The 251,273-nt window shown below is 39.2% G+C and overlaps 4 protein-coding genes across 11 annotated transcripts; all 4 read left to right on the top strand.

Annotated features, from left to right (window-relative positions):
• Positions 1 to 46,711: 46,711 nt before the first annotated feature.
• On the top strand, positions 46,712 to 47,013 carry LOC127443393 (thymosin beta-b). The gene is made up of 2 exons (XM_051701947.1): positions 46,712 to 46,811; positions 46,982 to 47,013. The coding sequence occupies exons 1-2, from the start codon at positions 46,712 to 46,714 to the stop codon at positions 47,011 to 47,013; spliced, it is 132 nt and encodes a 43-aa protein (XP_051557907.1).
• Positions 47,014 to 71,220: 24,207 nt separating this feature from the next.
• Positions 71,221 to 92,920, top strand: pgm2 (phosphoglucomutase 2). Of its 3 annotated transcripts, none has more exons than XM_051701937.1 (13): positions 71,221 to 71,466; positions 76,672 to 76,839; positions 79,282 to 79,473; positions 81,944 to 82,027; positions 82,119 to 82,312; positions 85,919 to 86,108; positions 86,235 to 86,338; positions 86,468 to 86,651; positions 87,784 to 87,877; positions 89,024 to 89,153; positions 89,256 to 89,445; positions 89,607 to 89,740; positions 90,856 to 92,920. In XM_051701937.1, the coding sequence occupies exons 1-13, from the start codon at positions 71,392 to 71,394 to the stop codon at positions 90,956 to 90,958; spliced, it is 1,842 nt and encodes a 613-aa protein (XP_051557897.1). In that variant the 5' UTR covers positions 71,221 to 71,391; the 3' UTR covers positions 90,959 to 92,920. The 3 variants fall into 3 exon arrangements, with proteins under 3 accessions (XP_051557897.1, XP_051557898.1, XP_051557899.1); XM_051701938.1 differs by having other exon boundaries at positions 86,235 to 86,332; XM_051701939.1 differs by lacking the exons at positions 71,221 to 71,466; positions 76,672 to 76,839 and adding an exon at positions 78,603 to 79,151.
• Positions 92,921 to 98,259: 5,339 nt separating this feature from the next.
• On the top strand, positions 98,260 to 202,653 carry tbc1d1 (TBC1 (tre-2/USP6, BUB2, cdc16) domain family, member 1). Of its 6 annotated transcripts, XM_051701927.1 has the most exons (24): positions 98,260 to 98,469; positions 101,501 to 101,787; positions 102,602 to 102,835; positions 141,501 to 141,791; positions 143,541 to 143,735; positions 147,845 to 147,934; positions 151,355 to 151,459; positions 151,821 to 151,953; positions 154,168 to 154,259; positions 154,423 to 154,539; positions 158,805 to 158,924; positions 159,454 to 159,540; positions 161,549 to 161,829; positions 164,172 to 164,270; positions 164,795 to 164,914; positions 165,490 to 165,626; positions 177,012 to 177,200; positions 179,558 to 179,719; positions 181,555 to 181,716; positions 193,818 to 194,062; positions 195,073 to 195,232; positions 197,746 to 197,915; positions 199,047 to 199,223; positions 200,041 to 202,653. In XM_051701927.1, exons 2-24 carry the CDS (start codon positions 101,539 to 101,541, stop codon positions 200,251 to 200,253), a joined length of 3,828 nt encoding a protein of 1,275 aa, XP_051557887.1. In that variant the 5' UTR covers positions 98,260 to 98,469; positions 101,501 to 101,538; the 3' UTR covers positions 200,254 to 202,653. The 6 variants fall into 6 exon arrangements, with proteins under 6 accessions (XP_051557887.1, XP_051557881.1, XP_051557882.1 ...); XM_051701921.1 differs by lacking the exons at positions 164,172 to 164,270; positions 164,795 to 164,914; XM_051701922.1 differs by lacking the exons at positions 164,172 to 164,270; positions 164,795 to 164,914 and having other exon boundaries at positions 101,535 to 101,787.
• A 19,880-nt stretch (positions 202,654 to 222,533) lies between these two features.
• Positions 222,534 to 241,462, top strand: klf3 (Kruppel-like factor 3 (basic)). Its single transcript, XM_051701944.1, has 7 exons — positions 222,534 to 222,783; positions 232,653 to 232,713; positions 233,755 to 234,171; positions 235,452 to 235,611; positions 235,815 to 235,959; positions 238,865 to 239,013; positions 239,134 to 241,462. The coding sequence occupies exons 2-7, from the start codon at positions 232,672 to 232,674 to the stop codon at positions 239,313 to 239,315; spliced, it is 1,095 nt and encodes a 364-aa protein (XP_051557904.1). The 5' UTR covers positions 222,534 to 222,783; positions 232,653 to 232,671; the 3' UTR covers positions 239,316 to 241,462.
• The last annotated feature ends 9,811 nt before the right edge of the window (positions 241,463 to 251,273 follow it).

Consider the following 251,273-nt stretch of genomic DNA (forward strand, 5'->3'; position numbering starts at 1 on the left):
TATGTACCAAAGTCATTGCACTGCATATATGGGCAAGGATGCATTTTAAAAATAACACAAGTTTTACATTTATTTTAAATGTAATTACTGTGCATCATGTGGTAGCATCTAAATGAACTGTTTTGATTCAAGTCAAAAAATACTATTTAACATCACTGAATCAACCTGACTACATTAGGTTACACCAAAAAACAAAAAAACATTTTTTTTTTTAAAGGAATATTCCGGGTTCAAAGCAAGTTAAGGTTAATCGACAGAATTTGTGGCATAATGTTGATTAGCACAAAATGTCATTTCTACTGGTCCCTTGTTTTCTTAAAAAAAAAAACAAAAAAAAAAACAACTCAAATCGAGGTTACAGTGAGGCACTTACAATGGAAGTCAATGGGGCCAGTTTTTGGAGGTTTTAAATACAGAAATATGTAGCTTATAATTTTATAAAAGCACTTACATTCAGTTCGTCCATGTATTATTTGAGCTATAAAATTCTTAAAATCATTGTTTTTACAGTCATTTTAGGGTTTTAGGGTTTGTTGACATTACATGGTCATGTACATTAACTTGTATTGTACCCAGAATATTCCTTTAAATGTTAGATCAAGTAGAAACAGCTTCTTAAAGGAATAGTTCAGCCAAAAATTGTTTCGTCATTTACTCACCCTTATGCCATCCTGGATGTGTGTGACTTTCTTTCATCAGCAGAACACAAATGAAGATTTTAAGAAGAATTAATCAGCTCTTCTGGTCCATACAATGCAAGTGAATAGGTGCCAACATTTTGAAGCTCAAAAGTAATCCATATGACACCAGTAGTTAAATCAATGTCTTCATAAGTGATTTGATATGTGTGGGTGAGAAACAGTTCAATATTTTAGTGCATTTTTACTATAAAATCTCCTTCCTGCTCAGTCAATCTCCACTCTAACCCTAACCCACACGCTCCCAACTGGGAAAGGAGAAGAATTTCTAGCAAATATGGACTTAAATATTGACCTGTTTCTCACCCACACCCATCATATCACTTCTAAAGATTTGGATTTAACCTCTGGAGTCTTATGGATTACTTTTATGCTGCCTTTATGTGCTTTTTGGTGTGTCAAAATTTTGACATCCATTCACTTGCATTGTCTGGACCAACAGAGCTGAAATATTTTTCTAAAAATCTTAATTTGTGTTCTGCAGAAGAAAGAAATTCACACATCTGGGATGGCTTGAGGGTGAGTATATGATGAGAGAATTATCATTTTTGGGTGAACTATCCCCCCATAGTGTGCATCAACACTTTTTGCACACACCGTTTCACACTTAAGAAGACACTAAATATGATTTGGCTAGCCTGATTTACAGAAACACCCATCATCTGGAGCAATAGAGAGAGTGAACCAGTAAGAGAGAGAGAGAGAAAGAGAGAGAGAACCCTGGCAAAAGGCTCTCATCCCAAGGCCAGGGCAGTCTGCTGGAATGTTTCTGTGTGCATGCGTGTGTGTTTAAGCTGGCAGCTTTTCTCTACCAGACCTGGAAACACGCTGTTGGTCCTATCAAACTCTCAAATACTCTCTCTCTCTCTCACACACACACACACACACACACACACACACACACCAGAATAGCCGAGCCTATTTGTGCATTCTTATGCACATGTGTGAACATTCATGTTCCATCGAACATATGTGTGTATGGTTGATTAGCTTCATGCATGGGCATAATTATTGGAAAAAAGGGTTAGGGTTTTGTTATCATTGCCCCAATTATTTCTTTATAATAAAAGCAAAAAGAAGAAAAATGAGTGGCATGGAACGAGTGAAGGGATTATTGCTGGAAGCCAGTGAGGGAGGGTGTGTGCATGTGTCTAGGTGCATGTGTGTGTGGAGGGTTCCCTGCTGCAGCATGTCTTTGAACCCACCCCCACCTTGACAGGTCACATGGTTTGTGTGATGCCAGCTGTCTCATTTGCATGTGTTTTATCTACACCACAGATCCATCAATAGGGAAAGAAAATGAGAGAGAAAGATAAAAAGGGGCGGAGATACAAAAAAGGGGCTGCAGACACACTAGAAAAACTGACTGATGAAGAAAGTGAGAATCCCTTCATTCCTATGGGCCTGCAGAGATGTTGTGTGGCTGCCCTTCCTCACTCTCTTAGACGCCCACCACCACATCCTCTGAAGGCTCATTGGATATGTACATGCTAAGGAAGGAGGAATCACCCATCTCACACACACAGTTAAAGGGATAGTTCAACCTCATGATGTTCCAGACCGGTTTGATTTTCTTTCTTCCGCAGAACACAAAAGACGATGTTAAGCAGAATGTTAGGAACTGACAGCCTCAGTCACCATTCACTTTCATTGCATATTTTTTCCGTACAATAAAGACTGAACATTCTGCCTGTACATCTCCTTTTGTGTTCCACAGATTGAAAGAAAGTCATATAGGTTTGGAACAACATGATCCCTTTAACAGCACAGACCATGTTAAAGCATGCAAAGGATACAGTCACTGTCTTTCATATGCATTTAAAGCATTTGCATTGTGGGGGCCGAATAATGCAAATGCATTCATAATATGCATATATTAATCATTTTGGCTATTCATTTTATTCTTCATTGTGAACACGCTATAATGCATTGCTTTTGTTAGATTAGATCATTGTGCTTAATTACTGTCTTACCAATTTTTACTTTATTACTTTCAAATATGTATATTAATAAGCACCCCGAGGCAGTTCATAAGACTCGTGCATGTACCATTTGGCTTGCGCTTCTCTGGTGGGGGTTTTACATGCACCCACTCGTATCTGTGACAATGTGGATGTAGGAGGCTAATGCCATTGTACTAATCAAAGCCTGGGCTAATAGCTAATGCTATTAAAGGGTGATGAAGCCGTCCATTCATCTTTACAGAGCAGCTCTGCAGACCACAGTATATGAGAAAACTGTGCACTTCAAACAATGCATTGTGGGATCATCAAACACAAAGGCATGTGGGTATTTTTAGTCCCACATTGTGTTTTTTTTTTTATTTATTTTTTTTAATGAAAATCTAACCCTAAACCTAATCATTGATATGTCTGAGATTCTGTGATAAACTGAGTGTAGATCTGTGTGAGGAAGATAACATAACAATATGACATTAAAGGAAGTCTACTAGTGTTACTTTGTCTTGAGACAACTTTTAGACAACAAATTAATTTAAAGATATAGGCCTATATATAAAATACTTCATATACAATTGATGTATAACCTATTTGTTCACACATAAATTGTCAATGCAGTATTATTGACCCCATTACAGGGATTATAAGAAACATGGTGGCATTACATTTACATGTAAAGAACTATTCATTCTCCTGACAGTTTTGAAAATCAATAATTAGCAGTAATGGCAGTTAGTAGAGTTACAAAGACGCTAGGTGTGTAATAGAAATAGCATTGATTTGAGAAATAACTTACCTTTAAGGCTATTGTCTATGGGCTGTTTCAGACGTGCTAGTATCGCCCCCTGTTGGATATGTGCTTAAGTGCATTCTCCGTCAAAAGAAATCAAATAAATAAAAAAATCATATGAGGCTGAACAGATTAATATGCAGAAAGAAAGATAGAAAAGACACTATATTTAGCAAACTCAGCTGCACAATGTCCAATCAGACCACAGATATAAAATTGTCTTCCTTAAGCCTATAACTGCAAAATAAGCATACTGTATCTTCACCAATTTATGCTCTAAAGTTGCATAAATTGAGGGCTTTTTTATTTGTTGGGAGTGCATGGAGATGCATCACATACGTAATCTTAAAATGTAAAATCAGTGTAAAATCAGAATAATCAGCAGGCCTTCACAATTTTTTTAGTAAGTTGTTTTAGCTGTATTTTATTAAGACAATTTCGTCTTTAATTTTAATCAAGACATTTTTTTTTTAAATAAAATTAAAAAAAAAACACAAATCCATACAAAGTATTATGGTTTATAAATATCTGATTGTATTTACAGAAAGACCAGATAATATAATGGCAACTACACATTTAAACAACACTTCACATCACACACAAAACATTATCAATAAAACAGAGAGATGCTGATGGTTAAATTTGGATTATTTAGGATGGCAATAAGACTCAAACCACAATACACACATCGCTGTTCATGTGTAAAAAGAATAACTGGTAAAAAGATCAGACAGAGGTTGAAAAAGTGGTGGCCCAGTTAAATAATGGACATGGGACATTTTTAATTCTCTCCTTGTGCTGTAAGTGTGCTGATGACTTTCTGGCAGCAAAAACACAAACAAATTATATAGACATCATTACTCAATAAAGGCACATAGTTTATGTGACAAGTGGATTATTTCCTAAATTTTAATCAAAACCAGTGGCCTGGGAAGCTCAGCGAGTATTGACACTGACTACCACCCCTGGAGTCACGAGTTCGAATCCAGGGCATGCTGAGTGACTCCAGCCAGGTCTCCTAAGCAACCAAATTGGTCTGGTTGCTAGGGAGGGTAGACTCACATGGGGTAACCTCCTCGTGGTTGCTATAATGTGGTTCTCGCTCTCGGTGGGGCGCGTGGTGAGTTGTGCGTGGATGCCATAGAAAATAGCGTGAAGCCTCCACACGCGCTATGTCTCCGCAGTAACGCGCTCAACAAGCCATGTGATAAGATGCGCGGATTGAGGCAACTCAAAAATCAAAACCAGCACTTAATGGGTCACAAAGTCTGTGATGCATAACACCAGAGATACAGAACTAACAATGATTGTTATGTGCCAAATATCTGTTCATGCAATGAGAGTGGTGAAATGTATTATCACAATGTCTGTTTCTTGCAAAGTGTGATTTGGGGGAAAGAAAACGTTTCTAGCATTCAGAGGACCATTATAGGCATAGTTCACCCAAAAATGAAAATTCTCTAATCATTTACTCACCCTCATGCCCTCCCAGATGTGCATGACTTACTTACTTCTGCTAAACACAAATGGAGATTTTTAGAAGAATATCTCAGCTCTATAGGTCTATATAATGCAAGTAAATGGTGACCAGAACTCCACAAGCTCCAAAAAGGAGATAAAGTCATAAAAGTAATCCATAAGACTCAAGTGGTTTAATTAATGTCTTCTGAAGCGAACCAGTTGGTTTTGGGTGAGAACAGACCAAAATGTAACTCATTTTTCACTGTACATCTTGACAGCAGTCTCCTTGACGATCATGATTTCAAGCTCGATTACACTTCCTATAGCGCCATCTAGCGCTCTATGCATGTCAAGCACTAGGAAGTGTAATCAAGCTTGAAATTATGATTGTGTCGAGAGACTGTAATGACAAGATGTAAAGTGAAAAAGGAGTAACATTTTGGTCCATGGCCGCCGCCGCCAGTATTGCCATGGCAATACAACTTTTAGTTTAAGTATTGCCTGACAATACTACTTTTCTCCATTATTTTGGCTTCATTAACCTGCATTTTTAGATCTGGTAGTTCAAAATAGAATCCACATATGACTTTACCTTTCACATTGTGATTGGAATCATTGTGATTGGTCAAAATCAATTGGTTGCCCTGCTGCTTAATTGAATGTGCTCCTTCAGAGCGACCGTATTTCCCACCCGGAGAAGATGAGAAGCATGAGCAATGAATGTGAGAGGATAAAATAGCTATCTGTAATACATATTATTCGTTTATAGTGTATTTTAGATTTAGACTTTTACCATTTAATTTTTAACATTGTATTATTCTAAAAGACTAACATTTAACCATACATGTGTATAGCATGGCTGAATGTAGTAGCCAACATACTCACATTTAACTTGATAACCAGCGAGTTATAAAACAAAATGTGGATTGTCATATTTAGCGTCATGTAAATTGCTTGTATGTTTAATTTGCTTGCTAGCTTGGCAAATGTTGTCTGTTGATTAACTTATTGAGCTTTTTTCTATGCAGGAGTGGATAATGTTAGCTAGCTAGGCTTTTGTGCGCCATTTCCAAAACTACCATGAAGCGCACATGCATAGTTTATTTCTTCAAAAGATTTGTCTTTCACAAGGGATATGGGAGGCTAAAAGATAATGCCAAAAAACAGTTTTAAGTGACTTGAGGTGGGCGATATACTGATTACATCGATATATGGACAGAAATGTGTCAACCACAAGACATTTTCGTGTATGCTTCCTATGGCGGTGACGCAAAGTGCCGCCGGTTGGTAGGGAATGTGCATTTGTAGCCATCGTGTAAGACTTCTCAGTGAAAGGAGGAGGCGAGAAGCAGATTTCCTGGTTCAGGTAAGTGTTTTATTCTCCTCACTGCAGCAAATACACTCTTTCAGGGCTTTCACACTGTTCAATAATCCACTCTAAAAATAAACAAACTACTTTACAATAGTAAACTCTCAGCTTCGTAATAATAAACTCTTGACTTCACAATTAGGGTCTCTGATGCCCAGGCTCTCTCTCGTCTACTTGCGGTCTGGCTCTATTTATGCCGCTCTCCCCGTGCTCACTGAAATTAGAGACAGGTGTTAGACATAATTTAGCTCAGGTGTAAGCGCCCTTACCGCTTTTTCTCTCTCCGGAGAGATGCTTGACCACGCCCCCGCTGCCACATATCCCCACCGCCCGACTCAGGCCGGGGCAGCATCCGGCCTGCCTACCACTCCCCCCCATTCCTGGAAAGGAAGTCGGCGACAACCATCTGCGCTCCCGGTCTGTGGCCCACCTTGAACTTAAACGGCTGAAGAGCCAGATACCAACGGGTGATCCGGGCATTGGTATCTTTCATGCGGTGGAGCCACTGGAGCTGGGCGTGATCGGAACAGAGGGTGAAGGCCCGCCCCAACAGGTAGTATCGGAGAGTGAGGACCGCCCACTTGATGGCGAGACACTCCTTTTCCACGGTGCTATACTTAGTTTCCCTCAACGAGAGCTTGTGGCTAATGTACAGCACCGGGCTCTCCTCCCCCTCCACCACCTGCAAGAGTACGGCCCCCAGCCCCCTGTCTGAAGCATCTGTCTGTAAAACAAAAGGGAGAGAGAAGTCAGGTGAATGTAAAAGTGTCCCCCCGCAAAGTGCAGCGCTGACACTGCTCCATCCACGTGTCTGGAGCTCCCTTTTTAGTGAGATCAGTCAGCGGGCTGGTGACGTACGAATAATTAGGCACGAACCTTCTATAATAGCCAGCCAGCCCCAGGAACTGTCTCACCCCCTTTTTGGTCTTGGGCCTCGGGCAGGTCGTAATCGCCGCTGTCTTGTCAATTTGGGGACGCACCTGCCCGTGGCCCAAGTGGAACTCCAGATACCGTACCTCCACCCGCCCAATCGCGCACTTCTTTGGGTTCGCTGTGAGTCCCGCTCAGCGCAGCGATCTCAGAACCGCCCTCAGATGTTGCATGTGCTGCTGCCAATCATTGCTATAAATGATGATGTCATCTAAATAGGCAGCGGCGTAAGCTGAATGCGGTCTGAGGATTCGGTCCATGAGATACTGAAACGTAGCCAGGGCTCCAAACAAACCGAACGGAAGTGTCACAAATTGGTGTAATCCAAACGGTGTGGAGAAGGCGGTTTTTTCACAGGAAATTGGTGTCAAGGGGATCTGCCAATAACCCTTCGTCAAATCCAATGTCGAATAAAATCGAGCAGTGCCCAACTGATCGAGCAACTCATCAACGCGAGGCATTAGATACGCATCAAATTTAGACACCGCGTTGACTTTCCTATAATCCACACAGAACCGTACAGACCCGTCGCTCTTAGGCACTAGAACAACAGGGCTGGACCAATCGCTGTGGGATTCTTCTATTACCTCCATATCGAGCATTGCATCCAATTCTTCCCGAACGATTTTCTTCTGGTGCTCGGGTAATCGATAGGGGTGGCTACGTACCACGACCCCCGGCTCGGTCTCGATGTGGTGATGGATGAGGTTTGTACGTCCTGGTAGAGGAGAGAACACATCTGCAAACTCCTTTTGTAACCTAGCAACCTCCGCGAGTTGACTCGGTGAGAGGTGTTCTCCGCAAGTGACCGGGGTGAACTTTTCATGTTTTGAACTCACCTCCGGTCCGAGCTCTGCCTTCTCGGGAACTACCGTAGCCAACGTCATGGGGACCGCCTCCCTTCACAATTTCAGGAGATTGAGGTGGTATATTTGACGTGCGCCCCCTGTATCGGTTCGTTTAACCTCATAATCAAGATCTCCCACTCGTCGTGTGACCTCAAAGTGTCCTTGCCACTTGGCGAGTAATTTAGAGCTCGATGTGGGAAGCAATACAAGCACTTTATCTCCCGGTGCAAATTCCCTTAGTTGAGTTCCCCTGTCATACAGTCGGCGCTGTCGTTCTTGAGCTTGGAGCAAATTCTCCTGTGTTAGTTGTCCCAAAGTGTGGAGTTTTGCTCTAAGATCAAGAACGTATTGAATTTCATTTTTACTGTTTGAAGGTCCCTCCTCCCAGGCCTCTCGCAATACATCAAGCACACCGCGTGGGCGTCGCCCATACAGCAGCTTGAATAGGGAGAAACCAGTGGAGGCTTGCGGGACCTCTCGTACTGCAAATAACAGGGGGTCGAGCCATTTATCCCAATTTCTAGCATCATCGTGCATGAACTTACGAATCATGTTTTTGAGGGTTTTATTAAATCGTTCCACCAGGCCATACATTTGAGGATGGTACATGCTGGTGCGAATTGATTTAATACTCAACAATTCGTACAGCTCACGTAGTGTCCATGACATAAACGTTGTGCCCTGATCGGTGAGAATTTCTTTCGGAATCCCCACCCGGGAGATTATTTTGAAGAGTGCCTCCGCAACACTGCGTGCTGAGATGTTGCGAAGAGGCACTGCTTCCGGATATCGCGTTGCATAGTCCACTAGGACCAATACAAAGCGATGTCCATGTGCTGACCATTCTAATGGCCCGACGAGGTCCATTCCAATTCTCTCAAAGGGGACCTCGATCAAAGGAAGAGGGCACAATGGTGTTTTTGGGGTGGCCGGTGGGTTAACCAGCTGGCATTCGCGGCATGCCGCACACCACCTGCGGACATCACCGCCAATGCCCAGCCAATAGAAACAGGCTATTAGACGGTTCAGTGTTTTCATTTCTCCTAAGTGACCCGCCATGGGATTATAATGAGCTGCCTGGAATACCATTTCCCGACAGCTCCATGGAATCAAAAGTTGGGTTGTATCCTCTTAAGTCTGAGCGTCCTGTGTCACTCGATACAACCGCTCATTTATAATCACAAAATAGGGGTATGAAAGGGCGATGTCCGGCTGGAGTCGTTGACCATCGATGACTCTCACTTGGTCGAAGGCGTGTTTGAGGGTTTCGTCTCGCGACTGCTCCAAAGGGAAATCCCCCTCAGGGAATTCCCTGAGAAGAGGAGGGGCTTCAGCCTCTCCCCCTCTCTCGTCATTATGATGCGGAGCTGTCGAGGACAGCCCCGGCTCCGCCTCCCCTGCCAGAGCATCGCACATTGCACATCTCCCTAACTTCATACAGGACCCATCCGTGCAAATTCCCTTTAATAAAGCTCTAAAATCAGGCCAATCAGTCCCCAAAATCAGCGGATGGGTGAGGCGGGAACTAACCGGAATTTAATCGTCAGGGTCACCACCGGATACTTGTGAAAATCCCCGTGCACACATTTCACCCTCACCGTTTTAGTTGTGCCCAATGCCTCAGGTTGAACCAAGCATTGGTGGATAGTGGTTTGATTACACATGGTGTCCACCAACGCTTGGTGAGTACCCCCCTTGACACTTACCATCCCCAGCTCCATCAGAGGGCACTGATCCCGGAAGTGGTCCGGGTCCCCGCAGCTCCAGCAGGCTGGCCCAGGTGCTACGCCTGCACTTGCGTCGGCGGGTGCCCCCCCCCCCCGAGGGGGAGAGCGGCGGGGCATCGGAATAGGGGAAGGTGTCGGCTTCCAGACCCGGGGAACTGGTCTCAGTGGCTGAAGTCCTCCTCGTCTGCGTGGGGCAGGAACGGGACCTGGAGAGAGAGCAGAACGAGAGAAGAAAGGGGAGGGGAATGAGACAGGGGGAAGAGAGAGAGAGTAGGAGGGCTCTTCCGCCCTCGGGATCGCCGCCATGTGGTTCTCCGCAAGCTTTTGAGCTGGGCTTCCCCGGACAGTAGCGGAATGAGTCGGGCCACCCACTGGCCGAGCGGCCAGCTCCAGATCTCGGCGGTGCGTTCGAAGAGATCCAGGAACACCTCTGGGTTATCTGCCGCCCCCATCTTCTGTAACACAGGCGGGGGTAACGCCGTGTGGGTGTCCGGGGTCGCGGCTGGGGATGCCTCCTGGCTGAGGAGGCTCTGGATCGCCTGTCGGTCCTCTGCTTGAGCGCGCATGAGCTCCACAAACCGGCGGTCTTGATCTTGCCAGAGCTCAAGCAGGGATTGCTGGTGGCTCCGATGTAAGCCAGCGAGGGCTTGGAGGATCTCAGCCAACTGGGAGGACTCTACGGGGTGACTTCCGTCCATCTTCCAACCTTTTTTCCGGGTTTCGGCACCCCTCAAAATGATTATTTTTTAACCATTCAATTATCTATATTAATATATGATTTTATGTTGCTTGCAAAAAAAAAAAAAAAAATTTTAACATTTGGCAATACTACTTAGTGGCATGTGATGGCACCCCTATTTTGGTCTGTTCTCACCAAAAAACCAACTGGAACTGGAACAGAGCTGAGATGTATTTCTAAAAATCTTTGTTTGTGTTCAGCAGAAGAAAGAGAGTCATACACATCTGGGATGGCATGAGGGTGATTAAATGATGAGAGAATTTTCATTTTGGGGTGAACTAACCATTAAAAACAAAGGCTGTGGTTAAATATACATTGTCTGACAGAAGCATTTCTTTATGTTTTAATGAAGATTATGATGCACTTATATTATTTTGAATGGGAAGAATATAATTTCCTTTTTCATTGTCATATATTAAATGCCCGCAACCACCTGGCTGTGAGGAATGTTTATAGATGAGTTCAAGATGGCACTGAGTATGGCCTCTGCATTGCGAGCTCCGACCCAATATTGCAGTTTTTTGTTTGTTTCGTCTACAATTCATATGTTTTTTGTCTTGGATGTTGTCTGCCTTATTGTCTATGATAGACAAACATTTTTGGACATTGGTTCTGCAATAGCACACCGAAAACTGGACTTTAAATACCTCAATGCCGACCCAATGTTTTCAAACACGACAGTGGAGCCCTTTGTCTGGGCAGCCCGGCCGCGGAAACGTAGCCGGAAAAGGGGAAGGAGATCCGGCGTTCTCGTCAGACTAAGGCGTCGCGCAAATTGACCCCTGCTTCCCAGCATTCTACTGGCAAATGTTCAGTCTCTAGCCAACAACCTCTGCAAGCTGAGAGCGTGGATCTCTTTCCAATGAGAGATGAGGGACTGCTGCATTATCTGCCTTACAGAAACTTGGATGTCTGTGGAGATTCCAGACTCAGCCATCGAACCCATGGGGTTCTCCGTGCACCGAGCGCACAGAGCGAAAGACCTCTTAGGTAAAAGCAGAGGTGGTGGTGTATGTTTTATGATCAACAAAACCTGGTGTGATCAGAGGAACGTGCATTCTATCAAGTCTTTCTGCTCTCCTGATCTGGAATTTCTCATGCTTCTGTGTCGACCATTCTGGCTACCGAGGGAATTCACAGCGGTCATTATCACAGCTGTGTACATCCCGCCACAAGCTGACACAGACCGGGCACTCAAGGAACTGCATGGGAGTATAAGTGAGCAGGAAACCGCGCACCATGAGGCCGCGTTCATTGTGACCGGGGACACAAGTCAATAGCACCGGAATACTACCAACACATCAGTTTCAAATCACGAGGGGACCAGGTTTTGGACCATTGCTACTCTCCCTTCCGGGATGGCTACAAATCCCCGCCACCATTTGGCAAATCGGACCACTCTTCTGTCCTGCTTCTGCCTGCTTACAGGCAGAAACTGAAACAAGGTGGAAATTTGTATATGCAATTAAATTAAATAAATGTTACAAATAGGCTTAAATATTTCTGTGAGTGTATATTTCTATAATTTAGCAGATAGCCAGAAAAATATGTGAGAATGCTGTTTGTAGACTACAGCTCAGCATTCAACACCATAGTGCCCTCCAAGATTGATGTGAAACTCCGGGCTCTGGGCTTAAACAGCTTGCTGTGCAGCTGGATCCTGGACTCCCTATCAGGTAGATGCCAGGTGGTTAGAATGGGCAGCAACATCTCCTCATAACTGACCCTCAACACTGGAGCCCCGCAGGGTTGTGTTCTCAGCCCACTCCTGTATTCCCTGTACACACATGACTGTGTGGTAACACACAGCTCCAATGCCATCATTAAGTTTGCTGATGATACGACGGTGGTAGGTCTGATCACTGACAATGATGAAACCTACAGAGAGAAGGTGCACACTCTGACACGCTGGTGTCAGGAGCACAACTTCTCCCTCAACGTCAGTAAGACCAAGGAGCTTGTGGTGGACTTCAGGAGAAAAAACAGAGAACACAGCCCCATCACCATCAATGGAGAACCGGTGGAGTCAGCAGCTTCAAGTTCCTCGGTGTCCACATCACTGAGGAACTCACATGGTCCATCCACACTGAAGAAGGCTCACCAGCGCCTCTTCTTCCTGAGATGGCTGAGGAAGTTTGGAATGAACCACCACATCCTCACACGGTTCTACACCAGCACTGTAGAGAGCATCCTGACTGGTTGCATCACCGCCTGGTACAGCAACACACCGCCCTCAACCACAAAGCCCTGCAAAGGGTGGTGCAAACTGCCAGACACATCATCGGAGGTGAGCTTCGCTCCATCCAGGACATCTATACCAGGCAGTGTGTGAAAAAAGCTCAGAGGATCATCAGAGACTCCAGCCACCCGAGCCATGGGCTGCTCTCACTGCTACCATCAGATAGGCGGCATCGCAGCATCAGGACCCGCACCAGCCAACTCCATGACAGCTTATTCCCCCAAGCACTCAGACTTTTGAACTCTTGATCTCTCATGATCAATATACTTCAGCACTGCACTTTATTAATCTCACAGTGGACTGCCATAAATTATATTATAATTATATCTTAACAACACACTGGCAACTGACTATCAACCGACAGCCTGAATGTTAATACAGCACAATACATCCTACTGTATATTTTATATATACAATTTTTTATTGTATACTGTGTATTCTATATTGTATGTGTATTCTATATTGTGTGTATTGTATACTGTACATTGTATATTATTATTTGTATATTGTGTTGTGTGTAATTATGTGTATATTATAAATGTAAATTGTGTTGTGTAAATCTGATGTTTATTGTAAATTGGTATATGTCTCATCACTGTCATGACTGCTGTGTTGCTTGGAACTGCACCCAAGATTTCACCCACTGTGGAAATGGCTGAGTGACAATAAAGCGATTTGATTTGATTTGTTTATTTATTAGATGTCTAAGAGTGATACATATTTCATAATGTAAATGCAGTTTTAAAAGCTTTTATGCACAATGATTTCTGCATCAACACTCACTGAAAAAAGAATAAAAACAGTAATTGTTAACAATATTTTTCTAATTGTAACACAGAGCTTCACAGCAGAATGGAAGTAGAACACAGGAAAGCAGGTTTTTCCAGGCTCAGGTTGGACTTTTAATCGGCCACTTCAATGCTTTACAACTTCACAAACTCATCAGCTTCACAGGCTTGTAGTCACTTAACCCTTTAAAGCCTGAGCCCAAAATTCCGAAAATTCCATTCTGTGCCAGAATATGATATTCATATCCAAATTCATATTATATTCATATAACATCACATACCTGAACTGTATATACCATATTGAAGAGAAGAACTAGGGCTTTCAAATGATATAAATATATGTATGATTATTTAAGGCTAATCATCCTTTAATCAATAAGATTTCACACAGCAATTTTTACAAAAATCTTCTCCGGCCACCATACTTCATCAGACAACTGCATTTTCAACCATTTTAATTACAAGCTAGAGGGAAACTTAGAATGTATGAAATATATATAATTTTGTGGGCAATGTAGAATAGTAGACAGATTAGAAATATAATCTATTGTTTAAAAGTTATGACCATTGTAGTGATTAGTGGGAAAACGGAATAAAACAAACATTTAGAATGTTAAGATACATTTCACACGACCACTCCTGAAATACTCCTTTTGAGCACCTGTAATAAATTGAGATTGCATCTGAAATTGAAGGACACAAACACTGAAATATACATTTTATGTTTTCAATAAAACACACACTTTATTTAATTTGAACATTAGAATTACATACGAATTGCACAGCAAAACATACAAAATCAAGCTTTTGAACTATCTACACTAAATACATTTTTAATAAAGAGTGCAGGAACAGAATATATATAAATTCATAAATACTCAACAACTGCAATACCTGTGGAGAGAAGAGAGGGAGAAAAGGGGGAAGGGGAGGATGACAACACCAGTAAACACAGCCCAACCTAGGCCTCTTCGTGAAACTGGTCACACTCAGCTGAGTGCCAAGACTGAAAACAGTTCCTATCGCGAACCAAGCAAAGTCTTTTGCCATTACATACCGGCGCGCAACAAGCTACGTTAGTTTTATTTTCAGTCCTACTTTTCCGATAGCATAGCCAACATCTCTTAGAGGACTCTTCAAATTTAGGGACATGGGCTGTGTGGAGTGATGACGAAGGAGGGACTACAGGCTTTAGTGTATGCAAAGGGAAACTTGCGTGAATATCGATACCTCCCAGCTGACAAGCCAGGTTTTCTCTGAAATCTATCTGGGTTAAGTTCACCGGTCTACGCTCATCCCCTGGTGCCGCATGAATGTGTTGCCATTCCTTAAACAATATGAAACTATTGACTACGGCAATGTCTATGAAGTGGAAAAAAAAAAAAAAAAAAAAAGAGTCTTCCACCACTTCTGAGTTTTTTGTAGGACGTCATAAGATTTTATAATTTGGTCTGACCTATCAACACCGCCCATGTTTTTGTTATAATCGCTGATGACAGTGGGCTGGAGGGCTACTTCTTTTGTCCAGTTGCCATAATTTTTTACAAACCTAGTAATTTTGATTGAGGCATTTGCATTGTGGAAATTGGAGAGGCATGTAACTGCACGCATGTCCTTCCACTGAATTACAAGTATATTCCCCTCAGTCCTACACCACCTCATATCCCCATGAGCTGTCTTTCGTTCCTATCTTTTGATGTCTTTAAATTCTGTAGGAAACAGTTTACGATTCACCCTGCATGTCCCACAGGCATTAGTTCCCATTTCTAACAACTTAACCATAAGAGCTGGGGATGTGTAAAAGTTGTCAAACCAAACATTGTGGCCCTGGTCTTTGAATGGCTGCAGTAACGATTCAACTACTTTGGTGGCCAAGTCAGTGATACACCCATCATGACTACCTGTGTAAATATTAAAGTTGAGAGTGTACCCTGAGTCTGATGTTGCAATTACCCATAATTTAAAACCCCACCGAGTAGGCTTGCCCTTCATGTGTTGTTTAAATCCTGACCGAGCTTTAGACTTGACCATACATTCATCTATTGCAAGATTTAGTTTAGGCTGAAAGAGCTGCTGGCATTTTTGTTTGAGGTGGTCCATAAGATAACGCAACTTCCTAAGGCGATCCTGATTATCCTCTGTGGTAGGGTCTACAACATGTAGAGCTGCTAAAAGAGCCTTGTAGTGGTCACGCGACATAAATCCCCTCGCCCACGAGCCCTGAAGTGACTTGGTTCCCCAATGACGATGGGAATCAGGGAGAATTGAAAACCCCATGTAAATGAGCAACCCAAGAAATTTGTAAAATTCATCGGGGGTCACCTCCATCCAAGATCCCTGGTAGCTGGAATATGACGGACAGTTTAGGACGAGGTCCCACCCCTGATGGTTTGTAAAGCTGCATATCTCAGCAACTACAGCCTAAGTAAAAACAGCATGAAAAAGTCAATTTCTCACAACATCACATTGGAAGTTGACCGCACAGCCTGACACACGCTACCTAAGTCAATACCGAATGGACGGCTAGGCTTAAGTGGGAAAGGTTTTGGTGCCTGTGAATTGATGTCAGAGTACGAGGGATAAGAAACAGAGTCAGGGAAGCGTTTACGATTTCTAGCTGACTTGGGACCTGTACGAGAATGGCTAGCCATACCCAAAATAATAAGTATCAGTGTTAGTGTTACTGTGCGTATCAGTCATATGAGAAACAAACAATACATACACATTCATATACAGGTGCATCTCAATAAATTAGAATGTCGTGGAAAAGTTCATTTATTTCAGTAATTCAACTCAAATTGTGAAACTCGTGTATTAAATAAATTCAGTGCACACAGACTGAAGTAGTTTAAGTCTTTGGTTCTTTTAATTGTGATGATTTTGGCTCACATTTAACAAAAACCCACCAATTCACTATCTCAAAAAATTAGAATACATCATAAGACCAATAAAAAAAACATTTTTAGTGAATTGTTGGCCTTCTGGAAAGTATGTTCATTTACTGTATATGTACTCAATACTTGGTAGGGGCTCCTTTTGCTTTAATTACTGCCTCAATTCGGCATGGCATGGAGGTGATCAGTTTGAGGCACTGCTGAGGTGGTATGGAAGCCCAGGTTTCTTTGACAGTGGCCTTCAGCTCATCTGCATTTTTTGGTCTCTTGTTTCTCATTTTCCTCTTGACAATACCCCATAGATTCTCTATGGGGTTCAGGTCTGGTGAGTTTGCTGGCCAGTCAAGCACACCAACACCATGGTCATTTAACCAACTTTTGGTGCTTTTGGCAGTGTGGGCAGGTGCCAAATCCTGCTGGAAAATGAAATCAGCATCTTTAAAAAGCTGGTCAGCAGAAGGAAGCCTGAAGTGCTCCAAAGTTTCTTGGTAAATGGGTGCAGTGACTTTGGTTTTCAAAAAACACAATGGACCAACACCAGCAGATGACATTGCACCCCAAATCATCACAGACTGTGGAAACTTAACACTGGACTTCAAGCAACTTGGGCTATGAGCTTCTCCACCCTTCCTCCAGACTCTAGGACCTTGGTTTCCAAATGAAATACAAAACTGCTCTCATCTGAAAAGAGGACTTTGGAACACTGGGCAACAGTCCAGTTCTTCTTCTCCTTAGCCCAGGTAAGACGCCTCTGAAGTTGTCTGTGGTTCAGGAGTGGCTTAACAAGAGGAATGCGACAACTGTAGCCAAATTCCTTGACATGTCTGTGTGTGGTGGCTCTTGATGCCTTGACCCCAGCCTCAGTCCATTCCTTGTGAAGTTCACCCAAATTCTTGAATCGATTTTGCTTGACAATCATAAGGCTGCCGTTCTCTCGGTTGGTTGTGCATCTTTTTCTTCCACACTTTTTCCTTCCACTCAACTTTCTGTTAACATGCTTGGATACAGCACTCTGTGAACAGCCAGCTTCTTTGGCAATGAATGTTTGTGGCTTACCCTTCTTGTGAAGGGTGTCAATGATTGTCTTCTGGACAACTGTCAGATCAGCAGTCTTCCCCATGATTGTGTAGCCTAGTGAACCAAACTGAGAGACCATTTTGAAGGCTCAGGAAACCTTTGCAGGTGTTTTGAGTTGATTAGTTGATTGGCATGTCACCATATTCTAATTTTTTGAGATAGTGAATTGGTGGGTTTTTGTTAAATGTGAGCCAAAATCATCACAATTAAAAGAACCAAAGACTTAAACTACTTCAGTCTGTGTGCATTGAATTTATTTAATACACGAGTTTCACAATTTGAGTTGAATTACTGAAATAAATGAACTTTTCCACAACATTCTAATTTATTGAGATGCACCTGTATACCCATTTGATGGTCTTGGCTGGGGATCAGGTTCCATCTCATCCTCCATCTCCTCATGGTCCGGGTCTTCCTGCAGTAGTTCCTGGTCCAGCAGATCTTCCTCCTGTGTGCTCATGCCCTCATGAGCCATGTCCTCCTCTGCTATGAACCTAAGCTCATCAGCAGTCAGCTGCCTCCTCCACTTGAGGATGCCGAGCAGGGAGCCATAGTCTCTATCCATCTCTCAACAGAAAAAAAGTACACAATTGGTAGCCAGCAGTGTGTTCTTCACAAATCCGTACACTGAATAGTCACTAAAGGCTTGCAGACTAACCAGAATGTCTAACTGCAGACAGCCCTCTCACACTTTTCTTGTGAACAGGAAGCTACACACAATCTAAAATCATGTCTGTGTGATGGATGGGTAAGGCTATCTGCTAAATTACAGAAAGATACACTCACAGAAATATTTAAGCCTATTTGTAAGATTTATGTAATTTTATTGCATATAAAAATTTCCATTCATTTGCATTACATAGTTTTAATATAAACAAACTTTGTTTATATTAAAACTATGTAATGCAAATTAATGTAAATGTTATATGCAATTAAATTACATAAATCTTACAAATAGGCTTAAATATTTCTGAATGTATCTACTATTTTATTATTACAAGGGAAAATCAACAAGCTAGAAAACTTATCTAACTAGCAGGCCAGTTTCCAGGCAGGTCTGAACAGCGTAAAAAGAAAAAAAAGAAAAAGAAAAAGAAAAAGGTCTGAACAGCATCTGCTCTCTGCCTCACATTACTTCAGGCGGATATTTCACAAGCAACAAAATTGGCCAAAAAAGTTATTGATATTTAGCTAAAAATGTACATAGTATTGCTAGCTAATGTTTATTCAGCAAGTTTCACAGAAATGTGCTTAAAAATAGAGGCTAGCTGCCTGTCCGATGAACGCTGATGGTCATTTGTCATTTGTTCCAGAAATAACTAGCGTTACTCCTACAAATAAATGCTTCGTAACTAAAATGTTTTGATTTCAATAGACAATATTGACAACACCTGTTAAATAACTTGTCTTACCTCGAAAGATCACCTCAGTTTTCAATTTGAAGCAGTAAGTCCAACACTGGAGGTAATCACCCGGTGTATCCTCTCTGGCTCCGCTCAGGCAAATGGAGGATGACACTGATGACGATACATTTATTATTCACGCCCAGTAACCCCTTAACCAATCATATGTGCTTTTAGCTTATATTGTCATGAGTATCTGGCAGTTTTCAGAAATAAATTCGGTGATTGGACGGCGAAGATATTAAGACAGGAACCATGAGAATAATTGTTCTCAAATTTGAATGCTCCGGCTGGAAAGGGTTAAACAAATTAGCTTCACAGGCACATAATACCTTAAACACATCAGCTTCACAAACATAACAGATTAAATGTAACAGCTACAGGAGCACCGTGGCCTTCCTTGTGCCAGACTCACTCTCTCTCTCTCTCCTCTGCTGGTGGCGTGGCTGCTTATATGCCGCTCTCCCCATGCTCACTGGAATTAGAAACAGGTGTTAAACATAATCTAGCTCAGGTGCAAGCGCCCATACCACTTTCTCTCTCTCTGGATGGACGCTTGACCACACCCCTGCTGCCACATATCCCCACCACCCGACTCAGGCCGGGGAGACATCTCCCCATTTCTGGAAAGGAAGTCGGCGACAGCCATCTGCGCTCCCGGTCTGTGGACCACCTTGAACTTAAACGGCTGAAGAGCCAGATACCAACGGGTGATCTGCATGTTGGTATCTTTCATGCAGTGGAGCCATTGGAGTGGGGAGTGATCTGAGCAGAGGGTGAAGGCCCACCCCAACAGGTAGTACCGGAGAGTGAGGACTGCCAATCCAATTCCTCCCGGACAATTTTCTTTGTGCTTGGGCAGTCGGTAGGGATGGCTATGTACCACCACCCCCGGCTCAGTCTCGATGTGGTGCTGGATGAGGTTCGTACGACCCGGTAGAGGGGAAAACATGTCTGCAAACTCCTGTTGCAACTTGGCAACCTCTGCGAGTTGATACAGTGAGAGGTGGTTTCCGCAAGTGACCGGGATGAAATGATTGTGTTTTGTATTCACCTCCGGCCCGAGCTACGCCCTCTCCAGAACTACCATAGCCAACGTCTCAGGGACCGCCTCCCTCCACAGTTTCAGGAGGTTGAGGGGATATATTTGACGTGTGCCCCCTCTATCAGTTCGCTTTACCTCATAATCGAGATCCCCCACTCGTCGTGTGACCTCAAAGGGTCCTTGCCACTTGGCGAGTAACTTGGAGCTCGATGTGGGGAGTAATACGAGTACCTTATCTCCCGGTGCAAATTCCCGCAGCTGAGTTCCCGTCATACAGTCGGCTCTGTCGTTCTTGAGCTTGGGGAAAATTCTCCTGTGTTAGTTGCCCAAAAGTATTGAGTTTTGCTCTAAGATCAAGAAAATATTGAATTTCATTTTTACTGGTTGAAGGTCCTTCCTCCCAAGCTTTGCATAGGACATCAGGCATGCCGCGCGGGCGCCGCCCATACAGCAGCTCGAATGGGGAAAACCCAGTGAAGGCTTGCGGGACCTCTCATATTGCGAATAACAGGGGATCGAGCCATTTGTCCCAATTTCTAGCATCCTCGTGCACAAACTTATGAATCATATTTTTAAGGGTTTTATTAAATCAGTCCACCAGGCCATCTGTTTGTGGATGGTAAATGCTGGAGCGGATTGATTTAATGCCCAATAATTCGTAAAGCTTGCATAGTGTCTGTGACATTAAGGTTGTGCCCTGATCGGTGAGGATTTCTTTCAGAATCCCCACCTGGGAGATTATTTTGAAGAGTGCCTCCGCAACACTATGTGCCGAGATGCTGCGTAGAGGCACTGCTTCCGGATATCGCATTGCACAGTCCATTAGGACCAATACAAAGCAATGTCCGCATGCTGACCGCTCTAATGGCCTGACGAGGTCTATGTCAATTCTCTCGAAGGGGACCTCGATCAGCGGAAGGGGGCGCAATGGCGCTTTTGGGGTGGCCAGTTGATTCACCAGCTGACATTCGCGGCATGCCACACACCACCTGCGGACATATCCACCAATGCCCGGCCAATAAAAATGGGCTATTAAGCGGTTGAGTGTTTTTCTTTCCCCTAGATGACCCGCCATGGGATTATAATGAGCCGCCTGGAACACCATTTCCCGACGTCTCCGCGGTATTAAGAGCTGGGTTGTATCTACCTTTGTTTGAGCGTCCTGTGTCACTCTATACAACCACCCATTTATAACTGTGAAATAGGGATATGAAAGTGCGACATTCGGCTGGAGTTGTTGACCACTGATCACTCTCACTTGGTCGAAGGCGTGCTTGAGGGTTTCGTCTCGCGACTGCTCCAAAGGGAAATCCCTTTCGGGAAATCCCCTGAGGATGGGAGGGGCTGCAGCCTCTCCCCCCCTCACGTTATCCTGACATGGAGCAGACGAAGATGGCCCCGGCTCCGCCTCCCCTGCCAGAGCATTGCACATTTCGCATATCATCGCTTTAGTGCAGGACCCATCCGCGCATATTCCCTTTAACACATTTCTAAATTCAGGCCAATTAGTCCCCAAAATCAGTGGATGGGTGAGGCGGGAACTAACCGTGACCTCCACTCTATGTTTTGTTCCCCGAAATTTAAACACAAGGGTCACCACAGGGTAGCTGTGAATATCCCCATACACACACTTCACCCTCACTGTTTTAGCTGTGGCCAAAGCCTCGTGTTGAACCAAGCATTGGTGGATAGTGGTTTGATTACAACCCGTGTCCACCGATGCTTGGTGAGTATGCTCCAGCCCGGTCGGGGGCAGCCTGCGGAGTGTCAGGGATCTGGACCACCATCCCCAGCTCCATCACAGGGAACTGATCCCGGAAGTGTCCCGGATCTCCACAACTCCAGCAGGCTGGCCCAGGCACTATGCCTGCACCTGCGTCGGCAGGTGCCTCCACCTGAGGGGGAGAGTGGTGGGGCACCATAGATGTTGGGGGTACTGACCCCCGCATACGGGGAACTGGCCTCAGTGGTGGGACTCCTCACCTCCACGGGGCAGGAATGGGCTCTGGAGAGAGAGCAGAGTGAGAGGGAAGAGGGGAGGGGGAAGAGAACGGGGAAAACACAAGGGGAGGGGAGAGAGAGTTGGAGGGTTTTTCCGCCCTCGGGTACGCCGCCATATGGTCCTCTGCCAGTCGGACAGCTTCCTTCAATGACGCCAGGCGGTGGCACTGGACCCACTTCACTGTTCCTTTTGGCAGTCGATGTATCAGCTGCTCCAGCACCACCTGATCGACCACTCCCACATCGTCGCGATCCCCCAACAGCAGCCATTTCCGGCAGGCGTCTTGGAGCCTTTGGGTGAAGGCAAACGGGCGGCCGGTCTTCTCCAGCTTCATAGACCGGAAGAGCTGGCAGTACTGCTCTGGACTGCGGCCAACCCGCTGCAGGATGGACTTCTTTAGGTCTTCATAGGCCAGGAGGTTAGCCGCCAGCAGTTGTTGCGCAGCAAGCTGGGCTTCCCCGGACAGCAACGGAAGGAGCCTGGCCGCCCACTGATCACGTGGCCAGCTCCAGATCTCGGTGGTCTGCTCAAACAAGTTGAGGCAGGCTTCCGGGTTATCCTCCGCCCCCATCTTCAGAAGTGTGGGCGGGGGCAGGGGGCTGTGGCTGTCCGGGAACACGGCCGGGGCCCTCTCCTGACTGAGGAGGCTCCGAATCACATGCCGGTCCTCTGCCTGAGCTCGGAGGATCTCAAAGAACCGGCGGTCCTGGTCTTGACGTAGCTGAAGCAGGGATTGTTGGTGTTTTTGTTGTAAGCCGGCGAGGGACTTGAGGATCTTGGCCAACTGCGAAGACTCCATGGGGCGTAATTCAGGTTCCCGTGTTTCAGCACCAGTGTAACACAGAGCTTCACAACAGAAGGGAAGGAGAACACAGGGAATCAGGTTTTTCCAGGCTCAGGTAGGACTTTTAATTGGCCAATTCAATGCTTTACAACTTCACAAAATCATCAGCTTCACAGGCACATAGTAACTTAAAAACATCAGCTTCACAAACATAACAGATTAAACGCAACAGCTACAGGAGCACCGTGGCCTTCCTTGTGCCAGACTCTCTCTCCTCTGCTGGTGGCATGGCTGCTTATATGCCACTCTCCCCATGCTCACTGGAATTAGAAACAGGTGATAAACATAATCTAGCTCAAGTGCAAGCACCCATACCGCTTTCTCTTTCTCCAGACGGACGCTTGATCACGTCCCCACTGCCACATTAATCTTATACTATTTCATCATAGCTCTTAAATGCTAATAAGCCCCAGTAGAAAATATAGTGTTAAACTATGTTGGGCCTCATGTATTCAGATAGAAGCAAAGGCAGGCCTAACACAAGTCGTAAAACCTAACTCAGGCCCCCACATGCAAGGTCATAAATTATACTGATAAAAATCGCGCCAAAATCAAACAAAGGGAGTCCAAAACAGACTACAAATCCCATGAAGCCGTGCTCACTAAAGGATCGAACTCTCAACTCCTATTGGATGAGGCACACAACAGAACGTCCCTCAACCATGATATCATCAGGAGTAGAAATACCTCTGAAATGCTTCCGGGATTTGCTTCCAGCAACTTTGTTCGCCGAGTATAGACATAACTCATCGCTGCTCTCAGGTGCAACCTCGTGGCACAAGGAAGTAACGTCCGACTTGAAACTGTGGCCATACAATCTCCATCTTGCTGGACGAGTTGAGATTACTCTGTGTTCACCCGAACACTCTAACGGATTCGAAGGAGGCCGCCGAGCAATCCGCATCTTCATCCATTTGCCTGCAGAAGTGAAGAGATTAAAGATTTCTCTTCCATCTTCAATCAAGTCGACATTTCTGAGTTCTCCACCAGCCCACTGAGAATCAGCAGCCGTGCCCGCCAACAGATCGAGGAAACGGCCTCCCGTCATCACCCGAGCCTCAAGGAACCGGGTCGGAGCATAAGGACGGATGGACACACATTCTACGTCCTCATGCGATTCAAGTAAGAGGTTTACGTCTGGGCAGAGATAGAATATTATAGTGTGTTATTCTTGTGTTTCAAGGTTTTTGCTTGTACAGTTTATGGACCGCCATGTCCGCTCGTTATTAATACTCAGGGTATTAATTATCACAAATTTGTTTTGCTGTATTGTGGTCCAACCAAATTGGACTGTTGTGCAATTTCGCCATCGCGGGTGAGACCGGTAAACTGAGTTTATCCATTAAAGAGTCAAAGAACGCGGGACTGTTTTACGAGCCGTCCACCGCGTCTCTGAGCGATAAACTAATAGCTGCTTTCTCTCCCACGATCGTGAAATCGGCTTTAGGGCTGTCACTTTATTCTCTCTCTTTCTCGTACTAACCACACACACACACACACACACACACACACTCACTCTCTCACACACACACACACACACACACCAAAGATAATTTATCAAAGATAATTATTAATTATTGTTAATAACCAAACCCGCTCCTAAACATAGCGCACTGCATTTACTGGAGCCCCATATGAGGTTTTAATGAGTTAGACTCAATTAATTAATTTAAATATGAATTAATAACTAAAGAAATAATAATTAATTATTTCTGATAGTAACACTGATCTAAACAACCTGTAAAGCCCGACATAATAATTGGTGCCCCGTGTGAGGCATCCTACATGCCAGTTCTGTCACAGTGTGTATGCATAAGAATCCAAAGTAATAACTTGAATCATTACTTCAAAGTTTGGTTCTGTTTGACAATTTACTTCTCAAAACTTGCCAAACATAAGCCAGTGTGGTGTGAAAGTGCTCTTAAGAGTAAATTAGGGGTTGGTAAATTTACTATAGTCTGCTTAAAATCTGCCGTTGTTGTTATTTAACTCCTAACACTTTCATCTAAATGTTACAGGGAGGTGCCAAGTCACTTCACTGATGTCCACCAAAGAGAGAACGCAGTGAAATTTGCACATTACATAACAGTAGACCGTAAGCCATAGGTCGAAGCCTCTCACCTGTGCGTTCGTGTCAGCATTATAGCAACTGTAAAACAACAAGCTATCAGAGCCACTGTGTCGCAAGAATTTTTACTGCCTCAGTAAAATGAGTCACCAATCGCCCCGTGTGACTGGAGCTGAAGCTCCACAGAGGTTAGTCGACCCAGCACTGCAAGATGTAGTTGCTGCTGTCCTCCGTCTCTCCGTAGAGGAGAGAGATAACCTTAACGGCTACAATATTAGTTGTTGTGATGAAGCATTGCAGGAACTTGTTGATTATGTCAAGAACCTGGTCGGGAAGCCAAAGAGCACAATCCCGGACCTAGTGGGCCAAATGTTCCTCCATCACCGCAAAACCCAACTGCAAACCGCCGAGCACCAGGCCCAGCTCGCCCAGCTGCAGAGCAGCTACCAAGCGGTGCAGAGGGAAAATCTCAGCCTGCACCAAGATGTTAGATGCACCCAAGCTGAGAAAGTGCAGGCACAGGAAGATAATGCCCGGATGCAGGAGGAAAACGAAACCCTGTGCAGGCAGCTTCAAGCTGCCCAGCTAAAAGTAGAGTCAGATCAGGTAAGTGCAGCTGAAATGCATAGCACAACATCTGACATAGAAGAGGGCCCCCTCTTTAGCGCTATGCGTAGAAATGTCCCCCTGAGAAACCCAGGGACACACGCTAGGAGCCGAGCTGCCCCTAGTGGTACAGTCTCTGACTTCATCCTCCAAGACACCTTTCAAGCTCCTCCAGCGGCCCGCTGGTTGGATGCAGGTGCCCCTCCTTACAGTTGCCCTCCTCAGCCAGTTTTCAGTCACGCCACCGTGCGTTTCAAACTGACTGATTCCACATCACAGAGGGGGGACGATTATTTTCAAGCCCAGAGTGGTGTAAGCGGCTCGAAGATCCCATTAGCCAGGGAGCTGTACGCAACCCGGGGTCCACCCCCACGCGTCAACTGGACTCCTTCCCCACTACGAAGGGGAGGAAGTCGTCCTCATCGCTATAGCGATCCGAGTGACTGGTGTTTCGGATGACTCGGACGACCCGTGGTCATACCGACACCAACGCTTGCGCATCCGACAACTCGAGTCCCTCGCAGGGGACATAGAATGCTTTGACCCAAGTAATCGAGATTCAAACATCGACAATTATCTTAGGGAAATTGAGCACTGCCTGATTGACTTGCCTTACGCTTCGTCTTGTGAAAAACTCAAGCTTATATGGAAGACCACGGTAAGGAGTGTCCATGCGTTCATGGAAATGCTACCGACTGGTACACGAAACCACTACTCAGCTCTGTGTAAAGCCCTATGCGAGGAGTATTCGCTGTATATCGATGAAGCCTCCGCTACCATAGCTGCTTTCGCCATCACCCAGAAGAGGCACGAGCCTCCGCGTGAGTATTACAGACGCCTGAGAACCACGTACTTCCAAGGAAGTAACGAACCAGGCCTGAAGGAGGAACGAGCTTTCAAGTCTCTTTTCCTTCACAACCTCCACGAGTGAGTGCGATATGACGCCACAATGCACTGCAGAATGAGCAACCCCACCATGCAGGAAATCAGAAAGTACGCGCAACTGGCATGGGAGACACGCGTGCGCCCTGCCCGAGGGCACGAAGGCAATGCCAGAGCCCTGGGGATCCAAGCCTCATATGCAGACCTAGCGCTTGAAGGCAACGAAATGCCTCGCGTTAAGTTGAATGCTAGAACAGGACCCCAGAGGTGCCGATCACCCCGCCAGCAGGGTAGGCAACAGAACCAGGGGGGTGGTGACCAGACATACCCCCAGGGTCACGGTAGGCCTAAACAACAAAACGTTCGCCGGTTGAAAGGAAAGGCGCGGTTCGAATGAAAACCCAAACAAGAAGGTGAGTGGGTAGGCAAGGTTTCAAATCACCTCAGAGAACAAGATTTGAGAGAGGAAATGGATGATATAAGGAGACGCTTGACTGAGTTAGTAACTAAGCTTGACGTGCTCCGTTGTTCACCAGGTCCGCCGAACTCCTCAAAGGAATACGGCGCTGAAACCTCGTCAGTATGACTAGACGATGTACCCCCTCCCGTTAACGCCAAAGTTTACTTTGTAGGTCGGGAAAAGGGGAACAGTGTCCAAGTTACTCCCCAAAACAGTCACTCCTAACATGCCACACCCTCCTTTTCTGACCTTCTTGGGCGATCTGTACCGTAAGGGCAACGCCTGACACATGGGTCATCCCGCTCCCATGCACAACTCGACACAGGTTCCGAAATAGTCTAATGGGTTCCAACACCTTCGCAGAGGTGGCTAGAGCAAAGCTCTCCCTTGGCAAACTGTTATAGACACGCAACGTAAGCATCACAAGCTACACGCGAGATAGGTCGTCTATCACAAAATGGGCCTGGATTGACACCTTTCAAGGGATGATACTAATAAACCCCGTTTACATATGTCCCATTAATACAGAACCACTGTTAGTTGGCCAGGACCTACTGAACCGATTGGCTCCGCTCATTGACTGCCGTCGTGGACACATGTGGGCTCAGGTTGACATACCGAGACCACTTGGTCCAGAAAACAGTTCGGCAGCTTCAGATGCACACGTCGCCATCGTCCAAAAATCCAGCAGAGACGATGACTCCAATAAGAACAATTACAGGGCCTGGGTAAAACCCTTCAGGGTACTATAGTCACTGTAAATTTGCAATCCGTTCTTATCAATAACACTGCACGCTTTAGGGACTTTGTCAGAGAAAACAACTTATGCGTGTATTGTTAGAGATCTAATGCAGGACCTCAGGGAAATTAGCTCCTCAGTCAACAGTCTGAGTGGTGGAAGGATTCCAGCTTACCTGGTCTCCCTAGACCTTGTCGAACAAATCCTTAGATCTGCTACTATCTCCGTTGTGCAACCTTCACAGATACACATGGCATATAGTTTTGGCATTGAAATTCCAATCCATGTAAATCCTCAGAACCTCAAAATAGGATTTATCCTCAATCTACCGTCATAGGCAGAATATATATAGACTTAAGTCTGTATTTAATGTTGGTTTTCAGAGAGGTAATGCACACAATCACCTCAAAACACCACCAACACTCACCTACCATGATGAGGACCCCTCGCTCTACCTTATCCCTAACCTAAACATGTGTACCAAGACAAAGCACATTCATTGGGTTTGTCAAAAAGCAACCCCTTTGTTAAAGAGGTGACTAACTACCTCCCTGAACAAGTGTCATGGTAGCATGTCCATCAAAGATGAAGGAACAGAGACAAAGGTAGAGCGAGCAGGCAATCGCTGGCTCGTTAACACATCAGCCACCGAAATCCCAATGTCATACGACTGCCATGATACAGCCACTAAACTAAGGCTACCAAACCAAACGGTGTTCTTAATGGTTCCCCAAGGAGCCACCGTGCACATTGACGATATTGTCCTCCATCATCTCAACGTCAACAAACATGACGCAGAAATTGAGATCATGGACGCATTTAGAGGTCACAGCCTCACCGTTGATGACACCCTTCGACAGCAGCTTCAGGCTGAAGTGATGAAATTAGTGAAGTTCAGTCTCAAACCGACTGGCTTGACCACTATATTTCCTAGTCACATAAGCAGATCGTCATCTTACCGAGAACACCTTATCAGTTTGGTTGCCCTCTGGCTCCTCTTTAGTGGTTGGATCATCATCGCAATTATTGCACACACCATGTACAGGTACATTCAACAACTACAGGCCAGACTGGACAAACTTCTCATACAGCTGCGTTTTACACACCAGTCTGAGCCCATCCCACAGGTTAACCCCATAATTTCCAAGGATAAGCCTTTTAACCTTTAACCCTCCTTTCCTCTAACATTTTGTTCCTAGTAACCAATGTCAGGTTCTACTTTGATTTTGTGTTATGACCAAAGAACAACAAAGGATTGTGTTACGGTTAATGCTGTGCCTTCCAATAACTTGAAATGTTTATGTGTGATGAATGTAGTTTTAGATTTAGTTAGAAGTTCTATGCCCAGATATGCCTCAATCTCTGTCCAGACGATAAAGCCTCTGTGAACTCTAATGAACTGTATGCACTGTGCAACCATTTTTCTTTCCTATCAGGAATACATGGATGGCGTAACCCACAGGTTACTGTGAACCGACAAGAACTGTTCGGCTCTTTAGTTGCTCTAAAGATGCTGGACAACAACCAACTCTTCAGACAAAAGGGGGGAATGTTGGGCCTCATGTATTCAGATAGAAGACAAAGGCAGGCCTAACACAGTCGTAAAACATAACTCAGGCCCCCACATACCAGGTCATAAATTATACTGATAAAAATCGCGCCAAAATCAAAACAGACTACAAATCCCATGAAGCCGTGCTCACTAAAGGATCGAACTCTCAACTCCTATTGGATGAGGCACACAACGGAATGTCCCTCAACCATGACATCATCAGGAGTAGAAATACCTCTGAAATGCTTCCGGGATTTGCTTCCAGCAACTTTGTTTGCAGTGTGTAGACGCAGCTCATCGCTGCTCTCAGGTGCAACCTCGTGGCACAAGGAAGTAACGTCCGACTTGAAACTGTGGCCATACAATCTCCATCTCGCTGGACGAGTTGAGATTACTCCGTGTTCAACCGAACACTCTAACAGATCCGAAGGAGACCGCCGAGCAATCCGCATCTTCATCCGTTTGCCTGCAGAAGTGAAGAGATTAAAGATTTCTCTTCCATCTTCAATCAAGTTGACATTTCGGAGTTCTCCGCCAGCCCGCTGAGAATCAGCAGCCGTGCCCGCCAACAGAGCGAGGAAACGGCCTCCCGTCATCACCCGAGCCTCAAGGAACCGGGTAGGAGCATAAGGACGGATGGACACACATTCTACGTCCTCATGCGATTCAAGTAAGAGGTTTACGTCTGGGCAGAGATAGAATATTATAGTGTGTTATTCTTGTGTTTCAAAGTTTTTGCTTGTACAGTTTACGGTCCGCCATGTCCGCTTGTTATTAATACACAGGGTACTAATTATCACGAATTTGTTTTGCTGTATTGTGGTCCAACCAAATTGGACTGTTGTGCAATTTCGCCATTGCGGGTGAGACCGGTAAACTGAGTTTATCCATTAAAGAGTCAAAGAACGCGGGACTGTTTTACGAGCCGTCCACCGCGTCTCCGAGCGCTAAACTAACAGCTGCTTTCTCTCCCACGATCGCGAAATCAGCTTTAGGGCCGTCACTTTATTCTCTCTCTCTCTCTCTCGTACTAACCACACACACACACACACACACACACACACACACACCCTCATATGTTGTAGGATTATTTTGACTTCCACATCTAATCATATCACTGTTTAGTTTGTAGTTGTAAGTCGGAAGTTTATTGACTGCATTGTATTAATTATTAATTGATATTACTGCATAAATAAACTTTGTTTATATTACAAAGAGAAGTGTTTTGGTTTGTTTTGCATATGTCTGTGTCATGCTGACGGGATGTCAGTGCTCGGATTCAAGCCTTCGTTCATTGTTTTTTCCCGAAAATCGATATTCTTCGGATGTCGATTTTCCTAAGAAAACAATCTAATATTGAGGCTGTTACACTATCTGGTTATTAGTCCCTGATTTGAGGGTGGTGCCCCGTCAATGTTAATCCTTATTAATATTCTATAGATTTTTGATAATTGATAATTATCTTTGATGATTGTTGAATTTGAATGATCAATAAGCTAGTGTTAATTTTTTCATCGATGTTAACAATTAACGATTATCTTTGATAATTGTTGATTTAAAGGATTTAAAAAAGCTAACATTGATTCTCATCAATGTTCTATTGATTTTAATAATTATCTTTGATAATTATTAATTATTACTAATAACCAAACCAGCTCCTAAACGTAGTGCACTACATTTACTGGAGCCCCATATGAGGTTTTAATGAGTTAGATTCAATTAATTAATTTAAATATTAATTAATAACTAAAGAAATAATTATTAATTATTTCTGATAGTAACACTGATCTAAACAACCAGTAAAGCCCTACAACTATAAGAATCCCTCCTGTATAAGGCAAAACTGCCTTTGAAAATGTGATTGTCAAACTCTTTATACACAGCAGATGGTCTACTTGTGCAACTTGAAGTTCAATATGTTAAGTATGAGCTCAATTTAATTGGAAGAATTGCTTGGTTGGAAGTATGCATTGTTTTAAATATTCAGTAGATAGGCCTATAGATGATTTGAAACTGCTAAAGTGAGAGTGTCCTCCATTTCAGCCAAGTGGTCAATCTGTGACGTTTACATCCTCTATTACATCCTCAAATCTTTTTGCAATTCAAATTTGGCTGCAAAGGTTTACCAAACTTGAACTTGCATGTTAACGTGTGCATCAATGGAAATGAATGGAACAGGAAACATAGTGTGACTGCCCCTTTACAAAACCAAAGCATTCACATTGCTGTCTGCAGCCGAATTGCTTATTGGAAGCCACACTGACATCACATCATGTAAAAAAGGAGTCTTAATTCCACAAATTGCACAGAATTGCATCTACAGAGACAACCAATAGCATCCAAAGTGGCACTTTGCCACTCTCAACTGAGGCCTGTGGTCTCACTTCCTAAAATCATACTGGATTTGGGAGTGATTTACCAAAGCTTTTAATGCATGAGAAACAAACATGGTCAAGTCATTGCTTATGGCACTGAAATAATGTTATAGCATTAGCGGGTACTAAAAGCATGAAGAATTCTGGCTCAGATGGGATGTTTCTGTTACCACACAAAAGCAAAAGAGACCACAAACACCAAACTGATATTTTATTGGTTTCCAGATTACGCAATTTTTTTAAGCAAAAAAGTATTTGAAAATCAGACAAAAAGACAAAGGAACAAGAATGTGTACTTAAAGGTGCTGCAGCTGATTTTTGTATAAAATGACATTCAGAAAATGTCCTTATTACCTGTCAGATATAATTGAAAAGGGTACCATGAAATATCACACCTGTATCTGTAACAGCCCTAGGCCTGGTAAACAGCAGGTGAAAAAGATATCCGCGGGCCGCGGCAAAGACTATTTAGCATTGATGGGTCACTTCTATTAAAATTAATGGAATAAATTTAAATGCCCAACGGTCAATGGATGTAGAAAGGAAGTCCCGCCTTACAGGTAAAAGAGCCAGTAACCTTTTAGGTAAAGAAATCGCCTGTCATTCAACTTGAGAATGTGCATGCGCATTAGCTATACAAGCCAGGAAAATAGCATTTTTTTAGTGTGATCTGAGCTAAAGAAGCACAATTATGATACCAGTGTTGTCAGATTTTACTGCTGATTGAAATAAGTTCTATAATCGTAATCTTGACCAACTGTTTTGTAGATTTCGGTTTTTCCCATTTCAAGTAAATAGGAGCTGCACTTGTATGCCACTTGTTTACATGGAAAAATAGCTGCCAGGTAGCATTTCAAAGATCGCCGCTGAGCGGACTGACTTGCTAAAATGACTTTTGCCAAGGTCAGATTGTTTGTTTAGCCAATCAGAAGACTTTCTGCCTGTTAGTCATTGTGTACATTCACAGGGCAGCACACATATGCTTGTATAAGTGCCGATACAGTGTCCTGCTCCTGTTAAATGCTCATGGTCAGGCGGCAAAACGCTTTCATGAGGGCATGAACTACAATCTCATGAAGCATTGTGAATGAAATAACCGAATTAAAAACTATGGAAAAATACAAACTATTGATTTAAAGTTACTGATTATAAGTATAGAAACTATTTGATTTAATTTTATATAGATATTTGCAAATACATAAGTAGTTTGAGACTGTAGGGAGAGGCACTTTGCCACTCTCAACTGAGGTCTGTGGTCTCACTTCCTAAAATCGTACTGGATTTGGGAGTGATTTACCAAAGCTTTTAATGCATGAGAAATATGAACCAAACATGGTCAAGTCATTGCTTATGGCACTGAAATAATGTTATAGCTTTAGCGGGTACTAAAAGCATGAAGAATTCTGGCTCAGACAGGAAGTTTCTGTTACCACACAAAAGCAACAGAGACCACAAAAACCAAACTGACTCATGTGTTTATTGGTTTCCAGATTACTAATCAATGCTTAACTGAAATTTAAGTCGCCATATGCTTACTGAAGTCTACAGGATTTGGTGAAGCCAGAGCTAAATCAGCAAAACTATATATAATCTCAGCAAAAATATCTTCGAAATGAAAACATTGCCAGTATGTAAACTGTGGTCCCAGCCATTCCCACACTAGTAATGACATACTTTGTGATTTGAAAACTTTGAGGTTAAGAGACCACTGTCCAATCAGTACAGAAAATTGGGAACATAACGCAGAATACCCAGAGTGGAGTAAGGTCCGTGATGTGTGGGAGAAGAGACTCAACACCAATTTATCCTAATTGGGATCCAATCCAATCTTTATCCAATTCATAAAACTGCCTTTCATTCAGAGAGATGCTGAATTAAAACAGCAATTTAAATAAGCAAGTAGTAAATGTCACTTCAGTAGTAAATAGCATCTACTGCTCTGCATAAAGGCTCGTGACATTCACTGTTGCATGGCAACATTTTGCAGATGAAGAAGGCATGGCCACATGAGAAGCATGTGTGTAACCTGCATGTGCTATGTATGAAGGACCGCCCACACAGGTCACGACCAAACCAAGCAAATTGCAACAGAGCACAACAGGACCCACCCACTTTTTCAGCTGCTTTGGTTTTGGAGTATTTTTCACAGTTATATCTTCCATAGGGATTTCATAATATTCTTCATAAAAGAGTTCTAAGCCATGAACCAACCCAACCAGCTCTGAGGTGAATCACACAATTACAAACTTTGGTTTGAAGCAAAAAAGTATTTGAAAATCAGACAAAAAGACAAAGGAACAAGACTGTGTACTTAAAGGTGCTGTAGCTGATTTTTGTATAAAATGACATTCAGAAAATGTCCTTATTACCTGTCAGATATAATTGAAAAGGGTACCATGAAATATCACACCTGTCTCTGTAACAGCCCTCAGCCTGGTAAACAGCAGGTGAAATAGATGTCCATAGGCTGCGGCAAAGAATATTTAGTATTGATGGGTCACTTCTATTAAAATGAATGGGATAAATTTAAATGCCTAACGGTCAGTGGATGTAGAAAGGAAGTCCCGCCTTACAGGTAAAAGAGCCAGTCACCTTTTAGGTACAGAAATTGCCTATCAATCAGCTCGAGAATGCGCATGTCCATTAGCTATACAAGCCAGGAAAATAGGGTTTTTTAGCATGATCTGAGCTAAAGAAGCACAATTTATGATACCAGTGTTGTCAGATTTTACTGCTGATTTGAAATAAGTTCTTTGATCGTAATCTTGACCAACCATTTTGTAGATTTCATTTTTTCCCATTTCAAGTAGATAGGAGCGGCACTTGTATGCCACTTGTTTACATGGAAAAATAGCTGCCCGATAGCATTTCAAAGATGGCCACCAAGCGGACTGACTTGCTAAAATGACTTTTGCTGAGGTCAGATTGTTTGTTTAGCCAATCAGAAGACTTTCTGCCTGTCAGTCATTGTGTACATTCACAGGGCAGCACACATATGCTTGTATAAGTGCCGATACAGTGTCCTGCTCCTGTGAAATGCTCATGGTCAGGCGGCAAACGCTTTCATGAGGGCATGAACTACAATCTCATGAAGCATTGTGAATGAAATAACCGAATTAAAAACTATGGAAAAATACAAACTACTGATTTAAAGTTATTGATTATAAGTATAGAAACTATTTGATTTAATTTTATATAGATATAAGATATTTGCAAATACATAAGTAGTTTGAGATTGTAGGGAGACCGTCTCGATGGCATCATTCACAGTGTATCATTGGAGTGGGCAGTCACTGCAGGGCACATTTGGGGCTGTGTCAGGTAACACCCTCTCTGTCAGGTCTCATTCCCTGTTACTAAAATCAATGGTATTTTTAGTTCTGGAACCCAACTGTTGCGCTCTATTGGTCAATGCTAAAAATTTGTTTATCAAAGTTCACAAGACTTGAACCCAACGCAAAATTTGCTTAGAAAAATGCCTTTGCCACTAGAAGTCCATCGGTCGAAATTTCTGATTGTGTGGATTTCTATTGAGATGACTTTATTTTGCCTGTGGAATTTCACAGTGCAAGGATGAATATGACTGAGCCTTAACACAGAAACAAAAATGGGGTAAAGTATTATTAATAATTTCACAAGTGAAGAGTGTAACTGTTAAAGGCCCAGCAACCCAAAAATTTACTGTTTTTAAAGGTGAGAGATAATGTGGAAAATGGTCATAAAAATCGTAATGGCTGTTTTTGGCCCAAACTTCACTAACATTAAGTGGATCTCAGGGGGAAAAAAAGAAATAATAAAAAATTTAAATATAAAAGAAATTTGTGTGCTTTGCCATCTATTAACATTTCTTAATCAGAGCATTTTCAGAAAAAGTTCATATGAAGCATTTATGATTCCCCATGACAGAGTAGATCTCTGGTAGTTCAAATGTACACCCCGAAAGAGGTGTCTAATCTTCCCATCCCTCTCTTTCAAGTGGTTGCCAATATCACCCTGCTGTACTGAAACTCCCCAACAATCTGCACTTGTGCATGAGACTTAACTACACTTAGAGGGTAAAACAACACCAGGCCCTGCACCTGGAATCCTTCCACATTTGCCTGCCTCTCAGACATTTCAGCCTGGATGGAAGAACGACACCTTCAGATCAACCTTGCCAAGACAGAACTCCTCGTGATCCCATCCGACCCATCTGTTGGCCACAACCTCACTATTCATCTTGGTTCAACTACACTAACACCAACCAGAACAGCCTGGAAACTAGGAGTGGTGGTACATGACCAGCTTAATTTCACTGCACACATCGAATCAACCGCCCGGTCTTGCAGATTCATGCTTTACAACATCAGGAAAATCAGACTTTTCCTGTCTGAATATGCTACACAGCTCCTAGTCCAAGCCCCGGTCATTTCAAGACTGGACTACTGCAATGTTCTGTTGACTGGCCTTCCAGCTAACACAATAAAGCCACTGCATATGGTCCAGAGTGCAGCAGCGCATCTGGTCTTCAATCAGCCAAAAAGGGCTCATGCCAGCCCACTCTTGATTTCACCTCACTGGTTACCTGTAGCTGCCCGCATCAAATTCAAGGCTTTGACTCTGGCTTTCAGGACAGCCAACGGAACCGCACCCACTTCAATTAACTTCTTCAGGTCTATGCTCCAACTCGCTCTCTGCAGTCTATGAATGAGCAACACCTGCTGGTCCCATCAAAAAGAGGCTCAAAGTCAATTTCACTATCGTTCACTTTCTCTGCTCCTCTGTGGTGGTATGAACTTCCAACCTCAACACGATCTGCTGTTACCTTCTCAACATTCAAGAACCAGCTGAAAACACATCTGTTCCGGGAGCACTTAACCAACCCACATTAACTGGACTTACTACTGCACTTAACCTGCACTTAATGTACAGAGAAAAAAAATCCTCGTCTGTCTCTTTCTTCTGTGCTAGCATCTTTACTACTCCAGATACAGTGAGAAATTGGCAGTCCTACACTGCAGATTTTGTTAAGATTTGTATGACAAATTACTTGCTATGTGTCTCATTTGGATAAATGTATCTGCTAAATGACTAAATGTAAATGTAAATGTAATATGAAGTCATTAGCTAAATGCCCAGCCTTAGACTCCACTTTGGGAAGCAGCCCCTTAAGTGGTCCACACAAGCTAAAGATAAAGCATTGTTAGAGTTATTTCTCAGTAGGATTGGGACAAGGCCACAGTAAAGCTCATGAATATCATTGTAACACTTCTCAGTTAAAGGAGGAGGCGAGAAGCAGATTTTCTGGTTCAGGTGAGCGTTTTATTCTCCCTACTGCAGCAAATGCACTCTTTCAGGGCTCTCACCATGTTCAATAACTCAATCTACACATAAACAACTACTTCAGTAAAATAAACTCTCAGCTTTACACTAATAAGCTCTTGGCTTCAGAATCAGGTCTCTAGTGCCCAGGTTCTCTCTCTTCTGAGTGCTGCGTGGCCCTCTTTATGCTGCTCTCCCTGTGCTCACTGAAATTAGAGACAGGTGTTAGACATAATTTAGCTCAGGTGTAAGCGCCCTTACCGCTTTCCCTCTCTCCGGAGAGATGCTTGACCACGCCCCCGCTGCCACATATCCCCACCGCCCGACTCAGGCTGGGGCGGCATCCGGCCTGCCTACCACTCCCCCCCCATTCCTGGAAAGGAAGTCAGCGACAGCCATCTGCGCCCCCGGCCTGTGGACCACCTTGAACTTAAACGGCTGAAGAGCCAGATACCAACGGGTGATCCGGGCATTAGTATCTTTCATGCGGTGGAGCCACTGGAGTGGGGCGTGATCCGAGCAGAGGGTGAAGGCCCGCCCCAGCAGGTAGTATTGGAGAGTGAGGACCGCCCACTTGATGACTCCTTTTCCACGGTGCTGTACTTAGTTTCCCTTAACGAGAGCTTACGGCTAATGTACAGCACCAGGCGCTCCTCCCCCTCCACCACCTATGAGAGTATGGCCCCCAGCCCCCTGTCTGAAGCATCTGTCTGTAAAATAAAAGGGAGAGAGAAGTCAGGTGAATGTAAAAGCAGCCCCCCGCAAAGTGCAGCTTTAACCTGCGTGAACGCCCGTTGACACTGCTCCGTCCACTGGACCAGATCTGGAGCTCCCTTTTTAGTGAGATCACTCAGCGGGCTGGTGACGTCCGAATAATTAGGTACAAACCTTCTATAATAGCCAGCCAGCCCCAGGAACTGTCTCACCCCCTTTTTGGTCTTGGGTCTCGGGCAGGTCGCAATCGCCGCTGTCTTGTCAATTTGGGGACGCACCTGCCCGTGGCCCAAGTGGAACCCCAGATACCGTACCTCCACCTGCCCAATCGTGCACTTCTTCGGATTCGCTGTGAGTCCCGCTTGGCGCAGCGATCTCAGAACCACCCTCAGATGTCGCATATGCCGCTGCCAATCATTGCTATAAATGATGATGTCATCTAAATAGGCAGCGGCGTAAGCTGCATGCGGTCTGAGGATTCGGTCCATGAGACGCTGAAACGTAGCCGGGGCCCCAAACAAACCGAACGGAAGTGTCACAAATTGGTGTAATCCAAATGGTGTGGAGAAGGTGGTTTTCTCATGGGAAATTGGTGTCAAGGGGATCTGCCAATAACCCTTCGTCAAATCCAATGTCGAATAAAAACGAGCAGTGCCCAACTGATCGAGCAACTCATCAACGCGAGGCATTGGATATGCATCAAATTTAGACACCGCATTGACCTTTCTATAATCCACACAGAATCGCACAGACCCGTCGCTCTTAGGCACTAGAACAACTGGGCTGGACCAATCGCTGTGGGATTCTTCTATTACCCCCATATCAAGCATCGCATCCAATTCTTCCCGAACAATTTTCTTTTTGTGTTCGGGTAGTCGATAGGGGCGGCTACGTACCACGACCCCCGGCTCGGTCTCGATGTGGTGATGGATGAGGTTTGTACGTCCCGGTAGAGGGGAGAACACATCTGCAAACTCCTGTTGCAACCTAGCAACCTCCGCGAGTTGGCTCGGTGAGAGGTGGTCTCCACAAATGAGTGGGGTGAATTGTATATGTTTTGAACTCACCTCCGGTCCGAGCTCCGCCTTCTCGGGAACTACCGTAGCCAATGTCACGGGAACCGCCTCCCTCCACAATTTCAGGAGATTGAGGTGGTATATTTGACATGCGTCCTCTCTATCGGGTCGTTTAACCTCATAATCGAGATCTCCCACTCGTCGTGTGACCTCAAAGGGTCCATGCCACTTGGCGAGTAATTTAGAGCTCGATGTGGGAAGCAGTAAAAGCACTTTATCTCCCGGTGCAAATTCCCTTAGCTGAGTTCCCCTGTCATACAGTCGGCGCTGTCGTTCTTGAGCTTGGATCAAATTCTCCTGAGTTAGTTGCCCCAAAGTGTGGAGTTTTGCTCTAAGATCAAGAACGTACTGAATTTCATTTTTACTGTTTGAAGGTCCTTCCTCCCAGGCCTCTCGCATTACATCAAGCACGCTGCGTGGGCGTCGCCCATACAGCAGCTCGAATGGGGAGAAGCCAGTGGAGGCTTGCGGGACCTCTCGTACTGCAAATAACAGGGGGTCGAGCCATTTATCCCAATTTCTAGAATCATCGTGCACGAACTTACGAATCATGTTTTTGAGGGTTTTATTAAATCGTTCCACCAGGCCATCCGTTTGAGGATGGTATACACTGGTGCGAATCGATTTAATATTTAATAACTCGTACAGTTCACGTAGTGTTCATGACATAAATGTTGTGCCTTGATCGGTGAGGATTTCTTTCGGAATCCCCACCCGGGAGATTATTTTGAAGAGTGCCTCCGCAACACTGTGTGCTGAGATGTTGCGAAGAGGCACTGCTTCCGGATATCGCGTTGCATAGTCCACTAGGACCAATACAAAGCGATGTCCGCGTGCTGACCGTTCTAATGGCCCGACGAGGTCCATTCCAATTCTCTCAAAGGGGACCTCGATCAGATGGAGAGGGCGCAATGGCGCTTTTGGGGTGGCCGGTGGGTTAACCAGCTGACATTCGCGGCATGCCGCACACCACCTGTGGACATCGCCGCCAATGCCCGGCCAATAGAAACGGGCTATTAGACGGTTCAGTGTTTTCCTTTCTCCTAGGTGACCTGCCATGGGATTATAATGAGCCGCCTGGAATACCATTTCCCAACGGCTCCTTGGAATCAACAGTTGGGTTGTATCCTCTTTGGTCCGAGTGTCCTGTGTCACTCGATACAACCGCTCATTTATAATTGCAAAATAGGGGTATGAAAGTGCGATGTCAGGCTGGAGTCATTTGACCATCGATGACTCTCACTTGGTCAAAGGCGTGTTTGAGGGTTTCGTCTCACGATTGCTCCAAAGGGAAATCCCCGTCAGGGAATTCCCTGAGAAGGGGAGGGGCTGCAGCCTCTCCCCCTCTCTCGTCATCATGACGTGGAGCTGTCGAGGACGGCCCCGGCTCCGGCTATTTTCATACAGGACCCATCCACACAAATTCCCTTTAATAAAACTCTAAAATCAGGCCAATCAGTCCCCAAAATCAGCGGATGGGTGAGGCGGGAACTAACCGCAGCCTCCACTCTATGCTTTTTCCCACGAAATTTAATTGCCGGGTCACCACCGGATACTAGTGAATATCCCCGTGTACACATTTCACCTCCACCGTTTTAGTTGTGACCAATGCCTCAGGTTGAACCAGGCATTGGTGGATAGTGGTTTGATTACAACCGGTATCCACCAACGCCTGGTGAGTACCCCCCTTGACACTTACCGGTATCCGGTATGCTCCGGCCCGGTCGGGGGCAGCCTGTGGGAGGTCAGAGACCCGCACCACCGTCCCCAGCTCCATCAAAGGGCACTGATCTCGGAAGTGGCTCAGGTCTCCGCACCTCCAGCAGGCCGGCCCAGGCGCCACGCCCGCACTTGTGTTGGCGGGCGCCCCCCCCCCCGAGGGGGAGAGCGGCGGGGCATTGGAGTAGGGGAAGGTGTCGCCTCCCACACCCGGGGAACTGGTCTCAGTGGCTGAGGTCCTCCTCATCTGCGTGAGGCAGAAACGGGACCTGGAGAGAGAGCAGACGAGAGAAAGAGAGGGGAGGGGGAAGAAACAGAGGGAGGAGAGAAAACGTAGGAGGGCTCTTCCGCCCTCGGGATCGCCGCCATGTGGTCCTCCGCAAGTCGGATAGCTTCCTCCAACGACGCCGGGCGGTGGCACTGGACCCACTCCGCTGTCCCTTTTGGCAGTCGAACTATGAACTGTTCCAGTACCACCTGGTCGATAATTCCCTGGACGTCGCGATCCCCCGCTAGCAGCCATCTTCGGCAGGCGTCACGGAGCTGCTGGGCAGAGGCAAATGGGCGGTTGGAGCTCTCCAACTTCAAGCTCCGGAAGAGTTGACGACTTTCCTCCAGAGTGCGACCAACCCGTTGCAAGGCTCTTTTTAAATCTCCGTAGGCCAGGAGGCTCGAAGCTGGCAGTTGTTGAGCCGCGAGCTGTGCTTCCCCGGACAATAGTGGGATCAATCGGGCTGCCAATTGGCCGAGCGGCCAGCCCCAGATCTCGGCGGTCCACTCAAACAAATCCAGGAAGGCCTCGGGGTCGTCCGCCACCCCCATTTTCTGTAATGCTGGCGGGGGTAACGGCGTGGGAGTGTCCGGGGTCGCGGCTGAGGATGTCCCCCGGCTGAGGAGGCTCCGGATCACCTGCCGGTCCTCGGCTTGAGCATGCATGAGCTCAACAAACCAGCGGTCTTGATCTTGTCGGAGCTCAAGCAGCGTCTGTTGGTGGTTCTGATGTAGGCTGGCGAGGGCTTGGAGGATCTCCGCCAACTGGGAGGACTCTACGGGGCAACTTCCGTCCATCTTCAAACCTTCCCGGGTTTCGGCACCAGTGTAACACTTCTCAGTTAAAGGAGGAGGCGAGAAGCAGATTTTCTGGTTCAGGTGAGCGTTTTCTTCTCCCCACTGCAGCAAATGCACTCTTTCAGGGCTCTCACCGTGTTCAATAACTCAATCTAAACATAAACAACTACTTCAGTAAAATAAACTCTCAGCTTTACACTAATAAGCTCTTGGCTTCAGAATCAGGTCTCTAGTGCCCAGGTTCTCTCTCTTCTGAGTGCTGCGTGGCCCTCTTTATGCCGCTCTCCCCGTGCTTACTGAAAGTAGAGACAGGTGTTAGACATAATTTAGCTCAGGTGTAAGCGCCCTTACCGCTTTCCCTCCCTCCGGAGAGATGCTTGACCACGCCCCCGCTGCCACAATCATGTTGCTGTAGTAGTAACTGGAAAATATGTGCGGTGTTTTGTAAGTTTCAATGATGACGTGGGTCCTGGAGAAGAGTTTGTATCCCCTCAAATGGTGTGAAGACCACTTCAGCTGTTCCCGCCAGAATTACTGCGACACTTTGTGCCAACAATTCGGGTGCTAGATAAGCATGTAGCCGTAGCAACCAGGAGTAGTCCTCATAGAGTCCAAACATAATTGAAATGGTGCTGCTTTTCTGGAGTAGGGGAGGGTGGATGCCACGATACAGTTTGTGTAAACCATCCTTCTGGAGTTGCCGCACAGCTTCTGATGCCCACATACCAAACAGCTGCTGGCAGAACAGTGTTTTGTGCATGGGAAATGTGATCGCTATGTTGGTGAATGCTGCTACAAAGCCACAAAAGTATTGGTTCTGCTTCTGCAGTGACCCTTGATCTAGGCCCTTGACTTCCAACTCATCTTGGTCTGCTGACCCCTGTTACAAAGGGTCAACAGAGGCCATTCTTCTCATTGATACCCAATCAAACGTTAATGATGAGGACCAGAAGTGACATCATGATGGTGCGTCAACTAAAATGTCCTTATAAGGAAAAGGGAAAATTTAAATTATCAGCAGCAGTTGACCAAACCACCATTCTTCCAACATAAATGTCACAATTTAAATAATATACTGCATTGCATGAGCTTTAGACTTTAGTATAGGTATTAATATGGATAACAAAAAGAAACCTTTATATATACACTTACTGAGTACTTTATTTGGAACACTATGGTCCTAATAAAAAGCCCGATGTGGTCTTCTGCTGTTGTTGCCTATCAACCTCAAGGTTTGATGTGTTGTGCATTCTGAGATGCTATTCTGCTCACTACAATTGTACAGAGTGGTTATGTGAGTTACAGTAGCCTTTCTGTCAGCTCGAACCAGTCTGGTCATTCTCTGTTGACCTTTTTCATCAAGAAGGCATTTCAGTCCACAAAACTGCCGCTCACTGGATGTTTCTTGTTTTTGGCACCATTCTGAGTAAACTCTTGAGACTGTTGTGCGTGAAAATCCCAAGAGATCAGCAGTTACATAAATACTCAAACCAGCCTGTCTGGCAACAATCATGCCACGGTTGAAATCACTGAGATCACATTTTTTCCCCATTCTGATGGTTGATGTAAACATTATCTGAGGCTCCTGACCCGTATCTGCATGACTGTATGCACTGCACTGCTGCCACACAATTGGCTGATTAGATAATCACATGAATAACTAAGTGTACAGGTGTTCCTAATAAAGTGCTAAGTGAGGTTATATAACATACAAAAAAGACATTCACTTATACAAACATTTGAGCATTTCACTCACTTTATTATGGAAATTTTGATAACAAAATAGCGTGTTCTCAGCTGCAGGTCTGTAAATGTCCATGCATGCTCATGCAATAACAAAATGTGATCTATGTGTTTTAAAGATAAATGCTATTATGTTTGCCTTTTTTCTATTGTTGTCGTTTGACCAACTTTAACCCATTTGCTTTTCAGCCTGCACTAGTTTACATTTATGTGCAACATATTTTGCATCACACACACATTGTTTTTACTATTAAACAGACTACCACCCTTCATAACTGAATGCTAATCTCAGAAAAATTATAATTTTATAATAATCTTTGTAAATTATACAGTTGTGCTCAAATGTTTGCACACCCTGGCAGAAATTGTGAAATTTTGGCATTGATTTTGAAAATATGACTGATAATGCAAAAAAAACTGTCTTTTATTTAAGGATAGTGATCATATGAAGCCATTTATTATCACATAGTTGTTTGGCTCCTTTTTAAATCATATTGATAACAGAAATCACCCAAATGGCCCTGATCAAAAGTTTACGTACCCTTGAATGTTTGGCCTTGTTACAGACACACAAGGTGACACACACAGGTTTAAATGGCAATTAAAGGTTAATTTCCCACACCTGTGGCTTTTTAAATTGCAATTAGTGTCTGTGTATAAATAGTCAATGAGTTTGTTAGCTCTCACGTGGATGCACTGAGACAGTTCTTTTCTGCTCCCCATGGCTCAGTATCTAGCCTGCTCAGTGCATCCACATGAGAGCTAACAAACTCATTGACTAATTATACTAATTGCAATTTAAAAAGCCACAGGTGTGGGAAATTAACCTTTAATTGCCATTTAAACCTGTTTGTGTCACCTTGCGTGTCTGTAACAAGGCCAAACATTCAAGGGTATATAAACTTTTGATCAGGGCCATTTGGGTGATTTCTGTTATCATTATGATTTAAAAAGGAGCCAAACAACTATGTGATAATAAATGGCTTCATATGATCACTATCCTTAAATAAAAGACAGTTTTTTTGCATGATCAGTCATATTTTCAAAATCAATGCCAAAATTTCACAATTTCTGCCAGGGTATGCAAAAGTTTGAGCACAACTGTATGTTGCAACAGCTGCAAGAAAGTGATGTGTCTAAGCTTTCTAATGACAAGGTGCATAAACTAAATGGTTTCAAATTAAAATCTGGTGGTATGGCAGTATATAATCCCTACTGATGGCCAAACCTAGGCTTGGAAAAAATCTTTGTATGGTTTCTGTATTATTGGTCTGGTTACTGAAGAACCAAACTAAAATGAAAAGGCTCTGATGAAGCCTCAATGTGACCAGATCAGCCATATATTGTTGGGTCTGAGTGTTGTAAACTTACTTGGGAACAGGGACATGCCAAATATTTCACAGACTAGGTAATAATTTAGTTTCCTGATCTAACATAGACAACAGACATCCATAGATTTTTTTTTTCTTTCTCAGAGCATATTGCTGCACCAATTCCAAACACCTTAATGGTCTAAATGGGAAAAAAAAGAAAAAGTAAAAATCCTCACAATATCATATTTATCCTTATTAAATGGGTATACCATGGTTTACCATAGTTTCTACAGTTATCTTTACTACTGTAAAACCACGGGCTAATAATTTTAATATAAGATAATCGTCAATAGTATAACAAGCTTTCACAATCTGGTGTTTTGTTTTTTGATGATGGTTATTGCTAATTGCAAGTTAGCACAGATTTATTGTAGTAAAAATAACTGAAGTAACTGGTATTACAGAGAAAACTATGGTTACCACATTATTTTTGGTAAAGGCACGACTTAGTGATGCTCATGACAAAGACAGCTCATTTATTAACACTCAAGACCGCACCTGCTTATCTCAGCAATGTAGAACAATTGTTATATGCAAAAGAAATTAATTTCATTCAGTCAGGCAGTGCTGGAGGTCATGAACAAAGATGATGATGCATCTTTGTTTTATTATAAAAATGTACTGCCATCCAAATAACACCATTTCATGTTTGAATAACTTGGATTTCATGAATATTATTGTTTTACCCTCTATGAATGTATAGAAGATAAAATATTCTGAGCCATTGACGATTTGGTGAATAAGCACTGTGTAGTACTTAAAAACAGAATAATAACCCTAAAACAGGCAATGTGCACCACAAGATACATAATCTTTAGTCATATAGGGGGTATGAGAAAGAATTTCTCACCCAATCTTGTTATCATTTATCATAGTTGGGTCTGTTCTGAGTATGTGGGTCACATGACTTGGTTTAAATTTTCTGTGATTAAGTCAGACTGACCTAAACCAACATGGCCACCCATGGTGCAGGACATGCTGACTTTGTGATAATTAAATATATATTAATCTTACTTTTCTTTAGAAAAAAAACAATAAAACTGCTAATATTAATTGTGAACATTGTCTTAAGATGCACAAGAAGAAAATTAAATCATATGTTGTTCATGCTGTTATTTAGCACATTTTAAAGTGTGTGTCCCCTGAGATACGTTGCCAGATTAAGGGAAGAAAAAAGGGTTAATCCAAAATATTACACATACACATTTATTACATTTACACATGTCATACATGCAACCTTAAAGCTAAACGTTTCTCAGTTTTGTCACACAAACACACACACACAAGTTTGTTTCACTACATAAGTGAGGACATTTTCAAAAATTTGGCACTCACAAATATAGTGAAACCTGTACACACACACTCTCTCTCTCTCTCTCTCTCTCTTTCTCTCACACACACACACACACGTCCAAATGTTATAAAAAGTGACATTAAATAATTTTTTTGCTAATCATTTTGCCCTCTTGCCTGTTTTAGGGATAAACCACATAGCCTACCATTCATTCGTGCAGTCACACGCGCTTCCGTCGCGCACTTGGATCACAACACACTCGCAGTTTGATTGGTTTGATTCACTGATCTGAGGTCTGCTGTTCTTGAAAATGGCATTGAGGACTTAATGATCTGAGGTCTGCTTTGTAAAATAACTTTATTCAAGGCAGAACAGTGGTCTAGACTCTAGATCACAACAATGTTCAAATGAAAACATGCATCAGCACAATGAAGATCATGTTGGATTTTAAAACATGCCATCATAGTACATTAATACAGTTTTACAATGTTCTTGTTTAAAGTCTCAGTATCATTATGGATGGATGTAAACGTGTCAATCAATTAATCAATTATCCAATTAAATTAAAAAGAACAAATGGCCAACAAGTTGCACCTGCAGTATTAATTAAATGCAGCGTCAGTTACAAAGCAGTTAGGTTCCGATTAGTCCCAGTCTGCTCCCTACAAAGAGGCAAGCAGTTTAAGAGTTGTTCAAGTATATAAGTGTAAAATTATCAGTATTGTGTCTCTTACATCCTGTGAGGTGCTTTTCAGTCATAAAGTCAGATTTTTGGTAGTTTTCTGTTGTAGTATCTTTTGAATGTGTGTACTTACGGGTTTAAATGGTTTTAGTTTATCGAATGATTTGAACTTAATGTGTAACTTTATTTTAATGGTTTAAATTGTATCTGCCCCCACCTCCCACTTAAGAAAATCAAAACCAAAACAATGGCAGACAAACCAGATATCAGTGAGATCTCTCAGTTTGACAAGACCAAACTGAAGAAAACTGAGACTCAGGAGAAGAATACTCTTCCAACCAAAGAGAGTGAGTATGAGATCTTATGCATATGTATTTTCTTCTGAACTGTTTGTTTTTAGCCTGTAGTATTGCGTGAAGTGGTAGGCTTGTGGAAAAAAGTGGTATTCCTACATATCTTCTCTTGGCCTTAAAATATTCTTGAGGTGTGTATGTATCTTATTTATTTTTTTCTCCAGCCATTGAAAAGGAGAAGCAATGTGAGGCATAAACTTAACTTCTGATCTTCACCAAGGGCAAGATGAGGAAGTCGCTGTGAGCTTGAAGTTGCTTCACTTTAGTTGAAGATTGTTTCTCCCAACTACCAAGTCACTATGGCCGTAGACTGGAGTGGCATATTACTGGTCCTCACCATATTTAAATGAGCATATGGCCTTGTGGTAGATGATTACTCACTTTTCATGGCCATCACTATGGTGCACAAGTGTGTGTGCAGAGACCAACTTTGTGTGGATGTAGTTGCACAGAGGCTATCTATCTCTTTGAATGTTAATTTCATCTGACTAAAGGTGAATTTATGTCCTCATTTTGAATTTGGTGAAATAAACCTTGCAAATGAACTTGCCATTATGTGTTTGTTGCATTGCTTTTAAGGGTCTTGAAGCTTTTTGCTTTTAACAGAGTATTTCCATTCTGCCAGGGGTGGGGGGGGGAAAAGACCTTTAAGATGCCATTGAACATGCCGTTTCTAACAGCATGCAGTCACATGGTGTGGACCGTCAGCAAAACTAAACTGCTCATGAAAGTTTGTGCATCTGTCAAAAGCACTTGCATAGTGAATGGGGCATTTCATATATGGAAGTTGTCTGTCTGCTAAACAGCACATCATAAAACTCTACCACAAGCTTTGGCACTGCGACTGGTGATCGCTAACCCTCTTCCCAAGCAGAGCATCACCCCTTTCAAAATAACATGTGAAACATTACTTGAGCATAGTGCAAAGAGCCTTTTTATAATGGTGGTTTTTGGCCAATGACTTCTGTAACTGCACCTAGTAAGCACAAACTCATCAGGAAATGCTTAAGATCTAAATGTAGTCCTTATCTGTATACTTTGTAGCCAACTATGTATAAATCCAGGATTTCATAGTGTCAGATTTGTTTTTGTATAGGTCCTGTTTTACACTCTGTAAACCATGATCAGGAAAACTGCAACTTAATTCAAAGCAAAACTTAATTTTTGGGTGAACTATCCCTTTAATTTCTCATTATTTACTCACCCTCATGCCAGCCCAGGTGTATGGCTTCTGTTCTGCAGAACACAATTTATAGAAAAGATATTTTGGCTGTGTAGGTCCATACAGTGCAAGTGAATGGTGGCCAGACCTTTCAAGTTCCAAAAATCACAAAGGCAGCACATAAATCTGTATGACTCCAGTTTTTAAATCTATTTTCTGAAGTGAAGCAATCACTTTGGGTGAAAAACTGATAAATATTTAAATGTTTAACGTTTGTATTACAGACCCACCTGCATTTACACACTTATTTCTGTGTTTAGCTTCCGCAGTAACTTACCTGATAGAGTTTTGGACTTTGGAGACAGAAGACACCAGTTTAAGTCCAGTCAAGCATGCAAGCTGACACATGAGACAAGTGTCATAGAAGCAATGCGAGATGATGTGGTTGCATTAGAAAATGTGCTTTAAATTTCTCATTTAGTTTTTGGACACTTTAGGTTAGGTTTAGGCATTGGTTAATGGTAAGGATGTCTGTTTTGTGTCTACCTCTCATTTGATTTTAGATAACTGTTGATTAGGTTTAGATTAAAGTTTTAGGTAAGGGAGGTGCATTTTACTCATTAAAGGGGTCATGTCATGAGGAATCAAATTTTTCTTGATAATTTTGACATACAGTACATTACTAAATTATGACTTTAATGAAAAAAGTGGACATTATCAGTGGACCTCAGTGAAGATAATGAGACTTCATGACTGCCTTAAAACCTCCTTATTATATTCACCTTAAAACCTTGTCTGATTACGATCATGATCACTCGCTTTTGGCACCCCCGCTGAACATTTCATTGGGAAACTGTAGCCAAACATGTAGAGGCATGAAATGTTGTTTTGCAAAATGTTGCCATGTTCATGTTATGTTCATGACACCAGGTTGATATATTGTCTAGTGCTAAAAAAAAAAAAAAAAAGTTATTGCATGAACACACAATTATGTCATTTACATGCAACACACTTTAAAATCTTCACTGAAATTGACTTAACTTTTGGTAACAGCCCCAAATTTATCATATGCCTTCAGAGGATTTGGACGATGATATACTTTAGTGGCCTTTTACAAGCTTCACTATAACTATCAACTGCCATTGTATTGAACAGACAGACCAGGATATTCATTATAAAATGATCAATTTGCATTCTGCATAAGAAAGAAAGTCATACGGGTTCGGAACGACATGAGGCTAAGTAAATTATTAAAACTATTCCTGTCCCCTCGCTGCCAATTAAAACTCACTCAGCAGTCCTCTCACCTGCTAACAGATGATGTTCATATAGATGCTGGTGGAGAAGTAGGAAGCAGAAGATGTGAGAGCGAAGTCCATAGAGAAGACGACAGAAGTGACCACTGTTCCAATGACAAAGATGTAGGGGGTGTTAGGTATTTTAGAGTGATGGGAAACACTACTCCAGCATCTCCATGCTCATATGGAGCGGGGAGACCATAGCACTTCAGGTTCCAGTCTAGAAAGCAGACACAAACACCAACACAATACATGTACTCTCAGTAGAAGCCTTGATTTTCATCAAGACATTGTGGATAGACATTTGTTTGAAAGTGGGGTATTTTATCTCACATACAAACACTACTGAAACTGCATTTCTTTACTGTAATCAAAGCACTCCAGTCATTCAGCAATGTTTTACAACCTATCTATGGATAACAGGTCCTATCGAGTCAGTTGGAAAAGCTGTCTCTCCTCCCTTGCATCCTTACCACTAGGGTACCACAGGGATCAGTACGTGGGCCGCTACACTTTTTCTTCATCAACTTGCTCAGAATAGCCATCCAATCACATGAATTCTCTTATTACTGCTATGCTAATGACACCAAACTCCTCCCTATCTCATGTCTTTACATGCACAGCCACGTTTGCTATCTGAGATAACAGTGGTTAGCTTGAATAGTACTATGTTTCCCTTATGACTCAGTACACTTGACATTGCGTTTGCTAAAGTAAATGGGGAGTGTCTTTCCACACAACCTAGTTGAAACCTCTCTACAATAAAAGCAATATTCTAATATTGGCTATGATGTTTGAGCCCCACCCTTTTAAGCGTGAAGCTGTCCACTATAAAAGCAGGCACGCAAATGTAACGGTAGCCAGCTGGTAGGTAGCTGTGCAGTGTGTAAACCTCACTCCCCTGGCCTCAAAAGGCTGTAGCCTTTAGCCTCCTTGTTAGTGCGCCCGCCTCCCACACCGGAGACACCAGTTATAATCCCGTTCGGAGTGGGTCGAGCAGGACCGGTTACACAAACACCATTCCTCAGAATTTTCTTCCTTCAAGACAGTGATTTATCTCTCGTTTAGAAGCCCTCTACTGCTTTTGATTGACTGACGAGGTTCTAGAGAAAGCTGTTTCTTTTTTGCCATTTTTGACCTAATATTGACCTTAGGACATGCCAGTCTATTGCATACTGTGGCAACTCAAAAACAAACACAATGTTAAGCTTCATTTAACAAACCAAATAGCTTTCAATTGTGTTTGATATAATGGCAAGTTATTTCTAGTACCAAATTAGCAATTTAGCATAATTACTCAAGGATAAGGTGTTGGAGTGATGGCTGCTGGAAATGGGGCCTGTCTAGATTTGATCAAAAATGACTTTTTTCAAATAGTGATGGTGCTGTTTTTTACACCAGTACTGTCCTGACTATACTTTGTGATCAGTTGAATGCCACTTTGGTGAATTAAAGAGGTTCTGTTATGCCAGCACAAAGACTTACTGCCAACAAATCTCCTTTTTGGGAGCCTGCCTCGACTCTGTAAGCGGGCACTTGCACCTCGACTCTGTAAGCGGGCACGTGCACCTCACGAGCGAGTGCGTTCAGGTCATTCTACAGTGTCTGTCTCAGTTCAAACTGGGGAGAACACTTCCATTGAAGCTGTTTCAAAAAGCATTGGGGTTTATGGCAGCAGCATCCATTTAGGTCTTTTGCACATGTGACTTCTTCAGTGCTGGCTCAAGTGGCGTGTGCCACAACATGCTTGGTGCCATGGGCGCATGCACATCACTATATTTTGCCGCTGTATAGCTGCTCTAGCACCTTGGACAGCTCCTGCCTTTTCCCAGCGAGGTGTCACACTGGGGCAGATTTTCATGTGGAGAGTGGTGACTACGGACGCTTCCAACACAGGTTGGTGGGTGGTGTGCGATGGATGCCTGGCTTTCGGCACCTGGACAGGTGCAAGGAGGGCGTGGCACATCAACCTCCTAGAGCTATTGGCTGTATTCCTAGCCTTAAAGGCTTTTCAGTCAGAAATTGCTAACTGTCATGTTCTGGTTTGCTCAGACAACATGACAGTTGTGGCGTATATAAACCACCAAGGTGGAATTCATTCACCGTCATTGATAAAGCTGATGCATCACTTCCTCTTGTGGAGCGAGCGTCATCTCCTTTCCCTGAGAGCGACACATGTCCCAGGCCGTCTGAATTATGGTGCAGACGTATTGTCACGCCAAGGAGTTATACCAGGCGAATGGAGACTTCATCCTCAAACTGTCCTGAGGATTTGGGAAATATTCTACAAATCAGAAATCTATCTATTTACCTCAGTGGAGAACACCCACTGTCTCCCCTCTGGTACTCAAAGTCCAAGCCTCGCTGGGAGCAGACACAATGGCCCACAAATGGCTGGCGAAATGCAAATATGCGTTTCCCCCAGTGTGCTTAATTCATTCTGTCATATGCAAAGTCAGAGAGGACAAGGAAACGATTCTGTTGGTTGCGCTAAAATTGCCCAATCGGCTATAGTTTCCGGAAATGATAGAGATATTACTGTATACAGCTCACCATGGGAAATACCGCTGAGGAGGGATCTCCTCTCTCAGGCGCAAGGCACAATCTAGCATCCCCAGCCCAATCTGTGGAACCTGCATGTGAACAGAGCATGCTAAACACACCAGAACTGACGCATTCAGTCATGAACACCATTTTACAGGCCAGAGCGCCGTCCACGAGATGCCTCTACGTGCTAAAATGGAATGTGTTCACTGATTGGAGTCTTTCACATGGCAAAGACCCAGTAGACTACCCCATACATGAAATTCTCATATTTCTTCAAGAGCGATTAGACACAGGACTCACTCACCATAGCCAATATTAGAATATTGGCATTATTGCAGAGAGGTTTCAACTAGGTCGTGTGGAAGGACACTCCCCATATGCATTAGCAAATGTAATGTCTCATTCCCTTCATCTCAGGGAATCAAGTTTATGTACGGAACTGAGACGATTTGAATAATAACCATACTGAATCCTAATGTGAGCTCACCTATACTGACAAGTATTTTTGTTATCAGCAAGATTTCCCAATCAGTGCAGGGAACAGTAGTAAACTGCTCCAATTTCCATACTTCAGGTGGAAAGGGCCCATCATGGTTTTGTACTTGTTATCCATCATGGGTTTAATGAAGAAAAGCCCACCTAAAGAAAATTCAAAGACAGAAGAAGGGTGGAATTAGGGAAGAGGTGGTAGAGACTGAGCATTGCTAGTCCATTATTTTCAGTGTTAATATGTCAACATTACTAAGAACAAAAGCATATAGAGATTTTCTCAACCAAAACTGCTAAAGATTTTAGCAAAACGTCACAAAATCAGTTATGCATTTATGTAACCTCCATTGGAGGAAAAAAACTAGAACATCAAAGCAAACTAACAGCAATGAAAAAGAGCAAAACTTAGACTACAAACAGAGAGAAATAAACAATAAAGCATCACAGCACTCTTGGAAAGGCTCTCATCCAATCAGATTCGAGGACCAGAACTAACTGTTGTATGAACCTAGAGAATCATCATGTGCATCACAATTAGCTCCCTAGTTCAGTGGTCAGGGCACTGACTAGAGAGTAGTCCATTTCTCTTGCCGTCCCATTCGCAAAAACTTTCCAGTGCACTAAAGCATATGCACCCAATAAATTCCCAGAATGCACCATAAAACCAGGGAGCATCATTGCTTATTCACAGAGTCCCTACGTAGTGTTCACTGTTCCCTTACTCACTAAGCATGGGATATCTGTTGAAGTTTGAATACCCTACATGACATCAAACACAGACAAATCTTTTAATCTTTTAGATTACAGGTTTCGAGATGACTTAACATACTTGTGTAGATGCATATACTGTACACTCTCTGAGCACTTCATTAGGAACACATGTACACCTACTTATTCATGCAATTTTCTAATCAGCCAATCGTGTGGCAGCAGTGCAATGCATAAAATCATGGTTCGAGCTGTCAGAAAGGCTTCGGTAACTCAGATAACCACACTGTACTATTTTAGTGAGCAGAATAGCATCTCAATGCACAACACATCAAACGTCGAGGCGGATGGGCTTCAACAGCAGAAAATCACATTGGACACTTTATTAGGACCATAGTGTTCCTAATAAAGTTCTCAGTGAGTGTATATGGTATTTCAGTGGGTTATGCTACAGTCATCCGTTGTTAAACTGCTGTGTTGCGGGTTCTTGTCTTTTCTGTAAATACAGCCATTGCAATGTGAAAACCAAAACAGTCACTGTTGTCTTGCAATCTTGTCACCCAAACAATGAACAAAATGTATTAATTATTCCACTGGAATAAACTTGGAATATCTCTCTCCTCAAATCCCACATGTTCACATCTCTCTCCTGTTGCCTTTCGATTCAGTTCATTTGACATTGCTGTAAGCACTATGGGGAGTCCTTCCAAGATGACCAAATTGAAACCCTTATACAGTCATGCCAATCCTCTGATTGGCAGTGGAGTTTGAGCCCCGCCCCTTTAGGCATGCAGTTGGCCAATATAAGCGAGTGCACAATCACCATTTCTTCAGAATTTTCTTCCATCAAGACTGCGAACATCATCTTCATCTTGGAACCCTCTCTGCTTTGCCGTTAAGATAAACTTACAGCAGATGGAACTTCTCGGCAAGACGCGAACAGGACGACTCTTTGCCTGTGCTCAGCGCCTGCAGCGAGAGACTCACCACTCCCCTCTGTGTTCTGGTCAAGAGTTCTCCACATCACCTGATGAGCGCAAGAGCTGTATTCACTGCCTGGGCCGCACCCATGCCAAAGCAGCTCTCATGGAGACAGACAGTCCTCACTGCGAGGTCATAAATATCTGAACGTTACGCTCTAGGATTGACCTCATTCTGAGGGAAGATCCAGCTTCCTGTGCCCTCCCACCCTCCTCTTCTGTGTTAAATCCTGAGGGACCACATGAGGAGGCACGGCTGGGCCGCGAGGTTGAGATGGATGAATTCACGTGCCTGTGCAAGCCCTGTGAGCCCCCTGAAGTTCTGATCTAATGTCCTCGCCTGTGCAATATGCGCGTGATGAGCTTTGGCTCTCTATTGGAGCGCACAGCCTCTTTATGTTTGGCGGCTCTGACGATGGAGATGATGCTGTTTCCCTCACAGCTTCAGGCGAGTGGTCCATGTAGGATGTTGCCAGCCCTTTCCCCGGAGCCGAAGAAGGCTCGATTCGAGGCACACAATGTTTCTCCCCTCTTCCCCACTACTGTTCTTCGGGAATGGGACATTGTTCCCAAAATGTTGCTGTGTATTACTCATAGAATGCTCTCACAACAGAGAGAGAAGCGTCCATTGTAAAAACACAGGATGCTCACACATTCTCAGAAAAAGGCCATTTCCTGCCTCATACACTCCACACATTATGCTCAACTGCTTCCCTATTTCATATAGCGAGAAAATCAATAAGCCCGCTGTCCTACTGCGTGAATGCGTGGCGAGCCCTTACGGGCGTGTCAGATTGGATGTTAAATACGATCGAACACGGCTATAGAATTTAGTTTGTACGCCGGCCACCTCGCTTCACCAGCATTTTGCCATCTGTAGTCCGACCACAGTGTTGCGCGCAGAGATTCACAATCTCCTCGCAAAAAACCCAATCAGAGGCGCTACTGAGCGAACGCAGAGATTTGGTGCTTTGCCATCTGGAAAACCTGGGTATCATGAACGCGCACCTCACGAACGCGCACCTCACGAACAAGTGCGTACAGACCATTCTTCGGTGTCTGTCTCAGTTCAAACTGTGGAAAACATTGCCACTGAAGTCATTTCAGAGGATACTGGGTTTATGGTGGCAGCATCCACAATCATACCGTTAGGTTTGTTACTTCTCCAGTAATGGCCAAGCGACATGTACCACAATGTGCCTGGAGCCACGGGCGCATGCGCATTGCGGTAACTCACTGCTGCCTGGCTTTTCTAGCTGCCTGGCTGCTCTATCAACATGGACAGCACTAGCCTTCTACCAACAGGGTGTTATGCTTGGTCAGATTTTCAGAAGGAAAGTGATGGCCACAGACGCATCCAACACAGGTTGGGGTGCGGTATGCAATGGACGCCCGACTTTTGGCACCTGGACAGGTGCAAAACGAGAGTGGCATATCAACCACCTAGAACTACTTTCTGTGTTTCTAGCTTTGAGGGCTTTTCATTCCGACATTGTGAATCACCATGTTCTGATTCGTTCGGACAACACAACAATAGTGCCGTACATAAATCGCCAGGGTGGACTCCAATCGCCAAAATTAATGAGCATGACACAACGCCTCCTCCAAATTAGCGGGCGTCATCTCCTCTTCCTGCGTGCAACACATGTCCCGGGCCGTCTGATTACAGAGCGGATCTATTGTCATGCTAAGGAGCATTACCAGGGGAATAGAGATTTCATCCTCAGACAGTGATGAGGATTTGGGAAGTATTTGGCAAAGTGGAAGTCGACCTATTCGCCTCCACGGAGAACACCCACTGTCCTTTTTGGTACTCCATGTCCCAAGCCTCACTGGGGGTGGACGCATTGGCCCACAAATGGCCAGCAAAATGAAAGTATGCGATTCCCCTGGTGCAACTGATGCCATTCTGTCATCAGCAAAGTCCAAGAGGACAAGGAAACAGTTCTGTTAATTGCGCTGAAATGGCCCAATCAGTCCTAGATTCTGGAGATGACAGAAATACTAGACGGCCCTCCATGGGAAATACCACTGATGAGAGACCTCCTCTCTCAAGCTCAAGGCACAAATTGGCATCCCTAGCCAGAGCTGTGCAACCTACACGTGTGGCCCCTGAACAAAGCACATCGAGTCAGAATTGGCTCAGTCGGTGATGAACACTATTTTACAGGCTAGAGTCTGTCCTCAAGACGCCTCAATGCAATTAAATGGTGCGTGTTTGCGAATTGGTGCTCTTCACATGTTAAAGACCCTGTGAATTGCCCCATAGCTGAGAATTTGACATCCCATCAACATTCAAGGTTTATGTAGCGACTGTCTCAGCATACCATGCCCCAGAGGCTGGCTTCTCGATAGGTAAACATGATCTAATGATAAAGTTCCTTAGGGGAGCGAGGCATTTGAACCCCCCTCGTCCTGCTATGGTGCTGACTTGGGACTTAAATCTGGTGCTGAAAGTACTCACAAACTCCCTGTTCTAGCCACTGGAATCTGTTGAGTTGCGGGTCTTTCCTTAAAGACCGCACTCCTATTGGCTTTGGTCTCATTTAAATGGGTGGGTGACATGCAGGCACTGTCGACTGACAGCTCATGCCTGGAGTTTGGTCCAGATCTGTCAAAGGCCACCATTAAACCTAGAAAAGGCTACATGCCTAAGGTTTTATCAACGCCCTTCAGGGCTCAGGTGGTTTGTTTAAAAGCCTTCTTTCCCCCACCATTTAGTTCAGATGAAGAGCAGTCTATGCATATGTTATGCCCAGTGAGGGCATTGCATACATATGTCGAGCGCACCCGCCATTTTATGCTGTCGGATCAGCTATTTGTTTGTTATGGAGGATGCACAGAAGGAATGTCTATCTCCAAACAAAGGCTCTCTCACTTTCTTGTCTCTGAGTCAGAAAATTCTGAAGAAATGGTGATTGAGCGCCCGCCTATATAGGCCAACTACGCACCTAAAGGGGCGGGGCTCAAACACCATTGCCGATCAGAGGATTGGTGTGAATGTTTAAGAGTTTCAATCATGTTTTCTAGGAAGGACTCCCTATAGTGCTTACAGCAATGTCTCGTTCCCTTCATCTCAAGGACCCGAGGTTACATGTGTAACCGGAGACGTTTTCTAATAACTGACACTCACGTAAAACCAGCCTTTTCAGAAGCATATACAAAGCGCTGAAAGAGAGATGGATATCATTAGATTTGCTTTGGTGACCCGAAATGTAGCTTTGTCGGCCACCAAATTTTTTTTAATGAAGGCAAAACCCTGACTGTTAGAGTAACAGAAAGTAGTGTTTTCCATTTTGAGCAGGTAACTTCCGACCACAGTGGAGACGCATTGTGTTTGACTTGATAGAGCCGCTGACAGTGTGAATGGAGCTTTAATCTACTGCAGGGGTGCATGTCACCAAAATAAACTTTTTATATGATTATCAATATGAAATAATCAATCAGAAAATTTCACATGTATAGCAGTAATTGCATTTTATCTTATGTTCCTTCTTTATTTTGTAAAGACAACCATTTTAGTGCAAAACTGCCATAATTGCACGCATAATAAACCAAACATTAAGGAACACAAGCTACATTCATCACATTTTCAGAAAAAAATAAAATAAATAAGGTTTAATATTTGAATGTAGTCAAACTATTCACAACATTTTATAATAGTATTTGTTAATGTTATAGTATTTGTAATAGTATTTCCTGCATTTGGAAGCAAAGCTTCATAAGTGGTTTGAGAACTAATTGCTAGACAGCCAGAGAGAGCTAATGTTTTTAACCTAAAAGCAGACCTGACAGAGAGCACAGATGTATATTAGTACAGATGTAATTAGCACTGATGTAACCAGTGACTTAAAATTAACTCAACAAATAGTCTCTAATACAACCATGTGACCAAAGAAAGGAACAACACATCAAAGATACTGATCTTATTACTGTGTAACTCTCTCTCTCTCTCTCTCTCTCTCTCTCTCTCTCTCTCAGTAACTACAGATCTGCTTTGCACTCACCCAAGAAAATAAGTACAAATGTAAGAAACTGGCATCAGGAAACTGGATCGAGTTTTAGGATTATATGTCACATCTGCAATGCCAAAGACAAAGCCTCCACATACCCACATGGCTGCAGAGACAAGACATGTTCAAACACATAAAATTTTACCATTAAGTTTCCTGTTAGAAAAGAGTATACAGTGCTGAGCTGGTAGAGAATGGTCCTTATATCTGGTCATTTATCATCGTATTTTGTAATTTTACCTAAATAAATATAAAAATGTATTTATTTGGCTGACACTTGGTGTCAAAAGCTTACATCTGACGTGTCTACACAGTAAACACTAAACATTACTATGCTGGTGATTGGTTTACCTACCTGTGAGGCTGCAAACTCCCACAAGGAAGTTAATGATTTGTCTGGTAAGCTGTGTAATCTCCATACTGTCCTCACTGCATTTCCATCTCCTCTCTAGATATCACTTCTTTACAAAACCTGCCTGCAACTAAGGCAAAAGCAGGGATTTATTTAAAGGGATAGTTCACCCAAAAAATGTTCTCATCATTTATTCACCCTCATACCATCCCAGATGTGTATGACTTTCTTACTTCAGCAGAAAACAAACAAAGATTTTTAGAATAATATGTCAGCTCCATAGGTCCTTACAATTCAAGTGAATGGTGACCAGACCTTTGTAGCTCCAAAAATCACATAAAGGAATCATAAAAGTAATTCATATTACTTCAGTGGTTAAATCCATGTCTTCAAAAGTGATATGATAGGTGTGGGTGAGAAACAGATCAAAATGTAAGTCCTTTTTTTATTACTCTAAATGTCCACTTTCACTTTTACATCTTAAAGTCACATGTGGTGCTTGTTTAGTTTCACTTTCACATCTGAAAGTGAAAGTGGAGATATTCAGTACAGTATTCTTGCAATATTGCTTAATTGTTGCTGTTCATTCATTTTATTTGTATAAGCATTACTATCATGTAGCATTTAGCATTGTAGCACTTCACTGGTAAAAATAAAATAAATAATGCTGCATTTATAGCCTAACAATTTGATATTTATGACACTGTTGAAAACTGTGTGGAAGGGGCCTCCCCAACTATGGCTCTTTTATTAATTGGAATACTTGCAGTTTAGAGGATGCAGACGTTTTGATGAACCTCAGCGGCAGATGCCTGGGAGCTACAGAATGTCAGACAGTTCTGGGAGTTAATTTTGATGACAGGCTCTGGTATTTCAGAATGAGCAGAGCAACACTTGAGAATCCATGTGATGTTATTGGTCAGAGATTCTATTATTTACTGAGACAACAACCTCCATGCTTTTGCCATAGTAGAGAGCATTACGGTCAATCACAAATGTGTGTTTCAGATGAGAAGAACGTTTAACATATAAAAAGCCAAACGTGACATAAATATCATTCAATTTGCTTTAAAGGGGTAATGAAATGCTCTTTTTTTATTATCTTCCCTGAGGTCCACAGATAATGTTAGTAAATTCTTTTTTTGTTTGTTTGTTTTTTTACATTAAAACAGTAATAATTTAGTAATACTGTATATGATCCTTTTCCACCCTGTTTTTGGCCCTCTGTCTGAAACGGTCGATTTTGGCATAAGCGCGTCCTTAAAACTTCAACGTAAATGCCCACTGTTGTAATAAGAGTGTATGTGTATATGCATATTGTACAGTATGCTGCGTTCCCACCTCAAGGACAGAATGAGCCACTGAAGGCTCTGTGACATCCAGTCTGTAAAACCTAAGAAATGTGTGGGGAGATGACCAACTCGCCACAGCACAAATCTCTTGAATTTAAATGCCCTTGAACAGCGCCCAAGATGTAGCCATACCCCTTGTGGAGTGGGCTCGTAACCCTTCTGGAGGCTGCCGATTAAAGCTATTGTAACAAAACACAATCGCATCAATCAGCCAATGAGAGAGGCGCTGGCAAGAAATATGTTTACCCTTGTGAGAATCAGACCATGAAATAAATAGCTGAGCACTCTCCCTTTGGGCTTCTGTCCTTTGTACATATGCCCTTAAAGCACATACTGGACACAGAATGCAACCGCTCTTCCTCTGCAGAGGAAAAAGGAGGTGGGTGGAATGCCACCAAGTCTACTGACTGGCACGTGCCAGAAAAGTCATATATATATGCACAAAAGCAGGGATTGGTCTAAAAGTTACTATTAAACCTCCCTGCATGAACACCATACACAACGTATGGACTGATAGAGCATGTAATTCACTTATTCGTTTAGCAGTCGTGAGCGCGAGTAACAAAGCTGTCTTTAAAGAGGGTAGCTTTAAAGTAATGCTCTCTATCAGTTCAAAAGGAAACTGAGAAAGGGCATTCAGGGCACGACCGGTCTAGAGACCCGGGTGTAATCTCCGAGTGCCTCTCATAAAATAACAGATCAGTGGGTGCTGACCCATCGTGCCAGAGTCTATACCCGCATGACATGCTGAAATAGCAGCCAAATAAACTTTGACTGTAGAAAAAGCTCGCTCTTATCTAAAAGGTTTTGTAGAATGCACGGTACATCTGTCACCGAACACAAGTATGGAATGACATGTCTGTCTTCACACCATCGTTCAAACACTCCCCATTTGGTATTGTATAACGAGCGCATAGAGGCTGCCCTTGCACTCTGAATTGTTTCAATCACTCTGGGGGGCAAACCAGTGCAATTTAAATTCAGCCTTTCACGGGCCAAGCACAGAGAGCCAACTTCTGAGGAGAGGGATGGAAGATTTCTCTGCGCGCCTGAGAGAGAAGATCCCTGTACAGCAGCAGAGGCCAGGGGTGGTCGTAAAGCAGCTGAGCTATCTCTGTCATCCAAATCTTCCCTGGCCAGTTTGGAGCTATCAGAATAAGAGTGTGACCGAACTCCTTCACTCTCCGCTGCATCGGTCCGATTAGGCTTAGTGGGGGAAACGCGTACAGTAGTGTGTGAGGCCATAGATGGGCTAACGCATCCACACCCAATGGTGTTTCGATGCCCACCAGGGAGAAGAACAGAGGACATTGCGTGTCTTCATGCAATGTGAAGAGATCTACGACTGCCTGTCCAAATTTCTGCCATACGAGGTTCACCACTTGAGGGTGAAGTTTCCAATCCCCTTACAGAGGATTCCCTCTGGACAGTAAGTCCGCTCTCCTGTTCATTACGCCCAAAACATGTGTTGAGCGTAATGACAATAGGTTTGCGTAACTCCACACAATCAGTTTCTCTGCCAGGTTTTGTTTGTTGGTATATGTAGGCTATCACCATTGTGTTGTCCATCCTGATCAACACGTGATGATTCCTGGAGAAAACCCATAAAATGTCTGAGAGCCAGGAATACTGTCAGCAACTCCGAATAATTTATGTTTCTCTTTCATTGCGGGAATCCAGACACCTCTCACTGTCCTGCCTTCGAATACGGTGACCCAGCCTGTAAGAGAAGCGTCCGTCGTCATCACTTTACTCATTAGAATAGGGTCGAATGGGCAACCTGTCCTGAGAAATGAGGAGGGAATGTGGCTCCAGAACGAGAGTCATATTCATGGTTCTTTGTTTTATTTTCATGTTTAATTCTCTTTTCCCACAACTCTGTACCCTCTGCACTCTGCCTGGATGCGTCAAATAATCTTTTATTGGAAAAACACCATGAGTGCTAGTGTGAACTGTTTCCTTTGCCCTTATAGCAAACCCCGTGGGTGGAGGGAAAACAACATTCTCGGGGAGTACTTGGGGAACTTGTGCTATCACCCCGCACACATTTGGGAGTGAAATTGTTTTGAACTTGACAAGAACTTGTCCAACATCTAGCATCTGTCTCCATTTCCCCGTGGGAGGGAGATTGTTGCTGATAATTTGGGGGGCCCGGACAGAGAAACCCATAGTCCTGTCTCCGTGCTCCCCCTCTAGACGAGCAACCGCACCAGGTCACCTGTCTTTTTTTCTGTCCTTGGGAATTAGAGGGACGGTGTCTCACGGTGGCCACTGCAAAAAGACAGTTTTGGCCTTGAACGGCCTGGTTTAAGATGTGGTGTTGCGTTTCCCGGTTGCTGGTGTGGCGTGGAGTGGGAGAGCTGTAAATCAGGCTGTCCTCTTTTTCCAGGGGGCCTGAAGCCAATCCGACTCGACTGATAAGGACGAGCCAGCGGTTTTTGCGGGAGACATTCTTCGAACGCGTCTCCTTCCTTCTTCCTTAGATCGCATTGTTGGTGCATATCCATAACGGTGGTGCCGAACATGGCTTTCGGGTCTATGGGAGCATCCAAAAGTGGCACTTTCACCTTGTCAGAGAGCCCTGACAAGTTCAGCCATAGCGCTCTTTCACCTACCACAGCCAACCCCATGCTCCTTCCGCAGCTTTGAACCACGCCACAGGACGTGCGCAAGTTTAAATCCATAATGATACAGATTTCCTCCCAGAGAACTGGGTTGGGAGATCCCGAGTCAAGCTGTCATCCCATCTCCTCTAACAGGTCGGCCTAATAAGCCGTCAGGAGGGCCGTTGCACTGAGGGCACGAACTGTGAGTTTCCAAGACTTAGTTGACCAAACCAAGCCACCATACAAAGAGTTAACACAGATTCAATATAGTTATGATAAAACAGAGACATCAATTTCCTGTGGAGGAACATTCGTTAAAGATATTTCTTGCAGATAACGTGTATTCAATTCAAAATTTAAGCGATTATCAATGACAGTTCCCAGGTTTTTGTAGTTATTTACCCGATCAATGACCTTCCCTTTGATAACAGTGGGCTTCGGAACAGGTGCACACTTTCTAAAATCAATAGCCATGTCCTTGGTTTTTAAAACATTTAATTTCAAATGGTGTATATCACACCAAGACACAAAATCATCCAATATAGCACCATGCTCATCTTCCCTTTCTTTCAACAGACTCACAATAAGTCATCAGCAAACTTAATAATATGCTTGTTATCATAATGGCTATTGCAGTCATTGGTATACAGTATGTACAACAATGGAGGAAGTGCACAACCTTGGGGGGAACCAGTACATGACATTACAATCTCTGAAAAAACACCATTCACAAATACACGTTGATACCTACAGTACTTGTTAAAAAATCCACTATGCACCCCACTATATTTGGTTCCAACTTAAAATGGGACAACATCTTCTTAGCTAGTATACACTGATCAGCCACAACATTTAAACCACCTGCCTAATATTGTGTAGGTCCCCCTCGTGCTGCCAAACAGCGCCAACCCGCATCTCAGAATAGCATTCCGAGATGCTATTCTTCTCACCACAATTGTACAGAGCAGTTATCTGAGTTACCGTAGACTTTGTCACTTCGAACCAGTCTGGTCATTCTCTGTTGACCTCTCACATCAACAAGGCATTTCCATCCACAGAACTGCCGCTCCTGGATGTTTTTTGTTTTTGGCACCATTCAGAGTAAATTTTAGAGACTGTTGTGCGTGAAAATCCCAGGAGATCAGCAGTTACAAAAATCCTCAAACCAGCCCATCTGGCACCAACAATCATCCATGCGATTATTAAATCAGCCAATCATGTGGCAGCAGTGCAGTGCATAAAACCATGCAGATACGGGTCAGATGCTTCAGTTAATGTTCACATCAACCATCAGAATGTGGAAAAAATTTGATCTCAGTGATTTGGACCGTGGCATGATTATTGGTGCCAGATGGGCTGGTTTAAAAAAAAAAAAAATGATCCCCTTTTCTCTCCAATTTTGGAATGCCCAATTCCTACTAGGCTACTTACTAGGTCCTCGTGGTGGTGCGGTTACTCACCTCAATCCGGGTGGTGGAGGACAAGTTTCAGTTGCCCCTGCTTCTGAGACAGTCAATCCGCGCATCTTATCACATGGCTCGCTGTGCATGACAATGCAGAGACTCCCAGCATGTGGAGGCTCATGCTACTCTCCGCGATCCACGCACAACTTACAGCTGGGACAATTTGGTTACTTAGGAGACCTGGCTGGAGTCACTCAGCACACCTTAGATCCGAACTCACGACTCCAGGAGTGGTAGTCAGCGTCAATACTCACTGAGCCCGCCAGATGGGCTGGCTTGAGTATTTCTGTAACTGCTGATCTCATGGGATTTTCAAACACAACAGTCTCTAGAATTTACTCAGAATGGTGCCAAAAACAAAAAACATCCAGTGAGCGGCAGTTCTGTGGATGGAAATGCCTTGTTGATGAGAGAGGTCAAGAGAATGGCCAGACTGGTTTGAACTGACAAAGTCTACGGTAACTCAGATAACCACTCTGTACAATTGTGGTGAGAAGAATAGCATCTCTGAATGCTGTTCTGAGATGCGGGTTGGCGCTGTTTTGGCGGCACGAGGGGGACCTACACAATATTAGGCAGGTGGTTTTAATGTTGTGGCTGATAAGTGTATGTGGTTGTATTGTGTTAAAAGCTGAAGAAAAATCAATAAACAAAAGCCTAGCATGGGAATGTGTCCCCTCCAAGTGACCATGCACAAGATGTAGTAAAGTAAGTAGAGCATCCTCCACTACACTACCAGATCTGTAGGCTAATACAAGGGATCTAAAGCCCTTTCTACCAGACTTAAAACTGAAATTTTGATCAGCTTCTCAAAGGCCTTCATTACCAATGATGTAAGGGCTACTGGCCTAAAGTCATTTAGTTCTCTAGGCATGTTCTTCTTTGCAACAGGTACAATAGTTGCACTTTTCCATAATGCTGGAAACTTCTGAAGCTGCAGTGATTTCAATTTTTTTTTAATAAAAAATACAGCTCAACTGATATGCACATACATTTAAAACCTTACCACTTATCTTGTCCGGACCTGGTGCTTTTCTAACCTTCATGCTTTTTAGTAACTTGGCAACATCCTGCATATTAAAATCTATGCGCACAGTCCCTTTACAAATCTCTTCAATTTCAGCACATAAATCATGTCAATCAAAGCGACAATAAAATCTGTTTAATTAATTTACCAACTGTATATCTGAATTAAAACCACCTAGAGTAATCCTCTTTTTGCTCATAACATCCTGAGCGCCAGATATGGTTTCCATGCCCTTCCACACAGCCCTTAGATTGTTACTGCTAAACTCTGCCTCCTCATCTTTATACTTTAATTTTGCCCTTTTTTATTCTCTATGAAGAAACATATTTCCCTCAAGAAAAGCCTCCTTCTTTTTGCCCAGTAAATTCTTTATTGAGTTTGAAACCCAAAGTTTGTTATTGGGATACATATATAACAATTTTAGTGGAAATTACAGAATCAGCACAAAAGGATATATAACTACAGTTTCAGTCAGTTCATCAATACTGCTAGCTGATTCTTCAAACACAGTCCAATCCGTGCAATCAAAACAACCCTGCAATTCCAATGTAGGGTTGTTCCATCCAAGTTTGAACTTATTGCACCACCAAGTTTGCCATAAGGGTTGTGGTAGAAATTAGAATGCATAAACTTTATAAAAGCAGCATACTGAACATTTCAACAGCTTTTAAACAGCTTTTCTAATTTAATATCAAGAATAGAATGGAATAGAATGTTAAGAAAATATTTATAATATTCATAATATTTGTAATACACAAAGCTGTCGTCACACCTGACATATATGCTATGAGAAAATGGGAGAGGACACACTAAAGGTGGTGGACAAAATAACATGTTTATTAAAGAAAATAATATTTCATGTAATAATAACAAAAAGAAGAAGGTTCTAACAAATCTCCCCCTTTACATTCATCTTGCACAAAAATGCATTATATAACTCTCCCTGAGGGCCATGCAAAGCATGCTGGGAAATAGAAATCCCTTTCCCAGTTTTAGTTAAATTTAAGTTCCTGTAAATTAAGTTCCTAAATACTCATCAAGGTTAACCCTTACAAAAATCAAGAGTTCATAGCAAATTTGCAACAAATTGAGCGTTGGACTTTGGACTCAGAGGACCACAGTTTAAAACCAGGCAAGAACATAAGTTGACACATGACACAACAGAGACATGAAATGGTGTGGTTGCTTCAGAAAATGTGCTTTTTTTCATTTTGCTTCTGCAATTTAAAACATTTAAAGTCTTTTAAAATGCAGAAGTTATCAGTTAAAGTTAGGTGTTGGTTAAAGATGTCTGTTTTGTTAAACTCTCAATTCTCTTTTCAGACACTATTGGTTAAGTTTAGGGTAAAGTTTTTGGCTAGGGAGGTAAGTTATATTAAAACCTCCATCTAAAATTCACCTTAAAATCCTTGTCTGATTACAACCTCATTTCGCTTGGTTTTGGCACCCCCTGCTGGACATTTCACTTGAAAAAGTGCAGCCAAATGTGTTATGAAGCACGTAATTTCAGTTTTGCAAAAACTCTGCAATGCTCACGTAAATTTCATGAAACCAGCCTGGATTTTACAATTTAGTAGCTACACAAGTGGAACTTGGTAACCTAGATAGCTAGCCAAAAAAATAAAAATATATAAATACTAATATAGGCCAAAATAAGAGAGCTGGCCATTTAGTTATCTAGCTAGTAAACATACTGGTTAGCAGTATGATTGGTGATCTAGCTAGCCAATCAAAATTCACCCCCTCATTTCTGATCGGCTGATATTCTGCCTCATTGTAACACTGTGACCCTGTTGAGCAAGTGAGCGGTCAAAGCTATGAGTAGACACGTAAAAAACAACAACATTTCCAAATTCTGTGCAAATTCACATTCAAATAAACTTTATTTGAGCACAAAATTGGTTTTTAGTTTGCTTAAAATAAACTAATTTTGCAAAGACATTGCTTTACAAAACTGAGTTCACACACATGCAAAATAACTTTTTGTGTGCTAAAAATATCATCTTGCATAATTGTGGCACAAATATAACTCCATACCTCGCATGAGGACATAAATGTTTAGGTCAACTGTTATCTGTTCTAAGACATTGCTTTTTTACATGGTTATTGGTGCTACTAGTTACAAATAAAGGGAAATTATACACAGCAATCTCATCTGGGTCTCAGGAGGTTAAAGTCTTCTGAAGCAGTACAGTCACTTTGGGTGAGAAACAATGCAGAAATTCAGTCCTTTTTCACCATAACGCTTTAAGTTAACACTTCAAAGCATGTAAAGCATTCATTCACAAAGGCTGTCGTTGGATAGAAATATTCTAAAAATATACTCTAAGAGTAAAATATGATGTCATTGCATTAGATAACAAAATATTAGAGCAAGTGTCATCTTCAAACAAATGCTAGAACTTTTCTCAGAACTAACTTAATGGATGTATGAAGTCAGTTACCCTCAAGTCCACTGTCCACTACATTCAGTAAATTAACCATTTTGTTTTCCAACCTTATATCAATCTCTATTTTGTATTCAATTAATGTCTATTGTATTCAAAGAAACACTACCCCAACAATATATTGAGTGTTAAAGGTGTCTCTCTCTCATCATTACTCAACTGCTCCATTTGCCCACTTCACTATATTCAGGGGTGTAAAGTACTTGAGTAATTATACTTCATTACTATATTTAAGTATTATTTTTAGGGATTTGTATTTTACTCGAGCTCAATTTAAACTGAATACTTGTACTTTTACTTTTACTTTAATGTTATTTAGTCTGCCAATTAGTTCTGTTGTAACATAAAATGTAACTGGCCACAACATGGTCAGTAGTCATTAAGAAGCAACCAGGGTTGGGGAGTAACGGATACATGTAATAGGATTATATATTTAAAATACAAATATAAGTAACTGTATTCCACTACAGTTACAATTTAAATCATTGGTAATTAGAATACAGTTACTTTCAAAAAGTATTTTGATTAACGAAGAGATTACTTTGAATTTTATTGTCATTTATTTCATTTAATATTTTGTCTTTTCAGATGGAAAACATTTATGCATATTAAAGCGGTGAAACACTTTCTTATGATGTGTTACATTCATACGAGCAGACAGAGAAGGAAGTTTGGAGCAGAAGAAATAGAAATAAACCTTGTGTAAATTGTCAGCTTTACACTAAGCTAAAATGCTATTTCTAGCCATTTTACATGCACGTTACCAGGCACGATCATATTTTTTATCAAGAAAATTCACGTTGGATCATAATTACTTTTTTTCTAGTAAGACCTTTGATATTAGAGCAAAAAATGTATTCTTGATAATATTTTTTTGTTTTCCTGTAAAAATATTAAAAAATCCTTAAAACAAGATCAATTAGATTTATCTTGTTTTAGAAACAACACTGCATAAGATATTTAGGTTTTGTATTTTTAACATGTGTATTTTGTCTTACTGTACTGAGAGTTTTTATAGTCAAAACAAGTGAAAAAATCTACCAGTGCTGAAGAAGTAATCCAAAGTATTTAGAATACGATACTGACCTTGAGTAATCTAACGGAATACGTTACAAATTACATTTTACAGCATGTATTCTGTAATTTGTAGTGGAATACATTTCAAAAGTAACCCTCCCAACCCTGGAAGCGACATCACATCTCACCACAACACACAGCACCTTGACCTGTGCCTGAGACAAATTATAACAATCACTGGCAGAAGAAGATGGATGAACATTTGCAAGCATGGTTCAAGCTCAGTAACCAGAGCAAGAGCACCCGTGGCCCTACTAGGGCTGGGCCAAAACATTTATTTATTTATTTTTGTCGATTCAATTCTCAAAAGCCATGGATCGATCTTTTACTCTATGTGTTCCTCCACTACAATAAGAGGAAATCACTTGCATTTGCAACCAAATTTCACGCTATATGACTAAAAATGTATAATTTGCAAACTGGCTGGTAAATGTTTAAATTTCATGCACCAGTGAATGAATTGTGTAGTATAGTGGTGCAGCCAGATCCTTTCACTGTGTGTAGAGCGTAAAAGTTGTTCCATGTAATGCATGTCCAAAGACGAGATCCTTGCAATGTATTTGTCAATACATATTGTCTGTTCACCAAGGAAATTTTAAAGAATCCACCATCAAACCTGTTTTCATTCTTGCTATGTTACTTTTACTTTTTTAATACTTGGTAAGTACAATTTAATGTGGTACTTTTTTACTTTCACTCAAGTATGTTTCTGGCTACATACTTGGACTTTTAATTGAGTAAAAGTTTCACTCAGTATCCATACGTTCAATTAAGTATAATTTTTGAGTACTTTTTACACCCTTGACTATATTCAAGGTTCTACTTTCACACTGTGGTCATTAACATGTTAATAATGGTTTGGCCATCATTTTTCTTTAACTCTTTACCTGTGATAAAATAATGTCAGTAACACACTCTTGTAGTATAAAGTATTGATGTTGGTGGAGGACAGAAAAGCAGCAGTCACCACTCTGGTCTTGATCAAGCTGATTTAGGTGGGGAAAGAGAAATGAGAAGGAAGGGTTTCATCAAGTGAGATGAGGGAAAACAACATCTGGAGAGTTTCTAAATGTAGCCTAAATGCATTTCATTATTATTAACTGCTTCTAATGAAGCTATTCCCACAGAGTACTTGCATATTTGTATAATATTTATATTTATGCCATGTTTATACTGTTTTCCACTACATAGCGTTTGCTACTGTACCAGAACTTGCAAAGGATGATATTTATTTTATTTAATATTACAATACATTACAATTATAATTATAATATTACAACTTTCACTTTAAATTCTATATATTGCATGTTTCTTTGTGTAGGCTATAAAATATATACAAATTGTAAACATGCATATTTCACATATTGAATATTGCTCTTTGTGAACTTGGCAGCAACTAACCAAGTCTAATTCTTTGCAAGTGAAAACATGAACTAAACTGTTAAAGTAAACTTAGTGAAAACCTAATAAACTGTTCTAGTATTCAAACTACATAATTCAATCATTTAAGATCCTGTAATCTGCCACCTATATTTAGAGTCTGTAATGTGAAATATAGTCTCTTAACACACACACACACACACACACACACACACACACACACACACACACACACATTGGTGCAGCTATCATTATGAGGACTCTCCATAGACATAATGATTTTTATACTGTACAAACTATAGATTCTATCCCCTAACCCTCACCCTACCCCTAAACCTAACCCTCATAAAAAAACTTTCTGCATTTTTACATTTTCAATAAAACATTGTTTAGTATGTTTTTTAAGTGATTTGAATTATGGGGACACTAGAAATGTCCTCATAAACCACATTTATAGAATGATACCCTTGTAATTACCAGTTTGTAACCTAAAAAAATCGTCCTCGTAAACACACACACACACACACACACACACACACACACAGTGTTGGTACGGCTATCCTTATGATGACTCTCCATATACATAATGATTTTTATACTGTACGAACTATAGACTCTATCCCTTAAGCCCCTCACCCTACCCCTAAACCTAACCCTCACAAAAAAAATTTCTGCATTTTTTACATTTTCAAAAAAACATTATTTATTATGTTTTTAAGCAATTTGAATTATGGGGACACTAGAAATTTCCTCATAAACCATATTTATAGCATAATACCCTTGTAATTACCAGTTTGTAACCTAAAAAATCGTCCACATAAACCACCCAAACTCACTCACACAACACACTTCACTGTTACAAACAGCAAGGGTTTGGCGCCCTCTGCTGTATGGAATGATATCTGCAGAGACACAGCTCGAGGCATCTGCATTTGCTGATTCTGCTCCACATGAGCGAGTCATTTATTTTAATAAACATTTAATTTTACTTTTCACATAACAGCGTTTGTTTAGAAAGACGTAGGTTTAACATAATACAGAGGAACATTCATATCCATTTTCAAGCTCTATGTGTTATAAAACTCTATAAATATATGTATGAATAAAAATATCTGATAAAAATCTAAGTATCGGCAATCTCTAACCTTACAGCCCAATTCATATCTTCTTACTGAATTAATGTAAGTGGTGTTTCGATGGCACATATCAAAGAACCCTCGCATCCCAGAAGCCTCTACCAAGAGTGAGCCTTCAAAGTTAGCAAAACAAAGCGTAACGCGGCGGTACACTTTTTGAAAGGATGTCAAGGGAGGAGACGCTTCAGTACGGTTAATAACAGTTAATAAATTACTTTTGTGAGGAAACAGAAAACAGCTCATCTTCCGCTGCTTAGGAGAAAGGTTGACGACCACGACTGGTCCACCAATGAGCAGTTACGCAATGGCGTTAGAGAACTGCGTACCCGTCCCACATGACCAAACTTAACCCCGCCCACTCTTGGTTCCATCCACTGTTTGACAGTCCGAAAATCACTTAGTCCAAAACCAACTGTCACTAGACGCTATCGTAAAATTAATCCAGACTCGACCGTCAACATTGTACAGCTTGTTTAGGGAACGAGAAAGAGATCGTCTTGAATTACTGTTTAGTTTATTGATAAATTGCCATTCTCCATGGAGAACAGCCTGGAAAGAACAGGGGACAGTAATCTGGACCAAGCTGTCCAACAGTGGCTACAGTATGACAAGGTAAGATCAAACACATGTTGCAAAACCTCCTGTCTTATTAAACATATAAGTTGTGACCTGTTTAGTGCTGTAAATGAAAGACGGCAGCGGCTATCAGGTGCTGGCTTTTTTTTCTTTTTTTTTTAAACTGCAGTGGCTCATTAACCAACACTCTAGTTACGAAAGGAAATGTCCTGTCCTGGCATTGCTTTTGTAATGCGGTCATCCACTAAATCAGTTCATGTCACTTTTCAGGGCATTGGTGTATTGTACAAACTGAGTTCTTTCTTATGATTCTTTTTAACATCAAGTTAACATCTTAGTCTCAAATGTTTCTCTTAATGGAATAGTTCACCAAGAAAGGGAAATTGTGTCAGTATTTACTCACCCTCATGCCGTTCCAAACCTGTAAACCCATTCTATCTTCTGTGGAAAACACAAGGAGGAATTTTAAAAGATATCCCACTGGCTGATTTCAGTACAATATTTTATATATATTTTATGCATATACATTTATTACTGTATGTTTACCTCTTATGGTGGTGAGAGGGAGGTTTAAATACTGCCGAAGCTGGATAGACATAATTTGAAAACAAGCACATGACCTCTCTGAACTCTGAGCAAATGGCCACTATGATTCAAAAACAATGAAACAGACTGACAGGCGCATACTGTTTTTAGACTGCCCTAGGCTGTGACTACATCCTAGATACACTAAAAAGTTCTGTATAACCTCTAATCACTAATATCCTCTACGTTTGACTGATAATCTCAAAATATAGTACTCAAATCACATTGGTAGTTACATGAATGTACTTGCAATACCTACTAGTATAGTGGCATTACAGTAAATGGAGTTGCGTGCTTGACTGGCATCTGATATAAGGGCAGATGAAACACATTTATTGGTTTTAAACAGAAGTTGAAGGTGGTTGATTAGGTAGAATTGTATCATTTTGACTGCTTTTTAAAATGCTATATAAGTACTTGAGAGCTGGCCATATAGTTAGCTAGCTAGTAAGCCTACTGGCTGAGTACAGATCTAAAAGATATTTCCAAAAGGTTCAATAAAAACAGTTAGGCCTAAGTCAACAAAAGAGCTACTTCTATCACCCTGTAATGTATAAGTTCTTGATTTTAGGACAGCTCAGTGGGTAGCACTGTCACCTCACAGCATGAAGGTCCCAGGTTCGAGTCCCAGGCTGTGTGGAGTTTGCATGTTCTACCCATGTTTGTGTGAGTTTCCCCCACAGTCCAAAAACTGTGGAGGTTAAGTGAATAGAAAAGTCTAAATTGCCCATAGGTGAGAGTGTGGATGTCTGTGTCTGTTAGCCCTGTGATGGACTGGCCACCTGTCCAAGTTGTCCAGGCCTTTGGCCCGGCTGGGATAGGCTCCAGCACTACACTGTAAAAGAAATTAAAAATAAAGTGTGCAAAAATGGTAAAATGTCTGGCAGCAAAAGTTGCCAAACAGTTACCATAAAATTACAGTAAAATACTATACTTAATTCAACAATGAATTACTGTACAATTACAGCTTTTCCCTGTATATATTCTTTGTAATTTTATGACTAAATTTTAGTAGAATTACACATTTTTATTGTTAGAAAACATCTCTAAAATGTAATAAAATCAAGGAAATATGGCATAAATACAATTAAAGCCCACAATTTGAAGGTTGCTATCTTTTAAATAACAGCAGAATGATGTTGTGTCATAGAATTATTCAATCAATCTACAACATGCGCCTGTCAAAGTAAAAAAATTTAAAAGTAAAATAAAGAAAAATTATTTAAATTAACAGTCACTTTACTGTTTTTTAAATCTTATTTAAAAATTTTCAACAGAGATAATCTGTCAATAAATGTTCTTAACCTATAAATTTACAGTGGATAATCGTTAAATATTGGTTGACCTGCCTACAAACTATTACGATGTACTGTTTATCCATGAGATCTCACTGTTACAATACTGGATTCTATTGGTTAAATACAGAAAAATTATGTAAAATTACATGTAATTAACCCTATATAAAAGTTTATGGTTAGTGTGTTCACAGATCTAAGCTTTTATTTTATGTGATCATTCAATATATTCACAGAAATTCATAGAAAATGTTACATTTCTAAAATCAAATAATCCATTAAATATGCAACACTTTCCAATTAATTTACAGTGCTTGGGATGTAATAACATTTTAAGTTTGTTAAAACCACCTTATGGTCTACCAATTTTACAATATATTCCTAGAAGTATACATATTTTTGTGGTCCTTTTGTTGTTTAAATTACAGGTTTTATACAGGAATCAATATGTTAATTATGTGAACATTTTGCTTCAGTAGATAAAAGAATGGTGTACTTTAATTTAACATAAATACATACCAACCAATACACTATTGCTCTTTTAAAACAATGTGAAGCTATTGGCCAGAACAATAAAAGCGCAACAACAATACATGCTTTCAATCTTTTATTTTGACAGTTGAGATTCAACAATCATGACAACTGAACCTACCATTCAAAATAAACACCAAATGGAAGCAAAGAAAAGGTTACTGTGGATCTTTACAATAATGCTTCTACAGTTTTAAAGATTTATAATAATGTGTATCTAAAATAATAATGTGAATAACGGCACTAATTACCTTCTATATAATTCTCAATGTATCTGTAGTATGGACTGTTTCAGTATACATTTTTTAAAAGATTCAGATTAGGATTGCATGGGGAAAATATTATTTGGACATGGTGGTATTGCCATGTAGGGGTGAGAATTTGGGGCAATCTCACGATTCAGTTTGATTCCGATTTATTATCAATAGTTGTTTGGCTCCTTTTTAAATCATAATGATAACAGAAATCACCCAAATAGCCCTGATCAAAAGTTTACATACCCTTGAACGTTTGGCCTTGTTACAGACACACAAGGTGACACACACAGGTATAAATGGCAATTAAAGGTTAATTTCACACACCTGTGGCTTTTAAAATTGCAATTATTGGCTGTGTATAAATAGTCAATGAGTTTGTTAGCTCTCACGTGGATGCACTGAGCAGGCTAGATACTGAGCCATGGGGAGCAGAAAAGAACTGTCAAAAGACCTGCGTAACAAGGTAATGGAACTTTATAAAGATGGAAAAGGATATAAAGATATCCACAGCCTTGAAAATGCCAGTCAGTACTGTTCAATCACTTATTAAGACATGGAAAATTCGGGGATCTCTTGATACCAAGCCAAGGTCAGGTAGACCAAGAAAGATTTCAGCCACAACTGCCAGAAGAATTGTTTGGGATACAAAGAAAAACCTACAGGTAACCTCAGGAGAAATACAGGCTGCTCTGGAAAAAGACGGTGTGGTTGTTTCAAGGAGCACAGCATGTCGATACTTGAACAAAAATGAGCTGCATGGTCGAGTTGCCAGAAAGAAGCCTTTACTGCCCCAATGCCACAAAAAAGCCCGGTTACAATATGCCTGACAACACCTTGACACGCCTCACAGCTTCTGGCACACTGTAATTTGGAGTGATGAGACCAAAATAGAGCTTTATGGTCACAACCATAAGCGCTATGTTTGGAGAGGGGTCAACAAGGCCTATAGTGAAAAGAATACCATCTCTACTGTGAAGCATGGTGTTGGCTCACTGAAGTTTTGGGGGTGTGTGAGCTCTAAAGGCATGCGGAAACTTGTGAAAATTGATGGCAAGATGAATGCAGCATGTTATCAGAAAATACTGGCAGACAATTTGCATTCTTCTGCACGAAAGCTGTGCATGGGACGCTCTTGGACTTCCCAGCATGACAATGACCCTAAGCACAAGGCCAAGTTGACCCTCCAGTGGTTATTCCCCGGTGGGTGTTTCTGTGTGTGTATGAAGGACCAGTGCATTATAATAAAAATAAGTATTGTGCTAGAGCGTAGAGATTAAAATATCCCTGTCCAAATATATTTTTATTTTTAAATCATTAATATTTGACCATAAGTCCAGGTTTGGTCAAATGCAGATGTTAAGCTACTGTTTTTGGTTAAATGTAATGTCTTTGTTGATGTGGAACTGAAATAAATTTACCATGCATTTAATGTTAGAAAACGGAAAATTTCTGTTAAGTTGCAGTTGTCGTATTTTTTATTACACTGTATTGGAAGTAATTTTATAGGACAGTTCTGAAAAATTGATTTTCATTAGGTTTTATAATGTGTTTATTACTTAAAATTTACAGCAAACATGCGTAAAAAACAAAGATTCTGTGTTTTTAAATAAATGCACACAGAGCAGGAAAAATGTAAAAAAAAAACAATTTATTGGTCAGTGTTTTTACACTGATAACTGTGTTTTTACACTGATATCTACTAAATTAACACTCAAAACCATAAAAAAAATATATAAAACGGTGGATTCTTAAAATTTAAAGTTACAGACTTTGACTGTACTTTTACAGCAGATTTATTGAAAAACTTGTTTTTTCTGTATTTTACAGGTATATTCTCTCATTATGAAAAAGACAGAAAAAATCTGTAATTATTTACGGTAAATGTCAGTAAAAAAAATAAAACATTTTTTACAGTGTACCTGCGACCCTACAAAGGACAAGCAGCTTTAGAAGAAGGATGGATGGAAGTTCTTGATTTTATCTACAATAATGTATTATGTATTGTTATGTATTTACTACATAATTAATTTGTCTGTGGTTGTATAGTCACTAGAACACATATCATTGTAATGGAATTGAGTAGGGATGAACAGTGTGCTGGTTTCAGTCAGGAAGCCCTTAGCCTTGATGCCTCACATGGTCTCAGTTATGGAGAGAGTGAAAGCATATTGTCTCTCACATGGTGAACATGAGTCATGTTAAACTCATCACTAACCAAAGTCATCCGGACACTGCCCAGAAAGACAGAGGCTGTGTTCATGTCGACACCCCGCTCTCTTACCCTTCTTCTTCTTTTGTTCTAACAATGTGTCCAAATGCCTTAGTTTTTTATACCGAAGTTGTCTCTGCACATCTCCGCAGAAGTGTGTAATTTCTGCACCAGTAGCGTCACCAAAAGAAATAGTAAAAATAACTTCTGTTTTCAAACAGATTCCAGAAAACACCCTCCAGACAGCCCCGCCCCAAACACAGAAAATTGGTTGAGCCAGTGTTGCTGTGGCAGGTTGGACGGGCCACTCAACAAGTTGTGGAAATATGTGTACTATTGTGATTTTCTCTTTCTGTGTTTACAGAATCCATTGACTGCTGCAGCTGTGCAGGCCATGGTTAAGGAGGGTGCCGTGTCAGAGCTGCAGAAGTGTTTCGGGGCCCGTATGGAGTTTGGCACAGCAGGACTTAGAGCAGCAATGGGACCTGGAGTCTCTTGCATGAATGACCTCACCATCATACAGACCACACAGGTGACATATGTCATATGTATCACACACATTATCTCCGAGCCAAGCACACTCTAAAAGACTCAAGCTTGTTACCTGTTTTTTTTTCAGCGCGTGCTATCTGAGACACGTTCTGAGTAGTCGCCAACATTATGACAGATAAAAAAAATAAAAAATTAAAATTAAAATTTTTTGAGACAAGTTAAAGTATTCATAATTAGTGACTCATGTTGCCCATACTGGTTTGGTGTCTGAAGGCCTGGCTGTATTGTAAAAAAAAAAAAAAAAAAAAAACAGCTAGTCAAAACAGTTGGTTTGTTAAAACAAGAGAGTGTGGAATCTATCAGTGTCCTGGAACACTCTATACCCACCCTATGCTGCTTTTGTCCTGTACACATGGATGCTGAGTAAAAAAGTGGTCAAACTTGCATTTGTAAAATGAAACTCATCTTAATTCAATTTTAAACTATACATATGTTGGAAATGGAAGGATGCATGGAACACAAAATCTTGTGTAACCCTTATAGGGTTAGTTCACCTAAAAATGAAAATTCTCTCATCATTTACTCACCCTCACACCATCCCAGATGTGTATGACATTCTTTCTTCTGCAGAACACAAACAATTTTTTTTAGAAGAATATCTCAGCTCTGTAGGTCCATACAATACAAGTGAATGGTGACCAGAACTCCAAAAGTTCTAAAAAGGAGATGAAGTCAGCATAAAAGTAATCAATAAGACTCCAGTGTTTTGATAAATGTCTTCTGAAGCGATCCAATTGGTTTTGGGTGAGGACTGACCAAAATATGACTTCAAGCTCATTTACACTTCCTGTAGCGCCATCTAGCACTCTGCGCATGCGTCATGCACTAGGAAGTGAAATCGAGCTCGAAATCATGATTGTGCCTAGAAACTGCAATCACTGTCGCCAATTTACTGACTTTGCTGCTAGATATAGTGACTTTTTGACGCCCTTCGCGAGTTAAAAAGCCATCTAGCGACTAGCAACAATTTTAGTGACTTTTGTAGTCTGCTTTAGAGACATTCTTCCACATATGGCGACAGAAAGAAAAACTGCCCACTGCCCACCACAACTTGCTGAATGCTTGACAACTTCAATTAGTGATAGCAAAATTATTTAGCAGAGATGGGCCACTACTATTGAAATGAATGGGAGAAATTGGAACGCTCAACCAAGGAGCTCTGAGTGCCCAACGGTCAACGGATATGGAAAGGAGGTCCTGCCTTACAGTTAAAAGAGCCAATCATCTTAGATACAGACATCACCTGTCAATCAAGTCTAGGACGTGCATGCGCATTAGCTATACAAGCCAGAAAAATTGCATTTAAGCTTAATATGAGGTAAAGAATCACAATTTATGATACCAGTCATTTGAAATATATTCTTTGATCGTAATCTTGACCGTTTTTCAACCGTTTTTGAGATTTTGGTCTTTCTCCATTCAAGTAGATATTAGCTGCACTGGCATAACTGGAAATAGCCTCCCGAGAGCATTCCAAAGATGGCAGACAGTGGACTGACTTGCTAGAAAGACTTTGTTAGTGGTTAAATACTAATTGTTAAATGTTTAGTTCAATTAAAATAAAAAACAAAAGATGGTTTTTCAACACTACACCTTTAAGGAATTGCTGTAGCTCTTTACAGCAATTCATTTACGTATGTAAATTTGACGTCTTACATAATAAATGACGTCATCAGATGATTTTGCTACTTTTAGCAACATTTCAGCAAGGCTTTGGCATCTTCCCATGAGAAATAGTTGGCAGCACTGACTGCAATGGCAAGATGTAAAGTGAATAAGTAGTTATATTTTGGTCTATTCTCACCCAAAACTAACTGGATCGCTTCAGAAGACATGGATTAAACCACTGGATTCTAATGGATTACTTTTATGCTGACTTTGGCTGTTTCTCAATGTCTATTCTTTTTGCGTTCTTATGTTCTTACGTTCTTGTGGACTTGTTTGTTGTCACCACCCATCTCCAAAAAAAGAAAATAGTTAAGAGGTTGCTGAATCTACATATCGCAGCAGCACATCTCAAAACTCGCATAGATACGTTTTACGTCCTTGTGTCTTCCGAGTTTGCTCTTTCAAGGTAGTTAGGCAAGACTGATTTTCACAAGAATGCAAGAACGAGAACATGTTCTTAGCATTGAGAAACACCCTTTATCTCTTTTTTTTTTTAAGCTTTTGGAGTTCTGGCCACCATTCACTTGCATTGTATGGACCTACAGAGATGAGATATTCTTCTAAAAATCTTTGTTTGTGTTCAGCAGTAGAAAGAATGTCATACACATCTGGGATGTCATGAAAGTGAGTAAATGATGAATGAATTTTCATTTTTGGGTGATACTACAGCCATTCCAGATATATATATATATATATGATAACCATCAAGCAATATTTTATTTTTTCTCCTTTCCTTATCCTTTATTTCTGGCAGGGTTTCTGTCAGTACCTTGAGCAGTGTTTTAAAGATCTGAAGCAGAGAGGAGTGGTGATCGGGTATGATGCTCGCGCTCACCCACCAAGTGGTGGCAGCAGTAAAAGATTTGCCTCCCTCGCTGCTTCTGTCTTGATCAGCCGAGGAGTTCCAGTCTACCTCTTCAGTGACATCACGCCCACTCCTTATGTGGTACGTATGAGCCACCTGCTGCACTGACGGATGTCACATTAGTAGCGCATAGCCTCTTGACATATTAGAGCCTTATTTGCTCAATGCTTAGTTCCCATTGTTGAGTCTGTCCCAATCCCATTCCCCTTCACTCTCCCCCCAGTTATTTCCTGTGTCCTCTTCACTGAGCTATCAAATAAAGAGGCAAAAAGCCTAAATGAAGTGATGATTTAATCCATTTACAAAAAGGCTTGTTCCAGCTTCTAAGAGCTAATCACAAGCTAGAAGGAACATTATATCAATTCAGGTACAGTACAGCATGATAAAGCAAAGAAGATATTCACATTCACTTTGGTACATTTGCATGTGGGCAATTTGTGAGATTGTTGCATAAGAGACAAGAAGGTTTCATGAAGCTTCTTTACTAATCATCAACTTCTCTGTTCCCTTGAGTACACTCATGAGTACTCTCTCTCTCTCTCTCTCTCTCTCTCTCTCTCTCTCTCTCTTCAATTTCAGTTCAATTTTGCTTTATTGGCATGACAGTTTTCTAACAGTATTGCCAAAGCATTACAAAGTTGTTTCTATATATATTTTTAAATAAATAAATATAAAAATATAATTAAAAGAAGGATGCAATAATACAATAATAAAAGTGAAAACTGAAGAGTGAAACATGTAAATACTAATAAATCTCTCTCTCTCTCTGTCTCTCTCTCAGTTTCAGTTTTAAGGTGCTTTATTGGCATGACAAATATTTGAACATTCATATTGCCAAAGCATTTACAGCTAAGCTGCATATTCAAATAAGACTGCAAAATGAAGACAATGCAAAACAATGTACATTATATAATAAGAAAAAAAAAGAAATATGCAATGTACACTTGACAAATAAGGTAAAATGGTAATGTTAAATAATAAAGATAAAATATATATAAAGGAGGAAGAAAAAACCAAACTACTAAGAGTAAGAAAGTGTCATAGTAAAAAATGGAGACACATACTAAAGTCAGTTCACTCATTGTTCCTCATATTGTGGCAGACAGACAAATATTGTGCTGCTATCGCACAGCAGTCTTTGTGTTCTCCTAATAGGAAGGGCAGTTTTTTGTAGTTTGTTACATTTTTAAATGTGCTGTGTATATGTTTAATTTTGTGATACAAATTTTCCCGGATGTCTGTATATTTTTTGCATTCTGTTACAAAATGCAGCCCTGTATCTATTTTGTTTTGATCACAGTGTGGACACAACCTTTCTTCCTGTGGCAGCCGTTTTTTCCTGTGTCTGCCCGTTTCTATAGCAAGGTTGTGTCCACTTAGTCTGTACCTTGTCAAGGTTGCTCTCGGTTTTTTATCTGTCACTGTGTACAGATAGTCTGTCGTGGTGTCTTCTCTTTTTAGGGCCAGACAGCATTGCATTTTACTCTGTTGTTAAGTTTGATTTTCCCAGTAGGTGATATAATTATCTTTAATCTGTGCTGAAATTTGTCTGTATCTAATTAGTTTGGCCGGGTTGTTCTGGTCCAGATCTTTAGTTTGATGGAGGTTAATGGATGTTAGAGAACCATCAGGACTAAAGCTGTGGACCAGCTGAGAGAGGGGACTGTTTACTTTGCTCAACTCTTGGTATTGCAGGGCTTTATAATGGTATGACTGGGGGTCACTGAGTTTTAGCATTTGATTGCTCGTTTTTGTATTTTTATAATTAGTGTATATTTGCCTAATTCTGCCCTGCATGCATTTTTGCTCTCTCTCTCTCTCTCTCTCTCTCTCTCTCTCTCTCTCTCACTCACTCACACGCACACACACACAAGGACACACACAAAACCCGGAGACTTCAAAAAGCATTCTCTCTGTGTACTCTATCCAAAAAAACAAACACACAAAAAATATTATTCCTTAAGGCATCAAGTTTAGAAAAATTCTAGATAATAGAAGCCATGCGTCATGTTTCTTAACTTAAGAAAAAAGATACAGTAGTTTGTCACTGAGAGTTTATGAATAAGAATGTTTCAATGGAAGCAATGCAGTGTTGTGACTAAATGTATGGCACATTATATACTTATGCAGTGCACATTACTTTCCATTTTCAACATCTCAAAATAAAAAATAAAAAAGTCTGTTACTTGGCTGCCCCAGTAACCTCTGAATGCCATGATTTCATGTATTCATCCAGCCTAGTCAGAAAGCTGGCACTGCATGATCATGTGTTTTGTGCATGTTCAAAGCACCGCACTAGACCTCTTACTTTGTGCGATTTTTGCTCTGAAAAATGCAAACACTCTATACATGAGTATATTGCAGATATGATTGTTCTAATATACACACATAGAGCATAAAAACATCACAAAATAATGACTGATGTGTGAATTACCTTGTAGTGTAATTATATATAATATGTATATGTAAACAATTATAAAACTGTAAAAATGATGAAAATATACTTTCTCTACTTCTTTATAATATCTCTTCTTCTCTCATCTCCTCTCAGCCGTTTACCGTATCACATCTAGGACTGAGTGCTGGCATCATGGTAACAGCCTCCCATAACCCAAAACAAGACAATGGATACAAGGTATCATTCATCCCCCCAACTATATTTGATATTTGATTTGATTTGGAAGAATGTATTATGAGCAGAATTTATTGGACTTTAATCTGTTTAGGTGTACTGGGCGAATGGAGCTCAGATCATTCCACCTCATGATAAGGGCATCTCTGCAGCTATAGAAGAGAACCTTGAGCCGTGGCCAGAATCATGGGACACAGATGGTGCTCTTCAGAGTTCCCTACTCAAAGACCCATACCAGGACATACATAGAAAATACCATCAAACCATACAACAGCACTGCTTTCACAGGTATATTCACAAAGATACTTTTGAGTGCATACTAGGGCTGGGTAAAAAATGTTGATCTTGATTTTTCAAATTCCATTATTAAAATTTTCATTTATGCCAGTTTTTAATGGATGTGTGAAGATTTTTGCTAAATATTATTTGTATACGCTGGAGGCCAAAAGTTTGGAATTATGTACAGATTTTGCTGTTTCAGAAGGAAATTGGTACTTTAATTCACCAAAGTGGCATTCAGCTGATCACAAAGTAGTCAGGACATTACTGATGTAAAAAGTAGCACCATCATTAATTGAAAAAAGTCATTTTTGATCAAACCTAGACAGGCCCCATTTCCAGCAGCCATCACTCCAACACCTTATACTTGAGTAATCATGCTAAATTGCTAATTTGGTACTAGAAAATCACTTGCCATTATACAGTTGAAAGCTATTTGGTTCGTTAAATGAAGCTAAACATTGTCTTTGTGTTTGTTTTTGAGTTGCCACAGTATGCAATAGACTGGCATGTCTTAAGGTCAATATTAGGTCAAAAATGGCAAAAAAGAAACAGCTTTTTCTAGAAACTCATCAGTCAATCATTGTTTTGAGGAAAGAAGGCTATACAATGCTTGAAATTGCCAAAAAACTGAAGATTTCATACAAAGGTGTACACTACATTCTTCAAAGACAAAGGACAACTGGCTCTAACAAGGACACTAAACAACTAAACAAGAGGATAAGAACATCAGAGTCTCTAGTTTGAGAAATAGACCCCTCACATGTCCTTAGATGACAGCTTCATTGAATTCTACCCACTCCACACCAGTTTCATGTACAACAGTAAAGAGAAGACTCAAGGGTGCAGGCCTTATGGGAAGAATTGCAAAGAAAAAGCCACTTTTAAACAGAAAAACAAAAAGGAAAGTTTAGAGTGGGCAAAGAAACACAGACATTGGACAACAGATAATTGGAAAAGAGTGTTATGGATCTGAACCCCATAGCACTTTTGTGGGATCAGCTAGACTGTAAGGTGTGTGAGAAGACCCGACAAGACAGCCACATCTATGGCAAGTGCTACAGGAAGCGTGGGATGAAATGTCACCTGAGTACCTGGACAAACTGACAGCTAGAATGCCAAGGATCTGCAAAGCTGTCATTGCTGCACATGGAGGATTTTTTGATGAAAACTCTTTGAAGTAGTTTAAGTTTAGTTTATTTTTTTCAAATTATAATAGTAATTTTTCACGTTATTAATGACCTGACTTTACATTGTGATCAGTTGAATGCCACTTTGGTGAATAAAAGTACCAATTTCTTTCCATAAGAGCAAAATCTGTACATTATTCCAAACTTTTGGCCGCCAGTGTGTATATATATATATATATACAGTTGTGCTCAAAAGTTTGCATACCCTTGGAGAATTGGTAAAATATGTACCATTTTTAAAGAAAACATGAGTGAGCAGGCAAAACACATTTCTTCTATTTCTTATGGGATTCATATTCAACTGTAGGTTATAACAGAACGGCACAATCATAAAACAAAATATGGCAACAAAGAAAAAAAATGAAATGACCCCTGTTCAAAAGTCTGCATACTCTTAGTTCTTAATACTGTGTATTGCTCCCTTTAGCATCAATGACAGCGTGCAGTCTTTTGTAACAGTTGTCTATGAGGCCCCAAATTCTTGCAGGTGGTATAGCTGCCCATTCGTCTTGGCAAAATGCCTCCAGGTCATGCAAAGTCTTTGGTCGTCTTGCATGAACCGCAAGTTTGAGATCTCCCCAGAGTGGCTCAATGATATTAAGGTCAGGAGACTGTGATGGCCATTCCAGAACCTTCACCTTTTTCTGCTGTAACCACTGGAGGGTCAACTTGGCCTTGTGCTTAGGGTCATTGTCGTGCTGGAAAGTCCAAGAGCGTCCCATACACAGCTTTCGTGCAGAAAAATGCAAATTGTCTGCCAGTATTTTCTGATAACATGCTGCATTCATCTTGCCATCAATTTTCACAAGATTCCCCGTGCCTTTAGCGCTCACACCCCCCCAAAACATCAGTGAGCCACCACCATGCTTCACAGTGGGGATGGTATTCTTTTCACTATAGGCATTGTTGACCCCTCTCCAAACATAGCGCTTATGGTTGTGACCATAAAGCTCTATTTTGGTCTCGTCACTCCAAATTACAGTGTGCCAGAAGCTATGAGGCGTGTCAAGGTGTTGTCGGGCATATTGGCTTTTTTGTGGCATTAGTGCAGTAAAGGCTTCTTTCTTGCAACTCGACCATGCAGCTCATTTTTGTTCAAGTATCGACATATTGTGCTCCTTGAAACAACCACACCATCTTTTTCCAGAGCAGCCTGTATTTCTCCTGAGGTTACCTGTGGGTTTATCTTTGTATCCCGAACAATTCTTCTGGCAGTTGTGGCTGAAATCTTTCTTAGTCTACCTGACCTTGGCTTGGTATCAAGAGATCCCAGAATTTTCCACTTCTTAATAAGTGATTGAACAGTACTGACTGGCATTTTCAAGGCTTTGGATATCTTTTTATATCCTTTTCCATCTTTATAAAGTTCCATTACCTTGTTACGCAGGTCTTTTGACAGTTCTTTTCTGCTCCCCATGGCTCAGTATCTAGCCTGCTCAGTACATCCACGTGAGAGCTAACAAACTCATTGACTATTTATACACAGACACTAATTGCAATTTAAAAAGCCACAGGTGTGTGAAATTAACCTTTAATTGCCATTTAAACCTGAGTGTGTCACCTTGTGTGTCTGTAACAAGGGCAAACATTCAAGGGTATGTAAACTTTTGATCAGGGCCATTTGGGCATTTTCTGTTATCATTATGATTTAAAAAGGAGCCAAACAACTATGTGATAATAAATGGCTTCATATGATCACTACCCTTAAATAAAAGACAGTTTTTTTGCATGATCAGTCATATTTTCAAAATCAATGCCAAAATGTAAAAATTTCTGCCAGGGTATGCAAACTTTTGAGCACAACTGTATATATATATATATATATATATATATATATATATAGCTGAAGCAGTTCTGTAAGGAAGAATGGTCCAAAATTTATTCTGAACTTTTGTGCAGGTCTAATCCGCAGCTACCAGAAACGCTTAGTTGAGGTTGTTGCTGCCAAAGGAGGATTGAACTGTTATTAAATTCAAGGGTTCACTTACTTTTTTGACAACACTGTGAATGTTTAATGGGATGTGTTCAGTAAAGACATGAAAGATTATAATTGTTTGTATGTTGTTAGCTTAAGCACATTGTGTTTGTCTATACTTGTGACTGATGAAGATGAGATCACATTTTATGGACAATTAATGCAGAAAACCAGCTAATTTCAAAGGGTTCACATACTTTTTCTTCCTACTGTATAGTATATAAAATCAATATAAATATTCTATTTAAATATTTGTATTATTTTTTACAAAGTTAGATGGTTCCCTGTACAGTTCAAAGCATTAGTTTACATTTCTTTAATATCTAAGCAAAATTGACAATGTATTTGGTATATACCTTGTTTTAAATTAAGAATCTAATCAAATCAAGACATTGAGAATCACAATCGGAACAGTCTGGTTTTCACACATCTCCTTTATTCTCCTCACAGGGAGCTGAATAAGAGTTCAGAGGTGAAGATAGTCCATACGTCAGTTCATGGGGTGGGACATATTTTTGTCCAGGCTGCTTTTAAAGCCTTTGACCTTCAACCGCCATACGCTGTGGAAGAGCAGAAAGATCCTGATCCAGAGTTCCCCACTCTCATATACCCCAACCCTGAGGAGGGAGAGGGAGTCCTGGTACAACTCATCCCACACACAGACATAGCCTGTACATTCAAATTTTCAAAGGGATATTTCTGCTTTTCTCATGTTATCCCTGATGAACAGGCATTCAAATCTGTTTGTAAATGTGTTTGTGTGTAGACACTGTCCTTCGAGCTTGCAGATAAAGAGGGGGCAACTGTGATTCTGGCAAATGACCCTGACGCTGACCGACTAGCTATTGCAGAGAAACAGAAGAGGTCATTGTTAGTGTTTTAAAGTTTTAAATTGGTATAAGCCATAGTTTTTGTCCTTTGCATTCAGTGTATCATATTATGAATAGCAATCATTCCTGGTATTTTTAAGTCAATGGTTTTCCCTCATTATGTGTGTAGTGGGCAGTGGAAGGTATTCTCTGGTAATGAGTTGGGTGCTTTGCTCGGCTGGTGGATTTTCCATTGTTGGAAGCAGCAGAAGGGAGAGGGAAAAGCCTCCATCAAGGATGTCTACATGCTATCCAGCACTGTCTCTTCCAAAATCCTCAGAGCAATCGCTGTTAAAGAGGGCTTCCACTTTGAGGTACCTAAAGGCACTCTTCAATTGCATGCCACCTCTTTTCAAGTAACACCTAGTCTACACTTTTACGTCGTTTCAATAGGCAATTGCTCCCCATATGATCAGCGATGCTCTCTACACTGGCCGTTTCGGCGCATTGCATCACTGAATCGTGTCCGTTCTTTTTCCTATTTAGCCGTAGCTCAAGTCTAGCCTTGAGCTTGCATCTGATTGGTCCGTGTTAGCTGCATATCATCTTAGGATGTTCAATTCAACACTTCCAGTATAGACAGCCTCAAGCCATTGTGGACTCATCTGTCACATTCGGTGTAGACAGATTGTTAAACTTGAATTGATTTTGAGATTGGCTTCCATTATAGGTCAATATGAGTCTGCAACTACAAGGGCATACTCTTCTAACTGTGAAGGTTTTTTTTTTTTTTGAGCCTCAGTTTTATGTATATACTATATTGAGTCTGTTCCAAAACCTAGTGAGCTGCCTCCGGAGGCAGCACTTTAAGGCATCATAGGCACGCTCCTGTCGAAAAAAGGCTGTTCCAAAAGGTAGGTATCTTAATTATGCTGCCTCCTAAGATATGTCTTTTTGGCCAAATTCTAAGGTATCATTGTATTTATCCTTCACGATCATAAGTGACATAATGTAGGCTATCCCAGAATGCACCTTGATGAGCTTGGTGGAAAAATAAATCCAAGATGGCAGGAGAAAATAAAATGTTTTATTATAAATATACTTATAATCCATTCAATATTAAAAAGTATTGATAACAAATAGAATAATATGATAGAAAACTGACTATTTTCCCCAAAATCTGTGTGTGTGCTATGCATATTTATGCTTATTAGAGTATCGCGTCACCTGTACTGAAATCATTTGCGAGTTGAGTGTCGTGCATTGCGCATGAGGAGCGCTATTTGAATGACACCTGAAGTTGCTACCTATGAAAAGTCTTCCAAATCGGTCTCTTATGAGGCTTCATTTCAGTAAGGATGCTGCCATAGAAGACAACTGCCTATGTAGGCAGGAGACAGCGAGGCACCTCACTACTTTTTGGAACACTTGATCTCTTTTTCTTGATCTCTAATCAGTTTCCTGGTTGCTGACTCTCTGCATGTCTCTCTTTCTCTTGGTATCCAGGAGACACTTACAGGCTTTAAGTGGATGGGAAACAGAGCCAGAGAGCTGATGGATCAAGGAAAGACTGTGTTGTTTGCCTTCGAAGAAGCCATCGGTACATTAATTTCCACAGACTACAATAAATCATTGTTCAAATGTATATTTTATGCATTTATGCAATTTTGATGGTAGTGGTTAAACATCTGGACCCAAAGGTCCTAGGTTAAAACACCAAAAGCAGAAGAATTGCTAAGTTGTCTCCATTATTCAAAAAAGGACATCTCTATTCTTTTTGCATGTACTCAGTAGCCTGTTGTCAAATGATGAAATCATTTCAGATTTCAACAGAACACAATAAATTATACAACAATATTATACAATTCTTGGAAAAAAACAAAACTACAAATAACGCACTCAAAAGTACTGTCAACTGTGAATCTGTCACCGATTCTCATGCACCGATGACAGAAAATAAGATGCACAATTTTCAGAAGTTCAGATGCGTGTATTGTCTAAGTAATGGTCTGTCCACATCTACAGAAGAATGCAGACATTTCAAAACTGTTAAGAGAACCAATTGTCATGAAACCCATTCGGTTCCAGTATTCTTTTAAAAATGGAACCGGTTCTGAATAACAACCAGTTCTTGATTCCTAACCCTAAGTATGTGTACTGTTGCTTTGGATGTAAACATTCTGCTAAAAAATAATAACCTTTACTGTCTGTCTTTGTCAATTTAATGCTATCCCAGCAATGCATAATACCAGTAGCTTAACCATCTTGTTCTGATTGGAGGATTTGATTACTTACAGTAATTGGGGAAGAGTCAGTACCAATTTCAAAAGGTTAATTGAAGTCATTTTAGCTCTGCGTTACTCACACAAAGAGATTGTGTGCTGGACAGTGAGAGGCTGTATCATCATTGCTGCTGTTTCACTGATTTTAATTGTGTATGCTGAAGGTTCATTCAGGGTCCATGTATGACGTTCCTAACTATTGACTGCAGGGGCATAATTTCAGTCATAAGGCCCACACAAAATTCACATGGCAGGAAACGGCCTGCTTGAAGAAAAAATATTTTTTTCTCTGTGCACTCAATGAGATGACCACAGGGATACACTGTAACTATTACATTTTCTGTTTTAAAACACCAAGTCATTTCTGTATATTTTAGAAGGTCCACCATCACTGTGGTGGGAAATATATAGTAAAAAGTTCCAAACCTCAGAAAGTTTTCTTTTTGATTCATGTGTTGTTCTAGGCTACATGTGTTGTCCTGTAGTTTTGGATAAAGATGGTGTGAGTGCGGCTGCTATTGCTGGCGAGTTTACCTGCTACCTGGCTGCTAAAAACGTAACGCTGTCCCAGCAACTCACGTCCATTTATGAGGAGTATGTCATAAAATATCTCACTTTCAGAAAATGTGACATTGACACCATGAATAAATTCTGTACTTGAGCTGAATTAAACCATTTGTCTTTCTCTGTTTTCAGGTATGGCTACCACATTACCAAAAATTCCTACTTCATCTGTCACAATCAAGACACCATCAAGCAGTTGTTTGAGCGTCTTCGGAACTACAGTGGAGAGAAGTGCTATCCTAAAGAGTGTGGGAGCTTTGCCATCACAGCAGTGAGAGACCTGACCACCGGCTATGACAGCAACCAGCCCGACAACAAAGCAGTCCGTATTACTACATATGAGACTAATTAGCTAGAAATGTAGTGACAGTGGATTTTCTTCAAGAAGATAATGTCATTCATTATGAGAGATTATGACAGATGTTGTGATAAATATGTTTGTCTTTTGAACTCTATCTCTCTGTCTTTCACCATTTCTCACAGGTTCTGCCCACTAGTAAGAGCAGTCACATGATCACCTTTACCTTCGCTAATGGGGGCGTGTCTACAATGAGGACCAGCGGCACAGAGCCCAAAATCAAATATTACACAGAGCTCTGTGCTGCACCGGGAAACAGGTTTTAAAGAGCTTCATCATTTCTCACTATCACTAAAGTGTTGTTTGTATAAATTTAAAGGTGAAGTGTGCAATATCTGTGCCATTAGCAGCACCAAACATAATTACAAAAATGGTTCCAAACAATGCAGTGTTCTTGAGATCACAAAAATTGTGTGGCATCTTTGGACAGCCATATATTTGGGAACAATCTTTGTTTTGCAGTTTTGTTTGGTGCTGCTAGGGGTGCAAAAATTGAGCCTTCTCTAAGACCCTCCTTAAAAGTGTTACCGACCAATCCTATCTTAGCAGCTGTTGTCTCCACCATTTTTTCAGACAAGTGTTTGTATTTTTGTAATGAAAGTCTGTGGGAGTTAGGTGTGTTTGAGTAGTTTTAATTCAGAATTTTATAGAAATTATTTAGAAAAATGGAAAAATGCTGTTGCCTCAGAGAGGAGATACACTGTATTTTTTTTTTTTTTTAATCTTTAAATAAATCTTCAATTTAGAGCTAAATTAAAGCTAACAACTTAATATAACTTAATAACTTAATATGAATTAATTTAATCAGGTCATAAGAGGCAAAAGTAAATAAAGAGTTCACAGCACCATATTAGTGTGTTGTAGACATATTATGAGCAGTTCTGTTCACTTACACTAATGTTATCAGGTGTGTAATCACTATCAAATGACAATTTTCTCTTGTCAAGTGACTGTAATAATCGTTTGTCTCTATTCTGATTCAAAGTCTCCACAGTTTGTAATCACATTTTTTTAAAAGACGTCAGATAAAAATGCTTTTTAATGTCATTCTTCGTTCCAGCCCATATAAGAATAATATCCATTCAGATCATGAGAATATTTTGCAGAGCTAATCTCCTATTTATTCCTGTGGTAATTTCTTCAAAGCTTGTCTGTAAGAGCAATGAGGGGGTCAGAGCTAAGCGAAGGGTCAATTACACACTTCAACTTTCAAAACAAAAGACATAGAGACATAATCAAAATCTTGGCACTTCTTTAATAATTCAGTAACATCACTTTTGGCAATTATTAAATAACTCATTAATAATAATATCATTAATCATATCTCATTAATCATGTATAAACCAGCTCATTTTCTTTCTCTCTTTCCCCTAGTGATCTTGACCAGTTGAAGACTGAGTTGGATAACTTGGTTGATGCCATTGTGAGCAACTTCTTCCAACCTGAGAAGAACGGCTTGACTCCGAGACCAGAGTGACAGGAAGTACCGCAAAGAATTACAAATTCAGAACATTCTACTTCTGCTCTTAGTCTTAACATAGCATACCGAACCACTCTTTTTAATGCTTACATGCTCTTAAGTCTAAATCTGAGCAACTTTTTTAATAAACTCTTGATTTTTATACCAGAACATTTGATCAGAGTTGTAACCACATAAACATTACCACTGCCTCCTTAAAGTAATAGTTCACCCAAAAAATATCTCATTAATTACTCATCCTCATGCCATCCTATATGTGTATGACTTTCTTTCTACTGCAGAACACATTTCAGCTCTGTTGGTCCGTACAGTGCAAGTGAATGGGTACCAACATTTTGAAGCTCCAAAAGCACATAAAGGCAGCATAAAAGTAATCCATACAACTCTAGTGGTTAAATCCATATATTTACAAGCAATATGATAGGTGTGGTTGAGAAACAGACTAATATTTAAGTCATTTTTTATTATAAATTTCCACTTTCACTTCCGCATAATTTTTTTGGCGATTCACATTCTTCCTGCATATCGCCACCTACTGGGCAGGGAGGAGATTTTACAGTAAAAAATTACTTAAATATTGATGTGTGTCTCACCCACACCTATAATATCGCTTCTGAAGATAGGGATTTAAACACTGGAGTCATATGGTTTACATTTATGCAGCCTTTATTTGCTTTGTGGAGCTTCAAAACTTTGGTACCCATTCACTTGCATTGTATGGACCCACAGAGCTGAAATATTCTTCTAGAAATCTTTGTTTATGTTCTGCAGAAGAAAATAAGTCACATCTAGGATGGCACGATGGTGAGTAAATGATGAGAGAATTTTCATTTTTGTGTGAACTATTCCTTTAACCTTGTACACTGTGTGTAGAATTTTTACAAGTGTTTTTTTTTTTTTTTTTTTTTTACCTCTCAGTTTCCTAAGCTTGGAGATGAAATAATAAGAGAAAAAAACAACAACTTTTATTTGCCTTTATGACCTAGTGAACTGTGAATGTATTGATGTTGCAAAGGAAGAATGTTTGAAAAAATGTTAAGGTAATTTAATTCTGTAGAAAGTACCAGTAGTTACCAGAGTTAATTGACAAATTATTCCATGTGCTGGAGCAGGAGACAACTATCTGGTTACGGTTTTAAAATGCAACCAACTGAATAACCTCATACATCATGTGATACACAAGGGAAATACTGCAAAATAACAGCTATTGTATTCAATCAGTAATTCTCAAATCCAGAATGGTTTTACCAAAAACCATTTAAAAGATGGGACCTGAATTGACAGTAGTGCATAAAGAGCAAATTGAAAGTATCTTTATAGGCTGTTTGTGCTGATAAAAGCAGTGGTATTTTAGTTCTGTAAGTGCCATAACAGCCTTATTGTGGAAGAAACTGATATCTGAATTCTAGTAGCTGGTTTACATGATTCCATAGCATTTTCATTCCATCTGTTCAGGATTTGTCAATAAATGTTGACTGGCAATTTAAATGCCATACCTGAGCAATTCATTCCATAATGCATCTGTGAAGTAAGCCGGATTCACATGTTTGGAATATTTTACATTTGAAAAGAAGACTAAAGTCAAAACAGTTTATTGAATAGATTTTTTGTGCGTTAGAATAAAGCAACAAATTTTTTAGACATCTCATTTTGGCAAAGGTTTTAGGTCTGAAATTTAACAGAAAATACTGTACCTTACAATGAACTCTGTAACACAAAATAAATCTACTAATATATTAGGCCCAATTGCCAAGCCACTGGATACATGAATACACCTGTTGATTTGACATTTTTTCATGTGATTTAAAGCATTTCAGTTGCCTTTTCAGTTTAAAACTTTAGTTCACCCCAAAATGAATATTCTCACATCATTTACTCACCTTCATGCCATCCCAGATGAGTATGACTTTCTTCTGCAGAACACAAATTAAGATTTTAGAAGAATACCTCAACTCTGAAGGTTCATGCAATGTTAGTGAATGGTGACCAAAACTTTGAAGCTCCAAAAAGCACATAAAGGTAGCATAAAATAATCCATAAAACTCCAATGGTTTAATGCATGTCTTCTGAAGCAATCCAATCAGTTTTGGGCAAGAACAGATCAAAATATAACTCCTTTTTCACTATAAATCTTGACATCATCTGTCTCCTTGATGATCATGATTTTAAGCTTGATTACACTTTCTAGCGCCATCTAGCGCTCTGCGCATGCCAAGCAATAGGAAGTGTAATCGAGCTTGAACTCTTGATCGTGTCAAGAGACTGCAGTTGCAAGATGTATAGTAAAAAATGAGTTCTATTTTGGTTTGTTCTCACCCAAAATCAATTAGATCGCTTAAGAAGACATGGATTAAACCACTGGAGTCATATGGATTACATTTATGCTGCCTTTATGTGCTTTTTAGAGCTTCAGATTTTTAGTCAGCATTCACTTGCATTGTATGGACCTACAGAGCTGAGATATTCTTCTAAAAATCTTCATTTTTGTTCTGCAGAAAGAAAGTCATACACAGCTAGAAAGCATGAAGGTGAGTAAATGATGATAGAATTTTCATTTTTGGTTGAATTATTCTTTTAATACATTCTACTGATGCTTTTTTGCCTGAATTTTGAATCAATAAACAGCAAATTGTAACTATGAATTGTTCCTTTATCACTGTGGGAGTGTGTGAAGAAGGGTGCAAATTTGAGTAACAAATGACATAAATAAATACATTTTTTCATGCCTTTGATCCAGCATTGATCCAACATCCTTGTTAGAAAAAGTATGTCCATAGTGTCATATACAGTACATGACACTGAATCCTTTAGCTTTTTAAGGCCCAGAAATACCAGTGGTGTTTGTGCTTTGTTAAAATTTTGTACATGGAATTTTTGGGATGTGATCAATGGTTGTAACATTTTTAGTACTTCAAACATTAACAGTTTTCATGAGTTCTACATTGAGTTTAGAAGTAGGCTATTAGAAATTATCAGAAACAAATCCATTACTCAAAATACAAGGGAAAGCTTATCTGTGAAACTGGACATAGTGAAACTATGAAGGCAGATACTGCCTGTATGTTTTGTCAAGGCCAGCAGAGGGTATTGTAGATCTATTTTGTTTGTTTGTTTATAACGTTCATGTTTTAGTGATATCTGTATATTTATTGCCTTGATTGTTATTTATTTTAAATGTGTTTTTATTTATACAATTTATACAATTTTAACTTTTCAAACAAAGTTGCGCAACCTTTCAGCACCTTTAGAGATTTACTTAAAAGAAATGGACTCTTGTATGAAATGAAACTTAGAAAATGTCATCAGAACTTTTTTTTTCTTTTCCTTTTTTATAAATTTTTAATAATTTGGCATTCCTCTAAATTGTTGGTTTAACTCTACATTTGGTCTATATTTGACCAAGTTTACCATTAGTTTAATTAGTAATTGTGTCATTTGTATTTTTTTAAAACCCACAATTTGCCTGTTATGCTATAATGTAGGCCTATATACTTTCCATTCAGTAATTAAAGGAGACTCTTGGTTATTCCACGCCGCTCTATTTATATAGATCTGCACAGTTGGCAGTGCGGTGTGTGGAGCTCACAGTGATCTGGAATTTACTTTAAGTTTGTTTTACACAAACCTGAACATACTGTAGATCAGAGCACTTGCTTTAACACTGTGTCGTAAACGAAGAGCTGCTGCGGTCAAGCGCACACACAGGACGCACGCGCTGGAATAAATCAATAACGGGACAATCTGCGGCAGGTGCAGCGCTGGATCCAGGCAAATATGGGGCAACACTTTACATTGGAGTTTGCAGTGCACACGTTTTATGTTATATAATTTCATCACAATATTTACAAGAACAGACTAGTCCACAAAATAATTACATAATAAATAGGTTGTTGACAGCTGACTTTGTATTTAGCCATAACAGCCCATGGGTGTTATACGTGCTCATGCACGTATCTTTTCACAGATTGCCATCTCGTGTACTGTATAGTGCAGGCAAGGTCTTCTATCTTATCTGTGCACATCATCAGATGTCCCTTCAAACGTCACACGAGAAGACTTCCTTAACGCGTAACCAAGCATGCATGTTCAATAACTCTACGGTCTCGTTATTGCCATTGTGATCGACTGTTTTTAGAGAAAAACCAGTCTGCAGAATGCCATCGGATTATAACCATTATTATCAAAAACGAAACGGACCGTTATTCAAGCACTTCCTTCATTGAGTTCGGTAAAGTTGGAAATATAATCACAGATTCGAACTTCCCGAATCAATAACTCATCAGCGAAACGTTGTTAAAACACAAAAGACGCCTCTTTCCAACCGTAGTAAGGTAGACAACAACCTACAACCTAATTTTCATCAAAACGAGCCGTCCTCTGAGCTGGACAAGTAAAGTTGGTCTCTACATGCAGCCGGCTGTGAGACAAGTGCGCAGGGACCGTCTACAAAGTGCAACACCGAAAAGCGATACTACAAAAATATTCAATAACTTTCCTCTTATGCAGTGTAGTGTCACCAAAATCACTTCAGACATCAGCGGTCTACTGCTGGTTATACTACAATACTTAGTTTGGAAAAAAAAATATTTGGCATAATTTTGGAATAATTTGTATTGGAAAAAATGTTCAATAACTTTCCTCTTATGCAGTGTAGTGTCACCAAAATCACTTCACACATCAGTGGTCTCCTGTTGGTTATACTACAATACTTCGTTTGGAGAAATGTGCTTTTGCATTATTTTGGGGAACTTTTATTGGAAAAACATATTCAATAACTTCACTCTTATACAGTGTAGGACCATCAAATTCAGTTCACACAACAGTGGTCTTCTGTTGGTTATACCACAACACTTAGTTAGTAAAAAAAAGGCTTTTACATAATTTGGGGGAATTTGTATTAGGAAAAATATTCAAATGTCTTCCTTTTTAATAGTCTTTATGTTTTTTTAAGATAAAGTGTAGTGGCACCAAATTTACGTCAAACACCAGGAGACCCCTGATGGTTATATGAAACCACCTAGTTTTTAAAGATTGTTTACTTAATTTTGATTAATTTGAACCAGAATCTCTTTAGCATTGAAACTATGTAAGAAGGTGTCCTATTTGCTTTCTACAAACCAGAACATTGGTTTAGGCTTCTTTCATGAATTGACATACAGACTCAAACACACAATCCATCATATATTTACTCAACTGCTTCTTTGGAAAAGGATGAAAGTTTAGTTTAGGAGCCCTTCCCAGTGGTCAGTATATTTTACAGTTTATTGGTGCATTACAGTCCCAAAATAAAAATTATTTTAGGAAATTATTTGTGAACCTCCATTTGTTTTTATGACCAATAAGTGAAAAGATATACAATCATTTTTGACAAGTGTTGTCCAGTTATCTTTGTTGTGAGGATTTCAAGTTACATTGGTATAAAGTATCGTGATTTGGTCAAACTGGTGCAACTGGACCTATGCCATTTTGTATGGTGTATTTGCAGTGGTGTAGTAGTGTATGAAGAGGTGAGCATACTGTGAATTTATGAAAGACCCATATATACACTACCGTTCAAAAGTTTAGGGTCACTTACTCATTCTTTATTTTGTAAAAAAATGTTTATTATTTTTTTCACATTTTAGAATAATAATAAAGTCATCACAACTATGGAATAATTGAAATGGAAATATGGGAATTATGTTGTGACTAAAAAAATCCAAAATAAATCAAAACTATGTAATATTTTAGCATCTTCAAAGTGGCCACACTTTGCCTAGATTTTGCAGAAATGTACTCTTGGCATTTCCTCAACCAACTTCTTGAGGTATCACCCTGGGATGCTTTTTAAACAGTATTTAAGTAGTTCCCATCTATATGCTGGGCACTTAGTGGCTCCTTTTCTTAATTATTCGGCTCAAGTCATCAATTTCAAAAAATTTTTTTTTTTTTTAAATAAAAAAATGTGCTTTGTAATTAAATAAATCAATATGTTGGTACAATTATATTTTTGTCTACAAAACTAATTTCAAACATTTAAGCATACACCTTCAGATCAAAAGATTTTTAAGATCATGAGAAACATTTCAGTCAAGTGACCCCAAACTTTTGAATGGTAGTGTACATATATTTACGTTTAGCAGGGAAATAAATTTACAGTGCAAATTATGGTTACTTCAGGGATACTTGTGCATCAGATGCTGGAAGTGTCCTGCCCCTTACTGAAATGGAAAATATTATTGATTAGCAAATATCCAATCATGTCTGAAATGAATGTTCTGATTGGTGGATCAGCTTAGTCGGACTGTCTGTCTTGCCAGTGCCATCAGTTGCACTCCCGCAGCTCAGTACGCATTTAGAGAGAATATATGTAGCTACACTTAAAATAATAATAATACAAAAAAAAAAAATATATATATATATATATATATATATATATATATATATATATATATATATATATATATATTGTGCTGCCCCCGGCAAGATGCCGCCCCGGGCGGCTGCCCATGTCGCCCATGCCTAAATCTACAATTTATATACACAATTTACTCAACGGTGCTGCGGCATCGCGTTAGTAGATTGAAAAAGTTCCGGGTCAAAAGACTACTCATTGTTCTGGCGGCCATACGTATCATAACCTATTTCAGGTGGGCATACGCAAAATCCTAAGAAAGATAGGTGGGCATACAGTGTATACCTGCATGTGCCCAAGACTACACGACTGTGAATTTGTCTTGAATAAAAATATAGTATCACAAACATCAAGAGAAGAGCCATCAAAATTAGTTCACTCATTTAATATGGACAGATGTTTATTTCAGTTGGCACAAATTTTGCAGCAGAGCATTTTTAATCCTAAAAAATTAATTCCCAAAAATTATGCAAAAGCCTTTTTTTCCTTACTAAGTTTTGTAATATAACCGACAGGAGACCATTGATGTATGAAGTGATTTTGGTGACACTGTATAAGAGTAAAGTTATTGAATATTTTTCCTAATAAAAATTCCCAAAAATTATGCAAAAGCCTTTTTTCCCTAACTAAGTGTTGTAGTATAACCAACAGGAGACCACTGATGTGTGAACTGAATTTGATGGTACTACACTGTATAAGAGTAAAGTTATTGAATATTTTTCCCAATAAAAATTCCCCAAAATTATGCAAAAGGCCATTTTCCCTTTTATAACATGACCACTGATGTGTGAAGTGATTTTGGTGAAACTACACTTTGTAAGAGTGAAGTTTTTGAATATTTTTGTAGTATCGCTTTTCGGTGTTGCACTTTGTAGACGGTCCCTGCACACTCGTCTCACAGCCGGCTGCATGTAGAGACCAACTTTACTTGTCCAGCTCAGAGGACGGCTCGTTTTGATGAAAATTAGGTTGTAGGTTGTTGTCTATCTTAATACAATTGTAAAGAGGCGTCGTTTGTGTTTTAACAACGTTCCGCTTATGAGTTATTGATCCGGGAAGTTCGAATCTGTGAATATATTTCCAACTTTACGGAACTGGTTCATTGTGCGTAAAGGTAAGCGAAAGTTAAAACTTTTAGTCTGTAAGCACAAAATTTGATTTATTGTAACACGAATAGTATTTATTATAAAATGGTAATGTTTTCAAACGAGCTTTTTCATAGCAAAAATGTTTATGCAAAGATGTCGCTGAAACAATATTATAGTATGACATTGCCTCATGTGCTTAAATTCTTTATGTTTTTTTTTTTTTTTTTTGTGGCCTGTGAGTTCAACCTTTCCTAAACTGACCTTTTCTCTTCTTTTATTTATTTATTTATTTATTTTGGCCATCGCTTGTTGTTAATGAAACTTTCTGTTGACCCTTCTGTAAATATCAGATGAATTCCTACATGCTTGGCTATTAATATCCACTTTGGCCATGCACTACTTGAGGAACCGGTGTCAGATTGTTGAAGTAGGACAATTTCTGCCAATATCACACATTCTTCAGATTAAAAATGTGACCTTCACATGATCTTGGAGGTTATTTTACAAAACTGCCACTTGATGCATGATGCTTCTAAAGCTTTCTTATTGTTGTTGAAGAGTTATAAAGTAGGGTAAAGTTCATTCAGAAGGGCGGATTACTATTATAGGCAATATTTCTACCCGAATTGAATTACTTTCTTTGGTGTTACCTAATGGCTGATACAGTCATATTAAACAATAGATGAAGCAACATGAAACACATTTTTGGTTACCCCCCCAATTCTTTTTGTTTTTTTTTACAGTGTAATCTGTGTATTTTATTACAGTGCCCTTTGTTGACAGGACATTATATATCATCTAATATAAATGAAAAAGGTTATTCAAAGGAAAATCAAGCAAAACATGTACATTCAATATTTTTTATGATTATTTTTAATATAAAAAATTATTTTTAGAATTTTCAGATCACATACATTTTCAGACTTGTAACTTGTATAGACAACACTGAAAACAAGATAAGTTGGCTCAACAAACATAACATGAAAATAAGTAGCTTTTACTCAGAAACGTACATATTTATTACATTTTTAGCTTTATTTAATTTACATTAATGTGTACAACACAAAATATAAATTATAAGGTGAACATAGAGTGATACATAAAGTTAATGAAAAATTGTGTTAAAAATCCACAAAATTAAGAATTTAAAGGTGCTGTGAGCGATTTTAGTCGTTATGGAATTTCCAAAAGCTGAGCCTTGAATTAGCCACGCCCCCTTTCAGTCCAAAGATACCAAATGAGCTTTATTGAGACCAGCACCGAGCAGAAGCGGTTGCCAAAAACAACAGCAGCAAAATAGCACCCTCAACTGACAAATGTTATGAATAACATGGCGTAAAATTGGCACTATGCCTCAATAGTTCATTGCAACCAGAGGCGGACTGGCCATCGGAAGAACCAGGACTTTTCCCGGTGGGCTGGCCGTGAAACGGGGCCGCAGTATGCTAAAGTCAGCTGCAAAATGATGAAGGGGGCAGAGAAATGGTGCCCTGATATGCCAAAGGGGACCGCAATATGCAGAAGGGGACAGCAAAACACAAACAGGTCCTCCACAGCGATAGCGACAACAGAACACAACACAGCTGCACACAAAACAGAGAACAGAACTTATTAAACATGTCTGGAGAGTTTGTAGTCGAAGAATTTATGCATTTCTATGCCCAGCCTTATTTTTAATAAGGTATATTTTCAATAGTTTTTGTCCTAACCAGTAGTGACGAGTGACGGTATATTCAATCGATCGCTTGTTTTCTATTTTCGGCCTCGCGCGGGTAACTCTGTCCACTGTTAACTGGCACACATCCAAAAACTTTCAAAAAATAAGACTGGGCAAAGAAATGCATAAATACAAACTCTTCAGACATGTTTACTAAGTTCTGTTCTCTGTTTTGTGTGCAGCTGTGTTGTGTTCTGTTGTCGCTATCGTTGTGGAGGACCTGTTTTTAGATAAACAAAGTGAGTTTTCGCTTGAACGCCCCAATGTCGCGAGGTTACTGCGTGAACTGTTGCTCTCGTACCCTATTATGAACACGCGCAGAAGATCAACGGTCAGTGTACATTTTCACTAAATAGTACATTCGATTTTGGTTTGTTTCTCACCTAAACTTATTGTATGCTTTCATAACAATCATGAGTCTCATGGAATAATTGATTAGACTTCTGAATTATTCTTTTGCCTTCTTTTGAAGCTTGAAGAGGTGGTCACAATAAACTGCCATTGTATGACATAACTGAGCGCAGTATTTTTTCACAATTTCTCCCTTTTTTGTTAAGAAAAAGAAAGAAAGTCATATAAGGTTATAACAACACAGGGGTGAGTAAACAATGATTGAATTTTCATTTTTGGGTGAACTATCCCTTTAAGTTCTACTAATTTAAACAGTCAAGTATGGAACTGAGGTTATGGGGAATACCCATAAGCCCTTGCACTTGAATAATTTAATCATGTTTGTTTGGTCAAAAGGAACTTATTGGGGCATTTAATTAGTTGTTATTAAGAATTCTAAGAGATCTCAGCTCAGCTTTTTAATATTATTGATTATTTGTGTTACATACCTTTTTAAGTAAATAAAGTTGAATGAACTGATACATTTGTGTATTTCTAATAAAGTTTTTCAAGTTATGCTGACATATTATGACCACAAGTTGAATTTACATAAATAGCATGATGCAAAAATGCAACATATATATTTTAAGTAAATCCAACACATCATTTTTTCCAGTGAATCATGATAAGTGGATTGATTAAAGGCATGTCATCCTGAAAAGTGTTCTTTGACTGTGGCCTTCTGTAAAATTTTGAGGGGCTTTCAGAGTAAGCTGTTATAAGCCCCTACAAATGGCTGAATATTGGATGAAGATGCCACTCAAAGAGCTCACCACAGGGCATTAAAAGCCATTTGGACTTACTCAGAGAAGGAGATGTGGTTTTAGTTTTTTTAATTAGAGGGTAATCAAAATGATGACTGACTTTGGTACATATGGCAACACTGCATCACCCAAAATTGCAACTACAAATTAATGTTGCTGTTTTTGTTTTCTTTTTTTGACTTTGAGGGCTCGCCTAATTCCTCAATCTTTGACAACCCAGGGACATGGAGGGCATTTGTTTCGAGGTCAAATCCAGAGATGACCCAATCAAAGCTCACCCTCTCTGTTCTCTTGCACAAACACGTCATGGATCGGAGGATAAGAGACAGAGGGAGGAAGGGGAAGAGGAGATTCAGTACAGACTAACCCTGATTGGCTCACTGGCCATCCATCCACTGACCACCATGACCATGCTCCCCTGGGTAGTGGCTGAGATACGGAGACCCCGACTGGGGGAGAAGAACTCTAAAGAGGTCAGTTGATTTGATGCTAATTAGATGTGATAATAAAAATGTATGTTATGATAGAAAACAGCATTATTAAGTCTTATTGTATACAGTATATACAATACATATGAAACAGTTGTATTATTGCGAAGTAGATTAGAATATAAAAGAGGTGATATGTGCTACTGTGATGGTATCATGGTAGTGGTATCAGATGATAATACCACTACCGTGTGCTTTTACATATACCATGGTACTGAATTATTAACATATTCATGTACCATGATATTTAAATGGAACTCAGAGGTACTTCAAAGATTACTATGGTACACTTTTTTGTTCGTGACAATGGTAGCTAATGGCTGTCAGAAAGCGTACCATTGTATTAAATTAATATTTTACCCAATAATGAAAATTCTGTGCTAATTTACACACCCTCAAATCATTTCAAACCTGTAAGACTTTCCTTCTTCGGTGGAACACAAAAGGATAGGGTAGGCACAATCACAGCCCTCAGTCACCGTTTGCTTTCATTGTGTTGTTTTCCATAAAAGGAAAGTGAATGGTGACTGAGACTGCCATTCTGTCTTACATCTCCTGTTTAGATGCATGGAAGAAAGAAAGTCATACGGGTTTGGAACACCATATGTACATGAACTATCGCTTTAAAATCACCTCTAATATAGACTGCTACAGCTACACAGTATAGTTGCTAAACTTTTAAACTGATCTAATTGAATTACTATATATATATATATATATATATATATATATATATATATATATATATATATATATAGTGTGTGTGTGTGTGTGTGTGACTGTTCCTAACTTGTTCAAGGTTCGAGATCAACCTGTGGTGCTGCAGATTTCAGCCAACTCAGTGCGCTGCATTCTAGACACTGCAGGCCCAGGAAAGACATGGGACCCACTGCAACATATGGTTCTGTTTGACCATAGGCCTCATCTTATCACTAAACTCATTCACAACAGCCAGGAGCCCAGCTATTTCGGCTGTCTGCTCAGAGAGAAGACAGCAGCATGCTATGTGTTCTGCTGTCAGGACCAGCTGCAGGTAAGGGGATATTTGGCTGCATTTCTTCTCCAAAGTAGTTGAATTTAATGGAAAGTCTACCAAAATAAAAAAATAAAAAATAAAAATTAGGGAATTATTTACTCACCTTCATGTCGTTCCAAACTTGTATGAGTTTATCTAGTCAGTTGAGCACAAAAAGTAACCAACTGTTACTTTAAGGCTACCTTTATTATGAAGGTTAATGAGGACTGGGGCTGTCAAGCTCCAAAATGACAAAAACACCATTAAAGTATCATAAAAGTGGTCTCCTGAAGCCATACAAAAGCTGTGTGAGGAACAGACCGAATTTTGAGATATTATTTACTTAAAAATTTCCCCTCCAAACTGTTGACCACTGCGACCAGATCATACCGATGCATGAACAAATCATTCAGACTGGTTCTGTGAATAGGATCAATTGATTCATTGAGAAGATTCAACTCAAAAGAGCAATTTCAGAGCATTCACGATTCAGACATTACTTCTTTTCTCATTAACCTCAATTTCTCATTGACTTAAATGTTCCCCACATAATCACTATACTATGGCTTCAGAAAACTTGGTAGATAGCACGAATCGTATGGACCACTTTACGTTAATTTTATTGTGCTTTTTTGTCATTTTAGAGCTTGATAGCCCTGGTCCTCATTCCCTTTCATTACATTGAAAAGAGTGGCCAGGATATCCTTTACAGAAAAATCATACAGGTTTGGAACAACATGAGTAAATAATGACAGAATTTTCATATTTAGGTGAACTATTCCTTTAATTAATTGAAAAAGTGCTTTTGCTGTATAAACTAAATTGAATAGGAATGGACTCCTAGCTGTGTTTAACAACTTTCATGTGAAATACAAAAAATAACTTTTTTTTAAAAAAAGCAGATGTTTGCAGCTTTAAGATTGTTGCATTTGTGGTTATCTGATAAAAACAGGAGATTGGTTCACTGAGAGTGTTTACTGTAGGTTGTTAGGTGTTATTCTCATAGTAAACATCACTTTGAAGTGAATGTCTTTTGATGAGGGAAAGCTCTGAGGTCTAAATGTCAACTCTCCCTCTATGTGCAAGTGTGCCTCTGTGAATGTGTGTGAAAGAGTTTTGTGTAAACAGCACGATGGCAATAAGAGACTTAAGCAAGGGTGTCGTGGGTGGGTGGTAGTTATTTGCTTACGAGTCCAAGTCAAAAGAGTTAGAACCTAAGTTTTGCTATTGTTGATATCTCGGTCCCTAGACATGACTTGGGTCTAGGGTTGCCACCTCTAAAGTTGAAAAATATGGAACACCCCCTCCAGTGGCAGTGGCCTTCCGGGGGTGGAGGTGAGTTGGTGGTGATGGTGGTGAGTTGGTGGTGATGGTGGTGGGGATCCGACAGTGGATTGACCTAAAAATTAAATTTTATATGGGATGCATCATTTAATCTTTAAATACAGGTTGTATTTTACGTGACCATCCCCTCTTTTACGAGATGGGTGGGAAACCCACTTGGGTTACTATTTCAATGCAAGTCTATGGGACTTTTTCACCTATTTTATGGTCCGAAAGGCAAAAATTTTACGTCGGATATCTTAGAAAAGCAGTAGATTTATAATATATTTTATGCCATAAACCAGTGAGATTTGATACTCCCTGCTACATATCTGTTCTTTGAAGTCAACATGGCAAAAAATTCAAAATCCTCAGGCTCTGGAGATATTAAAAGACACTTACGTGCTCAAGCTGGGCCCGCAGACCAGGGACTCATTTTGGACAGTGCGGCGGGAGAAATCCAGGGGCAACTGGTGAGCATGTCTGTGATGCTGACGAAAGTTGTTGCTGACTTAGAGGATCTTGCTGTAATACGTCGAACGATTACTGCGACGGAAACGAAATTCTCTGAGTTGGTTACAAGAATTGGGGACGTCGAGAGACGGATCGTTTATCTAGAGTCATCGGAGAGGGAATTAGCTGCTAATCCGCTAGCGACCAAAGTAGATTTGCTGCGCGTTTTGGAAAAACTGGAGGATTTGGAGAATCGTAGCCAGTGAAATAACGTCCGAATTGTTGGAATTCCTGAGCATGAAGAAGGCAGAGATATGGTGAAATTCCTAGACGAGCTCTTCCCGAGTCTGTTTGACATAACAGGCCATAAGCTAGAAATCGAGCGGGCTCACAGTGTTCCGGCTCGGCTGAGGGGGACAGGCCCTGATTAATTCTGGCCAAATTTCTGAGATCATCCAATAAAGATCTCGTGTTGCGCGAGGCAAGGAGCAAAGGAGAGCATTCTCTGGAAGAACCACAACATTTTCTTGTTCCCAGATTTTGCGAATTCGACAAGAGAGCAACGTTATCGATTCAAGGAATGCAAGAAACTCTTACATCAACGGAAGATCGCTTTTGCTCTGATGTTTCCGGCCAGGTTGAGAGTGGGTGCTAGGGATGGCCGCAAAATACTTACATGCCCACAACAAGCCTTGTCTTTCATAGAGACAATGGGGTGAGTAAACCATTTGGTGACTTTCATATGGCCCCCAGGTGAACTGCCTCGCTGTACGTACACTTGACTGTCTGAGGAAGCTGGGCGCCATTTTTGTTTCTTTTTGTGTTGGTTCCGCATAGCGGCTGGAGTATGTTTTGTGTAGTAACACTCCTTCAAGAAACTCTTGCATCGATGGAGGATCGCTTTTGCACTGATGTTCATGGCCAAATTGAGAATAGATACGAAGGATGGCTGAAAATATTTACATGCCCACAACAAGCGATGTCTTTCATAAAATCAATGGCCTGAGGAAGTCATGATGTGTTTCTCACGTGGCCCCCCGAGTGAACTTGTCTCGCTCAATATACAGTGCATCCGGAAAGTATTCACAGCGCTTCACTTTTTCCACATTTGTTATGTTACAGCCTTATTCCAAAATGGATTAAATTCATTATTTTCCTCAAAATTCTACAAACAATACCCCATAATGACAAAAGTGAAAGAAGTTTGTTTGAAATCTTAGGAAATTTATGAAAAATAAAAAACGAAAAAAATCACATGTACATAAGTATTCACAGCCTTTGCCATGACACTCAAAATTGAGCTCAGGTGCATCCTGTTTCCACTGATCATCCTTGAGATGTTTCTCCAACTTGATTGGAGTCCACCTGTGGTAAATTCAGTTGATTGGACATGATTTGGAAAGGCACACACCTGTCTATATAAGGTCTCACAGTTAACAGTGCATGTCAGAGCACAAACCAAGCCATGAAGTCCAAGGAATTGTCTGTAGACCTCCGAGACAGGATTGTATTGGGGCACAGATCTGGGGAAGGGCACAGAAAACTTTCTGCAGCATTGAAGGTCCCAATGAGCAAAGTGGCCTCCATCATCCGTAAATGGATGAAGTTTGGAACCACCAGGACTCTTCCTAGAGCTGGCCGCCCAGCCAAACTGAGCAATCGGGGGAGAAGGGCCTCAGTCAGGGAGGTGACCAAGAACCCGATGGTCACTCTGACAGAGCTCCAGCATTTCTCTGTGGAGAAAGGAGAACCTTCCAGAAGAACAACCATCTCTGCAGCACTCCACCAATCAGGCCTGTATGGTAGAGTGGCCAGATGGAAGCTACTCCTCAGTAAAAGGCACATGACAGCCCGCCTGGAGTTTGCCAAAAGGCCAAGATAACAAAGGAGTGGCTCCGGGACAACTCTGTGAATGTCCTTGAGTGGCCCAGCCAGAGCCCAGACTTGAACCCGATTGAACATCTCTGGAGAGATCTGAAAATGGCTGTGCACCGACGCTCCCCATCCAACCTGATGGAGCTTGAGAGGTCCTGCAAAGAAGAATGGGAGAAACTGCCCAAAAATAGGTGTGCCAAGCTTGTAGCATCAAGCTCAAAATGACTTGAGGCTGTAATTGGTGCCAAAGGTGCTTCAACAAAGTATTGAGCAAAGGCTGTGAATACTTATGTACATGTGATTTTTTTTCCCCCAGTTTTTTATTTGTAATAAATTTGCAAAGATTTCAAACAAACTTCTTTCATGTTGTCATTATGGAGTATTGTTTGTAGAATTTTGAAGAAAATAATGAATTTAATCCATTTTGGAATAAGGCTTTAACATAACAAAATGTGAAAAAAGTGAAGCGTTGTGAATACTTTCCGGTTGCACTGTACTCTTGACTGTCTGAGGAAGCTGGGCGCCATTTTCGTTTCTTTTTGTGCTGGTTCCGCCTAGTGGCTGGAGTTTGTTTTGTGGAATAACACTCTTTCGGGACAGTTGTGGATGAATCTGCATGTTCTTTGTGTTTATGCCTCCTATTGGATGGAGTTTGTTTTGTGGAGTATTTTTTGCAGGAAATTGGAATGATTACGTCATCTGCTGCACTCATGAAACAGCTGGCTCACTGAACATTCGTTTGACTATCCGAGGAATCTGAATGGCTTTATTTAGTTAATTAATTTATTTATTGTGTGCTGGTCCCGCTAGCAGCTGGAATTTGTTTTGTGGAGGAACACACCTTTGAGACAGTTTTGTGACTGAATATACATGTTCTTTGTGTTTATTCCGCCTATTGGCTGGAGTTTGTTTTATATATTATTTTCTGTTATGTAATTCTGTCTCACAAAATTTGTATAGATGCACCATACTTTTTGTAGCGGGGACTCTCATAGGCATACATGGACTTTTTGAGTTTAGAGGGATGGACGGCGGTTGGCGCTGTCGTGCACGGGGTTAATGCGCATGTTTTTCTTTTTTCTGTTTTTTTTTTTTTTGGTTCGGGGGGAAGTTCGGGGTTTGACTGTGGCACTAATGTTGGAATGTGGTCTTTATAATGTTATTTTTGACACACAATCAATTTTTTCTAATATGTCAAAATGTCAAATGTTAATATGAGTGGATTATCTCTCTCCACGTGGAATGTGAATGGGTTGGGGCACCCCATAAAAAGAAGGAAGGTTATTTCTTTTCTTAAACGTAAGAAATATTATATAGGGTTTCTTCAAGAAACACATCTTTCCCCGCAGGAAGCTGAAATATTTGGGAAGATATGGGGTGGACATGTTTTCTTTAGTGTTGGCTCAAGTAAGAGCAGGGGAGTCATTACATTGATAAATAAGCATCTACAATTCAAATGTCTCAAACTGATTAAAGATAAATTAGGAAGAGTCATTATTGTTTTAGCAGAAATTCAGGGGCAAAGGTTGATTTTGGCTAATATTTACGCACCTAACGCTGATGATCAGGGATTTTTTTTAGATCTTTAAGGGATGTTGCAAGCTGCTGGCACCCCTCATGATATAATATTGGGAGGAGACTTTAATCTTTTGATGGACTCAGTCCTTGATCATAGTGAAGCAAAAGTGTGCAAGCCCCCTAGAGCAACATTGACACTTCACAGGATGTGTAAAAATCTTGGTCTTACAGATATTTGGAGACTTTTGAATCCATCTGGTAGGGACTATATATTTTTTTCATCAGTCCATAAGATTTATTGTAGAATAGATTTTTTTTATATATCTAAATCCCTAATTTCTTATGTCGTTGATTGCTCAGTTGGAAAATCTTAGTTTCAGATCACGCCCTGGTGAGTTTAGAGGTGTTACCACGTATGGAGAAAAAGAAATCATATAGTTGGCGCTTTAATGTATCCCTTTTGCAAAATCCTGATTTCCAACAAATGTTAAAGGCTGAAATCAATGTTTATATGGAGACCAACTGGTCCTCAGTATCCTCTGTGGGCATGGCTTGGGAGGCACTTAAGGCGGTTCTTAGGGGTCGGATCATACAGTCAATCATACAAATCCAAAGCACGAGAACTCCTGGAGTTGGAAGAGAATATTAAAAATACCGAGACAGAACTGAAGTGCCGATGTCATCTGATGGCCTCAGAGAATTGACCCGACTGAAATACAGATATAATACTGTTTTGTCGTGGAAGGTGGAGTTTTGGTTATTTAGGGCAAGACAGTCATATTTTGAGTCAGGGGACAAAGCAGGGAAACCTCTGGCTAAATATATAAAGCAGAGAGAGTCTTTTTCTACCATTCCCTCAATGAAATCGGCTGGTAGTGAAATTTTTACCTCGGCCACTGATATTAATAATGCTTTTAAAGAATTCTATTTTGATCTTTATAGTTCCATGTCTTAGTCTACTGATGAAGATATTAGAAACTTTGTGGAACCATTAGATCTCCCTAAACTGATGACGGAGCAAAAAAATTCTCTTGATTCTGAAATAACCTTGGAGGAACTTGACAAGGTAATTAAGGCCTTGCCTACAGGCAAGGCTCCGGGGCCAGATGGCTTTGCCGCAGAATTTTTTAGATCTTATGCTACAGAACTGGCTCCACTTTTGTTAGAAGTTTATACGGAATCACTAAAGAATGGAAAGCTTCCACCAACCATGACACAAGCCCAGATCAGTCTGATTCTTAAAAAGGACAAAGATCCAAGTGAGTGTAAGAGTTACTGTCCAATTTCCCTGATCCAGCTAGACGTTAAAATGTTGTCAAAAATTTTGGCTAACCGATTAAGTAAAGTTATGACATCTCTTAAACATACAGATCAGGTGGGGTTCATTTGGGACCGCAGCTCTTCTGATAACATTAGGTGTTTCATCAATATTATGTGGTCAGTGGTGAATGACCAGACTCCGGTCACAGCCATCTCACTTGATGCCGAAAAGGCATTTGATATGGTAGAATGGGATTATCTTTTTAAGATTTTGGAAATATACGGGTTCGGGAATACTTTTATTGGATGGATTAAGTTACTTTATAGACACCTGGTAGCGGCAGTACAAACAAATGGATTAATTTCAGATTATTTCACTCTGGATAGGAGCACCTGGCAGGGTTGCTCTCTTTCCCCATTATTGTTCTGTCTTGCCCTGGAACCATTTTCAGCCGTGATAAGAAGGGAAGATGATTTTCCAGGGGTGGTGGCGGGAGGTGTGGCGCATAAGCTTTTGCTTTATGGAGATGATATTTTATTATTCGTCTCCGACCCCACTAGATCTATGCTTTGCCTCCACAGAATTATTAATTCCTTTTCTAAGTTCTCAGGGTGCAGAGTTAATTGGTCTAAATCCGAAGCTTTGGCTCTTATAGCATACTGCCCAGTAATGGCTTTCCAGCCGGGTGCCTTCCAGTGGCTCAAACAGGGCATTAAGTATTTGGGCATTTTATTCCCAGCAAATTTGTCTGATTTAGTTAATTTTGATTCCCTAATAAAAAAGTTTTCAAGCGATGTGGGCAGGTGGGCTTCATTACATTTATCTATGATTGGGAAGGTTAATGTTATTAAAATGAATTGTTTTCCAGAATTCAACTACCTGTTACAGTCTCTCCCTGTAGATGTCCCCCTCTCTTATTTCAAGCAATTTGATAGCATAGCGAAGTCCTTCATTTGGAATGGTAAGCGTCCCAGATTACATTTCAATAAGTTACATAGGCCGATTGACAAAGGTGGGCTAGGCCTACCCAAGATTTTGTTTTATTATTAAGCATTCGGTCTCAGACATTTGGCTCATTGGTCACTTCCACCTGAGAGAGCCCCTCCCTGGTTTGATATTGAACAAGAAGTTCTTGCCCCTATTTCGCCATTGCAGAGCCCCTCTATCAAACTAATCGGAGAAGTTACACCCCGTTATTTCACATTTGCACTTGGTATGGACAAAAGTGTCCAGAGTGTTTAACTCAGACATTTATTTAAATGTTGCTTCGAGCATATGGCAGAACCCAAAATTACGTATTAATGAGTCCTCTTTCTGCTGGTCAGAGTGGATTGTGAGGAGGGTTACCACACTCGGTGACCTGTATGAGAATGGGGTGTTTAGATCTTTTGAAAATTTGGTTCAACATTTTGGGATCCCCAAATCTCAGTTTTATAGGTATTTACAACTAGCATACACCTCCCTAAAGCGGCAGATACTCTGGGAGTGGTGATTACTGCTTATGGAAAAGGTCATGAGGCTTCAGTGAATTACTCCCTGCTAATTCAGAGTCTGGGGGACGGAACTTCTATCAAGAGATTATGGGAGAAAGATTTCAACTTGGTATTGGAGGAGGGAGTGTGGACTAGGATTCTTAAAAACATGAAGTCTGCATCTAGAGATGCAAGGGTGCGTCTTACACAATTCAAGGTTTTACATAGATTTTATTGGACCCCCTCTAGATTGTATAGGCTTGGTCTTAAAGACACACCCACCTGCTGGCGATGCCAGTCGGGAGGATGGAGACATGGCCCATGTTTTTTGGTGGTGTATTGAGATCCAGAAATTCTGGTTGAAGGTTCAGAATTTTGTGTGTGACGTGGTGGGAACTCAGGTTTCGTTTTGCCCCAGACCTTGTGTTTTGGGCAATGGGGCAGTCATCGATGTTGGGAATAGTCATACAGAGAATTGGCTTCTGACCTGTGTGATGATCGCCAGGCAGATTATTTTGAGGGGTTGGAGGTCAGCTGGTGCGCCCCCATTTTCAGAGTGGTGCATGGAGATGGGGAGGGTGGCGGCTTTTGAAGAGGTGTCATTGGGAAGACTGGGTAACTTTGATTTGTTTGTCGGGAAATGGGGCAGTTATTTGGAGTTTCTGGAGGGCTCTCCTGGTGGGGCGTGGAGAGAATAGTGTAGATTTGGTTGAGTATGTTTATTTTATATATATATATATATATATATTGTTTGTGTGTTTGTTTGCTCTTTTTTTTTCTGTATATCTACTCATGTGTGACCACGGGTGCAGGGTTGGGGATTGGGAGGGGGAGGGGTAGTTGTGGGGTTTAAATGTTGTTTGTATATATTATATATATATATATATATATATATATATATATATATATATATATATATATATATATATGTTTTTGCTTTTCTTTATTATTGTAAGATTTAATAAAAAAAGAAAAAAGAAAAAAAAAGAAAATCAGTAGTATTTCTCAACAAGCTGCACGATTTGAGGTAACATTTCATTTCCATAGCAAAAATGAATGAATTACGCACTTAAGTTTAAAGGAATAGTTCACCTAAAAATCTCTCATCATTTACTCTCCTTCATGGCGTCTTAAACTCGTATAATTTTCTATTTTCTGCGGAACACAATAAGATATTTTGATGGCGATATGGTGTTCTTATATCCATACAATGCAAGTCAGTGGGGATCAACACTTTAAAGTTTCAAAAAGGACATTAAGCAGCATAAAGGTAATCCATACAACTGGATTACCTTTCATCGAAATGTAACTCCTTGTTCAGTATAAACCTTGACATCTTCATGCTTCACGCATACGCAAAGCATTGACCCCATTGACAAAAATACCTCATACATCTATGAAAAAATCTTCGTTTGTGCTCCATGGAAGAAAGAAAGTCATACGAGTTTGAGATGGCATAAAGGTGAGTAAATGATGAGAGAATTATCATTTTCTGCTAACTATTTCTTTAATGCCTATACATTTAATGCATTAGCAAACTTATGAAGGTAAATTAAGAAAGGCAAACACATGCTGTTTAATGGAAATAAGTAGAGACTAAATGAAAAGAGGAACAGAGAGAAAAGAAAGTATCACCCTACCCCTCCTTTCTTAAAAAAAAAAAATTTGAGTCATAAAGCAGTGCCTGCATGTACACACAGTACATGTATAAGAGAGACTCTAAACAATGGTTTTGATGTGATTTATTGTATGGTGATATAATGGGGCGAAAGCGGTAAACCATGGTGGTTTATTTCAGTACACCCTGCATATTCATTAATATAGAATTTTAGGTTATGACAGATTGTGAAGCTTCTTCATCAACTTGCATTCAGGCAGGATGTCATAGCATAAGTAACCATTTCCTGTTTCAGTGAGTCAGCCACATTGTGTTTTTTTGTCATGGTAAATAGACAGAGAGATAGAAAGAGAGATAGACAGGAGTTGGGGGGAAATATGCTAAAAATGTATGATTTGTCTCCTATGTTACTCTCTTCTGACCACCTGTCACCCATGTGCTCTCACACACACTTTCCAAAATCTGTGTGTGTGCACACGCATGTGTCTGAATTACTGAGATTCAGATCATGGTGGCGTTCCCTCAATTGCACACAGCCCTGTGTTCTTCTTTTAGACTGCAAAACAACAACTGAATGACCTTCTCTGTGCTCTACTCACCTAACCCATAAATTATCATGACATGTTTTCCACCTGCTTTTATGTTAGCTTTTCACCAGCCAATTTGGGCTAACATAATTTCACTTACTGCATCTTTTCACGTGGGTGACACTACAGCTGTGCTTTGGCTTAACAGCGAAGCCTATCCCAAATAACTTTTCATTCTTTCATGTTGAATGGTAAGGTCTCTGTAATATTAGGCTGACAGCTATGGAAATAACGTCACATTAAAGCTATGGCAACAACAGTTGTTATGGTAAATGCACTTAGTGCCAAGATACTGGATTAAAAAGTAGTATATGTAGTTACAGGTAAAGTAATGTTCCTTGTTTCTTATACCACAGAAAGTAATTTCAACTCTTCTATAAACAAACAAAATCTGACTGCATTGTAGTGTTCAAAGGAAGTCTAAGGCATGGCATTTTTGAGGGTTTAGAAGCAAAAACTCAAGCTCATATTTTTGTCAAAGCAATTAGTTATTTATTTAATTCTTCTGTAGAAAAATGTGTTTTATTGGGTGGAGTTTGCTCCATGTAAACAATCCCTAACTGGTATCCCTGCGTATAATGTGGAAGTTTACCAGATGGTTTTCTGGCTTTACATGGTCATGACGGGTTGAAATATTGGATTATAATGTTACACAACTACTGTAATAAGTGATTTTATCTAGTCTCTTGTTAACCAATATAATGTTAACACATATAAGTCTTGGGATTTGTGGATATTTATTATTGTGCAGTGTCTTGCCCCATAGACTTTATGATAAGGTGTGTGTGTGTACGTAAGTGAGAGAGTGTGTGTGTGTGTGTGTGTGTGTGTGTGTGTGTGTGAGAGAGAGAGAGAGAGAGAGAGAGAGAGAGAGAGATTTAGCTCAAATGATCACTGAAGATTTACAGTTGTTAAGTACAGTTGTGGCCAAAAATATTGGCACCCTTGGTAAATATGAACAAAGAAGGCTGTGAAGGCCCTAGAAATTCTTGTGAGTAAAATATATCTGTATATTCCCATTGATAATTTAAATTTTTTAGTACACCTTGGCGACTAGGAACGTGAAATTGTTCCGCAATGACTTCTTGTTTCACAGGGGTATAAATATGAGGTAACACACTAGCCAAATTCCCTTAGTCATCCATCACAATGGTTAAGACCAAAGAATAAAGTTATGATGTGCAGCAAAAGTTGTTGAGCTTCACAAAATGGGAAGTGGCTATAAGAAAATAGCTAAAGCATTGAAATATCCATTTCCACTATCATGGCAATAATTTAGAAGTTCCAATCAACTGGAGATGTTAAGAATAGGCCTGGAAGAGGACGTGTGTCAGTATTGTTTCCACACATGGTGAAGAGGATGGTTTGAGTGGCCAAAAATTCTACAAGGATCACAGCTGTAGAATTGCAGAAATTAGACTTCAACTACATCACCACAAGTTGTTATGGGGGGTTTTAAGAAAAAGCCTCTGCTCTCATTCAACAACAAACTCAAGCATCTTCAGTTTGCCAGACACTACTGGAACTTCAAATGGGACCGGGTTCTATGGCCAGATGAAACAAAAATATAATGGATTTTCAAAGTTGTGGGGCTGTTTTTATGAAAGAGGTCCTGGACATCTTGTTCGGATACATGGCATCATGGACTCTATCAAATACCAACAGATAAAAAATCTAGACTGCCTCTGCCAGAAAGCTTAAAATGGGCCGTGGTTGGATCTTCCAGCAGGACAATGATCCAAAACAAATAAAATCAAAATCAATACAAAAATGGTTCACTGACTACAAAATCAAGGTTCTGCCATGGCCATCTCAGTCCCCTGACCTGAACCCCATAGAAAACCTGTGGGGTGAACTGAAGAGGAGAGTCCACCAGTGTGGACCTCAGACTTTGAAGGATCTGGAGAGATTTTGTATGGAGGAATGGTTTCAGATCACTTGCCATGTGTTTTCCAACCTCATTAGGCATTATAGGAGAAGACTTAGAGCTGTTATCTTGGCAAAGGGAGACTGCAAAAAGTATTGAATAAAAGGGTGCCAATAATTGCACCACACACACACACACACACACACACACACACACATATATATATATATATATATATATATATATATATATATATATATTATTATTATTTTTTTTTTTTTTTTTTTTATAAAACGTGTTGTGTTTGCAATTGTTTGATATCCATTAGAAGTCAGATTTTTGTGAATATTTTGAATGAAAGATCAAAAGTATAAACAATAAAGACATATTTTTCTCAGCCGTCTTTGCTCATATTTACCACGGGTGACAAATGTTTTGGCCATAACTGTATGTCAATTTTGCTTATTTAGGGTAAAATAAATATTTAAAAATAAAATATCAAATCAAAATTACATTGATTATAAATCTAAAATAAATGTGTTTAAAACTTGAATCTAAATATTATAAAATAACAAGTATAAGTTATGTATAAATTAATTTCCTCAAAACTCAAACCAAAATCAATTTGAAGTTCACAGTCTGTTCCCACACCACTGTTGTTTTATAGTCTTTTGAAGTATGTACAGTGACTGTAATTCCCATGTGCCACCAGGTGGTGTTCGAAACCTGAACTTGAAAATGTCCTATGTATGAAGAATGAATTAGCCATTCATCTTGCAAGTTACAATCTCAGGAAACAATTAAACGTAGTTATACATAATCTTAAAACAAAACCTAAACTCATGTTTTGTTCATATTGAACTCTATGTTTTACTTCTCTTCTTATGTGATCTATGCGATGAAAGTTATTCTTTCCATAGCTTGCTATTTAATATTTTATGAGACAAGAGAGTCACCATACAGTTTGGAAATAGTGCGCAAACAGTGTATCCCTGTGGATGTGATATGATCTTGTATTTGAGTGTAATTTTCTCCGATCATGTGAACAGTCACATCCCACTAAGCGCAGTTCAAACGGCCACATACACTAAACACTCGACTGGTTTCACTTTATCCAGGAGATCTGGATGGCCGACGCGATGAAAACGCGCTTTCACATCTTTAATTTACTACGGAGGGATGTGAAAAGCGAACAGGGGGCAGTGAGTATCTGAATAAAGTGTGTGTTTGGGGTGTGTTTTTAGGAAAGTGTTAGCATGCTAGTCGGTTAGCCACTAAAGTGAGTTTAGTGAACTTTTGCCCAACTTTAGTTTCACTGAAAGAATATTTATGCCTTTTATTCAGTTAGTTAATGTATTTCCCCCCCGTTTTATGAATAAACTTCACATTGTTTATGTAAAACCTTGAAGTACATGCAGATGCTGAACTTTTTCCTTGGAAAGTTGTCTTAGTGGCTGTGTCTCAAAACCATAGTGAGCTGCCTACTTGGGGAGTATTTTTTGGGCAGCGATTCGAATGTTAGGAGCGCGCTGTTGATAATCTCAAAAATGCTTTCTAGCTAGGCAGCTTGCTAAGTTTTCAGACAGTACCATTGTGTCAGTTTATTAAAAAAATGTATGAAGTTAAAATGAATAGATTCAGTATTTCCCTTGCTGCGCTCAGAAAGTGTCTTAGCGATGTGTTGTACTATTAAAATTGGCTATCTACCTTAGAAATACACCCAGACAAATAAATAAATACAGTAGTGGCTGTTTATTTTGTAGGTGGTCAACTGTAACAATAGCTGTATGGAGACAATGATTAATCTTGCTCGGAGTTGATGGTTTTTAGCCTTGTTTAAAGAAGTACTTTATATCTAGTAAGTTTAAACGATCAAAACAGGCTGAAAATGTACAAAAATAACGTTCCTGTTGGGAGCAGATGAGTGGTGTACTTTATTCAGGTCAGTAACTGTTCATTCAAGCAGTAGTCTGTCCATAGACTCGTGTAACTCGTGGTAGCCTAGAATAAGATAGATGGTGTGTCAAATGTATTGTGTGTGTGTGTGTGTGTGTGTGTGTGTGTGTGTGTAGAGAGAGAGAGAGAGAGAGAGAGAGAGAGAGATCAATGGGTAAAGCCATCACGAACAAGATGATGAAATGTACATGAGAGATGGCAGTTTTTTAAATAGACTATTTAAGCTGTGTTTTTGCTCATGTGTAATAAGAGGGAAATTAATATACTGTTACTTCTCCCTCTAATATGTCTCATTCTCTCTGGTATCCATTATGAATAGTGACCATGTGATTGTCCAGCAACTATAACATAGATTGTCTGTTGTTGTTTAGTTGTTCCCTCAGTTTTTGCTAGTATGTGGATTTGCAACTGCACATGTACTGCCTCTAATAGTTAATGGTATCACCTAATTTCTAGGTGTGTGTCATAGTCACATGTCCCATTCCACATTCCACCTCATGTGACTGGTTCTCCCGGTGTTTGTGTGTGTGTGTGTGTGTGTGTGTGTGTGTGTGTGTGTGTGTGTATGTGTATGTGGCAAGCTGTTTTGACATTTATTCCTTAAAACTTACTAGGATCTATTTTATGTTATTAGTACTTATTTTTTAGTGACTAGTAGCTATTTCATTAGGTACTAGTACTTATTCATTAGATACTAGTACTTATTCATTAGGTACTAGTACTTATTCAAAAAGTACTAGTACTTATTCACTAGGCATTAGTACTTATTCAATAGATACCAGTACTTATTCAATAGAAACTAGTACTATTCAATAGATTCTAGTACTTATGCATTAGGTAATAGTACTTATTCAATAGTACTAGTACTTATTTAATAGATACTAGTTCTTATTTATTAGACACTAGTTCTTCAATAGATACTAGTTCTTATTAAATAGATACTAGTACTTATTCATTAGATACAGTGCTTATTCATTAGATACAAGTAACTATTTCATTAGATACTAGTAGTTATTCATTTGATACTAGTACTTATTAATTAGCTACTAGTTTTTATTCATTAGATACTAGTACTTATTCATTCAACAATACCTTAAATTTGGAGATATCTCCAACAAAAGTAACTAGTTAGAATGTGGATGGGGATAGCTTCATTCAAATTGATCATTGCATAAACATTTTTATCCCCTTTTCTCCCAATTTGGAATGCCCAATTCCCACTACTTAGTAGGTCCTCGTGGTGGCACGGTTACTCACCTCAATCCGGGTGGCGGAGGACAAGTCTCGGTTGCCTCCAATTCTGAGACAGTCAATCCACGTATTTTATCGCATGGCTCGTCGTGCACGACACCGCGGAGACTCCCACGTACAACTTACCACACGCCCCATTGAGAGCGAGAACCACTAATCGCAACCACGAGGAGGTTACCCCATGTGACTCTACCCTCCCTAGCAACCAGGCCAATTTGTTTGCTTAGGAGACCTGGCTGGGGTCGCTCAGCACACCATGGATTCGAACTCACGACTCCAGGAGTGGTAGTCAGCGTCAGTACACGCTGAGCTACCCAGGACCCACATTGACACATCCTTAAACAAGCCCTTATAATAAATCTCAGACTGATTGACAAATTCAGTTGCAAAATGGATTGTTATGGACTTTAGACTAATGATAGGCTTATGTTCAATAATATGGAAATAATATACTGTATTGCATTCTAAAGCCACTTTTTGTATTGTCTTTTTTTAATGCTTTACTTGTGTGGCAAAATAATGTAATGCATTTTAATTATATGTATTATTATTTTTTATTATAAAATATATATTTTAGGGCTGTCGATTCAACATGTTAATTCAGTGCGATTAATTATATAAAAAATAACGCTTAAAAAATAATGCAAGTAATCATGTACCCAGACCGTGGTAAGGAATATTCCTTCCATCTGAGCAATTCAAGCTTGAAGTACCACCTGTTTTCTAAGCGAAACTTCAGCTGTTTAGGCAGTGCGGCTATACAGAGAACAAACCACACTCACCGACAGCAGACAAAACAAGATGAGAACACATTCTTGCTTTCAATCACAGCTTGATGGAGTGCAAATACGAACGCAGGGATCTCAAGACTTGTTTTTCTAAGCTTCAAACTTTGTTTAACTTGACACAGCGACCTAAAAACTGTATGTTTATGATGCGACGCAAACGAGATGCACCAAAAGCATCTGACGCAGGTGTGTATTAATCTTTGTTAATATTAGTTAATAAAAATAAAATTTTTGATTGTAAATTCATGTTAGTTCATAATGCATTTAGTAGTGTTAACAAACACAACTTTTGATTTGAGAAATGTATTAGTATATGTTGAAATTAACATTAGCTAAGATTAATAAAAGCTGTAAAAATATTGCGCATTGTTAGTTCATGTTAACTAATGTTATTAACTAATGTTAACAAATGGAACCTTATTGTAAAGTGTTACTGTCTTTTTTAATGCATTACTCCTGTGCCACAATGATGTAATGCATTTTAATTATCTATATTATTATTTTTTATAATATATATTTTATTTATAATGATTTAAATATAACTGTTTATAAGTATTTATTCATTATTTATTTAATTATTGTTATTTGAGGGGCTTTCTAAGCAAATATTTATATATGCGATTAATTCGATTAATTAATCGGCATACCATGTAATTAATTTGATAAAAATGTTAATCAATTGACAGCCCTAATATATTTTATTTATAATTATTTAAATATAACTATTTATAATTATTTAATCATTATATATTGAAATATTGTTACATGAGGGGCTTTCTCAGCAAACATATTTGTATGTGATTAATTCAATTAATTAATCAACATACCATATAATTAATTCGATAAAATTTTTTAATCGATTGACAGCCCAAATAATAATTACACAAGAACAAGAAAAATATTGCTTAAAATAGTTTTAAATGAATTATAGACAATTTCAAGACAGTCTAAATAAGTGATGTCTTTTTGTTTCTTGAACATTTCCTGCTTGTAGTCAATCTCAGACTGCGCAGTCCAAATGGGATAAATCACCCTCTGAAAGGCACTTTGAAGGGAGAAAGATCATGATAGTAATGCTGTAAGATCGCTTCATACTGAATTTCCAATAAAAATGACTTAAAAAGTGAGTTCTGAATGACCCTCATTTTTTAGCCCCACACCTTTTAGCCTTTCAAAGCTCTCACAGTGGATGGTAAAGACTTCGAAGGGAATAGGGCATAGGGATCATCTTCTGAATGGAATGCACCCTCATTCAAAACAACAGCGGAAGGTGCCTCAATCATAGTGACTTTAACGTGATTAACGATACTAACATGAACACGATTGTTATAGGATGCCATTATTAAAATGTGGACCATATTGTTCGCTGGCTCCCTGGAACTAATGGAAATTAAAGTGTTTAGATCTCCGAAAAGCAACGTCAAACGGACACATGAATTGCTTCAGTGAAGCAAAATGGCTGGATGGATACATGCAGTAATAACAACTGTAGCACACATCTTATCTCTGGTAGGTGAACGAAATTTAAGCCAACTAACTTTATGTTTGAGATGTAGAGCTCTAAAAGTGATTATCGCTCCCATTATAATGAGTGAAGCTCCGCAAGTAATTTACTTTTACATTTAGTCATTTAGCAGATGCTTTTATCCAGAAGAAAGAGACAAGAAAAGTATTTTCATCATTAAACAATAAGTCCTTACCTTGTCCGCAGGTCACACATAGCTCCATTGAGCAGCTTTATTGATTATAACAGGAGCGATCCAATATTCCCAATCTCCCTGCTGAGGAAATAATTGTGAGCATCTAAACTACGATACCCTTTCGTCGCCTCTCTCGCATAGACGTGCTTAGTATCAACAACACGTCTGGATAAATCACTTCAGGTAAATGTTTGTTCTGTTTTAGCTAGACTCTGAAAGGACGTGCTAGTCATTTTATTTTGACATTTCTGGGTTGCCTCTACTGAAATGCTTTAGGGCCAGATATGCACACTAGCATTTTAATTCCTTTCTTATTGTTTATGTCCTTGAAATGGTCTAGGCTATAGCATGTCATGTCAGCTACCCGGATATATTCTTTGCATTTATTTCATTGTCATGACTAATCATGCTGTTTTTGTTGAGTGGTGGTTGTGGTGGTTAGATGACATCATAGTCTAGCATTGCCCCTCTCTTCCTGTGATTTGACCTCAAAAACCTGAACTTTGAGATAGCGGTCCCGTGGGTGGGTGTGCACTGTGAACTCATGGGAAATGTGTGTGAAATATACTCTAGATAGTGCCTTCACACTGTTGTTTTAAAAACTATAACATGACAGATACATTAATGCAAATACACTGCCTGGCCAAAAAAAAAAAAAGTTGCCGTTTGGATTTAAATAATGGTTATGATCTGGGATTGCTTCAATGATCAGGTCTAGGCTCAGCAACGTTATGCGGCAACAAAATGAAGTCAGATGAGTACCTGAATGTTCTGAATGACCAGGTTATCTCATCAATGGATTTTTCTTCCTTGATGTCATGACGACTATGCCAAGATTCGTCGGGCTCAAATTGTGAAAGAGTGGTTCAGGAAGCACAAGGAATTAATTGGCCACCACAGAGTCCTGACCTTAAGCCCACTGAAAGTCTTTGGGATGTGCTGGAGAAGACTTTACAGAGTGGTTCGACTCTCCCGTCATCAATACAATATCTTGTCCAAAAACTAATGCAACTCTGGATGGAAATAAATGTTGTGACATTGCATAAGGTTGTCGAAACAATGCCACAACGAATGTGTGTCATAATTAAAGCTAAAGGCGCTATTGACGATGGGAGATTCGAACCACTCCGTAAAGTCTTCTTCAGCACATCCCAAAGACTTGGGGTCAAGGTCAGGACTCTGTGGTGGACAATTAATGGGTGAAAATGATCCCTTATACTCCCTGAACCACTCTTTCACAACATTTGTCCTTTAATATGCCTGTGCCGTCAGGAAAGAAAAAATACATTGATGGGATAACCTGGTCATTCAGTACATTCAGGTAGTCAGCTGACTTCATTTTATTGCTGCATAGCATTGCTGAGCCTAGACCTGACCAACTGAAGCAACCCCAGATCATAACACTGCCTTAAATCCAAACGGCGACTTTTTTTTGGGCCAGGCAGTGTATATGTATAATGTCAAAAAGAGTTTTAAAAGAACGTTAAAGTAAATCATCTTTGATTATTTGTCACCCTCTTTCCAGAAATGTTCCAGCAGTGTGTGCAAAGGAGTGTGTTTGTCTGTTGCGTGTCTGGATTAAGTCAAAGCAGTTTTCCAGGTCAGAACTATGTGGCACTCCTTTGACTCGCTCTTTCTTGTTCTGTCAGTCTTTCTTTCTCTCATGCTCTTATTTAGATGTTTATTGGACTGATGGCACATCAAAATGCTAAGGCAAGCGTCTTTTTTTTAATGATTATGCTAACAGACAGTTTCGCTGTTTTTGACTCACCCAAGTTGTTCATCAACATAACTGGAACTGAAATGGCTTTCCTCTGTTGATGGATTTCTAATTGAAACAGGACGTTTGGGCTCATGCTCATACCTTTTCTTGAAATATCCAATAGGCTTTAGTTATGTCACAGCCATGAACCACGTTAATTGGACAAAAAACGGGATTGTGAGTGTGATGAGTCATCAATATTTTTGGTTTGTTTTCCCAGACATGGAATAAAAGCAACAAAACTCGAATTTTGATTCAAGGGGGTCTTTCAGTCGTTAAATAGTCCAGATCTTGGTGCTTTGTCTGCTCATGATAATCTGAGTTTAACTGAGGCTGCTTGCAATTTACACTCTCTCACTGAGGGACAAGAGCAGTTATTAGGGGGTTTCTGCTCTTATTGTGTTCATGCCAAGATATTTTTGGATTACTTACTGTTACAGCCCTCCTGATTTCCTCTCTGTCTGTGTGTGTATATGTGTGTTACTAAGTATAAACAGACTGTGTGTTTGTCTTCATTGTCTTAAGCACATAAAACTGTGGCTTGTCATTCACAATGTCGACAGAGAGCGACACATAACTAAGCAGTAGCACAAGTAGTAACCTAGCTTGAAGTATTTTTAAACTTTAGGAAGTAGGGCTGTGTGATAAAATTAAGTTCGTGGGCAATGGAGGAGTCAGGAGACAGCGAACAGTTGAGTGTTTATTCACACACACACACACACACACACACACACACACTTTAGCTTCACACAAACAACAAAACGGCTCTTAGTGGCCAAACTCAAATAGGGCTTTAAATGTATACAGTCTCTGGCTTTAGCTGCGGGTCTTTCATCCACTGACGCTCTAAGCCACTCTCTCTCATCCTCTAATGCTCTGGCAAGCCTTATCAGGTCTCCCTCCGCCATCACTATAATGAGAGACAGGTGTTAGAGTAATTACAGCCCAGGTGACGAGCCTTACCGCTTTCCATCTCCCGCAGACAGACACATGACCATGCCCCCCCATGCCAAAGGCTGTCACGATTATTAAATAATCATGTGATTGTGGTTATTTAAACTGCAATTAATGTGCACTTTAAATTCCAAAATCCACATTTTACTGTCCAAATAATGGAATTTTTAAGTGAAAATATAAATGCCATGAACCACGAATATATAAATGGCAATATATAAATGCCACGAATATATAAATTAGGGCTGTGTCGATACAATCAAACATTGATATATCGTGATACTTTTTCTCACAATATTGTATCGATACTTAGATCCATGTATCATGATATATATTGTGATATTTACAGTGCAGTCAGAGATACTTCTATGAGGCACCAAAGAGACTGAAACTGATCCTGCAGGATTCACGGTTTCTCTCACGGACGTGCTGGACCTCTCTCACACGTTCTTCATTTGTAGGATCCTAATGCCAAGATCGCACTTACTTTCTATCTGCAATCCCCTACAGTCATATGTACATAATTACTTCCAATATGCTACAAAAAATGTCTGTGATTAGCCACTGGAGGGCACTTTTTTTAGATTTCACTCACCAGTGTTTGAGTGGTGTAGTGGCGAAGAAGTTCTGCACCGAGATTTTTCATTGCGTGCTGAGAGTAAAAGCTTTGACTCTTTCTGTGTGATGTGAATCCAAAGACTAGATCCAAGCAAACCATTTGTTGTTTAATAATGTCTCTTTTAATATCTTTTCTGCTCTCTACAGTCAGTTATTTATCAAAAACCACAAAATAAACATTTAATTCTAATCACACATTGCATGAATGCTGTAAAGAAGCCATTCGAACAAACAAACACTAAAGCCGTTTCAGCACTTGTTCTACATACAGGTATCTACATATAAGTAAATATCTACATTGTAAATATTTGTAAATAGTACAAATTAGGCATGTAAACAACATGTAACAATATACTTTATATATGCAATAAAATATATGCAATTTCAATACATAATTTTTATTGATGTAATACATGGACTATATTTTTTAAAAAAGCTAAAATGTCAACAAAATGATGAAAAACTAATGATAAAATTAACTTTATAAAATTGATATGTCTGTAATTTAACAAGTTAGAAGTTCCCCTGCATAATGAATAACAGCATTAGCTGAAAGATAATTTCTTTCATACTTCATGTAAGCAAAATGGACATTATAACTGAAAGATATCCAAATTAATTGAAATTAAAATAAAAATGTTATCATGATATCGTGACGTTTTGCTATATATATCAAATCATGACGTGTATTGCAATACATATCGTATCGTGAGGTGACTGGTGATGCCAAGCCCTAATATAAATGCCATGTTTGTGTGTCTAATTTTTTCGATGTTATTGCATTATGTAAGCATTTTAATTGAATTCCGACCATCTCACTGAGACCCCGTTTTCTCCTGGTATTAAGATGCATTTTGGGTGATCACATGTGGTCAGCCCTAAATACAGGTCTAAACGGGGTCTAAAATATTTTGTGATCGGATCACAAAACCACATACTAAAGTGGTCAAAACTGCATGTGTCCACATCGCATTTGAAGTGTAAATGCTAATTCGTCCTGAATGCTAATTTGTAATTCTGCTTAACATGTTGCGTTTGGGCTTAAATAAAATTTCAACCACATCTGGGAGAAACAGAGGGCGGGCTGTTTTGTTTGCGCTTTCTTTGCCTTTTCTGACTTTGTTGTGCTTTATTATCATGTAGTAACACACTGACACAGTGATTGATGTATGTCATCATGAAACAAAGACCCTCCCCTCCAAATCCAAACACAAGTGGTCATTGGAGATGCATTTAAGTGACCAGGTTTGAACAGCGATGTGTCTCACCTGACCACATGTGATTAGATCAACTGAGTCGCATCATAATACCAGGTGGAAACGGGGTCTGAGCTGCCCTGTGGACCGAGTCAGAGAGATTCCTGAAAAGCACATGAAGATTAGGCTAACCGCTTATGAAGTGCAATGATTCACGAGCCGTCTGCCGAGGTTCACTCCAAACTCCTGTGAAAATATAAACAAGGATTTTGATAGTGAATGCAAAGCGCTCCGTTTTCATTTTAATTTAACGTTTGTGAATTGGCAAATGTTCTTAGTCATTGCAGGTTCACACACACCTGTGTTAATGACACGCAGTGACACAGAGGAGGAAAAAGTGCTTGCTTACCGTATTTCAGTGAAGATGATTTAAGAAGAATTTAGTGAAGAATTTAGGACAGAATTATTTTACTATTGCATAATATAATATAATATACGTAATATAATCAAAAAGAAAGACATATTTTAAGTATTTGGAAATATTTAGATATTTAAAATATTATTTTTCATGTTCAAGTTTTTAAAGCCTTCAGCGAAATGATTTATCCCTTTCTTATAATACGATTCCAAGATAAATATGAATAAATGACTTCTTAAGGCGGATGAAGCACACATGGGCTACACCTTAACAAGTATGACAATTAATCGTCACAATCGTGAAAAAGCCCTAAAAAGATAATTAATCATCATAATCGTGAAAGCCCTAAAACAGACAATTAATCGTCATAATCACAATTATTTGTTTGTCAGTTAATCATCAGCCAAATTACATAATCGTGACAGCCTGATCAGGAAGTCAGGTCAAGGGAAAATGTTTATTCTGTCAGCATCCCTGCTGTAGATACATTTCAGGGCGCTTATCTTTTATGCCTAAATACAATAGAGGCAAAAACATTATCAAATTCCTTCAATCAGCAACAGTACTGGAGTATTGAGCTGCATCACTCAAAAGTATAGAAAGGTGGATAGCTTTGAAGGGTGAATCTCAGAAAATATGTCAAGAACCTGTCATACTTCACAGCTAAATCTAAAGAAAGAAGTAATTTATTTATGAATTTATGAAGAGAAGCATGTGTACAGTGCTCTGTGCATGTGTCAAGTGCGAGAAAGTTTAATCGAGCTTCAAATCAAGATCGTGCCAAGGAGCCTGCAATGTCAAGATTTATTGTAAAAAATGAGTTACATGTAGATGTCGACCAGTATAGGTTTTTTTTAATTGCATTTTTTAATTATCATAATATCCATAATATCCAGAGAACAGGGTGGTCGATGCAGGCTAATGCCGATATGGCACACAATTTAATATAACAGTAAATGATACCAACATAAATTGGCAAAAAAACTAAAACAAATTATTCAGCATTACATTTACTCAAAATTTCACAGTTACAGGAAACTGTTGAGGAGAGAAAGAGAGAGAGAGAGAATGAAACACCCGAGCACATCATGAGCTCGTGTGTCTGTCACGGCTGTGATATGCAGGACTGTGGGACCGTTTAAATAAGACTGTGTTGCACACCAGTCTGTTATAACACAATGACATGTAATAAAATTAATTGTGACTGGTCATTTATGTGTGTGAGACATATCCTTCATGTGCAAGCAGACGATTCTCGTTGCTGTCGCAGCTTGAGAAACGAATCCGCCAAATTGGAAAATATATCGGTTGACCACATGTTCGTTTATTCTCATCCAAAACCGATCGTATCGGAAGACATAGATCAAAACACTTGAATTGTATAGATTACCTTTATGCTGCCTTTTTGTCCTTTTTGGAGCTTGTAGGTGTTGGACCCTGTTGGCTTGTATATATATATTGTGTGTGTGTGTGTGTGTGTGTGTGTGTATATATATATATATATATATATATATATATATATATATATATATATATATATTCACATAATATCTCTATAAAAATGTCTTCAGAAGAAAGAAAGTCATATGAGTTTGTTGCGGCATAAAGGGTGTGAGCAGGGTCAGAAATTAACTTTTTATCCGATGTGGCTGGTAGATAAAAAAAAAAAAAAAAGACCAGCCAGTCAGATTTTTTGCAGGCAATTTTTTTATTGTTTTGTTGCATTTTAAAAGTGTATTTTAAAGAAAGTGAGCTGCTTTTTAAAGAATTTTACTTTTTTTAAATTTATTTCTGAAATATTTAAATGCCTAAAAGTTTTTTTTTTTTTTTTTTTTTTTTCAGATCATTCACTTATTACAGTTAAACTAAATGTTATGTATATTTAACAAAGTAACAGTTCTTGGGTTATTTCGAGTGAGTCAATTAATTGAAATCAGATTTATCCAGTCCGCTCCAACTAAGCCCTTGTACAATCACGGCAATTTACTGGCTTGTGGCGCTTAAACGAAGCCCCTAGGAAGCTACATCATGGGCTCCATAAAAGTGCTTGCTTTCGCGCCATCGAGTCAGATTTTCTGCAGGAAGGCACAAGCCTATGCAGCTGCTAGAGAGTATGGCCGGCTTATGCAGCATCTCATTCCCACTCAGGGAACCAGGGTTACGTTTCACGTAACAAAGATATTCCCTTTTTAGGAACTAGAGCTGTGTAATCGCATTGGGAACAATATACATACATGCCATGCGAACAATAGCTGCCAACTGTCTACGCCCATGTGGGAAGCATATAGCGTAGCACAAGCGAGCTAAAGATTCTGAATAAAACAGAGAAAATTATGAGTTTACTCCTGTTCCAACAGAGAGAACCTGGGAATCAGGAGTCAAACCCTCATCCAGATTATAAAATATAACAAATGTGTCCTCCAAGGACGCACCTCTAGCCAAAGCCCATGAGGATGCCATGCTCCTCGTAGAATGGGCTTGAATATCCGAAGGCGAAGTTAAACCGTGTGCTTCTTAAGCACTTCAAATTGCATCAGTTAGCCACTGGCTAGTATGGTCAACATAAACTTGCATCGCCCGCACTGGGTAAAGCATATGCAATCTTTCAGGCTCCTCCGACTCAAATGGGGGAGGATAGAAAGCCTGAAAATTAATAGTCTGCGAGTGAAATTTTGTAGAAATGACCTTTGGCAAATAGCCCAAACGAGGTTTTAACACCGCTCTTGAACACCCTGGTGCAAAATCCATACATAAGGGATTGATCTACAGGGCATGCAAATCACCAACCCTTTTAAACGATGCCAATGCTACCAGCAGGGTCATTTTAAGAGTCAGAAACTTATCAGCGACTGTTGCCAAGGTCTCAAACGGAGCACCCGAGAGCGCCTCTGAGACAACAGATAAATCCCATAAAGAAACGCAGATGGGATGGGATGGGACGAAAAGGTCTAAGCCTGCATACCCCATGCATAAAACGAGAAACAAGAGGATGTCTACCGACAGAGACTCCATTGGTAAGCGCATGCTCAGACGCAATAGCGGCAACCCTGGCCCCAAAACGCTCTTGCAAATAATCCAGCACTGTACCAACAGGGCAGTGAACTGGATTTTCACCTCACACTGTACACCAAAAAGCAAAAATATGCCACTTGAATGTATAAAGCTTTCTAGTTGATGGAGCTCTAGCATTCAGAATGGTATCAACCACAGCAGGGGATAACCCATCATTCAAAAGAGTGCCCCGTTGCGGGGCCATACCCATAACATCCACAAGTCTGGCCAGGGGTACCAAATGCTGCCCCGAGCCTGAGGCAACATGTCTGTTCTGACTGGAATCTCCAAAGGCACTTCCTCCAGGAGAGAGACCAGAGTCGAAAACCATACTTGAGATGGCCAAAACGGCGCCACTACAGAAGCCAAACCCGATCATCCCGAACTCTCTGCGAACTGCGTGCAGCAGACTGATCGGTGGGAACACGTAAATATGCGTTGTCGGCCACTGATGTGCCAAAGCATCGATGCCGAGCAGTGCCGGTGGCGAGAGGGAAAACCAGAGGGGACAGTGTGACATCTCGCTCGAAGCGAACCGGTTCACTTCCGCTCTACCAAATCTTCTCCAGATTTGTTCCATAATCTGAGGATGTAATGTCCACTCCCCGGGCATCAAGCCCTGTCTGGACAGGAGATCCGCCCCAAATTCAACTGGCCCAGGACATGCACAGCTCATAGAGACAGCACATTTTCCCATGCCCACAGAAGAATGTGACGTGCTAGCCTCAGCATGGCATGCAACATGCCCAGGGGAATAACAGTGGAAGCCGCGATCATGAGCGCCAAAAGCCTGTGAAATTTTATGTCCTACTCTGAACATCACTAGACACTGGCTGAATGACAGAACGCGAACTGGAGACAGAGATGCCTGCATTGCCCGTGAATCCAGCTCCACCCCTAGAAACAGAGTCTGTTGCCTTGGGTTGCACTTGTGACATTATTTGCTTCTGCATCAGCATTCTGAATTTACATTTCATCAGAGTGGAATTTAAACATCTCCAATCCAAAATGGGACACAAGCTGCCATCTTTTTCAGGACCAGAAAATAATGGCTGTAAAAACTGCATTCTTTCTGAGCAGGGGGAATCTCCTATGTTGCCCCTTTTTCTAAGAAAGAATGAATTTCCCGAATCAAAAACAGGGCTTCCCAAACAGAAACGTCTGTCGGAACAACCCCAGTGAACACTGGCGGAGTTCACCTAAATTTAATTACATAACCATGCCTTATCGTTCGAAATGCCCTTCAGCTGCTGCTAAGCCAAAAGACTGGCAGACAGAGGGATAAATGCATGGCTCTTGCCTGTAGTGCGACCTGTAACCACTATATGGTGTGCTTGACTTACTTTTGGCAACTGCCACAGAACCAGCGGCACAGCGGAGGGAAGCCTTCGCTACTCCAGTACTGTGGCTGATTGAAGGGAATTTGATAATGTTTTTGCCTTTATTGTATTTAGGCATACAAGATAAGCGCCCTGAAATGTATCTAGAGCAGGGATGCTGACAGAATAAACCTTTTCCCTTGTATTTTGAACAGGGAAAACTTTACGAACATTGGGGGAATGTTTTTGAGAAAGCTGGTTCGCCACAATGGCCCCAGCATTCTTTATTGGGGGACAACCTGTGGTGCTTATGTTCACTGTGTGTGATTGATGAACATCAAATTCTGTTACGCATGTCTTGAGACCCTTAACCATGGAGACAGGGGCTGAATTTGGAATGTGGTTTTTTATTATTCGCTTCCAGCGCAAGCTGCGAGGGCAACTGAACTATATTATGGCTGTCGGGTGTTCGAGGTGTAAACAATGGCAAACTCAACCTGATGCTGTCTGAGGGGCAAACAGGAACAACGTGGATACGTTTGTACTGTCTGGTTTCGTTCACTGAATTGAGGCTCAACCTTTGTTTCACTCCAAGTCCGTCAGGCTTGCTTCTACTGTCCAACATTCAAACACCTACACAGACACGCTCGTGATGGCGGGAATGAACGAGGACCCCAATCCTTCTGAGGGGGTACAAAACTTGTGTCCGGTACCTTATGCGGCTCTCTGGTGGGACATTGTGAAGATACCGAATGTGAACGCACCAGAGCTGCAGCAGGCTTTTCTCTCTCTTTGCGAGGAAGCATCTGCTGGAACGCGGCAGTCTGCTGTTCACAGCGCGGAATTTTTCCACCACCAACTGGACTGCATCACTGAAAAGTATAGATTGTGACACAGGGGCATTCATTAGAAAGGCCTTGTCCTTGTCACGAATATCAGTGAGCGTAAGCCACAGATGCCGTTCCACCACCACGAGGCTCGCCATATTCTGACCAACAGCACAAGCAATATGTTTGGTACCTCTTAGCACCAAATCAGATGCTCGGCGCATTCCATGACGGCTTTAGCATCCAGCTCCCTCGTCTAAATCCCTCATAAAATGGGCCTGGTAGGCTTGCAAAACTGCCAGTGTGTGCAAGGCCAAAACCGCCTGGCCTGAAGCCTGGTAGGCCTTGCTCAACAAGGACAATGTAACTCTGCACGGCTTCGAGGGAAGAATAGGCCTCGATTTCCATGTGGTCGCCGAAGAAGGAGAGAGATGGGCAGCCAGCGTCTCTTCCATCACCGGGACGAAGAATATCCGTTGTCAGAAGCTCAACACACATTTGAAAATTCTGAGGCCAATTGATTCATAATCCTGGCCGAGTAAGGATGATCCCAGGACTTCGAAATCATGATGGAAGTCCGGGGAAAAAGGGAAGAGTAGGCCTCGATTTCCATGTGGTCGCCGGAGATGGAGAGAGATGGGCAGCCAGCGTCTCTTCCATCACCGGGACAAAGAATATACATTGTCGGAAGCTCAACACACATTTGAAAATTCTGAGGCCAATTGATTCATGATCTGGCCGAGTAAGGTTGATCCCAGGACTTCGAAATCATGATGGAAGTCCGGGGAAAAAGGGAGCAGCCTACGAGGCATAGCTGTGCGTTGGCCCGCTAAAAAAACAGTCGTCCAAGATCGATTTACGATCCTCCGACTGCACTTCATCCACCCAGTTCAGGTGCAATTTTTCCACTGCACGTGTAATAACCTCCAGCAACTCCATATAAGTTTCCGAAAGTCTAGAAATTCGACCGCTAGAAGACAAAGCTTCGGCCTGGCCGCCAGGTAAGATCCTCGGAATCCGACACCGCCATAGACGTGGCGTCCTCATCCTCAGTGCTGAAGGAAACCGCTGTGCAGGCCCCAGGGCTAAGACGCAAAAGCATGTGTAAACTCCACGGGAGAACGTCTAGCCGAATCCAGGGAGAGTGACAGTGAAAACTGTAGTTCGGCCTGCTGCTCAGCTCCCATCTCCTTGGCATCCACGGCGGTCTCCCAAGAGTCAAATGGCCGCGTGGCGCTGGCAGACACGACGAGACTATGTACTGAAGAACAGAAAATCTGACTCGTTGGCACGAAAGCGAGTGCTTTTATGGAGCCCATGACATAGCTCCCTAGGGGCATCGCTTAAGCGCCTCCATCCAAAAACCAGTCCTACTTAACCCGCTCTGAGCGGGATTTGAACCGGCGTCTCTGGCATGGGAGGTGTGCTCACTAACGACGAGGCTAAAGGCTACAGCCCCTAGCATCAGTCGCTAGTGAGCCTCTTGAAGCCAGGGGAGTGAGGTTTACACACTGCACAGCTATCACATACCAGCTGGCTCCTGTTACATCCGCATCGCCAGAAGGCTTCACGTTCAAGAACAGTTAACAAAAATGTACGTCATGAAAATCACTAGTTTCCGGTAATATAATGCTATTGTTACATGAGAATTTATCTGTGTGGTGGTGGGTAATTAAAATTACTCGCACATCCACTCGAAATCCGAGAGTGGTCTTCCTTCTTCACGATGGCGTGAATGGTCCTGAACATTGCCTTTATCTTGCTTCTAGATATAATGCTATCGATGAACAGCGGGAAACTAGCTAAGGGCCGTTCTGTCTAAACACCTGTGGCCTTGCTGAGTGTAGTAACAAAACTGGAACAATACTTTTAGGGGATGACACAGACTGGCAGGTGACACTGCCAGTAACAGAATAACAAAATTATCATTTTTAGGTGAACTGTTCCTTAATGGTCCTAAAATGTGCATTATTTTCTAAATGCAAAATATTCATTTATTCTGATTCTGTGGTGAAATATGACCTGGACATGTTTTTGTGAGGACATGCCACAGCCAGCATTTCCAGTTATTGGCAGGATTGAACCTGTAACTCCAAACAATCAAATACTGTTAGAGGAGATAAAGTCATCCCAGAGGGAGACGAGAATGGAGGAGGGTATTGTAACTTTGCTGTATTTCTTGAGGTAATTTTCCCAGGAAGATGTCACCAGTGCGGTGCTCTGACTGAAGCACATTGTTCTGAATCAGAAAGGAAGGTGGAGACTTAGTCAACCACAGGTCCTAAAAAACAGAGCTAAGAGAGGGAGGGACAGAGGAGAACAGGGAATGCTTTGAGGGACTCTCACTTACCATCTGATGGTGCAGGAAAGGAAAAGTAAGGACGTAGGAAACAGAGGAATAAGATATAGTTGATATGGAGGAATGAGAGATACCGCAGGAAAGTGAAGATCAGGTTTGGACATGCCTTTTCTGCGTAGATGGCTGAGTCAGGTGAGTAATATGAGTGTCATGTCCATACACTCTGCTGTCCACAGTTATGTTTTCTTTGTAACTTATATATTGAATAGGTTAAACATAGATTTCCTTGTGAGTCTTGATTAAGAAACTTGACAGCTTTGCTGTTTGTTGTCATTTGCCTGGCAAAATGGTTATCAGTTTAGAGAGGCTAAACTAAGGTTCAAGTTTAGGCCTCTTCTTAAGGCTTTTTTGACCCTTAATGCATCTAAACCTGGCATTGTACTAACTACAATATCTTAAGTTGACTAGAAGAAAGACATGTATAGTCTTCTTGTACACAACAGGCAATTTATTCTCTGGTATTCCTGTTTGCAACAGACTGTTATGCAAGACAAGTCTTGTTGACACTTGAATCTACAAGTTCATCATCTTTGGAACAAAAGCTTGTAACCATGAACTGGTGAGATGATTAACAATAAGAAAATACTTCCTTGACACAAATATAATGTCTAGCATTTTTAGGCCCATTAAATATTTCATCATTAATGATCTACTTTAGTGTAGTTTCTCATTGCAGAACATGATAAACACAAATTTTCACAAAGTCTTTGAACCAGATCTCTGATTTTTTAACACTGTTCGTGCAATTTTAGTGTGTATTAATAGGCCAAATACTTTTTGGGGTCACTGTGCTTACAATCAGCCTCCCAGGTGCCTATTACATAGAGCACAATTATTTTTCACCTCTTAAGAATGTTTATGGCTGGTGAAAGGGCAGCCAAAGATGTGGCAAGATTATGTTTTCAGTTATTAAATAGAAATACAAGAATCATGGTGGAACTACATTGACTTCCCAGTCACATGTCTGTAATGCAACTCAATGCTTACACAACAGCTCTTAAAATGAGCTTGTACCATAGCCTGAGGTATTTTCCCAATGTTAGCTGTTTTCTCCTGGGCCAGGCTGTTTGGCATTTTTTGTTTTTTCCTGTGGACTTTGCTGAAATACACTTGGGCCTCAATTTACTAAAGGTTTGCGTGTAAAAAAAATAAATTAAAAAAATGGGGCAAACTTGATAGCACTCTAAAAAAGGTCAGAGCTGGTCACTAACTAATGTAGTCTTTTAAAGATTGTGTCTTTCAGATGCGCAAAATAGCACATCTTGGCAATTTTTTCCAATTTTTTCATTTCTCGACATGAATATGCAATTGAATATGCCTCCAAATGCGCATAATAAAGGGCGATCTAGATGCAAATGAAGGTCATTTCAGAATCGGAAACTACGAGAGCAAATTAATACGAATGAAAGACAGGTATTAATCTGATTTGCACTGTGTGTCATGCTGTCATTGTGACAAAAATTTTACTTTGAGAACAGATAATACGTAGAACACCCTTTACTAACACATTAATGTGAAATTAAATTAATACACATGAAAAAACTGTTTTATTTTATTATTTTAAAACTCGATATCATAACTGATAACATCATAAGCCTATTATGCCCAAATTATTACGTAATTTAATGTTTTAAACATTGTTTTTAACTGCCGAAATATTGCAAAATATTTAAAGTGGTGATTCCAGTAGGCAGGCCGAAACGCACCTGTATGCGAACAGGTTTAATTTTGATCCCTTGAAATGAACAGGGAATGCAAGTTCTGTACCGTGCAGCTCCCGTGTCTGTCTCGTGCACAGCTAACTTTGCCATGGTCAAAATAATAGCGGGTTGAAATTCAGATTTCATTTACAGTAAGTATTCATCAGTGGTGCGATGGTTTAACAGTTGCATAATATTGTATTTTCTTTGTGAATTATGAATATTTCAAGTGAAGTGTGTGATGTGCATTCTCATCAACTACTCTTACACGTTAAATAGCATGGATTTTATGATACAATCCTGTAAATAAACATATAGGCTAAATGCCATATTGAATAAAAATAAAATGGTATTTAGTGAGAGCTGTACTGTAACTGCATTTGGTGCAAGTACCACACACAAAAGCCTCCTTTTGTAGAGTGTCCAACATATTTTGCACGTGTAGTTATTTGCACGATTTTTCTTAGTAAATCACCCGCAAAACGCCCACGATGTGCACACGCAATTTCATAGACTGCACAAGCAAATTAGCACCAGTTATTTGAGATCTTAGTAAATCTGCATACCAGTGAATTAAAGATTTGGTTAGCAGAAAATAACCAGCCTAAATGCTGCAGCTGTCTGGTGAGAAAAGTTTAGATATATTAAATTCTCCTTGGCCCATTATAGAGAAGCAGGGCTCAATGCAAATGATTTTTTCTACTGGCCTGGTCAGGCCAGTGCTTCAGATTTTTACTCGCCCTGCCAACATTTTCACTGGCCCCAACACAAAATTAAAAATATCTGTCTTTACCATCATGGCTTTAAAAAAATGTGTCCGAAGTTAACAATTTTTTATATATATAATGTTTTTAAGACAATTTCCCCCAAAATTGTGTTGCATTTATAATTTACAAGACATGATTTATGCCTTATGTAATCTCATACTAGCACTTTACAGATATAAATTCATAAATGCATCATATTACCCTCAGCCGTCCCACCATTTACACGTGTTTTTAAGCAAAGAGTTCTGTGGAGCAGAGGATGGTTTTCGGTCACCCGTTTAGTCATGCTGTCAATTATTTAGTTTCTGAGTTAAAGATTTGATTATTGGCTGAATGTAATAAACATAAGAATCCCTGAGAGAGGAGACCTAGCTAATAAATCGGTTGTGACGTGTAATGTAGAGTAGGTAGACATTAGACCTAATCTGTGAATTAAGAATGTGGACATAAACATAAAATTAGACAACCCAAACAAGACTAAAACTGACAGTGATACACAAAGCATATAATGAAAATACCTGTACAGTCCAGAAATGAGAAATGTAACAGGTGTGTTATGAGAATGATATGAAGTAGACAGATTTAAATGTCACCTTCGAGCTGAACAACTCTTCTAATAATAATAGCCAAAGTGCTTTTGCTTCTTTTCATTACAGTTGCCATTGTCATCTCGCTTTGAAATATTACCTAATTAAATGTATATTTAAATTTTGGATACTGAGCAGCTGATGATTTCCAGCCACGTGGATAGCAAGGATTTAACAGTTTATTACGTTCATAAAAGCAAATTAATGAGAGAAAATGCGCTTATTTTTACTGTGGGAACAAAACTAGTGCTTTGTCCCTTTACAAAGAGAGATGATGAGTGAGATGCACGGAGATAGATGGATGTACAGTCCAACAGAAAGAACCCGTTGATTTCTTGTGTTCCAATGTGTGGATTGCTAATTTTCACCAACATGTTAAAACGAAAATATGTGGGAATTTCACGCACTGTGAACACGAAATGTGCGGGAATTCTTAAAATGTTGCGCAAGACGTGCAATCCCGCTCCGAAATTCATGAAGTCTGATTTTTTTCTACACAATTGGTAATTGATGCTGCTAAGACACTTGGAAAAGAGCGAGGATAGTTCTAGGAGAGCGTGCTTGGTGTCTGCATGCTCTTTTATCGCTCACGCGACTGTGCCTTGCTGCGTCCAGTATATTATGTGCTTACACGTCTTTGCGAGCTAAAATATAATCACGCTCGCTTGTCTCTGAGAGCTCAGTTATAGTAGTCTTTGTTCGCTCCGTGTAATTTTTGTGCTCTTTCACATGTTGTCTGCTTGCACTAACATTATAAATGCTGCACTGGTCCGATCAGGCAAGTGACAGTTCTAGCATCTGGCCTGAATCTCTCTCACACTGGCCCCGGGCCGTTGGGCAGTTCTTATTGTTGAGCCCTGGAATAAGTGTGTATTTTTGCTAAAAATGGTCAGTTAAATTGATCTGAAGTAGCTTTTGGCAAATGTTTCAAAGTCTGGTTTTGTCTAGATTAAAGTGCTCGGTGGGCATGATTAGATAAATACAGTGGAGACATGCTATCAAAGAAGCAAATACTGTACACTTGCTGTCTAGCCTCAGTAGGAAAACAAAATCCCTACTTGCTGAGAATGACATCTTGGTAGCGATTTTTGTGTGGGTTGAACTATTTAAATTTTCCTTAGAACATGGGGGTCTCCAGGGCTGGGCTACCAGGGCTTAAGCTTCCATAAAGCCCCGAATGTTTTGATTATCTTTTTGTAGTGACATCAGAAGTACCAGTGCTTAGGTATCAAGTTGATATGAAAACATATTACATTTTATTATTTTAACATTACATTTTAAAGTTAGTGTAATATATATAAATTCTATGATTCCTGTCTTTCTACGGTATTGATAACACTAAATACAGACTCAGTTCATTAGCCACACGCTGTCTTGTCAGCAGCTGCTTTCCAGCTCATGTAGCCTTTGTGTGCGCATGCAAGAAGAGAGCTTGCGGCACCTGATTGTGGCTGTGTCTTGGAAACTGTGTTGAGTTGGTCCATCCAGATGCAGTAAGTACCAAATATTTAGATATATAACCCTGAAAACATGGAGAAATATACAGATGTACTCGAGGAATTTGCTAACTTTAAAGTCACGAGCCAGGGCATTTGTGTTTGTAGCAAAACTCTTTATTAAGACACGATGCAATAAACCTAACAAACTTTAGCAGATCTAGCTATTATTTTTCATCTCTTGTACCTATTTAGCCTGTTTACAACCTGCTTTCTCTTACATTAACTTAAGCACCCGACGAATCAATGAAAACAGTACACAGCCGTACTGAATGTGTCAAACTACGGAAAGCCGAAAGGGACAAAATAGTGTTTCTTTTTTAATCGCGTTTTAAAGTATATGTGTTAAAAGCATATCATTTCTGATCGTCGAGCGTATCTAAGACAAATGTTAGTGAGACTTTTTTAGTTTAATATATAAATGGCACCTCATAGATGTATTCAAATTTTTATTATAAAGCATATTATATTTTGATATTTCATCAAAGTATGGCCCCATATCCACAGTGGTCTGAGCTAAGCACCGAATGTCCACTGACCCTAGCACCGCCCCTGTCTCAGAATATAACAATCTAGTTCATAGTTATAATGCTTTTTGGAGCCTAATTTTTGACCAGAGTAAACTTTGACCCTTCAGGAAGGGATTTAACACCAGGGTCGGGTTGCACCAGCTGTGCGTAAGGTCTCACTAAAAGGTGCCGTAAGCAATTTTAGGTGCTCTGGAACTTCCACCAGACTAGCCGTTGATTTAGCCACGCCCCCTTTACCAAAACCTCGCACTCCAAAGACATGCGTGCACACAAAGTCACACTAGAGACCATTGTGTTGGAGCAGATGGAGGGCGATGGGTCCCTCTTAGGATTTTTCCATCCTGACCTTGAGCGTTTCACGGGAGCAGGACACCATACTGGCACTTATACAATAATATACGGGCTGCCCTGTGAATGTACACAATGATTGACAGGCAGAAAGTCTGCTGATTGGCCAAACAAACGATCTGACCATGGCCTGTGGAGATCTTTTACCATGCTGTTTACCCAGCTTAGGATTGTTACAGAAACAGGTGTGATATTTCATGGCACCTATTTCAGTGATATTTGACAGGTAATAGGGATGTTTTCTGCATGTCATTTCATAAAAAAATCACTTACAGCACCTTTTAGTTTAAACTAAGGGCTTAGTAACTACAAGTTATTTTTTTTAAAACTAAGTCAGTGCTTAATTTGGTTGCACCTCCAGTTCTTAACACAAGACTCACAGTAGCTAGTAGGTCATAAGCTCTGTGTACCTTCAAAAAAAAAAAGAAAAAAAAAATAGCTCTTTGGCTGAACTTGAAATTAGTTTTCTTAACTTAAATATACTATGTAATCTCAACACAAAAACTTTATGTAGAAAGAATCTAGTTGAATTGAGTCCAAAAAATTAGACATGTCAGTGTAGCTCAAATAAATCTCTTTTATGAAATAATTAGTTAAATGAATGTTAGCATGCTAAATACATGCTGGTTTGAATCACTACAGTGTAGTTTAGTATCTATGCTATGGTTAGGAGACTATTTGCTCAACGAAGCGAGCAATCAGTTTCATGTGTGACATCTACCTGCCCTCATCGTTAGCTCAAGCTCCACTCTTAACCCAAAACTCCAACATAACAGAAACTCTTCTAAATCTTAACAAAACATTAAACACTAACAAGTATCCCCTTTTATATGCATCTTGCACAAAAACACATAAAATAACACTTAATTTATAATGTACTCTCCCAATCGAGTCCCATGCAAATCATGTTAGGAAATGGAAATCCCCTGCCCAGTTTTATCGATGCTACATTAACACCACAAAAAGTATTCATGTAGTCCCAACTCAAATGGATTAAGTAAACCGTACACATTTTTTTTACACATAAATTTCACAAATTTAAATGGATTGAACTCAAAATCAAATTGTGACAAAATGTTCTTGAATTGTGTTGCTTCAGTTCTTTTTTCAAGTAAATTGAACGAGCAGCAAAAAAACTTTTTTTTTAGCAATATGCATTCATATAATATGACGTTTACTTCTATTGATCCAATAAGCAGCCTTCAAATTTCTAAACAGAAGCCGTTCATGTCAGTTTTATCTTTTACGATTGATGTTTAAATCTTTTTGTCTCAAGTAACTGTCAGCGGTAACAAATTAATACATTTTCCATTGAAATACAACATGTAAAAAAGGAATATAATAAACTGTATATTTAAATATGTTACTAATAATTTTCAGAGGCTGCAATAAAAACTAATACCGCTTTGGCGAGTAGGACGGGGTGAGAGACAACGGTGCAGAGCGAGACCAGGATGGACACCTGAAGCGAATTATCTTGCCCAGCTGTGGGTGATTGCGGTGTTGGCGGGCAAGGGATAAAGCTGCAACCAGCGCTGCAGTCGAGAGACACACAGAGAGTGAGACACATATGAAGCTGTCTGTCTGTGTGTCATTGTCGATGGTGTAATGCTGAAAAGCAATATGTGTTGCAGCTGCTGAAAAGCAGCTATGTTGTAGTGTTTAATGTACACTGAAACGTGCTACATTAAAGTGTCTTACATGTTTGTCAAGCCGGACCCAGATTCCTCCTTTGCCATCATTGAACTGTTACAACCGCAGACTGGAAAAATTGACATTTGTTCATTTTAATATCCTATATACAGTATTTAGTGTGTTGTAAATTTTGTAACCTTTCATGCAAGTGAAAGTGGGCGACACACACAGGAAAGTGCACCGTTTAGATTAGTTTTATGCTTAAGAGCCACTAAGAAGTAAGTTTTTTACATAATGTTCTCTATCACATATGTAATCGAGTGTAAATATCGACATCATCATATAGCCTTTGTCTTAAGCATTGAAGTCTGTCACACCAAACATGAGCTCATTGATATCATTTAATCTGTTTGCATTTTATTTCCAAACGTTATACCTGGTTGGATGCTTCCATGAATATTTAGTTGACATGTAGGGTTACGTTTCACTGAAAATAAATTTGGTGCAACACTCAAATATTTAGTGGTGCATAAATTGTAACTTGGTGCCCATTTGCACTATAACTAGTCTAAGTTGTAACTTACGCATTGGCTGGTGCAACCATCCCCATGACTCCAAGTTGACTGTTGTGTTATTTGTATACAAAGCTGAACATTTAATTTTGGTACATTCATAATGTGAAGTGCACTGTGTGAATGTAGGCTCAACAGTGTATCCACTTTATGATGTTTTAAACCATGACATTACATTTTGAAACTGAAAGTGGTAATGTTTTGCAAGACTTGGTTTTGTGTAGGTCTGCCAGAGTCTGTCACACCATCACAGCTACACGTATTGATGTTTAGAGTCAATTCTCCACTGGATTGACATTTAAAGCACTCATATTTTCCTCTTGGCTCTGTAGCACTCATGAAGTAATTTTCCCTTGACCATCACAACCAGAGCTACTGCATTCAGCACCTCACAACTGTCTGTTCACGCTTTAGATGCACTGAAAATGTGTGGTTGTTTATTTATTCTCTTCTAGCTGTAAGTGCATTTCTGTACACATGGATTTGCACACTTTTTTATTTTGTAATCAGTTTTTTAAGTTGTATTGAACTTGCATTGAAATTGTACTTGTGCTGTCAAGGTATTCATTGATATTTATAAAATCCTAATTAAATGCAGATTAAGATTGCTAAAAGGGTAAGTTTACTCTCACATATCTTACTTTACCTCATTCTTTTCTTCCCTCTCTCTCTCTCTCTCTCTCTCTCTTGCCTTTCAAAGCAGAATGAACGGATTTATAAAAGTGTGCTTGTGCTGCCCAAGCATTCAAATATATTTATAAAATCTATATAAAATCCAGATTAAGATTGCTGAAGGGTTTAGTTTACTCTCACATTGCTAACTTTACCTCATTCTTTCCCTCTCTATTTCTCCTCGCTCTTGCATCTTTTTGCAGGTTCCAGAGATCATCAGCACTCTCAGACAGGCCGGCAAAAGTTCTGCCCGACAAGAAGACACTCCCTTATCATTGCCTTGCAACAATCAGACAGATGCCTCCACGGCAACGACGGCTGATGCAGCAACAGCCTTTGCTAAGAAGTTTGAAGTATTGTTCTGTGGGCGAGTGGTGGTGGCCCATAAGAAAGCTCCACCCGCATTGATAGATGAGTGTATCGAGAAGTTTGGACGTGTCAGCGTCACAGGCTCACTTGCAGCGGGCATCAGACGGGCATTTTCGCTAACACAGGTTACACTCAGCATTTATGTTTCTATATTCTGAACACACAACTTTCTAGATCAGCATTTCTATTTATTTTTTTACTTTTTTCCAGTGCGATGACACCAGATAATGCGAAGTAAATTTTAGATTTTCTGCCAAAAGAAAACAAAGGCTGAATATCTTGCCTAAATTTTTGAACAGAAACCATTACTTTAAAATCCGGTAGCAGAAACACTGACATGGAGAAGAAGCATTGTTTCTGTGAAAAGATCCTGTTTTAATTACATGTAATGTAATCAGCGAGGTTGTGCTTACAGTAGAGACCAGTTGAGAAACACACCTCTAAAGGGGCAGTCACACTAGGCTTTGAGCATGCACATTTCTTTCTGACAATGCATTGGACCAGGATAGGATGTCACATGGAAGGGCTTCTGGTGAAAGTAAATAATACATCACATATAACAAGTAATATTTTATTGAAAATATTCAAATATATTGTCTACTCATTTTCCTGCAACAATAAAACATGTAGCTTTAAAATATGTATTCTTTGCATTGAGCCAAGAGGACAGCTTGTGAAGTTGTGATCTTCTATTGGTCATGTGTCCTCTCGTCATACGGATTCGCAGGTCAGAGTTCACCAAACTTGAACTTCTACCCACAGACAAACACGAAATTTCTTCGCATGAGCTTTTGTTTCCAGTCTCCAGCATTCGGATTCGTTTGAATGGGAGGGAATGAAGCATGAAGTGTAGTGTTACTGCCCCTTAACACAGAGAAATCCACATGAACAAGCGCAACAGTACAAAACAACTCACTTGAGTTTGTGGAAGCATAAAATACGTCCTTAAACTTCAAATTAATATTTATATTGCTCTTTAATGCATGACATACTGTATGTTAGAAAAAAACTATATCGTGATATATATTGTTATCATGATATAAAATTATTCATATCGTGATAAAAGATTTTGGTCATATCGCCCACCCCTACTGCCTGCCCTGCAGGGTCAGAAATTAAAGGGGGCTCGGGGCAAAATTGCCCTCGTAATGAATTGTTTTTTATTTGTAACATCTGATATAGTTCTTAATATGCTATTATGGTCATAGTTATACATATTATGGCATCAAATATGACATGATGTTGATTAATTCGTAGGATGAGAGGTACACTGAAAAAAGTAGATTTAATAAAAGTTATGTTCATTGGTGTAACCGAAATTCTTTGGATGATATAGTCAGAATTAAATAAAAAATTTAAATTGAACAAAACCAATGAATTTAGATGTTACCACATAAAGCACATTTTTTAGGTTACCTCAGAAGTTTTTTTTTACAGTGTAATAAATTCTCAGTGTTGAGAATTTGTATTAATGAATTGACATGTTTGACATAAACAGATAAGGCACAGTTTATGTTCTATATGATTACAAAAAATGCCCTTATAAAGGTAAAAAATGCCCCTGAAAATCAAATCCAGGTGGCAAATATTGGCCCTTAATGGAAAAGTTAATTTCTGACACTGCTACCCTGTTTCAAAAAATAAAATTGCATAAAGTTAACAGATTGACCTTTTTTTACTCTCGCTAATGTCAATAGTTCTGTTGTTTTTTGCCGGAAATTCCAATAACAATTACTTTGCAGACATTGTGGCCCCAAGATTAAGATTCCCTGCTCTAGTTCTCTGTTCTTTGTGACCATTTTTTGACAGTGTTAAAAGTTACCTTGGAATATTGAACATTTTGGTCCTGATATTTAATTTTGTTTTACATCCAGGTGACGAATGGAGCAAACGAGGGAACGGATGGAGGAGGGAAGCAACCTCTGTTTTTCAAAAGAGATCTGAGTTTTCCATCCCTCCAGGGGCTGAATGAGAACGGCCTCTCACCGGAGCTCCAGCGACGGGCTGCAGATGGAGCAACTGGGGTCCAACCCACCAGCCTACAGGAAAACAGAACCATGCTGTTCACTGTGAGTGACACACATACACTCTCTCACATGCTCCTTTATAAACACCAGAACCATATACACTGATATCACTAAACAGTCTGCTACTGCTATTACACCTCTGTTTTAGCTCAAATCCAATATGTATATACTCTCACTGAGCACTTTATTAGGAACACTATAGTTCTAATAAAGTGCAAGACGTGGTATTCTGCTGTTGTAGCCCATCCACCCAGGTTCGACATGTTGTGCATTCTGAGATGCTCTTCTGCTCACTACAGTTGTACAGAGTGGTTATCAGAGTTACCGTAGCCTTTCTGTCAGCTTGAAGCAGTCTGGCTGTTCTCTGTTGATCTCTCTCATCAACAAGGCATTTCTGTCTGCTGAACTGCAACTCACTGGATGCTTTTTGTTTTTGGCATCATTCTGAGTAAACTCTACAGACTGTTTTGCGTGAAAATCCCATGAGATCAGCAGAAATACTCAAGCCAGCCCATCTGGCACCAAAAATCATCCCACAGTCCAAATCACTGAGAACAAATTTTTCCCCATTCTGATGTTTGATGTGAACATTGACTGAAGCTCCTGACCCGGATCTGCATGATTTTATGCATTGCACTGCTGCCACACAATTGGCTGATTAGATATTCGCATGAACAAGTAGGTGTACTGGTGTTCCTTATAAAGTGCTCAGTGAGTGTATATGGATCCCCTCTCAGGGGTCAAGGTTTGGCTGGTTAGCACGGCCCAGTTAGCCCTGGTAGATGTTGTAACTGCACCATATGGGCCCAAAAAGCATGTTTCTCCATTGACAGCCTTTCAAATGTAGTTGTGTATTGTGGTGAAACAATTTTGTTTGGAAGTAACATATAAATCACAAATATTTATTGTGATTTTTATGTATGTTTATAATATGTTTGACCAATGCCTGATTTTTGGAGGGCTCTTAAAAGTGTGAAATTGACTGCCTCACAGAACAGTATAGTTGCTAGTGAAGGGCCATCAGCCTTTCAGCATTGTCAGCATGTCAAGACAACATTTCCCTTTGGCTCTAGAGTAATTGGTCACATGACATTTATGTCTCAGATGATAAAAAAAAAAAAAATCCTATCTGCGGAACTGAATGCCCATGAGAAAATATGACTTACATACTTCTGGGGGGTCCTGGGCCAGCCGAGCATCCGCCATTGAGATAAATTGGAATGCTAATGGTTTGCTGTCTCAAGGTATTACAGACCTACTTGATTCCATCTTGATCTGCTTCATGTTCACTTTTTTGAACTTGCATATAATTTGCTTTCCTAACCAAAACCCTACGCTGGAACTGCTACATAATCAACAAAACGGATTTTAGTTGAAACACCAACACCACATGAGTCCTTTGATTTTGTTCCTAAGAAACTGACTGTTCAGGATTAAATGGTGACTCTTCCAAAAGGTGCTTTGGTATGTCACATTAACAACATACCAACGTGTCATAATCTCTTAAATTTTACAGGATATTATTTGGGCTTCTCTTGAAGGCATTCAAAGAAACTGTCTTTGTCTTAATATTTCACTGCAGAGATGCTGCACACATGCTTTTATCTAAACATTTTTACTTGTAGTATTTGTATGACAGTGCTGTGGTGGGGTATACACACTTGCCTTATGCCTGTATGTGTATATACTGTATGCATACTTTTTGTGCAGGTATGTTTCTGTCTTGAAGTTGGCTCTCCACTTATGGTCATATTTTGTAGTCATACAGTTTCTCCCCCCAAGTAGAGTGTGTGATGGTATGTGAGTGTTTTAGCCTGAAGGACATGCTCATTAAACAAGTCTGTTTTAAATCCATCATTGCTTCGTTTTATTTAGACACATCTGTGTGGCTCAAAATGTATTTGGACAGAAAAAAGCCACACTTAAAAAAATCATTGTATTAGATAAAATATCAAACCAAGTGGCCTTCACATTAAAAATGGATACCACAAGCACACTTTTCAAGCAAAACATAAACTGTGTTTGGTTTTAAATGATAAAGCAGTAGATATACTGTTTAAAAATTATGACAAAGAACAGTAATTATAAACTTTATGGTTGTCAGTCTTAAGCCTAGCGTGCACTACACAACTCAATCTCTTCTCCTTTGGTGTTTTAAGTCATCGACTAGTCGGCAAGTGGTCTGCTACTAGAATTTTCCGACAGTCTTGTAGTGTGCATACTCCTGCGACTACCAAGGACAGGTCGCAGACGCTACAATGGATATCAAATCTGTCTGAAATCTGGCCAATAAGTCCTCAGTTGTGCACACTGTCCTGACGAGCGAGAGACGGGCAATAAGCAACAGACAATGAAATACAGAAAGATTGCACAAGGAGAGCAAGGTATTGAGAAAGCAGGAGACAAATAGTAATTTAAAGATAAAATAAAACATCACCCACATCTCTTGAACTGCTGTCTCCTCATAATTTTCAATAGTTTTTTCCAGTTCTGTGCAAATCAGTGAAACAACGGTTGCAAGCCCTTCTTTCATGTTGTTTGTTGTTTGTCGTGTGTTATCGCAAATAAAACTCTCCCGTTACTTTGTGTGTGTGTTTGTAAATGAATTTCCAGATCATATTTTCAGTCGGGGACAAATGGTCATGTAGTTGATACAGCCAGTCTGCAATCAGTTGTGCAGTGTGTGCACGAACATGTCAGAAAACATAAGACTTTGGGTTGAATTCACAATTTTTTTTTTTTGCCATTTTGCATGTGGTATTTCAGCGCAGAAAGCTGCTGCTTATTCACTAACCACCTGCAAATAAAAAAAGTTTAAGCAGTCGCAATCAGTGCTGAAATTGTGTTGCATTTTGAGTATTCAAACAAAGTCATTAGCTGTGTTTTCATCCAAGTTGCAAATTTATTCTTAGTGAATTCCCCCCTTTGCGTCGCAGGGTTGGGTCGACTGCCACTCCCAAGTTGTGTAGTGTGCACTTGGCTTTAGTAGAACATGTCCATAGTTAATTTGATGAATGTGGAAACTGTGAACTGGAGGAGAACTGACTTCACATCTACAAAATATTACTTTGGGTGCAGTTGGTTAGAAGTAATTGCAAAATGGCACAAAAGTTAGTTGTGAGAAATGTAATCCAGCGTACTGAGATTCATACTCACATCCACTCTTTCACTCTGTTTAGTGCCGCTGACATGGCACATGGTTTTACTCATTTATAATGACCTGTGAGAATGAGCTTTGACACATTCATTAAGGATTTCATTGATTCGGTTGTTTTTACTGCTTGATTAGTGCATTTGAACATGTTTGTGTATTGATATGGCCAGTGACAGGGTTTGCACACTCTTACATTTTGTTTCAAAAGCACACAGATAAAATGTGGAATAAGGCTTATCATGCTTCACATAGTGTTGGACAAAGCTGACCTGCACTTCCTGTTTCTCAGAAAGACAGGAAGCTGTCAGCTCCTCAGCAGGAAATGAGCTAGCAATTATAGTGAGCTCACTGTTTTAAAGAGCTCAAAACTATTTTAAAATAATTCAGGAATTACCTGCAGAAGTACAGTGAACTGGCATTGTGATTATCACTACCCTATTGCAGTTTAATTTGTTTTGCCTCTACTTGATAAGAAAGTCCCACCAAATTTGTGGTTATGTGTGTGCTATTGTGTAATCTGTTTTGGTGTCTTTTGCTGTTTGTAATATTTTTCAGAAACTATGAGTATAGTGTTGTCACAGTGTTGTTAATTTTCTTGAAAGATGGGAATAGCACCACTAATGAATGTATTGGATGAATGAATGTTGAATATTTCTCAAAATAACACCACAGAATAAGCCTGGTCTTGATAAGTTATGATCTCAGCTATAGTCTCACAGAGGAAAACTGGAGCCTGGTCAAACATAGTGGTTACACGGAGGTCTAATCTCACTGAGCAAATATGTGCATGGTCTTCAAACACATACTGATTTGAAGACATGATGTTTACACTGAAACTGCCTCAGCTCTGACATCATCTGGTCAGCATCCCCAGAAAGAGCTGTTATTAATGGCTTTATTGCATGCACCCATATATTTACATATGCTCTTTTGTCACAAAACAAATTTACATCTCCCTTTTTTAACTTAGACATGCATATATCTTTCTGTATTGCAGATTGGACGCTCACAGATCTTTCTTGTGAGTCCTGACACTAAGAAAGTGGCCATAGAGAAGAGCTTCAGAGAGATCTCCTTCTGTTCACAGGTCCGTTTCTCACTCACTTTTACAAATAAAGCCAAAGGTTGCCAAGTCGCTGTACTGTTTGACACTTTAAGGCGTTGCTCCACAGCGGCATTATTCAATTGTATCAGGAAGCGATCACATGAGCTCCACTGTCTTCACTCCCATTGGTATTCATTGCACCTGCTCATTTACATTAAGTTGCTCAACTTTGTTGCCATCACCAATAAGGGCTGGGTGTCGCCAACCACTTCACTATAACCTGTGGTGGGTGAGTTACTCAAAATAAGTAATCCACTGCAAATAAATAATTACTTCTCTTAAATGTAATCAGATTACTCTATTGATTACTTCGCCTAAAACGTAATCACATTACTAATTATTGTACTTTTTAAGTTATTTTCAAACTCACTTTTCCTAGAAAAGTTTTTGGTTTTCCACTCAAATTTAAAATGTCTATATTTCCTCTTTATTCATTGTCGCACGCCCTTCAGCTGACACAGAAAAGCTAACAGATGTACATATGAATTAATATTTTAAATGTATTATACATATTACTTTAGTGCAAGTAATGTACTTAAAAGTAGTAACTTTAATTGAAAGTCAGTAACTGTAATATGATTACAAGAATTTAAAATGTAATGCATTACACTAATTTTTTGACTCAAAAGTAATTAAATTACAGTAACTAATTACTTTTTAATTGGATACACCCAACGCTGACTATATTATGCATATTATGATACATGTGCCACGATTAAAAATTGGATCGTGAGTGAAACTGCGCCAAATTGCGCAAAAAAGATCCGTCATATCCTCAAAGGGGTCATGAAATGCTCTTTTTTTATAGATGTATTATCTTTCCCGAGGTTCACTGATAATGTTAGTAAAGTTTCTTTTGCATTAAAACAGTCATAATTTGGTAATATATGATAATTTTGCACCCTGTCTCTGGCCCTCTGTCTGAAACACGTGGTTTTGGCATAAGCGCCTCCTTAAAACTTCAGTGTAAATGCCCACTGTGCCCACATGCTAACAGCATGCAGCCCCTCGAAATCAGCCATTCTTGAAACTTAATCAAAAATGCAAAGCTTGAATTGTATTATGATGGTATGATATGAGCCAAACAAACAATACACTCTAAAATACGCTGAAGACACATCCACATCCAGTTTCCAGTATCATTCCATCAAGTTTTCATACACCAACAACTAAAAAATAGCACAGATGGGTGAAAAAACATGTCCATGACAGAGAGCTTCTCCTCTTCAGAGTTGTAACTCGACACCGCATCTTTAAAAAGCGGCCAAGATATGTATCAAGTGGTCAAAGACATCTGTCTTTGCATGTTTATGTAGAAAAACATTTAAATCCAGACAAGCACATGAAGGTGTCCTGTGTAAGTCTACTTTGGATGAATCTCCCATGACAGGCCCATCTCTCTCTTTGCGGGTCCATTCTCTCACATGCCTCACAGAAGCGTCTCTGACCACGCTGATAAACGTTTATTTAGGCGAATTGCTTCTCTATTTTTTAACTGTAGGACATGATATGAATACACAAATAGATAAATAAAAATTCCAATACTATGCTCTAAAGTATTGATACAATATCATCAGAAAATATATCGAAATGTAATTGTATCAGTGCAGTCTTATAAAAAAATGGTCCCTGTTTCTCATTTCAGCTCAAAAGGCCACCTCTCATTGAAAATGACTGACTGTTGGTCACTTTGTTTCTGCAAATTGCTGTCAATGTGAACACACCTCAATTCTCACAATCTCCTTGTAACACATACTCAATCACTACCAAAACCTGCCTATAACACAGCACACTATACTAGACTGTATCATGTACACTACGTGAGTGGTCTTCAATCTGATGTATTCTTAGAAATCTGATCAAACAATTATGCATGATTAGGGAAGACATCAACCGAATTCCTAACATAGTAATCATAGCTTAATGACAGCTGCAAAGGAATCAGCACTCAGTATTTTCATTGTACACATACACATCTGTTGTTTAAATATCATTATTCACATGCTGCATTGTATTTAAGTATATTTGCCTAATGGGTGGTTGCAGCCTGTTAGTGGGCTATATATGGAGTACATTAGAAGGAGTACTTTAAAGCTGTAAAAGGGAAGAATAATTAACATTTGAGCCTTTTGTTTTTAACCCTTAGAGAACCAAAACATGCTTTTAGGAAGCCACTGGACTTTTTATAAAAATCATGTTTATGCATAATAAATTGTTTTGGGGTGAATTTTTGAAAAGTGTTGCAACTCTGGGCTCTCAGGTTTGCAAAATGTCATCACTGTTATAATTATATGATTGAGTACAAATGCTTTGACTTTCTTTAAAAGCCTCAAAATGCATTTTTAGAGGCCTACAGTGCAGTTGCGTTGACCTCTATAAAAGCATTTTCAGTCTTACACTTCTAAGTTTCATTATGTTGAAAATCATTTGGAATATTTATCTCTGATTTTCTGAATGGTTTCTGTTGTGTCAGTAGCTGGGTTTCCATATAAGTGTTTCACATTTTTTTATGTGCTTTTCAAAAAATGTGTCCAAAGAAAATACGAATCGTTGTACGTTCTATCCACTAAGTCATTCACATTTTCTTGAGGGAGCCCGTCTTGTCATGATGGAGCAGCTGAATGACCTCCTTGCTTCTGGGAGAGTTTTAATAGCAGGATTGGAGCAATTGCACATCGTTTTATTAAATACTGCCAGGAGACGCCATAGAATAAATGTAATATCTGATATAATGAGGGCTGAAATTTATGCAATGCCCACACGCTGCCAGCCTCCTCATACTTGGGAGTGCCCACTCTCAAAACTGTTCTGGCAGATTGTGAGGACCCACTTTAATGACTAGCTGTTGGTTAAATATTTCCGAATGTCAAGGGCTATATTCGAAGAATTGTGTGCAAAGGTCTGACCTCTCGTTGGGCCAGTCATATCAATCTATCTCACACACTTATAACATGTGCACGAATGGTCAAACACATGTCATCGTTTTGCAAATAATCTGTTTCCATCACCTTAATGTGCATTTTAACTAATGCAAATCTCTAGAAAATCCTCCTCCTGCTAGCGCATAAAATTCTACGTGAATTTTGAGAGTTTATTCGCATATCAAGTGTTCAGGATTTCTTATGTGCAATTTCAAACTGCGCATAAAATTAGCTGGATGGAAACCCAGCTAATGACATGAAAACATCTGCAACAATAGGAAAAAGATTTTTTGGAAAGTTTACATTTTTCTATCACTAAGCATGTTTTACCTGAATTGTGAAAAACAAATGGCTGGTGAATTCTCTTATGTATAATGAAGCCCGATTATCACAATTAGAGTTTATTTAGTTGTGGTGACACATTACATGTGACCTGTTTGCTCTTTTTCTCTCTTTCCTCTCTATTATTCTTTTTCTTTAGGGTATTCGACACGTTGACCACTTTGGCTTCATATGCAGGGAGTCGGTGGAGTGTGGAGGCTGCCAGTTTGTCTGTTATGTTTTCCAGTGCACTAACGAAGCTCTGGTGAGAACCTTGGAGAGATGAATACAATGTTTCTGTATGAGGAACATGTTCAAAATAGTTTCTCTTAACAGGACAGAAAAATGTCACATTCTTTTCCAGCCAAGTGAAAATATGAAGATTCATGTTAGCATTTCAGTTTATGTACTAAAATAGAAAAATAAATTGATATGCACATGTATTTACATGTTGTAATAATCATGGAAGTTTTAATGCATGGATTTTAAGTTTGGGGATGATGTTTTTAAGCTGTAAGTAGTCAGAACATTTCAGTGGAATACTGTTTATTTTCTTTAAACTCTTTCCAAATTGTCAAGTCAGAAGCTCAGAACTGCTTGAACTGTTTGAATGTGTCTTTGTTCAGGTGGATGAGATCATGTTGACTTTGAAGCAGGCGTTCTCTGTGGCCGCCCTCCATCAGAACAGTAGGACCCAGAGTGCGCAGTGTGACAGCTGTCCCCTTCAGCAGCTGCACAAACTGTGTGACAGAATAGAGGGTCAGACTTCTTTCATTTCATTTCTTCAGTCTTATCATACTTTTATCATTGTATCATTTTATTACTCTTTCCTCATTTTTTGTGTTCTTTTGTACACATTAGTACAGCTTTAGTTCACACACTCTAATTTATTTGGTACAGGGAACTCAATAATAGTTCTCCCAAAAAGGAAAATTCTGTTATCACCTTAACCTGTGCTGCTTTCGTGACTGTTTTTTCGTGGAACACAAAAAGAAATATTTTGAAGAATTTTTTTAATCAGTTTCTTTCACAGTGCTATCATATTGCTTCAGAAGGCTTGGAATATAGAGCACAAGTTTTATGGACAAATTTTTAACACTGTTATGATTTTTTTTGTCCTTTTTTGAGCATGTTGGCCCCTATTCACTAGATGCTTTCATTATATGGAAGAGAGCAGCAGAACATTCTTCAGAATTTCTTCTTTTGTTTTCCATTGAAAAATAACTTTCACAGAGAAGAATTTACATTTTAGGGTGAACTATTCCTTTAAACGCAACAATGACTTAACAAACAACCTTAATAATGGCAGAACTGGGAAATCGTTCATCCACAACATGAATGTGGGGATGTTAGAACCAGGGGTTGCGTTAACCGAAAATGATCTGTCATTTACCAATTTCTTTTTAAACTTTGACGGATAATTATTCCACAGCATCTCTATTTGGTTAAGGTCTGGGCTGTGACTGGGCCACTCCAAAATGTGGATTTTCTTTTTTTTTAAGCCATTTTGTAGTGGATTTACTTCGATGTTTAGGGTCATTGTACTTCTGCATCACTCAACTTCTACTGAGCTTCAGCTGGCACACAGCCACCTTACATTATCTTGTAGGATATCTTGATAAACATGGGAATTAATTTTTCGCTCTATGATGGCAAGGGGTCCAGGCTCCGAAGCAGCAAAGCAGCCCCAAATCATGATGCTCCCTCCACCATACTTCACCGTTGGGATGATGTTTTCATGTTGGTATGCGGTGCCCTTTTTACGCCATACGTAGTGCTAAGTGTTCTTCCCAAATAATTCAACCTTAGTTTTATTAGTCCACAAAACATTTTCCCAGAAGCGTTGTGGAGTGCCAAGGTGGTCTTTGGCAAAGTTCAGGCACGCAGCAATGTTTTTGTTGGAAAGCAGCAGCTAACAGAGATGTTAATCAGTTCCAATGATTCATTCAAGTTTTTAGCTGTCACTCTAGGGTTCTTTTTACCTCATTGAGCATTCTACAGTGTGCCCTTTGAGTCATCTTGGCTGGACGGCCACTTCTAGGGAGAGTAGCCACAGTACTAAATCATCTCCATTTATAGACAGTTAGTCTAACTGTGGACAGATGAATATCTAATCTGTTTGAGATTCCCAGATTTCCCTTTCCGGCTTTATGCAAAGCAATAATTCTTGATCGTAGGTCTTCTGAGATCTCTTTTTTGCGAGGCATGGTCAGTGTCAACAGATGCTTCTTGTGAATAGCAAACTCAAAATGTTTGAGTGCTTTTTATAAGTCAGAGTAGCTCTAACCCACACCTTCAATCTCATTTCATTAATTGGATGCCAGGTTTGCCAACTCCTGTCTCTAATTAGCTTTTGTAGATGTCATTAGCCTAGGGGTTCACATACTTTTTCCAACCTCCTCTGTGAATGTTTGAATGATGTATTCAATATGTACAAGAACAATACAATAATTAGTGTTATTTGTCAAAACAGATTGTGTTTGTTCATTATTGTAACTTAGATGAAGATCAAAAGAGATTTAAAGACAAATTTATACATAAATGCAGGTAATTCCAGAGGGTTCACATAATTTTTCTTGTCACTATATTAAGCTTCAGATTTGTGCTTCTCATATGTGTCACTTTATGTTGATATCAGGCACACTGAAAAAGTCCTGTGAACTTGTGCATGTATGTATGTGCTTTTTAAAAATTGTTCTGATCAGATAGTTATTTCCTCTAAAGCCACACTGACTTAGTTAAAAAATAACTTGTAGTTACTAAGCTAAACTAAAAGGTGCTGTAAGTGATTTTTTTATGATAGAAATTTTACAAATAAGTCTGTCAAATTGACGGATAAAGATTTTTCTAGCGCAACCTGTAGTTAGAACAGATTTTAAATCCCCAGATTTAAATTCAGAATTCAGCTGGATGTAGCAGTGTATGCATGTGTTTTTCTGTGTGTGCATTGTATGACTGTGGTTTTGTGTGCAGGGCTTCATCCATCCAAAGCTAAGCTGGAACTCCAGAGGCATTTGGCAGATCTGGAAAATCAGGAGCAGGCAGCTGTGTTTGAGAGCACCATGGTGAGTTCAGTTATTCCAACCTTTAAACCGCTATAACACTCTATACTAATAAGCTGTCTGGATTAGCAGTGTGTGTCAAGTCCTGTCATCGAATCACTGATGCCATCTTGTGGAAATGTAGAGAAGTCATCAAACTCTTCTGTCTGTGCATGTTTGTGTGCAGAAAGCCAGACCTAAATCGGATCAGGAAGAGAACGAGTTGATTGTGTCATGTCTAAGACGACTGTACGAGGAGAGACAAAAGACACACACTCACACACACAATGGACCACCAAAAAAGGTACCCTTTCAAATGCATTATGTATTAATGAACACTCCTGCTTTGTCCAGCCAATATACTTGATACCACAGTATCAGCTTGGGTCTGATGCTGTGTTCCATTCAACTCTGAAAGTTGGAATCTCCAGCTTCCCACATGACAAAGTGCAATAGAACAGCATTTGAATTAGAACTTCCAACTTGGAAACTTGTGCGGATATCCACAACTTCAGATTTCACTGAGATGCTGGTGTATGACATAAGGGAAACATGGCAGCACCCAGCGAGATACACACAGTTAATTCTAAACATTCACTTTTAACCTTCTGAGACCCGAGCAAGACTACTGTGTGCATTTTCCATTTCCCTTTTTGATTTGTAACTTGTAGCATCTAATAAACATTAAAAAAAAATACAAAAAAGGCAAATAGTTTTCCTAAAAAATTGATAGCAACATATGTGGACAGCAGGACTAAGTTGTGAAATTTTTAATAATACCAAGCTATAGAACAGGGGTACTCAACTTTGGAAAGTCGGATCCCTTTAGCCTCGAGGGCCACACTCTTTTTAACAATGATTTTATTTTTTATTAAAACATATTTTAATTACTTCTTATATTAATAAGGTGAGCAGACTATGCTAAATGCTATTTAATACATCATGGACACATGTAATTAATTCAAGTAAAATAAAACATTAAATATAGATATATAGCTAAATTATTGTCAAAGTGTTTGTGAAGGATTTATGTTTGTGGGCAATGGAGGAGTCAGGAGGCAGCAAACTATCAACGTGAGTATTTTTATTTACTCGTTCAGTGTCACACAAAACTTTAACATAAAAGAGCTCTTAGTGGCCAAAAATAAACAGAAGAGTCTTGGCATTTCTCGCTACAATATGACATGCACATGCAGACAACACTCTCCGCTGTCACTCTCTCTCCCACTCCAACGCTCTGGCGTGCCTTATCAGGTCTCCCTCTGCCATCACTATAATGAGAGACAGGTGTAGTGTGATTACAGCCCAGGTGACGAGCCTTACCACTTTCCCTCTCCTGCAGACAGACACATGATCACTCCCCCCCCATACCCCCACTGTGGACTCAGGCCTACTCCCCCCATTTCTCGAGAGAAAATCAGCCACAACCATCTGCGCCATTGGTCTGCGGATCACCTCGAACTTAAAGGGCTGAAGAGCCAGATAACAACGGGTGATCTGCACATTAGTATCCTTCATGCGGTGTAGCCATTGCAGAGGAGTGTGATCAGAACAGAGGGTGAAGGTCCACCCCAACAGGTAGTAGCGGAGGGTAAGAACAGCCCACTTAATCGCAAGACACTCCTTTTCGATGGTACTGTACTTTATCTCCCTGAAGATGAGCTTGCGAATAATAAACAGCACCTCCTGCGAGAGCACCACCCCAGCCCCCTGTCAGATGCATCCGTCTGCAAAATAAAGGGGAGAGAGAAGTCAGGTGCATGTAACAGCGGCCCCCCACACAGTGCAGACTTTACCTTAAGGAAAGCCTGTTGGCACGACTCTGTCCACTGGACCGGATCGGGAGCTCCCTGTTTAGTAAGGTCGTCAGCGGGCTGGTGACATCAGAATAACTAGGCACAAACCTCCGGTAGTAGCCAGCCAGCCAGCCAGCCCCAAAAATGGCCTTACCTCCTTTTTGGTCTTGGGCGTTGGGCAAGCTGCGATCGCTGCGGGTTTTTTTAACCTGTGGACGCACCTGCCTGTGTCCCAAGTGGAACCCCAGATACCTAACTTCCACCCGCCCAATTGCACATTTTTTCGGGTTGGCCCTGAGTTCCGCCCATCGCAGCGCTCTCAGGACAGCCCTCAGATTTTGCACATTTTTTGCCATATGACGATATGATGTTCTGTTGTCACTGTCAAAGATTGTCATGACACACACACACCAGAGTTACAGTGCGTGCAAAACAAGACATTTATATCCAATACTAACTCCAAAAGCACTCAACTCCGTTATTGCAGGATAAACCTTTTTTTCCTGTTATTACTGTTCACGACAAGCATATATCTCTTGAGTTCGTTTGTCACCGACACTCGGTTGATTCGTGCTATGGCAGTGACAAGCAGTGTCTTATGTCACAAAGCAGGATTAAGCAGCTAGCTAGATAAGTTTAAACTTGGTTTAAGCGAACTCTGAATTCGTGGTACCAGTAAAGTGGATAGGCTTTCATCAGGGTTCCTCGCCATAGTAACATAGGCTAATCGCTAACCTGCTACAGGGCAGGTTATGTTCCCGATCAGAGATCTCATCCAGATTCTGGACTAATCAGCTGTGAGCAAAGTGACAGTCACTCCCCCAGTATCTTTCACTCAAATTTAAAGTGCACTTCAACAAGACGATTTTAAAATTTACAAAATTAGCTATTTATGATCATTATTTATTGCAAGAAATATATTTTTGGCAGTCTTGCATTTGTTTAAAGACACTTTAATTTTTTCCCAATCATTTTCCCACACTGGCTATAAAATTTTTATGAATAAATAAACCTAAAATAATTATATAATTTCAAGTTAGATATTAATACAATATCAATAATGGTCAAATTACTTAAAAATATAAAAACTTAATCATTCCACAATATACTGTAGATTAAAACTAATTTTTTAACCATTCCACAGATTTCATATTAGCAAACTATAGTTTTGGCAAGTAGTTTATAACATCTACTTTGTGCATGACATGAGTAATTTTTCCAACAATTGTTTACAGACAAATTGTTTCACTTTTAGCTGACTATGTCACAATTCCAGTGGGTCAGAAGTTTACATACACTAAGTTAACTGTGCCTTTAAGCAGCTTGGAAAGTTCCAGAAAATGATGTCAAGCCTTTAACCAATTAGCTTCTGATAGGCTAATTGGAGTCAACTGGAGGTGTACCTCTGGATTTATTTTAAGGCCTACCATCAAACTCAGTGCCTCTTTGCTTGACATCATGGGAAAATCAAAAGAAACCAGCCAAGACCTCAGAAAAAAATGTGGACCTCCGCAAGTCTGGTTCATCCTTGGGAGCAATTTCCAAACGCCTGAAGGTGCCACATTCATCTGTACAAACAATAGTATGCAAGCATAAACACCATGGGACCACGCAGCCATCATACCTCTCAGGAAGGAGACGCATTCTGTCTCCTAGAGATTAACGTAGTTTAGTACGAAAAGTGCAAATCAATTTCAGAACAACAGCAAAGGACCTTGTGAAGATGCTGGAGGAAACAGATAGACAAGTATTTATATCCACATTAAAACAAGTCCTATATCGACGTAACCTGAAAGGCTACTCAACAACTGCTCCAAAACCACCATAAAAAAAGCCAGACTACAGTTTGCAAGTGCACATGAGGACAAAGATCTTACTTTTTGGAGAAATGTCCTCTTGTCTGATGAAACATCTGATGAAACATTGTCTAATGACTATCGTTATATTTGGCCTGCAAGCCGAAGAACACCATCCCAACCATGAAGCATAGGGGTGGCAGCATCATGTTGTGGGGGTGCTTTGCTGCAGGAGGGACTGGTGCACTTCACCAAATAAATGGCATCATGAGGAAGGAAAATTATGTGGATATATTGATCAACATCTCAAGACATCAGCCAGGAAGTTAAAGCTCGGTCGCAAATGGGTCTTCCAAATGGACAATTACCCCAAGCATACCTCCAAAGTTGTGGCAAAATGGCTTAAGGACAACAAAGTCAAGGAATTGGAGTGGCCATCACAAAGCCCTGACCTCAGTCCGATAGAACATTTGTGGGCAGAACTGAAAAAGCGTGTGCGAGCAAGGAGGCCTACAAACCTGACTCAGTTTCACCAGTTTTCTGCCAAAATTCCAGCAACTTATTGTGAGAAGCTTGTGGAAGGCTACCCAAAATGTTTGACCCAAGTTAAACTTCTGACTTCAACTGTACATCTTTGAGTCAAAGCTCCAACATTACAAGATGATAAAGCCAGTTTTCAGGTGCACTACAGGTGTGAATGCGCTCTTCTGATAGGATTACACCTGCAAAAAAAAACGAAAGCTAGCACCGTATAGCATCTTTATCCTCTGCAGTTTGGTTGTCAGGAAGTGTATTTGTTGACAATTAAACACGTACAAAGCTAATGCTAGCATTGCAGTTTGTTTCTTTATACAGTACGTCATATTCCCAACATTAGGCAATGGAATATCTCATATCCAACCCTGAATAGAACGCAGCATTTGTGTTTTAATTGTAAATTGTTGATAGTATGTACATATGCGTGTTGTGTGTATTAGGCTGCTCAAGAGGTTTCTGTGAATGCTGAAGGCAGTGTGAGTTCCAGTCGTGTGCGTCTGGAGGAGTTCAAGACTAGGGCAAAGAGATCGCTCACTGAATCACTGGAGGGGATCTGGAAGGTACACACATATTTTACGCTTTGCAAACATTTTGCCCGATGTAAAATGTTTACAGGTATCTAATATTTGTAAAATGCAGGCCTTGAGCAGATTATGTAACTTACAAGTAAAGTACATAGTGTACACAGGTATTATGACGAGGTGTGCCATAAAGGGGTAGTTCACCTGTCATCATTTACTCACCCTCATATTGTTTCAAACATGTATGACTTTTTTCCGTGGTACACAAAAGTAGATATTATAATGTTAGCCTCTGTCACCATTCACTTACATTGTATGGAAAAAAGGTGCAATTAAAGTGAATAGTGACTGAGACTAACATTCTGCCTGACAATTCCTTTTGTGTTCCATGAAACAAAGAAAATCCAAAGTGTTTGAAATAATTTTTGGGGGAACTATCCCTTCAACTGGACCACCTGCTGCAGGTTCAACTGAACTTATCATAAAGCTTTCTGTCATTATGCTTTCAAGTTCAGAGTAGCTTTTATGGAAAAAAGGTTTTCATGAATATGTCCATTATCTGTAACAGGGCAGCAGTAAGTCCAAATCCCAGAGGGAGAACAGTGAAGGAGGGAGCAACTCTTCGAGCTCCACCACACTTAACAGCACAAACCAGGTCAGAAGAACACTCGCGTCATCACTGAAATATAAACGATGCATTTTCACTTAATGATTGAAGAGTTCTGTCATAATGTCAGTCTACAGATTTAAGGCTTTAAGCTTAAAGGAAGAGGTCATGCAAAAATGAAAATTCTGTCATCATATAATCACCCTCATGTCACTCCAAACCCGGATGACTTTTTCTTTTGTGGAACATAAAAGGAGGAATTTTAATGGATGTCCCTTTTGCTGATTTCAATACAATGGCAGTTTATAGTGGCTCACTTTAAAGCTTAAAAAAAGGTCCCAAAAGTGACAGAAAATTAGTCCATGCAACTTGCTGGGCTACAGATATTATATCTCGACATTTTTCAGCCTTTTGACAATATTTGATATACAGTATATCTCATGTATTTGCTTTGAAATGGCTCAAAAGTTATATTTTTTTTGTTTTTAATTAGAGGAACCATAATTTCATTCAAACAGCGATTGTAGCCTGAAAATGTATTTCAAAATAATGAAGATGTGTCCCACAGTTTTTCACTAAATGAACACAAGTGAGAATTTAATCATTTTCATTGTAATTTACTTTTGTATTTATATTTTACATACAATGATACATAGTATCTTAAAAAAAAAAAAAAATATATATATATATATATATATATATATATATATATATATATATATATATATATATATACCTTCATATATTTTTATTAAAAAGTTCTTTTTTTTTTTTTTTTTTTTTAATGAACAAGGTGTGAAAAAACTACTCCACTTATGTTTTTGGAATTCAGTTGAATATTGCATAATACAAAGTTATTACTGTGGGACCCAGTCAAGTTTATTGTTATGATATAATACTGAATTATTATTTTTTTATTGAGGAATATATTTGTTTTATATACTAATATAGTAATATTTTCCTGTCCATTTCCAATTTTTTTTCCTTTTTTTTTTTGACACTGCAAGGGCAGTGTTAATTTGACAATTTACTATGTCCCGCATCTGGTAAAGGCTGTCATCTTCTATTTTTCTGTTATATTGTGCCGCATTTATTGATTTGTATAATAACTTATAGCAGTTACTAATGTTTGGAATTGTGTGAATGCTTGAACCTGCAGTATTTTTCTTTCACAATGCATGTGATCTGCTCATAAAGCGGTAAAAACACGAGCCCATGAGTCCCGTGTGTGCACAGAACAGAGTGTCACCCGTTTATTTAGAAGCGCAAACATACCATTCATTTTTTTCTGTCTTTAATTGCAGCTTTTTGCAGTTTAATAATCACATATGGCCATTTTGATGATATTTTGATTAATTGTGCAGCCCTGAAATATTGTGAAAGTAGTCAACTGATTCTCTTTATGAAACTTAATGGGCAAACAAAAAGCTAATTTAAATCATCACGATACTCACAATATTGCTTAATTTAATCGTCAGCAAAATCATCGTGATTATATCGTGAATGTTAGATATATCGCCCAGCCCGAATCTAAGGGCATACGATAGATTTTGGTGAGAAATAACTCGAAATGTACATTATTTTACTCTGAAAATCTGGACTTCCGCAAAAGCACTCCATTGAACGCTGCATGCTGACTTGCACTTAAACCTCACAAAAGTGTGAAAATTACAAGTAAATTCTAGCGTAAATGTAAACGAGGAGTGGTCAAGCTTAAAAAAAAATGACAAAAAACTATTAAAGCACCATAGTAGTAAATATACATCTCATCTAATTCTGTGGTGTTTTTTAAAGGGTTTTTTTCTTGTCCTTTTTGGAGCTTGACAGCTGTGGTCACTATGAAATGCCATTGTATGGCAATAGCTATGTTAAGATTTTTCAAAAATTTAAACTTCTGTGTTCCATGGATAATCTAGCATTTTTATTTTTGGTTAACTATTTCTTTGAAATAGCTTCCTCAAAGCGTTTGTGTTTACAACATGACTTCTTTCAATCTGTTACTTCAGAGTCATAACATTCTTCTTTTTTTTTTTTTTTTTTTTTTTTTTTTTTTAAGGAAACCTTATTGGAGGAGCCCCTCTGTTCTCTCCGCCCCTCCAGTCCACTCCGCTCCCATAATTCCCTGGGTGACCTGAAGCGTCTAGAAGGATCGTTTGAAGATCATGAGGGTCCTGAGAGCCCGCCTCAGGGTTTCAGGAGGCGCGCAAGCACATTTAGTCACTCTCCCACGCTGTCATCCTCCGAAACCATTCTCCCCCATCTACAGCCCACAGCAGCCACCAAACCCAAACTGGTCCGACACTACTCCGTCAGCACAGACTCCCCACACCAGAGCAAGTGAGTGTGTTTAGTTAAACTTGACTGAAATTATGTATGAATTTCTTTACAAAACTACCTTTTTGCTTTTAATATTGTTTAAAAAGCATCCCAGGATCATATCTCCTAAAGCTGGTCGAAAGAATGCCCTTTGCGTACATAGCTTGGCAAAATGTGGCCTATAAGATTTTATTTATTTTGAAAAGCAAAAATGACAAGTTCGATTTGTTTTTTGTTTTTTAACAATTTTTGGTATTCATAGTTTTGCGAATTTGAAAAGTAAAATGTAATGAATGTAAATATATATATATATATATACAGGTGCATCTCAATAAATTAGAATGTCGTGGAAAAGTTCATTTATTTCAGTAATTCAACTCAAATTGTGAAACTCGTGTATTAAATAAATTCAATGCACACAGACTGAAGTAGTTCAAGTCTCTGGTTCTTTTAATTGTGATGATTTTGGCTCACAAAAACCCACCAATTCACTATCTCAAAAAATTAGAATACATCATAAGACCAATAAAAAAAACATTTTTAGTGAATTGTTGGCCTTCTGGAAAGTATGTTCATTTACTGTATATGTACTCAATACTTGGTAGGGGCTCCTTTTGCTTTAATTACTGCCTCAATTCGGCGTGGCATGGAGGTGATCAGTTTGTGGCACTGCTGAGGTGGTATGGAAGCCCAGGTTTCTTTGACAGTGGCCTTCAGCTCATCTGCATTTTTTGGTCTCTTGTTTCTCATTTTCCTCTTGACAATACCCCATAGATTCTCTATGGGGTTCAGGTCTGGTGAGTTTGCTGGCCAGTCAAGCACACCAACACCATGGTCATTTAACCAACTTTTGGTGCTTTTGGCAGTGTGGGCAGGTGCCAAATCCTGCTGGAAAATGAAATCAGCATCTTTAAAAAGCTGGTCAGCAGAAGGAAGCATGAAGTGCTCCAAAATTTCTTGGTAAACGGGTGCAGTGACTTTGGTTTTCAAAAAACACAATGGACCAACACCAGCAGATGACATTGCACCCCAAATCATCACAGACTGTGGAAACTTAACAGTGGACTTCAAGCAACTTGGGCTATGAGCTTCTCCACCCTTCCTCCAGACTCTAGGACCTTGGTTTCCAAATGAAATACAAAACTTGCTCTCATCTGAAAAGAGGACTTTGGACCACTGGGCAACAGTCCAGTTCTTCTTCTCCTTAGCCCAGGTAAGACGCCTCTGACGTTGTCTGTGGTTCAGGAGTGGCTTAACAAGAGGAATATGACAACTGTAGCCAAATTCCTTGACATGTCTGTGTCTTGATGCCTTGACCCCAGCCTCAGTCCATTCCTTGTGAAGTCCTTGTGAAGACAATCATAAGGCTGCGGTTCTCTCGGTTGGTTGTGCATCTTTTTCTTCCACACTTTTTCCTTCCACTCAACTTTCTGTTAACATGCTTGGATACAGCACTCTGTGAACAGCCAGCTTCTTTGGCAATGAATGTTTGTGGCTTACCCTCCTTGTGAAGGGTGTCAATGATTGTCTTCTGGACAACTGTCAGATCAGCAGTCTTCCCCATGATTGTGTAGCCTAGTGAACCAAACTGAGAGACCATTTTGAAGGCTCAGGAAACCTTTGAAGGTGTTTTGAGTTGATTAGCTGATTGGCATGTCACCATATTCTAATTTTTTGAGATAGTGAATTGGTGGGTTTTTGTTAAATGTGAGCCAAAATCATCACAATTAAAAGAACCAAAGACTTAAACTACTTCAGTCTGTGTGCATTGAATTTATTTAATACACGAGTTTCACAATTTGAGTTGAATTACTGAAATAAATGAACTTTTCCACGACATTCTAATTTATTGAGATGCACCTGTATATATATATATTTGAAACTCAACTTTGGAAGGTGAATATTTTATTGAATTTTTAATGATGACATTCTGTGTGAAATTTGTTCAATTGAAATATGCACAGCTTAAATATCAAAACATATGAAATTGCATCCCTCAAAAAATGCAAGCACTGTTAATGCAATGCCTTTATTTTTTTTTTTGCAATTCATAATGTTTTTACTTTAATAAAGACTTTTGTCATTAAAATACTTCCATATTATTGTAAAATGTGTAAAATAGTAATAATAAGGAATGGCTTGGAGAATCTAAAATAAATGCGGTTGCAAATTCAAAGTCTATTTGCAAAGTATATCACCTTTCTTATTCTGTAATGTGAATTTTGTTCACTTTTCTGTGACTCCCTGTTTTCACTTGCTCCGTTTTTTCCCCATTCTCTGCATCTCTGTTTTTATATCCCTTTGCTTTCCTTATTCTCTTTTTTTTATACGCTCCATCCTTTCTGTATCCTGTTTTTCATCAGTCCTTCCTCCCATCCGGTCACTTCCTCTTCTGTGTGTCAGCGGCCGATGCGGCATTGTGCTTTTGCTCTCGATCATTCCGCACTGCACCTTAAGAGGAGGTGAGGTGTGTGTGTGTGTGTGTGTGTGTGTGTGCTCTCTCTATGCTCTGCTGTCATTCACAAACAGGTCAGGGCACTTTGTTTCCTAATTTCGTTCATCTAAAAGCTCAAGGCTGCATTTTGAAGAGCCTCTAGTTTAAAAGTTTATTAAAAGCACAATGGGGAAAATTCACTAACAATAAATTTATTTGCACACATTGTCTGCATTGCTTTAGCACAAAATTGAGCTATTAACTTAAATGCTATTAACATATTGGACATGATTCATTCCATTCTGGTTGGTAACTTCCACTTTTCACGATCCAGTCAATTCATCAAATATCCTATGAATAAGATACAGGGTTTTGCATTGAAGTAACAAAGTGGTGCATCTGTTAAGTGAATTTGTCCCAATGTATTCTCAACTCTGCTCTTACATGAGCAACATAGATTTAGTTATTTGTGCTTGTTTGTGTCTAATGCGACCATTCATAACAGCCACACTCTCCTTTATTTTCTGGCCTCTCTCACACTTTTTCTCTCAGTCCATCAGGGCTGAGTGGGTTCAAAGCGAGATTACACTCCTCCTCCTCTGTTCCAAATTTTCTCAAATTTTTGGCCCCTGTAGTGGAGAGTGATGATATCTGTGACACTCAGAGGAAGAGGTACTCTCTTTCTTCTTTACCTTAATCTGTCATTTTATCTTTCCATTTTTCTGTCCTTCACCTTTTCTGCACTTCTCTAGGAGGTAGATGTGATACGCTGAGGGTGAATAAAGAGAATATTTGGTTGTGATTAGTGAAGTTAGAACATTTTAAATTGTATTTGGGGTCAGAGGTCTGCAACCCGACCCAAGCCCGACGGGACCCAAGAAACGGGTTTGGGTTTGGAATTAATGGGAAAAAAAACGGTCCATCCTAACTTTTTCGTACGCTTGAACAGACAAGTGGCTGTTCACACTGAACCCGTTTTTACGTGTTTCTGCTGTTTTTTCATTGTTTTCCTGTGTAAATACATGCTGGATGGACGAGAAGAAATTATAAAGAGAGCGAGTAATTTCGGGTTTGGACTTCAAATCTGACGGTACCGATTGGGTCGGGTAGGATCGGGTCACACAGTCTTGTGTACGGGTCGGGTTTGGGTTTAATTTTAAGATCCGTGCAGACCTCTGTTTGGGGTGCAGTTTGTGTCCATGTGGAGGGGTATTTATGCTTATCTTTGTATGTCTGTGTGTGTCTAGTGATGTGGCGGCCCTGTCCAGTCCTGGAGCAGTGTGTACCGTTGGGGACAACAGTCCGTTACATAGCCGAAGACACTCCTGGAGACAACAGATCTTCTTAAGAGTAGCCACACCTCAGAAGGGCTCAGACATCAAAGGTAACACATAGCCACAGACACACACGTGCGCAAACATCTCAGAATGTTGCTGTGTAAAAATGAATGCTTGTGAAAATGCATAAACACACTTGAGCAGATATCTACAAGTGCAGAGGATATCTACCAATACTTTGACCAATCAGAATCGAGTATTCCAGAGACCCATGTAATAAATATTTATATTTGCCATCCTTTCTATTATCTGTATTAACATAAACATTATTATTGGCTGTTGATATATCAGTGCTTCCCTAGGTTTGTATCCAGGGCTATTTCTGTGTGATTATTTTGGACAACCAAACCATACCTCTTTTACATTTTTCAAATTACCAGAAAAATGTCTAAAAATGGTCAACAAAGACGCAAAACAAACTTATTAGGATGATCAGAATGGGTATGTATTGCAATGAATTTATAAAACTTGTCCATGACACTGCACGTAGTGAAACATAAAACCTTTCTTTAGCGGTGTGGTAGGGACAGCACACATGTAATTATCATATCACTTGTGAGAAACATGTTTATTGCTTGTTTATTTTGTTTTTTTGTAGTAGTAGTATTTGTGTGATATTTACAGTACTGTGTATTTAGAATAAAAAATTCAAAAAGCACCACAAATTATATTGTAGGGATGATCAATTTTCACAAAAATCACAATTGTTGATTATTTCACTTAATATTATAATTGTAATTATTAAATTAATAGTCTTATAATAATCGTACTAATATTTTGTGGGGGTCAACTATATGCCATATCCTGTATGTACACATCCAAAACATGCCGAGAATTGCATTGAATGATTTCATTGCTGTTTTATTCATCAGTAATCAAGACGTGCCTAAACATTCAACTTTGCAGCCAAAACTAAAATTCTAATTTTTAATAAACGTTGGAGTCATGGCATAGTGGGCAGTGCACGTGCTTCAACAAGTTGCATTAGCACTTCTGCAGGTGACCCAAGTTCGAAATATTTGCTTTTGTGTTTTCCTGATCTATATTGTGTAATGTTTGCATTAGTGAATTGGCAGCATATATATATATATAAACTAGCAATCTCTCCTGCATCAACTGCCAACATCACCTAGATTAATTGAAACATCACCAACATACCTACATCAACTTCAAATCACATTACCATAAATTACCAACATCCCTTGAATATCAACTACCGACATCGTCATCTATAAAGTAGCAATATCACCTGCATTGACCCACATCACCTGCTTCAATTAAAACATCATCTACCAACATCAACTTCATCCACCAACATTAGCAACCACCAACATCACCCAAATTAACCACCAACAGCACCACCTACATCATCTACTCCGTTACTATTAGCTGCAGTTACTGTTGGTGTCCTCCAGGTGGTACTCTTACTCTTAATAACAGGTTAATGAACTTGTGGATGAGTTTGACTTTGAACAGTCTACTTGGACAGATTTGATATTTCTTCTGGCATGATTATCACTTTCTTAATTTCCCTCATGAATCTGTCAGTGCTCTCTTGTTTTTTTTTTTGTTTGTTCTTTTATTTCCTTGGCCTGTTTTATGTCTTTCTTTCTTTCTGTAACTGCCAAAACAGTAAATCAGGTCTGCTATTTTGAAGTTGGTAGCTCATCAGACTTGTCAGGACCTCAGAGTAAATGTTGATCCGGTTATCAAAACCTCCCTCAGGTCTTGTGTGTGTGTGTGTGTGTGTGTGTGTGTGTGTGTGTGTGTTTGTGTGTGTGTGTGTGTGAGAGAGAGAGAGAGAGAGAGAGAGAGAGAGAGAGAGAGAGAGAGAGCAAGAGGTGATCATTAATTATCCATGCTGTTGTCTAACTCCATAGGCCCAAAACATCAAGTACCTCTAGGTTATGGTGACTGCCAGCCAAATAAGAGTGCCAGTCATACTCTGTTTTCTCTGAATCTGAACATAGTTGAGCCAAACCCATCTGTCACATGACAGATCATTGTCAAAGAGACTCAATCTACAGTAGGTTAGAACTCAATAAAAAAAAAATAAGTGTAGTTACTGTGCTTTGCCTTTGCATAGTGGTATAGTTCTCTCTGCATATTAAAAGAAAGTATTTTAACATCGGAAAAATGACACACTACACCTTTAAATTACTTAAACACTGACCTGAGCACTTTCCTACATTGGATAATTTCCACTGGGCAAATATGAATGATGAATTCATCACTAGTCTATCTCTTGTGCTGTGTATGTGTGTTTTTTTTTTTTTTTTTTTTTTTTTTTTCCAAGTTTCAAGACCCAGTTGTATGTGTGTGTTGGGGGGGGTGGCAGGTTTAAGTGGTTTACGAGGACTTTTTTTGGTTACAAACTGGTTATTACAAGGGTATTATGCTATAAATGTGGTTTATGAGGACATTTCTAGTGTCCCCATAATTCAAATCACTTAAAAAACATACTAAACTATGTTTTATTAAAAATGTAAAAATACAGAAAGTTTTTTGTGAGGGTTAGGTTTAGGGGTAGGGTTAGGGGATAGAATCTATAGTTTGTACAGTATAAAAATCATTATGTCTATGGAGAGTCTTCATAATGATAGCTGCACCAATGTGTGTGTGTGTGCATGATTGAAAGGTGTTTGGGATCTGCCTCCACTGAACTGGCTGGATTTTAAATACTTCTTTGTCATTTACAGAAAAGCGTTTGTTTATGTATTTGCAATAATATGAGTACACTTCCTTAAAGTAGAATGCGTGTCAAGACTGCTGTTGTTGTATGTGTTCGTCTATGTTTTTTCAGTATATTTGGGTGTGTCTTGACAAGTGTTAGTCTATGCTGAATGAAGTAAAGTTTGTGTTAATGAGGTAATATAGTTGTGTGTAATTGGTTGTTGGGTGTGGTGTTTTGCAGGAGGCTATGTTGACAGACAGCTACAGGAAAGCACCGGCCTTATTGACCCACTTCTATATGTGTGTTTGCACACTAGCAAGGCGTCGGTCTTTGCAGAAACGCCACTTATTTAGAGGGAGTGGCGTGTGTGTGTGTGTGTTTGCCGAGGGAGTGACCGTCGCCCAAGTGTCCGAGTGCGTCAGTGTCCGCTGTAGCAATCTCCACACATACACTCAAACACATGTGCCTCTCCACCCTGCTGAAACTGGGTCAGATTTGTGTATGTGTATGATTCCTGACTTAAGAAATGCTTGTTTTATGTCCGTTCTGCTGGAAGCCTTGAATTATGTGATGCTGAAAAGGTACAGAGACATTGACTAACCAAGACCAAATGTGATCGTGTGTGTATGTGGACACGGTTCAGGTCTCTCAGTGTCTTGAAAAGTTTTATCACCTTCTCCTCTACTTGAATATTGTATTCAATAGTGGTCGACCAAAATGGGTTTTGAAATCGAAATAACAGGGTCGCAGATGGCCTGTCTAATACTGATTAATGCATAATATAACTTTCTGATGACAAATGAGATGTAAATTGCAAAAATCCTCAGAAAATATTTATCATCCATTGACAAGGCTGTCAGCAGATTTTGGAAGTGACACAAAAAGGAGCTAACACTTAAACAGCCAGTCAGGCATGGTTATCGGTCAGTGTTTATAATCTCAAATTGACCATTGAATTGTCCTGTCCGATATACACCGATCAGCCACAACATTAAAACCACATGCCTAATATAGTGTAGGTCCCCCTCGTGCCGCCAAAACAGCTCTGACCTGTCGAGGCATGGACTCCACAAGACCTCTGAAGGTGTCCTGTGGTATCTGGCACCAAGACTTTAGCAGCAGATCTTTTAAATCCTGTAAATTGCAAGGTGGGGCCTCCATGGATCAGACTTGTTGGTCCAGCACATCCTATAGATGCTCAGTCGGATTGAGATATGGGGAATTTGGAGACCAAGTCAACACCTTGAACTCATTATCATGTTCCTCAAACCAATCGTGAACAATTTTTGCAGTGTGGCAGGGCGCATTATCCTGCTGAAAGAGGCCACAGCCATCAGGGAATACCATTGCCATGAAGGGTGTATGTGGTCTACAACAATCTTTAGGTAGGTGGTACGTGTCAAAGTAACATCCACATGAATACCAGAACCCAAGGTTTCCCAGCAGAACATTGCCCAGAGCATCACACTGCATCTGCCGGCCTGCTTTCTTCCCATAGTGCATCCTGCTGCCAGCTCTTCCCCAGGTAAACAACGCACACGCACCCAGCCATCCACATGATCTAAAAGAAAACGTGATTCATCACACCAGGCCACCTTCTTCCATTGCTCCATGGTCCAGTTCTGATGCTCACGTGCCCATTGTAGGCGCTTTTGGAGGTGGACAGGGGCCTGCGTGGGCACTCTGACCGGTCTGCGGCTACGCAGCCCCATACGCAGCAAGCTGCGATGCACTGTGTGTTCTGACACCTTACCATCATGGCCATCATTAAATTTTTCAGCAATTTGTGCTACAGTAGCTCTTCTGTGGGATCAGACCAGACGGGCTAGCCTTCGCTTCCCACACGCATCAATGAGCCTTGGGTACCCAAGATCCTGTCGCCAGTTCACCGGTTGTCCTTCCTTGGACCACTTTTGGTAGGTACAAACCACTGCATACCGGAAACACCCCACAAGACCTGCTGTTTTGGAGATGCTCTGACCCAGTCTAGCCATCACAATTTGGCCCTTGTCAAAGTCGCTCAGATCCTTACGCCTGCCCATTTTTCCGGCTTACAACACATGAAATTCAAGAACTGACTGTTCACCTGCAGCCTAATATATCCCACCCCTTGACAGGTGCCATTGTAACGAGATAATTCACTTTATTATTCACTTCACCTGTCAGTGGTTTTAATGTTGTGGCTGATCAGTGTATATATATTGGTCTATCACTAGTATATGGATACTCTCATTATAGATTTGGCTCTGTGTAAGTCTTTGCCTATCAGCCAGACATGCTGATCAGCCTTACAGGCTCAATATGATTAGAGGTAGGTTTTGGGCTTTGTCTGGCTGTCAGGCTCAAAGAGGGACAACTTCCACCAATTGACTTTTTTGGGCTACGAGTTGAATATTTTAAGTCCAATTGCTTAGAAAAGTAATAGCACACCTCTCCTCAAAAAGCCACATGAGATGATGCATCACTCATGCCCATAGCCCAAACGATGCAGGACGGGTTGCATGCTGAAATGTAATACTTGATGTATTAAAGCCGAATTGTGTTATTTCTGTGGCACTAGTGTCACTTAATGGAATAGAGCACAACAGTGCACGCCCACTTTTTTAGCCGCGTTGGCTCAAGAAGTTTTTCCCATTAATTTTTCCCATTGACTTTTCAAAAAATCCTTAAAAGAGTTCTAAACCGTGAACCAAACCAACCTGCTCCGAGGTGAATAACAACATAACAAACTTTGATTTGAAGCAAAACATTTTTTTTAAATTGGATAAAAAGACAAAGGCACAACACTGTGTACTTACCATCTAAATAGAGGGCACAAACTCATGAAGCATTGCGAATGACTGAATCAGATAAAAACCGATGGAAATAAATACAACTATTGATTATAGGTTGTTGATTATAAGTATAGAGATATATTTTAATTTTATTGAAAAATATTCTGATATATACTAATAAATGAGTAGTTTGAGGGTGAAGGAAGACCGACTTTAATACGTCACTTAGAGTGCGTCATGAAAGTGGGCAATCTCTTCCGGGCTTTTTTTGCGGGCTTGCTTGGCCGCAGTTCTCTGATCGGTTCACCAGGAATTCCACAATTAAACGCAATTTTTGAACACTGAAGTTGAAATAATGCTGACTGATGACTTCAACAGAAGCATACAGTATACCATGAATTTATAAGTTACTGTTAAAAATCAATTAGTCTATGGAAAAAATGAATGAGATTTTTACTTCTGGAATCTGACTGTTGCGCTCTATTGCAAAAATAATGATTGTTTGAACCCTGTGCCATTTGTCTGTCTAACAGGTAGTCCCGTTTCTAACTCACATAATCGGTTGCGCAAATGTTGAGTCGGGCTGGTCGGGATGCTTAAACAGAGTAATGTTTTGATTAAACTGTGATAGAACAAAGTATTAAGTGCATTGAAAATATTACACTCTTAAGCTTTAAAAGTTTTTAAAATCCCTAACCGTAACTTAAGCAAGCGCCACTAAAATAATCTGCATGATTAAATTTGAAGTCCAGTTTATGTGTAAATGTTAGAAATTATTGTCCGTTTTTGATTGCAGGTGCTAATGGGAGTCGAGACTAAACTACACAAGCTGGTTGAGGTGAAATCTGTTTTTTAAGTTACAGAAGTAAAATTAAAAACACAAAGTGTGTGGGTGAAGGTTGTTAAATTTCAATATTCTCCCTGTGATATGCAGCAATACATCAGGTGATCTCTCTTTATGTTCACACCATAAATAAGTGAAATGTATTGTTTTCTTTTTGTACAATTTCTCTCTCTGTAAACAAAAATAATATTTTGAGGTCTAGGATCCACCCTGTAGTTTGGGTGGTGTTTGGTTTATTTTTAACACCTCTGCCTGTGTTCACTCCAGACGTGTGTATATGTGTGTTTTGTATGTGTTTGTCTTTCTTTGTGTGTTTTGTGGTTTGCTCTTTTGTTAACTGTTAATTTTTGGAAATATGAACATGGTGTACACCTTTTCAGCTACTGGTTTACTGTGACACCATGTTATCTGTACACTTTTTTCATGAATTAAGTAAACAGACATATGTATCTAAACATTTGTTCAGTGGAAGCATATTACCAAGATGTGAATAAATAAACATACATACGTCCATACTTTCTAAATAAACATACATGTGTGCTAATTTGTTAAAATATATAAGATAGATAGTTGTAGGCCTTATTAGTAGTGAAACTAGTGTGATGTTAGTTTACCTAGAGATATTTATAGTTGATGTAGGCAAGTAGGTAATTCATGTAGGACGATGTTGGTAATTGACGTACAGTAGGTAATGTTGATGGCTGATGAAGGGTGATGTTGGTACTAGTTGATGTAATAAGTAATGTTTCTAAATGTTGGTTATTGATGTACACTGATGTAAGGGGGAAGTCACCCACTGGTCCAAGGATGGTATCCAATGGCGTGGCTGAAGGTCTCCTGCGTGTTTTTAATCTTATAATTAATTCTTTTCTTTATTTCATCTGACTCCAATTATGGAAAAACCTTGTTGATGTACAGTATCTATGCTCTGAATTTATTTTACTTATTATTTTTTAATTCTCTCTTCTAGACTGCATTTGTTATTTCAATGTTATTTGGGTCCTGTGCCAGCCGGACACAGGTCCTTTAACTACAAATTCATCGGTTTCAGATATTAGTAAGTTTTAGACTAAGTCCTTATAGGTTCTCAGCTTTATCTGTTTAGTCTTATTTGGCTAAGTTCATATAGATTCTCGACTCACCATTTAGCCCCAGTCAATTAAGTTCTGTTTTACAGATTCTTGGTCCTACCCTTAGTATTCCCATTTAATTCTACTTGGCTAAGTTCTATTATAGATTCTTGGTTTACCGTTTAGCCCCAGTCAATTAAGTTCTATTTTACAGATTCTCGGTCCTACCCTTAGTATTCCCGTTTAATTCTACTTGGCTAAGTTCTATTATAGATTTTCGGTTTACCGTTTAGCCCCAGTCAGTAACGTTCTGTTTTACAGATTCTCAGTCCTACCCTTAGTATTCCCGTTTAATTCTACTTGGCTAAGTTCTATTATAGATTCTCGGTTTACCGTTTAGCCCCAGTCAATTAAGTTTTGTTTTACAGATTCTTGGTCCTACCCTTAGTATTCCCGTTTAATTCTACTTGGCTAAGTTCTTTTATAGATTCTCGGTTTACTGTTTAGCCTTTTACATACTTAACTAATGGGTTACTTCTGAAGTAGCTTAATTAAGCCAACTCTGACCATAGATTTGTAGTTAATAAGAAATGTACTAGAAAACAGTCCTTCAGAATGAAACATAATAACAATTTATTTACCAGGTAATAGTAATACATTCAAACAATCCAATTAAAATAATAAATCAAACTCAAAGCTATCAGTGAACCAAGCATAATAATATAATTAAAGTTGCATTCCATTCAAACATTTACCCAACATAAGTAATACAAATTTCAAATACCTGGTAGAGAAAAAAACTACACACAATGTTTACTGTGTGGATCTTCTGGCTACAGAAAGACTTTGATAAATATAAACTACATGCAGCGGTACAGCATGGGAGATCTGCTTACAGATTCCTTCAAACATTTATCAATAATAAGAAATACCTGGTAGAGAAAAACTACATGCAAACGGTAAAGCATGGGAGATCTGGCTTACAGATTCCCCGAGCTCTTCTGCCATCCTTCCTTAAGTACCAAACGATTCTATTGTTGTTTCAGATGTGTATGTTTGATGTTATTTAGGATTTGGTTTACAATTTAGGGGGTTGTAAGTCGACCTTTGATTGAGTAGGTTGTTTGATGTTTACAAAGAATGCACCTAATCTGCATACAGCATCTGGTCTCTGTGTGAGACTTGGGAGAGGCATGCCCCGGATAGAATAAGGTATTTTACTAAGTTCTTAAATCTTACTTGCGATTTGACTTTGCTGAAAGGGAATGAGACCGTTTTACCAGTTGCACTGTTACCTCTTGAATGATACCAAACATGTATGATCAAAAAACCTTTTACATTACAGCATAGGATAAGTCATAACTTAGTTTTTAGTGTCCTTAAAGTGACCTGAGGTGAGAGAGAGAGAGCAGATGTGAGTGTGATTTGCGTTTTATGGTCCCCAATCATTGGGGTGTGTTTTCTCAGGTGGAGATGCTCCTCTGTGTGAGAGTTTTATGATGTTGGTTCTCGCAGAGTTCTTTGACTTTCCCGGAAGTGATGCAGACAATTTTTGTGACAGTCTTACACTGATGTTGGTAGTTGATGTACTGTAGGGTGATGTAGGTGATGTCATTTATGTCGGTGACGTTGATGTAGAGTGATGTTGGTAGTTGATGAAGGATGATTTTGGTAGTTGATGTTGGGTGATGTTGGTAGTTGATGTAATTTATGATGGTCATGTGCATGCTCTATACTGAAGCGCTCACACTTAATGGTACTGTAATATGACTGCATGGTCAAATGCACTTCTTGGTTGAAATGCTTGTCTTGGTAGGGTATTAATGTAAACACAGTTGGTTTGTCTTAAGTGAATGTAAACAGATAGCACAAAGAATTGGATACGTGTCAAAATATGAGATCTCTGTATTAGGCCTGGCAGTTTAACTGCAACCTATTAGATAGGGGTGAAAAAATGCATTGATGCATCGCAATAGCTTTTAATTCTGTGACCCTGCTTGATTTAAACATGGGCCTTATCTGTCTGCACAGATATTTCATTTTTATTATTGGTGCAATAAATGTTAACATCGTTACAATATGCATATCTATAACGCTTATATCACAGGAACTGCGCTTGGATGATTTGAGACATACCTCACAGGCAGATCCTTAAAGGTCACTTGGAGAGGTGACCAAGTCACAGCAGCTGAACACTGGTGTTCCTCAGGGATCATTGCTTGGACCCCTCCTTTTCTCGATCTACACTACTATCAGTATCGGACCTGTCACTAAGGCACTTGGTTTCTCCTACCACTGCTACGCAGATGATGTGCAGCTCTGTCCATCATTCCAGCCTGACAGCCCCACAGTCTCAGCTCTTATCTCTTCCTGCCTCTTGGAGATCTCGGCCTGGATGAAGGAACGTCACCTGCAGCTCAACTTTGCCAAGACAGAACTTCTCGTGATCCCAGCCGACCCCTCTGTTGACCACAGCCTCACTATTCATCTTAGTTCAACTATGCTAATGCCAATTAGGACAGTCCAGAACCTGAGAGTGGTGGTGGATGATCAGGTTAACTTCACTGCCAACATCTCATCAACCGCCCAGTCTTGCAGGTTTGCACTTTACGACATCAGGAAAATCAGACCTTTCCTGTCTGAATATGCTACACAGCTCTTGATCCAAGCTCTGGTCATTTAAAGATTGGACTACTGTAATGCCCTGTTGGTCGGTCTCCCAGCTAGAACGATTAAGCCACTGCAGATGGTCCTGAACGCTGCAGTGCATCTTCGATCAGCCAAAGGGGGCTCACGTCACCCCACTTTTAATTTCACTCCACTGTCTGCCAGTTGCAAGAATTTGACTCTGGCCTTCAGGACAGCTAATGGAACTGCTCATTCTAACTTCAGTTATCTCCTCCAGGTCTATGTTCCAACTCACTCTCTGCAGTCAATGAACGAGCGTCGCCTGGTGGTCCCGTCGCAAATTTGGAATGAGCTTCAACCTCCACATGATCTGCTGATACCATCTCAGCATTCAAGAAACAGCTGAAAACACATCTGTTCCGCGAGCACTTAACCAATCGACACTAAATGCATGTAGTAAAAAAATTTACTTTTTAACAAAACAAAAACAAATAAACAAACAAAAAAAATCTTTGTCTGTCTTGTTTTGTTCCTCATTTGTAAGTCGCTTTGGATAAAAGCATTTGCTAAATGACTAAATGTAAATGTATTCCACAGTTTACATATCATCTGTTTGTGTGTGTGTTTGCATCAAATCATTATGTGGCTTCAGAAGTTTTTATCCTTTATTCATTTCACATCTATACTGCATGTAACATTAGTATTATTTTTCTGTTTATATATGCAACCACACAAAAGCCAAACCTCCTTGGTCCTAAATGTATCTCTGGCTCTTGTGCTCAAGTCTGGTGTATGTCTGTGCTGTCTAAATTAAGAATGTTTAGTAAAAACTATGTTGTGGATGTGGATGTTGTGGATTATGTCTGTGCTGGATAACTTTAGTAGCTTTAATGTGTCCTTTACAATTGACGATGAATACAAAGTTAGGCCTAAAGAAAAAATGAACAGCTAATTTTAATTACAGACCTGTTTCTCATTTAAATTTCAAAAATATTGAATCAGTATTAATGTGTAATATCATATAATCATGAAGGGAAGACCTATGCCTGTTTAAGTATTTAAAAAAAATAAATAAATAAATATTCTCAATGTCCGAATGTTTACTTACTGAATACTGCTGTTAGAAAGCCTGAATTTTTTTTTAGCACTTAGCATTTTTTGAAAGTTGTTTGAATTGTATCTTTGTTCTATTGTTTTTTATTTGTTCTATTGCCTGTAATTTATTTTTTATTTTTTTTATTATTATGGACTGAAAACTTGAAGCAGTGTTTACTTAATAGATAAACACTTAATTAACACTTCCATTATTGTAATTTAATTTGTTTATATTTATATTAAATACATTTCTAATTGGAGTGTGTAGTTGCCAGTTCTTGTAGTTTATGTTAGTTTTGGCCTCTGTTCCACAGGTTTATTGACCTATATTTTTCTCTTATTCACAGAATCCACCTTGGAGGTTGGCAGCAGAATGGCACTTGGTGGTGGAGTAGGGGGTGGGGACAGCTCTCTGGGGGCGGTGCCAGAGGAGAGGAAAAAGAAGAGTGGGGCGGAGCTAAGAGAGTTATGGCGGAAAGCCATTCTTCAACAGATCCTATTACTGCGGATGGAGAGAGAGAATCAGAAACTACAGGGTGAGACACAAACACACACATGTAGTGAATGTTGTTGCTGTGAACACTGTCACTTGAATATACAATTGACCAAGCAAACAAATTACAAAGAAATTATGAGTTATGAGACTAATGGTGGTTTTACAAAATAAGTGTTTTTCCCAGTTTCACACTACTGTTTTCCAGTTTACCAGTTAGCTCTAGTTTTTATGAAACTTTATTTGCCCAACTCCAGTGAATTTTTGGTCTTACCTAGTATAAAAAGCCTTTTGCACTAAAACTGCTAAAAATCAGTAGATTCAATCATACAAGTTATTATATTTTTTGGTAATGTTACTGTTAATCTACCAACACAAGATCATAGATTTGTTTTTATGAAATTGCAATACCCAAATGACTAGGTATTATTTGGTACATGACAAATAGATTATTCTTGCCCTTAAGATGTATTGAATGGTAGAGGTATTTTAACCATATACAGTGGCAAGAAAAGTATGCGAACCCTTTGGAATTAGCTGGTTTTCTGCATTAATTGTCCATAAAATGTGATCTCATCTTCATCAAAGTCACAAGTTTAGACAAACTCAATGTGCTTAAGCTAACAACACAAACAATTATAATATTTCATGTCTTTATTGAACACATCCCATTAAACATTTACAGTGCTATGGAAAAAGTAAGTGAACCCTTGGATTTAATAACTGGTCGATCCTCCTTTGGCAGCAGTAACCTTAAGCAAGCATTTATGGTAGCTGCGGATTAGACCTGCACAACGTTCAGAAGGAACTTTGAAACATTCTTCCTTACAGAACTGCTTCAGCTTAACCATATTCTTAGGATGTCTGGTGTGAATGGTTTTGTGTTGGTATGCGGTGCCCTTTTTGCGCCATACGTAGTGCTGTGTGTTCTTCCCAAACAAGTCAACCTTAGTTTCATCAGTCCACAAAACATTTTCCCAGTAGTGCTGTGGAGTGCCAAGGTGGTCTTTGGCAAACTTCAGGTGTGCAGAAATGTTGGAAAGCAGCGGCTTCCTTCATGGTGTCCTGCCATGGACACCATGCCTGTTTAATGTTTTCTATATAGTAGATTCATGAACAGAGATGTTAACCAGTTCCAGGGAGAGTAGCAACAGTACTAAATGGTCTCCATTTATTAACAGTTTGTCTAACTGTGGACAGATGAATATCTAAGCTCTTCGAGATAACTTTATAACTCTTTCCAGCTTAATGCAAAGCAACAATTCTTGACCGTAGGTTTTCTGAGATCTATTTTTTGCAAGGCATGGTCCTTGTCAGCAGACGCTTCTTGTGAATAGCAAACTCAAAATGTTTGAGTGTTTTTTTTTTTTTTTAAGTCAAAGTATCTCTAACTCACACCTCCAGTCTCATTTCATTAATTGGATGACAGGTTTGCCAACTCCTGACTCTAATTAGCTTTTGTTGACGTCATTAGCCTCGGGGTTCACATACTTTTTCCAACCTACACTGTGAATGTTTGAATGATGTATTCAGTATGTAAAATAACAATACAATTAAAAAAAAAAAAATGTATTAGTTCAAACAGATTGTGTTTGTTCAGTATTGTAACATAGATGAAGATCAAACCAGATTTGAAGACAAATTTAACATAAATGCTGGTAATTCCAAAGGGTTTACATACTTTTCTTGCCACTGTATTCAGGAAGGGCACACCATACACATATTCATATAACTGAGATGTACACATGAGAAAAGTGACATACATTATTTAGGACAAAAAACAAACAAGCCATTTTTGTCATGTAAATATTCTCTACTTGGCAAGTAAAATGTCAAAGCAAATTTATCCATGTCAAAAGATACATATCATGCATGTAGGTGAATTGCCAATGTATCAACTCATGTACATCATGCCAGTGTATTAAATCATGCAATTTTGGCTAAAGAGTAACCATGAATTATTAAATGAAGCTTTTCCTAAAATTGTAGCTTTTGGGTAAGTGTGCCAGATGCTTTGGGGTAAGCTGTGCCAGTGGCTCATCTAATAGTGATAGTAAACTTTGTATTTGAATGCAGTAAATACTATTACATTGGCCTTTCTTTTGGTTTTCTATCAAGAAGTTTTAGATGTTTCATTTTGCCTCTGTTTTCTTGATGTGTATGTGACAAATAAAAGCTTAATCTTGACTTCTTGCTAGTTGGTGGCAGGTGGTATTAGGTGGAGGAACAATCACATTATTGAAAGCATTTGTTTGGATGAAATTCTTTGTAGTGAAAAATCTATGTTTTTGGTCTGTTTACCTGGAAGAGAGAGACTAAATGGACTAAATGGACACAAAACAACAGTTTTAATTTCATAGTGTCTTTAACCTTTCGATGTGTGTGTGTGATTGTGTGTAGCATCAGAGAGTGATCTGCAGTGCAGGCGACTAAAGCTGGACTATGAAGAGATCACTCCATGTCTGAAAGACGTCACTCTGGTCTGGGAAAGAATGCTAACCACAACTGGGAGGTCAAAGGTTAAATTTGACACAGAGGAGATCCATACAGCAGTAGGACAAGGTAGCTCAAACACACGCAAACGTAGATACACAGGAATGGTGGAGTTGCATGATTGTGCGGGTTTTCTCGCAGCCAATTCACGGAATGTTTTGACACCTGGATTAACTGAACTAAAACTGAACATGCTGAGTGAGGAGTATGGAATATGTTATTTTAGATAGTTTATATATCACTGTGTTGTATTTAGGGTGGTATAGTGTGTGTTTGTGTTTAATATTTAGTAGCCTTTTATTTGCTTTCTCGAGAAAATGTATGATTTATGTTGTTTTTGTCTGTGTAGAGTAGGAGTGTGCATGTTTGATATTCAAAGATTGAGGTGCTTTCTCTATGATAGTCAGTTTTTCATAGTGGTTGTTCTGCACAACATTGTTCTAAATGACAGGTTAGAATACACACACCTGTTCGAGATCAGCGCAGCAGTGATATTTACACGGAACGTTCACGTACGCTTACACACCTGTGAAATTACATGTACTGTACATGCAAAACTGTATGTAAAAAGTCACATTCATGACCAATATCATGATGGATCTGGGATAATTCGTTGCTTTTTCAAAACTCTTTTGTAAATGTGTCTCTTGTGAATCTTTAACTACACATTATCATATAAATATCCAGTCTGTGTAGGTGCTTTAGTGGTTGGAAACACTGATCATATGCGTTCAACAAACACCGGCCTAGTCATTTAGTCATACTAATATGCATAGACACGCACTAAAGGTCTGCATGGGCATTAAGTTGAAGCCTAAACCAGGTCGGTAAACAAGACCGTGTGACCTAATCTAACCTGACCAGCACAGTTAAATTTTAAAACCAAACCCAAATTTGTTCCCAAAGTATACCCAGATCTCACTCAGAGATGGAGTGTGTGTATGTGAAAAAACAATTACATTAAAATGAAAAAAGTATTAATTATAGCAATTTATATTATTGATTAGAAACCTGAACTTGACACAATCGCAAAGTTATGAAAAAACTTTGACCCAAAATTAGCCCAAAACCCAACAGTTTTGTCAAAAAATATTTTGTCAACTAAAATAATAATAATAAAAAATAAAGGTTTGCAAAAATAAAATTAAAAAATTAAACCATAAATGTGCACTACAATACAAACAAAAACTAAATTTAATAGCAATTACCAAAGCAATTACTTTGGTTTTCAGATTTTCAGTCACTGTTGGATGATCCGATTTAAATAATCTTTCAAAACGGATATTTGATTATCAATACCATCAGGTTGACTTGTAAAACAACCAACCAAATGTCACTTGCATATGTGACATTTAGGGCAGGTTTGGAAATGAACGGGGGCTCAAATAATCAATTCCAGGGGGCAAATATAGCCCCTTAATTGAAAAGTACATTTCTGACCCTGGTTTAGGAGCACGTACTGTATATATATGTTGAAGAGACTCTGAACAAAACCACATATAATATTAACCTTGGTGTTGAAAAACTAAAACGATACTGAAACTAAAATCAAATAAATGTCATTACACACCTTTAATGGCATGCTCATGCAGGTGATCTTTGGATTTGGGGTGTGTTTATGTCATTTTTGGATTTTGTATGTGTGTAGGAGGGGAGAGGTCATGGATGCATGTCATCGTTTTTCGTCAGTCGTTGCCAGTGTTGACTTTGTCCTCTTTAAGTGATTTTATAGATATCCATCTCCGTGTCAGATGAGATCACACACACTTTTTACTGAAAAAGCACTGAAACACACTCACACACTATGTTCTGCTCATGGCATGTTAACAGTAAATGCTCCAGCAAAGATCCGTCAATGCGACTGTCTCATTCTCATTTTCTCTCTGTTTCTCTCTCTCTCTCAGGCGTTCCTCGTCAGCATCGAGGAGAGATCTGGAAGTTTCTTTCAGAGCAGTATTTGCTGAGGCAGGAGGTGCCCAGTGCCAAACCTCCTAATAATGACACTCCTTATAAAGAGCTTCTGAAACAGCTCACATCACAACAACATGCCATCCTCATCGACTTGGGTTAGTAATACAAACACAATAGCTCTTGTGAGCTACCTTGCTATCTACTCCCTACAGCCTTCTAAGGCAGCATCTTAACTTAAAGGAATATTAAGGTTCAATACAAGTTAAGCTCAATCGACAGCATTTGTGGCATAATATTGATTACTACAAAAACTAATTTTGACTCATCCTTCGTTTTCTTTAAAAAAAAAAAAAAATTGTATAAAGGGAAGAAAAGAAGCAAAAATCTGGTTTTCAGTGAGGCACTTACAATGAAAGTGAATGGGGCCAATTGCTAAACATTAAAATACTGTTTCAAAAGTATAGCCACAAGACATAAACAATATGCTCAATAGTTGAACTAACCTTTTAACATGATTTTAGTGTGATGAAATCACTTACCTTTTCTGTGTAAAGTTATAGTTAATTTAACAGCTTCACTGCCATGATAATGTAATGTCAACAAACCCTAAAACAACTGTAAATATTACAGTTTAAACAACTTTACAGCTCAAATAATACATGAGTTTTAACAGAAGAATTAATGTGTTTGCTTTAATAAAATGAAAAGCTTCACATTTCTGTCTTTAAACCCTCCAAAAACTGGCCCCATTCACTTCCATTGTAAGTGCATCACTGACTACGTTTACATCAGAATCAGAATGAGCTTAACAGCCAAGTGTGCTCACGTACACAATTTTTTTTGGTGATAGGAGAAACAAGCAAGCAAGTGCACACAACATTACAGTGAGACACAGAATATAAAACAAGGTAAGAGTATAAATAGACATACAAAAAAAACAAAAGGACATATAACATAGAATGGCGTATGTACATGTGCAAGTGGTAAATACAGTATGTGCAAGGTAGGGGTATGTACAGTTATTGAATTAAATATGAGTGAATTTACATATGTACATGACATATTTATACACTATTGCACTATGGGAGTCCTGAAGGCAGTTAATTGTTCATGTGGTAAATGGCCTGAGGCAAAAACTGTTCTTGTGACTGGTTGTCCTGGCGCTGAGTGCTCTCAAGCGCCGGCCAGAGGGCAACAGTTCAAAAAGGGAGTGGGAAGGGTATGTGGGGTCCAGAGTGATTCTACCTGCATGTTTCCTCACACTGGAGGCATACAGGTCTTGAAAGGTGGGCAGGGGGACACTAATAATCCTCTCAGCAGTCTTGACTGTCTGTTGTAGTTTCCTTCTGTCTGATTTGGTGACTGAACCAAACAAGACAGTTATAGATGTACACAGGACAGACTCAATGACGGCTGAGTAGAACTGATTCAGCAGCTCCAGTGGCAGGTTGAAATTCCTCAGCTGGTGAAGGAAGTACAAGCTCTGCCTTCTTCACAATAGAGTCTATATGGGAGTCCCACTTCAGGTCCTGAGTGATGGTATAGCCCAGGATCCTGAATGACTCCACTGCTGCCACAGAGCTGTTCAGGATGGTGGGTGGGTGGGTGGGGTGGGGGGCTTTCTTCTGAAGTCCACTATCATCTCCACTGTTTTGAGCGTATTCCGCTCAAGTTTGTTATGACCACACCGGACAGCCAGCAGTTCAACTCTTCCATCTCTATGCAGAGTCGTCACTGTCGCGGATGAGGCCAATGACCGTGGTGTCATCTGCAAACTTCAGGAGCTTGACAGAGGGGTCCTTTACAGTGCAATCATTCGTTTACATGGAGAAGAGCAGTGGAGAGAGAACGCATCCCTGAGGAGCACCAGTGTAAATGGTGAGGGTCCCGGATGTGATTTTCCCCAGTCTCACTAGCTGCTGCCTATCTGTCAGAAAGCTGTTGATCCACTGACAGATTGTGGTTGGCATGGAGAGCTGGGTCAGCTTGGTTGAGAGAAGATCAGGCTTGATGATATTGAAGGCTGAACTGAAGTCCACAAATAGGATCCTTGCATAAGTCCCAGGTCTGTTGAGGTGTTGCAGGATATAATGCAGTACCATGCTGACATCATCATCCACAGACCTGTTTGCTCAGTAAGCAAACTGAAGGGGGTCTAGCAGGGGTCCAGTGATGTCCTTCAGGTATCAAATGACTTCATGACATGAGAGCGACAGGTCTGTAGTCATTAAGTCCTGTGATTTGGGGTTTTTGGGGACCGGAATGATGGTGGAGCATATGAAGCAGCAGGGAACTTCACACTGCTCCAGTGATCTATTGAAGATCTGTGTGAAGATGGGGGCCAGTTGGTCACCATAGACTTTCTGGCAGGCAGGTGAGACACCATCTGGGCCTGAAGCTTTCCTAGTCTTTTGTTTCCAAAAGTACTGGCACACATCCTCCTCACAGACCATAAGTGCAGGTTGAGTAGCAGGAGGGGGATTCCAGGAGGTACTGGTGTGTGTGTGAAGTGAAGATCAGAGCGGAGGAGGGGTGTGAGACTGGGCTTTTCAAACCTGCAGTAAAACACATTCAGTTCATCAGCCATTTTTTGCTTCTCTACACAGCAAGGGGGAGGTGTCTTATACTTTCTAATGCTTTTCAGGCCTTTCGACACAGATGCAGGATCGTTGGCTGAAAACTGGTTTTTCAGCTTTTCAGAGTAGCTTCTTTTTGCCACTCTGATTTCCTTAGTCAGTGTGTTTATGGCCTGGTTATAAAAGATTTTATCCCCAGTTCTGTAAGCATCCTCTTTGGCATGACAAAACTGTATGAGTTGTCCTGTAAACCATGGTTTATCATTATTAAATGATAAAAAATGTCCTAGTAGGGATGCATATATTCTCACAGAAACTGATATACATATGATGTCACAGTATCTGTGAGCTCATCCAGGTCTGTGGCTGCAGCTTCAAAAACACTCCAATCAGTGCAGTCAAAGCAGTCTTGTAGTTCCAGATCTGCTTCATTAGTCCATCTCTTTACAAGCCTTACTACAGGCTTAGCTGATTTTAGTTTCTGCTTGCAGGTTGGGGGAAGATGAACCAAACAGTGATCAGAGAGTCCTAAAACTGCATGTGGGACAGAGCAATATGCATCCTTTACAGTGGTGTAGCAGTGGTCCAGTATATTTCTGTCTCTGATGGGGCATGTGATGTGTTGTTTGTATTTTGGAAGTTCACAGGTGAGGTTAGCTTTATTAAAATCTCCCAGAATAATGATGAGAGATAAGAATAAACTAGGAAAACTCCCGTGGCGAGTAGAAAGGCTTACAGTTAATGAAGAGTGCTTCTAAATTAGGACAGCACATTTTTTTCAACGCTGTTACATCTGTATACCAACTTTCATTGATGTAAAAACATGTTCCACCGCCTCTTGTTTTCCCCGATGATTCTGCAACGTGATCAGCTCTGAACAGCCGGAAGCCCGGCAGATGTAACGCACTATCCGGGAAACACAGAGCAGCTAGAAAGGAATTAGAAAAGTCCTTATTTGTTTGAGTGAGCAGAAGCAGATCGTCCGTTTTGTGTTGGTGAGGGAGCGGACATTTGCCAGATGAATACTTGGCAGCCGAGTCCTAAAGCCGCGTTGACGAAGCTTCACAAGCACGCTGGCTCGTTTCCCTCGCTTGCGTCTCTTGGAGCACTTGTAGAACAACACTGTGCCTCCAACAAAGATGTCTAATAAAACATCAGAATAATCAAACACCAGCAAAAAATTATCAGGTATGCTCTGCCAAATATTCAGCAGTTCATCCCTGGTGAAACTGATCGGGAAAGAGTGACAAAAAACATGACAAACAAACAAAAGTATCAAAAACGCTAGAGAGCTCCACACCGAAGCAGCCATCCGCAGCGCCATCTTGATCAAACTAATAATCAAAAACCATGGAGACCAGAAAGCGGGTTATTACTAGAAAGCAATGCTCCCGTTTACATGCACTGTATAAGCGGCATACTCTTTACTCCTGTATATATGCGGCTCGGTCAGTAAGCTGCTGTCTCCACAGCAACGTAATTTCCCTGTAATGCTTGTGTAAATAACAAACATGGTATCCGAGGAAGACTTAATTATTTTATTCTCTGTTGCTTCACTTCATTTCCAGATATTCCAGAGTTGTTGCTGCGTTTGTTTAATTAACTTTCCATCGCGATATGCAGTGGAACTGTGCTGCAATTGTGGGGTTTCCCAATGTATGAGCGCTTATACTCAAATGTGAGGGACCGTCGATATTTTACACTGGTGTGTAGAAATGGGTAAAGTTTATAGTGTATGTGCTTTTCCCACTGTAGTCCCAGAAATGTTGAATTGTTTCCCCCTTGTTGACATGTTTTTGGGCTCCATCCTATGATGTTTGTTATCCGGTCTGTTCACACATGCGCACTCGTCAAAAACCTGTTAGAACACTGTTAGAACTGTTCACATGGCCACATTAAGCTGCATTCTCCAGGAGAAACCTAGGTGTGTTAAACCGCATTCTCTTAATCACTTAAATGGCGTAAGGAAAGCTGCGTTCTCGTTTACATGATGTTTCAGAACGCCGCTTTCTGCAAAAACCCTGGAATAAACCGTTTTCTTAAGTGCATGTAAACGTTGTCAGTGTAAACCAGATTTTTCCTTTTTTTTTTTAAAGGAGGGACAAGTAAAAAATTTTGTGTTTGTTAATCAACTTTATGCCACAAATGCGGTCAGTTAAGCTTTACTTGTATTGAACCCCGATTTTTCCTTTAAATCTCATAAGTGATGATTTGGGATACTCATAGACAACAACTCGATGCACCACACAAATAACATAAATTACACGAGAGACTCGACACTAACAATTGATTCCACTAGAGTTTAATGTTAGCATATTGTGAAGCTTGTGGTGCAGTAGCCTAATAAGCATAAAAATGCATAGCACACACACATATTGGGTAAAATAGCCCATTTGTAATTGTATTTTACGAATTGAGTTAATGTATTCTTATCAATACTTTTCAGTATTGAATTAAATATATCTATTATTGACATTTCTCCTGCCTTTGTCTGCCATATTGGATTAATTTATTCAAGTCACAGTGCATTATGGGATTGCCTTCTCTGTAAAAGATACATGAGATACTGGCTTATGGCAGTGATTTTGGCCTGAAGAAGGTATCTAAGAAGGCAGCCTAATTATTCTGCCTACCTTTTGGAACAGCCTTTCGTGTCAGGAGCACACATATGATGCTTTAAAATGCTAGGTTTTAGAACAGAGCTACTGTACCATAGCTAGTTAAACAGATGCCACTGAGAAATGTTTTAAAGGGATAGTTCATAAAAAAATACAACTTCTATCATCATTTACTCACCCTCATGTTGTTCCTCATGACTTTCTTTCTTTAGTGGAACACAAAAGGAGATGTTAGGTGAAATTATAGCCTCAGTTACCATTCACTGTCATTGTATGGAAACAAAAAGATGCAATGAAAGAGAACTGTGACTGAGACTGACATAATCTCCAACATCTCCTTTTGTGTTCCATGGGAGAAAAAAAGTAATACGGGGTTGGAACAGCATGAGAGTGAGTAAATGATAACAGAATTTTCATTTTTGGGTGAACTACCCCTTTAAGCAACATATGAATGTGTCCAGTTCACTACTAGACAGTTATTTGGTGGTCTTGCTTAATATTGCATGCCACAAAACTGCTTCACTGCCCCTTTACCAGCATCTTAAAAACACACACTACTTTAACTTGTACATGTTCACACATGCCCCTTCCCTGGAAACTTCTCAAAAATTGTCATGGGGGTGTTCACCAATGTCTCCATTCTTTCTAAAATCATCATTACCTCAGTTATTATAGAGAACAGACTTCTGAGGCTGAGGCTGAATGATTGGGAGAGATGCTAGTGGAGATGGACAGATATAAGGACAGAGATATTAACAGGGTAGCACAGACAAAGAAAGGGAGGCGTTGCGTGCTCTTAGCTCAGTGACAGGGCAAAGAAAGAGAGATGGATGGCTTTACAACACAGGAAGACACCTAATTGTACAGGAATGTATATTGTCTCCATGATGACGCCCACTTAGACAGTAACATGAACACACTTATTCTATGCAATTCTGTACAGTATATTCCTAAACAGCAAGATGCTTGCATAATCCTTGTACATTTTCATGCTCTAAACATTTACCAGCAAAAAAGTATTCAGAATTTTGACAATATGACGAAAGTAGTACATTAAGAAATACATTTACCATATGTTTTAATGACAGTTTTCCAAATATTAGCAAGATTGTTTGCTTTATTAAAGTGAGCATTTGTCACCGCAGTTGTGGAAGGAAATTTTTGGGACAATAATTTTATTCATCTTTTGTCACACTTATACAAAACCATATCCAAATGCCATGACAGCTGCAATTGACACACTAAATTGCACATACAGTGACTTAAGCCACATTAAAATAAATTTTCCGGGTTCAATACAAGTTAAGCTCAATCGACAGCAATTGTGGCATAATATTGAATACTACAAAAAAAATTATTTTGACATGTCCCTGTTGACAAAAATCTTTGTTAGTGAGGCACTTACAATGGAAGTGAATGAGGCCAATCCGTAAATGTTAAAATACTCACTATTTCAAAAGTATAGCAACAAGTCATAAACAGTATGCTTGTTAACATAATTTTAGTGTGAAAAAATCGCTAACTAACTGTGGTGAGTGGGGGCTCCCGCTTCCTCCTTTCCACATTAAGAACTGATCGCCACACTAAACTTTTCTAACAATTTTACAAATATACCATGATGATGTAATGTCAACAAGCCCTAAAACAGCTGTAAAAATGACTATTTAAACAAATTTACAGCTCAAATAATACATGAGTTTCAACAGAAGAATGAATGTTAGTGCTTTTATAAAATTATAACTGAATAAACCCTCCAAAAATTGGCCCTATTCACTTCTATTGTAAGTGCCTCAATGTAACCTGGATTTTTGCTCTTTTTAAAGAAAGGAGGGACGAGTCAAAATAATTTTTTTTGGTAATAAACATTATGCCAAAAATGCTGTCGATTGAGCTCAAGTTATATTGAAACCAGAATATTCTTTTAAAAAGTGGACACAACCACACCTTTCAAGCAATACATTAAAAAAAGAAGTATGTTAGGTTTGAAATTATAAAACAATAGATACAATTCAAAATGCAGTCTCCATAAAGTATTTAAGCCACACTTACAAATGTATGAATGTCATTGCATTCTACATATAGCAAAAGCACATTTTTCAACCATATTTTGTGTAGTATAAAACCATATATAGGGTGAACTCTGTGAATTTAAGAGGGGAGCTGACTTCATATATCCACTAAAATGATCAGTTGGTTAAAAATAATTGCAGTAATGGCAACAAAATATAAGTTAGTTCTGAGAAAAGGTCTGTTTGCAGATGCCACTTGATTTCATTTTGTACTGTTTATTATTACTTATTGCAATAACATTCACTCATTCATTTTTAAGTGTGGTTTAAGTGTACTTTAAGTGTGCATTGCTGAAATATAATCACACAAATCTGCTTGTCAGTGGCTTGCTGAATAACAAGCACCTGTCTTTGGCTGATGATGCAACACAGTTGTCAGATCTTTGAGCTGAGGTCTGTTCTGCCCTTTGTTCCTTCTGTCACTTATTTCATTCCAAAAGTGGCTGAAGTGCCACACACTCATGAAAGTAACCTTTACTCCTTTAATACGTACCTCGGGTCTTTAGTAACCCGGGACTTCATTCCACGCTCTGTACCTCATCCATTTTTTGGAGTTATGCCCACACCTCTTTAGCATTTTTTAACATTTCTCTTCAGAATAGTGTATTGGGAAAATGGGCAAAATTGCAAAAACAATATTACAAAAAAAAAAAAAAAAAAACATAATTAAAAAGTGTATAGGATCATTAAAGATGATCAATCTTTTTTTTTCTTTTTTTTTTTTGCTTCCATAAATAATATTTTTATGATTATTTCATATCTATATAATGTTAGTTTACTATCACAGGATATATATTTCTTTGTTTATTACAAGGAAAATGAGTACTATATTCACACAAATCACTATTATGTCATGTTGATTTTCTGTGTGACAATGGTGAATTATCAGTATTCAATATGCATGAGCACATAGATATTATACATGCTATTTTTTACTCAAGGTGGCAATGATGTGTCAGTGATTGACTTGATTTACATTTGGTATTGCTATTTGACGAAGCAGCAACATGGAAGTATATCAACTATAGCAAGTGAAACACATGAATAGTATGATTTGGCTGTTGCCATTTGGGTGTAAAACTGAAATGATGTAAGTTGTGCGTCTATTTAGACTCAAAGAGTGCCTGAGAATATACATACACCGATCAGCCAAACATTAAAACCATCTGCCTAATATCGTGTAGGTCCCCCTCGTGCCGCCAAAACTGATCTGACCCGTCAAGACATGAACTCCACAAGACTTCTGAAGGTGTCCTGTGGTATCTGGCACCAAGACGTTAGCAGCAGATCCTTCAAGTCCTGTAAGTAGCGAGGTGGGGTATCCTCCATGGATCGGACTTGTTTGTTCAGCACATCCCATAGATGCTCAGTTGTATTGAGATCTGGGGAATTTGGAAACCAAGTCAACACCTTGAACTCATTATTATGTTCCTCAAACCATTCCTGAAAATTTTTTGCAGTGTGGCAGGGCGCATCATCCTGCTGAAAGAGGCCACTGCCATCAGGGAATACCGTTGCCATGAAGGGGTGTACGTGGTCTGCAACGATCTTTAGGTAGGTGGTACGTGCCAAAGTAACATCCACATGAATGCCAGGACCCAAGGTTTCCCAGCAGAACATTGCCCAGAGCATCACACTGCCTCCGGTGGCCTGCCTTCTTCCCATAGTGCATACTGCTGCCAGCTCTTCCCCAGGTAAATGACGCGCACGCACCCGACCGTTCACATGATCTAAAAGAAAACTTGATTCATCACACCAGGCCACCTTCTTCCATTGCTCCATGGTCCAGTTCTGACAATTATGTGCCCATTGTAGGCGCTTTGTGCAGTGGACAAGGGTCAGCATGGGCACTCTGACCGGTCTGTGTCTATGCAGCCCCATACGCAGCAAGCTGTGATGCACTGTGTGTTCTGACACCTTTCTATCATGGCCAACATTAAGTTTTTCAGCAATTCGTGCTACAGTAGCTCTTCTGTGGGATCGGACCAGACGGGCTAGCCTTTGCTCCCCATGCGCAGCAATGAGCCGGTTCACCGGTTGTCCTTCCTTGGACCACTTTTAGTAGGTACTAACCACTGCATACCGGGAACACCCCACAAGACCAGCCATTTTGGAGATGCTCTGACCCAGTCTTCTATCCATCACAATTTGGCCCTTATCAAAGTTGCTCAGATCCTTACGCTTGCCCATTTTTCCTGCTTCCAACACATGAAATTCACTGACTGTTCACTTGCTGCCTAATATATCCCACCCCTTGACAGGTGCCATTGTAACGAGATAGTCAATGTTATTCACTTCACCTGTCAGTGGTTTTAATGTTGTGGCTGGTTAGTGTATGTGTAGAGTATGTGTTGTGTAGCTCAATATGTGTTTGACAGCATCTCATGAAATTTCAGTGTGGAAGTAAGGATTCCTGTTCTATATTTGCATCATCTCTTTGATATATGAAAAATAAAACATAAAACTATATCAGAATATATTCTATTATTGTCTAATTGTCTTGAAAATGTTTTGAAAATTTGACACTATCCGGGCATTTTGTAGATCCATTTGTGATAGATATACAGTACTGTGCAAAAGTTTTAGGCACTTGTGAAAACTGTTGCATAGTGTGGATGTCTTCAAAAATAATGCTATAAATAGTTTCATATATCAATTAATGTCATACAAGGTGCAGTAAACATAAAACAAGCTAAATCAATATTTGGTGTGACCACCTTTGCCTTGAAAACAGCACCAATTATCATAGGAACACCTGGACACAGTTTTTCTTGGTGGTTGGCAGATAGGATGTTCCAAGCATCTTGGAGAATTCGCCACAGTTCTTCTATCTATTTTGGCTGTCTCAATTTCTTCCATCTCTTCATGTAATCCCAGACTAACTCAATGTTCAGTGGGGGGCTCTGTTGAGGTCATACAATCTATTGCAAGGTTCCCTGTTCTTTTCTGTTCTATTATATTTGCAAAAGGGAGTGTTTGGGAGTCTAAAATGTATATTTCCTATTGACACACTAAAGCTGAAGATATAAATAACCATCTTAAGACAAACGTTTTTGTGAAACATCTTATGTGCGTAACACTTTTGCACAGTACTGTATGTGCTGGGTCTCTGAAGACCCGAGTATGTAATAATATTTGGCGAAACAACCATGCATTTGAATGTTAAACAGTCGTAGCCCAGAGGCAAGAGGAGCAGATGGAGCCAGAGGCAGCAGGGGATGGGGGTCATACAGTTGTGGCCAAACATATTGGCACCCTTGGTAAATATGAGCAAAGAAGGCTGTGAAAAATATGTCTTTATTGTTTATCCTTTTGATTTTTCATTCAGATTATTCACAAAAATCTAACCTTTAATTGAAGTAAACTTATTGAAAGTGGGGGAAAATCTAATAATTAAATATTTTTTTCTCCAAAACATGTTTGCCACAATTATTGGCACCCCTAGAAATTCTTATGAGTAAAATATATCTGAAGTATATTCCCATTCATATTTAAAAATTTTTAGTACACCTGGGTTACTAGGAACATGAAATTGTTCAGCCATGACTTTTTCACTTGGGTATAAATATAAGGTAACACAAAGGCCAAATTCCCTTTGTCATCCATCGCAATGGGTAAGACCAAAGAATATATATATGATGTGTGGCAACATGTTGTTGAGTTTCACAAAATGGGAAGTGGCTATAATAAAATAGCTAAAGCATTAAAAAAAATGCCCATTTCCACCATCTGTGCAATAATATAGAAATTGCAATCAACTGGAGATGTTACGAAGATGTTACTGGAAGAGGACATGTGTCTGTATTGTGTCCACGCATGGTGAGGAGGATGGTTCGAGTGGCAAAGAATTCTCCAAGGATCACAGCTGGAGAATTGCAGAAATGAGTTGGGTCTTGGGGTCAGAAAGTCTCCAAAACTACAATTAGACATCACCTACATGACCACAAGTTGTTTGGGAGGTTTTCAAGAAAAAAGCCTCTGCTCTTATCCAACTACAAACTCAAGCGTCTTCAGTTTGCCAGACACTACTGGAACTTCAAATGGGACCAGACTTTATGGTCAGATAAAATACCAGAGATGGGTTTGGTAGCCATATGGAATGCCCATGGTAAAATATGGTGGTGGATTTTAAACATTGTGGGGCTGTTATTATGAAAGAGGTCCTGGACATCTTATTCGGATACATGGCATCATGGACTATATAAAATACCAACAGATAAAAAAAAAATCAAAACCTGACTGCCTCTGCCAGAAAGCTTAAAATGGGCATGGTTGGATCTTCCAGCAGGACAATGATCCAAAACAAACATCAAAATCAACACAAAAAATGGTTCACTGACTACAAAATAAATGTTCTGCCATGGCCATCTCAGTCCCCTGACCTGAACCCCATTGAAAACCTGTGGGGTGAACTGAAGAGGAGAGTCCACCAGCGTGGACCTCAAAATTTGAAGGATCTGGAGAGATTCTGTGTGGAGGAATGGTCTCAGATCCCTTGCCATGTGTTCTCCAACCTCATTAGGCATTATAGGAGAAGACTCAGAGCTGTTATCTTGGCAAAGGGAGACTGCACAAAGTATTGAATAAAAGGGTGCCAATAATTGTGCCACACACACACAAACACACACACACACACACACACACACACACACACATATATATATATATATATATATATATATATATATATATATATATATATATATATATATATATTTTTTTGTTGTTGTTGATAAAACTTGTGTTGTGTTTGCAATTGTTTGATATCCATTAGAGGTTAGATTTTTGTGAATATTTTGAATGAAAAATGAAAAGGATAAACAATAAAGACATATTTTTCACAGCCTTCTTTGCTCATTTACCAAGGGTGCCAATATTTTTGGCCACAACTCTATCTCTCTCCTAACATCAACAACAACAGCAGCAGCATTTTTTCATTCATACTGCACTGAATAAAAACCATACTGACTGATTATTCCCCTTCATCTCTCAGGACGTACATTTCCGACTCATCCGTATTTCAGCATTCAGTTGGGAGCTGGTCAGCTGTCCCTGTATAATATACTGAAGGCGTATTCTCTGCTGGACCCAGAGGTGGGCTACTGCCAGGGTCTTAGTTTTGTGGCTGGTGTGCTGTTGCTCCATATGAGCGAAGAAGACGCCTTCCACATGCTCAAATTCCTCATGTGCAACATGGGCCTGCGGAAACAGTACAGGCCTGATATGATCATACTGCAGGTAATGTTGATTTGGCAATGTATATATATGTGTATTTTATATATAAAGTGATTTAGTATTTTAGCTTTGAAATTAGCCTCAGCAAGAAAAAGAGGTTGGCCATTTTATTTTAAAAAACATAAAAAAATGTCATTTCCATCACCGTCATTTTCACCACAGAATTGTATTAAACCCAATATAGAATTTGAGATGTGGTCTTTCAGATGACTTTCAGAAAAGATGAAAAAAGGACATAAATCCCCCGTGATGCATATACATACACTGTTTGTAGACCAAAAAAACAAAAAAATACAAATATATATATATATATATATATATATATGATTATATTAAAAATATTTTAACAAGACTTATTAAGTCCACTGTGCTAAAAGTGTCCAGAATTGACACCTGTACAAATAATGTAGTGTATATATACACAGTTTATCATCTGCTGGTCAATTTGCTTTTTATCTATTTGTGTGCGCTAAAAAAGTGGTAAACCAGTGGTTCCCCACTGTCCTGTGGTGGTGTAAAAATAATACAATTTAAATTCCATTTACACAACACCCTGCTCAATAAATATTCTTCAAAAAGGGGGCACACTACTTTTTCCCTCACATTGTATTATCAGTCCTTTTTCTGGTTCTTGTGTGCCATCAAAATTGTCAAGTGGCCTGTTGACCATTTATATAATGTAGTACTGTATATACAGATATACACTGTGTATGTGTAATAAATATGTAATTAAACTATATAAACTATAATTGTTATATTATACACTTGTGATATACAAACACTGTTTGGATTTTGTTAAGGAACATATTCTAGACAACATGAAAATAGTCTGTTAGTTTTAAAACTGGGGTACAAATAGTACCCCTTATAAATATCTGCCACTAAGTGTAAATAGCATCTACCTTCCTTTACACCTTTTTTATTGTAATGACTGATGTAGCGAGTAACTGTCAGTTTTTGCTCTCTCTCTCTCTCTCTCTCTCTCTCTCTCTCTCTCTCTCTCTCTCTCTTAGATTCAGATGTATCAGCTATCTCGTCTGTTGCATGACTATCACAGGGAGCTGTACACTCATCTGGAGCAGTACGAAATCGGTCCCAGTCTCTATGCTGCTCCCTGGTTCCTCACCGCCTTCGCCTCACACTTCCCTCTGGGATTCGTGGCTCGAGTGTTTGGTAAACGCACACAGCCTCAACACACTTTAATCCACACACACTTTCAGAGAGAAATGGAGATTAAAAGTGGTATTATATTCTTTGGTCATTTGGTCATGTCACTTAGGGCACTAAGTGATTCAGGATCTCCACAGGTGTCCCGTGTCCCCATCACAGTAATCCTACTTATTTTTATCCATTTGGCAGATATTTTGTATCCAAGCAGGGACAGTCTCTTTGGAGCAACCTAGTTTACATTTCTTGCTTAAGGGCACAATGCTAGTAAAGTAGTTCATGAATTGACACTTCAGGGGTTTAAACCTACAAACATTTGGTGTTGGTTAACCATCTCAGATTTTTAACCATGAAGCCACACTATCCACAGACCAAAGGCATCTTTTAATGAGCTAAACAGTTATAACAAAAGCATGAGGGGCTGTTGATATTTGAACGTTTGCCAATGCTTACCAATCCGATTCCATGGTACTGAGATAAAGATAGATTAGCCATTCTCTCAATTTCCACAGAAGTGTTTATGAAGATGGCCTACATGTTTGGAATTCTTTTGTTGTCAAAAGAATTATGGAGAAACAAACACACGAGTGTGTTCTCTTTTTGTCATTGCCATGCACAGTCAGGTTCATGCATATATCTGCACGCACATAGACACACCTTGTCTGCAGAGAGATATTAACTAAATGTTGCAAGTTGGCACCTATATTCAGCTTGAGGGGTGGTTTTACAGGTTGGGGAAGGACTTTTGCACCTGGGCTTTTCAACATCTTCGTTGTTTGTCTTTTTAGTGGTGCAAGCTATTACTGTTTGCTTATATTTTCTCAAAACCCCTAAGCCTAACTTTGGCGTACAACTTGTCCCACATTCTTTGTAGAGTAGACATGATACCTTAAATCGTGGCAGATGATAAAACAATAAAAAATGTTTTTTAAAGATGGACCTGAGTCATATCTAGGGACCAAAATATCAGAATATAATAGTATGTTAATGCTTTACACAGTGTTTCTAGCAAGGGTTTAGATGGTATAGTTTTTCTTTTATTATATGTTCTGGCTATTTTACTAAATAAATTTACTTTTTCAATTGACAATCTCTCCTTCACCATGTATTAAATTCAAAGGGCACAATTCTCTGCCTCTCGCTCTCTTTATCTTTATCTGTCTCTCTCTATCTCCTGATGGACTATGCTGAAGTAAATAATGCAAAATAATCACAATCACTGATGCCTGGCGACTGGCGCTAACTTTGTTTTGCTTAATCACAAAACCATGACAGTGTGTATGGTGTGATTATATGGATGAGTATCACTGACCTTGTGTGACACACACACACACACACACATATTTCTTTCCAAAGGTAATCAGCTGGACTGTCTCTTTTTACGCACACTGCTGGTAAACTTACTCACACACTTCATTCCAATCACAGTTTTTCATAATCTTTACAGTCACACATAGACAAGTGAACAAACACCAAGCCAATTACAAGTTTTTCATTTTCTCATCTGCTGGTCAGTTTGCTTTCTATTTACATGTTTGTGCAGTTAGGTGTAAAAGATGCATTCTTGTTCTTTGCATGGCTGGATTCCTTTACACAGATTAAGCCTGACTTCTACTTAAGATATTAAAATTGATATTCCATTTCTCACTTTTTTTTTTTTTTTTTTTTTTGGAACTCTAACCCAGTGGATGTATTACAGTAGCAGGGTCTCTTTTTTTTATTAATTTTAACCAGGATAGTGATTTTATAGTAACTCAAGAGGATGACCAATTACAAATGAATGAATAATTGTAATTTTAGTCTATCATGTGAAGGCGAGGATGTGGTATCAGTAGGGATGTCTTGATACCACTTCATGTACTGGTACTCGTAAAAATGCTCCGATACCAAAAACCGATATATACATCTGACGAACGAATGTCATTAAGTAAATATTCAGCACACAAATTAAAATCAAGCAATGTCCTAGTGAGGTTATTTATTTGCAAAAGCTGTTATATAATGATATAAATATATACTGTAGTTTGCATGAGCAGTGCTGTGAATGTGAATGTGTGGAGACAGTGCACAGACATTTTAATCCTCCTTGGCTCATACAGGGAACACCGTCAAAGGCATCGAGCGCTCTGTTTGAAGCAGATGACAGCAAACAGAGTGCAAACTAAGTTACATTCAGTGCAATAAATAAAATAAATATTGGGTAAAATAAATGTTCATTTAATCTCAAAATGTATTGAGTTTAATTTCGTATATATGTACACTTTCAATTAAACGTTTAGACACACTTTACTGAATTTGCTTCTCTTGATTTGACCCTTTTGTTCTAAAGGATTATTATTATGTTACAGTATGTTAAAATTTGTTTTGTAGATTTTTTTGTAGGCTGTTCAGGCTGTAAGAATTACCCTTTTATGTTGCCATGATTGTATTTTCTAGACAGCTGTCAAGTGGATCCACTTGTGCACACTGACATTTTCTGTATTGATTTAATATTGATTTTATTGATTTTTATTTTCCAGACATGCTTTTCCTCCAGGGATCAGAGGTAATCTTCAAGGTGGCTTTGAGTCTTCTTGGCAGCCACAAGCCTCTGATTCTTCAGCATGACAATCTGGAGTCAATAGTTGAGTTCATCAAAACAACATTACCCAATCTCGGCCTAGTGCAAATGGAAAAGACAATCAATCAGGTAAGTTGATTGTAAAATAAAGTAAGTTGATAGTAGAATAAAAATAACATGTTCAACTTTACAACCAGTTAATTTGTGTGTCAGTGTGAGCATGCAGACCTTTCCTAGCACATGTGTGGCTTGCATATACAAATACATACATACTTTCACATACACTTTGTGTCAAGGCTTGGGTGTGGATACTTTTTGTGTATTTGTGGTAACATCAATATACGTGTGTCTTTCCCTACACAATTAACACACACTTTTGCACAAACTAGGGTGTGTCCTGCATTCGTCTTCATATGTGGTTTTGCCTAAGTGCTAGTTTCATCAAGAACTTGGCACAAACAATAGATGTAGTTAGTAAATTACATGGGTGTTGCTTGGTGTGTCTGTGCATGTATGTGCATTTGTATGTGTGAAATGATACAATACACACTCAAAAACAAATATTTTAGCCTATTTTCATCAAATTGAATTGTGCAATGTTTACAAAATTTAATTAATAAAACTTAATTGTTTTTTTATTTTCAGGTTAAAGATTACAATTTGATGGAATTTTGTTATGAAACTGAAATGCATACATCTTAAAAGTATTTTTTAAGAGCAGGTCCCCTGAACAGTATAACTGGTGCACAACCGCATTCAAACAATAAAAATAATTTAAAGCAATTATATCCAAAAGCGCATCTGGTACTCAAAAAATGCCACAGGTGCTCTGGAAAGGGTGCAAAATAAAGCCTAAAAAGCCTTTATTAGAGGGGCTACATTTTAAAAGCACTGTGAGTCAATGTATTCCATCCTATCGGATATGTTGTTGATGAGTTTGGGGAGACACCTTTGCATTAAACTGTCATTACAAGTTTACTAGCCTCCCTTAGACCTACAATTTAGTTGCTTTGATAGGATTTGTATGGCGTTTTTTTTTTTTTATGAAACCGTGAAACAAGACAAAAGGTGTGGAGAGCTCACATTTACAGACATACAAAGGCATGTGTCCTCGTGTTTTCGGGTGTGGGTCTTGGGACGATCATGCATCAGTTGTTATTTAGACCATCCCTCACATTGCAAAAATAAGTTTGCATACAAGCACATAAAGAAGCATGCTTTGACTTTGCTCATCTCATTCATTTGTACATGTCTGTGTAGGTGTTTGAGATGGATATCAGTAAGCAGCTGCAGGCCTATGAGGTGGAATATCACGTTCTTCAGGATGAGCTCTTAGATGGTCCATCTACCCTCAGCCAATCACAGAGAGTTGCCCATTTGGAGAAGACCAATGGAAGCCTCCGGCAGCAAAACTTGGACCTATTAGAGGAGCTACAGGTGACTCATAATAACAGAAGCAGAATCACTATGTCTGTATATTCACATATGCACTATTTTGTAAAGGCTTATTTGCTGTGCATCCAAATTTTTGTCGAAAACACACACAATAAGATTTCAAAGTGAAACAATGCACCTATTTGAACTCCTTAACACTAAGTTCAAAATATAATACTGTGATGATCCACTGTTTTGTTTCTGTTTTTTTTATTTTTATTTTTTATGTTTTGTTTTGATTTGTGTTTACTGTTTTGTTCCGTTCTGTTTTGTTTCGTATTTTGTTTTGTTTCGCTTCATGTTTTGTTTTGTTTTTTTGTTCAGCATCCAGACAATTCAGTTCAGGTGTACAAAGTTAAAAATATCCAAAGATTGAAATATAATAATGCGATGATCCATGTTTTTTTTTGTTTTTTTACAGTGGTTAAGAGCTTGTTTTGTTGTTTGTTTTGTTTCATGGTTTTTGTGTGTGTGTGTGTGTTTGTTTTGTTTCATTACGTTTAGTGTTTGTTTCAGGTGTCCCAAGTTCAAAATATCCAAAGTATGAAATATCACACTGCAATTTTTTTTTTAAAGTTATTTGTTATTTTATTTTTGTTTCGTTTCATTCCATGTTTTGCTTTGTGTTTTGTTTTGTGTTTTGTCCTGTTTTGTTGGTTGTTCATCATCCAGACAATTCTATTCAGGTATCCAAACTTTATTCCAGAGAAAGATGAAAATTCAGCATTGTTGTCAGTGTGTCAATAGTTTTTTTCAAATATATTTTAAACTTTTGCGTCATTAAATTGCAAACTTAATCATCATTATTGTATTCTGTCAGGTTGCCCATGCTAAGATCCGATGGCTGGAGACTCGTGTTGAGGGCTTGGTGAGTCAAGAAACTGAGCTGCATTTGGAGGTAAAGACTCTCCAGCAGGAGCGGGCAGAGCTACTGCAGACTGTATGCAACCTGAGAGCACTCCACAGCAGTCTGGACATTAACAGCCCCTGTCCTGCCCTGGAAAACCTCACTAACACAAGTACCAACCAGTAACTGTGCCATTGGGGATATGGAGTCTAGTCTTCATAAACAGTCAACTGTCTTCACCAGGGCTTTGGAAATCTGAAATTAAGTTCCTCTTCTTGGTGTGATATAGACATGGGTTCTGTCGTAATCCTTTTACCCTATTTCCAACCTCTAGATTAGCCATTTTAGAGGAGGAGGTCAGGGAGGAGTTTTCAGGACTCGACACCACTGAAGTTCTTTAATCGTGGTGCTCATTTGGAGAGTTAATATGCTTTTTAAGTATCTGGGTCAGAACTGAACAAACAACTTAAAGATCAAAACATCACAAAGGTAGTAGAAATTCCCATGATGCTGTTTTTTCCCCATTCTTGGAGCTTTTGTGACTGAGGTTTACTTTTTTAATAGACAAATTTTTTCACTCCAAGATGTCAATTTGGAGCTGTTAACATGACACTGACCCCTCTAAGTTGATTTGACTGACCGTCTGTTTGCATTGTTACCGACACATCAGATTGACAGTTCCCCAGTAAGCACTGACCAGCCTGCAGTGAGGCTATGGAAAATTGCACTTGTGCTGTGCAGTGTAATGTTTGCACCCTTATCATATCGTGTGTGATTGTTGGTATGCATTTTTGTGTGTTTGTGTGGATTTCAGTGTGGCCAATAATTTCACCATTGTATACCAGTGCAATATAACTTGAAGTAAAAAATGACAGCCCTCCAGTACACTGTAAACATCTGCTGTTGTAATAGATACCAAAGAGGAGCTCCAACATGAGTGCATTTGCATTAACGGAGACACTCATCTGTTTATTAAAGTTATTCACTGGAGGCTCAAATTCAAATGCTTCTGATTTACTGTTTAAGATCATCCAGAAATCGTCAACAGACAGAGGCATCTTCCAAAATAACATTAAAGCCATTCAAACTACATTCTGTCCCTTACATTATTACACACAATTATCTGTAATGCCAAACTTGATCACACTTTATCACAAGGAGACTATCTGTCAATCTGTCAGTCAGCCTTTACTCTGTTTTTAGCACTGTTGTTGTTTTGGTACCAAATTAACCAAAGACATTCAAGTTAGGATAAGTTACTCACCCTCATGTTGTTCCAAATCTGTATGACTTACTTTCTGTTTGAGGAACAGAATTATTTGAATTAAGTACTGGATGCTGTTTTCCATGCAATTACTGTACAATGAATGGGGACTGGAGTGTACATGCTTCAAAAAGGAAGCAAAACCATCATAAAAGTATCATAAAGTTAGTCCATATTCGTGCACTATATTCCAAGTTTTCTGAAGCCACATGGTAGCATTCCGTGGCTCGTTCATGAGAGTTTATGAGAGTATTGGCAATGTCTAGTTGACGATTGAATAGTTCTTTCAGGGCGGATCTTTAAAACGAATCAGTTGACACCTAATAAATTAGTCAGTATTAAAAGCAATCTGAATTGTTCATTTTTAAATCAGACCGATCCATTCAACTCACCGACTCTGGTCACCGCGATCCTCGAGTCAAAAGCTCACTAGAGGGATAGATTATCAGTGAATAATTTCTTGAATTTTGACTTAAATTGATTTTCTTACACAAAGCTATTTTTTGGCTTTAGAAGACTTGGAATATAGCACACAACTCGTATGGACCTCTTCTATGAAAGTTGAATGGTGCTTTTACATCTTGTTTTGAAGCTTAAACGTTTCAGTCCCTATTTATTATAATTGCACAGAAGAGAAGAAATCATTGGGGTTTGGAACAACATGAGGGTGAGTAAATGAGTAACAATTCCTTAAAAAAAAAAAATACTTTTAGGATTTCCCTGTGACAAACTGCATGTGTTGGGTATTTGTACAGTATGTGTGTTTATATGTGTTTATCTGAGCGCATCTGTTGGTCGCTAAATACAGTCGTCTGTTTTAAATAGGCGTTCAAGAGTTGTTACCTCAGTTTTAGGTTTGGATCATGAAATGTTTTGACAGATAGAAATAAAGTGGAAAAAGAGGTGTGTGAATGAGGAAAGAACATAGATTGTCTTGAATTGTTTGTGTGACAGTATGTCCTTACCTTCTGACCTCTTGTGCTTTTCTGGAGAATTTCATTAATGTGGAAAATCAGGGACAATTATGTTAAAACATAATTTTCGATAAAGTGTTTTTTTGTTTTTTGTTTTGTATTTTTATGGAGAGTATCCCTATTATTTTATGCATTAAAAATACATTTTAAACTGTTCAACACGAGTTACATTGATTTATGCGATATGGGGATGTTCTTTGGCTTTAGTTATGTGTGTATGTGTGCGAGCTTCCTGTTCCAAAGAAAAAATTTTCATAATACTGATGAAGTTCTGTTGAATCAGTCTCTTTAAATAACACTGCCTAGTTTCATCTGGATGAATAAAAAGGAACACTTTAAAAACTGAAACTGTCTGTATGAGCTGCTCTGTATGTGAAATGTACAATACATACTTGTAAAAGTACTTGTACAGAACAGTTTTGTAAAAGTCAAGGTCACAATCTTCCATGTTCTTTGTCTCACTGCCCTTTCTTTGAATCCATGTATGACCTACACTGGTGGCCAAAGGTTTGGAATAATGTACAGATTTTAATGTTTCGGAGGGAAATTGGTACTTTAATTCACCAAAGTGGCATTCAGCTGATCACAAAGTATAGTCAGGACATTACTGATCTAAAAAACAGCACCATCACTATTTGAAAAAAGTCATTTTTGATCAAATCTAGACAGGCCCCATTTCCAGCAGCCATCACTCCAACACCTTATCCTTGAGTAATCATGCTAAATTGCTAATTTGGTACTAGAAAATCACTTGCAATTATATCAAAAACAGTTGAAAGCTATTTGGTTCGTTAAATGAAGCTTAACATTGTCTTTTTGTTTGTTTTTGAGTTGCCACAGTATGCAATAGACTGGCATGTCTTAAGGTCAATATTAGGTCAAAAATGGCAAAAAAGAAACAGCTTTCTCTAGAAACTCGTCAGTCAATCATTGTTTTGAGGAATGAAGGCTATACAATGCTTGAAATTGCCAAAAAACTGAAGATTTCATACAAAGTTGTACACTACAGTCTTCAAAGACAAAGGACAACTGGCTCTAACAAGGACAGAAAGAGATGTGGAAGGCCCAGATACAACTAAACAAGAGGATAAGTAGAGTCTCTAGTTTGAGAAAAATGTGAAGGTCATAATTTTATAGAAGCAGTTACATTAATTCTTCTGTTAAAACTTTTATATTATTTGAGCTGTAAAGTTGTTTAAATCGTTTTACTGAGGACTACTGTTCTAAACGGATGAACTTTAGTTATTTGTTACCGGTGTTGCATCTTCATGGCAAAGAAGTTGTAAAATTGGACATAACTTTACACAGAAAAGGTTAGTAAGCGATTTTATCACATTAAAATCATCTTGGCTTGTATTGTTTACGTCTTGTCACTATACTTTTGTAAAAGTATTTTGTCATTTACGTATTCGCCCCATTCACTTCCATTGTAAGTGCCTTAGTGTAACCCAGATTTTTGCTTTTTTTATGAAAAGGAGGGACAAGTCAAAACTAATCTTGTGGTAATCAACCGTGCGTGGTTATCCACCATTATCAGCTGATTCAGATTATTTGAAAATGACAAATATTGGCTAATTATTTATATATTCATATGTCTGACTTGCTCCTGAAGTGGTTGGTACGGTATACTGTACCTAGGAAAGTTACATTAATGAGCACCAACGTTGCTTACAAACAAAGCAGTTTTTTGGTAGATAATTAGGGTAATGAACAATTGTGGTCAGCTTGACACCTATTTGGAAATCTTTATTCATTCTTTAAAAATCTGTTCACAAAATAATGTATTGGGACTTTTCAGTCTGAAGAACTTTAACAGGAAACAGGTGTTCAAAGTGATTCTGTTATGATGTAACATTGAGCTGCACTACTGTGTCTAATGTTGATTAATCAGACATTTGTTCAAAGGCTGCACAACATTCACCAATGCTTATCAAACATTTCTTAAACCCTGAGTGTTATATTTTAAGCCCTAGATGCAGTTCTGTTTGGCCAAAGTAATAGCTCAAAATATTCAAATCCTTTAACTTTGATCTAAGTCAAGACAACATATATACACATTACTTAATAACAGGTGGATCTTGCCCAAAGCATGCTTGCTGTTGTTTTATAGCCAAGGAAGTTATTTATGATCAAAGACCTCTATTGGGTGTAATTCATGTGTAGCATTATGATTTTTTTTATTCTTTTTTTTAACAGTTGTGTTAACTAAGAACACAGACTTGATCAAATTAACTGCTGTAGAGGTTATTCATCAACTGTCATGTTTTAAAATAGCTTCTATGAGCAACCGTGCAAGTTTGCTTGCCAAATGGCAAAGGTTTTCCTGGTATGTGCCAATTAAGTTCAGTTTAACCATCTACAATACACTCAAAACAAAGTGAGCTAACACACACAAACTCACATTGTCCCACTGGTCTTTGATTTCACTTTAATCTTGCTGGATTGTTTTTTGTAATAGCTGTGTCTTTATCTGCACATTTTTCAGAACAATTGCTGTCAAAGCCATCGTTTTGTTGTTCTGCTTTCTCTTCACCTTTTTTTTTTTTTTTTTTTACTTTTTTCACAACTTTTTTTTCTCACTTGGCAGCATTAAGTCATTTGTCATCTTTGCTAGCTTGTCGTTTTGCCACGCCTATCCTACTTGTGCCACGCTGCCTGTAACCCATTTAGAACACCCTCCAATATCAACAACGGTGTCTGTGCATGTTTATATTTAATAAGATTTTCATATTTGTTCCTGTAGCCAACCTGGTCTCATGACGGACAAAAATTATACGAGCTCGTACAAAAGCATAAAATGTTTATTCTCATAGAGAAAAATCAACCAACTAATGAATTTCAAATCAATAAAATTCAGCACTTGATTAGGTTCTTACGATTTTCTAATAAGTCTAAACCCTAACCGAAACCTCAAACCTAAACCTAACCATAAAGTCTAACCCCAACTCCAAACCTAAACAGGATTTTAATTTTAAATATGTCAAGAAAAGACCACCGAATTTCTGCATTTTCCCATACAAGTAAAGTGAATAGGAACTGGGGCTGTCATGCTCCAAAAAAAGAAAAAGTACCATGAAAGTAATCCATGCTATATATGTCCTTTGATCCCGTATGATAGCTTACAAATCTGGTGTTTTCAAATCTCCCGCACTTATGATACATTTCTGCACCAATTCAAACATGAACATATTTCCCTCTAACACTACCGATAACATGTTTTGCAAGCAACATCCAAAACACAGGTTCTGGTCTCCTGGGAACCAGGAAGTAATTACGTTCATATAAACAATGGTAAGTGCGATTCAGAGGTTACTTTTTCGCTCTCAAATTAAATTTCTACTCCACTGATAGTTAGGTTTAGGGTTGGGGTTTGGTAAGGGGGTGAGTTAATAAATTATGCTATCGACTGAACACAACAGCAACTCCGACATCAACATCATTGCTCTTTATTTATGTACTATTTATTTAAAATATTTTTTCATGATCTATATTGCTGTCATAGGCATTTTTCCCCCTCTTGTGATGTTTATTGGCAGTTGGTAATCCAGCTCATGGTTCATTACTGCCATCTACTGAGCTGTAGTGTGGAGCGTCATACATGTAAAACAGTCAACAGGAATTATTGGAATGTCAGCTGTCTTGTTCGATACCCAGCGACAGCATATTAGCCAGATAGCTAGCTAGCTAGCGGCTACCGAGCCTTACTACTGGTTAACACTGAGTCCTTCTGGTTTACATGACAACAGGGTGAGGTAGTCGCTAGCCAGCTGATTTCATGACTATGATTCAGTTAGCTAGTTGTGTGTATAACTTTGCTGAACTGCTTGCATTTTTAGCTACATAGTCCTGATCCAATCGTATAGATGTAGAACATAGTTTAAATAGTGAAAATTTTCATCGATATCGAGGATTTCTTTTTTTGATAAATATTGATATAGTTTTTATCACCCACCCTTAGTGTTGAGTAGTGGTGTTGCAGCACAAAACAACATTTGTCATACACAGTGATGTCGAGCAATTAATCAAACACGCTTTCCTAAACTGTCTGCTCTCGTAGTGTTGGGAAGTCCAAATCATTTTTAATAGAATCTGTTTGTTCGGACAGTTTATGTTAATGAGTTGGTTAAAAAAAAACGATTCACCGTTTCACTTCTATGGAGCTCAAGTCAATTCATTTTAGTCCATCAATTTGTTCAGACAGCCAATGTAAACAAATTAGTTTAAATACTAAATACTATAACATGCTATAAATGTGGCACAAAAGCAATAATGATCCTTTAAATATATAATTATACTTAAGAAGATGATATTAAAGCAATATCACATGAGCAAGAGTGATGTATGTCCAGCTATCAGCAAGGCTGTGATTCGTGCAGGTAATCACAGCCATGCAGATAGATGGACAATGCAGCACCATTGAGAGTGTGATATTGCTTTTATACAAAAGTAAATAAAAGAAGGAAAAACGAAGGACTGTCCCAAAAACACACTTTTGTATGTGGAACTACATTGTTACGCCACAGGATCGGCCGTTGCTAGTCCAAAAGATGTGCCCAAGCCTCCATTACTAATTCTTAAATGTCACTTTAGAACTAGTAACAACAGATTGGGCTGTTTCTGACAAGTTATTGGAGAAACAAGGATGTGTGTATGTGTGTGTACGAGAAAGAGATAGACTGAGAGTGTGATTACCTTGTAGTGATGTTAGTTCAACTCTGTTCCTCAGCTGTAATGTGATAGTAATCCGATGGTGAAGTGATGCTGCCATACGTGCAATCTGAATTATCCTACAAGTATTTCACTCACGTTCAAGTGTTTTGTTGTCAGACAGAAAACATGGAGGACATCAGTTTTTTGTGGAACTCTTATTTTGACCCCGACACAGAAAGCTTTTCTCCGCCATGTTGAAAGTTTGCTTCTCCTCACAAATAGTATAAGGTAGGTGCCCAGAGCATGTTTGATTAGTCCATGTGTTGCGACTGTAGCAGTTTGGCAGTAATGCTGAAGCTGTTAGTTTAACTCTGTTTCTCAGCTATAGTGTAGTAGTAACCCGAGCGATCATTGAGTGAGAGACAATTCTGGATGACTTCACAATGAATTCACACTCACTGACGGCACATAGTACATCAACAGCTAAACTTGCTCATTGCACACACAAGTCTTTTGTCACCACCTGCTGGCTAAAATATTTAACGTCACATGGATGAATGAAAATTCAAACATTTAGCTGTCCTTACACGGTTGGAACACCATGAACACAAGCAGAGTGATACAAACAGTACAGCGGCCCAGTGCTGATGGTGTGAGCTATCGGCAGTCTGGGAACGCCTCTCATCCAATCAGATTCAAGGACCGGAACTAACTATATGTTATATAATGTAAATGCAACTATACTTATAGTTCATATATTTATATTTATGTGGACTAAACTATATTTGTTTATTTATAGAACCTCTGATTGCAGAATTATCATTTGATAGTATATTTAAAAAGGTTTGCATTGTTAAATAGCTTCATTGTAGTTAGCTACTTTTTGTAATAGATTGTAGTGTAGCTAACTATGTTTTCAAAAGAGTGACTTTACTGTAGTTTAGCTACTTTAAGTTCTGAGTAGCTTGTAGCTTCGGAAGTTACAGTTTTAATGTAGCTTCCCCAACACTAATTGGGACATGGTGTTAGGGTTATGGGTAAAATAAAATAAAAAAAAAAAAAAAAATATATATATATATATATATATATATATATATATATATATATATATATATATATATGTATATACATACATGTCCTGTATTTACACTGGCGGCCAAAAGTTTGGAATAATGTACAGATTTTGCTGTTTTGGAAGGAAATTGGTACTTTAATTCACCAAAGTGGCATTCAACTGATCACAAAGTATAGTCAGGACAATTACTGATATAAAAAACAGCACCATCACTATTTGAAAAAGTAATTTTTGATCAAATCTAGACAGCCATCTCTTCAATGCCTTATCCTTGAGTAATCATGCTAAATTGCTAATTTGATACTAGAAAATCACTTGCCATTATATCAAACACAGCTGAAAGCTATTTGGTTCATTAAATTAAGCTTAATATTGTCTTTGTGTTTGTTTTTGAGTTGCCACAGTATGCAATAGACTGGCATGTCTTATGGTCAATATTAGGTCAAAAATGGCAAAAAAAAAAAGAAACAGCTTTCTCTAGAAACTCATCAGTCAATCATTGTTTTGAGGAATGAAGGCTATACAATGCTTGAAATTGCCAAACTACTGAAGATTTCATTCAAAGGTGTACACTACAGTCTTCAGAGACAAAGGACAACTGGCTCTAAAAAGGACAGAAAGAGATGTGGAAGGCAAGATGTACAACTAAACAAGAGGATAAGGACATCAGTGTCTCTAGTTTGAGAAATAGACGCCTCACATGTCCTCAGCTGACAGCTTCATTGAATTCTACCTGCAAAACACCAGTTTCATGAACAACAGTAAAGAGAAGACTCAGGGGTGCAGACCTTATGTGAAGAATTGCAAAGAAAAAGCAGAAAACAGAAAAACAAAAAGAAAAGATTAGTGTGGGCAAAGAAACAGACACTGGACAACAGATAATTGGAAAAGAGTGTTATGGATCTTAACCTCATTGAGCTTTTGTGGGATCAGCTAGACTGTATGGTGCGTGAGAAGTGCCCAACAAGACAGCCACATCTATGGCATGTGCTACAGGAAGCGTGGGGTGAGAAGCAGACGTGTGAGTGGCGAGCTCTTGCGCACTTTGCTAGTTTTAATACTATTTGTGTCATAAACCGGTGAGATTCGATACACTCTGATTCTTAACTGTTCTAGGAAGACAATATGTCAAAAAAATTCAAAATCCTCGGGCTCTGGAGACATTAAAAGACACTTAAGTGCTCAAGCTGTTTCCCCTCAGCGGCAGGCCGGAAGCCCGGACTCAATTCGGATGGTGAACTGAAAGAAATCCGCCGTGAATTGATGAATGTGTCGGCAATGCTGATCAAGGTCATTGCAGACTTGTAGGATCTTGCTGTGATATGTCGATCGATCACTTCCATGGAGATGAAATTCTCTGTGTTGGTTACAAGATTGTCGGACATCGAGAAATGGATCGATTATCAGGAGTCATCGGAGAGGGAATTAGCTGCTAATCCGCTAGCGACCAAGGGAGATTTGGAATATGTTTGGGAAAAACTGGAGGATTTGGAGAATCGTAATCGACGAAACAACGTCCGAATTGTTGGAATTCCTGAGTGTGAGGAAGGCAGAGATGTGGTGAAATTCCTAGACGAGCTATTCCCGAGTCTGCTCAACATAACAGGCCATAAGCTGGAAATCGAGCGAGCTCACAGGGTTCCGTCTCTCAGATCCTCTGAGGGAGACAGGCCCTGATCAATTCTAGCCAAATTTCTGAGATCATCCGATAAAGATCTCGTGTTACGCGAGGCAAGGTGTAAAGGAAAGCTTTCTTGGAAGAACCACATTTTCTTTTTCCCAGACTTTGCGAATTCGTCAAGAGAGAAACGTGATTGATTCAGTGAATGCAAGAAACTCTTACATCAATGGAAGGTCGCTTTTGCTCTGATGTTTCTGGCCAAACTGAGATTAGATACTAAGCATGGCTGTAGAGAATTTACATGCCCACAGCAAGCATTGTCCTACATAAAGACAATCGAGTGAGTAAGCCATTTGGTGATTTTCATGTTGCCGCCTAGTGGACCTGACTCACTGAACATTCACTTGACTGTCCGAGGAAGCTGGGCACCTTTTTTGTTTCCCTTTCTGCTGGTTCCGCCTAGCGGCTGGAGTTTGTTTTGTGTAATATCATTTCTTCTACAGCTTGTGGATAAATCTGCTTGTTTTGGGTGCTTATGCCTCCTGTTGGCTGGAGTTGGTTTTGATGAATATTTCTTTTTTTTTTTGGTTAGTTTTTTTTTTTTTTTTTTGCTGGTCCCGCTTGTGGCTGGAGATTGTTTTGTGGAGGAGCACACCTTTGAGACAGTTAAGTGGATGAAACTACATGTTTTTTTTTGTGTGTGTGTGTTTATTCCGCTTATTGGCTGGAGTTTGTTTTATAGACTATTTTTTGCTGTGTAATTCTGTCTTACAAAATTTGTATAGAAACACCAGACTTGAGCAATCCGATGGCAAGGTTGTCACGGGGGCTCTCATAGGCGTACATGGACTGTTTGAATTTAGAGGGATGGACGCCAGTTGGCGCTGTGATATAATGTTTCTTCAAGAAACGCATCATGTCACCTAAGTATCTGAACAAACTGACAGCTAGAATGCCAAGGATCTGCAAAGCTGACATTGCTGCACGTGGAGGATTTTTTGATGAGGACTCTTTGAAGAAGTTTCTTTTTTTCAAATTGTAATAGCATTTTTTCACATTATTAATGTCCTGACTATACATTGTGATCAGTTGAATGCCACTTTGGTGAATAAAAGTACCAATTTCTTTCCATAAGAGCAAAATCTGTACATTATTCCAAACTTTTGGCCGCCAGTGTATATACATAATCTTTTCTTTTTTTTACCATATTTTATGACCACAGTGGTCAGAGAGACACTCATATGGGATGGTCAGGAAACAATCTGCCTGGCTAGACTACAGACTCCATGTGCACAGAGGAAATGTAGCACAAGAGAGAATCTAAACACACACACACACACAAACACACACCAGCTTTGATCTTAGAAACACACCCAAACCTCCCTGGTTTTATTTCAGCCCATCCTGAGATGGTCCTGTAGTCAAAAACACTGTATGGCAGTACAGGATGGGTCACACCCAAAATGTGGAAACTGACCCATTTGGTGACATATCCCTCCCTTTCTCTTTTCCCTAAATTTATTTCTCTCTTTCTATATATTTGTCTCTTTCGATTCTCTTATACCTGAATGAATTGTTCTCTGTTGTTTCTACTGACACAAAAGGCTTCTGGCAAAAAGAGATAAAAGACTTGATTTCATGCAAATACAAATATTTCCCCACTCCTGTACATATAAATATTGGTCGAAACGCCTCATAAATCTTTCTCCTCAGCATACCTGGGTTGATCATCTTTAAACAAAAGATCCCTTCTGTCAAGCTTTTGTGTAGAGCTAATATTGTCATACAAATTGATGCCAAGTTATCACTGATGTAAAACGAGCACAGACAAATGCCTCCTGAATGTGGGAGTTGTATGGAATGTGTGAAAAACTAGATAGTGCACATCGTTACAGTCTGTTGGCCTAAATTAACTGCTCTATTCCATATATTAACAGACACCACACCTAGGTTATTCAACACTCCCAGGGTGTGGTGTCTCAGAAAGTACTGTTAATCCAAAACTCTAGAGGCGCTACAATGATTAGTTTTATTCAATTTCACACAAATCACGAGAAACAAGGCAGATTAACACTCTATAAACACTTTTTCCTCTGTTCTCCACACAATAATATCTTATTTCATCAAAACACTTTTACTATAACGCATGATTTCAGAGACAATATATTTTAATGCTTGCATTACATAACTGTGACAAGGAGGAGGTTGGGGGGGGGGGGGGGCAGGCCTTGAGTCCGCACTAATCAGCCAAAGAGAGGGATAAGGCCAAGCCGGATGCGGCAGTCCGGGAGAAAACATGCAGCTGTTTATGTCTTTTTAAGTTTTCATTAAACATTATTTTAACTGTTCAGCCGGTTCCCGCCTCCTTGCCCATCTTAACCCTGTTACATTGGTGCCGAAGCCCGGGAAGGAGGAGGAATGCGCTGTCATGGAGTTCTCGCCACTGCCGTCCGCCCAAAGGAGCAGCCATGGCCATCCGCCAGGGGACGGAGGAGTTATAAAATATTATTATTATTATTATTTTATTTTTTTTATTAACGATTTTTATTGATTCCATACAACAACTTAAATATACGTAACAGAAAATGTGGAATAAAATTATATAAAATTATAACCCTTCCCCCCAAACAATTTTTCAGAAATTCAGTAATCACCACTCCCAGAGTCTCTGCCACTTTAGGGAGGTGTATGCTACTCCCAAAATTAGTACAGAGCATGTGGCGCAGCTGTAAATACCTAAAGAACTGAGACCTGGGAATCCCAAAATGTTGAACCATATTTTCAAAGGATCTCAACACTCCACTCTCATATGGATCTCCGAGCGTATTAACCTCCCTCACAATCCACTCTGTCCAGCAGAAAGGGGACTTATTAATACATAATTTCGGGTTCAGCCATATGCTCGAGGTAACATTTAAATAAATGTCCGAATTAAACACTCTGGACACTTTTGTCCATACCGAGGGCAAATGCGATATAACGGAGTGTAACAGCAACGACCTTCATCAGCATTGCCGACATGTTCAACATTTCAAGCCGAATTTCCCTCATTTCTCCGACCAAATCGGCTCCCTGGCTCGGGGCCTTGGGGGCATCAGCATGAGCACGTAAGTGTCTTTTAATGTCTCCAGAGCCCGAGGATTTTGAATTCATTGACATATTGTCCTCCTAGAACAGTTATGGAACAGAGTGTATCGAATCTCACTGGTTTATGACATTAATAGTGTTCAAACTAGCAAAGTGCGCAGAGCTCGCTGTTCACACGTCCGAACCTCGCATGGCGTCACCAAAATTGCATTTTTAAATGTTGGTAACCTGTTAATAACTGGTTAATTTTGTTCTGATTACTTTTGTCATGAATCCAAAGTCTAAATGGTTTATTACAGTACATTTTGGGAATCACACCTATTCATGTTGCCCAAAAAATAAGGCTTCTCTCTTTTTAGTTAAACATGAAAAGCATGTGCTTTGATCCTGAAGCTGAAGCTGAAGCTGTATCACACATTTCTTTGCCTTAATACACATTGTGGATGTAGCTTTCTGTGACATGCAGAAGACCTTTTAGACAACTATATATAATTACTATGTTTACATGCACAGTTAATTCAGATACAAGAAAAAAAAATATTAATGTAAAAAGTACATTTCTCTGTTGTTTTACTGAATTATTTTTTTTGTTTAATGGTGCCGGGTTCTGACCGAGCAGCAGATCTGTAATTTAAACAAATAATTAAAATAAAACAATTAAATAATTGTAAAATAATTATTACAATTTAAAATAAATAAATTCGGCCTGCATAAGATGACGTTTAGGTCAAACACGCCCAGGCAGTGTGTGCATGCATGCAGGGGGGAGAGATTTTGGCTATTAATTCATTTTAGATGGCCAGATGTATTTTTTAAATATATTTATTTTTAAATGTTGTTGATATATTTAATATTAAGAATGAATTCATTGAAAATATGTTATTTTATATAGGCTACTGTGTACTTTGCTTGTTATAATTTCTATGCTGATAATTCCCCCACATGGGGAAAACATTTAATTGATTTTTACCACTTATTTTGGTTTAGGCATGTCCCATATTTTGACCAGACCAGGTCCCTTTTTTTTTCTTGAGATATCTGGTAACACTGCAACTGGTACATCACCCTTATTATATATTAATATATACTGTAATATATTAATACTGCATTTCAAGTGTTTGTTCTGTGTAAGCCTGTCTGACCTGTAGAGATTGTTAAAATAAAAGATCACGCATTTTAACAACCAAACTAAGGCCTCCCTGATTAAACTTACACACTTGTTGTGTTTAGTAAACATTGTGCCCATAGTAACCTTAATGCCCTGATTGAAAAGAAAGAATTAACTTACCATATGACTATCAGTTAAGGAATAGACATTTTGAAGTAAACAGACAGTTTTGTTTGACTGCTGCAGTAGTCATTTTTATGAGAATGGCATCATTTAACCAAAAAATACTGGTTGTATTACAACTCACTATATTATTGTTACTGAGACACTTATTAATGTTACTTAGAAAAGTGACAGAGTAACAATGTGCTTGTTAAAAATGGCCACAGAAGTCTTTTGAAGTTTGCAAGTGATAGTGTGTTTCAGATTTTTATGAAGAAAACAGAGCAGAGGCAGTGGCTACGAGAAATCCTGGACCGAGATTAATATTTTGCTTTCAGTCTGTTGCTCTATCTATCTATCTATCTATCTATCTATCTATCTATCTATCTGTCTGTCTGTCTATCTATCTAAATTATACATGCTATTTGTTGATTATACAAGCTATTTGTTTTTCAGTTGTTATTCATTTTTCATTCAGCTATATTATCCAAAGTGACTTATTGTAAAGTTTTACTACAGGGAGCCCTGGCCCCTGCCACAGGAAGTGTCCTGCTCCAGGGTACAGTGGTTGTAGCTCTGAGATTTTAATCTTTGAGTTACCAGTCCAAAACTTTAACCACACCATCCACTTCAGTCTGCTTCCCTCACACACTTATTGTTTTTGTTCTGTTATTGTAATTGGCCGTAGCAACCAAAGTGTGGGTTATAAGGTTCTCTTGTCTTTCTCAATATGTATACTATCAACCTCATTAGTTTGTGTGCCTGGATACTGTGATGAATTCACCTTAAGTGAATGCATACAATAATCATGTATATGTCTCTGTTTGTGTAATATCTGCACTTGGTTGCCAATCACACCTCTGGAATGATTACTTCCCACAAGGAATTTTGCCTGTAAGGGGCCTGGAGCATGTTCAAACCAAAGGTTTTAAAATAATTCTCAGGAAACTGTGTTATTGACCAGAAAATGTCAGGATTCTCATTCTTTTGAACAAACTGCCAATGCTTTGGTACATTCATGCAATTGATTATGTACAATTGTCTGCTGTTTCCTATATTATCAATTGCTTATGTCATGTTGATCAAAATATATACCGGTTCTCTGTTGAAAAGTCTTACCCCCCAAAACATCTAGGCATTAGTTCATTGCATAAGTCATTAAATGCAAAATGGTAGACTTTTTTTTTTAAATGATGAATTGTTCTCATGTGAATCTTGACTTTCACTAATGAATGGGAATGTGTGAAGCGTTAGATCAACCAATGATCAACCAGTTCTCTAAAATAGCTCAGAGGTGCATCTCATGAATGCATCGCATTTTTCTTTTTCTTTTGTATCTCAGTGACATTGTACTGTAATTTGTTGACAGACCAAGAGTAAAAGCATAAATGTGAATCCTGTCCAATCTCTTGTAATCAATATCCCACATACAGTAATGTGTAACTTTGTACTGTTGAAATTGATATATGCCATACAGAAAAAGTGCAGCCTTGTGCATTTTCAATCATTGTCATCAAAACCGTAGCCATAGTTTTGACAGAGTACACTGTATATACATGGCTAAGCATTTTGACTATCTTGTTTGTGAACAATGACACAATGACTTGTCATTCTGATGGCACTGATATGTTCGTTGACATAAATATGTACTTTTGAGGGATGAACTAAGGATTTTGAGCAAGTTGCAGGCTTTTGCAGGTAAATGCATTGTGTGGTGCTGTTAGTACGAATTGTTTCGAGAAATGCACATACTGGTTTGCAAATGTTAAGGATGATTCGAGAAATGTACCAAAGCGACTGAGAAAAACTGTAATTTGTTTGTACTTTATACTGATTGAAAAGAATAAAAATAAAAAAAGTCGGCATTTAAAAAATTACAGTGTTTTTTGTTAAGTTGACAAGGCGAATATACATGCAACCCTAATGAAACACTGATAAAGATTAAATGAGAAACATAGAAACTGTTTGAATAATCTGGCAAAAAAAAAAAAAAAAAACATTATGTAACTATGACACCTATAACATAAATGACATGTTGGTGTATGCTATGTTCAATCCTCAGGCTATATCAGTTGACACATAGCTAGCTGTGACAGAGGCCTTGAGTCCATAAAGGAATATTATGTTTTCACAATCATCTTGTTTGCGGATGTTTATTTTTTGTCTCTCTCTCATCCCCTTTCACCTCACTCAGTGCCCCAAGATCACCCATATACATTCTTCTAGGAAAACACAGCAAATCAAATGTCATAGAAGAGTTAATACATAAGACAGTAATTTTTTATCAATCTTGTTTGCATTTGCATTTGCACACATGGCTCGTTTATGTATTGCATCATATAGGTTTTATGTACTCATATGATGCAAGAATACACTGGGTTAAATTCACAATGAATAAATTGCGCCTGCTGATAATGTTGTTTATGTGATACATAAACACTACATTGTTTTATAACCCAGTTCACTAAAGGAACCATGCAGATCAATTAATGGCTCAAACATGCCCAAACACGCCCTGGGCTGAACAATTTACATGGTGCAATTCTCCAACTTGTAAGTTGGTTCTGAGTACTCGGTTGTGAAAGGCACAGCAGACTACCACAATATCAGATATTGGCTCCACCACTGTGATCCAGGCACTGTATGCCAGAATATAACATCCTTCCCCATCTTTTTATCATCATTTGATGAATTACTGCTGCCATGGTTGCTAGAAAATTGTTAGAAAATCTCTTTCAAATAAAATTACATGGACAGTAATAACATGACATTAATTGTGCTATTGGAATTTTGAGAATAAGGCACAATCAATTATGACAATGAAAAACTGGAGAAAAAAAATGACAATGATTTAATGCACACTCACTGAGCACTTTATTAGGAACATATTGTATGTCTTTATTGTACACCTATTTATTCATGTGATTATCTAATCAGCCAATTGTGTGGCAGCAGTGCAGAAAATCATTCAGATACATGTCAGGAGCTTCAGTTTATGTTCCCATTAACCATCAGAATGGGGAAAAATGTGATCTCAGTGATTTTGACCGTGGCATGATTGTTGGTACCAGACAAGCTGGTTTCATGCACAACAGTCTCTAGAGTTTACTCAGAATGGTACCAAAAAAATAAAAAAAATAAAAAATAAAAAATAACATCCAATGAGTGGCAGTTCTGCGGACAGAAATGCCTTGTTAATGAGAGAGGTCAACAGAGAATTACCAGACTGGTTCGAGCTGACAGAAAGGCTACGGTAACTCAGATAACCACTCTGTACAATTGTAGTGAGCAGAATAGCATCTCAGAATGCATAACACATCAAACCTTGAGGCAGACAGGCTACAACAGCAGAAGACCATTTCTGGCCATAGTGTTCCTAATAAAGTGTTTAGTGAGTGTTAATACAATGCAATGCTATTATAGTACATTTAGCACTTAGTTCAACTGGATTGTGTGGTCAGTGAATAAGACGCAGGTTTCTTCACTTAAATTCGGCATGCAAAATTGGCACAACTGTTTAATAAAATCGCCCAATTATGTTTTACTATGCACAGAATTAAAACAGTAAAAATTTTGCCTGTGCACATTTCTGTGTGTGTATGCTTTCCCAATGGCAGCTGAACACACAATTAAAATCACTTTAACAGCAGATGCATTGGAATGTTTATTAACGAGCTGTTAGATTGCTGGAGAGATTGTGTGTGTGACTTGCATGGATTTTGGATCCATATACAGTATGCAAATATGTTTTCATTGCACAGCAATGTTGTACCGTAAATGATATGCTAGCTTCCCAGCTTTGGAATTTGTTTTGTTATCTTCACAGAAAGCATCCACCCTTAAAAATAACCAAGAGGCAATAAAGCCCAAAATGAAAGACATTCTTCACTCAATAATTGTAGTCTCCTTTTTTTAAATCTCAGTATAGTGATTGATGCAGTTCATTTTACATGTGTTTGTCAAGCAATCCTAAAATATGATAACAAGGAGCTCACATTTACACAAGTAATATACTAGAGATAGATCGAGAACCCATTCCCAGGAGGTTCTTATTCTTCAGACTAGGCATTGGGTGTGGTCCAGGCTCTATCATAGGTATCTTTAATAACCCATTAAAGGGTAAGTGTTGCTTGAGGGATAGGTTTTGGTCAGGTCTTGGCCACATGTAGCTATCTATGTGAAATAGGAGCTGTCTTTGTGAAATATTTGAAACTAATAAATATCAGCTGTCATTCCCTTTGTTTTTCTTGTCATTACTGCCTGTTTAACTTCTCGTGTACATACCTATGTGTGACAGAAAACATTTTAACCTGTATTTTACCAAGAGCGACACACTTGTCTATTCTAAGGATAAACTGGTCACAGGAAGTTGAGCAGTTCAGCAGAACATACAGAATACGTGTAAAATTTGTTAAACAAAAAAATACATCCTGCAAAGCACCCATATTAGAACAAAGCCAAACCACTGTATGAATAAAGCAAAGCAAAGCAAAGCAAAAAACAAAACAAAGCAAAACATACCCAACCTTCCTCCTGCATGATGCATATTATCAATGCTTCTCATAAATTCTTACACCTGGCAAAGTCATAAGTGGTAAAATGCAGAGGAGATATGAAAAACCATGGCAGGGTTTGTAAACAAACACTTGACATGTCGTTCTCTCCAAAGGGCAGGGCTGTGCAACCTAACCCTTTAATGTAGCCACAATTATGTGTATGCAATTCATCATTTTAATAAACCATGTTGTTGCGGAAAAACAATCAAGACATTGTATAGTGGTAGATGCCACATACCATCCTCAGTACTCTCTGTTTGATACAAAATTTGATACAATTTTGGTAAAACAATTTCTTGTAGGAAATTAGAACAGGTTTTATCTGTTTTATCTAAAGCCATTTAGAGAAGTGATAAATACTGATTTTCTTATACGGTATATAATGTAATTTAAGAAATTTAAGATAGAATGTTATCATTAAATGTACTGTCGTATATTTACCTTCATTTAATACAAGGTCATTACTGCAGGATTTGGAAAATAAATGTAATTTATCAATAGCTGGCATGCTTTTTTTTTTTGTCAGTGGTGTTATGTGGTGTTGGTAACATCACTGATGAATTTTATGACTGAGTTTATTTTGAAGATCGATTTAGTTATCACAAAAAAAAAAAAGCATTGATCTTCATATCAGATATTACCAGGCAGGCCTGGAGAAATTTTGATGAAAAAGCTTAACATAATTATATATAAAAAAGTGCAAATAAGCCTATAGGGAAGATTATTTATCTATTTATTTACTACCGTTTAATTCACAGAGACGGGATTTTTTGGAAGAGGCAGAGAGGAATAGGAATTGGCAACAAATATAAAAGCATTTTCACACCAAAGTCATTAAAATAATGACAATTTTTATATAAATATTTCATGAATTACTTTAACACATTCTAAGTTACTGTATGTTAAAGACGTTATGTTTTAGAAATATTGTGATATTTTCATTATAAAATACAGTCAAAATATGTAAATAATTTCATGCTCTAAGAAATGCAAAATCACATAATTATTCTATAGATACTATGCAGTGTTCTAAGCTGTTAAATAACATGGTCATATTTCATATCTTTTTCTTTTTTCAGTGTTGACACCCTCTTTTTACTGTCCTTTTCATATTCGTCTTTTCTCCTCTGAATTTTTCAACAGAACTTCTATTGTGTGTATGTTTTAAAGTAAAAGTCTAGAGTGTTTTTGCTTTCATATGTGTTCTCACACGTGCATGTTTCATGTTTGCTCAACTGTGCATGTTGATATGCATGCGCATGTGTTTGGGTGTGTTTCTAAGAACATGTCCAAGTTGGTTAAAATTACTAATTGCCATTGAGCATGTTTGGTTTCTCTGCAATCTTATTAAAGGAAAACAAGGGACTATAACAATGAACAGTTATTAAGCCTCATCCAATTAGGTTAAACTGAAAATGAAAAGAACACAAAACATTTACTTTGGCATATAGTCAAAATCATATAAAATTTCAAATATCTTAACAGTTTATTCACTCATTTATTCATGCGTTTAATTTAATCTGAGCCACCCACTTAAGAACCCAGTATGACTAATGATGATGACTGCAAAATAATTTCTAAAACACACTACATATTTAATATTTCTGAAGTCTTTTACTGAGAAAATAGATACTGGAGGCATTTCTTTATTTTTTATTTTTATTTTTTTATCCTCTTTTTTTCCCAATTTGGAATGCCCAATTCCCACTACTTAATAGGTCCTTGTGGTGGCGCAGTTACTCAACTCAATCTGGGTGGCAGAGGACAAGTCTCAGTTACCTCCGCTTCTGAGACCGTCAATCAGCGCATCTTATCACATGGCTCGTTGTGCATGACTTCGCGGAGACTCCCAGCATGTGGAGGCTCATGCTACTCTCTGCGATCCATGCGCAACTTACCACGCGCCCCATTGAGAGCGAGAACCACTTATCGCGACCACGAGGAGGTTACCCCATGTGATTCTACCCTCCCTAGCAACCAGGCCAATTTGGTTGCTTAGGAGACCTGGCTGGAGTCACTCAGCACACCCTGGATTCAAACTCGTGACTCCAGGGTTGGTAGTCAGGGTCAATACTCGCTGAGCTACCCAGGCCCCTATTGGAGGCATTTCTGAAGTATTGTTGTTGATTCTTGACATACCCAATTTTATTATTTGGAGAGTTGCCAACATGATATGTGCAAATGTCTAACACTAAAAAAATGATTTTTTTGCTCTTTGTTCAATTTAGTTACTTTAAATGAGCTAATGTATCAAAATTCTTGAATTTTTTGTCACTAAATATTTTTGTTGGCCATAACCAGATGTAAATTTGTTGTCAGGTTCCCAGCATGTAGCATGAGTAAAAACTGCTAATTAATGTCTTAATAATTGCTTTTTGTTGCAGTATTTTCTATGTGTTAGTCTGTAAAATAGATTTTTATTTAATAACACTTTTGGCTGTACTTCTTGACCTTTGATCTATTAATGGTTACATTTTAATTCCAGGGCTGTTTGTCATGTAATGAGGTAATCAGATGAAACCACAGATTTTCCGGGTTGTTGACATCTTTTCCATTACAGAGTTTTGCACATCTTGTCTTACCTGAAAATATTTGGGGCAAGGTGTTTTTCATTGTGCATAACAAAGAGAAATGACACCATCCAGTTTGTTATTTCATTCCATTCATTAATTACTGAAATACAGGCTGTCACACAGATATATCAGAGGTTAAGCCTGAAAATCCTGCCTATGCCTGTATATACACCTATAATGCACACACGCACTGTCTTGATATGACAATCATAATCATGACATAAAAACACACCCTGGCATTCATACATACATACATACATACATACATACATTCACAGAATTAAATGAAAGTAGAAAACGCACAAATGGTCTTAAAAGGCATACGGTATTGTGCATGAATGCTTTTTTACAAACTTGTGTGTTTGGAGTGTTGCCAGTAACTTCCACACCCCTAACTGCCAAAAGAAAAAGGAAAATAAATTCACAGTGCTCTTTTGGTACTCTGCAGGTGTGTGTGTGTGTGTGTGTGTGTGTGTGTGTGTGTGTGTGAGAGAGAGAGAGTTGGGGGCAAGCCGATTCTGGTATAGGTCTTTCATAATGCTAGTATGAATTTAAGGGTTTACTTCTTTATTCTGGGTAAATAGACACAGGTTAGGCTTATGTGCATTGTCGTCATCAGGTACACGATATGTTATTGTTGCTGATGACTTGGCATAATTCCACCATACAATGACTACTGCAAAAAGCCTGCACACACACCTTTGCATGACTGACAAGTAAGGACAAAACAGGACTTTGTTTCATGCCGTTAATGTATAATATTAGCGTATTCATGTGCTTAATAATTCACTATATTGCACTATTTCCTTGTCCTTATGCCATCGCAAATATGATCATCTTTTTGTCCAGCTGAGAACACCTCTTAAACCAGCCAAAACTGGTTCAGCCTACGTCTCCCAAAAAGTGCCCAAAGCCAACAGACTAGCTTGAACAGACTGAGAGAGCAGCTAACACCAGCAAACTAGCTTAAGCGTGTTCAGGTTTATACAGATGTACAACATATGTCAGACTGAAATGAAAACTTCCTATCTGGGGCCCTTTGCTTTATATATGACTGACATGTTCATCTTCCAAAGAATTAACAATAAAAATAATTATTTGTAAATCATGCAAGTAATTTGTCTTCTACCATTGTTGCAGTACCAGGCGACCTTTATCCATGCTTGTTAGATCTTTGAAACTCTGTGAGGCGTATTTTGCCAGGAAGGGACTGAGGGAAAGATAGATACAGAGAAGGAAGGAATGGGCGGAGAGGGAGAGGCAGGCAGGCACGGGTTCCACACACCCAAGCCTTTCTCTTCTATTCTGCCCCCTCCTGTCTCCGGTTGTGAGTATCTGGAGCCAAGAGCGCGCCCATAAGCGCGCCCCACCCTCACCTCCCGCGAGCGCCCCACCCCTCTGCTCACGCTGCACATTCATCTTGTGATACGCGTCTATCTCACCCAGGAGACTTTAAACACTTGGACAAGAAGTTGTTTCGTAACACGGGGAAATTTTTGGCGTCAAAAAAGTTTGCCCTCCTTAATGCAAGTGTGTCATTTGGATATGTTTCATGCTGTTGAAGTTGTCTCCTGCGGTGCTCTTGGCTCATAACGTCTCGTTTTTAATTTGAGGAATATTTACACTGACACAACATCTACTGAATAGTAAGTTATTGTTTTTAAGAACTACTTTAAATAGGTTTGATACCAAAATAATTACGCCTTCCTTCCGTACAAAGGTTTTAGTCCATCTTTCATTTGTCATTTATAATACAGTCGTTTCGGCTTGTTTTGCTAAGTCTATTTCAGAAAGTCATAAGGTTTTGTCTGTGCACATGAGAGTTTCTGAGACATCAGTCCTGACAGATGTTTATATAGCCATTTCATACCTTTATTTGGATTGAGCTGAGATTAGGCTACTTGGTGCTTTAACGGTAATAGTTGACATACGATAGCACTTATCTAGTCTTGTACCGGCATTTTAATACAGTTCAACAAGAACACGGGAAATCGACACGTTGCTACCGTAAGTTCTTGCACCCTAAAATCGAACTCGTTCTGCCGAATTACTGACAAGCACCGTCCCCTACTAATACTGTCCTCTTGGTTGGACTTTAGATTTAATCTTGTATCAGTATTGAGTAATTGAGACTGTAGACACAGTTTCAGTCCATTTATGAACAGTTCAGAGCAAATATGCAAATTTTAGGCAGGTTAAATGCACCTCATTTTATTCAGCCAAAGGAACATGTAGGTGCTTGTGTGTGCCTTTGCGTTAATTGAATGCTCTTTAATTGAAAAATATTTTTTTTGTTTGTTTTTTTGATAATAACTTCATAATCTCTTGAATTATTCACAAAGGTATTACATTATAAAACGCTTGACATTTTTGTAGTTAATGTACATTAATTGTATATATTTAGATTTGATTTGTAGGCCTGTAATATATATATATATATATATATATATATATATATATATATATATATATATATATATTTTATATATTCATATTTAAATGTTCATGAACTACTCTGAACTCTGTTGACCATCATTTAATGTTTGTAAATGACTTGTTGATGAAAGTTATTATGAAATGTTATAAAGCTTTTCTTCTGTGTGCTGCATCATATTTCAATAATTGAATTTTCTTATTCAGTGTCACCTGGACTGTTCATACTGTGGATTAACATTTTGTTCGCTTTGACAAGATGATGCATGGCAAATCCTATTCTACTAGTATATCAAGTTTTTGTTCGATGTTTCTTGGTTGTTCACCAAATCTGGTTGAAATATCTTCACTATGTAAAGCTTTGATTGGCTTCTGCACTCTCTTTCCTGTTTTGCGTATGATCAACTTGGGGCTATGCTTTAAATGTACGTATGTGAGTGAGTGTATGTTTGTGTGTATTTTGGTGTGTTCAGTTCACTTCACTGCATCCATTCATAATGGGATATCCTGCCTCTAAATTTAGAATTTAAAGTATGAAGATTAGTGTACAGTATATATGTATGTTCATGGTTGATGCAGCGTTTTAGTCGCAATATTCAAGCACAATAAAACTCTTGTTCTTAATCCTTGTCTCATTCTCCCATCCTCTCAGTCTCTCTCTCAATGTCTCTCTCTCTTTGGGTCAGTAAGGCTGTTGTATCCTGAGCTTTTGTTTCAAGGCTGTGGTTTGCGTCAGACATTCCATCTGGCACATGGAGCCTCTTTTCCTGTTTTAAGCATTGGAGGGGAGGCTACCTATAGGGGGAATGAACACACACACACACACACACACACACTCTCTCTCTCTCTCTCTCTCTCTCTCTCTCTCTCTCTCTCAACACATCACAAAAGAGGATCATTGTCATTGTCACACACCGTTGTTCAAATGTTCAGCCTCTCCCTCTCTCTATTTTCCCCTCTGTTTCTCTCTTTCTCTTTAGTTTGAGGGAAGGCCAGATAGGAAACTATGGCCCCCATGTAGCAGAGCTCCCCTGCATGCCTTAGTCTTACTATATGGAAATAATAACAGACACACTAAGATGCACTTTTTGGCCTATCTTTTTGGCACTATAGAAGCCTATCTGTAAAGTTCTCTTCCAGTGCACCCACATTGTGATCAGATCTGCTAATCTACCCTAGAGGTATCTCTGTGTATGGTATCTCTCAGAGACTGGCACCTGGCTAAAAACAGTGGTGATTGGCTTGTTGTGTTCATTTAGCCAGTGCTGTTAAGCTGGGTTTGCTATTAGATCCTGTACTTTGTAATTTTGGTCTTTGCATTTTCTTCCATGTCAGCAAGCCAGACCATTTATCTCCACTGGGAAAGCGTAACACTGCCATTCTGTGGTTTTGAGTGTGTGTGTGTTAATGGATTTGCCTACACTGTATGCTATGTTGAGTGAACAGTGTGTTTAATCTTTAAGGTATCAGTATGGTAGACTTGACAGAATATGTTTCAAAATGTTCTAAATACAGCCTCAACTGGCTATTCGCACAGCCTGAAGTCAAACGCAGACAACAGAATTCAGGGAAAAATGAGTTATGTCACTAAACCCTAAAGATGTTCTCACTTACTGGAAATGCCTTCAATCGCATGACAAATGACTTGTGCAGTGCAGGTACACTGTAAAATTTAATAAGTTGACCTTACTTAGAAATTTAAGGTAATCGGTTTGCATGCTTTTTTAAAGTATACATGCTTATTTGGCTCAAGTAAACTGAACGTATTTTTTTAAAGTAACGTTAAGTAGATACAAGTAAAATTAACTCATTTGTGATTAAAGTATCATTATTTTTATTTAAATAAATTGAGTTGTAGCACGTCTTATACTGTATAAAGGAAATTATGACTGGAATCTCAGTTAGCCATGTGGCACATTGGATTCTCCTCAGTACTTCTTTGTGCACATAAATATGCACTTTTGTAAAATACAATTAAGTAAAGACGAATGGCTTAAATTTAACAGGCTTCAAGTTCACCAGGGTTAACACTAATCACCCTAATGGTGACTTCACACAAACCACAACTATCAACCAGTTACTACAAAATAACAATGATAGTCATAAAAATTCAAACTGTATACATTTTTAAATAATATTTATTTTTTTACAAAAGAATCCTTGTTTTGACCAAACAGACATAATTTATTCAAGCACAAGGGCTTATAGGTATTCCACACAGCCGCAATGTTGTACTTTATAATTTTGAGTTAGTACTACGAGCAGAAGCAAAAGTTTAAAGAACGTATTTATTTGAGTTATGATTCCAAAATGTGGCATTTCAAGTACTGTTTAATTAGGACAACTTAATTGTTTTTATTAATGACAACTTTAGGGTTTAGAGAGTAATGGTAACTTAATTAAAACTAGTAGTAAAAGTAGTAAAAAATTAAGCTTAAATCGAGTAAACTATTATTTTACATTTTGAGATAACTATTAGTATTTACAGAATGAAGGGAGGGAAAGATGGAGGTGTTTTTGAAGAAACAGATTGGAATATAAACTTACAAAGACTGCAATTAATTACTGTAAAGTGGAATTAAGTATTAAAACATCGTCCTTTAATTGGTAATAGTATAGTAATTACTGGTGATGGATGTGTTATGAAGTCTAGCGCTAACTGGCACTGTGATCATGCTATAATAACCACATCTAGCAGAGCGTGTACTAACCTCTTCATTTTATGAGATTGTTAAGTTTAAATGACAGACTTGTTTGTGTGTGTTAGCAGCAGTAAAAGACTGATTCATGTTTAATGTAACAGGTTCACCTGAACTCTGCCAACTCTATAGCCTGGAGGATTGTTGTGAACACCTCTCTCCACCTCACTCAATCGTATTTTCATTTAAAGTGCCTCTTAACACCTTTGCGGAAAAACAAAACAAAATCGATACTGAAAAGGTCTATGTATTTCTTTAGGTCTGTATGTGTGTCTCTTATCCCTTATTTGGAATATGACTGTTTGTTTGCTTAAGATTTCTTAAGAAGCAGGAAAGCTTAGCAGATTTTGAGGGCTCTGCAGACAAGTTAAAACAGCTTGGCTTTGATAAGTGGGAGTAGAAAAGTCTTAGTTAGAGAGACTATCTAACCCTTGGATAGATTTTAATCAAAGTCTTAAAGGTGCCTTGCAATGTTTTCAAAATGCAGAGAATAGATTTTCACTCAAAGGGTTTGTAGAGAAGGGTTAGTTCACCCAAAATTAAAATTCTGTTATCATTTACGTACCCTCGTGATATTCCAAACCCATATGAATTACTTTACACAAAAAGCAGAATGTTTACTGTGCTGTTTTCTGCTGGCCTCCAAAAATTATACCATAAAAGTAGTCCATATAGCTTGTGTGATATATTCCAAATCTTCTGAAACCACATGATAGCTTTTGTGAGGAACAAACCAAAATTTAAATAGCTGTTTAGAAAGTCTTCCCATCCACCACGGTCCTCAAATCTAATTTTTATATATTCAAATATGGCTGGTTTGGCATCAATCATGCAGAAGGCCATTTTTGGAGCACAGCAGCTGTCTTCATTCACTTTCATTGTATGAAAAACAGAAGCATGAACATTCTGCTATGGCTGTCAACAGGGCTGAGAAACTAAATTAGAATTTTCCACTAAATATTTAAATTATATTCAAATGTTAAAGACATTATTTCAGTGAGGGGGGAAAAACCTACAAGATATTCAGATTTTTAAATTGATGTTGTCTCCTTAATGTATAAGAGGACACAACAAATACATATAAACCAAAGAGCGTTGTGTTATTTTATTGCAAAAAACATGCGTGGCTGTTAACAAAAATTCATTCCATTTTAAACAGACGGAGCACAACAGAATGGAACAGAACGTTTGGATCTCTTTTCCAAATTAAATTCCTTTCTACTTGACATCCTGCTTTAAAACGCATTACATACGCTGTGAGACGCTGACAAGAGAGCAAGCTGCAACGGCCATAGACCTCAACCTAAGGGGCTGTTCACACCGAACGTATTTTTAAAATGGTTATTCTATGTAAACATGCACTAGACGGACATCTTTGACCGGTGTGCTGTTTCAATGTTTTTTCAGCGACTTGTACGGAGCACTGCATTTTTTAGATGCTGTGTCAAGTTAATAAGAACTTCAACCTTTAAAAACGCGTCTTGAGACACTTGCGTACTGTTAAACTGTATTTGTTGATCTGCGTGTGGTTTTTTTTTTTTTTGCGCAAGAACACAAACGGTCTGAAATCATCGGCATTGCTTGGTACACATCAGGTATTCGAATGCGCAGTTTTAGCATTCAAATGTGCATTTTTATCTTAAATGTGACAAATATTCCAATATCAATTATTTGATAGCCTTACATTTTGCTAAACTTCTTCTGTGTTCCATGTACGAAAGAAAGTTGTATGGGTTTGGAAAGACATGAGGGTAAGTAAATGATAACAGAATGTTCATTTTTGGTTGAACAATTCCCAAAACAATACAGAAAATTTGCCCCTTGGTAACATATTCAAACTGAGGTCTTGTTTAACTTATCTGTTGAGTCATGTATTTTGTTTCTCTTTAATTGTGTGGAACTCTATACTGTTGGTTTCATGTTTGGATGAGTGCATTTGTGTGTACGTTACACCTGATCCTGAGGCCAGTAGGAGTGTTAGATGTTTCACAAGCCTGTGTGTGAGTGTATGACTGGCGCTTATGTTAGTTTATATGTTTGTGAGAGAGAGGTCTCTGAAAGAGTTAGTGATCTGTTTGCTGGGAGTGTATTTGGACTCAGTGAACTTTGTATGGATTGTTCTTTGTGTGTGTGTGTGTTCTAACAGCACCACTCCAGGTTAATGATTGGAAAAATAGACTTTATATTCACCTCTCTCGCTCTCAGACTTTGGACAGTAAATGCACTTAAATATCATTGGGTCAGCCTCATGGCTCACTAAAGAAATGCCTCAAATCCCGGAGTCCATGATCTCCACTGAAGTGTATAAAAATGAGTAGTAAATGCATTTAATAATAAATATGTTATCTTATACAGACTATAGCACCTGCAGATGAAAACTGCTTTAATCTTTGTGGCTAAGGTCTTTGTACACTGACCCAAAACACACAAACAGACAGTCCATATAGCAAAACATATTTGTGGGCGAATTCCATTCGAAAGTGAGCGTCATTATGTCCTCCTCACTCCGAAGAGCAGTGCACTTTACGTGAGTATTCCGAAGGGTGCAGGGCATTGGCTCATATGTGTGTATTCGGTACTCCCTACACAAGACATACATAACTGTTACTTTATATTTTATAATTGAAATTTGATATTGATAACATCCAAATAAACTTTTATAGCTGTTTTGATGTGCCAAATTTCTTCAAAAATCGCCTCTTTGATTATTTAATTCAAATATATGTCAACTTGCATACTGTCTCTCTGTGTGCCATTTGGTAAAAACAAATAAATAAACTTGAAAATCTTTAAATAAGAACATTTTTCCACCGATAGTCCTTGGGTCCACTGTAAACCCGAATAAGTTAGCAGAACTCAAAAAATGTGAGGTAGTCAGTTACATAATTTTTTTTTTAAGTTAAGTAATTACAAGTTTAAGTAAGTGATTTGGAGATTCTAAATTGCCCTGTAGGTGTGAGTGAGAGTCCCCCAGCCACTTGGGGTTGCGTAGGCAAAGGCATCCGGCATAAAACCTGTGCCAATTCAAATATGCGGATCACAGATTGTCCGCTGTGGCCACCCTTAACGAGAGCTGCCAAAAGAAGAAGAAGAAGAATTACAAGTTTAAGTAAGCAGAACTGTCAGATTTTGATTTTGTACTACTCATGCATGTTGATTGCTCTTAGCTTGAAATATTGAGTAAGCTAATTCATACATTTTGATGGCACTTAACTTAAAATGTAACTCTTTGGCTAAACTTAAAATAAACAGGTAATCTCAATTTAATTACTTCAAGTAGAGGAAACCTAGCTAGTACTAGCTAGTACAGTGAATGCTAGCATGTTGCATGCACGTTGAGTGGTAACACTATGCTTTGATTAGCATAGCAATTGCTCAGTGAGTAAAGAAGTACACAGTCCTCAAACTAAGCTCAAGCTCCACTATTCACCATAAAGGTAACCCCCAAAACTCAAACAGAACTTTTACTTAAAAGGTGTCAGTTTCGTGAACTCAAAAGAAAGAGAAAGTTCTAAATACTCATCAAGGCTAATTTATTTGAACTAATTTGTATGATTTAATTTTTCCCTAATCAAAACAATGAAATATTTTGAACATTAGGGTTTACAGTGTGCATGAGAGCAATTAAAGGGTTTGTTCACCCAAAAATGAAAATTCTGTCATCATTAACTCAACATCATCTTGTTTAAAATCCATATGACTTTCCTCCTTCAGTGGAACACAAAAGGAGTTGGTAGGCAGAATGACATCCTCAGTCACCATCTACTTAAGTCCATTCATCCCTTATCTTAAGCTGCATTTTTTTGTGGATTATAACCCTGTTATCTGTACATGAAAAGATTTAAGGGTTTTGAAATCCTAGGTAAGATCTTAAATAAATTACCTGTTGAAATTACCTTTTAGGCCAATATCGCTGATATCGATACCAATACTGATACCTTTATTAAATTTAATTTTTACAAATTATTTGGATAAAATGAGCAACTTTATTATTATATATATATGGGCCTAAACAGAAAATTATTAGGCTGCTTTGTTTACCCTTTAAACATGAGTTAGTATAAGCTACAAATAAATCCACAAAATTAACTATAGATATTATTATATGGTTACTATTACTAAAACCAAGTTACCATATGGATACTACAGTAATGCTGTAGTAAAACCATGGTTAATTGTATCAAAACCTTGGTTACTGCCAAAAAGAAAGAAAGAAAAAAAACCATGGTTACTAGTCATGGTTAATACAATATTACTACAGTAAATCCATGGTAAGTTTTCATAAGTGTATCATTTATTAAGCAGGATTAAAGATCATTATCAGTGTTTTAACAACTCTGAATTTAAATAAACCTGTAAAAATGGTCAAACAAGCCCATTATAATACATGTCACGTCTAGGTTTGTCATTACTTAGTGTGAATATCTCCAGATGCTGTTTTTCTGTCATTACCTCAAGAAAGCTCTGCTCCCTCTTTGAATGAGCGCTATGACTGAAAGGGTGAGCGCTGCCTGACTGCTAGTGTATTTTAGCATTTTTAGATGAGTGGAAAAAAAATTTGTTCTGGTGCCATGCAACAGTTTGCTAATATAATTATTTTTTTCCACTTCGAAGCTTATGAGGTGCATTAATATTCATTTAATCTAAATAATAAGATCACTAGTTTTTAAAAACAAACTTCAGAATCAATATTTTTATGTGAGGATCGATATTCTTGATACCACATCAATATCGGAAGTATCGATACTTTGGTATCGATCTGCCCATCCCTACACTAAAGGCCTTTTTGGAAGGTATTCAGTTTCTCACTCTCGTTTAGAATGACCCCATGGGCAGTGCCGCCTTCCCGCCTTTTGGATTTTTGTTTCGGAACATGCTCACATACAAGATATCTAAAGAGCTGATGCTACTGTAGACCTTTCATCCCTTACCTTAAGCTTCTTTTTTGTGCAATATAACTCTGATATCTGTATTACATGGGACATGGGACACAGTACATGGGACCCAGCTGACTGTGCCACTAAGATGGGGTAAGATCAGGGAATGTATCATTATCTTATAGATATATAGGAGAATATAGTAGCATCTAGTAGGATGGAAGTAGTAATAGTACGATGATGTGGCCTCTCTGTATTCACAAGTTTACACCATACTGAGTGGGTGAGGTAGAACATTTCTCTCATTGTGTTGTAGTCTTAAACACAGCCACACACAGAAACTGTTAATAGCCGTGGGCAATTCTCACATCCCCTGTACTTTAAGTGATTAGTGTTTCAACACTTCTCACACTTCTGTGCGCTTGGAATGAGGAATGACTTCCTGATGGCTTATCGTCAAGGATGTAACCAAATATTTAAGATTGCGAGGCACCAAATGTAGCTACAAATTTAAGAATCTATTATTGAAAAAGACATATTGATTGACCACTAATCTGAAAATTAGGGAGGATGTGTCCCCCTCAATGTTTATAATGGTTACTGCCTTGTTGTGATGTAGAAGATGTATTTTTTTAGTGTTTGCTCATCTGCAGCATACATCTAGCCTATAAGACGTTTCCTCTTGGAGGTCTAAAGGACATTCATGATTTAGAAGTTTATGATGTAAATCTGCTCTTTTATATTTTATATTTTTTTCTATATATTTATATATATATATTTATTAATTTATTATTTTATTCTCTGTAAATATGTGTACTTATGTAAGACCACTGGGATGTTCGTTTGGGGTCGGGTGGGGTTCTTGATTGGGGAGGGGAAATAGTGGGAGTTAATGTTGAATCATTATATATATATATGTTTTGTTTTGCTTTGTTTTGAAAATTAATAAAAATGTTAATCACTAAGTCCTCGTGGTGGCGTAGTGCCTCGATCCTGGTGGCGGAGGACGAATCTCAGTTGCCTCCGCATCTGAGACAGTCAATCCGTGCATCTTATCACATGGCTTGTTGAGCGCGTTACCGCGGAGACATAGCGCATGTGGAGGCCCAAGCTATTCTCCGCGGCATCCATGCACAACTTACCACGCGCCCCACCGAGAGCAAGGACCTCATTATAGCGACCACGAGGAGGTTAACCCAGCGTGACTCTACCCACCCTAGCAACCGGGCCAATTGGTTGCTTAGGAAGCCTAAATCTGCTCTTTTTAAGATCTATCAGATGTTTGCATACAAAAATTAGAATGCAATGTTTTCCAGATAAAAACACCCATAAATGCACATCTGTGCTACCTGGAACCTGTTTTATGTTTAAAAAGACAGTAACCCTTATGATTTGCCTTTTTTTCTTTTTTTTCTGCTAATGCAATTCATAATATGTGTCTATCTTTAAAGTGCTAGATTATTTATCACCAACTGATGTACAACCGATCTTTCCTGTATTTTCTAGAATTCCAGTGGCAGCAGCCATGCTCATGTGTGATTACCCGATAAAGGCAGACATGGAGACAGTGAGTACAGTTCTTAGGGTCAAAGATCAAATAAGTCTTGCAGATTGTTCATTTTTGTGTTTATAATTGTTTATAATTATATAATGCAGTAAAAATGATTGTAACACCAAACAAATAATATCAAATGAGCCAGATTTTTTGAAGAGTTCCCGTCTTATAGCCAAAATACATTGCAAAAAGTGGTAACATGCAGTGGTTATCTTAAAGAGCTATTTCTACCTAATCTAACCCTTAAACTTAACTAGGTTACTTAGGAATAACATAACATATTCAGGTTGATTCACTGATGTTAAATAATATTTTTGACTTAACCAGAATATTTAGATGTTACCACAGCAAGCTTGTTTTTTTTTTTTTTTTTGTTAACATTTTTCAGTGTAAGCTGTTTTGGTCTGATTTACAATGTTCCTCAACTTTCCTGATGCTTGTCTGGTTCTTTGCATCCGGTTTACGTGATTTTAGAAAACAATGCTTCATTTTCCGTTTCTAATAACAAACCTGCCTTACCAGCTAACATACAATGGGCTGCCTGGCACAGATCCATCTAAACACCCTGATATTGGGTTGCCAGTATGTGTGTTTTTCAAGGGCAGTTAGTATGTGTCAGAGTCAGAGAGTACTTGAATTCTGGGTAATAGCACAAGACCTATGGATAAAGACTAATAGATAAGAGTATGTGTATATTATTATGATATTACAAAAGGGTTACTCTAAAACTCATATCATAATTGCTTTCTGTTTCTCGCTCTCTCATTTCTCCTTCCCTTTAACTGCAGATGGAAAAGCATTCCTATCTTATTAGGTTAGGAGTTTATATGGGATGGGAAGTTGAATTTGGCTCTTACTCAGTCATTCAAAGTTAGAAACTTTTTTGGGGGGGGGGGTTATACTCCCCAGAGTCAATTGCTGTTCAACACAGCTGCTTCATATGATGTGTGTGTGTGTGTTTGTGTAATTATGTACATGTGAATGTGTTAATAGGCTAGCAAGTTCACAGTATATTTACTGTCTCTCCCTTTCTTTCCCTTTCTCTTTTTTTAGTCATTATACCAGACTTACCCCACACTGATTAAACCACCATCTGAGGCATTTGGAGTTGTTTTGTCCTCTCCCATGGCCACTACTCCCACGGGTCACCTGTACCCCCCTCACTACCACCATGCCACCTATCAAACACACTACCCCTACGGGAGCCCCCCTCACACACACCATCAGTCCCAGGATGCCCATCACTCCCAAAACGAGCCTGTTGACTTATCTGTCAGCAAAAGATCCTCTGTTTCATCGCCTTCATCATCACTGTCATCCTCATCTCCCAGAGCTACGCCCCCATCCCCTTATGAGCGTGGCAGTCCAGTCATACGTCCTCATCTTGGCTGCAGCTCTATAACAGGAAGTGTTTCTGGATCATCCCAGACAAGGCAGTTGAGCCCATCAATGGCCCTTCCCATTCCTGCGGTAAGAATAGTGGTGTTGACAAAAAAGTACTATGGTGGTAATACCATATATACCATGAAACTTTGATATATACCATGAAACTGAATGATTACTAAATGATTGATATTTAAATGGTACCCCAAGGTACATTACTTTAAAGAATACCATTTTATTACCATGGTACATGTCCAGAAAACATGATCATACCATGGTACAATAAGGGATAATGTACAGTCAGCCGGTTGTTATCACAAAATAAACCCTGACAGGGTGATCAGGAAGCAGAGGGGATTTGTATCTCCCTGAATGGGTTTATTTTGTGATAACAAACGGCTGAACATCTACTGACCAAATAAATAAATAGATGAACATGAAATATTGATTTGCGTTGAATTTATGTTATTATGTGAGGAAAAAAGAAAACGCTGAACAGTTGATTTGCACCTTTGCGTCGGAGTTTTGGTGGTGTTTATGTTGTCTGACTGCTCATTATCCAGTTTATTACAAGACTGTTTGCCAAATAAAGAAATAAATGGACATGAAACATTGATATGAAATTATATTATTAGCTTACTTGAAGAGATCGCAGAGTGATACGTGAAGAAGGAAAGATGATTCGCAATACCCGGTTAACAGGTCTGATACGTTTTAATCCCTGGATGTGTGGTTGATACTAAGACATATCAAACATTATATTACCATGTCCAAAAACCATTATCATACCATGGTACAAGTCTACAAAACATGATATTACCATGGTAGGTTTCCAAAACACATGGTATTACCATGGTACATGTCCAAAAACCATGATCATACTGTACCATGATGCAACTCTATAAAAGCATGATATTATCATGGTACCATGTTCAAAAAACAAAAGAAATAAATTTTTATTAATGTTTGATTAAATCTGGCTCTATATATGATTTCTATAGTTAATGTTCATATGTATCTATCATTAATAATAAAGTGTTAGTAGCTTGTGCACATACAGAGATTAACATATTTTAGGATGTATCGTCAAAGAAGGTTTAAAGCAGCAATCAGGTTGTTTTTGCGGTCTCTTGCAGCGTGTAATTTCCGTGCCACTACCAAAGGGAATTGCAATCTGTTTGTTTTGGCGGTCAGAAATAGCAATATCTGCTCAACCAATGGTGTGAGTTTGGAGAGGGACTACCTGTTTGACCAAACAATGGGAGATGGGGGACTGTTTGGGAGACCTGTTTGGAAACGTATATATAATAGAAATGTATAATAGATAGATGTCATTATTTATGCCTCTGTGTTTTTCTTGCTTGCAGGTGACACAGGTTTTGACTCCTTTTGTATCGAGTTCTGGCATCATCCCTGTAATCTCTCTGTTGCAGCCGTTACCTGTGCTCTACCCCTCCCCCCTACACCTGTCCCCCTCCATCATGATATCATCCGTCACACCTGAAGATCCTGCTAACCACAAAAATTGTAAGGAAACAACACTCTCAAATCAAACTGTATCACACACACAGGGTGTAGGCATATTCACATTTGATCCTCAACCAAACAACGCATTTATAGACAAGCTATCATGTAGTCACATTTTTGGTACCTGACAGTTATAAGTAACAAGATAGCCTTACATAAGTTTGCATTCTTGATTGATTTGTCCCTTAATTCTTTGTCCCCAGTTCCAACTATGAAGTCAGAGATTTCCCATGACAACCATGAACTCCCCAAGCCAATCAAATCAGAGCCCTGCCCAGAACACGTTCAGGATCCCCACAGCCAGGAAATAACCTCATCCGTCATTACTGTCCCACCGAGTTATAATGAGTGAGTGCTGAGCCCTCAAACACACAAACACATTGGTTTTGCTATATTATTAAGAACATTTCATAGAAATAATGGTTATTATATTGAGGTGATGATATTTTATAAACCCCACCCTAACTAACCCTTTGGCTCAATCTAACCCAAAAAGAAACCTGTTGATTTCAAAAAAATTAAAGCAAAACATTATTTGGCCCAATTATGAGCATTTCAAATAAGGAAGACCATTTAAAATGTCCTCCCAAGTCGGGGTTTGACTTTTTTTTTTTACTATGATAGTCAGAACATTTTGCTTTTACAAGTATAGCCAAACCTTTACACACACACACACACACACACACACACACACACACACACACACACACACACACACACACACACTTTTATTTAACTATCTAAATGAGGACATACCAGAGACTTGTATTATCTTTATATAAAGGTAATTATAAATACATAATCCAAGCCCCAAACCTACCCCTAAAAGTAAGCGGTAAAACTTTTCAAGGTTCTATTTGTTGATATTAGTAAATGCAGTAGGTATTATGAACTAATAATGAATTGAATGAATTGATCATTTTTAGTTCATGTTAGCACATAATGCATTAACTAATGTTATCATTATTCATTTTACAAATGTATTAGTATATGTTGATATTAACATTAACAAAGATTAAAAAGTGCTGTTTAAGTATTGTTCTTTGTTATTTCATGTTAACAAATGAAGATAACTAATGTTAACAAATACAACCTTATTGTAAACTCTTACCAAGAAAATTTGTTGCATTTTTAGGATAATAAAAAAAATATATATTTATATATGTTTATTATAATAAACTTTATTTAATTTATTTATTGGGGATTTATAAAAATGTATTTATATGAGTTATTTTTCCAAATAAGTACAACCCCAAATGTCCCCAAAGCGAGGTTTTGTCAGATTTAGTGAAGTTTTGGAGATGTGCACACACACACACACACACACACACACACACACACACACACACTCACTTTTTCTCTGGGTCTGAGAGAGGTCACAGCTTTTCATTTTAGGGGGTTTTGTTGCATGTTTATAGGCTGCATAGCACTTACAGTGGCATCCATGTAAAGTCGACACTGTACATCAGCTCATAAAAACAACTTTCTGAACACCATATAGTAGCCTGTAATTACACACACACACTCATGCAGATGTACAGAGGCAAATTCTGCACACAAATACACACACCCAGAGTATGTATGTATGTATGTATGTACATTTACTATCTATCTACATTATCTATCTACAGTAAATACCTATCTATCTATCTATCTATCTATACAGTGAACAATAGAACTTCGAGCCCTTTCTTTCCTACATTTAAATACATGAAGACTACTTGACCCAGATCTCATTTATAATGGGTTTGGCCTACAGTTTTCTTCTGATCATGCAAGGATCACGTATGTCTGTGTATGTTTGCATATTTCTGTATCTGATGTTGCTTTCTGTGGGTCTGATAAAAATCTCCCAGTGTGCACGTCAGAGACAGTGTGTCTCCAAGTATTTTGCAGTAAAGCCATTATGGGGTAGGAACGTATCAGCGCATGAATGCGTACACATGCTTTCTTGCGAGTTTTGTGTAAATGTTTTTATAAGTTTTTGCATAATTTTTTGTGAATGCAGTTTCACAGTGAATGTGTGATGTCTCCGATTGGGTGTGGTGTCATTAGTCAGGGAAACATGACAGATAGGAAAATAAGTGCAGAAATACAGAGAAAGGAGCTATGTTTGCGAGGAAGGGTGGAGAGAGCGCTCGATGGAGAGAGGAAGGGAGGAGGAAGGTAGAGTGATAATTTTACTTTGGGTGCGGTGCTAAAAAAACAGCTACTTTTTGGAACAAATGCCACAAAATGTGAGAATGTGTGAGATAAGGAAAGAGACTTAAAAGATGTGCAGTGGTTGAAATGGACAGGGAGGGACAGGTTAATGGAGAGACAAGGAGAGAGAAAGAGAGAGGGGCCCAGGAAGCATTTAATGACAGGGTGTATTTAAGCAGGAATTTACAGTGAGAGGTGTTTGTTATGTCTTTGCTGTGTTGGTACATTAAACTTAGTCTCTTACGTGACTGAATGACAAATTAAAGGAAGAGTTCACAAAAAAATACAAATTCTGTCATCATTTACTCACCCCCATGCCAATCCAAAACTGTATGACTTTCTGTTCACACTGTTCTTTTTAATACAATGAAAGGGAACGGGGAGAGACGCTGTTGAGCTTCAAAAATAAAAATAAAAAAATACATTAAAAATATATCCTACATTTTTTTTTTTTTTTTTTTTTTTTTAATTACAAGTCTTCTGAAGCCATATGATTTACTTTGGTTTAGAAAAATGTGAAGATTCTGCAAAATAATTCATTTTGTGTTCCATGCGGAAGAAAGAAAGTCATATAGTTTGGAACAACATGATGAACTATCAAGTGAGAAGATTGAAATATTAAAATATCCCCAATGTGCAAATTGAAAAGACAAAGTCCCCTGTGAAACTAGCGATTAGAACATACTAAATTAGTGGGATTAAAACGGTATCAAACTGCAATTTACATATCAAATACAAATTGACAAGCCACCCTTAGGTATATAAAGCTCATAATAACCATGTAAGGAAACATGTAACAGCACAAAAGCAAAAACAAAAGTTATTATAATACACAATAAATAACAAAACAAGTTAATATGCATAGTTAATAGTTATATGGAGCTATGAAAATATATGCCGAAAATATAAAAATACATGCCGAGATCAAAATAAACTAATACTAGTTTGCATTGAGTTAGTTGTATTGTTCTGACCCCTGGTGGTTAAAGTGAGAATTGCACTCCAAAAAAACATGCTGATGATTCTTCTGTCTCCTTTCTCTCTTTAAAAGGGGGAACACTCACTCTGTAATTGTACGGCGAAAGGTAGAATCTCCAGATCCATTAAAAAAGCGTCGAATTCATCGCTGTGACTTTAATGGCTGCAATAAAGTCTACACCAAAAGTTCCCACCTCAAGGCACATAGACGCACACATACAGGTAAATATAAACGCACAGACGTACATGTACACAAAGATGAAAATTCTCAGCTTGTGTTGATGCTAATTCATACTATTGAATTCTCTAAATGTTTTTCTTTTTCTGTGTGTGATTGTTTAGGGGAGAAACCCTATAAGTGTATGTGGGAAGGCTGCACATGGAAGTTTGCCCGCTCTGATGAGCTGACCCGTCACTTTCGGAAGCACACGGGTGTAAAGCCGTTCCAGTGCCCTGACTGTGATCGCACCTTCTCTCGCTCCGATCACCTTGCCCTGCACAAGAAGCGCCACCTGCTGGTTTGAGCTCAACACTGCAACATGTGAACAGGGCAGAAGTTGGACCTTCAATTAAGCTGTTATTTAACAGGATACTTCATCTTCCATGATGTTATTGGGGCATTTTGTGTATCCCACCCCCTTCCGATGGAAGCGAATAGGAAGAAAGAGTGGAGTTGTTGGAACACATGATTGCTAGCCTTACTCCATGAAAAGAAGCTTTGTTCAAATGGAATTTGTCACCATTACTATGGATATGGATATATGCTGATAGTGCTATGGATATGACCCTCATATATACATATAAACCATATCGGATGCCATTTAAAGTCAAAACAACATGCACCTTTAAGTCATCAGTCTTTTTCTTGATGCCTAGCACTCTCTCTCTATATATAATATCTCTCTGTCTCCCTCTCTCATCCATTCTGTTTTGCCCTCTGCAGGTCAGAGGAATATTGTGCCATTTACAGCACTACACAAACATACAAGCAAAATACAGCTGCATTATTTCAGTGGCCAAACAAATATGCACACACCAACACACCATCACATTTATAATGTAGTTTTTGATGCAACTCGGGTCAAACCTGCACAATGTGAATTTTTTTCTTTTTTAATATCAGTATGAAAAATGAATGTGTATACATAGATCTTGTATATGTATTCAGCATACAGTATGTGTTTAATGTTTCAGTGTAAGGACCAAAGCTGATTGTCTTGCACCCTCTCTGTTTTTCGGAAATTGTTGGATTCGGACTGTAAATTGTTTTTTTTTATTTTTTATTATCCTAAGTCATGGTAGACATGGTAAGTTTATTTTATGAAAGAACAAGGCAAAGGTTTTGTTTCCAAGGGTTGTACCTCTGAGCACCTGACCTGTTACTTGTGTACAGCCAAATAGTGGCATGTTTTATTCATTGCAATCTTGAATTAATACTGTAGTTTATTACCATAAGTAAGTACCATGTACTGTGTAAGTTCTTTGCAACTCTGCACATGCACAGTTGATTTAGTAATGATATTCCCCCACATAGTTCTTTAAAAACACAGGTAAACAAATATAGGTGAAGTTAAATTGGTGTCTTTAATACTATTATAGTCTGGTCATAAATGGCAAGGGATTCATATAGTGTCTAATCGGTGCCTTTGTCATTCGCTAAACAAAATTGCATGCTAAATGTTAGTAAGTGTTAGTTGCAAGGACTTATAGAAAGCTTCATTTTGCTTAATTTCACAATTATTTATATTTTAATAATTTCTGTAATCAGGAGTATTCATATAATCCCAAATATTTAGTATTGTATCGTTTTGTTGTATCAAATTCAGTGTCCGAGTCTCAAAGGGGTAAAAGGGGTTTTCAGGTGGAGAAATGTGATAAATGTGAACCATTCAATAAGGGGCATTATTTTAAGAGTGAATTCATCTTGGTTATGGGTAACATTATCTTACAGGTTTCACAGCACTTTGTTTTGTGAGATACTATATGTTAAACATGTGAGAAAATCATGGATATACACTATGCAGGGATGAGTGTACTCTTGTTTTTCTGTTTGAAAATCATTTTTATGTGAACATATGTTTGTAAAAGGCAATGTGTCAACGGAAACAGGGGGGGGGGGGGGGACCAGTTAGTGCTTCCAAATCCTGCCCTTGTTTCTCCCATGTTCTGTTTTTCTCTTCTCAACTGAAGGACAATTTTGTGCTGTACTCATTCAGAAGGAGGAAAAGACCAAGGGAGAGAAAAGATTACATAAGAAAGGACAGAATCCTTAATGAAAAGAGTGAGATGAGTCAGAAAGAATTACAGAGAATATGGATGAAGCATTTGTTTCTTGGTCTAATGCATAAACCACAGCAAAGCTGTAATATACAACACAGAAATTAATTAATCAGATAGTAAAATAGAAATATTAATATATATTTTAAGGAATTATATGACTGATTGGGCAGTTTATAGACAGCATGATTATTATATTTTTAATCCAAACAAACATACGTTTTTTTAAAGATGTGAATCTTCTGTATTTTCTGAATTTCTTATATTTTCACAGTTCAAAAGGGAATGTTATGCTGTCCTTTTACCAAACTGTGAATTTAAATACAAAATGTCCAAATACGTATTGTATTATATAGATTTAAATATGTGTCATTCAATAAACTTTTTATGATGATTTTTTGTAAATGTGTTGTCATTGTGTTTGATTTTTATTTCAACATTGCCTGGTTATTTAGGTTACTGTGTTTCACAATCCTGGCTTAAAGGAATATTCTGGTTTTAATACAAGTTAAGCTCAATCGACAGCATTTGTGGCATAATGTTGATTACCACAAAAATTTATTTCAAAGCATCTCTCCTTTTTTAAAAAAAAAAAGAAGAAGAAAAAATCAAGGTTACTGTGAGGCACTTACAATGGAAGGGAACGGTGCCAATTTTTGGAGGGTTAAAAGGCAGAAATGTGTAGCTTATAATTTTATATAAGCACTTAGAATAATTCTTCTGTTAAAACTCATGTATTATTTGAGCTGTAAAGTTGTTTAAATCATAATTTTTAGGGTTAGGGTTTGTTGACATTACATTGTCATGGCAACAAAGTTGTAAAATTGGCTTTAACTTTACACAGAAAAGGTAAGTAAGAGATTTGATCACACTAAAATCATGTTAACACGCATATTGTTTATGTCTTGTGGCTATACTTTTGAAACAGTGAGTATTTTAATGTTTACGGATTGGCCCCATTGACTTCCATTGTAAGTGCCTCATTGGAACCCAGATTTTTTTGTTTTTTTTTTAAAGAAAAGGAGGGGCAAGTAAAAAAAAAATATTTGTGGTAATCAATATTATGCCACAATTGCTGTTGATTGGTCTTAATTTGTACTGAACCCGAAGTATCCCTTTAAGTCATACTGTGTCGTGTTTACTACCTGTTGCATCATTTAAAACAACAGGCTCACCCAGGATTTGAACCTGGGACATCTTGCACCCTAAGTCTAGACCAACTAACCAAACTAACAAAAGTTTAAAATTGAACGTGAATCATCTCACTTTCAAAAATGTATCTCTATGAATAAACAACATAAAATTATGATGCATTTTCTCTGTGCTATACTTTTAATAAAAACCTTTTCTAATTATGGTTTAGTAATTTAACTACTTCACATTCCCAGTTTTACCCTAGACTTTGCACGTAAAACTCTTCTACATTCAAATCGATCAAAAACCTCATGCTTTCTCCAAACATATATCGAAGTTAGTATAAGAGTTATACTAGGGTGTAGACAGTGTTTTTCCTGCTAGATACATGTATGCAGAATGAAATATTTTGTCACCCGTTTATTTCCTTTGTCAAATTTCCAGTGTTTGTAGAACAGCATTTTTCCACCTCAGAAAGTTATGACACATGCTCTCTGTTGCTGATGCTGAAAAACGAACTCATGCATTCATGTCCTCAAGACTAGATTATTGTAATGCATTACTGGGAGGATGTCCTGCAAGTTCATTAAGTAAACTTCAATTAGTTGAAAATGCAGCAGCCAGAGTGCTGACTAGAACCAAGAAATACGATCATATCAGTCCTTTATCATCGTTACATTGGCTACACACTCACAGTTCAAGTCTAGACTAAAGACTCATCTATTTAGCCAGGCATACACCTAATTTATCCATCAACTCACAATTAGGTTGCTTTAGTTAGGTCTGCCAGAACCAGAAACATTAATCATGATCTACAACTCTGCAAAAAATTGAATGGCATCTACGCTAATATTATTCTGTTTGTTTCCCTGCCTCAACCTCGGGATTCCAGCTCCATTCCTGTTTGACGTCCACTGCTACGGTATGTGTCTCTGAGTGATGATGACTAAATGCAGCCGGTGCCAGCCAGACATCACTTCAGTCTATTATGATGGACTTCAGAGGATGAACTGATGCCAACTCCAACCATATGACATTAAATACTTCATATGCCACTGCCTGAACCTTGGACTTAGGATAAGGTGACCAGATTTCTGAAATGAAAAACGAGGACATTTCAAGTTCAGTGGTCAATAGGTCATTAAAATTTCAATGTACTTATTAAAAAAAGGGGAAAAGTCAGATTTTATGTATTTTGACCATGGTGAATGTGATAATATGCTGAACTATGCACTGTAAGAAATTATTTTGGTTTAACTTAAAAAGGTAAGTATCCTGGTTGCCTTAAAATTTGGAGTTCATTTAAATAAAATGTAATAAAATAATAATTTGAATAAAAAGGTATAGTAAATAACAATGTGGATTTATTTGATTATTATTATTATTATTATTATTATTATTTTACATTATATCAGTGCATTGCCACTGTGCCATTAGTTTACTCAATAAAAACACAATATCTGCACAAATTACCACTGTAAACCCGAATTAGTTAACAGAACTCAAAATTCTTTAGGTAATCACTTACATCATATTTTTTAAGTTAATAAATTACAAGTTTAAGTAAGCAGAACTGTCAGATTTTGATTTTGTACTACTCACGCATGTAAAAACATTTTTTAATGTGAAAGATTGAGTAGGCTATAGGGATGGGCGGATCGATCCTAAAGTATCGATACTTCCGATACTGATGTTGTATCAAAAATATCGATCCTCACAAAAATATCGATTCTAAAGTTGTTGTTTTTAAACTAGGGATATTATCATTTGGTTACAATGAACATATACTATAAGCTTCAAAATGAAATAAAAAGAACTGGGCTATATTAGCAAATACTTGTGCAGGATGGGAACTATTTCTTAACGTGCATAAATGCTGAAAGACACAAGAAGACAAGTGCTTGCGCCATCACAAGGCTCGTTCAAACAAGAAGGATCATTGCCATGCTGAGGTAATGAGAGAAAAACAGAGATACCCTTCTGGAGTAAATTCACACTAGATAAAAACATATCTAAAGGTGACATTTATTATTATGTGTTTGTGTGATGTTTTTACAAGTTTATTTAAATTACAAGTTGTTAGAACTTTGATAATGTTCTGTAATTATTTGTTGTTTATAAATAATAAAAATAAACTAAAATTAACCATGGTTTCACTTAAGTAATACAGTAGTAACCATGACTGTAATAACCATGGCTGTAGTAACCATGTTTTTTGGCGGAAACCATGATTTTACTATAGTACTATTGTAGTAGTAACCATGGTTAATTTTGTGGTAATTAAATACCATGGTTAAACTGTGGCTACTGTAGTAAAACCATGGTTCATTTTTGTAAGGGTAAACAAAGCAGAAGTCTAATAATATTTTGTTTAGGGTCACCAATGTTAAAACTGAAAAATGACTAAAATAATATTTTAAATTACCCATTTTATCCCAAGATATTGCGAAAACATCTATTTCATAGAGGTAACCGTATTGGTATTGACCACAAAATCTACGTCTACAGACATAACACCCCCACCCTTAAATGACATTCTAATTTGTCAATTATAACTTGGCACCAAGTACATGAGTTGACTCAAGATGGCGCAGAGTATGGCTGCTGCGTTGCGAGCTCCGACGCAACACTGCAGTTTTTTGTTTGTTTTGTTCACAATTCTATTATTTATTTATTTTTGTCTTGGATGTTGTCTGCCTTATTGTCAACGACAGACAAACACTTTTGGACATTGGTTCTGCAATAGCACACCGAAAACCGGACTTTGAATTCCTCAATTCTGACCTGCTGTTTACAAACACGCCAGCGGAGCCCTTTGTCTGGGCAGCCCAGCTGCGGAAATGCAGAAGGAAAAGGGGAAATAGAGCCGGCGTTCTCGTTAGAGTAAGACGTCGCGCAAATCGACCCCCGCCACCCAGTATTCTACTGGCAAATGTTCAGTCTCTGGACAACTAGCTCTGCGAGCTGAGAGCGCGGATCTCTTTCCAACGAGAGACGAGGGACTGCTGCATTATCTGCCTTATGGAAACTTGGATGTCTGCTGAGATTCCAGATTTAGCCATCAAACCCGTGGCACGAAAGACCTCTCAGGTAAAAGCAGAGGTGGTGGTGTATGTTTTATGGTCAACAAATCCTGGTGTGATCAGAGGAACGTACATTCTATCAAGTCTTTCTGCTCTCCTGATCTGGAATTTCTCATGCTTTTGTGTCAACCATTCTGCACCTAAATACCACCAACACATCAGTTTCAACACACGAGGGGAACGGGTTTTGGACCATTGCTACTCTCCCTTCCGGGATGGCTACAGATCCCTTCCCCGCCCACCATTTGGCAAATCAGACCACTCTTCCATTCTGCTTCTGCCCACTTACAGGCAGAAACTGAAACAGGAAGCACCCACCCTCAGAATGATCCAGTGCTGGTCGGACCAATCAGATTCTACGCTACAAGACTGTTTTGATCACTGATGACGACATCGAGGTGTACGCTGATAGTGTAACGTGTTTCATCAGAAAGTGCGTAGAGGATGTTGTTCCGACCAAAATAATACGGATCTACCCCAACCAGAAGCCATGAATAAATAGCGAAGTTCGTGCTGCACTTGATGCGCAGACCTCTTCGGGAATGCGAAGGAACAAAAACAAGCCAGTTATGCACTCCGCAAAACTATCAGAGCAGCCAAACGCCAGTACAGGGACAAGATTGAAGGACAGTTTAACACCACCAACTCTAGAAGCATGTGGCAGGGAATTAACATCATCACGGACTTTAAAGGAAATAAAAACTCCGCCATGAACACCGCTGCCTCTCTCCCGGATGAGCTAAATACTTTTTATGCTTGTTTCGAGGGAAATAACACCGCCCTCGTGGAGAGAGCTCTCGCGGCCGAAGCTACAGAGGTTAGTTCACTCTCCGTCTCTGTAGCGGATGTAACCCGATCCTTCCGACGGGTGAATATCCGTAAAGCCGCGGGTCTAGACGGCATTCTGGGCCGCGTCATCAGTGTGCGCGCAAACCAACTGGCTGGTGTTTTTATGGACATTTTCAACTTTTCCCTCTCCTTGTCTGTGGTCCCCACATGCTTTAGAACATCCACCATTGTGCCTGTACCAAAGCAATCCAAAATCACTTGCTTAAATGACTGGCATCCTGTTGCTCTGACCCCCATCATCAGCAAATGCTTTAAGAGACTAATCAGAGATTACATCTGCTCTGTGCTGCCTCCATCACTGGACCCATTGCAGTTTGCTTACCGCAACAACCGCTCCACTGATGATGCCATTGCATCTACAATACACACTGCTCTCTCCCACCTGGAAAAAAGGAACACTTATGTGAGAATGCTGTTTGTAGACTACAGCTCAGCATTCAACACCATAGTGCCCTCCAAGCTTTATGTGAAACTCCGGGCTCTGGGCTTCCTGGACTTCCTGTCAAGCAGATGCCAGGTGGTTAGAATGGGCAGCAACATCTCCTCATCACTGACCCTCAACACTGGAGCCACGCAGAGCTGTGTTCTCAGCCCACTCCTGTATTCCCTGTACACACATGACTGTGTGGCAACACACAGCTCCAATGCCATCATTAAATTTGCTGATGATACGACGGTGGTAGGTCTGATCACTGACAATGATGAAACGGCCTACAGAGAGGAAGTGCTCACTCTGACACACTGGTGTCAGGAGCACAACCTCTCCCTCAACGTCAGCAAGACAAAGGAGCTCGTGGTGGACTTCAGGAGAAAAGACAGAGAACACAGTCCCATCAACATCAATGGAGCACCGGTGGAGCGAGTCAGCAGCTTCAAGTTCCTGGGTGTCCACATCACTGAGGAACTCACATGGTCCGTCCACACTGAGGCTGTTGTGAAGAAGGCTCATCAGCACCTCTTCTTCTTGAGACGGCTGAGGAAGTTTGGAATGAACCGCCACATCCTCACACGGTTCTACACCAGCACTGTAGAGAGCATCCTGACTGGCTGCATCACTGCCTGGTATGGCAATAGCACCGCCCACAACCACAAAGCCCTGCAAAGGGTGGTGCAAACTGCCAGACACATCATCGGAGGTGAGCTTCCCTCCCTCCAGGACATATATACCAGGCGGTGTGTGAAAAAAGCTCAGAGGATCATCAGAGACTCCAGCCACCCAAGCCATGGGCTGCTCTCACTACTACCAACAGGCAGGAGGTATCGCAACATCAGGACCCGCACCAGCCGAATTCATGACAGCTTCTGCCCCCAAGCAATCAGACTTCTGAACTCTTGATCTCTCACGATCAATATACATCAGCACTGCACTTTATTAATCTTATTATCTCACACTGGACTGTCTTAAATTATATTCTCTCTTAACAACACACTGGCAACTGACTATCAACCGACAGCCTGAATGTCAATACAGTACAATACAACCTACATTTCCCTATATATATATTATATATACACTATATATACTATTTTTATTGTATAATGTGTATTCTATATTGTGTGTATGTGTATTCTATATTGTGTGTATTGTATACTGTACAATATTCTATATTGTGTGTATTGTATAGTGTATATTGTATATTATTATTTGTATATTGTGTTGTGTGTACTTATGTGTATATTAGATATGTAAATTGTGATGTGTAAATCTGTTTATTGTAAATTGGAATATGTCTCATCTATGTCTCATCACTGTCATGACTGCTATGTTGCTCGGAACTGTACCCAAGACTTTCACCCACTATTGCACTTGTGTATATGGTTGTGTGACAATAAAAGTGAAGTGAAGTGAAGTGAATGAGAAAAAAACAGAAGTTATTACTTCATCAACCCCTTGCTCTGATTTCCAAGTTAAAACCTTGAATCAGAGACCACCGTAGTAGTCGGTCTGCCAGCAGTCTAAGACCCATCATTCAACACATCAGAATGAGAAGTCAACAGAGCAACACAAACACTTTTAGAATTTCTCTGCTTCCAAACATCACTGGTGACAATCAAGTGGCCAGGATCAAGACAATAAAAACACACTCGTCTCTCTCCAGAGCGCTCACTCTTATGAGCTCCACTGGTTTATACTCCACCTCTGGCAGGAAAAGAACCAACACGTGAGACTTTATCCTCATGTACAGCGGAGACAAAAACAGTCTTATTTACATTTATTAATTTGGCAGATGCTTTTATCCAAAGCGACTTACAAAAGACAAATACACAAGTGAATCATCTTAAGGAGACAGTGGTACGAAAAGTGCTGTATTACAAAGTTTCACTAGCATCAGCATAGTAGTAAAGACAGATTAAAGTGCAACAAGAATTATATATATATATATTGTGAATGGTTAAGTGCTCATGTAAAAGATGTGTTTTTAGCCATTTTTTTAAGACAGAAAGCGAGTCAGCTTCACAGATGGAGTTGGGAAGGTCATTCCACCAACGTCGTACGCTGAAACCGAAAGTCCGGGAAAGTTTTTTGGTGCCTCTTTGTGTTGGTACAACAAGGCGCCGTTCCTTAGCCGACCGCAGGCTTCAGGTGGGAACGTAGCTCTGCAGAAATGATTTTAGGTATGCTGGAGCAGACCCAGTGACTGTTCTGCCATTATCAGAGCCTTGAATTTGATACGTGCATCAACCGGCAGCCAGTGAAGAGAGACAAGGAGTGGTGTAACATGTGCTCTCTTTGGTTCATTAAAGACCAGACATGCTGCTGCATTCTGGATCATTTGCAAGGGTCTAATTGCGCATGCAGGGAGGCCTGCAATGAGTGTGTTACAGTAGTCAAGTCTATTTATGACAAGTGACTGAACAAGAAGTTGTGTGGCATGTTCAGAGAGGAAGGGTCTTATCTTCCTGATTTTGTGGAGTGTAAATCTACACGACCGTGCTGTCTTTGAGATGTGGTCTGTGAAATTTAGTTGGTTATCGATGGTTACCCCAAGATTTCTGACTGTTTTGGAAGGCATTACTGTAGTTGAACCCAGTTGCATGGTGATGTTGTGTTCAACAGCAAGTTTGGCTGGAAAGACAAGGAGCTCAGTCTTGGCTGGGTTAAGTTGCAGGTGGTGTTCCTACATCCAGGCCAAGATGGCTGCCAAACAGGCAGAGATTCGAGCAGTCACCGTGGTGTCGTTGGGCTGGAAAGACGACTAAAGACAAGCCATGTGCCTGAATGATGGGTCCCAGTGATAGTGTATATAGAGATGAGAAGTGGCCCAAGCACTGAGCCCTGAGGTACCCCAGTAAGTCTTATGGGTCAGAACAAATTCATCAACCAAAACTGCTGCTTCAGACAGTGTACACACTTTCTGATTATTTAAATGGATTACAACATCTCCTGGCAAACAGTTCTTGAAATCCTCCAACAGAATAAGTTCTTTCAATTGCTCAAAAGTAGATGTCCTAGTTGCTAAACACCATTTATTAAAAAGAACACTCTTTTCACGTGCAAACTCTTCATATGTTTGTTTGGCCATTTTCAAATGGGATCTATATTTCTGCAGATAGGCCTCTGGCACAAACTCATAACTCTAAGAACAGTGGTTTTAACGACATCATAATCAAGGCTTTGCTCAACAGGTAATGAAGTACATACCTCCTGCACTTTTCCAACTAGCTTACACTGGAGGAGTAGGGCCCACATCTCCTTCGGCCACTGCAAAGTTGCAGCCACATGCTCAAATGCGGTGAAATGGGAATCCACTTCTGCTTCCCTGAAAGGAGGAACTAACTTAATGTGTTTACTCATATCAGAGGCTACACCCTAGACAGAACCACTGCCTGGTGTTCCAGCAGAATTTGGTGTGGACACATTTGGGGAAGAGGTTGGAACACTGGCAGAGGAAGTCACATTAGGTGACAGTAAATCAGGCACCAGCACAGGATCTACCAAAGCTGGAGGAGGCTGTTGGGCTAAACTTCGCGAGCGGTCCCCTCATTTCCAACTCCAATTCATGCAGACGAAGTGTCATGCTCTTGCTTTTTAATTTGTAATTCCAGCTCTTTTAACTTAAGGCCCAGCAAAGGATCCATGTGGGGAATAACAGGACCGGCATCAGTTGGAAGCTTCACGTCAGCCTCTGCTGCCACTGTAGCTCCTTCCTCCACCTGACAATCAACTACCTCAGATTCCTCAGGCAAATATTTCTGCTCCACCAACTTCTTATACAATTCCTTAACCGCCGTCTTTGTGGCCTGTCTGGAAACTGAAATACGGAAGAAATCTGCCACACTTGTAGGAGGTCATCTTTCCTGCACTGATTAAACTGCTCTAAAGTAGGATTTAGAGTATATGAAACCAGATCAAAAGACATATTACACACTTCCCTCCCACACCAAAAGTAAACAGCCAAACAAACTACCAGCAATCTAGAAAGCTGAATTAAACAGCCTAAGTAATCAACAATTAAACAAACCCAAATTGAAGAGTGCCTAATTGAAGATTAAAGTTTGATGAGCCTCCAATTTATGTTACACCCATCTAGGGTTTGGAATGCAACAAACGGTGACAAAGTCAGTAATGCAATTCAGATTTTTTTATTATTCAAAATTTGAATACAAAAAATTAACAGGAAGCAAGACTTCAGAGGGAGTCAAGGCTGAAAATAACAAACAAAAATGTATCCAACTATTCAAAAGTACTAAATATCCTAACAAAATAAATCCATACAGAAATAGAGAAAACTTTCCTAACTCCTTAACCTACATTAACAGGAGAGAAAAACATGAATAAACAAAACAGCCCTCACCTCCTACAGCTTCCGGGTAAAGTTTAACAAAAGTTGCCAACAAAGATTACAAAAGACTGACAATCGCAACAAATATAAGTGCAGGTTTACAACAACTTTGGGTGTCCACAGCAACTGGGTTTACAACAACAAGCTTACAACAATTCGGGGACTCTTCCCCACACAACAACCCTCAGCACTATTCTCCCAACAACAACAACTACTCTCTTGCAGCATCTGTCTTCTCTCTTATATCCCCCTCCAAATCCAGGTTGTAGCCAATCACAGGAGACAGGTGATTATTAGGAGGAGGATCTTCTAAACTGGGGGGGAGGAGCATCATATCATACATGCGCCTAGAATG

The sequence above is a fragment of the Myxocyprinus asiaticus genome, chromosome 7, assembly GCF_019703515.2.
Source record: "Myxocyprinus asiaticus isolate MX2 ecotype Aquarium Trade chromosome 7, UBuf_Myxa_2, whole genome shotgun sequence".
Classification (NCBI taxonomy): Eukaryota; Metazoa; Chordata; class Actinopteri; order Cypriniformes; family Catostomidae; genus Myxocyprinus; species Myxocyprinus asiaticus.

What these genes read in the sequence shown, in the direction of transcription:
- klf3 (XM_051701944.1), top strand. Translation starts at nt 232,672, where the DNA reads ATGCTCATGTGTGATTACCCGATAAAGGCAGACATGGAGACA. An exon ending in GTCCCACCGAGTTATAATGA is followed by an intron (nt 235,960 to 238,864) that starts GTGAGTGCTGAG and finishes TCTCTTTAAAAG; the next exon opens with GGGGAACACTCACTCTGTAA. An exon ending in ACATAGACGCACACATACAG is followed by an intron (nt 239,014 to 239,133) that starts GTAAATATAAAC and finishes GTGATTGTTTAG; the next exon opens with GGGAGAAACCCTATAAGTGT.
- pgm2 (XM_051701937.1), top strand. Translation starts at nt 71,392, where the DNA reads ATGGAGAACAGCCTGGAAAGAACAGGGGACAGTAATCTGGACCAAGCT. An exon ending in AACAAGACAATGGATACAAG is followed by an intron (nt 82,028 to 82,118) that starts GTATCATTCATC and finishes TAATCTGTTTAG; the next exon opens with GTGTACTGGGCGAATGGAGC. An exon ending in AGGAGGGAGAGGGAGTCCTG is followed by an intron (nt 86,109 to 86,234) that starts GTACAACTCATC and finishes GTTTGTGTGTAG; the next exon opens with ACACTGTCCTTCGAGCTTGC.
- tbc1d1 (XM_051701927.1), top strand. Translation starts at nt 101,539, where the DNA reads ATGGAGGGCATTTGTTTCGAGGTCAAATCCAGAGATGACCCAATCAAA. An exon ending in GAAGGGCTCAGACATCAAAG is followed by an intron (nt 165,627 to 177,011) that starts GTAACACATAGC and finishes TCTTATTCACAG; the next exon opens with AATCCACCTTGGAGGTTGGC. An exon ending in AGAGAATCAGAAACTACAGG is followed by an intron (nt 177,201 to 179,557) that starts GTGAGACACAAA and finishes GATTGTGTGTAG; the next exon opens with CATCAGAGAGTGATCTGCAG.
- LOC127443393 (XM_051701947.1), top strand. Translation starts at nt 46,712, where the DNA reads ATGGCAGACAAACCAGATATCAGTGAGATCTCTCAGTTTGACAAGACC. An exon ending in TACTCTTCCAACCAAAGAGA is followed by an intron (nt 46,812 to 46,981) that starts GTGAGTATGAGA and finishes TTTTTTCTCCAG; the next exon opens with CCATTGAAAAGGAGAAGCAA.